This window comes from Barbus barbus (genome assembly GCF_936440315.1).
Source record: "Barbus barbus genome assembly, chromosome: 48".
Classification (NCBI taxonomy): Eukaryota; Metazoa; Chordata; class Actinopteri; order Cypriniformes; family Cyprinidae; genus Barbus; species Barbus barbus.
Genome location: NC_136726.1, coordinates 16,663,046 through 16,944,756, shown reverse-complemented (window position 1 = coordinate 16,944,756; position 281,711 = coordinate 16,663,046). Strand labels below are relative to the sequence as shown.

Sequence of the window (281,711 nt, the reverse complement as noted above, 5' to 3'; positions counted from 1 at the left end):
TAAAACCACCTGCCTCTGTAAGTGTGCTGTATCTGGCACTAAGACAGCAGATTTTTCAAGTCCTGCAATCCTAAAAATATTTTTAGCCATATGGATGTGATCACATCACTGAAAAAAGTGTGAGTAACAACACTTAATTGTATTTTACAAACAGAACATGTGGCCTTACCGCGTTTTGATAACACAGGTATCAATGACCCTCTTTAACCCTGAGGTTCTAGATGCCCTCTTGTACACCAGAGCTGTGATGTGTTAATTGATGAACCATTAATTCATGTGGGAGGAGAATCTTATCATACCTTAAATAAAAAGCTGTGCAGATGTCAGTTTCACTCTTGTTTTCCTGTAATTGCTGAAGCATGGGAAAGGGTTTCTTCATCAGTAAAACTGTTGGGATAGTAGGAATTGTGTTAGCGGCTGGAGCACTAGCCACAATCACTGCGCTCCCGGTGGTCTACTCCCAAGAGAAGTCCAAGAACAATGAGGTTAAACCCACAGGTGCAGTAACATCAGTTCCAACAATGGCACCATCCAATGAACCATGGGACTTTGTGTTTACTCAAGGCCTCCAAGTAAAAACTCTTTGTATATTATTCCTTGTTGTGCTGTACAATAAAAATTGAATATGCTTTTGTGATTTAGAATGCTTTTGTACATTCACAATCAATTAATTTTAACAGACTTACCTGGATCATTTCAAATTCAGCAACACAGTGTACACAGACCTTTGGCACCATCTTCAACTGGTATATTGCAATTAAACAATGCTGTTCAGCCATGTCTTTATCTGATTTGTTAACACAAAACAAAGGGGTCATATCAGAAATGCTGTTGGCTGTGGACAGCAGCACTACCAGTCTTCCCAGAACTGTGCAAGAGATTATGGACCACTGGGTTCTTCAAATGGGCTTTCCTGTGGTCACTATTAACACGACAACTGGCCAGATCACACAGCAGCACTTCCTCCTGGACCGTGAAACTAAACCAGACCGGCCATCAGAATTTAAGTATGTCAAAAAGTGTTTTGAAAGGGAAAAAAAAGAGTCTGGCATACACCACCAGAGAGAAGTTTGTAGTTTCACCAGAAGACTACAAGATAAAAAAAATAAAAAATGTAATACATGGACAGATGAATTGTTCACAGTTTGATCAATAACATTCATTAATTAATTCTCTGTACACACTAACTTTACATATCCGAATTATATATCCTACTTAAGAATCAATCACAAAGTTTTGTTGAAATGTGGAATTACTATTTAACAATATTCTTCATTTTTCAGTTATGAGTGGTTTGTACCAATTTCATGGACAAAAAAAGAAACACCACAAGCCCTATATTGGCTGCTACAGAAAACAGGTGAGTTTTAAGATGACAGCGACAATAACGTTGACAGTTATACAACTCGAATTCTGGAAATGTAGGGACGTTTTTTAAATTGGAATAAAATGAAAACTAAATGACTTTCAAATCACATGAGCCAATATTTTATTCACAATAGAACATAGATAACATAACATATGTTTATACTGGGAAATTTGATAATTTTATGCACAAAATGAGCTCATTTCATCATATTTACCATGATGTAGCATCTCCTCTTCTTTTCAAAACAGTTTGAAGACGTCTGGGCATCGAGGTTATGAGTTTCTGGAGTTTTGGTGTTGATGCGCCAAATGTTCTCTATAGGTGAAAGATCTGGACTGCAGGCAGGCCAGTTCAGCACATAGATTATTCTACTACGAAGCCATGCTGTTGTAATAGCTGCAGTATGCGGCGTCCGTGATTTCCAACAAGAATGTAAAATTTGGACTCGTCTGTGAAATACACTTTTTCACTTTGAAACAGTCCATTTTAATTGAGTCTTAGTCCACAGGGCTTCCTTTTTTGCATGATAAAGCTTTAGTTGGCATCTGCAGATGGCACGGCGGATTATGTTTACCGACAGTGGTTTCTGGAAGTATTCCTGGGCCCATTTAGTAATGTCAATGACAGAATCATGCCGATGAGTGATGCAGGGCCCGAAAACCACGGGCATCCAACTAAGGTCTTCGGCCTTGTCCCTTACGCACAGAGTTGAGGAACATTGTTTTTAAAGTATTCCACAATCTTTTTACGCACTCTTTCACAGATTTGAGAGCCTCTGCCCATCTTTACTTCTGAGAGACTCTGCCTCTCTAAGACATCCCTTTTATAGCTAATTATGTTACAGACCTGATGTCATTTAATGGATAAAAGTGTAACATTTCTCCATTTAAACCTTTGCTATGTTCTCTATGTTCTATTGTGAATAAAATATTGGCTCATGTGATTTGAAAGTCTTTTAGTTTTCATTTTATTCAAATTTAAAAAACGTCCTAACATTTCCGGAATTCGGGTTGTATTTACTGTGGAAGTGATAGATCATCTAAAATTAACAATTATTTCATTACATATTCATGTTGTTCCAAATCCTTATGAATTTGTGTCTTCTGTGGATCTCCAAAGAAGAAGTCTAGCAGAATGCTCAAAGTGTTCTGTTCCATAAACTGACAGTGAATGGAGACCTGGGGCTCTAAAAAAGCTAAATTAGTCCATACTAATTCTATACTACATTCCAAACGTTCTGAGAGCATAGGATAACTATTAAAAAATATGGACATTCTGCTAAATTTCTTTGTTCTACAGAGAAGCCATAATGATGTAAATGATGACACATTTTCCATGTTTTGGTGAACTTATTATCATTCGATGTTAATAAAGGACAAAACTGTATTTGCTTTAACAATTCCATGTATTTCTGCTCTACATTTCTAATTTAGACCAATCGGATCACATGAAAATTAGTGGTGATGAGTGGGTTCTGGCCAACGTCAGTGTGACAGGATACTACAGGGTTAACTATGACGATGAATGGGTTAAACTGGGAATGCCTACTTAATGTACTCCAGAATTCAAGACAGGTAAGAAGAATTACCTTTATTAAATTAGAAGGTAACATTGATGAAGATAAGATATCTTGAGAAAGATTTAGATTCTTTTGTGTTCAGAATAATAATTGACTGTAATCTTTTTTTATTTGATTTCATTTAGAGCATTCCAGTTATTAACCGGGCACAGATAATTGATGATTCTTTTAACCTGGCCAAGTAAAATCTGAACTTCATTCTTCAAAGTTATGAGTGTAATTTTCAGTCAGTACAAATGATAAAAAAAGCATATTTGCCTTTACAGAGCAGGAATTATTGAAACGACACTGGCTCTAAGAACAACACTGTTCCTAGCCTCTGAAACTGAGTACATGCTCCAAAATAAAGTTTAATTAATTTGTTTTTTTAAATCAGTAGGTCTTGAGTTATCTGTCAGTAAATATGTTAATAGATTTGAACTATACTTAGTATGAAATAAATGTATTTTAATGTATATGTAATGTATTTAAATGTATTACTTTTTTACTAGGGACAACAGTGTTTTTACCCTGTCAAAAACAGCTCTGTTCATAGTAAGCCATTTCCTTGCATGTCCCTTTAAATGCTAATGAGCTCTGTTCACCCCACCCCTCTCTTCCGTGGGGTTCTCTGAGAGATGGTACACTTTAGCTGCATTCATCTTGAAACTTGCTAACTAGCACATTATTAGGAAAGGCGATGTGCAAAGATTCAAAAAAAAACTTATGCTCACTTCTTCTGTAGGTGAGGCGGACTGATGACATCTCACTCAGGGCGGGTCTGTGCTAAAACCAAAGACTGACACCACTGTCAATCAACATGGGAGGGGCCTGTGCAGAACTACGTCATTCTGCCAAGAATCTGTGAACAGCTTGATATGAGAAAGTCGATATAAGTCGATATACAATGATACGCAATCATGTCACCATGCAATCATGGGTTCGATCCCAGAGCGTACACATGCTCATAAAATGTATATGCACTATAAATCACAATTTCTGTGACGGTAGGTTTAGGGGTGGGGTAAGGTGTGGTCATTCGTATGAATTAGCCACCTAGTAAAATATGTACGAATTGCCATGAGATTGGGTTGGACCATGTAAAAAGTCCACACACTGCATTTAAATGAACAAGCATTTTGATTGGTAATGACAGACACTGTCATTATTTTTACGCCTGCTAGAGGGCGCTTAACTTTAAAACGTAAATATAGGTCGTAATAAGGTGCTTGCACAAACAACCTATAGGTTCGTTTTTTGGAGGAGGACAGTCTCATTTTTGATGGCAAATTCACATTTAAGGGTTATTTAAATTACACAGCTCAACAAATAATACCATATACAGTATAGAACTGCCCATGTGGCGCCATGAGAATATATTCTACCCAGCCTGCATTAAAACTTTGAACTACCTTGAAAAGAGAGGAAAGCAAGTAAACAGAGAATGTGCATGTCAATGTATTTTCTTTAAATTTAGAGAAAATTCAGTGATATATACAGATATACAATCATATACTGAGCTGTAATTTCTCACGAATATTCACTAAATATATATTTTATTTTCAGCATCTGAGGAAAATGTGGAAACAAAATAAGAAAAAAAAAAGATGTGACGTCCTGACCAAAAACCTAATGGCTGAGTGGAGAAACATCTTCAAACGACAAACAAAATATATAACCTACCGATAAATGTATAATTTATTTAACCAACATATAACCTACTGATAAATTTGGCCAGTGTTAGCCTTGGTGGAAGGTTTCAGACAAATGTGAAAGACGAAGTCAAGGTCTGTTAGTGGTGCAAATGTTCCCTATCAGAAGCTTTATTTTATATTGACCATAGCTAAATATAAGCGGTGAAGGTCAGTGAACATGAAACAATATTTCAAATTTGATCATTTGCCAGTGAGTGCTGACTGAAAGCATACAGTATGCATGTCAGCAATATAAGCAAAGTTCTTCAGATTTTTCTGCTCCAAAAGGTAAGATTTTAAAAGATTTAAAAAACTTGTAGCAACTTTAATTAAAATTTACTTACACTTTGCACTACACATATCTCCTCAAATCAAGTTTCTCTCCTGCTTCTTAACCGTACTTACTGACACTGTAGCATTAGTAATGACAGTAGCAATTTCTTTTTCCTCAATTTTTTTAAGTTAAGTCAGCAACACTTTTTACAGTGTTACACTACTTATTACATTTTAAATAAGGTAACTTGTAATCTGTAACCTATTACATTTCCAAAGTAACATTACCAACACTGACTGTAACTGTCAGAGCCAGGGCTTGAACTTGGGTCTCTGACATGAGAGTCAGACTCTCAATTCTTGAGCCTCTGGAGAAGGGTGAACCCGATAGTAAATGCACTTAGGAGAATTTGAGATGCAGTAGATTTAATGAAAGTTCAAGCCACAAAACAATTCCACAGACAGAGCAAGAAACAGAGAAATTAAATTGTCACGTAACAAAAACAGGCCACAAAAATAATCAATATTTACAAAGTTCTCAAAGCAAAACTCTCAATGTTTTTTAAAAAAGTTTAAATAACTTAATTTTTTTAAAGCTTTATTACACGACAAAATTTTATTACATCGATTTTCATTTCATAACAGATTTAGCGCAAAACACAACTCTCTTTCCACCACATTACAGACAGTATTCTTATAACACCTCTGGTGTACAAAGATTTCAACATCCTTCATTGCTCTATAATACCTAAAAATCTATTAGAATCCTAACAAATGCTTTAAAAACTGGCTCAATCTCTTGACCATGTGCATTCTCAATTTTGTTTCTTCTTGTGGTATGGGAAGTTTTACTTGACCGACCAAGAAATTAATTAACTGCCATTTATTTTTTGCTTCTACATTCAGAATAAATTGGCAGCGGCTATTAAATAGCGCTCTGTAAATAGCGATAGCGGCTATTTACACTAAGTGCAAGCAATTGCATGTTATTTACAGTAAGTGAAAATAGCATATTTTCTTAGTGATAGATTCTATTTACACTAAGTACAAATAGCTATAGATTCTATTTACACTGTTAAAATAGCAGGATTTTCTGCTATTTATACTACTTATTTCAAATAGTGCCAATGATCTGTACCTCTGTATTGTAGTACATTATAAAATAGTATGCAATAATAACTTATTGAGTGTAAATTTTAATTTAATTCAAATTATTAAATGAATGCCACCTTATTGGGACAAAAGCCCTCCCTACACCTACCCGATAATTTCTTTTCCACTTTTTGATTATGTCCTTCATTTTTATTAAAAATAGATACTTTTCTGATGTGATTTGAAAAGGTAGAAAAACAATGTCTGCCAAAAGGCAGATTGGAACTCGGGTCAAACACATAAAAACTAGCATGACACACGCTTTACCACCTGTGCCACTGGAGCTGAAAATTGACAACTGTCTTTTGTAATGTTGACTAGCCAAATTACACGTTGGTGGGCAGAACTACTGTAAATAGCCTCTGCCAATAAGGAGTTGCACTGGCATAAATCATATACTCAAATGCAAAGAGCCTTCTGTCAGACTCACAGACCAAAATTATTTATAAAACTCCACAGGGAGTCCATCAATACCTGGAAACATCCCACCCTCCATATTTTTGAGGGCATTCAGATGTTCCTGATTAGACAAGGGTCTTTCCAGCTGTGGCTCTGAGTCTTAAGCAACATTGGGCAATCCTTCATAAAAACTTGCAGATAACAGCAAGTCATTTTCTTCGTATTCACTCTTAAAACGTTCACCATAGAACCTTACAGCTCTCCAACTTATATCATTCAGCACCTGGCAATTTTCAGACCATAAAGAATGAATATACCGGCATTGGCCATTTTTTTTTTTCTCCAGACTGAAGAAAAGTTTATATGGAGCATCCAATTTGAGATAAGTTCTGGTACCTTGATCTTACCAAAGCTCCTTGTGCCTTTTTACCAAACATACTGTCCAAAAGAGATTTTTTGGACTTTAATATCTCTTGATTATCTTTTAACATCAGCCGAGGCTTGTAAATTTGCTATTTCAGATTCCATTTTCCTCATAGCTTGAGTAATATCTTGAGAAACACTTAAAGTATGCTGTTAACAAAGTAATTTTATTTCATTCTTTTCATTATGCCACCATTGTCTTTAATAATACATTGATTTCTTAATTTAAATTGACTCTAAAAGAAACAGAACACTACACTTTTTTTTTTAATTCAAGTCACTTAACAATGATGTTTTAAAATGGCAAAATGCACTTTTAACCTTAACATTTACGATAAAAACCTGACAAAAAAACTAAAGAATGATGAGTAAACCCAACTGGCACAATTTCAGATTTCCTCATAATAAATCAGCCTTCATGACAGGAGGAACATTCTTCCTTGCTCATTGAACCAAAGGCATTACTGCGGTAAAGTTTTTTTTTATATATAATATTACCTCACTTTGAACCACACTATTCAATTTCTCTACTGTGTCGAGAAAAATAACGACAGCACTATTCAGTCTTGACACTGACAAGATACTCTCATAACCGGCAGCCTTTCCAACTGCCAAACATTCTTCAACCGAGCAATTCATCACCAACAAGATTTTAATTCCGTGCCTCCGTGAAAGATGCTCAAACACCGCATTACCTGAAGGCACTGCCACAGACTCCATGCCCGGCCACCAAATGCTGTCGAGTACATTCCCAACTTCTTGCTTCGCAGAAAGCTTTCTTTTCTACAACAACAAGACCTTTAAATTACTATCAATAAACTCCTGAAACCGGACCCAAATGAAGGAAAGGAGTAAAGAAAAGGAGTAAGAAAATAACTAAAGCATCTGGAGTGATTCTGCATAAAGGAACTGCCTCATCACACTCGTCAGGCATTACAGGAGAAAATTAGTATTGCAAAAAGTATTGAATAAAAGGGTGCCATTAATTGTGGTCAATGTGTATTAGAGAAAACATTTCATAATGAGACCCACCACACACCTTTAAAAAAAAAAAAAGATTGAAATTGTAAATCTCAGAAAATTGCGAAATTATAACACAACCTTAACCTGAAGTTAAACCTGCCTCCTGGTAGGATTAATTTCAGCCTCAATTTATTAAACTCTGGCCTATTAAACTCAGGACTAGACTAAGTCTAAGACTATTTAAAACAATGACAGAAAAAGCAGATTACTGTTAATCTGGTTTAAATGGCCATTTTAGTCTAGGACTAGGCTTAATCTTTGTCAGGGAAACCACCACTTAATGTTAAATGTTCAACATTTTATTGTCACAAAGAATTTGAAACATCTCCAGTTCTAAATGTAGAATATAATTTAGTGCACTTCCTGCAAAAAAAAATCTCAACAATCATGGGACAAGACCTGTTTCATATATGACAGTATGTCAGCAAATCTTTGACAAATCATGGTTGCACAACCCCCAAAAAAAGATAGCCTATCTAGAAATCTCTGATACTATGTCTTTGAAGATAGTGGGCTATCAAAAGTCAAGAGACAGCAGATGACACCTTAAGTCATAAATTCCATCTCTTCTGACTTTTAATGCAGAATATTTAATAGCAAGATTTCATTTTATTTAATTAATATATATATATATATATATATATATATATATATACACAGTATATATATATATATATATATATATATAAATAAAATGTTTATTGTGTTCAGAAAATTTAAATTATATCTTGAACTGTTAAAAATTATTTATGACGTGGCAAATAAAAATTGATAATACAAAGTCTTTATATTGTTAAGAGATTGCTAAGGTGAGTTTTATGGAGTCTGGTGTCTTTGTTGAACACCTCATTTATAGCTGATATGGTTTAATATGATGAGGATGGGATACCGTAAAAACTGATAATCATTACACCGATGCATTTTCAATTGAATTGTCCATCTTGTGTTATTGGCTATATTTTCTGAGATACTAATCTAAATGATAAACGTCACCCCTTGTACAATGTTCCACCATAAAAAATACACATTCCAAAGGGCAAATTATTATATTACTTTCATCTTTTATTTTAGTTTTGACATGTCCAATTTCAAAGTCCAGCTTGATGACCACAGAGAGTGGTATTTTTACAAGTTCATTTGTTACTAACCCTGTCCTTTGCTCCTACACAAGGTAATTTAGCTAAAATATGGTTAAACTGTAATTTTCCACCAAAGAGTATAGTTGTATGACAGTGACTTTTAGTTATCCTTTGACAGGTGTCTGTACCAGTAGTAACACAAACTGATGCTTCTGAGGACATTGTCTTTTTAGTGAAATGCAGGTTTATGTCAGCAAATTAAATTCAGCTTGAATGGATTTACAACAGTGCACTTAGATTCTCTTTAAATAGGCAAAAATGGCTATATATCAAGAAAATATATTTATACATATTATGTATATGCACTGATCAGTCACAACATTAAAATCATCTTCCTAATATAGACTCCACAAGACCTTTGAACATGTCCTGCTGTATTTGGCACCAAGACATTAGCAGCAGATCCTTCAAGTCCTGCGAGGTGGGGCCAGCACATCCCATAGATGGTCAATTGGGTTTAGATCTTAGAAAATTGGAAGCCAAGGCAACACCTTGGAATTTGCATCATTTTCCTCAAACCATTCCTGAACAAATTTTGCATTGTACCACGGTGCATTATCTTTCTGAATAAGCCGGAGCACCATTGCCATTAGGGTGTATGTGGACTGCAAAAATTTAGGTAGGTGGTATGTGTCAAAATAACATCCACATTAATGCCAGAATTTAAGATTTCCCAGCAGAACATTGCCCAGATCATAACACTGTTTCTGCCAGTCTGCCTTCTTCCCATAGTGCCTTAATTGTATCTTCAAAACCGAATACGTGGCCTTACCACATTTTGATAACACAGGTATCAATGACCCTCTGAAACCCTGAGGTTCTAGATGCACTTTTGTACACTGGAGCTGTGATGTGTTAATGGATTAACCATTAATTCATGTGGGAGGAGAATCTTCCTAAGCCTTAAATAAAACGTACAGATGTCAGTTTCACTCCTCTCATCCTGTCACTGCTGAAGCATGGGGAAGGGTTTCATCATCAGTAAACCTGTCGTGATAGTAGGGATTGTGTTAGGCGCTGGAGCACTAGCCACAATCATCGCACTCTCTGTGGTCTACTCCCAAGAGAAGTCCAAGAACAACGAAAATGAAGTTAAACCCACAGGTGCAGTAACATCAGTTCCAACAACGGAACCATCCAATGAACCATGGGACCAGTGGCGCCTTCCTCAGACTCTTAGTCCACAAACCTACAATGTCACTCTGTGGCCGCGGCTCCAGCCGGATTCAACCGGACTCTACATCTTCACAGGGATGTCCAGTGTGGTCTTCAAATGTGTGGAAAAGACAAACCTCATCCTCATTCACTCCAATAAGCTTAACATGACAAAGCAACCCACTTTGATTGCAATTGGAAGCAAGCCAGCTCCTACCATTGAATCAATTGTGATGCACACAAAAACGCAGTATATGGCAATTCATCTGAAAGAAGAATTAACTGCTGGGGAAAGCTATGAGCTCTACACAGAATTTGTAGGGGAGCTTGCAGATGACTTGGGAGGCTTCTACCGAAGTGAATACGATGAGAATGATGTGACGAAGTAAGAAGTTGATTAATCTCGTCGGTTCCTCCTATTCTAAAAAAGGCCGTTCAAGTATCGTTAAATCCCCTTGTTCTTTTTTTAGAGTGGTCGCCACAACCCAGATGCAACCAACAGATGCCAGGAAAGCTTTCCCTTGCTTTGATGAACCTGCAATGAAAGCAGTATTCCACATTACACTTCTACATGACCCAGCAACCGTAGCTCTCTCCAATGGTGTTGTGACAGGTAAATGAACACTTATTTCTGTACAGGAGCAGTTTGGGCAAACTGCTTTGAAAGTGTAGCTTGCCAAGCTGCAAGTTAATCATGAATGAGCAAAATGAATGTAAAATGAATGAATCAACAGCTACAAACAAAAAGTAGCTCCACTGAAGTTACTTAGGGGGACCGTATGTCTTTATAATTATAAAATATAACAACCATTATACATTCATAATTTAATCAGAGCCATATTTTGCTCATTCAAAAGCAATGAGGGATTTTACATGAATGAATTTCAATTAGTGTGACAAATTATATTAAATACAGCAGAAACACTGCTAGTCAACATAACCTAGTCAACAACATAATACACAGTATGGGGACTCATATTGGCAAATTATTTATGCGAACCTGTTAATTTAAATGAATTGCCGTTATGAACCGATTGACCAGAATTAACCAGACTTTTCAATGATAAATATGAGAGAGAGAGCAAAGTTCAAGATGAATCGATTGACTAGGATGAATCAGACTTTCCTACACTGTAGGAAAAGTGTGAGCTAGAAAGTGGGATTATTTCTTTATCTTAAAAACAGCAATGAAGCATTTGGTTGCCCTACACAGCTACTCATTTGCTAAAGTAGTTTATTTCTGATGAATCAGTTTGCTTTATTCCTGTCTCTTTTTGACTTTCAGATGAGGTTAACATCACAGTGGATGGCACTCTTGTAACCAGAACTACATTTGCACCAACAGAAATAATGTCGACATATTTGTTGGCATTTATTGTCAGCGATTTTGGCTTCATTGAACAAAACATTGACGGACTGCAGGTAATGCATCATTTAACAGGATCAGGATCATTAGACAAAACTGGAACACTTTAATAATGAAACCTACTGTACAATTTACCAAAGATTTGAAAACAGCATGTGTTCATCTAAAATACTGCATATTATAATTTATACAAATAGATTCGAATTTTTGCCCGTCAAGAAGCCATAAATGCAGGACAAGGGCAGTATGCACTCAATGTGACTGGACCAATATTCAAATTCTTCGAGAATTATTACAATGTCTCCTATCCACTGCCAAAATCAGGTAAGAACCTAAGATTTGACCTATAATTTATGAGGCTGTTCAATGGTTCTGTTATCGAAATGACAAATTATGTCAGACTAGGTTAAACCTTTTAGGCCATTTTAGATGTTTCACTCATTCCTCAAAATATTGCACAGATCAAATCGCTCTGCCAGACTTCAACGCTGGTGCAATGGAAAACTGGGGCTTAATCACATACAGAGAGACAGCCCTGCTATATGATGAAGAAGTGTCCTCAAATGGAAACAAAGAGAGAATCGTTACTGTTATTGCCCATGAACTTGCCCATCAGGTATAACCAGGAGTCCTTTTTTCCAATTTGAACCATAGGAAATGCTTTACAGAAGTTACTTTTATCAACTTCACAACTATAAAGTTTACATCCCCTGTAATTCACCTTTTCACCACCTTCCTCCTTTTTTAGTGGTTTGGAAACCTTGTGACTATCAGGTGGTGGAATGACCTGTGGCTCAATGAAGGTTTTGCATCTTATGTAGAATATCTTGGGGCAGATGAAGCTGAGCCTGATTGGAACATTGTGAGTGTTTGAAGCAAAAGCCAGAGCAATAAAGGGTAAATGTTAAGAGCTATCACTAAGAGCAGATGAAATCCTAACTCTTCTATTTCTATCCCACAGAAAGATTTGATCGTTCTTAATGATGTGCACAGAGTTTTTGCCATAGATGCATTGGCCTCATCTCACCCCTTGTCATCTAAAGAAGAGGAGATCCAAAGACCAGAACAAATTAGTGAAGTGTTTGATACTATTTCCTACAGTAAGGTAGTGTGGGAACTCTTTTCTGTGTTGACTATAATAATGTCTAATAATGAAGAACATACAGACTACATGTGCTTTGTCTCTTCCTCTAGGGGGCATCAGTACTTAGGATGTTATCTGATTTTCTGACTGAGCAAGTGTTTACTCAAGGCCTGCAGGTAAAAACCCTTTGTACACTATTCCTTGTTCTACTGTACAATAAAAATCAAATATGCTTTTGTGATGGAGAATGCTTTTGTATATTCACAAATTCACAATTTGTTTCAACAGACCTACCTGGATCATTTCAAATTCAGCAACACAGTGTACACAGACCTTTGGGAGCATCTTCAAAGGGTATGCTGCAATTAAACAATGCCGTTCAGCCATATCATTATCTGATTTGTTGCCATAAAACACATATGCTCATATCTGAAATGCTGTAGGCTGTGGACAGCAGCACTACCAGTCTTCCCAGAACTGTGCAAGAGATTATGGACCGCTGGGTTCTTCAAATGGGCTTTCCTGTGGTCACTATTAACACGGCAACTGGCCAGATCACACAGCAGCACTTCCTCCTGGACCCTGAAACTAAACCAGACCGGCCATCAGAATTTAAGTAAGTCAAAAAAGTATTTTGAAAAAAATACTATTTATCACAAAGCACCTGTTACAACAGCGCAGTTTACTAGATACTTTAAAGTCTTCTTTTGTTCCATTTTGTGACATTATATGTTTGAGTAAAACAGGCAATTGGGTGTTGATTGGAAGGAAGCAGATTAGCTAAATGTGAGATTGCAGTTGATTGTAAGAAAGGGGTGGGGTTAAAACAAGCTAAATGACTTGTATACATCACCAGAGAGAAATCTGGAAGATTGAGCTGACATTTTGATAAAAATTGTGAAATAAGATGAATTGTTCATCATTTTCATACCAACTTATTACATATGTCCTACTTGATAAAAATGTGGAATTACCATATCACAATATTCTTCATTTTTCAGTTATGAGTGGTTTGTACCAATTTCATGGACAAAGAAAGAAGCACCACAAGCCCTATATTGGCTGCTACAGAAAACTGGTGAGTTTTAAGATGACAGTGACAATAACGTTAGCATTATTTATTGTGGAAGTGATAGAATTAAAATGATAATTCTGTCATAACATATTCATGTTGTTCCAAATCCTTATGGCTTTGTTTCTTATGTGGAACACCAAAGGAGAAGTCTAGCAGAATGGCAAAACTGTTCCATTTCATACAATGACAGTGAATTGAGACCTGGAGCTGTCAAGCTCCAAAATAGCGAAATAGAAGTATACTATACTATAGTCCATACTTTTTGTATAATACTATATTCCAAATATTCTATTTAAACAAATATGGACATTCTGCTAAATTTGTTCCACAGAGAAAAGAAAGCCATGATGATGAGTAAATGATGACAGATTTTTCATGTTTTGGTGAACTTTGCATGTGATTATATTCGCAAACTATCATTTGACGTTAATAAAGGACAGCACTGTATTTGCTTTAACAAATCCATGTATCTCAGCTCTACATTTCTAACTTAGGACAATCGAATGACATGAAAATTAGTGGTGATGAGTGGGTTTTGGCCAACATCAATGTGACAGGATACTATAGGGTTAACTATGATGATAAAAACTGGGAAACCCTACTTAATGTACTCCAGAATTCAAGACAGGTAAGAAGAATTACATTTATTAAATTAGAAGGTAATAATGTTGAAGATACTTGCAGCAAGATTTGGATCGTTTTTCATTCAGCATAATAATTTGATTTCAATTTGATTTCATTTAGAGCATTCCAGTTATTAACCGGGCACAGATAATTGATGATTCTTTTAACCTGGCCAAGTAAGATCTGAACTCCATTCTTCTAATTTCCAGTCAGTCCAAATACTAAAAAGCATCTTTCCCCATTACAGAGCAGGAATTGTTGAAACAACACTGGCTCTAAGAACCACACTTTTCCTAGCCTCTGAAACTGAGTACATGCCGTGGGAGTCTGCTCTCGATAACCTGGACTACTTTTACCTCATGTTTGATCGCACAGAGGTGTACGGCCCCATGCATGTAAGTTTGTCTCTCAATATTTCATAATGTCAGCTCAACTGAGCTTGAATTCTAACATCACATTATTTCATACCTGCAGACATACGTTGGAAATCAGGTTAAAAATTTGTTTGAATACTTCACAAGGCTTACAAATTGGGAAAATGTGCCTCCAGGACATACTGACCAGTAAGTCATGTAAATATACAGCAGTGACAATAAATGCTCAAATTTGCTTTCAAGCATCTATTCATTGTATTGATGTCTTTGTATCTGCAGATATAATCAAGTAAATGCACTCAGAGTTGCCTGCAGCACTGGCCTTGAAGCCTGTACGACTCTCGTCAAAACCTGGTTCCAACAGTGGATGGTCAATCCAAATGTCAACCCGTGAGTTTCACTCAATACAAATCTTAGAGATCTGATCTTTTCACTCAATACAAATCTGAGGGAGTATCTTAGAGAGCGCATCATAGTTAAAACATATATTGATGCAGACTATTTATTTCTTAGTTTTATAAGATTATTATTATAAATGTTGCTGATGTTTATAATAATCACAGATATTATATTTAATATTATTGCCAGTCAGTTTTATTTTATCCAGTTTTGTCCATATAGGCATTTACAGTTGTCCCCAAAAAGCATTTGGATATTTTAGTTGCATGTAAAAGTGTCTGAATGTCACTGCATTAGATACAGGATAAACTTCACAAAACAAAACATTTTAAGTCGTTGGGTTTTAAAATATAAAGCAATAAATATGTTAATAATATTTTAAAATGTAATACAAATATTACATTTTGGTTGTCAAACATTACTAGAGGATGTCTTTAGTGTAGTTTATACTTGAATTATACTCAAAAGTTTTCAGAAACAGTTTTAATCATTTTTTGTACACACTTGGTACATTTAAATTAATTCAGTATTGTACTTTTATAGATTGTAAGCTTATTACCTTAAATGAATAAATGACCATTTAAATTTTCTCACTGTTTCAGTATTAAGCCCAACTTGAGATCTGCAGTGTACTGCAGTGCCATTGCTGCAGGTGGTGAGAGGGAGTGGGACTTTGCATGGGATATGTTTAGAAATGCCACTGTTGCTTCAGAGAAAGATAAACTGAGAGCTGCCATGGCATGTGCCACCGAGCCCTGGTTACTGAACAGGTGAGCTCACTGCAGGTTAATGCTGATAAATACATACAGTTCTAATTGTATTTAGCTAAATACATGTGCTTCAATTTATGTTGTAGGTATCTCAAATACACTTTGGATCCAGAATTAATTCGGAAACAAGATGCCACCTCTACCATCGTCAGCATTGCAAGCAATGTGGTCGGCCAACCGTTGGCCTGGGATTTTGTTAGAGCCAACTGGGAGTACATTTTCAATCAGTAAGAAAATAATTAGTCTATGTTTATATTTGCTTAAAAACACAGATAGCTGTTTTCTATAACTGAACATCTATTTATTTTATTCTCCATTAGGTATGGAGGTGGATCTTTCTCTTTCTCCAATCTGATCAATGGAGTCACTAAGAGATTCTCAACTGAATTTGAATTGCAACAGGTATGTGATCTTTCCCAAACTGCTTTATTTATTTGAGTGTTTTCTTGTACAGCACACACTTATATTTGAATGTTTCTTAATCTACTTCTCTGTTTTATAAACACAGCTGAGACAGTTCAGGGATGAAAACGCTCACATAGGTTTCGGTTCAGGAACCCTAGCCATTGAACAATCCATCGAGAGGACTACTGCCAACATCAAATGGGTCAAAAATAACCAACAAACAGTCTTAGATTGGTTCAAAAATGCATCGAAATTCTGAAAATGCCCATATTGTAGTTTATTTGCTCTGAGGAGGAAAGGAACACTGGGACATTGTTTTGCTTGGCCTAGACGAGCATTAAAGGAAATAATTATTTATTATGGATAATGCTGAATCCCAGTATATTCCAGAGCTACATTCTTCCTATGATGATGTACAGTATACAAATAGCATTCCTTAAGGCATGCTATAATTATCTGTTTTCCCTTTGAATTTTTTGGTAAAAATGTATTGTATAATGATAAAATAACTTTGTAGAATGAAACAGAACTGAATATGCAAAAACGACAGAACTCTTTGGTATTTGTAATTTTGATATTTTGTCTAATGAAAATAAAAACCTCAATCCATGAACCAATTTGTATTTTTCTAGCAAATTTTCAACTTGTGAAATATAGTATCTTATATGTTACAGTATCCAGATGGTATATACAGTATATACAGATGGTAACCAATAACAATTATTTTTTGTCTTTTTTTGTTGTAAACCATTATTATTTTTATATTGTGTGAATATGTATCTTTAATTACAAGCTGTCATTTGAACAACCAGTCAGTAAATAGCCTTATCTCAAGACACCTATCAAGTAACTGTTTCCCATTTTCATAATCTGAATTTAATATCAAAAGAAAAGATAAACTTGTGTTTCAGTGGGTTGTCAATTCTGTAACAGCTCTTAAATGATTGAGACTGAGTGAGATAAGCCGCTATCTCTAAAGTGAATTCAAGGCTGTTTCATGAATCTTTCAGAATTTTCAGTCATTTGTTTATAGAGTTATAATATGATGATGTCTAAATAATACCTCACAAGATGGTTGCCAATGGCGATTATAAATTGTTCATTTTTTTATATCATTTCAATATTGGTCTGGATCCCTGTTTATTAGGTATAATTTCAGAATATGGCTTAACATCTAATACAAACATAAAATTACATTAATTGAAAATATTTTGGATTACATTAGATGATTTCATGGCTATGATGCTGCTGTGCTTGTTTTTCTGAGCTTTTTCCCACGATTCTCGGCGTCACACTGTACTAATGAGTAATGGCTGCATAAACATGTCAGGGAAGACACATGCCATAATATATTATCTTAGTGCACCTCAACTTATCAGGTTACCAGATTTTTCACTGGCTAGTCTCAGTGTTAATGGATAAGCCATTATACGATTTGGGAGGAGAGAAGGTGGGAAGAATAAATAAAATGCCATCACAGTTTAGTCTCTTTACTAACCTGTGGTGAAGGGGAACATGGTGAGAATCCATTTTAGTGCAATGTGTGTTGGATGCACTTTCCTGGGGATGGCATCACTGGCCACCATTGTTGGGTTGTGGACCGTTCAACTCCTTCCTTCTACAGAAGCTACTGCTGAGCCCTGGAATGAGTATCGTCTACCACACACTCTGGTTCCAGACTACTACAACATCACTCTCTGGCCTCGACTCCAGCTGAACATTCATGGTCTCTTTGTATTCACTGGAAATTCCAGTGTGGTCTTCAAATGTCTGAGGGAGACTGATCTCATCCTCATACACTCCAATAAGCTGAACCTGACCTTAATAGATGGATATTTGGCCAAACTCTCTGCGCTTGGTACCTCAGTGGCACCCTCAATTCATAGCACCTGGACGCAGGAGACGACGCAGTACCTTGTCATACAGTTGAAGGGCAAGCTGAAAGCTGGAGAGCTCTATGAGCTTTACACAGAGTTTGTGGGAGAACTTGCAGATGACCTGGCAGGGTTCTACCGAAGTGAATATGATGAGAATGGAGAGAAAAAGTAAGTCAGACTATTATTTTTAAGATCTACAGATCTTCAATAAAACCAGTCAGGAACTCTAATGGATGCAAAATCAAAGCTATCAAGATCAGCATTGAGGCTATTGTCGTTGGCAGGTCACATGTTTGTTTGATAAGTCTCTTGCCAGCTTTATGCCTGTTAATCTTTGTACTGTCATATAAACATGGAAGATTACTTCCTGGATCCATAAAGCATTTTTTATGTGTATTTGGGCACTACATAATATCCACAAGATTTTTCAGGTGTGGGAAATTCAGTCATGTTGTTTGGACAGAGAAAATACATACAGTTTCCCAAAATGGCATACTAATTATAATACAGCTGTTATTTTATGGTCTGTACCTACAATTGGTGTTAGGAACATTTGTGATATAACAATAATTACTTCCTCCAGGATAGTAGCCACCAGCCAGATGCATCCCACACATGCTCGCAAGACCTTTCCATGTTTCGATGAGCCTGCAATGAGAGCGGTTTTCTACATCACTCTCATCCATGACAGAGGAACCGTGGCCCTGTCGAATGGAATGGAAATCGGTCAGTTCTACCAAAAACTGTTTCATTTCACACACAATGACTATGTTAAATATGGTAGTGTGAACACTGGGTTTAATGAATCGGCCCTTAGAGCATCTGTAGAAAAATTTCAGACAAAAAAGAAAATAAAAACTCTCTGCTTTCTATTGTTAAATTGATTTTAAATAAATAGATAGACAAAGACAAATAGATAGATACCTAATAAAATAGAATCTAATTTACAGCTTGTTTTCTTCATTCAGAGAAAGTGGACACTGTTCTTGATGGACAACCTGTTACTGTGACAACATTTGAACCCACAAAGAACATGTCCTCCTATCTATTGGCACTGGTTGTCAGTGACTACACAAATGTTGCATCAGCAAATGACACCTTGGTATAACCATCATTCAACTTTCATGAGCTGTAGAGCTGCTTTAAAAGATAAAAATCTCACATTTCTTGACCACAAAGTGTGCTTTACAGCATATTTACTAATGTTGCATATGACCAAAGTATGTTTGCTCTGAACAGATACGAATATGGGCTCGTAAGAAAGCCATCGAGGACGGCCATGGTGATTATGCCTTGAATACAACTGGGCCAATCCTCAAGTTTTTTGAAAACTATTACAGTGTACCATATCCACTCTCTAAATCAGGTATGTTGAAACCATCTTTTGAAGATTATTGCCTGGGAAAAATAATATTTACGTATTTTTAATTCTCTAACTTGAAGACCAGATTGCCCTGCCTGATTTTTACTTTGGGGCGATGGAGAATTGGGGGCTGGTGATGTACAGGGAGACAAACCTTCTATATGATCCAGTCATCTCCTCTAATGCAAACAAAGAGAGCACGGCCACCATTATAGCCCATGAACTGGCACACATGGTACTTACATTTATAAAAATATGATATAACAGGTTTTAAATGGCTATAATATGTGTAATACAATAATATTATGACTTGTTTGTCTTCTTGGTCAGTGGTTTGGCAACCTTGTGACTCTAAAGTGGTGGAATGAAGTTTGGTTAAATGAAGGTTTCGCGTCTTATGTATCATATCTTGGTGCAGATTTTGCTGAACCATCCTGGAACGTGGTGAGTGTTAACAAAATAATGAACCTTTAACGGACTTACTACACCTGCCAATGGTTGGTCAACTAAAACAACATTTACCAGTCATAAACTTTTATTTAGCCTGCATCTTAAACTGTATTTTTTATTATTTCATTCAACTAATTCATTTCATGTTCATATGGCGAAAACAGGTGTTTATAGCCGTTTGCCTGAATATTTGAAGAAGATAAAAATATGTATACCTTAGCTGACATGCGGCCCATCGTGATTTAACTCCACACATCTTGGTTTCTGTGACTTGTCTCACATTAAGAGTTTTAACAATGGAAAAACAACAACTTTTATTGTTAACATCTGAGGTAAAATATACGAGGCTCGCGCCTTTTTTGTAAATTTCCTCAGGTGAATATTGTATCGCGTCGCTAACGTCACTTATGGGGTTTGAAGTAATATATGTTAAAAAATAATTACTCATCATAATTCAAAATTGTATATAGATGAGAAAAATTTTAATTATTTTATCTTTCTCCCTTATCGCTCTCACAGAAAGACTTGATTATCCTTAAAGACGTGCATCGTGTTTTTGCTGTGGATGCTCTGGCCTCTTCCCATCCCCTGTCTTCTAAGGAGGAAGATATTATAAATCCAGAGCAAATCACTGAGCAGTTTGATACAGTCTCCTACAGCAAGGTGCCGGACGCTTGATCAACTTAACTTTGAAGTAGGCTACATTGATCATTATTAGTAGCCTATTACAATTTTTCTCTGGTAACCTGCAGGGGGCGTCGGTGTTGAGAATGCTGTCAGACTTCCTTACCGAGCCTGTGTTCGTGCAAGGACTAAATGTGAGCAAATTACAAACCATTTATGACTGAAAATCAGAAACACGTTTTGTTTTTAATCTGCAATATTTCTGATATTTTTCTCCCTAAAAGACATATCTCACCACGTTCGCCTATCAGAATACTGTGGGTGAGGACCTGTGGAATCACCTTCAAATTGTGAGCTGCATCAAAATCAAAACTTGTAGTATCATATTAATAATTAGCACGTAAATTGTTTGATTATTCATATAACACGAATTACTCAGAAAGCCAAACTAACTCAAAAAGCTGGTCAGTACTGTCATCTGTCATCTACTATTTATCATCTCTAGGCTGTTGATAAGTCTGGAACAGTTCTTCCCTTAAGTGTCAAAGAAATCATGGACCGCTGGGTTCTTCAGATGGGCTTCCCGGTGGTCACTGTCAACACCACGACAGGCCAAGTCTCTCAGATGCACTTCCTTCTGGATCCTGAGTCTTCCATTCAGAGGCAGTCTCCATTCAAGTAGGTCTAAATTCATTTTCAAAGCTACCTAAGCAGATTGTGTTGTTTTTAGATCAGTTTCCTTTAGTGTTATGTTCACTTTTTCTGTTTTTTTTTAGTTATGAATGGATTGTACCCATCAACTGGATGAAGGCAGAGGCCGAGCAGTCACGCGTTTGGCTCACAGAAAAAACTAGTACGAACACAAAATACGTTTTCTAGTGTCATTCGTTCCTATGAATGGGACAAGCTCACCCTTTTGATGCATACATTTTTATACATGATTGTCTTTTCATATACAGCTTTTCACTCTGATATGAAGACAACTGGAAATGACTGGGTGCTGGTGAATCTGAACATCACTGGATATTACAGAGTGAACTATGACACTGAGAATTGGGAGCGTCTCCTGAATCAACTGACTGAGAACCATGAGGTAAAGACACAGAGACATGTAAGTGAAATCACAGACCCGGTTCTAATTAATAAATTTGACCAAATTTATTGTTTGTTTTTTTAAAGGTCATCCCTGTCATCAACAGAGCTCAGATAGTGGATGATGCATTTAACCTTGCAAGGTAAAAAGACATTAAGAGAACTGGGGTACAGTTTCTTTAGATATAAAATATATTTGTAAAACAATGTGATAATATAATAAGTATATTTTATTAATGCATGCTCATTTAAATTAATTCAGTTGCATACTGAGTCAGAATTCTTTTTCAAGGGCAAGGATAATTCCTGTCACTTTAGCACTAAGAACTACCAAGTACTTATCTGAAGAAAGAGAATATATGCCATGGCAGTCTGCTCTCAACAACCTGGATTATTTTTACCTCATGTTTACACAAACTGATGTCAATGAACTTCTACAGGTCTGTTCTAATACTTCATACTGTATATATTAGCATTTGAAACCTAAGAATTTATTTGATTTAATTCTTGACTGTATGTGTGTTGATTTCTGAGTAATAGTAATATGACTTTTGTTGCATTTTTGTGTTGCAGAACTACACCAGAAAGCATGTGACCCCCCTTTTTGAATATTTTAAGATTATTACTGAAGAATGGTCACATGTACCCACTGGCCATACAGACCAGTAAGTGATCCATAAATATTTTTGTAATCATTAATGACGTCAAAATTTTGTTCCAATGAAATGATCTTATTTATTGAGGTCTTTATTTTTCCTTAGGTACAATCAAGTTAATGCCATTAGATTTGCCTGCAGCACTGGTGTAAATGAGTGTCAAAATCTCACTACAGGCTGGTACAGACAGTGGATGGACCAACCAAATCACAACCCGTGAGTTCTAGTCAAGCAATCCAGTATTGTACCTCATATTACATAAATCTAATTCAGATCTCTTTTTCCAGGATTCACCCCAACTTGAGGTCTACAGTGTACTGCAGTGCACTAGCCTCAGGTGGTGCTGATGAATGGAACTTTGGCTGGCAGATGTTTAAGGCGGCCACCATCGCAATAGAAGCTGATAAACTAATGTCAGCCCTGGCTTGTGCAAAAGATACCACACTTTTAGAAAGGTTTGAAATGTGTTCTTCTTTGGGAATATATATATATAGAAACTTTTCAAAGGAATAACATTAGAAAAATAATTTTAATATAAAATGTTTTTTATTGTCGTAAATACAGGTACCTTGGATACACGCTTGATGCATCAATGATCCGTAAACAGGATGCTACCTCTGTCATTGTGTATATTGCCAGCAACCCAGATGGTCAGACAATGGCTTGGGATTTTGTCAGGAAGAACTGGGCGTATATGTTCACAGAGTGAGCTTTATGAGCAACACAAATGATAATTTGAACATTTTTACTTTTTAATGAATTGAAATAAATCTTAAATGCAGTAATGTGATAAACAGAATGAATTTGTGTCCTAGGTATGGTCTGGGGTCTTTTAACTTTGCCAGTCTTATAGGTGGCATAACCAAAACATTTTCAACTGAATCAGAACTTGAGCAGGTGTGTATATTCTATTAATACAATAACATTTTAAGAATTTACATCGTCTAAACTTGTCATGAAACTAAGCAGGCTGAACAGGTTCCCTAAGAATGATTTTCTGTGTTGTTTTTCCCCTCCTGTCTCTAAACATGTGAAAAGCTTCTGCAGTTTAAGAGTGACAATTCAGAGATCGGCTTTGGATCAGGGACAGTAGCTCTGGAACAGGCCATCGAGAAGACAAAAGCCAATATAAAATGGGTGGCTGAAAACCAGAAAGAAATCACAGAGTGGCTGGTGGCTGAATCTGCTTAAAATCACAAAGACTATGATATCAGTCTCCTTCATGTAGCCTATGTGTGTAATGATAAAGAAAAAACATTAACGTTTTTTGTAGGCTCCATAGTACAACCAGGTGAACAGTATAAAGAAAAAAAAAATCAAGTATATAAATGCTTATCAAATTAATTTTGATTTGTTCTGTAATCAAATAAATACTCTGATGAAAAGAATGAAACGAGCACTCTACATTTCTGTTTTATCTTGGCATGAAAATTAAGCTTAAAATCTAATATAAGAACCCTAAACATAGTTGCTGACATTAAATAGGCCTATACTTTTGTACTAAACTTATTGTATTTTTGCTTAAATGTAGGACGGGCTATTCTCTGTAGTCTTAGAGCATCGCAAATAAAATCCAAACGGAAAATTTGACAAAATAGTTAAACGATAGTATTGCCTGTCGTGTTAACAGATAGTACAGACGAATAATGACAGCCCATAAGCGAGTTGTAACCAGTTGTAGCCTACGCTTAAAATGAGTGGAACGCGGAAAACGCAATATGCTCGCAGTTATTATTTCCTTTCGTAATCGAGAGCAACAGGGGGTAACCAAAGCTTGTTACATTTTAAAAGATGCTAGTCGATTTATGCGCCGATAATTTTCTATAACATGAGGTGATAGAATGCAGGGCATATGGATAGAATCACCGTGCTACTTGTACTTTTAACAACATCTGCTTCAAATGGTAAGTTTCTAAAAGATCGATGCAGTTCAGTGGATTCAGTTCGAGATTATCATTAAGACTGTCGCATGTTATCTCATTACTGATCTTCACAGTTTATTTAAGATATATGTATTAAAACGGTATACTCTCTAAAACTAGGATGGATAAATAGATCTAGCCTACTTATTGTTAAAAAGCAAAGTTTTGTTTTTCAGCTTCTCACTCTTTGGCGTTGCTTTCAACTTACATTGAGGGAGAAACACAATTTCCTAAATTTAGTTACACAACCTCTCTGGATGACATTACAGTCGGATACTATAATTCAGAGAGGTATATTCCAAAAGGGAATATGACGAATGAGGATGATGTGATTAATTCAGATTACATAAAGAGTGTAAGTGACTACATGTATAACTCCTTTATAAGACGATCTGCACTGTTCAGGAAACACAACCAAAATGACGGTAAGTATGTGATTATAGTTCTTTCTTTCTTTTCAGAGGCATAAATTAAAATAAACTAAAAAAATAAAATAAAAGATTTGCAAAAGATCATTTTTGCCTGTGATGATGAGGGAGACCAGCCCATCACAATCTTCTCCCTAATTTTCCTCACAGGTGGGCCTATTGATGTTTATCAGACACTGGTTGTCTGTGAGCTGCTGGAACTTAACAAGCCTGGAAAGATGCTTACTAAAGATGCTGCCGGAGGCTGTACCACAGATGAGCTGTGTTACTTTAACAACAACTTTACTTATACAGTGACTGTAAATATTACACAAGAAAAACTCAAACCCCACCTGGAAGAATTCAAGAAGAAATATGAACATTTCTTTTACAAAGTTTGTATAGATACTCTCAAGAAGTACCTCAAAAAGAGACAAAATGAAGTAAATAGAAAGGGCAAGTACTCAAGACCTGAAGACCACTACTTACGTCAAACATTTTTGATGCTGTAAACTGTTAAATGTACCAGTTTCTAATGTTTATTTCTGATTTATGAATATGACCAAGGATGTATTTTTAAAATATATCTGACATTTTCCTGAGTGCCATAATTTTAAGTCTACTGTTGAATATAACATTAAATTGTATAATTTATGATATAAAAGTGTATTCCCATATTCATACTTTTTTTTTTTTTTTTTTCCTGCAGAGAAACCTAAAATAAAATTCATTCAGAAATCAAACTCTGATTCTGGAGGTTTTCGTGTGAGTTGTTTGGCAACAGGATTTTACCCTCGTCACATCAACCTGACCCTGTTCAGAGACGGGCAGCCAGTAGCTGATCATGAGATCACTGGAGGAGATCTGCTGCCCAATGGTGACGGGACGTACCAGATGAGGAAGAGTCTGGAGATCAGTGCTGCAGACAAACACAAATACACCTGCTCTGCCACACACCTCAGTCTGGACAACAAACTGGACGTCACTTTAGGTAAAACACAATCTAACAATTTAAACAAACACAATTCAAGTCAGCCTCTCAGTCTGTGGTTGATGTTTGATCACGGGGAATCATTTAAATCTGTGATTAATTCAGTTCTGACAGTTTTAGCTCTGATGATGGTGTTTGGAGCTGCAGCTGCAGTAATGAGGTATGAAAACATTATGTGACAGAACTGTGTTTCTAAACATTTTGTGAATTTTTTTTCAGAATCTGATCCAAGTGAACCGTTTAAATCAGCGATTCTCTCAGTGCTGATAGTTTTGGCTCTGGTGTTGGTGTTTGGGATTGGAGCCTTCATATATAAATGGAGGAAGAGACGAGCAGGTAGGACAAAAATTGAAATCAATGATAATTAGTTTAGCTTTGTTTATAAAATACTTTATTTTTATGAATAACAACCTTTTGATTTTGTAGATTCATTCAGAAGTGTTTATTCTGCTGCTTCTAGTAAGTACATTTTTCTCTAATATATGAATTAAATTATTTTTATTATTTTTGCATATTCAGATCATTGATTAAACTTTTTTTTTCAGCATCTAGAGAAGACGTCGAAACAGCAACATAATCAAATTAAATATCATCACTTAAAGCTACATGATCAACATCTTCAAACAATGAAAAAATAAGTTCTGACAGTTGATTATCATTATGATGAAAGATACTATCAGATGCCAAGAGTAAAGTGTGAGGATTCAAATGACCAACAGTTCAAAATTGTTAGTTTTTATGTTGTGGTCTGCACAAATCATTTTTTTATTTAACACAATCTGTCATGTAAGCATGTATAAATTTGCTGTCTTAAATATTAAATAGTTTGTACACAGACCATAACAGTGTTATTTCACTTGTTCATGGGGCGTAGCCATCATTTCAGAAGTGAGGTTGACAGAAGTGACAAATGTAATAATACTTTTTATCCAATTGACAAACAAACAAGCAAAAAAATATGAATAAATTTAAAAAATAAAAATATCAAATGTCTTTTTTAAATTTTCTAAAACAATTAAACATAATGTTGGACAATAACCAATCATTTGTATTCTATTATATGTTTGGCTATATATTCATAATGACAACTTTATGATTGGTTTATATTACTACAAACAATTTTCAATTTCATTTTATAGAATAAGGCAGAAATGATATTTTATAGTTTTTGTACTATAATAAATGATAGGTCAATTAGCACTGCATCATTCATATATTTTATTTATTTATTACCTTGAGATGACTTGAAAAACACACATAAACCATATATTGTCACAATCATGTATTTATTGTCATGTTCCATTGGTCAAAATGTTTTTGCTTTTTATTTAGCTTAGTTACAGTGATAGCTGGATGACTTTGTCCATATCCTGGCATGCATAAGTTATTACTTCTATGAGTCAGTTTTGGATTTTCTGGTACATTTCAAAATAGTTCACAAAATTTACCCATGTAAAGTAGCTCTTTCTAAATTCATGGAAATGATTGAATTAATTGACAATAGTTGTATTTTCTGTACTGCACATGAGGAAGACTTGTCTCATTTGCTTTATAATTGTGATTTGACTTTGGTCTGATGTTAGTTCCTTTTTATTTGTTCAAAGAAATGTTAATTATACTCTCTTTTAGTTCCCCCACTGTAGTCCTTGATTCTATCCAATGGAAGAAGGAAGATAACTTGAACTACTACTGTTTAGTTGTGCATGTTTTTTTTCTTACTTCTCTTAAATGCTGTCTTACAGATCAAGATTGCTCTTCCTTCTTGTGTATGTGGACTTATTAAAATTTACTGTAATATTCTATTTTTTCTTCAATTAAACAAAAGAAAAGTTTTAGACTTTCTGCATGAGAGCGCCCTCCGACTTCGAGTATGAATGAAGCATACACTGCATGAGTGTTTAGCACTCTGGTCTCTATGAATTTAAATATCATTTTATTCATAGTGGCCCTTGAAAACAATGTGAACACAATTGACCAAAATAAGTGCGGGGGGTGAATTTATGACCCCCAGGTCCCCTGTGTATTCTAGGCCCATGTGGAAATGTATTTCACATAATTTGAATTTATGAGCTTAATTTTTCAGTGATTTCCTGATGAACTGTGAGCCATTTAACACTTATAGATGTTCTGCTTTTGAATAGTAAATTATCAGTTGTATATTAGAAAGAACAGGAATAAAATGAAGAGCTGAAGTCATTTTTTAGAATGATATCTTTCAAGACATTTTAACATAGAAATTTGAATTGTGGCTACTTTAGAGCATTAAAGAATGTACTGTTTCAACTGTGCCTTATATGTGTACAATTGGAACAAAAGCAATTCTTGTCATTATAAACTGGAAAATATTATGTATTGTATCATTGATCATTATAGCCTAGACAAATTAAATAAATATCACATGTAAACAAAAAGTGTTCCAACTTCCAACTGTACACAGTCTACCCTATACTGACTAAAAACGTTCAGCTTTATTTAACAGTTACAATAACATTCACATAATGAGCTGTAACACTTTAGGACAACATTATGAAGCTGCATTAATACTTTAGCACGAATTTGGCTATATTCCCCAACATCAGCTCTCACTATCTTTTCACAGGCAAGTGATTCCAGGAATCATAAAATAAAAATAAAATAATAATTAAGGGGTTACCTACTACAGCATTCATCGGATCTTTCTCTTCCAACTTACATTCCATGTGCGCGTGCATCCATGTTCGAATCCCTTGCGAATCGACAACAACATCCTAATTTCTGATTGGCTCATTTGGCTGGTAGGTGGCATTGAACTGTGTATAACTCGAGACGGCTATGAACTCGGCAGAGAACTTACCTCCGTATTCCGTCGTCTATTAATTATACATATAGCGGGACTTCAAGTTATCACAAGTTATCACTTCTCAGCGTGAGAAATACAAGGTGTGGCGTGAGAGCGTGTGAACTGGTTGAAATGCGTGAGTCTCACGGTGCTTGAGAGCCCTGCGTTACCGTGACAGACAACAATAGCACCCACCGCACGTTTTTATATTTAGTTATATTGAAAATGTTTCAATTCAGTCAATCTTTTTTAACCCGTTTTAACATGTAGCCTATTTCTATGGAGACAGACCGTCTGGGACATGCTTGGTAATATTACGACGTTAGAAGGACGTACTGACAACGTTGTGATTTGGTAATTTGATGGTAATTAAATTACTGGCATGCGACGTAGTGGTTACTTTATGTTATCATGTAACTGTTGTTAGCAGGGCTGCCAATCGGAGCGCACCCCGGTTTTAGTGGGCTTTTCTTTTCCCTGTGAATGAGATCGCATTTACAAACGCTGGATGCAGAGGAACTGGCCGTTGTTATAGCAACAGGCGAATCTGCCCACACACTCAATTCTGTCTGTGTGTGTGTGTGTGTTTGTGTGTGTGTGTGTGTGTGCACGTCGGCTGTCAGTGGCAGCCACTTCCTGCTGACAGCTGCCGAATTTCCCCATCATCAGTATACGTATAGCCTACCATAACACCGTTATTTCACTTGTGTAAAAATAGTGGGAAACTTTCGGGGCAAAACTGATGCTCGAAATTCGACACATTAGATGTGATTTTTATAAAAAAACAAAAACAACAACAAACAAAAACATTTGGAAATAAAACGCCAACTTCAAGTGAGTGCTGACTGAAAGCATACAGTATGTATATCAGCAATACAGGCAAAATCCTTCAACTCTTTCTGCTCTTACTTCCAATTGTTGCTCCAAAAGGTAAGATTTCAAAAGACTCATTGCAAACGCTACTTATTTAATTTGTTTGCACTTAGAATTTGCACTGCAAATATCTCCTCAAACCAAGATTCACTGCTTCGCAGTTCGCACCATGCTACAGGAAATAGCATTGACAATGACAGCAGCGAAAACAAACACATGGAAGATCACAGATTAGTGTAGGTACAAGGAGCTGTTATAATGGCAGAGCAACAATGTGGTTCTGGTTCGAGTAGGCTATTGAAAGCCTGACTTTGACTAAATAAAAATACATTTTATGAAACACATGCACTTTTTTTTTTTTTCTCAAGTTGCTTTAGTTAAATCTGCATATTTGACTTAGATTTCCTGGTTGAAGCAACTGCTGATCCCAGAAAGAACATGATGGACCACATGCTATCAGTTGTCGTTAACTGTGTTGTTGTTTTCTATTTCTTACTATTATATCACAGGCTCTCATTCGTTGTGGTTGCTTGCAACATACATTAAAGGACACACGCCATTTCCTGAATTTAGCTATGTAGGGATGCTGGATGATGTCATAATTATGTATTATAACGGTGAGACGAAAACTCTCCATCCAAGAGGAAATACAACAGCTGAAGACGATGTGTTTGATTCAAACGCTCTCCTCAAAATAAGTGACTACGTACATACACACTTTATGGAAAGATTGGCAGTAGCAAAACAAAACTTAAATGAAACAGATGATGGTAAGTATTGTAATTTATGTAGCTAATTTAATTTGATCAAAAAGGCAGGTTTTTTTTGTGACTGTGAAATGTCTACAAAGATTTCTGAATGTGCTGGCATATTGTAAATACTATCTTAAAACTTTATCTCTTCATTCAAGGTGTTCTTGCCCTTCAGAGGCTGGTTGTGTGTGAGCTAAGGGATGATGGTGAACCGGGACAAATGATCACACAAGATGCTGTCAGAGGATCCACCACTGATGAACTGCTATATGTTGACAAGAAGTTTACATACCAGGGAACTTTAAATGTCTCAGCCCAAGTGCTGCATATTCATCTTGAAATCAGTAAGAGTCGTCATGAAATTCTGTACCACCCATACTGCATCAAAACACTCAAGGGTTACCTTGAAAAAAGGAGAATTCAAGTTAATAGAAAAGGTACAATGACTGACTCCTAGCCAAACTAGTCAAGAACAAGTGTTTTCATTTATAGTTAGCTTTCTGAATTATATTTAGCATTTATCAGGCTAATATATAATTACATATTTAATTATTTACTGTTATTTATTTATTTATTTATCAGTGAAACCACGAGTCAGACTCATGCAGAAAGCAAACTCCGATTCTAGAGGTTTTCGTGTGAGTTGTTTGGCAACAGGATTTTACCCTCGTCACATCAACCTGACCCTGTTCAGAGACGGGCAGCCTGTAGCTGATGATGAGATCACTGGAGGAGATCTGCTGCCCAATGGTGACGGGACGTACCAGATGAGGAAGAGTCTGGAGATCAGTGCTGCAGACAAACACAAATACACCTGCTCTGCCACACACCTCAGTCTGGACAACAAACTGGACGTCACTTTAGGTAATGAGCTCTTACAGAAAACACAATCTAACAAATAAAAAAAAAAAGTTAAAGTCAGTCTCTCAGTCTGTGTTTGATGTTTCAGAGTTTGAACACGGGAAGCCATTTAAATCAGTGATTCCTTCAGTTCTGATGGTTTTGGCTCTGATGATGGTGTTTGGAGCTGCAGCTGCGATAACTGCACGGAAAAGACAATGTTCAGGTATGACAAGAATGGAAAAATGTCTAAAGATCATAGGGGGAAAAAAAGGATTCATGTTTACAAAGAAGTTACATTTAAAAAAACAATCAAATCAGAAACAATAATTCCTTTTTTCTTTCTTTCTGAATTTAGATTCCATTAAAAATGGTTATTCTACTGCTTCTCGTAAGTACTTGTAGTTATTCTAAGCTATTTGTTAATTTACAGCATATAGAAAAATTTGCACACTGTACACATGCATTAAACAATACATTTCATTTTCAGCATCTGAAGAAAACATGGACGCAAAATCACACAACTGATTTACTGTCAAACTGTCATACCTTTCTATTCCCTGAGCTAAAAGTGGAGAAGATTTACAGAAATGTAGATATCCATCATGCTTACATGTTTCTAAGAGTCGGACTTGTCCAGGGTTCCCACGGGCCATGGAATTTCGGGAATATCATGGAATTTTAAAAGGTTTATTCCAGACATTGAAATTCAGGCAGTTTTATATATATATTTTTTGTCCAAGTCATGGAATATCCGGGATTTTTGTTTGTCAACTACATTCAACTACTCGCGTGCTGTGTTCTGTGTAAACAGCGCGCACAGACAGCCGCGTCTCTGACACGCGCGAGCTCTGAATTGAGTTTCTTTCCGCGTCTTTCTTGAGCCTGAATGGGCAAATACATACAAAATAATAAAAATACCCGTCTTGGCAAGTAACTTTGTAGCTTTAACAATGATTAATCTATATTTAATTTTTACAGTGGAGTACATGCACCCGTTCGACCGGCCATTGCTTGTTTATTTAGCCTAAAGCATCTCCTGTTCCGTGCTTGCACACAAACTGCACTGCATTGCGTCTCATTCAGCCCGTCTGCTGTTTGTTTCATTCACGTATAATTTCACAAAGCTAAAGTCAAACCATTCTGTTTTTACTTCTGATAAAACAGAAGTACTTTCTTTTACTTTCTTAATTAATGATTAAAATGCAGTGGTTGCCTTGCCACTAATTTCAAATGGCAATGAAAAATCAAGGTGCAACACAAAGTGAAGAATATGCTAATGTTATTTTATAAGTAATTATTCAATTTCTGTAGCTATACCTTGAATTTCATTTCCATCTTTGTGCTATATATTTAATTTTGCTATTACTTGCAATTTGTTTGAACTTTATATTAGTTAGGTTAGTGGATTTTGCTGTGGTATTAAAATTACAATCGAGATTTGTAAAACCTCTGAAAAATTACCTCAGAAAGAGAGAATATCAAGTTAACACCTATTCCAATCAGAATGAGCTTAAAATAGAATAAAAAAAAAAAAACATGAAATACACAATAAGAGATTTGAAATTGACAGCCCTAATATTTTTTAAGTCATAATTTCTGTTATTGTTTTAACAAAGCAAAAACTAAATATGCTTTTGTTCTGGACAGTCTGCTTTGAAAGTTGTAAAATTCACTGATTTACTGCATTTATCTCCTGTTTTCTACGCCTTCCTTGTATAGTAAACCTCATAATAAAATTAATTCAGAAAAAAATCTTGAGGGTCTTGTATAAGTTGTTTGAGTTGTTTTCTTATTCTAATGTGTGTTGTTACTCCTTGATAAGCGATGAACTAGTTTTCTGATATTTTACATACACAACTCCCACTATATATTTACTTTTTGAGATTTAAAAGTTGTGTTTAGAATTCAGTGTATGTCACTTGGTAGTTGGCCAGTGTTAATCAGGTTTCAGGCAAATGTGAAAGCGGAAGTCAAGGTCTGCTTGTGGTGCAAATGTTGTATATCAGAATCATTTATTTTTTAATGACTAGCTAATTATTATAAACTGTGAAGCTCAGTAAACACTCACTAACTCATGCCTGATAAGTGTGGAATGATACTTCATATTTTATCATTTGCAAGTAAGTGCTGACTGAAAGCATATGTCAGCAATATGAGCAGAAATTCTTCAGATTTTTTCTGCTTTTACTTCCAATAGCTGCTCCAAAAGGTAAGATTTCTAAAGACTTTCAAAAACATTCCAAACTTTAATTCAAATGTGCTTAGAATTTCTCTGCATCTCCTCAAACCAAGATTTACTCCTGTTTCTTCACCGTATTTAGTAATCCTACAGCATTGGCAATGACAGTAGCAAAAAGAAACAAATTAAATGGAAGATCACAGATTACTAGAATGAGCGGTTAATAGATAAACAGAACAATGTGCTTCCAGTAGGATAACTTATGATTTGAAGCCTGCATGTAAATTAAAACCAAACAATATGATTATTCTGTATATGTCATGATACGTGCAGTAAAAATGAAGCGAGAACTCAAGTGCAGGGAAATGGTGGTTTTAATTATAAAAGCAAAAGAAAACAAAACAGAAACAAATTACCCCGAGGGGAAAAACAGACCAACAGAGCAATGCAAAAACGAGGACTAGAAACACACATGACTTACTGCACCAAGAACATATGACAACGTGGCCGAACAGGACTGCAAACACCAGGATCATTTAAAGGAGACAAACGAGGAGGAACCAGGTGTACATGCTGAGACAATTAGGGAATAACAAGGAGGGCGGGGTCAAACAATCAACTGGGGAACACATGGAACAATCACAACACAAACCCATGTGCTCAGACAAGACAGTGACATCTGGTGGCCAACCAAGGCACACCCACAGGATACGTGACAGTATATGTGAGCTTATGTATATTTATATTTTTAATATATAAGTATTTTTTGTGCCGTTTTCAAATTTTGTATTATTATTTCACAGGCTCATAACATACATAAAAGGACATGAATTTAGCTATGTAGCGATGCAGTCAAATTATGTATTGCAGTGGCGAGAAAAAAACTCTGCATCCAAGAGGAAAGTATTGCAATTTTGTATCCATTTGAATTTGATCAAAAACGTTTGAAATTTTAATAGAAACTATATATTATGTACGTAATAATATGTTATTATTATTGTGATTGTAAAATATCTAAGAATACCTTAAAACTGTGTCTCTCCATTCAAGGTGTTCTTGCCCTTCAGAGGCTGGTTGTGTGTGAGCTGAGGGATGATGGTGAACCGGGACAAATGATCACACGGGATGCTTTCAGAGGATCCACCACTGATGAGATGTTATATGTTGGGTAATTTAAACGTCTCAACTCATGTGAAGAATGTCATTCTTGAATTCAGCGTGAGGCGTCGTGAAGTTTTATACCAACCATTCTGCATCAAAACACTCAAGGGTCACCTTGGAAAAAAGGAGAAATCAAGTCAATAGAAAAGGTACTGACTCCCAGGCAAACTCAAGAACAAGTCTTCTCATTAGTGAGCATTTTCAGACCAATATATTGAAATAATAATATCTTTATGTCAACTTTTTTCTACAGTGAAACCCAAAGTCAGGCTCCTCCAGGAAGAACTGTCTTCTGGGTTTCATGTGAGTTGTTTGGCAACAGGATTTTACCCTCGTCACATCAACCTGACCCTGTTCAGAAACGGGCAGCCTGTAGCTGATCATGAGATCACTGGAGGAGATCTGCTGCCCAATGGTGACGGGACGTACCAGATGAGGAAGAGTCTGGAGATCAGTGCTGCAGACAAACACAAATACACCTGCTCTGCCACACACCTCAGTCTGGACAACAAACTGGATGTCACTCTGGGTAATGAGCTCTACAGAAAACAATCTAAGAAATTAAACCGGAACAATTGAAGTCAATATCTCAGTCTGTGGTTTATGTTCCAAAGTTTGATCATGGGGAACCAAATCATGATCATGAACCAAACAGTGATCAGAGAGTCCTAAAGCTGCCCGTGGGATTATGTGATATGCCTCCTTTATTGCTGTGTAACAGTGATCCAACATGCTGTCTGTATTTTGACAGTTCATGGGACAGATTTGCTTTATTAAAGTCTCAGAGTATGATAAAAACAGAGTCTGGGTGTTGTTGTTCTGTGTCTGTGATCTGATCAGCGAGTTTCTGTAAAGCTGAGCTCACATGCGCTTGCGGTGGATTATAAACACTCACAAGAATGAATGAGCAAAAGTCCCGCGGCGAGTAGAAAGGCTTACAGTTAATGAAGAGCACTTCTAGATCGGAACAGCACATCTTCTTTAAAGCTTGTCTGGGCCATTTTTTTGTGAAAAGACATCTTTACATGCCCGACTGGACAAGTTAGCCTGATTAAAATTTAAGTGAAAAAAATTAACTAAGGAAGCATCGCAACGCAAGACTAATTCTGATTTTATTACATTCAACATCAAAACAAATAACCTTAACAGCACACATAAACTTACGGAAGAAACATGAGGTAAATGTTCAAACTGTTGAGTTTATTTATAACATATGATATCATTAAGTAGCATATACAGTAGCGGCTCTTCACCGTAAAATTAGGTGGGGCAGATTCTGGGTCATAGCACTAATATATTGTAGTGGACAGCACATTCCAGGGCCCAGTTTATGGCGGGGCTCCTCACTGACCACCTTAGTGGACAAAGGTTTGGTACATTTTGATTGGATCTTAGTGGACTAACATAAGCAAACTGTCCAACGCCATTGGATAAAGATGCCAGGACAACAGCCAGACACCCCTTAGAGGGCAAGAAGAAGACCTTTGGTACAAAGCCCAGGAATGACAGGACATTGGTCAAAATGCAGCTTCTGCCCTTCACCCACCAACAGACTGATTCCTAAGGTTTTGGCCTGTGACCACCATAAAAATTCCTTTGGACCTCTGGATGCAGCAGCAGTGGGTGAAACAAAGAGAGATCACAGAGATCCATCCAAATCCATTCATTAAAGTTCTCAAACCTTAAACTGATTAAAACTACAACACACACATCTTATACTTATTCAGAGAAATAAGTACTCTCAGTGACAGCGACGTGTAGTGCAACATCTTACACAAACTCAGCTGTTGATGGACAAATGAATGGATGCATGACAGTTGACACAATCTTCTTCCATCATGTTTGGACTCAATGTGCTCGTAACATTGCCAAAGGTATTCTGGTTGTGGTTTGATAACACTTTTCTGAATGTGTGTTTGGACTATGCAAATAGGTTCCACACGAGGAAAGAAGGGTGAGCCACACCGTGTCCCCCCACTCTGATGGAAACAGCCAATCACAGCCTGGAAATGGAGAAGCACCAGATTGCAATCTCCTCCTCATCAGAAAGAGATAAATGTACCTTCCCAAAAGACACTCCTTGTTCTGAGTCCTGTTACTGGGAAGGCAGCATCAGAAACACCTTGTTCTGAGTCTCAGTCCTGCGAAGGAAGGGACAGCAACAGAAACTACGATCTGAGTCCCCTGTCTGCAAGGGTGAGGCAATAGCAGATCAATCTCAGTTCTGAGTCTGAGTCCTGTTACCAGAAAGACAGCAACCGATCAACCTCCGTTCTGAGTCTCTGGCACATCCAGGAGACACTAACAGATCAACACATTCTGAACCTCTGGCCCGTGAGAGAAGAGGCAATAACAGATACGAATTCCTGAGTCTCCAGCAACAGATATGACCATGTTCTGAGCCTCCAGCCTGCGAGGAAAGAGATAATCTGCGTTCAGACTTCAGAGTCTTCGTCCAGTGAGACAACAGATGTATCTGTGTTGCAACAGTGCCTCAACGATTCTCTCCAGTTGCAGCAGAGTATATTAAGACGTTTTGCTCCTCCTGATATCGACACCCCTGCGGCACCACATGCACAGCTACCTCCTATGGCTAGCTCTATGCCACACAGCCATGTTCCTCCAGGGCAAGTGCCATTACAAGGTATGACCACTAATGATGTTTCCCATAGAAACATGACCTTCTCAGCACAGCCCAATTCTTCTGATGTGAGTAATACTAGCAGAATTCTTGCATCTGTACTGTACCAGTCAAGGCTTGAACCACCTGTGTTTGCAGGAGACGGACAAGTTAGTCCTGAGGATTGGCTACAATCGGTCAATGTTTACAGAACTTCCCTTGATTTAAGCGATGCTCAAATTCTTCTTGAGCTGCCACAGTTTTTGGCAAAAGAGCCGAAGAAATGGTTATCTGTCCTTGACACACATACAGTATAGTTACATGGGCCCAGTTATGTGATTTCTTTAGGAAAGTCTTTCTTCCTTCTGATAGCCAGGAACAAATAATGAGAGGTATCTTGGACCGTGTACAAAGTCCCGAAGAGCCCCCTCCTACCTTTGTGGCTCATGCTAAGTGAATTCAGAAAACTGAAAACTCCTCCGCCGGAACAAGAACAAATCAACCTTATTTGTAAACATTATCTTGAAAAGTATAGAGTTGCTCTCTATGGAACTTCTGTTTCTTCAGGCATGGATCTTCTTCTGAGGGCTCACGAGCCCCATGTGGTTCTGGGGCCAAGTAAATGTTCACGGCCTTCAACGCAGAGTAAAGCTAAATTTGGCAAAGAAACCTACTGTTACAAGTGCTCACGCCCTGACTTCACTTCTCGTACATGTCCAGACTGTAACTCACCTTCTGGAATGCGCTCACAACAAAGTGAGTCCCCTAATGCACATTCTGAACCTCCTCTTGATGCAAGAGATACGAACAACCCCGAAATTGTCAATGCAGGGGAAGGGAATCCGTTTGTATATATCCCGTTTGGGATATGATTCGCAGAGGCAATCCTACCTCCAGAAAATAATTTAGCCTCAACCGACTGATGCTGCTGTTCCAGAACAACCGGTCATTTGTCATCATCTTCTTTTTGGAACACTCCATTTAGAGTTAAGATTAATCTACATGGCCAGGTGTTAGATGCCACACTTGACACTGGCGCATCAATTTCTGCCGTGCAAGCAGACATTGTTCAGAATCAAGCCAAACTGGGGGTTAACATTAAACCATGGTCTGCTCCCCCAATCCAACTAGCAGATGGTGGGGCATGTCAACCCTTAGGGCTGACATGGTTGGCTTTTGGCTTTATGGGACAGCGTTTTTATTACCGGTTTGCCATTGTCCCATGCTTACAATCGACCTTGGTCTTGGGGATGGACTTCATGTTGCGTGCCTCCATTACCATTCACATCCCATCCAGATCTGTTGTCATAGGCAATGATCTTTTAGTAATGGAGGAGATGGAAGGCAGAGAAGTGCAGGATTCAGACAGCAGCTTGTTGTTTATGGAAGTCCCATTTTCCGCACTTCGAGAAAAGGTTGAGGAAGCATGTCTCAGTAATACTGAGAAGGAACAGCTGTCAGGGCTACTTGAAAGTTTTTCTGACCTCTTCGATGGTCACCTGGGTCACACATCACTAATTGAGCACTCGATAGATACAGGGAATGCCAAGCCAGTCCACCTTCCTCCTTATCGAACCTCCACAGCCAAAAAGCAGTTGATTGAGGATCAAATAGGAAAAATGTTGAACGACAGCATCATTGAACCTGCAACTGGCCCTTGGGCTGCCCCTGTTGTGATTGTTCAGAAACCTTGTGGTGAACCATGATTTTGTGTGGACTATCGTGGATTGAACCAACTCACCGTGAAGGACTCTTATCCAAGAGTCGATGAGTTCCTTGATTTCCTTTCCAGAGGGAAATTTTTGACCACAATCGACCTTGCTACATGTATTTGATACATATATATGTCCAAACTTCTGTATAACTCCCAAAATGTGTTTTTTGGTTACTCCTTGAATCTGGACCCTTATCGCTTTAAATTTATTATTAATTTATTGCTATTTATTGCTAAATTTTACATTCATAAATGTATTTTTTTTGTAAGACTGCTGAATTTAATTAATTCATATTAGTCATTTTTAATAGGCCTACTATTTAGGGCAGAGAGGGTGGATAGTATGCACATTGCAAGGAATTTGTCTTGGTGTCAGTAGCTTCCAGTATAGAAAGTACAGACATAGTGCAGACATACATATAATTTAAGTTTTTACTGTATTTATAACAAATAAATGCAGCCTTTATGAGCTGAAGAGACTAATAAACACTAATAATAAAGAAAATAGACAATAAATTATAAATAATAATGTAGAAATAAAATATATAGAAAAATAAATCAATACAATTTTGAATGTGCATATGTGGTATTAACAGATGAAAGTTTTGGTAAATTATTTACATATGTAATGTCCTGATATGTGCTATGTGTTGTTCAGGTGGAATATGGCCTGGGGAAAAAAAAAACTGTTGTGTTTTTGTGCACAGTGCTCTGTAGCGCCGGCCAGAGGGCAACGGTTCAAACATGACGTGTGCAGGGTGTGAGGGGTTCAGAGTAGTTTTGCCAGCCCCTTTTCTCACTCTGGAGCTGTAAAGTTTTTGGAGATTGGGCAGAGGGCCACCAATAATCCTCTCAGCATTCCTGACATTCTGTTGTCTTCTGATGTCTGATTTGGTAGCTGAGGCAAACCAAACAGTTATAGACGAACACAGGACAGACTCGATGGCCGAGTAGAACTGTGCGAGCAGCTCCTGTGGCAGGTTGAATTTCCTCAGCTGGAAATATAACCTCTTCTGGTCCTTTTTCACAATAGAGTCAATGTGATTGTCCCACTTCAGGCCTGAGAGACAGTGTTGCCCTGGAACCTGAATGACTCCACTATCGTTACAGTGCTGTGGGAAGAGTGCATGGGGGTTCCTCCTGAAGTCCACAATCATCTCCACTGTTTTGAACGTGTTGAGCTCCAGTTTGTTGTGACTGCACCAGACTATAAGACTCATAGACTTATAGACTCCTGTCTATAAGCAGACTCATCTCTGTCCTTGATGAGACCGACGATGACTGTAGTTTTGTCCGCAAACTTCAGGAGCTTGACAGAGGGGTTTTTAGAGGCGCAGTCATTTGTGTACAGGGAGAAGAGCAGTGGGGAGAGAACGCAACCCCGGGGAGCACCAGTGCTAATAGTGAAAATCCTGGTCATGAGGAATAAACATTAAATTGTAATTTCAGCATCTGAAGAAAATGTGGAAACATTATAACATTTATGTGAATGTCATGCCACAAAACAACATGATCAGATAAACAACTTTAAACAACAAACTGCCAGAAGTTTAGTTTTTACAAGATAAATAATACTTCTACAGTATTTTGCATATAGATGCTCTGTGACATGCATTACAATTCACTGGCCAAGACCTAAAACTTGTGGTCTGTATGTCTTCTGGAAGTTGGCCACTGTTAGTTTTATTGAAGGTTTTAGACAAATGCGAAAGGGAAAGAAAAAAACCTTTGTTTGTGGTGCAAAGGCTGCCTGACAGAATCATTAAATTACCTAGCTAAATATTAAAAGCAGTAGGTTAAAGATCAGTCAAATCACTCAACTACACCCAAGGCCGGAACAAGTTTATTTCAAAGTTTATCAAACAGGTGTTGACTGAAAGCATACAGGAGCCTATATGTCAGTAATATGGACAGTATCTTTACGTTTTTTCTACTTTTGCTTCCAATAGCTGCTCCAAAAGGTAAGATTTAAAAAGAATTCTATAAAATCAATTTTTGTAAACTTAAATTTGTTAGGCCTTAGAATCTGCTTTTAACTATCGCCTCAACCAAATCCACTCCTTTTACAAGTTTTAAGTTTAACTTGCATGTTGAGTTGTTGATGAAACCAAATACAATACATACAAACCAAAATGTAAAGGAAAACAAAACAAAATGATTATTGTGGACTTTTATGAGTTATGACTTTTTAACTGTCTTTTCAGTGTTGACTGTTTAATGTATTTGTTATTTATTTTTATTTTTTTTTCCTTTTGACTTTTGTCAACCAAAACGTTGACTTATTAAAAATACATATGATGAAACACTAGGAAACTTCTACATGCTGCTTTTTCACATTTTTGACTATATATTTAGCCTCAAAATTTCCTGGTTGCACAGAAACTGCTGGTTAACTTCACAAGTTAGCATGTTCATAAAATCTTGAGATAATGATTAAACTGATTTTTTGCTTGCTGCCCATAATCAAGAGTTGAGCATGACACTCCTCTCTGTACTGAAGGATCAGTCACTGGAAAGTGTTTTTATGAGCCTTTATTCTTGAGAGATTAGATAAGCATGTTCTTGTCTAACTTTCATTAATTACTGAAGGATAAACTTGTTATTGTATCACTGTTATTATACTCCTGTTATTGTATTACAGGCTCTCATTCGTTGTGGTTGCTTGCAACATACATTAAAGGACAAACGCCATTTCCTGAATTTAGCTATGTAGCGATGCTGGATGATGTCAGAATTATGTATTATAACGGTGAGACGAAAACTCTCCATCCAAGAGGAAATACAACAGCTGAAGAAGATGTGTTTGATTCAAATGTTCTCCTCACAATAAGCGACTACATAAAGTCCTCTTTTATTAAAAAATGGGCAATCGCAACAAGCAATGTAAACAAAACTGATGGTAAGCTTACAGGACTGTAGACTTTAATACATATATATATATATATATATATATATATATATTGTGGCGGGAGGAGCAAACGACAGACACAGTGGGTGTGGCGTCAGGCCTCGGAGAGGTTTTTTTAAACAAAATAATCAAATATAGTGTCCAAAAGGGGGTAAAAGTGTCCAAAATAAACAGGGGGTCTGGTGTCCTTGTCGTGCTGCGGGGCTCGTGAAGGAGGGCAGTGTTCGGAAAGGAAGGGTCCAGGGAAGGGGCGGAGTCTGGTGGCCGCACGCGCTCCCCTCTTGGATCCGGAGCGAGTGGCGGTGGCTTTTTTCCAGCGGCTTCGTCCTACTCCTTGGCCCCCGGCACTTTTGGTGGATTAAACGGCCCGGCATCCTGGCCCGTCAGCCGTCACTGGGTGCGGCAGTCTCCCTTCTCGACGCTCCCTTCCTGGACCCACGAGGACACCAGCGTGCATGCACAGGGAAGAGACCGGTCTCTCGAGGAGAGGCGCGCTCGGCATTTAAACAGCGGCGGTGATGAGGCTCTATTCACATCAGGTGCGCCTCATCACACGCCGCCAGCCCTGGCTGTTTCAGCGCCCCTCCTCTCTCACACACCCACTCCTGTCGGGAGCCTGGTGAAGGGCGGCGAATACGGGACGGGGTGGTGATGATAATAAGTCCTCCGGCCGCCGCCCACACAGGAGTGCTACCTTCCTCAACCAGGCTCCAGCGGTCGGAGTGGGGGGGGGCAGGAATTCCTCTCCGGGGAACTCTCCCTCTCGCACCGCGCCGGAAGCGGGACAGAGAAACCGGGTATCAGTGGACAACCTCAACCAACCATAGGGTAAATGACAAACAGAAGGAACGTCACTTACCCCTTTGGTGGCTGGGAGGCTGTCCCCGTCGTTCCTCCGTCCCAGCGCGGGTTTCCATGACTTCTTGTGAGCGAGAGGGGATGACGTCGTCAGGTGTTGCCTAACTGCGCTGTCTAGGCTCCGCCTTGCCCGCATTCTCCACCACTGTGGCGAGAGGAGCAAACGACAGACACAGTGGGTGTGGCGTCAGGCGGTGATGAGGCTCTATTCACATCAGGTGCGCCTCATCACACGCCGCCAGCCCTGGCTGTTTCAGCGCCCCTCCTCTCTCACACACCCACTCCCGTCGGGAGCCTGGTGAAGGGCGGCGAATACGGGACGGGGTGGTGATGATAATAAGGGGGGAGGCAGCCGACTCGTCACAATATATATATATATATATATATATATATATATATATATATATATATATATATATATATATATATTATTATTATTATTTTGTGATGATGAAATATTTGTGAAAGATTTGTGCGTGTAATGGTGTAAACACTAGAACTTTGTATCGCCATTCAAGGTGTTCTTGCCCTTCAGAGGCTGGTTGTGTGTGAGCTAAGGGATGATGGTGAACCGGGACAAATGATCACACGGGATGCTGTCAGAGGATCCACCACTGATGAGCTGCTATATATTGACAAGAATTTTACATATCAAGGTTCTTTAAATGTCTCGGCCCAAGTGCTAAATATTGAGCTTGAATTCAGCATGAGGCGTCATGAAGTTTTATACCAACCATTTTGCATCAAAACACTTACGGGTTACCTTAAAAAAAGGAGGACTCAAATCAATAGAAAAGGTATGATGACTGACTCCTAGTCCAACTAGTCAAGAACAAGTGTTTTCATTTATATTTAGCATTTTTCAGACCAGTATTGAAATAATATCTTTCTCTAACCTTTTTTCCCACAGTGAAACCGAAAATCAGGCTCCTCCGGCAGGAACTATCTTCTGGGTTTCGTGTGAGTTGTTTGGCAACAGGATTTTACCCTCGTCACATCAACCTGACCCTGTTCAGAAACGGGCAGCCTGTAGCTGATCATGAGATCACTGGAGGAGATCTGCTGCCCAATGGTGACGGGACGTACCAGATGAGGAAGAGTCTGGAGATCAGTGCTGCAGAGAAACACAAATACACCTGCTCTGTCACACACCTCAGTCTGGACAACAAACTGGACGTCACTTTGGGTAATGAGCTCTTACAGAAAACACAATCTAACAGTCAAAACAAACAAACAAACAAAAAACAAACAAGCAATAAAAGTCTGTTTCTCAGTCTGTGGTTGATGTTTCAGCGTTTGATCACGGGGAACCATTTAAATCAGTGATTCCTTCAGTTCTGATGGTTTTAGCTCTGATGTTGGTGTTTGGAGCTGCAGCTGCGATAACTGCACGGAAAAGACGATGTGCAGGTATGACAAGCTTAAATGTCGAAAGATCCTAGAAAAGCCAATTAAAGGAATACTTCTTCAAAAAATATGGGTTTAGGAGAAGTTATGTTTCATAAATCAAAAACAATAATTCTCTTTGTCTTGCTTTTGGTATAGATTCAATTAAAAGGGGTTATTCTACTGCTTCTAGTAAGTAATTCTAGTTATTCTAAGCTATGTATTGATTTAAACATTTGCACACTGTACACTCATTAAACAATACATTTCATTTTCAGCATCTGAAGAAAGCGTGGACACAAAATCTGAACTGACATGAATGCCAAGGCTCAAAGTGACACAAATCTGTAAATTTATGTTACCTACATTACCTAATTTCCACTATAATTCACTGGTTGAGACCTAAAAAGTAAACAATTCTATTTCTGTCATGACAACTCTCTCAGAGTTCATCATTGCAGTATACATGGCAATGTAAATGTGTTTGGTCTTGGCAAAATAGATGTGCTACGCTGCTGCAACATAGTAAATACCAAGACTTGCTACTGCCAATAAATTCACAAACATGCTGCTTTGAGCAAAGAAATACTGCTGCTGCAAATATAACATATTTGAAATAACCCCCATATATATCATAGATGAAATCACCCTGTAGCAGATCTGTGTAGGTGGAGCTGGGGAAGGTGGAGGGTTTCTGAAGCACATCGCAACTGCTACAGCAAGCAGGAATTGAATGTTGAGCAGCAGCTCATTGGCTGCTGATGCAAAAAGAACCAATCAGCTGCATCATCTGAATAATGATGTGATCATATAGAGTAATCAGATAGATCATATAATGTGATCAGATAGAGCTGGAACCTAGCAGCCTGCACCATCTAGAGTTTCATTCCAGAACTTTGTATATCTGCAAGTCTCAGCCACTGTCACACAAATGATTGATTGTCACACTGTCACACCTTTCTATTCCTTGACCTAAAAGTGGAGGAGAAGATTTAGACAATGAGTTATTTAGATAAAAAAACAATATTCATTTATATGATGCATTTATTTTTATTAATTTGATATATTGAAATGTTTACATTATTATGCTTTACATTAATACATTAATGTCATTTTAGTTGTAATATGTGACCCTGGACCGCAAAACCAGTCTTTAGTGTCAGTTTTTCGAAATTGAGATTTATTCATCATATGAAAGCTGAATAAATAAGCTTTCTATTGATGTATGGTTTGTTAGAATAGGACAATATTTGGCCGAGATACAACTATTTGAAAATCTGGAATCTGATTTTAAAAAATCAAAATATTGAGAAAATCACCTTTAAAGTTGTCCAAATGAAGTTCTTAGCAATGCATATTACTAATCAAAAATGAAGTTTTGATATATTTACGGTAAGAAATTTACTAAATATCTTCATGGAACGTGATCTTTACTTAATATCCTCATGATTTTTGGCATAACAGAAAAATGTATAATTTTGACCCATAAAATGTATTTTTGGCTATTGCTACAAATATACCCCAGCGACTTAAGACTGGTTTTGTGCTCCAGGGTCAGTGTCTGTATTGTCATATGCACATTTCCCTGGACAATGAGATTTTTACTTTGCTTTTCACTCTGACTGCTATTATTAACAAAAAAGAATAAAGTATTGATAAATAAGAAAAAAGAAACCTATAAATTACAAATATACAAACAGTGCAGTATATAGGCTAATAATGCAATATAGTAGGGTAGAGTGGGGGAAACCGCCCCCCTTAAGGATTGTGACTTTTTTTTTTCAGTGAAACAAAAGTTAAAAGTGTTCAGAACAGTTATCTGTCAGGATCACGGACCTGTTTTTGTTGTGTTTTGCTCCCTATGTGTTCTGTGACCCAGTTTTTCCCTCATGTTAATTGTTCATTTGATCCCAGGTGTGTCTCCTTAGTTCCCTCGTTATCCTGTCTTTAAAAGCCCCAGTCCTTTCAGTTAGTGTTTGTCGGTCCTTGAATTGTCTTCCCTGCCTGTGATCTTCTGGATATTAAAGACTCTTGCTTAGTAAATTCCTCGTCTCCTGGCTTCCATGTTCCGTGCTTCCCGAGAATTGTGACATTATCATTGTTTTAGTGACAATGACATAAATTATAAACCAAGTATGAAAAATGTCCAGAGTTTTCCTGTTATTAGATTTTTTAACAAAAATTAGATTTGTGCCAAGGGGGCGTTTTACTCCACCTATGGGGCAAAACGCCTCCTTGGGTGGGGTAAAATGCCCCCAGTCTGACTAAGCAATTTGCTTTAAACATTTACAGCAAAATCAGAGTACAGACAGTTTTAGCTTAACATTTAAAAAAAGAATATAATAAATCATTATGAATTACAAAATTATAATAGTCTATTTGAAAAAAAAAAAAAAATTGCTGATGATAACTGGCTAGCTAACTAGCTACCTGATGCTAACTTGAGGTAATTTTGAAATATAATGTCCAAATATTTTTACTCAACCAACCAGTTAGAATTAATTTGATGGAAAAACAAAGGATTTGATGTTCAGAACAGAATAGCTACAGTAATTGCCCATTGTCCCCTGGGGACATTTTACCCCACACACTATGTTTGAGAAAAAAATTATGTCATTCTGAAAATATAATGATATTTTTATTAAATAACACGTACTCTCTATCTACAGGCCCTACTGTTCTCATATCATATATAACTGTGATGTTCTACAAAACAACAAGCTTTAAAACACAAGCTTTCTTACTGCTGAAAATTTTATCATTTACTGTGAAATCCGTTTCTACATCACAGTGTAAGCTTCATGGTGAAAACTTCTACATCACTCTTCTCAATGTAGTCCATAGTTACAATACAAATTTATCTTGATTTCATCTCATGGTTATTTTGGGAAAAACAGTAGGGGGGGTGTTTTACCCCATGGGTACGTTACCCCCCACTCTACCCTACTGTGCAAACAGTCTGTGCATGTCACATGTGTCAGTAGCTGAAAAATGAAATATGAATAGCGTGATGTCAGGGGTCATTGAGCGTTTGACCCATTTAACATTCTGATGTCGCCTGGATAGAAACTTGCTCAGTTTGGGCATCCTACATTTTACATTTCTTTGAACTAGCTCTTCTAGATGCTCTTCAGGAAGGGTAGTGATGTTCTGATGCTTATTTTGGACCCTTCCTGATTAAATTATACCTTTAGTCAGGTCTGGCCCTAAAGGTTCTTTATAGATTTTCCTAGTTTTGACAACACTAACTTATTTGTTGACCAAAGACTTTTCAATAGCATGTCAAACAAAGACATTCATACAATTATTAATAGAGATATAGAATGGGAAGGTTTTTGGCTTCTTCAACAAAAATTATTCTTATATATTAAAGTTGTTGAAGTCTGTATTAAAATTATACATAATTGCTACTATAATAATAAATATAATATATATAAATATATTAAATAATATAAATATATAAATAATAAATAATAGCTTTCCCCCCAATTGCTCCTTTTGTCTTGTATGAAGACAATCATTTATTTTGGGACTGTGCTTATTGTAAAGTGATTTGGGTTGGCTTATCCAATTTTGTAAAAAAATTAATAAATTATATATATATATATATATATATATATATATATATATATATATATATATATACATATATATGTCCAAACTTCTGTATAACCCCCAAAATGTGTTTTTTGGTTACTCCTTGAATCTGGACCCTTATCGCTTTAAATTTATTATTCATTTATTGCTATTTATTGCTAAATTTTACATTCATAAATGTAATTTTTCAAAGAAAACTCCTTTCTTTTTTGTTTTCAAGAAAGATTTTGATATGTAAATTCTTTAAGAAATTCTAATAATTTTATTACATGTAAGACTCTTTCATGGTGTGATTCTTATAAGCTAAAATAGTATGCTTTGGATTAATGTATGTAACCCTCATTTGTCTTTTGTTCTTATTCTGTATTTGTTGTTCTTTTGTTGCATTTAAAAAAAATCAAATAAAATAAAAGCAACAACTTTTGGACCCATTTAAGTCAGGGAATAAGCACCCCCTGCTGGCCGGACTACAGCTACCTTCAGCAGCAAACTAGTTTTTCACAAAGGGTCTCCCAATAGTGTACTGAGCAGGCTCTGGCCTGTTTAGCTTTAGTGAAGAACCAGACTCTGACTACTGCATGCAACAACTGCTTTTGATCTCTGTGCCTGATATAATAAAGGGGTAGCACATCCTGACAAGCTCAATATGGCCATCAGAATGTGCTACCACCTTAATAAGTGAGGTCAAATTCATAATTAAGCTGGTGAATTCCTGACCACAGAAAGCCAGGAGACCAGTTTAATGTCATCTTTGTGAAACCACTGTCCTCCAGAAAGCACTGTTTTCTGGCTTTCGTGAGTTGTTTGGTTAGGTCATCACATCAAACCGACCATGTTCAGAGATGGGCAGCCTTTTACTGATCATGAAATAACTGGAGATCTTACAGAAAACACAATTTAACAGTCAAACCAAGAAAAACAATTCAATCTCTCAGTCTAATTGATGAGAAGATGACAATAATATATTAAAAGTCTTACCGCTCATATAAAAGGTAACCATAACTAAACACAGTAACTCATATTTTGTATTTTAAATGCGTAAACGTTACTTGTATTTCGTTACTCTCCAACCCTGTGCATGTGCCTATAGCTATAATTCCTTGCTATGTTTCAGCTTAATACTTGCCTCTTGTGTAACAGATTGTTGTTCACTCAAGCTAAATGTCAATTTTTAGAAGAAGTAGATTCAAGTTATTATTACATGGTGACACTGTCTAGAATATTTCATACTGAACAGAAAGTTTCAATACATTCATGTCTCTCGTACCACACATATTGTTTCACATGCAACTGGCGCCATCTTGTATTATCTTGTGCTGTAAAATGATCTCAGAGGTTTTGTTTTCTTACGTTGTCAGCCAGCACAGTTATTATTTAGCTTAGAAATCATTTTGTTGAGGATGTTTGATTTTTAGAGGGGATTGTTAAAAACTGAAAGTGAAGTCACAAACTCATGTAGGGTTACTTTTGAAAACAAAGCAAAGTTGTTATTAATTTACACTAATATTAAAGAGTCCATACAACGTAATAGCCTACATATGGAACTCTACATGTATTTTAACCCCAAGTTTAATAATAACCCCTTGAAGGCAGGAGAGAGAAGTCATTTACTGAATTTAGCATCACATATGATATCGCAGTAGAGATACATTCCTACAAATGAAGATGAGATTGTTTCTTACATCTTTTATGCAACGAGGCATGACTTTCAGCCTTTACATGTGGGAAGACTATTAGTCATGTGGGAAAAAATATACATAAAGTATGTTCAGTTGGTTAAAATATGGCATATTGAGATTGACAGAACATGACCATGTCATGGAACCATGACACAGGTTAGGTCTTTTCTGATCTGACAAGTCATCATCTTTATCAGATGAAGAGTCATTGTGTACTGTGGGACAGTGATAAGCCTGGTCAAATGATCTCTAAGTTTCCTTTTAGCAGCTCCACTACAAATTAAATTCAGTTTTAGGACAATACGTTTACATATGAGAGCCCAAAATGGCAACACATCTCTGGAGCTGTTCAGATTACAACCCAAATTCCGGAAATGATTAGCTATAAAAGGGATATCTTAGAGAGGCAAAGTCTGTCATTGACATTACTAAATAGGCCCAGGAATACTTCCAGAAACCACTGTCGGTAAACACAATCCGCCGTGCCATCTGCAGATGCCAACTAAAGCTCTATCATGCAAAAAGGAGGCCATATGTGAACATGGTCCAGAAGCGCCATCGTGTCCTGTGGGCCAAGGCTCATTTAAAATGGACTGTTTCAAAGTGGAAAAGTGTTCTATGGTCAGACGAGTCCAAATTTGACATTCTTGTTGGAAATCATGTCCTTCAGGCTAAAGAGGAAGGAGACCTTCCAGCATGTTATCAGCGTTCAGTTCTAAAGCCAGCACCTCTGATGGTATGGGGGTGCATAAGTGCATTCGGTATGGGCAGCTTGCATGTTTTGGAAGGCACTATGTATCCTGAAAGGTATATAAAGGCTTTAGACCAACATATGCTCCCCTCCACATGCCATCTATTTCAGGGAAGGCCTTGTGTATTTCAGCAGGACAATGCAAAATCACATACTGCAGCTATTACAACAGCATGGCTTTGTAGTAGAAGAGTCCGGGTGCTGAATTGGCCTGCCTGCAGTCCAGATTTTTTTACCTATAGAGAACATTTGACGCATCAATAAATGAAAAATACATCAAAGACAACCACAAACTCTTCAGCAGCTGGAAACCTATATCAGGCAAGAATGGGACCAAATTCCAACACCAAAACTCCAGAAACTCATAACCTCGATGCCCAGATGTCTTCAAACTGTTTTGAAAAGAAGAGGAGATGCTACACCATGTTAAACATGCCCCCGTCCCAACTATTTTGAGACCTGTAGCAGGCATCACATTTGAAATGATCTCATTTTGTGCCAAAAAAGTGTAAAATTTCTCAGTTTAAACATTTGTTATGTTATCTATGTTCTATTGTGAATAAAATATTGGCTCATGTGATTTGAAATTATTTTAGTTTTAATTTTATTCAAATGTATAAAACGTCCCAACATTTCCGAAATTCGGGTTGTATGAGACTGAATCATATATAGCCTTAAAAATGAAGATCCACAACCACACCCCCTGGATCTTGTGTTCTGCAGTGAGGATCGCGATGCATGCACGGGCGTGTTCTTCCGGGAGAAATGCCCATATAAGGAGTTCCACCGTCAGTTACGTCAGCAAGAGCCACGATCGAAAAAAACTCTCCGAAACTTGTACAAATCCGGAAGTGAGATGTTTGGCACAGAAATACTCTGTTATATGTCCAAATAGTTTTTTGAAACTTTGTCCATGCTTAGCATGAGAATCCAACTCTTTAACAGTGTAAACAACTCTGAATGCATGAAACAGCATTGTACCCCCCATTAAGAAAGTGTTGTTCTTTCTCTCTTTTTGATTGTATTTAAAAACGGAAACCTATTAGATATTCCCAAGACGCTGAAGAAAAAGCTTGTTAATGCTCTGATGAAAAAAACAAAACATTCTATTTAGCATTTGGAACATAAAGGAGTAAGTTTATCTTTAGTTATTTAGGTTGACTGAACCAAAGCTATTTAATATAATTTAATCTAAACGATGTATAGTGACATCTGGTGGAATGAACATTTATATTACCCAGCTTGCATAGAACCTCTGAAAAATTACCTCAGAAAGAGATAATATCAGTTAAAACATGAAATACAAAATTTCTGTTTGTCAAAACAAAGACTAAATATGCTTTGTTCTGGACAATCAGCTTTGGAAAGTGCATAGCTCACTGATTTACTGCATTTATCTCCTGTTTTTTGCCACTTCCTTGTATAAGAAAACCCAGAATAAAATTAATCCAGAAAGAAAACTCAGATTCTGGAGGGCCTTCAGAGTCATTTTCTTATTCTAATGTGTGTCGGTACTTCCTGCTAAACAAAACTTGCACCTAGTGGTGTGGATGCAGCATCAAGGAAAAAGTTTTCAGCTATCATCAACATAAATGTGTAAAATAATTTTGACACAGTCAGTAACATATGTGAGTGTTTGTATATATATATACACACAGACACACAGACACACACACACACACACACACACACACACACATATATATATATATACTCAGTATAGGTATTTGGTCAGTGTTAGCCATGGTGGAAGGTTTCAGATAAATGTGAAAAAGGAAGTCAAGGTCTGTTTGTGGTGCAAAGGTTATCTATTAGAAGCATTTTTTAATGACTAGCTAATTATTAAAAGCTGTGAAGCTCAGTGAACAATTACTAACTCATGCTGTATCAGGGTGGAAAGATACTTCATAATTGATCGTTTGCAAGTAAGTATGTCATCAGCAACATGAGCAAAATTCTTCAGATTTTTCTGCTTTTATCTCCAATAGCTGCTCCAGAAGGTAAGATTTCAAAAGTCTTTACAAAACTTTGCAAAATTTAATTCAAATTTTCTTAGAAATTGCACTGCAAATGTCTCTTCAAACCAAGATTTACTTTTGCTTTTTCACCTTACTTACTAATACTAAAGCATAACCAATGACAGTAGAAAAAAGAAACAAATTAAAAGGGAAGGAAGTGGTGTGTGGCCAAGTATGGTGACCCATACTCGGAATTTGTGCTCTGCATTTAACCCATCCAAATGTACATACAGTAGTGAAATTACACCCTGAGCAGTGGGCTGCGGCACCCAGGGAGCAGTTGGGGATTCGGTGCCTTGCTCAAGGGTCTCACCTAAGTCGTGTGTATTGAGGGTGGAGAGAGTGTTGGTTATTCACTCCCCCAACCTGCAATCCCTGCCGGACCTGAGACTTGAACCCACAACCTTCAGGTTACAAGGAAAACTCTCTATCCATTAGGCCACGACTGCCCAAAAGGAAGATCACATATTAACTATAGTGTAACTTGAGGGAGCGGTAAATAACTGAACATAACAATGTGCTTCCAGTAGGATGATTTGAAGAGTGAGAGCCTGTGAAATAAAACATAAAATTGAACATTTAAAGTTGATTTTTTTTTTTACTTGTTTTGTGTATTTTTATATTTTTCTGTTATTTTTATTTGCTTTTAAAAAAACAAATCTGTATAGTAGACAGGCCTGCAAAATACATATACCACGATCTGCTGCGACTGACCAGATAATTCTTCTGAGTTTTGCTTCCTCCTGAAGTTCTCTATGGAATCAAGAGTTGTTATGCACCAGGACATTTTTAAGCCAAAATATGCATATTAACTCTTGAGTCAACATTGTGAAACAGAACCAAGCAGAAGTGTACTGGTGTTTATATTTATTATTATGTTAAATCTGTACAAACATTGAATATTGAACAGGCATCGCTAAAAAAAAAGGTTAAATATTCTTAACTCACTCGATGCTGAAAAATAACACCAAATATTAAAACCTCAAAAGTCTATAAGCAAGCTTACATAAACTAATAATATTGTTTTGTTTTCATTTAAATGTAGCCCACTGGAAGCACATTATTGTTCTGTTTAGCTCATGCTGTTGAAAAGGAAAGGAGACTGTTAGGCTCTGGTTCTAACTATACATCAGCATACACTCCTGAAGTGTCGGTCAGGACACAAAGAATGAGGAGACAGGAACTTCTTTCCAAAGTGTATTGAATATTAGTCTAAAAATAACAAGAACATAACATTAGTATTAAAATAAATGGATACACATTCATTGTCTCTAAATAACAGTCAAACACTAAATATGCAGGAGATGTGCAATCGAAGATTATATAACTATTAGTTTGGTCATATGAAATGACTTTGGTAGCGGAAGATATTACTGAATGCAGGTTGTCAAATAGCATTATCAAAGGAACAATAATGCTGGATAATCTGTATGCAGCATCGCATTAACAGATCGATTACAATGTAAACTACTCTGTATTTAGCATTAATTGCATCGCACGTCTTGCTTTTCAAGCAATCACCCGCGGGTAGTTACATGCCCGGGCATGCCCAAACAAAATGTACAAAGTTAAGTAATACACTCCAAACATAGCTTAATGTATAAATCAAAGAAAACTTACTTTAAGGTCATGTACTAACACTTTGAACCACAAAACACCAACGAACATCCAAATCACAGGCAGGAAGTAACTTCTAGGTATGCCGCTGATCAGTCAGTAATATAATAACGTAACCTGCAGAAAAACTAGAAGGATAGTACCTCCTACTGGATGCATCAGGAACTGCACTCTTTAAACTATCAAAATAGAAGTCTTTCAATAAAAGTCTATCTTTCTCCAGGAGCCTTTTATACAGCCGCCCCCAAAGGTGCTGCGCAACTTTGTTCCTACTAAAAGGTGACTTACCGGGTCACCCTAAGTTAAGACAGGTCCCGCTCTCGGGCAGGGTTGGGAGGATCACTAAGCGTGCTACTGGTCGAGTGTAGACTTGCCCCTTAATATCCACATCAGCAGATCTGACATGTCCATCCGAACTTTGGTGCGTCTTGATGACATGCCCAACAGGCCAGAGAGCCCTGGGCATCTGGGGATCAACAATCATGACGACCATTTTCTCTGTTAGGTCCGGGAGAGAGGATTGCCACTTTTGCCGTGTCTGGAGGCCTGGAAGGTAGTTTCGGATGAACCTGGACCAGAAGTTATCAGCTAGAACCTGCGAATGCCTCCAGGGCCTTCGACTCAACAATTCGGACTCTGGGTAGATTACCTGTGGCAAGGAGCCGTCTGGCCGCCCCATGAGCAGGCTGTTTGGGGTCACTGGGTCAATGTCCGCAACATCAGATGACACATAACCTAGAGGCTTGGAGTTCAGAATAGCTTCCACCTCTAAAAGGACGGTCAGCAAGACTTCTTCTGGAACTGATTGAGTTCCTACGGTGGTATGAAGGGCTGACTTTACAGATCGTACCTCTCTCTCCCACACTCCTCCAAAATGTGGGGCTGCTGGAGGATTGAACTGAAAATGGATCCTTTGACGAGAAAGCTGTTTCTGTAACTCGGGAGCCATTTCAGTAAAGGCTTCTCTCAGTTCTCTCTCACCTCCTTTAAAATTCGTACCTTGGTCTGACCACAGTTCTGCTGGTGTTCCCCTTCGTGCTATAAATCGCCTGAGAGCCATTAGGAAGGAATCAGAAGTCATGCTATTGAGGAGGTCCAAGTGTACCGCTCTAGTGGTTAAACACTTGAAGATGATCCCCCAGCGTTTTTCTGTGCGTCTCCCAATTCTAATCAGCATTGGCCCAAAACAGTCTACACCACAGGAGTGAAAGGCAGGTTTGTGGAGACGGAGACGGGCGGAAGGCAGGTCTGCCATTTTGGGAATAGTTGGTTGAGCTCTCCAACGCTGACACTCAAAGCACTTATGCTGGTGCCGACGAATGGCTTCACGGCCACGGATAATCCAATAATGGCGCCGGATTTCGGCAAACACACGCTCAGCTCCTGGATGATGTAGCTTGCAATCATAATGCTTAATTAGTAGCTGTGTAACTGGATGATGAGCGTCCAAAACAATGGGGTGTAAGGTAGATTCATCAATGCACTCAGCTTTCCTCAAGCGACCTCCCACTCGGACTAAACTACTAGATTTGTCCAGTTCAGGAGCTAAGGTAAGAAGGCGACTTTCAGAAGACACTGGTTTCCCTTTCTCTAAACGTTCATAGTCATTGGGGAATGACTCCTGTTGAACCCGTTTAAGAATAAGGATCTCCGCTCGACGATAATCGTCCGCATCAGGAAAGGAAGCAGAGGTAGGGTTCACCTGAATTTCCTTGGCAGTGGCATCCAGGAGTTCTTGCCAAGTATGACAGTCCAAAGCATCAGGTATAATGGGTTGGGGTGGTACTGCCGTTGTGCCGCAGAAGACAGACTTCCGTAGCTCGGTGGGGTCATCTGCCGGGTCTGTACCTGGCATCACTGGCCAGTTGGCTGGATCTTGGAGTAAGAAAGGAGGTCCTTGAGACCATCTGTTCATCTCGGTAAGGACAGTCAGCGGTTTGCCTCTGGTGAGGTCGTCTGCGGGATTGCTAGCAGAATCCACATAGCGCCAGGAACAATTTTCTGTTAGTTCCTGGATTTCGGCGACTCTATTGCCAACAAAAACTTTGTAGTGGCAGGATTCAGAGCTCAGCCAGGTAAGGACAGTGGAAGAGTCTGTCCATAACACTGTGGTCTCTATTTTCAAGGTCAGTTCCTTCCGAAGCAATTTAGCTAACTGCGCGGCCACAAGTGCTCCACAAAGCTCTAATCGCGGAATTGAATGAGAACGTTTGGGGGCCACCCGGGATCGAGCTACCATGAACGACAGGTACACTTGGCCTCTCTTGTCCGTGGTCCTCAAGTATGCCACAGCTCCGTATGCCTGTTCTGAAGCATCTGAAAATATGTGGACTTCATGGGAGGCACCATCCTTCTCCACCTCAGGAGGGACATAAGTCCTAGGTAGGGTGAGGTTTGGCAGGTACTGAAGTTCATTCTCCCAGATATGCCATGACCGCAGGAGCTCTGGTGGTAAGTTTGGGTCATCCCAACCTCGTTGTTTATTCCATAGCTGCCTGATTATAACCTTTGCTCGCGTGGTGTAGGGCAAAAGAAGTCCCAGGGGGTCGTATTGAGTAGCTAAGACCTTGTAAATGTTCCTGAGGGTGGGAGCCTCATACACTACAGGTCGGTGCTTGAACGACAGGGTATCTGTCTGCCAGTCCCAGAGTAGGCCTAAGGTTGACTCTGATATGTCGGTCTTATCTTGAGCTAACCAAATTTCCAGGCTCTCAGCTTGAGCTTCTGTGGGTAAGTGACTCAGAACCCCGGGGACATTGCTGGCCCACTGTCTTATCTCAAATCCAGCTTTGGAAAGCATCTCTCTCAGTCTGTCAACCAAGTGCCTTGCTGCCTCAGGGGTGCCCACACTCTGAAGGCAGTTGTCTACATAAAAACATTTCTCTACTGAGAACCTAATAGACTCATCAGCCATGCTGTGCTCGATCACATGGCGCTGCAGAGCATAAGTGGCACAGCATGGACTGCATGTAGTGCCAAATGGTAACACCTGCCATTCAAAGACTTTAGGGGGCTCATCCATTTTCAGATCACGCCAGAGGAAACGCAGTAGGGGACGATCATCAGGAAGGAGGCAGACCTGATGGAACATCGCCTTGATGTCACCACTTACTGCGACTGGATGTTCCCTAAATCTGAGGAGCACTCCAAGTAACGATGCGCCAAGTGTAGGGCCAGGCAGCAGATACTGGTTGAGGTTCTGCCCATGATATTGGTGGGAGCAGTTGAAAACAACACGAGATTTCCCATTATGACTGACAAGGTGGTGAGGTATATACCAACATTTGTCAGAGTCTGCTGTCTCTTTAGTTACTTCCCGGACAGCTCCTGTCTGCTTGAGCTTCTCCATCTCTGCTCTGTAGGTCTCTGCTTTCACTGGATCCTTCAACAAACGTTTCTCAATACTGCGCAGGTTAGGCATGACTGACTCCTTAGGGGCGTGCAACTGAGGCATATCCTTCTGCCATAGTAAGGGTGTTGCCAGTCGAAGGATGCCGTTCACTTCTGTGCGGATGGTCTTGGTTTCAAGTAGCTTTAAAGCCTCCTGATCTTGTTTGGATCGAGTCACATCTCTATCATCCCTGTGGGGGACAACTTCTATCTGCCAGAGTCTTTGGACGTTCTTAAAGAGCTCATCTTGTGTTGGAGGGACAGATGTCAGCAGGCATTGTTGGGAGGATGCAGGCCGCCCCATGAATGAGGCAGGGCCCTGGAGGGTCCATCCCAGGCGTGTGTGGACAGCAGCAGGTCCACCTGGAGATCCTAATCTGACAGGTTCGATCGGGGTAATGAGATGTGGCTGATCTGATCCAATCAATAGTAGAGGCTGAGCATCTTTCACTGGCAGGATGGGAAGACCACGTAAGTGTTGATACTTCTTCTGTAGCTGATCCACAGGATAAGACTGCTGAGACAAATTGAGGCTGTCCGCAGTGAAGGCATGTTCAATCTTGTACAGGGTTTGTGGTTTGTAGGTTGGGGATATTTGGAAGGAGATAGACGATCCATGAAGAACTTCAATGTCCTGTCGCACAGTGTGCAAGGGAAGATCTTCCGGTGTGCCCCGAATGCCGAGGGCTTTGGCAGCAGTGGGGAGCAAGATAGTTCTCTCAGAGCCGTCATCCAGAAGTGCAAAGGTATCTAAAGTACGGTCTTCATAATGAATATGCACAGGTACTACCTTGAGCATGGCACGGTTCCCAACAATGGGTTTGTCCAGGTAAAATCTGTCTGGAGAGGAATTGGTAAGGCAGGTCCTCTCATCACTGACTGTATCATTTTGGGAGGATCTGACGTTTACCTTGTGAAGTGGACGAAGATGTTTCCCTTGACACAGGTTGCAGGGCTTCTTCAGGTCACACTGAGCAGCATGATGAGTCCTGGCACAGCGCCAACAGCGATTATTGTCTCGAATCCAGTCTTTGGCCTGGTCAGTGGTGAGTTTAGCAAATTCTTTGCACTGACTTAAATAATGCTCTGTACTATCACAGAAGGGACAGAACCGTTTCACTTCAATTGGTTTTGTCTTTTGAGTGGTACCTTTCTGAGGAGACTGGAAAGTAAAATTTGGCGTCTCTCCAACCCCATGAAGAACGGCTACAGTCCTTTTACTCTGTACAGGTCGAGAAGGCTGTCGGTCTTGAAATCCTCGTGAGGCAATCTCAACATCAAAGTCATGGCACCACGCTTCATAGCGCAGCCAGTTTGAGAGGTCATGCAGAGTAGGTGTAGTTCCAGGTTGCCGGAACATATGACGGCGGAACTCTGCTCTCTGATCAGAAGGAAGCTTGCTCAAAAGACGGGCAACATGTGACCCACAATTCAGCTCAATGTCACCTTCAGATCCCAAAGTTTTCAACAACCCTACCAACGACTGTACCTGCAGAGCAAATTTCTGGAATGCTATGGTATCCCCACGCTTCACATCAGGGGCTTCCAGGACACTGGCAATTTTCCTCAATGCTAGTTGGTGGGGCTGACCAAACTTCTCATGAAGGGCCACCATGGTGTCGGTAAAAGGGGTAAGGGAATTCAGGAATGCATCTGCAATCAGCTTAGCTTCTTCCAACTTTAAGTGGTCTACGAGTATTTGATATTTAAAAAGTTCAGTCCCATCTGGAGGAAGCAGGTTCTCCAAAGCGATTCGAAGTCTGGCGAACTCGCTTGGATCTGGCCGGTTGAACTTGGGGATAGAAGGGGTAGGCCCTCTATAGACGGACTCTGATCTTGAGGTGTGGGTTAAAAGTGGTATATTTGACTCTACCTTAACTGGGGGGGCTGGACGATTTGCCTGACCTGGTATGGCCCCATGTTGGGAAGAGGGAACTGGAATTTGGGCCCGTGAGGGTTTCCAATATAAGGGCGGTGCAGCTGAGGATAACAACTCTCTGAGTTCTTGAGGTGTTGGAGGCGGAGGTAGCACATCTGGGCTTTGAGAATAATACTGAGAAGGTTGATATGCTTGTGAAAGGGGAGCCTGGGAAATCTTGGAATACTTTGGTACCTCTGGTTCGTAGGTAGCGGGGCTAGGTTTCGATAACTTTAAAGTCTCCATACCTCTTCTCAGTTCTGGCTCGGGCTCAGGCCAAGGGGGAAGCTCAAAACCCTCTTCTACATCAGCCGACATCTGATCTGTCTGATCTATGTGGCCGGGAGGATCAGATGGCAAGTGGGGGACTGGTCGTACTGGAGGACTGTGATGGCTTTTACTTAGGCTAAGGTCGGCCCTAAGAGTTTGGGCAACTTTTACAAGTTCATTGAACTCAGTACGAACTGCTTTCAATTCCATCAGGTCAGCACGGAAGGCTTGTTGTGATTGCAACAGTTGTGCATTCTCTCGGCGAATAGCTTGGAGCTCATTATAGGGTTCAGGTTCAGGATAACTGGGCCGCTGTGCTGACATGAATGACTGAGGGAGGGTTTCCCTGTGATCTGTATAACTGAAGCTTGGTCTCAACCGAGGGACTGTGCGAGGAGCCGCATCATCATCAAGGTAGACAGGATGCTCCCATGATGATTGTAGAGGTGTCATATGAGAAGGTACCTCCCAGGAAGGTGAGCTAGCATATTCAGTTACAGGTCTGCCCCTTACATACTGTACTTCAAAGTCTTGGAGTCGGGCGGGTGGACGTGTTTGGCGTTTTGGTCTGGTTGCCCCAATGATCTCCTCATCGGACTCCATGGTTTCAGGAATGAACACTAATCCGGCTCGAAGGACCAGTTGTTGAAAAGGAAAGGAGACTGTTAGGCTCTGGTTCTAACTATACATCAGCATACACTCCTGAAGTGTCGGTCAGGACACAAAGAATGAGGAGACAGGAACTTCTTTCCAAAGTGTATTGAATATTAGTCTAAAAATAACAAGAACATAACATTAGTATTAAAATAAATGGATACACATTCATTGTCTCTAAATAACAGTCAAACACTAAATATGCAGGAGATGTGCAATCGAAGATTATATAACTATTAGTTTGGTCATATGAAATGACTTTGGTAGCGGAAGATATTACTGAATGCAGGTTGTCAAATAGCATTATCAAAGGAACAATAATGCTGGATAATCTGTATGCAGCATCGCATTAACAGATCGATTACAATGTAAACTACTCTGTATTTAGCATTAATTGCATCGCACGTCTTGCTTTTCAAGCAATCACCCGCGGGTAGTTACATGCCCGGGCATGCCCAAACAAAATGTACAAAGTTAAGTAATACACTCCAAACATAGCTTAATGTATAAATCAAAGAAAACTTACTTTAAGGTCATGTACTAACACTTTGAACCACAAAACACCAACGAACATCCAAATCACAGGCAGGAAGTAACTTCTAGGTATGCCGCTGATCAGTCAGTAATATAATAACGTAACCTGCAGAAAAACTAGAAGGATAGTACCTCCTACTGGATGCATCAGGAACTGCACTCTTTAAACTATCAAAATAGAAGTCTTTCAATAAAAGTCTATCTTTCTCCAGGAGCCTTTTATACACATGCTATTTACAAGAATTGAGCTGTGATTTTCTGAAACTTGATTTTGAGGAGATATTATTTAATACATATTCTCAGTGAAAAATCTAACCTTTTGGAGCAGCTATTGGAAGTGAAAGCAGAAAAACAGGAAGAATGCTGTCCATATTGCTGACTATATGCTTTCAGTCAGCCCTCACAAATGAGCAACACTGAAATAACTGCAGGCTTGTTCCACGTATTTGGGTCATTAGTGATTGTTCACTGCTTTTTAGCTGTTAATGTTTTGCTAGTCATGTAATTCTTCTGGTATGGAGAAGCTTTACACCATAAATAGGCCTTGACTTCCCCTTTCACATTTGTCTCAAGCTTTTCTGACTAACAGACCACCAGAAGAAACTGAATTATTGCCAGAAGGTCTAGAGATATTAACTAGAAGTTTAACAAAATATATTTTGTCTGTCGTTTGAAAGCATTTCTCCACATTACAGAACAAAAACACCAATGATTATATGAAAAATAATTGTAGTAAGTGGCATGTAAAATGTTTTTACAGGTCAGCAAATCAAAATGTTTGGTTAAAAAAAATGAATGACTAGACTTGCAGACATAGTACTATGAACATTTTAGATCTTAAACAGAGAATTATCGTAGGAATTGTGTATTCACATAAGTTATAAGAATATGCAAAACTGGTAGAAAAAAAGAACAAAATCTCTTCGAGAAAAAAAAAGAAAGAAAAAAGAAACCTTAACACGCTTTGCCAGAATATATTTTGTCTGCTGTTCTACGGTGTTTCTCTTCTCGTCAATGTTGCTTTGTCTTATGATACTGATGATACGGAACTTTTCATATTGTGTCCACATTTTGTTCAGATGCTGAAAATATAATTTGTGTATGAAAAAACTAAACTTTCTATAATTAATTTTCATTATCCACTGCTGTATAATAACAAATATGATACTTACCAGAAGTTGTAGAATAACGACTTTTAATGGAAACTTAACACCAAAAGGAAGACAAAAAGTAATTATTGTGCTTATATATATATTGCATTTGCCTAAAAGGAATAGCTCACCCAAAAATATAAATTCTGCCATTAACTTATTTGTGTTGTTCCAAACTCAGATTTTTGTTGCTATAGGCTCTTTAGACTATCAGTTCTTTGTACCTGAACATTGTCTTTTCCGTGCAGTTATCGCAGCTGCAGCTCCAAACACCATCATCAGAGCCACTACCTTAAAATTTCCTGCAATTATACGTGTTGTTGCCCTTCAGAGGCTGGTTGTGTGTGAGCTCAGGGATGATGGTGAACCGGGACAAATGATCACACGGGATGCTGTCAGAGGATCCACCACTGATGAACTGCTATATGTTGACAAGAAGTTTACATATCAGGGTTCTTTAAATATCTCAGCTCATTTGCTGAAAACCCATCTTGAAATCAGCAAGAGGAATCATGAACATTTATACCACCCATACTGCATCAAAACACTCAGTGGTTACCTTAAAAAAAGCAAAGTCAATAGAAAAGGTACAATGACTGACACCCAGGAAAACTAAAAAAGTTCCTCTTCAGGAACTCAAGCTGCATCAGGAGATGCTTTGGGGAACGCCTACAGCGCAACCGGCTCTGAATACCAATGAAATCTGTCCAACGGATAGGAGGGACGTCACGGGCGAGGTGACGTAATGACCAGCTGGTAAAAAAGCACGTGCGGTGCAACCGGCGTCAGCTTTCTGTCATTCAGCTAAGCGCAAGCTGTGTCTTGTAAGTCCTATTTACTGTTGTCTGTCCATTTTGCAAATGTCTAAGAGGCTTTGTAAAACAAAGTTTGCGAGGAGTGAGGCGCAATACAGGCTGTGTGTGCCTCCGTGCAAACGTTATTTGTGTACGGAGGATACACACAGCTTGCGTGTGCTTTGCTTGGGAGCGAGGCACGCGGAGGCAGCCCTCGAGGGGGCTGACTGTCCGCACTGTTCCTCTGCGTGTGCTTCGCTCCCGAAAGGCCCTCTTTTCAGGAGAGGGTTCTTTCATTGGCGTTCCCCGCGGCGCGGGTCCCGCTGTCGCTGAGGCGTAGCGGAGACGGCGCTCGTGGGGCTCGCAACGGGATTTTGCAGAGGGATCGGAGACGAGCGAGTCTCTATCTCCATCCTCACCTGCTGGATCCCGCGACCTCTCCCCGAGTCCGGAAGCACGCCTGGCAGTTACTTCCCCTCGGGCAGCACTTCTCTTGTCTTCCTCTAAGGAGGTTGACATGGGAGACACCGAACACGTCGCACCCCCTGTTTCACCCCAGTATGAGGAGCTTGTGGAGGTGATCACTCATGCTGTTGCCAAGTTGAGACTCGACTGGCCGGCCAAGTGTTTGGTGGAACTGCAGAGAGGCAAGCTGGATGAGCGTTTCCAGCTGTTTCAGACCTCACCTCCACATCGGAGCCTGCCGTTTTCCCCGACATCCACACTGAGGTGTCGAGGTCGTGGGGAGAACCTTTTTCGGCCCGCCTCTTTGCCCCCTCGTCTGGTTTCTATAGCAATGTGATGGGGGCGAGGGAGCGCGGTTATGGGGCCATGTGTGGAGCAGACACTTGCGGGCTATCTGTCTCCTGACGCGGCATCGTCCCTGAAGGCTCCGACCCTGCCCACCAAGCCGCTGCGCACATCGTCAGCGTAAGAGGGGTGGAAAGAGGGGTGGAAAGAAGGGTGCGCGGCCGAGGACCTCTCAGCCTAAGCAGGATCTGTGGACCATGCTTCAGGCGAGGAGGTCTTCGGCCAAGAAGCCAGTGGTGGCATCAGATAAGAGAGACACACCAAATGTGCAGAGCAGTGGTACTCCAGGACTGGAATGGAGAACCACTGGTCTACCTAAACAACCCAACTTACTCCTTGTTCCAAATGCTGAATTAAGCTGTCCTGAAAAAAAATAAAATAACAATGATTTTCTTCAGCATCTTGAGGATATCTAATAGGTTTCAGTTTTTGAATAAAAAAAAAGAAAAGAAAGAACAATACTTTTTAAACCACGTCTCTTTTTTGTTTTCACCTTCAGCACTAACAATATAAGCATGAACTTTTAGAAAATCTCAGTCTCATTTTTTATTACAATTTGTTTTTTTTAATTAAAGCATATATACACATAAACATTGCATCATATCAACACCATCAAATAAATGAATACAAATTGTGGTGTAAACGGCTCAAAGTATCTCCACTTCTACATAAAGGAATAGAAAGGTATGACAGTGTAACAATTAATCAATCAGTGTGACAGCGGCTGACACTTGCAGACATAGAATTGTTTACCTCTTAGGTCTCAACCAGTGAATTATAGTGGAAATTGTGTCGGTAACATTTATAGATTCATGTCATGGCATTCACATGAAATCTAATTTTGTGTCCACGCTTTCTGCAGAGGCTGAAAACAAAATGTATTGTTTAAAGAATGTATAGTGTGCAAATGTTTTCTTTATACAATGCTGTAAAGTAACAAATAGCTTAAAATAATGAGAGGTACTTACTAGAAGTAGAATGACCATATTTAATTGAATCTAAACACCAAAAGAAAGACAAAAGGATTATTGTTTCTAATTTGATTGTTTTTGAAACATAACTGGTTCTAAATATTTTTTTTAATATTGCTTTAATTTCCTTTTCTAGGATCTTTCGACATTTAGACAAATTCTTGTCACACCTGCACATCGTCTTTTCCATGCAGTTATAGCAGCTGCAGCTCCAAACACCAACATCAGAGCCAAAACCGTCAGAACTGAAGGAATCACTGATTTAAATGGTTCCCCGTGATCAAACTCTGAAACATAAAGATGTTTTGATTGTTAGATGTTTGATTGTTATATTGTTTTTTTGTAATTACCTTATTACCTAAATCAATGTCCAGTTTGTTGTCCAGACTGAGGTGTGTGGCAGAGCAGGTGTATTTGTGTTTCTCTGCAGCACTGATCTCCAGACTCTTCCTCGTCTGGTACGTCCCGTCACCATTGGGCAGCAGATCTCCTCCAGTGATCTCATCATCAGCTACTGGCTGCCCGTCTCTGTACAGGGTCAGGTTGATGTGACGAGGGTAAAATCCTGTTGCCAAACAACTCACACGAGACCCTCCAGAATCAGAGTTTGATTTCTGCATGAGTCTGAGGGTTTCACTGTAGAATGAGAGAGAAAAGAATAAAATAATCTAAAAATCTAAAAATGTATGGTTAACGTATGAAATTGCAATATAATTGCACTGAACTTTTCTCTAAATTAAAAGACAATACATTGATGTACATTTTCTGTTTACTTGCTTTCCTCTCTTTTCAAGGTAATTCTTCAGAGTTTTTATGCAGGCTGGGTAGAATATATTCTCATGGCGCCACATGGACAGTTCTAGAGTAGGCTTTATTTGTTGAGCTGTGTAATTTAAAGAACCCTGATATGTGAATTTGCCATCAAAAAAACGCAGTTCATCAATTGTAGAGCCTCTAAATGCATTCTTGGTGATCATTTGTCCAGGCTTATCATTGTTAAGCTGTTCACAAAGCACCATCACCTGAAAAACTACATGACCTGTATGAAAAGAAAGAAAGATTTGTCAAGACATCTGGCCACAGGAACCATTCCGTTAATCAGGAGAATTAAAATATTTATTTGAAAAATAACCTTCTTCATGCATCTGTCTTTCATTCATAAACATCAAAACAGTCACACTGTAAGCAGAAATATAAAATCTGTATCATAATTTAGCCAAATTAACTTACTTTCTGTGTGGTTGATGGGTCTCAGATAATCTGATCTTCCCATAAAATGAGCAATCATATAATCCCTTATGGTATTGAGGTGATCTGGATCTATCACATCATCTTCATTTGTAGTATTTCCTCTTGCGATGTAGCTTCTTGTCTCAGAATCATAATATCCTACTGTGATGTCGTCCAATATTATTGTGCTAGTAAATTCAGGAAGTTGTGTTTGTCGATTTATGCAGGTTAGAAGCATCTGTAGAGAGTGGGAACCTTTAGAGAACAATAACCAATAATAGTTTGGGGGGGGGGGGGGGTCTTTTTTTAGTAGTTAACCATGAACTGTTCAACCGTCAGTGGATAGTAGATGCATAACATGTACATAGACTTTTGACAAACCTCAAACTTTTGAACCTCAAAATTAACTAATCATATGAGTTTTTTTTTATTCTACAGTAACATTGAAATTATTATCATCCAGAAAGCATACACCGAATCTAAAATGACTTGATCTGAAAATATTATCACATTTTTATAATAGCTGTCGAGTAAATAAGTGACCACAATAATAACAACACTTACATGTATATAATGGAGGTAGATAAAGGTAACTAAATGTTTGAACTGTGTTCAAAAGCTAGAAAGATAGAAATTATATACCAACATGTAATTCAACTCCAGAGATTCATATTAAATTATATTAATTGTTAAACAGAGTTTTTAATTCTGGCTAATTATAAGATATTGTGACCATTTAATATCATATAAAAATGTCAAGCATATGGGCAAAAACAGCTTGTTTACATGTTTTAAATCTGTTTCACCAAAAATAAAAATAAATATATATATATATATTTGTGTGTGTGTGTGTGTGTGTGGGAGGGGGGGGGGGGGTCACACAAAAGCTTTTATCACACAAAAGCTCGAGAACCCTGACTTGATCAACACCCATGTCATGCAGTTTCTTTATTAATTAATCATATTCCTTAGTTTTGATTCTAAGGTAAAACATGTCAGTTTTACTATATTTTCTTTCTTTTTAAAAACAATTTAAAATTGTGTTGTTTTTCAAACAGTGCAGTTTTATGCAACATTTCTGGATAATCTGCAGCTATTTACTATTAAATCTGAAAAATATTCCAATCTTATCTAACCTCATTTTTTTTATAGCCCAGTTCACTTTAATTCACCCCAGTTGAAATCTTGTGTGACTTTCACTTTCATTTTTTTGAATGTTCTTGGATATTCTTTACTAGCAACCATGCAAAATTTAATTCTTAATGCAAAATACAACATATGTAGACTCTCAAAGTAACTTACATTGAATCGAAAAGTATATCAGTAATGATCATGCGATCCATGCTACATTAAAATCGACTCAAATTTCTACATATATTTTAAATATCGTAAGACTTACCTCTTGGAGAAGCTGCTGGAAACAAAACATTAATAATGAAAAACATTCTGTCCATAATGGTTGAGATTGTCCAAGGATCGCGTGCTTTGTGCTGTTTGACACTAAACTAGTAGTCTTGTGGCGTAATTACTTCCTGCTGGAATGTTGTTGTTTTGACAGTGTAACGGAGTCAGACTATGTTTGAGAAAAAGAAAATGCGTATAAATAGCACGCCAAAATAAAAATGAAAACTCGTAGTATTGATAAGAAAAATGGACTTGACGTATGACACGCGGGTGTTTGGCGTGCATATAATACGCAATTTTCGCGTGCATATGATATGAAATTTGTTGGCGTGCATATGATACGCAGTTTTTGCGTAGGCTACATATGATACGTATCAACCCCACAACCCTAACCCTACCCATCGGGTAGCATATGCACGCCAAAATCCATTTTTGCGTATCAATACCACGATTTTTATTTGGCGTACTATTTATACGCACATTCATATCACATCACTTCTGCGAGCAGAGAATATATAGGCTATATATATAGAAAATGAATAAATAGGCATATACGAGAAATATATTTACTTAAATAATAAATTAATTATTTTCCAAAGTTTGTAACCCTAAACAGCCTGACATAACTCAAAATAAAACTTGCAAGACTAGCTTCATACTTCATGCTTCATCAAATAACAACATTTTTATGACCTTTGGATGGCTTTTCACTAGCCTAAGAACAAAATTATTGATGCTATTATTAGATCAAATAAACAATGTTGAAGAAATAAGTAAATATTTTATCCTACTTTAACCATTGTAGGCGACAGCATGAAGAGCTAATATGCTATTTCACTATTTTCTATTTTAATGTATGCTATTTATAATGTATGACACTTTATAAATCTCCAAATTGACTTTGTAGTTCTACTACTATCTCCTGCTATTGTTTCACCATCATTTTCAAAGGAGAAACTTCATTTTCATTGTCACAGCCACAGATTTGATGTGTTGTTCACTTTGGCTTTACTGCCACCTACTGTATAGATTCAATAGTGATATTGTGACAGCATTTGGGTTTTGTAAGACTGGTAATGACAGATCATAAAATTAGATTATTAATAAACGGACATTATTGCTTGCAGTACCTTTACCCTACATACACAAATTGTTTCATTTCAAATTCAACCTCTTTTGTGTTGAATAAAGCAGAGACATTGTACAGTACATCAAGGTATGTCTTTCAACATCTACAAGGATGAAAAAAATGCAAAAAAGTAAAATTTCAAAGAATTTATTATAAAAAGGAAAATAAATATACAATATATATACCAATTTATTCAATAGAAAAATACGTTATTTGATAAATAATTACAAATATATAAATTCACAATGTAACAAACTAAAAAGGTCTTAGTTTATGGATGAACAATCTGATTTTGGCATCATAATCTCATGTTCTTCACTGAAGAAACCCATGGCTGTAGTATGCAGCATCGTGTGGTGTTGAGCAGGGAAACTGTAAACAGGAAAAAACTATTTAGATACAGAAATTCAGCTATGTGCAATGCAACAAATCAAGATTAAATGAATGTTTAATATATGCCAAATAACAAAACACAATGGAAAGGCTCCTTACCATACAGGATTGTGCATCTCTGAAGTTTGAAGTAGAAGGAAAGTTGTTTTCCATCTGTTGTGGTGAATCACTGAAGGTTGTGATTGTTGGACAATACTGGACATTGTCTTGCACAAGTCCCTGTGGCTCATCCAGACACCAGGTTTCTGAAAGCAGACCAGTCTCAAGCCTCTCTGAAGTATCTTGTGAGTAGTCTTTTAGTGTTGCTTCTTGGTTGAAGGTCTCCTCAGACTGTTCCAGCTGAGCAGAAAGATATGAGATATAGCTAATAGTGAGGCGAAGGGTCTCAATCTTGGTCAGGGTTTGTCCAGAAGGAGCCACAGAAGGAGGTAAGTAGGTTCGGAGATGATGGAGAGCCTTGGTCAGATCCCTCACCCTGAGCTTCTCTCTTTCACTGGCCGTCTGTCTCTTAATTCCAGGGTTTTTAGACCTGGAACGTCTCTTTCCATCAGCAGGTAGAGCTAATCTGGGTTTTTTAGCTGGTACGCAGTCGATCCCAGCAGCCTCTGGCTGTCTTCCAGCTCCCCAACAGCTCGCAAGTGGAGAAAAACATCCAGATTCAATGGAGGAACTTGGAGAAAGGCTGCCACAGGCACTGAAGTACCCAGCATCAATGGTGGTAGATGATCGCTCGTATTCAAACTGGCATTTGGCTCTCTGGCGCATATAAGGAGAAAAGTTCAATTCCATGGTTGTGATCTTCTCAAAGCAGAGGAGATGTTTCCTTCTCGTTCTCTAGTACCTGAGTGAATGCTAAAGAGCTGGAGGCAGCAGCCCAATATATCCTGGATGAAGAGGTGTGATGTTGCACCTCAGAAGGCGCTTAAGAATTTCAAAGCGGCAGAGAGACATCACACCAGGGGCAGGGGGTCTCTGGGAAAACTCACATCACTTCCAGCACAGGTGGGAGGTGGCGACTGCAGCGGTATAGGACTGCTATAGGACACGTTCAAGATAGATTAGGAGATATTATTTATGGAAATAATTTTGATGTGAATGTTTTGGACACTGTGTACTTCTGTATTGAGTTCAGAACTACATACATACATGATTAAAAAGTCAGTCAATTTCCATTCCAGTCAAACCAGTCAAAAGTGGGATTTAGTTATTGTTTAGTTTTAATCAACAATGCAAAGCCAGTCAATCAAAACTGTGCCATGCTATTTTATTTTTCACCTTGCATCAAAGTTAGGTCTTGATGCATTTTATTGCTTTTTTGCAGCATAATAATAAATAAAACTATATATTTTAATTGGTTAGAAATGTATTTATTTATAATTTTTTTTATTTTAGGATTTTTTATTTTTATTTTTATCTATGTGTTATTGTATTAGATATGCATTTATTTATGCATTCATTCTTTATTACATTATATTTATATATTACATATATTGATATTTATTACAATTATTATTACAATTATTCATTCATTTATTAGAAATAATTTCAATAACACACACACACACACACATATATATATATACATATATTGTGTGTGTGTATTATTACTTATTTATTAAAAGTGCATTTATTTATTCATTCATGTTTTTGTTTATTAAAATCTTTTTTTTTTTTATTTATTCGAGATGGTATGAAATTTAAATATCTTATTTTCTGCTTTTTATAAAATGCTTGCTCTCTCAGAGTAACACCTCTTTTTGTGAAGTGTGTAGTTTGTAATGTGTCAGTTTTTCACAGGTTTTTGTTTAGACAACTGACTTATACCTTTTATGGCCTCATGGGAACTCAGGAAGGACAGTTCATTTTAAGAGGGCAGATTTTAAACGTTTGAAATCACAGTTTTGCTCAACCGTTTTATTTAAAAAAATGTTAAAAAGTAAAATATATTACATAACATTATATATATACACACACACACACACACACTATATACACACACACACATATATATATATATATATACATACAGCATATAAAACATGCTAATAGAATAATAATAATACCCCCCCCCCCCCCCCCCCCACTCACACACACACAAAATCGCTGTGTGATGAATGTGCTTTTAGATTTGAAGTGAGATCAAATATCGATGGTTGTGTATCCAGTTGTTGTTTTCTTCTCTGAGGTGTAAGGTGAGCTCTTCCTCAGGCCTGGGCTTGAAGATTACGGCTTCAGTGTGAGTAGCTCTGAGGAAATGGTTCCCAGACCACAACGTGTCACTTTTTGCTCCTTCTTGCCCGGTGCTGACCTGAAATAATTCGATGTGGACTGTTCCCAGACAACACACTCATTTCAGACAAGATCAGAAGAAATGACTTCTGTGAATTTGCTGATGAAATAAAGAATGAGTAAGTTCCAAATTCTGAATATGAAGTCAAAAGTCTTCGAATGGGATTCCAAATATACAACTAGGACATTATCACATTATCACATATAACTAATTAAAAATGTCACTGGTCACTGTTAATTCACTGAAATGTTTATTTAAATCCCTGCAAATGAGTTCCCTTCTTCCTTTTCAAAGCGTTCTTAGTTTTTCCCAAAGCATCAAAGGTCGATTAGCACATCAATGTCAAGTGTTTTTCTTATCCTGCTCAGTTAAATGTTGATTTGAGGTAAACAACAAAATTGTCTAAATCCTTTCCTCCCTGTGCTCCGTAAACTGTGTGTTGAGCTCCAAATTAGCATATCAGTCACAGGGTCAAGTGTAGGGCCCTAGTTCTAATTAGCTGAGTATCTAACACCTCGGCACGGTCCTGAAACGCATGCAGCACGCCGACCCCTCTCGCATTAGAGGATTATGAAGATAAGCATGCATGAAGCTCAGGCTTTTGAAGGGATCATCCAGCCCAGACTCTGAGGTGCGAGATGCTCTTTTTTGTTGACCTGGAATTCATTAAGTAAGAGCTTCTATTTGCACAGGCCTGATTAGTACTGGGATGATGGTAAGGCCTTTGTGTCATGGCACAGCTTGAATGGGTTGGGGAATACCATGTTATGTCTTTTTGAGTTTATAATATTGAATTTAGCTACAGGGAAAATGTAATCAGATTTTTTTTAAATAGATACTATAAATATATTAATGAACTGAAAATAAATAATAATAATAATAATATATTCTTCTTATATTCATGTTTATTCAGTATAATAACATTTTATTTAAAACTTTTTTAGTCTAATTATTTGGTCTATCAGAATTTGAACATTTATCTCTGATGTAACCTGTCAGAGTAATATTTAGAATTGTTGCTGACTGTTTTGAGTTTTTCAATGGTCAAAATCAGGGCAAATATATTAATGCTGTTTACATGTAATAACGTAAATGAGACATTAAACATGCTGAAATTTAACAGATATTTATTTTGTTTTTTTGTTTTTAAATAAATGTGTTAAAATAAATCAAAATAAATGAAAACGATGTGAAACAACCACTTTTGTTGATTCAAATATTTTAAAAAAATATTGGCCAATTATTTTGCCTGGCCAGATATAAAGGTCTATACTTATTTTAGCATGACTGGAGAGAAAGATGTTTTAATTACAGGTACGTCTCAAAAAATGTGAATATCGTTAAAAAGTTAATTTTTTTTCTTGTAACTTATTTCAAAAAATGAAACTTTAATATATTTTAGACTCATTACATGTAAAGTAAAACATTTCAAAAGTTTTTTGTTTTAATTGTGATGATTAGAGCTTATAGCTCATGAAAGTCAGAAATCAGTATCTCAAAATATTAGAATATTTACATTTGAGTTTCAATTAATGACCATCCCTACAGTATAAATCCTGGGTATCTCTTGTTCTTTGAAACCACAATAATGGAGAAGACTGCTGACTTGGCAATGATCCAGAAGACGAACATTGATGCCCTCCACAAAGAGGGTAAGCCACAGAGGGTCATTACTGAAAGGTGTGGCTGTTTACAGAGTGCTGTATCAAAGCATATTAAATGCAAAGTTGACTGGAAGGAAGAATTTGGGTAGGAAAAGGTGCACAAGCAACAGGGATGACCGCAAGCTTGAGAATACTGTCAAACAAAGCTGATTCAAACACTTGGGAGAGCTTCACAAGGAGTGGACTGAAGCTGGAGTCAGTGCATCAAGAGTCACCACGCTCAGACGTCTTCAGGAAAAGGGCTACCAAGCCACTTCTGAACCAGAGACAACGTCAGAAGCATCTTACCTGAGCTGTGGAGAAAAAGATCTGGACTGTTGCTCAGTGGTCCAAAGTCCTCTTTTCAGATGAAAGTAAATTTTGCATTTCATTTGGAAATCAAGGTCCCAGAGTCTGGAGGTAGAGTGGAGAAGCACAGAATACATGTTGCTTGAAGTCCAGTGTGAAGTTTCCACAGTCAGTGATGATTTGGGCTGCCATGTCATCTGCTGGTGTTGGTCCACTGTGTTTTCTGAAGTCCACAGTCAACGCAGCATCTACCAGGAAATTTTAGAGCACTTCATGCTTCCTTCTGCTGACAAGCTTTATGGAGATGCTGATTTCATTTTCCAGGTGGACTTGGCACCTGCCCATACTGACAAAGGTACCAAAGGCTGGTTCAATGACCATGGTGTTACTGTGCTTGATTGGCCAGCAAACTCACCTGACCTGAGGTGTGTCAAGAGGAAAATGAGAGACACCAGACCCAACAATGCAGATGATCTGAAGGCCTCTATCAAAGCAACCTGGGCTTCCATGACACCTGAGCAGTGCCACAGGCTGATTGCCTCCATGCCACGCCGCACTGATGCAGTAATTCATGCAAAAGGAGGCCCAACCAAGTATTGAGTGCATAGAAATTAACATACTTTTCAGAAGCCTGACATTTCTGTTTAAAATATCCTTTTTTATTGATCTTATGTAATATTTAAATTTTCTGAGACACTGAATTTTGAGTTTTCATGATCTGTAAGCCATAATCATCAACATTTCAAGAAATAAAGGCTTGAAATATTTCACTCTATGTGCAATGAATCTATATAATATATGGGTTTCACTTTCTGAAATGAGTGACAAAAAATATTGACCTTTTTCGTGATATTCATGAAATTCATATACCTGTATGTAATTCATTATAACTTCTATGTCTCATTTAGTCAGTTTGACCACCAGAGGGCCTCAATGGGGAAAATTTGAAAGATATTTTTTTTAAGTAAAATAACAATAATGTAAAATGTTGAGTAAAAAATTGAATGCATGAAAATAATTTTAAGGTTTTGTAAATATCATTCTTTGCTATGCACATACAATATATTTAAGAATACTTGTATATGTGTTTGTCTAGCCCTTGTCACCTTTAGCTTTGCCTTATATATTTTTTTACTAATAGAATATAATTGTTGACAATAAAAAACTATTTTCCAAATAATGATAATAGTGTGGTTTTGCTTTAGTGTAATGACAAATAAAATTCAATAATATAATTTTTTGATGAACATGTCTTTATAATAACACACTTAATATGTCAGAACTAATATTAGGCTATATGTTTTTGTCACAATGTAAAAAAATCTTTTAAAGCTGCCTTCATATCTTAGGAAGCGCAACCCTCAAAAAAGGGGTCATAATATTTTAACCCCATTTTATATTCTTCTAAACAATTGTTAGTGCTAGTTAATTGCTTTACTCCATATTAAATTTTCTTTATCTGCTGGGATCTGCAATTCCTGAATCTGAATACTGGCTGCTAAAGCCCATTAGCAGCATTGAGTGTAATTTACATGTAAATGACTAAGGAGAGACTCAAAGCCTCCACTAACGCTTTAACTGCCTGTCTTTGCAATTTCTGCACATTCCAGCTGATATTTGCATCTTATTTTCTTTTCTGTCAGGGGTAATGAAATTGGTCAACAGGATAGGAAGAATTGCATTGGGTCTATATTATCAAAAAATACAGATTAATCTGAATCTAGAAGAAATGCTATGCAAGCATTCATCTTTTGATTAGCTGTAACTCACATTGCTGTAACATCAAGTATAAAGCATGCAAGCAACAGAAGTTAAATGGAGAACCTTAAGAGAATATTTGCTTAAGTTTAGGACACAAGTGACAGTGTATGTCAAGAGTGGCATGAAGTGGAGTTGTCATGCGGTAAAATCTCTGCGGCACAGCTGCATGTGGCTGTAAAATTGTGCCCTCTTATGGAAACAATAGACATTGCATTACAATAAAGCAAACAGGATTCATATCGCCTCCGTCACTCATATAGAATATACTTGAGATAGTGTTATTTTAGCATAACTTAGAAGCTATTACAGTCTTTATTATTATTTTAAATAGACTTTTATTTTTATATGTTCAGTTCTCATTTTAATGTTAGCCAGTGTTTTCGTTGAGTATTATTATTATTTTTTTTAAAAATATGTCTGTAAGGTTTGATTTTTAATTTAGTTTAATTTAATACATTAAGTTATACTAAATAAAAATGAGAAAATGTATAAATATATTTATTTTATTTTAATAAATGTTTATTTATGTTTATTATTATTTTATATTTTTTATGATTTCAGTTTTCATTTCAGTTTCGGGTAACTATAATAACCCTGGTTTAGGAAGATATTGATAATGGATAATTATGAATAACTGTTGATTTGTTGATTGACAAAAGCTGATTTTAAATAGTGAAGACCTTTTATTGTTATTTAATGATAAATAAACACAATCTTGAAGTTCAAAGTTAATACACAAAATCAAAACTTTGACATTTAGAAGTTTTTATTATAAATATCAATAAATTAGTTTAATTTTTGTACAAAAAAGACAACATACAAAATATACAATATTAAAATAGAAATCTTAAAATAAGATAAAACAATATTTTTAAAATACATTAAATACTTTACAGTAGAGTCCACAGAAAATATACATATGACAAGTTTGAAATATATGAAAAGTTCGATGAGCGTTTCATCCCCAGTATTCCGGTGCAATCGGTGGAAAGTGGTCAGCTTTATTGTAGCCCTAAAAAGAGAGGTGGAAAAAAAGTATATTTTATTCAGCATTTATTCAGTCTTTGAAAATTAAATTTATAATAAAAAGCAAACACAATATGCATTATTTATACATATTCAGATTTTTTCATTTCAAATAGGCCTATATAAGTGCCAAAGAAAGTACACACCTGGTATGTTGTGGCTGTATCTGCATACAAAGGGCATTTCAGAAGAGATTCGGAGCTGGAGTTGAAGGAATCATCATAAGCAGGTGTTTCCATGTTCATGCAGACCTGATGAGAATCCATCTCCGTCTTCTTCAAGACATGCTCTGAAGGTCTAAAGGTGCTTTGAGACAGTTCTTGATGTGATGTGCTGAGACCCCAGTACTCTGGTGTTGAATAGCCCTGATTTTGAGGTGATTCTTGGAATCTAGAAGCTCTCTGGCAGAGGGACTCTTCACTGAGGCCTAGTTGAGCAGACAGATAGGAGATGTAGCGGATGGTGAGGCGAAGGGTCTCAATCTTCGTCAAGGTTTGACCGACAGGAGCCACGGAAGGAGGTAAGAAAGTCCTGAGGTGGTGGAGAGCTTTGGTCAAGTCCCTCATTCTGAGCTTCTCCTTCTCGCTGGCGCTCTGTCTTTGCTTGCTTGGATTCTTGCAGCGTGTTCTTCTAGTTCCAACACGGGAACGTGAGCCGTCCTGATGTAAGGAACCCGACGTGGGTGCCTTTGCACCTCCGGGAGGTGGAGAAGAGCTGTTTTGAAGCTGGGCTGAAAGAGAGAAGTCCATGTAAGAAGTAGGAGAAACTGCTTCAGGAGATGAGATGTTGTAGAATTCAGAGTCTGAGCTCGTGCAGCTCCAGGAGTTTTGAGTGAAGTAGCTGAAGAAAGGAGAAGACACGTCCATTCTGTGTGGTTTGAGAGTGTCAGTGATGGAGGAGGATTTGCTGGAGGGAGGCTTTATAGCAGCCTCAGGCCTCAGAGGTGTGAAGTGACACCTCTGCAGGCCTCTGTCCTAGATCAGACGACAGGGAGAGAGGGAGAGGGAGAGGTCCAGTCCCGATGTGGGAACCTACAGATATGAGTCATCAGGTAATGTGTGATTTTTCACTCCTACCCAGTATGACATTTTTTTTATCCCCCTTCGCTACTGTTTTTAACATCAAGCCCTTCAGTACTATTTGGATTATTTTCAACCCATAAATAGAAACACAATAAATTGATCTATTAAAAATTTGTATGCTAAACTTGGCAAATAAAAAAGAGCAGGTTTAATGCATAATAATCAAAATTTCATATAATGATATATATACATAATACGTATATATATATATATATATATATATATATATATAAAGTAGCCAAACATGATGGCACATAATACTACTAATAATACAACATAATATAAATTATTAAATTTATATAAAATTATAATTTTAGGAATGTTAATAATATATTAAAAAAAGATATTGTTAATATAAATTTCCCGAAAATTAAAAAAAAATATTTAAATTACATATTATTATACAAAGTTGTATTTTATTGCATTGTGATGTTTGTGTGTGTGTATATAATTATTTAAATGATATATTATTATATGAAATTGTAATTTATTTTATTAACTGTGCAAGTGTAAATGTTACATTAAAATATGTTATTATACAATATATAAATATTAAGAATAATACAAATATATAAATGATTTGAAATGTTTTATAATTAATTTAAGCTTCCAGTTAAGACAATAAATTATTTAAATTATATATTATATTTAATTATATTGTAATTATTTTATTATATTAAATTACATAAAAATAAAAGATTTTTTTTACTTTATAATATTTAAATAATAAATTATTTGCTTTGCTTTACATCAACCATAACATACGAATCAAGCAATATCACTATCCTGCAGTCAACTTTGATAATATATTATTATTAATATCATATATTAATATATTAATAGATAATGTTTAAAAAAATAATATAAATAAAAATACTAATAAAATAAAATATTCAAAGAAAGTACACAAATGCAATGTTTGATAGACACTGATAAACACATAAAGGATATATCTAAACCCTGAAACCACAGACGATGATATGCAGTCAATAGGTCACAGAGACTCAGGCCATTCTCTCACAGCCGAGGTGTTAAACGACACCTCTAATGGGTCACATTAAAGGCTAGCCCACTGCTCTGTTGTCTGTGTGAACCTTTAATGGAATTTCACACCACACATGTAAGTGAACTAATGAGTCTGGCTAAACAATATTAAGAGCCATCACACCAATATACTGTGTTTGAAAAGACATTTAAAAATATTCATATGTAGACTGTTAAATGCTTTTTAGACTTACATTATGAATTTTTAAACTTTGATCAGCATTAGCATAGCTAAAACCCCTTAAAAAGCTTTTCACTACATATTTAGCCTGTTTGAAGGTGTGTGGGTGAGTGTGGGAGTTTTGAAATGCCACTGTTTAGACTGGCACCTTAACATGGCACCTTGAGAACAACAAGGTGCTAAATCTGAGACACAGTTCACGAGAGTCTCCGCGACCTCACCGAGCTCAAGTCAAGAGTTCATCTTCTCACAATCACTCAACAATAACAATCAACACAATTAATAGATTTTCAGAAGCATCTATTTGCTGATAAGCTGTATAGGGGACAGTAAGGATAGTATGTGTATATACATTTTTATATATTAATGGTCAAATGCTTTAGATTCAGAATTTTATTCAATATCAAATATTTATGTAATACTTAATAATATCAACTATCAAAGTATCTTAAACTGGTGTTATGAATGTAATATTTGTCTTTGTGTATTTTTATTTTGTGTGTTTAAATAAGTTATAAACTTATGACACTTATTAACTTAGACTGGCCTGCCCAGGAAGGCTTTAGACTAAAATAAATGTGACCCTGGACCACTAAACCAGTTATATTTGTAGTAATAGCCAACAATAAAATAAAATTGTATGGGTCAAAATTATTATTTTTTTTTTAAATGCCAAAAATCATGTTCCATGAAGATATTTTGTAAATTTCCTACCATAAATATATCAAAACTTAAGTTTTGATTAGTAACATGCATTGCTAAGAACTTCATTTGGACAACTTTAAAGGTGATTTTCTTCAAGATTTTTTTTTTTTTGCACCCTCAGATTCCAGATTTTCAAATAGTTGTATCTCAGCCAGATATTGTCCTATAATCATATACCAATGGAAAGGTTTTGTGGTCTAGGGTCACAAATAAATGAATAAAAACAGCATATTACAATGATTTCTGGAGGATTATGACACTGAAGACTGAAGTAATGACTGCTGAACATTCACAGGATTAAATTGTATTTTGAAAATATTGCAACAGAAAACAGTTATTTTAAATTGCAATAATTTTTCACAATATCACTGTTTTTACTGTATTTTTGATACATGAGCATAAGAGTCTTCTTTCAAAATATTTAGGCCCGGTTTCACAGACAGGGTTTAGACTAAACCAGGATTAGGCCATAGTTAAATTATGACATTAAAGTAACTTTTATAAACGTACTTAGAAAAAAACATTACTGGTGTGCATCTTGAGACAAAACAACGGCACTGACATATTTCAGTCAGTGCAAGTTTCTATCAGTTGAAACAGCTCAGATTTACATTTTAGTCTCGGATTAGGCTTAAGCCTGGTCTGTGAAACTGGGGGTTAGACTCCAAATATATATAGTTTGATATTTGTGTTGTAGCAGGTTTTTGAAACATCTCAGCATCTATGATTTTTGTACTCTGACTTGTCCTTTCAAGACCCCGGTATGACCTTTGTGATGTGAACTTCTCGAACCCTGATCTCACCCTTTGGGAGCAGAGAGGTGCCAGGTCTGTGGTGGTCTTTGGCACCTCAGAGGCATGGAGGGCGAGACTGTTAGCATCTATTAGTTCACAGTCTTATAAGACTACAGTGTTCACCATCTCAAAAAGAATAAAACAATACTGTTTCTATTCAATTCTAACATTTAAAGCAACAAACTGTCCTCTTGACATTCCCATGGGAATGACAATGTTCTCTCCTTTTTTTTCCTCCTCTTGTGGTGTGCAGCATTTTGCACCCTGAGTGTGAACCAAAACAAAAAATCTTGAGACAGAGGTGCTGCAAATCAGGAGAAACATGACATTGCATTGTGAGAACAACATGAGTATGTGGTGCCCAATTTGAAAAAAATGCACTAAATATACTGTAAGTATATCATCATATAAATCTTCAGGAGTCTAGTGCTTGATAGTCACTCATTTCTGAACCAGAATTTGCATGTAACATGATATTTGCACTCATTATTTTGCATATTTTCCCACCCATTTCTACAGGTTCAGAGACCGTAAGTTTTGAATAGCTTCTCTACAAACTAAAACCTCTCAACCAAGCGAAAAAAGGGACTCTGCTCCAGATCTGTTTCCCAGGTCTTGTTGTTACATCTTTCACACAGTTGCTTGAACAACAAGACAGAATGAGCTGGCAGGCAGAAGAAAGTATTCAGCCAAAAAAAAAAAAAAAAAGCCCAAGACAAACTGTGCGAATTACATAAATGTTTATTTTTTGTAATTCATAATGTACGGTCACAAAACAAAAACAACAGAATGGTAAACATGAAATGAATTATTTCTGTAACAGCCAGAAAATATTTCCAAATAAATATATATGCTATAAAATGAAGAAGCAAGTGTTCACAAATAAACTTAGAATCAATCAGAACTTTGTTTCTGGCAATTCTGATGAAAAAAAATCAGAATTTTTGAGATATAAAATTGTCACAGAAAAAAAAAAAAGCCAATTGTGACTTTTATCTCAAAATTCATTTTTTTCCTCACAGTTGCAGGTATCTCACAAATCCGATTTTTCTTCTCAGAGTCTTGCAATTCCAGTTTTATATCCTGCAATTCAGAATTTTCTCCTCAGAATTGCACATTTATATCTCACAATTCTGAGTTTATATTTCAGAATTGCAAGATACAATTCAGAATTTTGAGATATAAACTCAGAATTTCAAGAAAAAGTCAGAATTGTACATGAGATAAAATTTTTATTTATTTTTATTCCATGGCAGAAACTGGCTTCCATATTCAGGTGTATAGATTTCATTTTGGTGCATGTATTGTTCATGATTTGTTTTGTTTTTTAAAGCAAAACAGTAATAAAGTGAGCATGCACAGTTTTGTTCGTTGGTTACAAAGGTGACAGCTTCATAAACTTTAAAGGGATAGTTCAGCTAAAAACAAAAATCATGTCATTATTTACTCACCCTCATGTCATTCCAAACCTGCATGGTTTTATTTCTTCCGTAGAACACAAATTTCGACATAGAATGGAAGTCAACGTGGTCCAAAAATAATTAGTCATTCTTCAAAATTTTGTGCTAGGAAAGTCATGCAGGTTTGGTACGACATGAGGGTGAGGAAATCATAACAGAAATTAATTTTGTGTGTGTGTGTGTGTACTGTTCCTTTAAGAGGCCTATAACCAGCTCATTAAAAACTAAAATGATACAGGTTACCAATGACTAGTATGGTCTAACCAGTTTTATTTGCAGTGAGACATACATTAGATCATTCAAACAACACATTGAGAAAAGACACAACATTACTTGGTTAGTTACACACATGCAACTCAGTCAACAACACGTACAGATATGTGGCTCTGTGAAGCTCATGTCCAAAGTGACCAAACCGTCCGACTTTTTCAGGATTCACAGAATGCAAAATTTTCAAATAAGAGGGCGATAGAGAAAGAGAGTGGGAGAGCACTAAGAAACAACACATTTAGTGAAAGGCAAGGTAAAGTGAGGCTATAGCTTTGTAAGGTGCTCCGCCAATTTACAGGTAATAAAGCAAAAATAGAAAACGGAAGAAGCACACATAATGGTTTGTGCAGTGACCCAACAAACGCAAGCGCACATTCTGCACCAAGCATCCAAACATACAGCGACACATTGAGATCAGTCTCTTGACATACAGTAGGACACTTGCAAACACCAGGACAAAAATACACCTTTTTCCAGGGGAGGTTACATCATAAGCAAAGGCAGAGGGTGAGACGATAGCAAATTACAAGCTATAGAATAAGATAAAAAGAAAATCTTCAACAGTACCTGAATTTTTTGACCAAGAAATGGCACAGGATTGAGACTTCCACGACTCTGATTACACCATCCAAGCAAATCTGGGACAATTGTATTTTTCACTGGAGGTTTTTCTCTATAATTTTTCTGAAACTCTATAACTAGTGCAGATTTTTTTTGAGGCTCTAAATGACCCAACAGGCCTTTAACTTACTGTATATGAAATATCAGGCATATCTATACATTAATATTTTGACTAGAAGTAGATTGATCATTTTGGTCCTTGTAGTTTTTGAATATTGCAATTTAATATCACATAAAAGTATTTTTTTCTTGAATAAGCCCAATTTTATACATGCCAGAAGTTTACAATGGCTTGGCCCAAACTATCAGCTTTCACAGCAAGACCTTCTGTCTGGTCTCAGGCAGTTTCAGGGCCAGCAATCCGCCACCGACCAGAGCACCGAAGGACAGCAGAATAGGGATGACTTTGGTAATGCCTACGAATGAGGCAAAGATTGAGGTTCCCAATATAGCCGCCAACTTGCAAATGGCATTTAAGACTCCAAACGCTGTGGCTCTGCAAGAGAAGTTAAGTCCAGGCAATGAAAAAAAAAAAAAAAACAGTATGGTTTTTCACATGTATTTTAAAAGTTCAGTTGTATTTTTTTGCAAAGTCAGACTGATGACGTGATTGTAACTATGCTTTGTTTAGCATGTTAATCAGACTACAATTGGCCTGGACTTCGAAAGACAAAGGCAAAGGACAAATTCAACATGTATTCAATCATTTAAATTCACAATTACACACCAGTGTTGTTATTGTTAACAAAAACTATAATTTTTTTTCTGTATTTGAAACAAAGCTTAAATAATAAAAAATAATAAATAAAAATTAGATGGAAAAACACAAACTTAAAAAAAATTCAGTTGAAGTACTTAAGTTACTTAAACAGATACCTAAAAAAAGCTAAATAAATATATAAAAATAATGTTCAAAAAGGATAAAATAACAAATTACTAAAAAAAAAACCTACATAAAAATGTAATACAAAATATAAAAATGCTAATTCAAAATATTAATAAATATTATAATAATATATAAATAATGAATACTAAAATAGCATTGTTATACACTGTGTCATGGTGTAATTGGACAAAACCCACTGTCCTGTAAATACATTTGCGCATTAACGTGTTTGCATACCATACAAGGTTAAGTAAGTGAGAGAGTTTTTGTTTGCATAACAATACAATGCTGCTAATGCTTCTTTAGTACTTTTTATATCATTTTATATTGACTTTACCTTTTTGAAGCTGGGTAGAGCTCCACAGTGATGACCTGAATGCCGTTCCACGCTGCTACGCTAACACCACAAAACAGACACTGCCAGGCTATGATGGCTGCCTGACTAAAGCTCAAGAAAAGGAAAAAGGTGCAGCCAGCAGAAATAAGCATCGAACCACCTACAGAGAGAAGAAAAAGTGGTCTTCACAGGCTCTTCTTGGTTAGAAACAACATTAGTGACTCAGAATGCAAGCTACTGGATATGTACATTTTGATAGCATTTCTGAAAATAGCTAAGCTAAGGTTTGTAACCATCTAGGCAGCGGTTCAGCTCACCTATAATCTTGATTCGTCCAATCTTATCCATGAAGAGTGCCGAGATAATATTTCCAGGCAACACTGCTAAACTGCCTAAGAAGCTGACCAAGTAGACAAGGACATCGTTCTCCTCCTCATAGTCTAAATGGCATCCTTTCTTGTTGTGCAGGAAAGTAACGTTCTCGAATGTACAGTCAATGAACTTTTCTTCATACAAGTCTGTGGAAATGAACAAACCATGAGGTCTAGTGCACTAAAACAGCTCTGAATTGTGGGTAAGATCTCTTACCTGTGTCATAAAACACAGTACTGCGGATGGTGCAGTTCTCAAAGAACGTTTCTGTGGATCGGATGTTCTCGAAGAAGCAGTCCACGAACAAGGAGTCTTCAAACTTCACAGACTTCATCTCAATGTTGATGAACCTGCATGAAAACACACAGCACACGTTGAGATACTACTATAGCCTGACAATTAGGAAAAGCATTTGCGTATAATTCATGTCGCAGATAGCGTTTTTGTCAGTGTACTTGTCGTTGATGTATTCTCCCACTTTATGGACTTGGTTCTCCAAAGAGAAGTTGAAATTGAAATGCTCCACCTTCTCTCGGTAAAACACTTTCAACTTGGATTCATACTCCTCGTGCTGGAGGTGCTTGATCATGTCAGGAAACCACACAGAAAGCCCGTAAAAACTGAAATATACCACAAGAAAGAAAAGCAATGAAATAGTTTTCTAAGTGTGAAAACGCCACCAATGGGGCTAGTTTGGAGGCGAAACTATCTGTTTTTCCAACGAATGTGTTGCAATTCCATTGGCTGAAACTAGAGGCACTAAAGTTACACACTTTGCCTTTAACTAAAGAATACTTTAATAAAATAATCAATGTATCAGTGTTTCAGGACACAAGAATAATTACTAATTAGTAAAGGTAGTTTACCTAAATGCCATTGTGAACCATATGATGGCCATTAGTAGAGTAGCTAGTCTTAGATCACGACCAAAGAGGGACAAAACATTTTTCATGACCTGCACACAAAAATAGCTTTTATTAGAATTACAAATTGAAGAACATACAGTCAATTAAACTGTTAGCTTTGAGGTTTACCAGCTTGGTCAGTGTCAAAGTTCGAACCACCCATCTCTGGAAAGCAGTTCCAGTTGCAGTCTGAATCTCAATAAACTCATCTTCCTGTGTCTTTGGAGTCTTGATATGAGTTACCTGGATAAAAGGATTCATTATCCATGAGGCATTATGATAAAAAAAGGCTTCACCATATTACATGACGTAGAGCTAAGACAAAAAACATTACAGTACTCCAAACATCAAATCAGCCCTTGAAAATAATTAAACTTACAGTAAACACTCTCTCAGGTTCTCCTTTGGCTCTCCAGTTGGTGTCATGAACCTGTTTCAGGATCATCCAGGCTTCATCATGTTTAGCATTCTGGAAGAATTTAAAAACAAATTAATACTTTTTGTTCAGCAAAAATGCATTAAATTGATTAAAAGTGACAGTAGAGACATTTATGATGTTAAAAAATTTTTTTATTTGAGGTGAAAGATTTCTTTTGAATTAATATTTGTTTGTGCTGTGTAGTTTAATGCTTTTTAGAGTGTCACTAGGTTAGCTTAGAAACATGCTAATGTCAAAACTCAATTTTGAATTGTTTGGGATAAGTTGCAAGTGGCAATCAGATTTGTGTGGTGAAAGTTGCTGTCTATAAAGAACCTTATGAGGTACTATGACATGTAGCAGCTGTTTGTGTAGACAGTAGAAAGCAAGTCAGCTAAGTAGGTGTTGGAACAGCGTTATTGTATATTTCAGATATATACCTCCAGTAGGAAGCGTGGGCTCTCAGGCATGAACATTAGCCCAACAAAAGCCACTATAGCTGGGAGAGCACAGACTAGAACAAACACCCTCCAGCTGTGGAACTGGAACTCTGTACCCATACTGAAACCCCAGCCTGAAATACAGCAAAACAACCAGTATGTAAAAGCAAAGGAAAAAAGGAATGTAATCCTTACACCGCTCTACATACACAAAGTATACATATGTACCATATCGAGGGATGATGCCCCAGGCGGTGAAGGAGGCGTAGATGCCACCCATCATCCAAAACATGCAAAGCCAGCTGAGATGTTCTCCTCTTTTGTCCATATGCAGGAACTCAGAGAAGTACGAGTACACGATTGGGACAGAGCCCCCGATTCTGCAAGACAACACATGGCAGTTCTCTTACAATGCAGTTATTCCCAAAAATGCATTAAATCTTTCTTGTCTACAAAACCTGTAAATGGCCACAAGAGCATATCGACGAGACCGTTAAAGTCATGATGTAGTCTTAAGGGTATATTATAGCTTGAAAATACTACCAGAGGCAGCTAGATTGAGAGTTCCCCATGAATCAGTCCTGTAATTACCGCCCAGCATTGCTAGCTTTAAATTAGAAGTTGAGCCGAGGGAGAAGGGCTTGAGCCTGGACATGCCTGATTTACAGAAAGGCTCAACCTCTAATGGAAAACAATGACTTATTGTCATGCAGTTATATGGCTTCCAAGGTGGAGGGCAGGCCTTTGTGTTTTTTCTTAATATACCACTACTTCTCTTTCTTTTTTTTCTCCAGCTTACCCAATTCCAGAGAACAGCCTGAAGAACAGGAAGAAGCCATATCCCTGGGCGAATGAGGAGAAGAAGGCAGAAATGCAGTTCATGGCCAGGGCGATAATCAGACATTTCCGTCGGCCCACTTTATCAGCCAGGCCACCCCAAATAAATGCTCCGAACATCATTCCCAGGAATACTATCAAACCTGCAGAAGAAAAGATAAACCATCGGTTGACACACAGTATTTATATTTATATTATATCTATAATGGAGAGAGAGAGAGTATACTTTAATAAACATACACATATTAAATTATTTATTATTTAATATTATCTCTCTATTTCTCTCTATATATATTATAAAACATTACACATTTTACCTCTCTTCTAGTTTACAGTACCTCTAGGGGGCATCCTTTCCCTCCTTTCCTCCTTGTAAGTATGCATTAAGATTCTCATCAACCCCAAAACACATTTATTGTGCAGTGTTTACTTTCAATCCCTCTTATCTAATGAGATTCAGTAGAGTCTGCATGTGTTTTTAAATGACAAAGAAATATGTAAGACTCAAGCAACCACAATCAATTTAAGCTAATGTAGTCTCGGAAATGGAGGGAAAGGAACATCAAACGAGCAGTCACAAGGTTAAGTGATTGCAACAGAAGATTTTGCGGTTCTGGTCAATCTTAATGAGTGCGAGTGGGTGCTCAGAAGCTATAGCAGGACTCACAGGTGTGCAATTTAACTGACGTAACACGTTTAGTGAATGTACCTTTCAGCAGGGTGCTCACTTAAGAGAGCAGCGAAAGAGCTGGCATTCAGTTTGAACCTTTGTGCAAATGTTGTACAATGACACTGGAGGCATGTTATTATTATGCCAGTAGATAATTTGTTCTTTGAAGGGCAAAATTATTGCAATTATACTTTAGGAATGCAATAGAAGTTTGAAAGGTTTAATGGTAAAAATGATTTAACATTAAAGCTATTTTTTGATATGAACTTGTCACATAAGTGTTCACCAAATGCACGTACATTACGGTTAGACTTCAGACTTATTACATCCAGAAATTACATAATACCTGTCATTGTTAATATCTGCAAGATTTTGAACAAAAAACAGACTTGTATTCACAAACAGTTTACAAAATTGACCTTAACCTTCTAAAGAATTAAAATCCTAAATGGTTTTAATCAAATATTTAATATTGTTAGGTATTTAACAATTAAATATCAGGTATAAATATTAAGCATTTATTAAATTAAATCATTTAATATAAATATTTTATGTCATTCTATTTTGCTTTCAGACAACATTATGAGTAATGTAGTACAGTTAGCTACTTTTAACTTATTTTATCAAACCAATTCTGCATATCTGCAGATATCCCCTTCAAAACTATAGTGTTGCACAGGCATGAAGCATGAGGGCCTGGCGTGGAGTACAGATGGTCATGCAGTGAAGGGAGTTTGGTGTAAGACTAGTGTGAGAGTGACAGCACCGTCCTCTATGAGCAGATCAACATATGGAGCTGAGCTGCCATTATCCCCCACCGCTCAGCATGAGGATCCTCCCAGCATCCCATTGGTCAGCCTTAATCCGTCGAGTCACAGTCGTGACAATGTTTCAGAGCCAAAATGAGTGCCGAAGGCTAAGCCGATGCTGTGATTTAATTCTTTATTGTCATACAGATTGACATGACAACTTCAGTTTGCATTTCAAGGGTTAAAGGTGACGTGTGTCATTTTTTCGATGGTAAAATAAAATTATTTCACCTGCCCCAGTTTAATATGTGGAGACTCTACATAGGCTATTTGTAGGTTTATTCCCCTCAGAAGGGAAAGCACTTGGTGCTTTCAAAACATTCCTCTGTTTGTTTGAGAATTCCGACCAGCCTGACATAGCTTTTTTTTTACCAATGAGAGATAAAGGAGAGTTAAGGAAACTATTTAAATCAAAAACATGAAACTTTTTTTAAAATTATGTTTGATGAAGAAATAGCATAGTAGTGCAGTAATTACACGTTTGTTGAGATTTTTTACATTAATGTTTGAGACACATTGAATGACTATAATTAATAATCAAGTAGGCCTAATAGTAATACAAATTTTACTGCTTGATTATTAAGGTCAGCTAGTCTTGGAAACCTTTTTGAAAATGTCTTCAAATTCGACCCTTGTAAACCTCTTTTTTTATTGATAACGCTACAGACATTCTGAACGACAATTTGGCTGATAGCCTATGTCAAGAACTGCACAGTGTTGCATTTTTAATAAATAGTTCAACTATAAAAAAATATATGAAAATGCCCCCTAAAAACATTTCAAAAACATATAGGGATAAAAAAACAAAAAATAAAAAAAAATCCTGATTACTTGATAGGAATCCTATCAAAATGGCTGGATTTTGCCTGCAAAAATTTGACAACAATAGTAAATGTGACTGCACTTTACGAGTTGAGTTGACTAGAATTACAGCAACCCAACATGAAATCTGGCGCAGTACTGGGCCAAAACTGAAAACTACTAAGAAAACCTGTAAAAGTGGCAGACTTTATACCCCTCTATAAGACGTCATGTTCGATTCTAGACCAGCTAAAATGTCTCTGCAAAGACTGCATATCAGAACCAACCCTGAGAGTGAAGTGAAGTATGAAAAAGCAAGTGAATAGCATAACCTGACGGCGATTGCAGAGGGAGGTGGGCACAGGATTATGTTTCAGAGAAAGGTCAGGAGAGAAGCTACTGATCTGTCGGGCTACTGCTGACTCAGTTGTTTTCCACGATGGGTGTGCAGGATGGAAAGTGCTCACTCATTCTGGCTCCCTGATGCTCACAGGCAGTCTTTACTCTCATACACACTGCTTCTGCACACATCAATATCACTTATCCAGACGGGGGAAGGGTTTGCACTGTCACCTTTGGTGCCTTGAAAAATTCAATCCGATAGACATATTTTAGATTTGTCTTTATTACTATAAGGTAAGCTAAATTCTTTAAATCTGGCTTCCTGATGTAACTATAAATTAAGGAAAAGATTAATCATAAAAATCTTTTGATTATCAGGTATGTCTAGCCTGTTTCTCTGAAGTGAGATAAACTAGTAATTCATCTTAATTCAGGTCCTGTATTACTATTACTAGCATTATTTAAGTTCAGGACAAATACAATAAAATAAAATACAATAACCATTTATTCACTAGTAACACAAAGCTTCTGTCTCAACTATAGGCACAATAAATTTGGGGCACATTAAACACAACTACCTCTTACTCCAATTGATATGCTTGCTTGGTCTTGCTTAATTGTTTCTCTGAGGCTTTAGTCTGTCCGAAAACCAACCCATTTCAGTCATACCTTTGGGAGTCACGAGTCAGTTCCCCCAACTGCTTTACTAAGCAAGAGTGGATTGATGTAAAACTGAGCCAGGCTCATGAATCTCAACCATCGAGCGCTCCATTAGCTGATTTGAGAAAGTTCTTAATTGATGGTCTCCTTAAGTACCAGCTGGCTAAAAACTGACTGTATGCCATCATTCAGGTCTGTCTCAAAATCACTAGGTTTAATTACACTAAAACTTTTCATCAGCATGTGCATATGGAACTTCATCCAGGACTCCATAAACTAAATTTAATTCATGCAGTTTTGCTTAAAATCAAGAACATCCGCCATATATCCTCTCAGATTGTTTATGCTAACTCAGAGTTTATTTTAAACTCAACAATGGATAACAATGGATATGTGCATAATGGAATGACAGCATAATGCTAACTGCATACTGCACAGTGCACATTGTATACGGCCTGCTACATTTCAAAATAATGTGAAACAGTATACATTATGCAGCACTAAATGTTTCAAATAGTAGCAATCTACATTTTTATCCCACAACCTCAAGCCAGTAGGCTATGATGTCCAGTTAGCATTTAAATATGGTAAATAATGACTAAATATGGTTATTTAGTCATTTGTTTTTGTCTTTGTCTTTTTGGCAGTATGTTCAAATAGTGAGTCAATAAAGACAAGTTAGCAACTTGTTAAAATTAACCACGGTTTTATAGTAGTAAAAGTGTTGTAACCATGCTTTTTCTTTGCCGTATTGATTGCCATTTGTATAACCACAGTTTTACTACAAAATACCTATGGTTAGTGTAGCAAAACCGTGATTAATTTGTGGCTACTATGGTTTAACTATATTAAGCATGTTTTTTTTTATCATTTGTATTAAAACCATGGATCATTTTCGTAAGGGTTTGCACTGGAATTTTTTTTGAAAAAGTTGAGTACTTCCCATTTTGGCTAATTTAGTGGATCATTCAGGTGTTTGCTGCATAAATGCTATTCTGAACACTAAAATGGTGACTTACCCAGCATTCCCTTCTCAGAGTGGGACAAACACATGTCTTTCTCTGCACTGGGTAGCACCAAGGCCACTACAAAGCACTCCACGCTGTCCGCCATTAGCGCCAGACCCAACACCACAAACAGGGTCCACTGGAACCTCCCATGTCCACAGTCCTCCATGATGTCCTCGTATTGTTCAGCAAGCTCCTCCTGTTCTGACACGGCGTCCGCCATGGTCCTAGCTTTCGCTCTCGCCGCCCTCCGGGCAGCCTTGGCCTCATCTGGATGGGGAATGCCCTGGTACTCCCCTTCATACATTTGGTCCTCTTCATCGTGTCCCTCGGTGACATCGCTGGCGGCGTCTTCCTCCTGGGGAGGGTAGTCAGTCTGATAACCATAGCCGTCTTGTCCTCCCTGTCCGTACGTCCCATAGCTGTCTCCGTCTCCCTGGTGGTAAATGTTGTTGTGGTAGGGGTCCGCCATGGTTTCAGAGATGTTCTTACCTACACTGCACTTCGGAGACTATATAGGCATAATCAGTAGCTGTGTTGGTTTGTGTTGGTGTTCTTTTGAGCTACTTGAGTGTTTACAGCTAAAGAAATCTTGAGAGGTCCTCGAGGCTCCAATCAAATAGGTCCCTTGAGTTTAACTGTTAGGATGGCGGTTGGTCACTTCTAATCACCTTTGATTTTCAGAGTTCTCATTGGGCCACATGTTGATCCTGCAAATGGAAATCAACACTGAATCAGTTACACGGAACCTTGGATAAATTCTTCAACATCAAGCAGGATTCATTTAACTTCTATACCCACTCATGACACTGGTCCAAAAAACAGACTGTTTAATTAGGCTTTATGAAGCCGAGGACATTTGACATCAGTGATTGAGTTAATATTTTTTAAATATGGGCAGGCACCAAGGAACCACACTGGTATGAATATATACAATTTGGGGTACTAGTCTAGTTTTTGTGCATGTTTATTTATTTATTAGCCCTTTTTTGTATACCAGCATTAATGTCTATTTATCAATAATTAGACAAACAAATAAGCATACAGTTAAACACTCATTAAAATAAAAGAGCTAATTAAAATATGCAGGCAACTGTCTCTGTAAGTACAATAAATTAAACATGCATTCCATAACAAAATCAGCCCTTTTTCGTTGTAAAGCATGTCATGGCATGCTGCATTAACGTTCCTTCCTTTGTTTCACACTTTTTAAATAGGCTTTGTAAAGCTGTGACAAAATGAGCTCACAAATAAAACCCAGGCCTGTCACAAGACACAGAGATCTCTTCTCATTTATTCGACAGCCGTTTGGGTCTCCGCTAATGAGCAAATGAGATCGGTCTCACTCGACACAATTCTCGCTGTTTTTCTGCCTCAAGCGAGGTTTTACACAAGGATTTATTCCCATGTCTTATTCCCACCGGTCCATATATTCACATCGCCAACAGACAGACACACTGTGAATTATAATGTAGAAGAGTATTCTACTCCCCCATACATATGTTAATACTGTCCACCTATCAGTTACTACCTATAAGACCTGTGGACTCATTACAGGAAATGGCGCTAGCTGAGACACTCATGAATTAGGTGTGTGGGTTATTAGTTTAGTTAAACAAGAATCCTCATTTAAATTTCTTTGGTTGGAGCGAGAGGGCACAAGTGGGATCATCCTTTGAATTGCTAATTTGAATAATCATATAATGAATGACGAGGTCATACACATGAGCCTGTTCCACATTAATTAGCATTTAGCACTGATGAAGAAGACATGAAAATGATACACGTTTAGTCAGACTCATTCATTTCAGATTTGTCTAAATTAATTGGGATTTTATGGATTTAATTAGACAGAACAGCAGAGAGGAGAAAGAGAACAGGAAATTATATGAAATATTGCCAGGAGCATGTGTGCTAATGTTAAGGTGGTCTACAATAATAGGAGAGAGCTATCCATTAATATTCCTATTTATGAGTCCTAAAACCTTCACTAACTATCCTGAGCTGTGATGTCAAATGTAAAAAGTCCATTTCATGCTTTTGAGTGTGGTCACTACCCAAAAAAATCTACTCCAATTTAATGAAAAAAAAAAAAAAAAACAGTTTGTGTTGTATGTTGTGCTAACTGTGTAAACACAAAAATTATATGTCACATATTATTAAAAAGAAGTTAGAAATGGTTAAATTAAACAGTCTTGTTCTGTTATCCACTAGCTTTACATATCACTAGTCTATTAACCTGCAAAGCGTATGGCTAATTAGCTGATTAGCAAAACATCTAAGCATGCCGCTAGCCTATTAGGCTCCAAGTTAGAATGTCAAATTAAACATTTTGCTGTAGCTTTACATACCTCTATTCTTTTAACCTGCAAAGCATGCAACTAGCTGATTAGCAAGCATGCAGATAGCTTATTAGGCTGCAAATTAGCATACTGCTAGCTGATTAGCCTGCTAGATTAGTTATCAGTGCTACAAAAGGATAGCTGGAAATACTGTTTTGATGAGGATCGTGAAATGTTGTTTTTGAACAGGCATTACACATGGCTGCATCTTGGAGATAGAATTTTACACAACAACAGCATCTAGCAACAGGTGCTAACGGGACCATGCTAAGCAGCCAAATCATAACAGCTCTAACATGCACTTAGGCATTTTTTATCGCTGTATTCATACATTTTGCAGCATAAATTGGACAAATTGCAAAACAATAATGCCTGCTAAGTTTAACTGTATACATGAAAGACTATGATGGGAGATACACAATCAAAGGGTTAAAAGGAAAACACGTTCAGTCTATATTCTTCAGGGTTATTAACAATACAGAGAATATGATTTCCCTCAGGAACTGTTCCAAAAAAAGCCTATTAGAAAACTTGTTGGGGCAAAATCAATTTGTAATCATTAGAGGCGGCGCACTTCCTTCCAAATTCCCATGTCTTGTTAAACATTACTTCCCATCTGTGCATTATATGAGAGGGGCGATTCTGGCACACTGCTATGCAAAACTGCTAGAGCTCATTAAATGGCTTTTTATTCAAGATTGATTCACTTCGGTTTTTCGTGTCCTGTGAAAATGTGCAATTTGGCATTTTCTCAGCCCGCCGGCATTTGCAACAAAGTGGCTCATTCCCTGTTGACAAAGACAAGTGAAGGTCAGAGTTTCCAGATGGGCTTTTCTCAAAAAGAATCAGTTGCAGGTTCATCTGATACCTTTCCCATCGAACCTGCAGGAGACATTTGGCTCTTTGCAAACTGATACAAGAGAAAATTTCTAGCTGTACTTTCTGAGCAATAGTTACTATGACAATGCCAACAGTTTCTATGACAATCAGGCGGACTTGAGAGTTAAGACTGTTTTGATATTCAGGCTAAATATAAATGCTAAAAAGCATACTTGAAGAAACGTATAATCAATACTTGTATGCATTGCATGAACACATTACTTTAAACCTACGGAGAGATCGCTGACATCAATAATGTTGCAATAATTTGTAATAGCACATATGTCCCCCAGTCAGCAAGTTGATTCTAATACAGTAAAACATCTACCAGGTATAAATAAATAAATACATGAAAGAATGAATCAATGAATAAATAGCATTTAAGTTAATTTAATAAAATATAAATAAAATAAAATGTATTTAATTTAATTTAATAAAACATAAATAAAATGAAATAAATTGTATTTAATTTAATAAAACAAATTACAAATAAAATAATAAAATACATAAACAATAAAATAAAATCTTAAATTTATAGTTTGTCATTTTTTTAAATGTGTGAACTATTCCTTTGTGTGTCTGCACTCATTTCTGCACTCATACTGTATATATATAGTATATTAGTAAATTATTTAAAAAAAATATTTTTACATTTTTACAAGACAATGGTATTTCAGTTATTCTACTAAATGTTCAGGAGTTGATTAATGTGATTAATGTGTTACTTGCTCTTTCTTTTTATTAAATGTGAAATTACTTTTCTTCAGCGTTTGCTACAAGTGGCCCAAAAATACCTATACTGACTATAGCAAGATTGCCGCTATTAACCCAAAAAATAGCACTGCAACTCGTGCCATCTCAGGTGAATGATGTGTGTACAATAAAAGAACTGATTTGTTCATGGCAGGGCCTTGAGAACCTTCCCTGAGAGAGAACACACTGCAGCAAGAATACAGCCATGGTAAAAGACACTTCCAGTGCACTGCACCGCACCCACGTCAAGCCAAATATACAACACATGCATCAAACCATAGAAGCCTGGCCATGAAAGATTCAGTAGGCTAACACTCTGTCACGTGGAGCCCGTCATTCATTATCCATGGGGATAACAAGATTCTAGTTAGTTGGTGGATTCAGCTGGTGAAATTCACAGCTTGAGCACGGAGATGGCAAACTGTCCAGTGGGGAAGCGTGGAACTGTAATTAGGTCTATGCTCAAATATTTGGAGGATGACGGATTACTTGTTAGTGAAGGGTAGGATGAAGGTCTCACGACAGGAAAAGTATCAGAGAGGTTTGTGGTTTGGGATTATGATGCATTGTGAGTAATAATGTGGATGACAATGGTAATTTTTCAACTTTTAAATTCAATCCAGGTGGATTTGACAATGCAGCAAACCTACAGTACATTACAAACAATTGTAAAAAGTAAAGGTGTTCAACACTATATTCAACAATGGGTAGTTCACATGTGATGAAGTGTGACATGCTATGCTTCATCTAAAACCTTTTGCTTTTACAATTATGCATGCTGTTTTTTTATGACTTCATATTAATGGAAGTCATACATTATATCATACATAAAATTTTTATATAACACATAAACATGTATATATAATATAAAATGTATAACAATATATTAAATATAAAATGAATATAAAAATGTATATAAATAAAATATTCAAATATATATTAACCTAAAATTGGACACATCAACTACCCATATATTAAAAAATCCCACACAAAGCCAGTTCAATTTATTTAAATTACCCCATGAATTTCTCTTACAGAGAAAAGTTGATCCTGTCTACCTCTTCTTTGTCCATGAACAGCATATTCTTGACATTATGCATAAAATGCCCTTTACAGAATATTCCCAGATGGCAGAACAAAGCAAAAGGTGCCAAAAAAAGTCTAAAAGGAAGTTTAGAACAAATAAAACAAAATAATAGGGAGGCTGCTGTGAAGGAGCTGATGTGATATCTCTCCCTCTCTTCATATTTTATAGCTCATTATCACAGACGTGGCACAGCGTGAGAAATGATAGGCTCTTCAAACGGCCCTCATATCACACTCTTCCTCAAAATGGAAGAAAATGTCACCAAAAACTGCAAGATCGTGGATGGTTAGGTGTGTGTGTGCAGCTATCAGGGACAGGAGCTATAACTAAAGCCTAGTACATCTCGGTATTCATTATACATCTGATCATGTTGTTCACTCAACAAAAATGGTTCCAGCTGAACCGCTACAAGCTGCACTGGCGGATATCAATTCCTGAATCTATTCGTGTTTTTGAATCACTTTAACGAATGATTCAGTCGCTCATGAGACAGAAACCTGTTTCACTTCTGAATACATCTGCTGAATAAATGATTTAATGATTTGTCTGTGAACAAATCCGCATTTTTGAATGGATCATTCGAATGAATCTGTGAATCACTCAATAAAACAGTCACTTGTCACCACCTTTTAGACAATTCAGCAATTTAGCAACAATCAAACTACTCATAATCAAATATATAGATTGGTCTTCCTGAGTCTAAATGTGGTTAATCATATTCGCTGATCATTTGAAATCTGTCCTGATCATTTTCATGCTTGTTACTCATTCAGATCAATTAGTAAGTGTCTTGTTCTCATGGAATCTCTGAAATGTACCGGCACTGGCTGGGATTTCTTTGTCTTGCGTTTGAATCATAGAGCTGCATGGCTTCCCTAAACATTATATATGTATCTAGGCTATGAGCAGTCGATTCCTTTGGTATTGGATCTTTTCTAACACTGCAGGTTTAGACTTGAATCTGGGGCATGAAGTACTCGGGGTTCATTTTTCTCAAAGCACACCCTAAAATAAGCACTGAGGGGTAATATTTTGTAACAGAGAATTTGCTGTAGTCTGTAGTTTGTACAGGTCAAACCATCTTAACAGTCATGTTCTGATGAGATTTATTAGGGCCCGAGCACCGATGGTGCGAGGACCATATTGGAATTGCTCAGTTTCTTCTTCTTCAAAATGAATCAAATTCATGAAACTTTGCACACGTGCCAGAAGTGGAGAAAATTTACATCTGATATGGGTTTCAGAAGTGGGTGTGGCAAAATTGCTCAATAGCGCCGCCTATAAAATTTCAACGAAGTGCACCTTGAGCTATGTTTCACATACATGTACGAAATTCGGTAGACACATGTAACACACCGATACCTACAAAAAAGTCTGAAACTCAACAGGAAATCTGTTATTTTGAATTTTCTCAGCAAGTTTTGTGCCATTTTTGCCATTTTCAGGCGTTGTATTTAAACAAACTCCTCCTAGAGATTTAAACAGATCAACACCAAATTTGGTCAGTGTAATCTAAAGCCCTTTGCGATGTTAAATTGCGAAGACCCTGAGTTTTCGTTAAAGGCCATGTCCGTGGCGGCCTGACAAACTTCGATGTTTCGCCATGAAATAGGAAGTTGTTGTAATTCAGGCATACAATGTCCAATCTGTACCAAACTTCACATGTTTGATAAAAGTTCTGTCCTGAACACATGACCATGCCCATATTCAGTTATAGCTTCACCCTCTGGCAACAGGACGTGGGATGTTTTACGCTCTAACGAACTCCTCCTAGAGATTTAATGTCCTTGACGGCCTTACAGAGTTTGATGATTCAAAATGGAAAAGGAAGTTGTTGTAACTCAGTCATACAATGTCCGATCTGCCCCAAACTTCACACGTTCAGTAAGAGTCCTGGCCTGAACACATATAAAGACCAATATTCTATTATAATTATAGCGCCACCTGCTGGCAACAGGAAATGACTTGTTTTACACTAACTCAAACATACCATGTTCAATCTGCATCAAACTTCATATGTTTGATCAAAGTCCTGGCTTGAAGACATCTACATGCCAATATCCAGTTATATTCATAGTGCCACCAGCTGGCAGCAGGAAGTTTGGCACATAGAAATTACTTTGACATATTCCTCACCACTTTAAAAGCAAATTGCCCACCATTCGCTGTTTCCCTAAAGCCACCGGATGGCGGTGTGCCCGGGTGTGAGGGCCCTTTTAACGCAGCTTAAATTTTGAAATGTTATGCTTGGGGGTCCAGGGCCCCAAAGATTTATGTGCAAAAATAAAAAGTCTTAATAAATAAAAATATTAAAATTATAAGCTCAACCAGCCAACTAACAGTTATGTAAGATGACTGTTTATCCCTGACCAGGTAGTTTAGTTAATCAGCCAACTAAACTAAACCAGCTAGTGGCCAGTCAGAAGCTAGTTTTAGCTGGATAATTTCCTCAGGGGTTTAGCAACATGCTGTAGGTTGTGACAGTGATAGATGTGGAAAAAATAATGTTGTATTTTCATAGATAAGTAAAAAAAAACTTGACAAACACCCACTGACAACAAAACCGCAGTCAAAATCCCATGTGGTTACCACAAATGTCACATCTTTCAAAGCCACCGTGACCATAGCTCTCATGACAGTGGCATCTTCATAATCAGAGATACTATTTCTAACCCAGTGAAAGATGATGTAATTTAGCTCTCCCTGAAAGCGCTGATAGACTCAAACTTGTGAGTTAAGCTGAGAGAGGTAAAGTATGGCCTCTCCAAACACAGGCAGCCTGCTGTTAACTCATCATGATCTGACCATGAGGCTCCCATGTTGCCCCAGGCATCTGCCTTAAAAGCTTAATATAAAATATGAATCACAGCTCCAGGAAGACAGATTCAAACATCATTTTCATGGCTCCTAAAACCTGCTAGTCTCCAACCAGGGACTGTCTGCACCAAATGAAGTTTACAGAACAACAACATCTCTGGCAGGACTAATGCAAATCATGCTACAGTCAGTTTCTTTCAGCTGTCTGTTTAAAATAAAACACATATATTTAAATAATATAGAATGTAATTATTTAAATGACCAAAATACACATTTTTAAATGAAATGAAATACAAATTGAAATACTGATTCACAAATGCGCTTTTAAATTATATAAAATACAAATATTTAAGTTAAAAATAAAATAAATTAAATGATCTAAATTATTGAAATATTTCAATGAAATATAATTATTTAAATAATTTAAAATACACCTATAAATTATATCAAATAAAATATTTACATTTAATATTTACATTTACAAAATATTACAATATTTATATTTACAATATATATGTGAATTAAAATGTTGCTTTTCTTTTTTATTATATACATTAAAACGTCTTGATGGCATAAAGATGCGGAATTAAATAACTTTTGTAAGAGAAAAAGATTTGTGAAGGAATCATTCTGGTTTGGTGAACCACATCAACTGATTCATTGAAAAGAGCTGACTCAACAGAACAATTTGTTCTTGAATTAAGCTATATATCTAAAGTTTGAAGGAAATTTAGGGTGGAGATTTTTAGTAACTATAGTTTAAATTTACTTAAGAAATTTAGTGCATGCATCTTATGTACTGCTTTTATGGTGCTTCTGAATCTTTTTGACTCCCTGTTCACTGCAAGGAAAAAAGATCAATACAGAAGAAAGACAAATAGTTTTGGAAAGACATGAAGTTGAGTAAATGATGATGGCATTTTCATTTTGGTAGAAATTAGGTAGAACTTCAAAAGCTGAAGAATCTGTCAAATATATATAGTGGTTAAGGCCCTCGAAACAAGACATGAATGTCTACAAATCAGTAAATGATCTTCATTATCACTGACCTTTATCTCTGAAATGTTATGTTTGAGGGGAAAATAACAGACAGAATCAGTTTGTGAGATCAGTTGTCGTCATGACAGATGAGAGCAGCAATTTAATCCTGCTTAATACTGCGGAAATTTTATTCTGTCCACTGGCCACGGATGACTTTAGATTACTCTCTTTCTCTCTCTGAGCAGGAGTGCATAGATGACATGAGAGAAGGATTTATCTGTTCCGTGTCTCTCCGTTGTCTCATTGCATTTTGTTATTGTAGTAGACAGCTGATAGCAGCTAGCATCTCTCATCAGTGATAAAGTCTGGCATGGAGACTTTCTTTGCTCACTTGGAGGAGGAAATGACAGTCTGCCTCTGCGAAACAAAGCCAGTCCTGTTTGGTTTGTTTAACAGACTGCTTTTATGAGCCACTCACACAGACAATGAGATCAATAGAAATGGAACCTATTTGCTTTCCTAATGCACGTTCCTGATCTCATGGCAAACTATTCATTGGTCGTTATTGCAGCAAAAAATATAGTTTAGCTTTGTAATTTTTCAAAATATAATAACTTATTTCTCTAAAAAAAAAAAAAAAAAAAACGTTTTACTTTGCTGAATATAATAATCCCCCCATCCATTAAAAAAATAAATAAATAATAATAATAATAAAAAAAAAATATATATATATATATAATGAAATATATATATATATATATATATATATATATATATAAATCTGTTTTTAATGTGTATTTTTTAATTGTATTATTTTTATATTACAAAAATATTTATTTATTTAATTATTAAGCCATTGTCTAAAATGTAAACATAAAAATAACAAAAACAATAATAATAATAAAAAATTACTTATTATGAGAAACAATATTTACTGAATATAATAGAATTTACCCCTCCCCAATTACAAATAATATTAGGCATAATAAAAATAATACATTAATGAAATAAATTAAACAAATATATAATATAATATAATAATCAGTTGTTTAATGTATCTTTATGTTTTCTTTTTATTTAATGAATTTAAATAATTAATTAATTTAATGCTTTAAATAAATAATATTAATTAAATACATTTTTTATATTACATATGAACACTTTTGTATTTATTTATTTATTTATTTGTTTGTTTTTATTTTTTAAACCTTTGTCTAAAATTTAAATGTAAAATTTTTTTAATGATTTATTATTTCTCATTTGTCATATACATCCATAACTTTGGTCAAAAGCTTTCATCATTGGATAACAGCAGCTGAATACACAGCACAGTGCATGTTGATGTATGTTTCTACACAACCCCACCCAGCACTTCCCTCTTCAGCTCTCCCTTGATGAAACAGCCAGCTGGGTGTTACATAACAGCTGCTTTCTGAGTTCACGTATGCACCTATTTTCCTGCTCCCGTGTGCATTTTCTCTCCCTTTAATAATGTGCTGTAACGAACATTAATGCATGCAAAACAATGAGCTTCATGAAGAAAGATATTCACATAATTCAGACATATTATACAGCGTCTATGTAATATGCATAAAATAGTAAATCTGACATTTTAATTGCAGGTATGAGGGTTCATTTTTATATTCAGTAATTAATTTCAGACATCTGCTGGAGAACCAAATGAAGATGCTTGACTGGAATTTGCTTCTCAGGTGTGCCATGGTTTAATATACTGTAGTCACTTCAGATAAGTCCCAATTTTATATATGTATGGGGTCAAAGGCCATCACCCATGGTGGTTTGGATGTAAGATCACAAGGTAAATGGTTCAAAATAGCTTTGAAACTTTGAAAGATCTATATTGGGCGTCATGCAACAAAGGGTTAAATCTAATATCTTACAGTGAAAGCAATTAAATGAACTACATGCACATGCATTTTCAAGTATCTTCCATTTTTAATCTTGTGGTAGCCACACATTCGATAACACACTTTTAATACTATCACGCACACACACAGACAGATCAGGAGGGATAAATACAATCTGAGAGGTCCATTAAGCTAAAGAGGAGACGTGCGTCTCACCCACGTCTGTTTCTGAGCTCGGAGGTGCATGTATTACTATTACAAATTCCAGGTTATTGATTGATTCACGTGCTTTGCAATTCAGCAGTGCACACATAAAACATGCTGGGTGAAGGGTTATCAAGATCTCCAATAGCTGACAAGACATTTGTAGCATAGCACGTGTTAACTGAAACGACTTATGTTTATGCGCTTTCAGCATTGCAGTGTTAACTCTAGATTAATTTAGAAAGTGTGGATGATGAGATTTAGTGCAGATAAGCAGGTGTGGATCGCCTACTGTATTGTGGATAGCATCATATCGCTAATGGCAACCAGAGGTCTGTATCAGTGGGACCCACTAGGAATAAGTCTTATTGATTTCCTTGACATGACATGGGGTCACAAATTGTCCTCATAGCCATTAACCAAATGATACCCTTTGCAAGATCTTTAAATGATAGCTGAACGAGAGTGAGTCTATAGATTACATGAGGTATTTTATCATCTCTCATTACAGCTGTATATTTTTATTTTAAAGGAATCAGCTACGCTTGGACCCCAAAATTAGCATTGTGTTTAAAAATACATTAAGAAATAAGTGAACGAGTGGCCAGAAAAGCTTTAATGAAATATAATTCCGTAATTTTTACATTGCAACTGGTAATAAACACAAGATTAAGCAAGTTCTTTCTGTCAGACCAGAAATCCACATACTCCAAATACTCCGCCCTCTTCATCTCTCATTGGCCAAACAAACAGCTGGCCCCGCCCCACATTCCTGTTATTGGTTGAGCCTGTTGCTATAAATCCTGCTGCTTAAATAAATAAAGCAATGTTTTGAAAATGCCACTTTTTGAAGACCTCAAACTACAAACTGCTTGTAGTCCAACTCGATTTAATGAGAAAATGTAAACATTTTACGTTTTGGGGAACTGGTGTCGAATTTGTTTGAATTCGTTGAAGTCGTACAAAAAGAGACTTATTTTTAGCATGAAAGTTTATCACTAAACCTAATCCTTAGTAGAGGGCAAGAAGATCGGACAAAAACACAAACAAAATTGTACGAATTCTTACAAATTCCCCAAAACATAAAATAGCTACGAATTACCATGAGAGTGTGATGTATAGTCATAGGATATTAAACTAGGATACAATAACTTTTATTATGCGTCTTGTTTCTGAATTACACATGATTTAATAGAAAATTTTATCATAATATAATCGGAAATTGATCGGATGTTAAAAAGTGGGCAGAATGGAGTCAGACTGACTGCAGGTTTGCTAAAAATGGCTCTATGCAGCCTCAGTGATGGCAGCACTGAGTTGTTTTGATTAATAAATGATGAAGACAAGTCACAATATTTCAATAAGTCACAATAACACCAGGAATGCACATTAAGAAAGCCAAATTTGATTTCATATTGACTTAAACATCTAAAAAAGGAAACACATCACCTTTAAAGTCACACACTACCCAATCACCCTAACCCTCTTTTGGCATTAAAAAACATCTGTCAGGATTTACTAAAGACACACAGTGAAAAATTGCATATGTATAGGAATTTCCCTCTCAGACGCAAAATTTATGGAAGGAGAGTACTGTTTGCTTGTTTGCGAACTTGCGAACGAAATGCTAATGTGTGCAGCTCTTGTTGGTCATTATGGAAATGAGATCTTGCAAAATTAAAAGAATTTAAGAAAATTAAAGAGTCTGCAGACATTCATGCACTTGTTAAATTCAGCAACATTTCCTTCTACAGCTGACTACTAATACATATATGTTTTATTTATTTCTAATTCTCCTTACTGACAAAGAAACTGAATATTTGTGATGCTTAGTAATATGTATTAGCACTTCATTGTGGTGATGTTGACTTGAACACCTGTCATGCTCTTGACAGATAATCAGATAAAATAAGTTGAATCCTCATGGTTTCAGGAAGCTGGTTCAAACAAAAGAGAGGAAGAGTGAGAGAAAAACAGTGCTCTTTTTGCAGTACATTAAAGCGTGTGTTTCTGGGATGTTCTGCTCCAGCATTTTTTTCTGCTCCCACTTGAGATTCAATGTCCAGAAAAAAGCTTCACTCGCAAACATAAAACACACGGCAACTGTAGGACTGCAAAATTGGCATTACATTAGCTGCTCTTGCAGAGCTCTTTTGCACAAGCTCACATTCAATTTTGTCCATGTAGCTTAGTTATAGATGACTCAAACATGAGCAGTAGATAAAGACAGATGAAAATTTTGTTGTGAAATTGACTATGAATTCCCAGTTTATAATAATAATAATAAACTTTATTTTATATAGCGCCTTTAAAAGTAGCATCTCAAAGCGCTTTACATACAAATACAAATATGAAGTAAAAAAGATACACACAAGAGTACAGGCAGTAAAAAACAAATAAAACAATACAAGGCCAATATAATAAAACACAAAGTAATCACATAAATCACATAAAAGCTACCCTAAAAAAGTAAGTTTTAAGGGATTCTGCATTTCTAATCTCAGTAGCCAAACAGACAGACAATACAAATTGGAACAAATTGTACATACAGTTTCTTGTTAACTTAATTCTTTGTATAACAAGATCTCAATGCTAAATGCTATTAGATTTCACATCTGTGCTTTATATTTGGATCATTGTAGAAAAAGAAGGTGGATTTAAATATATTATACTCAGAAATTGATAGTAAATTTCACAATTAATTACAAATAAATGGCAGGTAAAACTTGTACTAAAGGTGAAATTTAGAATTTTGAAGTGTGAGTGAGTTTGTGCGTGCATATATATATATATATATATATATATATATATATCTCTGTCAAGACAACTCTCGGAGGGATTGGCATGGTAATGTACATGACAATGTTAATGTATTTGGTCTTGGCGGATAGTGGAATAGATCTGCTATGCTGCTGCTGCTGCGGCAGAGCAAGTATCGAGATTTGCTATTGCCGATGCATCCACAACATGCTGCTGTGAGCATGTAGGAAATACTGCTGCTGCACATATAACACATATGAATAACCCCCATATAGCATACTTGAATTACCTCGTAGCAGATCTATACAGGTGGAGCTGGGGAAGGTGGAGGGTTTCTGAAGTGCGCTGCGAACTGCTACAGCAAACAAAAGCCAGGTATTTGAATATTGAGCAGTGAGCTCATTGGCTACTGATACATGAGAAAACCAATCAGCTGTGCCATGTGACGATGTCATTAGGTCAGATTGAGTTGGACCTATCAGATTGCACCATCTAGAGTTTCATGCCAGAACTCTCTCTCTCTCTATATATATATTCACCCATCTATAATAACTTTTCTAGTGTACATCTATGGACGGAATCTGATCTGTGAATTTGGATAAGTATGAATGCATTTTTCAAGGAAATTATTCAAAATATAGCGAAATGTTGCTTTTCACCTGTAATAGTGACACAAGGTAAAGTTTGAAGCCCCATTTTTTCTAACTTATGTTTGTAGAGGAAATACATTTTTTTTCCTGATTTTTTTTTAGAATACAACAAAATGTTGTTGCTTTTTGCTTATAATATTGTTATATGGTAAAGTAAGCAACAGGAACTCAATGGGGACGGAGCTTAGCAAAGATTAAATTCCGTGGAATAGATTCAAACATTGTTGAGAATGAGTTCAGACTCCTCATATTTAAAAAAACAGCCAAACTATTCATTAAAAGCAATGTTGTTGTTTTTTCTCCGCTATTTAGAAATGACAGCCATTCCAAATGAGCAGATTCCATGTGGGCCTGGATATATCCATTTATCCAGTTGGGAATTGTGTGCTATTTTGAAAATTCTTAGCATTTGCCAACTCTACTTTGGAGATTTAGACTTGTATCTGACTGTGGGACATTTAACACTATAGAGCAAAAATTTGATGCAGTGTCTGATTTTCATTTCTGCTAATTCAAAGCAGTCTCCAGTCTTTTCGCCCTGCATTCCCTCGCCGCAAGGCGCCTCTTATAAGTCATATTTTTATAACACGTTTTCTGTCTTTGATCACGAGGAATACACATAGGAGCAGTGTGAAAGCCACAGAAGACAGCTAATGATCTAACAATATCTGGGAGAGTGAGTTGGAAACGTTTTTTCTAGGTTTGCTTGACAGGTTAAGTTACTATAATGAATAAGTTCACCTGCAGTTGCCTACAGTAGAGTAGCATTTACTACACAACTAGCTTTATCATGAGCGATTAATGAACAGTTTTTGTATCTGAGAAAGTCTATAATGGTTCTTCTGGTGCCCACGAGACATTTAGAGGATATAAATAATGCATATGTTTTTTCCATTGCAAGGAGATCCCCCACCCTTCGGTACACAACTAGCACACACACAATTTATAAATACACAACTTGCATTCGCCCCCACACATTTCTGAACACATATGCTGGAGTGCAATGAAAGTGATGAACATCAATTTTATAGGTTAATCAGTTCACACTCTTGCATCATTGCACATTCTCGTTTTCATAAACTTAATGATGCTTTTCATGTCAAAAAGAGAAGGCCAACAGATTTATCTTCTATTCTGTGAGTATCTACCTAAATACTCAAAAAAATAAAATTAGCAAAAGCAAGTTTCGTAATTCTTCCAGCAAAAATTCTCTTTGCGACTGATGAGCGTTCTACTTTTCGAACGGCGATGATCGTGCACTTTATCATATTAGATTATTGCATCACTTAGTCGCTGCGGGAGAAATATTTTCACTGTGTATTGATTATGTAACTGCTTCCAAAATCTACTCAGCAGCAACCAGACGCTCATTGATTCATTCTATAAACGGAGGCATCATCTAAACGCCTCAATGTCTTCGGTTACAGTTTATTTGAAAGAAAATACTCTCCTTAAAACTCCTCTTAGTTTTCTGTGCACTGAAAGCTTCAAACATGGTTTTTCTCTTTAATATTTCATAAAGTTTTACTTTGCAGAGAGCCTTAATGTTCACTGCAACCTCTATTATGGACTTTCAAGACAAAAAAAGCAGAAGAAACCATTTTGTTTCACTATATCACCATATATATATATCTAGTACACAAGACACATAAACAAACAATCAACTTTCTTACCGTCAAATTATGCTGACTATGCACCAAAATAGTCCCTCTATTTTTAAAAATGTGAAAATTTACAATCCCCCAAAAAGCTGAGTATCCGGTAATAACGGCCTGTGTTCAGATATGAGAGAAAGGGATCATCCAGACAGCCAGCAGAGATGCTGAAGAGGAAGATTAGGATGCGAGCGCTCCCACTCGCACTCTCCCTCCCTCCTCCCGATCCGTTCATTATAGGAGGAGCTCCCTGAACACGCCCAAGCAACTCACAATGGTAGCGTCCATCCCCACCTCTGCTCCTCGCTCACTCCCACATGTGCCAAAGCTGGCGGGAGGGAGCAGCTACTGTTTGTGATAGAAAGAGAGAGAGAGAGATGAAGGGTGAGATACTGAGGAAACAAGAATGCACTTCAGGGAGGAGGAATTGGGCTTGGCAGATGGATAGTTGCTGTTGGGAGGGGGAGGGTGTCTCTGCTCTATAAATGACGGATGGGTTTGGTTAAGTGGACTGGGATGAATATGCAAAACACTTTACAATAGCTAACCTGAGCACTTCACTTCACTTTACTTCACTATCTGTCTGTCTATCTATTTATCTATCCTACATTCAGCTCATAAAAGAAAAAGAAAACATCTCTATTTTTACCGACTGCAGTGCTCTCACCTGGCAAGGTGTGTGCATCTGCAAAAGTGCTTCAGGGTTTGCCATATGGAAGTGCTGCATAGTCTGTACTTAAGAACAATGAATTGCCTAGAGTCTGATGCAAAAACCTCCAACAACTCAGACGTGAAAAAAGCAGATGCCATAAACACTGTTGTTGTTTCACCTACCCGAGGCATTCTGCTTGGCCTAACTTGCACTGGATGTGTTTAGTAAAGCATTTAAACAGTTTGAGTCATTAGTGTTGACAGGCATATGTGACTTTTTAACAACATTTTGATTTGTCATGCTTTTCTTGTGTTCCCACGTATTGTGGTGTGTTGAATCATTAAGTTAAGTAATGTTTTTGAAGGAAGTCTCTTATACTCACCAAGGCTGCATTCATTTAATTAAAAAGTGAAACAGTAAAAACAGTATTGTGAAATAATATTGCAATTTAAAAGAACTGTTTTCTATTGCAATATATTTAAAAAATGAGATGGAATTTTAGAAGCTGAATTTTAGTATATAACATCTTCCACAAAAATATCATGCAACAAAAACTGTTTTCAACGCTGATAATAAAAATAAATGCTGTTATTAAAATCAGCATATTAGAATGATTTCTGAAGAATCAAGTGACACTGACTGGAGTAATAGCTGCTGATTTAGCTTGCCATCACAGGAATAAATAACATAAAACAGTTAAATTAGTTAACAATGAATGTTAGTAGTGTTGCCACTTTTAGTTAATCTCCAAAATTGGTGTTTGCATCAGAGAAGCTTATTACAGCAAAAAGAGAACAAGATAGAGCAATAGATCAGATCTTTCTGAATCATGCTCATATGGATAATCAACCATGTTCTTGCTGCATTTCTGCACCAACCTACTGCATAATAGATTTGGAACCTGCTATGATGAATACAGTCATGCAGTATTGATCAGACTTTCTGCCTGATCAAAATGGAGCTCCAGCAAGTGCAGTGTGATTCGAATGCTTCTTCCATGTGTTCCTACCCCTGCACTGGCCTCTGGTCCAGCCCCTGTCATCAGGCCTGGTTGGTTTGACCTGCTGCTTGGCCGTCATTATAAAAAGTAGAAGCCCCGCACAGGAAAGGGAAAAGCTCACTAATCCCACACCACATAATTCTGCTAGCAAGAGGATTAGGGTCAGACATTGGGCACAGCCCATGACCAGATTTAAATCATTCACCCTTGCCCACCCCTCATCTGCCATCATCATCATCTTCATCATCATCATAATCACTGACCTGTACCCTGGAATTAACCAAAACAAGAGACTTTCTGAGGTTGGGAAAACACACTATAAGCCTTGTGTATTTCTGCTTGGGTGGAATTGAATGGTTTCTCCATCCATGTGTGGAAGACAGGAACATCGCAGGTTGAGATGCCTCTTGAGACAAAGTGAGAGTTTTAAATAGTCTTCACGTCAAATAAAGGATGAAGAAAAGAAAAGGTGACACTTTATAAGGTTCCATTAACGTTAGTTTCTATTCCAAAGATAAATAAAAGAATCAATCAATCAAATAAATTATATTTTTTATTGAATTAAATATTTAAATATAAAAGTATTTTCAGAACTATGGAATTTACAATGTAGAATAAAAAAAAAAAAACTATATTCATTTTGAGATTTGATAAAGATTACAGTTTTTGAAACTGGACTGATTTGGACTGATACAATAATATTGCCAAATAACTTGTATGATAGCAATACATTGTGCATCCCTATACTAACTGAGTAATATACAAGCAAAATGCCATAATGAATCAATAAACACTTAATATCCATTCTAAGATCCAAAGCAAAGCTAATTTTCCTCGCAGCACCACAGAATTATTACTTGGTGCAAACGTTTAATTTTTGAGACAGCTACTTAGAGGAAACACTCAGACAGTCTCTGTATAGTGCAGAATCATTGTGCTTATATGTCCACGCTGCTTAAGTACTCTTCTGGCTCGGAAACAACATTCCTTGTCCATCACTTAAGAATGGGCCAAGGATTGACTGAATGCAGTATATTCTGAAAAGCATTGGCTTGCGTTTAACTAGAATTAGATTTTTGGGACGTGCAAATCAGTCTACGGCACTTCCCTAGTGAATCAATAAACGTGAAACCTCAGATGCTGATCACAACTTCCATCAGCTCTGCCTTAGAAAGCCAGTGATTGGCTGATGCCCACATCACTCAAATTAGAGTCCCTGCCTCTTTGAGTAAAAACTGGGATTTCTGTAGTTGGTATTTGATGGCTGGATGTTTTGTAACCCTCATCAACATATTAATAGACAAGCCTTTACATTAATCAGATAGGACCAGTTGTCAGTGAACTCTGGAGTAGATCATCATTAAAGTCTAAAAAGGACTAGGAAGAGACCCCCCAGTCCCCCATGAGATATAAATCAGAATGGGACTAGCAGTAAGCGCTTTGCCGAAACTCTCTTCTGCTCTGGACGATGCACCAACAAAAACAGGTGATATATTGCACAAGTGAGAACATGGTTCTGAGATTCACTGCAGCGAGGGAGCATTTAGTCATTACAGTTTCTTAATAGAACAATTCATTATGAAGTCAAACACATAAAGTGATGTAGATTAGATTGGGTCTTCAGCCATAGATTTTTATATGTTTTTTTTTTCTTTTTTTAAATAAGTCATGTGGCTTTAAAATGAGTAATGTGGCTGAATAATGGGAAGAAAATATAATCGCAAATATAAGACAACATATCAAATGTTGCTCTCATAATTCCGTATTGACGGATTCACAGCCTGTCATCAAATTTCTGCCGACAATTACTTCCCAGAGCTGTCCGACATTGAAATCAGAGCTGTTTTTTTGTGGCTTTTATGTGCTAAAAGTTGGCAAAATATACTTTAAGCGCATATGCAGATGTAAACTTTACAGTGTTTACTTGTAATGTCTCAAAATAAAATGTGTTTAAAAAATTGTGGTTGGTAGGATTTTTTTTTTAAATGTTTTTGAAAGATGCATTTATTTGATCAAAAATATATTAAAACAGTAATATTGTGAAATATGACTAGAAGTTTGGATTTTAATATATTTTAAAATGTAATCTATTCCTGTGATCAAAGCTGAATTTCCAGCATCATTACTCCAGTCTACAGTGTCACACGAACCTTCAGAAATCATCCTAATATGCTGATTTGCTGCTCAAGAAACATTTCTTACCATTATCAATGTAGAAAACAGTTGTGCTGCTTAATAATTTTGAGGAAACTGTGATACAAACTGTGATCTGTGTCCTGTCCTGTTGCTGTCTCTCTGTTGCACTGCTTCTGTCACTAAAATAAATTCCTCGTATGTATAAACATACTTGGCCAATAAAGCTCATTCTGATTCTGACACATTTTGTTTTTCCAGATTATTTGATGAACAAAAAGTTCAAAAGAACAGCATTTATTTGAAATGTAAATCTTCTCTAACATTCTAAATATCTTTTTTGTCACTTTTGATACATTTTATGCATCCTTTCTGAATAAAAGTATTTATTTCATAAATTTCATGAAAAATAAATAAATACAGTAAATAAACAAACACACAAATAAAATAAAATAAATAAATAATATCTCGTTCACAGTGTTTCAATATGTCAATATAGACATTTGACTAACCATTTCATAAGGTTAAACTTACATGATATCATACTGTTGAAAAATGCTTACTACTATCAATATCACCAACCCTGTTACTCTTTAAATGCAGAATTTATTGAAAACACAAATAGTACCCGGCAACCCACAGAGAGGCCAGGTGCACCCGGTCTGCATGAGGGGGTGGATTATATTTTCAAACAACTGAATAGAGACTGGACTGCTGAATAAACAAACCAAAGAGGTGATGTCTCGGCCGCCTTTGCTCTCTTGAAGCAAGCAGCCGATAAGCACGTCATTCTGGATGTTCAATTATCATATACTTCAGTGTGCATTCAGAATGCTGAGATAAAATACTTGCTAAGAACTTGTTTATACAGTACAATTAAATTTAAATTGGCTTAAAATCTGTTTCCACGAATGCTACTTATAGTCAAAACGACGTCTCCATACATGACTTTTATTCACAATGCAGTCATTATGTTGAGCATGTGTCCAGCACAGTTTGTATAAATTCCGGTTTTAGCATTGTTGCAGCTAATGGTTTCCGCTGTTTGTTCACATTCACTAGTGGTAATTGTAGACATCACTTAGAAAGATTGAACCTGCTCAAGTCTGGTAAATTCTACTAATGAGAGATCTGACATTTAGCAAACTCTCAAGACTTGTATCACTTCTGCCTTTGGTGTCTCAGTTGGAGCCCTTTGCAGAAAGGTCAAGCTCATGTCTATTTTAGTGACTGTGACTCAGATTGGAAAGGTGTTGATGATGTATGAAACAGATCCGGGCTTACCTAGTTCACGTCTGGACTGACTTGGGGGGGTTCAGACTTGAACAGTCTTTATTTCACTTCCTTCCAATGGCTTTCTACAATTATACATCTGACACAATGGCAAAAAATTATGCAATACATTGTGAAAAAAAAAAGAAATTATTAAAAAATTAAAAAAATTCTAAAAGTAATTTAGATAATCATATAGACATTTTAAACCAAAGAGAGATTAATAGTCAGAAAAAGTAATATTATGCTCTTTATTGTTTTTTTCTGTGAAGCCCATATATTTCTTCAAAATTTTAGCCTGAAGAAAATTAAACAGATTTTTAAATAGATAAGATTTTAGTATAAAAGATTTTCAGTATAAATGTTACGGGGCTGACGAGACGTGAGATGTACGGATCCATTTGCAAAGCTTTATTATAGGACATGGTCAAGACAGGCAGGGTCAAACAACAGCAGACAGGTATGTAGAGGGCAAGACAGAAGCGTGGTCAAGGAAACAGGCGTAGTCAACGATCGGCGTACAATATCCAAACAGGGCAAGGCAGAAAGAATAATCCAGGAACACAGGCAAGAATCAGAACACAGCAAAACCACGAGGAAAACTAGGAACAGAGAACGCTTTGTAGTGCAGACAGGCTAACAATACTCGGCAGTGAGCAATAGCAAGTCCCAGACTTAAATAGAGTGATGGTGATTGTGAAATGGTGATCAGGTGTGGGCGAAATAGTGAACAGCTGTGCAAGTCGTCAGTGCAATGGATTGTGGGAAATTGAGTCCAGTGTGCTGTGTAGTGTAAAAGTCCATGTGGTGAGCGGGTGACCTCTGGTGGTGAGTAAACTGAAGTGCATGGCCAGGATTCGTAACAATAAAAAAATATTTCTGCTTATTGTGTTTTGTTTTGTTTTTCTCATGCGCACATTGCACTATATATACACACTATCATTCAAAGGTTTTGGGAAACAAATAATACTTTTTTGAGAAAGGATGCATTCAATTGCAAAAGTAACTGTGAATACATTTATAATGATACAAATAGTGCTGTCAAACGATTAATCGCATCCAAAATATTTTTTGTTTGTTTACGTAATATGTGTGTACTGTTTATTTACTATGTATATATAAATACAAACACATGCATGTATATATATTTATGACAAATATGTTATATGTTAAATATATTTAGATATAATATAAAATATAAGAATATAAATATATAAATGTAAATACATGTAAATATTTTAAAAATATATTTACTGTATGTGTGTGTATTTACTGTATATATACATAATAAATATACACTGTACACATACATGTATTATGTAAACAAAAACTTAAATTTTGGATGCGATTAATCGTTTGACAGCACTAGTTACAAAAGATTTTTATTTCAAACAAATGCTGTTCTACTGAATATTTTATTTAGCAAATAGTCCTGAAAAACAAAATACAGCATTATTATTGTTAATAATAATAATACAGTTTCTTGAGGCGCAAATCAGCATATTAGAATAATTTCTGAAGGATCATGTGACACTGAAGCCTGGTGTAATGATGCTGAGAATTCAGCTTTGCCATCACATGAATAAATTATATTTGAAAATATATAAATAAAGAACAATTTAAAAATAAAAATATAATAATATTTCACAATATTACAGTTTTTACTCTATTTTTGATCACATAAATGCAAATTTGGTAAGCATAAGAGAATTAAAATAAATAAATAAATAACATTAAAAAAAACTTTAATACAAGCACATGTAGCTTGCATATAATCAAATGCATTCAAAGAATTAACCCTGTAGTCATGCCACAGGTGTGTCCAGACTAATTTCTTGAAAAAAAGTACAACGAGGATGCCAAAGAACATATTGTTTAACTAATATTATTTAAATATTCTTCAAATCAAACTCAAAACACCTGTACATCTACAATTTGCAACAATGCATTTTAAATTGATCTTCTTTCGCTGTCTGAATCTCTTTGCAAACTCTAAAAAAAAAAAATTACCTGTTGCCGAAATCTTTATCACACAAGGTGTTCCTTTTGTTTTGTACTGAGGGGTTCTGGTCCAACAGAATGATGCAGAAAGAGGGGGAGAGAGTGAGAAAGGGAAGGAGAGAGGAGGGGTCTGGCTGTGGAGTTCCTTGATGCAGTCTGTGCAAGGACTGAATGCTAATCAGACAGAGGCCTTTCCCCATGCTTACAGCAGTGCACATACGTCTTGTCAGCCCCTGCAATGATACACACACACACACACACAGCAACATACACACACATTACAGATTCAGATCCAAGGGCCCTCCTTTACAGCATTACTAATTCAACTGGTTACTTTAGCCTTATTCAGAATCAGAATCAGTCATGGTGTGAAAACACACTAAATAAAATAGTCTACATGCACATATTAACATTTTATAGACAAACAAATGCATATGTAATGATTCCCCCTGGGGACCGGATTGATCGTCTGTCATCACCACTGCAGCAGCTCTGGAAGCAGATGTTTTAAATGATCATTTAACGGATAAATCACACTTGCCAGAGTAAAATCTTTTCTGAATGGTGAAGGCGTAGGCTGCTGCTAACAGCTAAATAATTCAACAATATTGATGTGACAGTACACAAGCTTTGCTTGACTTTTATCGTACAAAATGAGAGCATGTAATGAGATGGAGATTATGATGCTCTTTGTAGCAACAGTCTGCACAGTTTTCTGTAACAAAAAAATAAATAAAAATAATAAAGATAAATAAATTAATAAACATATTTGTGAATTTATGTCTTTAGAGAAAAAAAAACTATATTGCTGTATTTTTGCTTTGACATGATCACTATAAAAGTACATTGTTTTGAAAGGCAGTGTTATAGCATTACTTTTTTTTTATATATAGGCCCACTACTATATATATATATATATATACAGTATATACAGTATATATATACAGTATATACAGTATATATATATATATATATATATATATAATACTATTACTACTACGAATACTACTATTCTAAGAATACAGTCTACATAAATAATCTAATATTTTTCTAACAAACAAAACAGATCTTCGTGGGAGATGTGTGGGCAGGAAAGACATACATTAAAACAGTCTATCATATTTTGAGGTAAATACACTACTCTCTACTGGCTAGATAAAATACTACAGGGTCGCATTCAGTTACCCAAAAAAGCATTGCCATGAGGACGACAAATATTAAGAAGCATCTGACTTCTGAACACTATAATTGATCAGAATCTAGCATTTTATGTGGAATTCATGAATATTTGCCTTCTTTATGAACATTTGAACATTTGCCTTCTTTATGAACATCTTAGTGAACAGCTATAACCACCATCATTTATTAAAGCATCTCAAAAATGGCTTTGTCTTAAATAATGTTATTCTAAATGATTATTTAAGCTATTATACATCAAAAGAAAGTATATCAATTCTGAAAAAATATATTGTTTTTCTACCATCTTGGCAACACCAGAAGTTCAGAAACATGTCATATTGTGAGACTGTACTGGGCAGCAAGTTGCCGAGATCAGTGTGTTCTGGAGTAGCCCAGCATGACAGGAACCGGAGCCAGCGGAACGCGTGTGCTCTTATTTATTTAACTCAAGACAAACCCTAGAGAGAGAGAGAGAGATATAAAGAGAGTAGAATAATAAAAAAGAAGGAGTCTCGATTCATTCAAAACCCAAAGAAAGCACCACAGCCCTTGATAGACAACAGACACGTGGTAGCAGTGAAACCAGAGGAGACTCTTGGGCCTTTTCTCCATCTTTCATGGCTGCAGCACTGAGAGAAAATAAGTGCACAGATAAAGAGGGAATTAGTGTATCTATATAAATAGAATGAATGGATATACACTGGAATTGCAGTAGATGGTTTTGGTATACAGAATGTTACCAAATTTCATCTTACCTTAATTTCAGATGCATAGACACATAATTTAGATTTAGACAGACAGACAGCCAGACAGCCAGACAGACAGACAGACAGACAGACAGACAGACAGACAGACAGACAGACAGACAGACAGACAGACAGACAGACAGATAGATAGATAGATAGATAGATAGATAGATAGATAGATAGATAGATAGATAGATATTAACAAGGACAGACAGACAGACAGACAGACAGACAGACAGACAGACAGACAGACAGACAGATAGATAGATAGATAGATAGATAGATAGATAGATAGATAGATAGATAGATAGATAGATAGATAGATAGATAGATAGATATTAACAAGGACAGACAGACAGACAGACAGACAGACAGACAGACAGACAGACAGATAGATAGATAGATAGATAGATAGATAGATAGATAGATAGATAGATAGATAGATAGATAGATAGATAGATAGATAGATAGATAGATAGATAGATAGATAGATAGATAGATAGATGATAGATAGATGATTTTCAGTATAGATTTAGAAAAGATCCGTTGTAATATTTAGACTGTCCACACGAGGTCAGTCATATTCCTTTTATAATTTTTCATTGGGCATTGAATAAGCTTCAATATGAAACCTAAGACAAAAATCTTATTGGCAGCGTGGCTTCTTAGACAGTCATCGCTCAAAAATATCCATTAATCAAACAAATAATAGCATTTAAGTGACATAGACCTATACTACAACCTAAACCATAACTATAGTAATATAATTTCAATAACACACTAATATCAGTATTCATGCACGTTAACACCTCGTTCAAGAGCGAGAAATGAGTTTGAACAAATGTCTATTCAAGCTCGTTGAATGAATAAACCGTCAAACATGCGACAGACAGGGCCAGGGCTTGTAAGAGAGACACCTCACTGCTGGTCCCGCCCTATGAGACATGCGGACTAGAAGAATAGAAGTTGCTACGGTGTAACAAGTGAGTTGTGTCTCTCCATTCTGAGACCGTTTTACATTCGTCAAAACCCGCAGCGCAGAATAAAAGTTCCAACATTGTAACAAGCGGTGTGTTTAGATATATTTTAGAACGCTTTTACTCCAGTTAAACGCCATAGCGCAACATTGTAACAAAGTAGTTTGTCTCGCGACGAGAAGGACAGCTCGGCGTGTTTGCGGTAACCAGCCAAACAGTCCCAAGGAGACAATGTTGGATGGTGTTTTGTGAGCGTTTAAAGGGAATGAGAGTGAACGAGGGAAGCACGCTTTGAGCATTGCAGCGTTCGAGGTAAGAGAGCCTTGGATTTCCTACAAGAATTGCTGTGAAGTCATTGTGATGTGAAGTTACCGGCTCACCTGGAGTGAGGATTTCTGCTTTGGGTACAGATTATATTTTAGATGTTTTATTTGAGTCATAATAACTTAACTGCAACTAGATAATAACCTATGCTGGTAGATCCACACATAACTGTGTGGAACATGGGAGATGGTTTCTAGTGGATCCTATCTGGTCTTTTACTAGATCCCGCGTGTCATATCTACAACACTTTTATTTATAACTAAGGGGAAAAAGGTGTAGATGCTTAACAAGTCGCATTGTATATAATATAGTGCTGTCAAACGATTAATCGCATCCAAAATAAAAGTTTTTGTTTACATGTGTGTATACGGTGTATTTTTCTTATGTATATATAAATGCAAACACATGCACAATATATATATTTAAGAAGAAAATAGTTTACATATTAAATATATTTATATATAATAAAATATTAGACTATAATTATATAAGTGCATATACATGTAAATATTTTCAAAATATATACTGTGTGTGTGTATTTATATATACATAAATATTCACAGTGTACACATATATTATGTAAACTAAAACTTTTTGGATTAATTGTTATTAATTGTTTGACAGCACTAAATAATATATAATGTAATAATCGTTGTTGTATATCAAATTATAAATAATGCAGTGTTTTATATTTCTAGAAGTCATGGCAGTAAATGGTAAAAATATTACATTTCGTCACAATAGGCACACTATACAATATTTTTTTTTATTATTAAAATCATTGTACAGCATGCAAATTCAGTTATTGTCAAGTCTACCAACTACCATGTCCCAAAAAACTAGCTTGACCACCTTAAGATGGTATGACCAGCTGGTGGTTTCAGAACAACTAGAAAAATATCATGTTCCAAAACACATCGATCAACTTTCAAACAGGGACCTTTATAATTGAATTGCAACACTTAGTTTAATTTGTTTTTATATTTATATTTTTATTACAATTATTTTATTTCATGTTTAATTGTTCAATTATTTATGTGAACTTTTATGTATTTTTGTTTTGTTTACTTTTTCCTTTAATCGGTTATCTTATTTTGTCTCATTTCTGATCCTGAAAGAAAGCTGGTTTATAATTAGACTAAAAAATTAGAAAAACAAAACCGTTTGGATTATACACTATTGGGTGACAGGTGTCTGTTTTTTGATGTTGATCTGATTTCACCTCAGCAGGATGTTTATATCTATAGCCCAGTTTGAACCCCTGCCATTATTCTAATCATTCTGTGGCCTGATATAGAAGGTGTTCACATTTAACCTGAGCCTTTCCTTTTCAAAGCTGCAAAATTGAAAGAATGTATCTCGTCAGATTACGTGACTTGTCTATCTATCTATGTCATTAGTTGTATCTGAGTTGAAGGAAACCATAGCCTGTGAAAATGACAGAATCAAAGACAGAGTTGGCTTAGTAAACACAAGGTTGTCCCTTGGATTTTGTTATTAGAAATATGCTTTTATTGTGTGTTCCCCAGACTCCACAGTCCTAGATTGTTGTTCTTGTGTCTAGAAGCTTTGGAATTCCCAGGGTGTGTTTTGTATTTGGTTGTCTGTCGTTCCTGGCATCTATTATTTATTTAAGCGGTGGTTCTCAACTGGTTTTACTTCAGGACTTGTATTGGACATCAAGTACTAACATAAGATTATTGCACAAAAGTTAACCCAAAAAAACTTGCTTTTGCTGGCCAGATCTAAAATCTAATAACCTTGCAGATTTTTTAATTTCCTCAATACTCTCATGGTATTTGCCACCTTAATGAGCCACACATGAAAACTGGAATACAGAAATAATGATGGAAGTTCAAGTTTTTATTGCTGATCCAAATTCCGGGCCTGTGCCTTTCTCGAAATGCAGTTGTCAAACAGTGAAAGTGTCCGCTGGCGATTATGGAGACGAAACCACTGCCAGAAGAAATCCAAGAGGGTTCATCTGTATCTCATTACGGAGAATGCAGTTTTAGCTTCTTTCTGGTAGATGTTTTCTGTCGAGATCAGTACTGAGTTGACTGATTAGAATTCTTGGGGGATTGATCATTTAGGAAAGATTGCACCGCAGCATCACTCATTATCTAATCTATGTTGGTGGTCATCATTGACCAAAAAAAGGCATGATTAGCTTAGTTTTGCGGCATGGTTCCAACTTGGCTCATTTGTTTAAGTCTGCGATGTGCATGTCAGGATATAAGCTTTGTTTTGAAGTTAAATTTTACTCCCTTTCAGATTCTGCATATAAGAACTGAATATTTTTAGGAGCCTCTAGGTGCTCTTACTGTACTTTGCCCTCCAGTCAGCAGTGGCCTATGGAATGACATACGATAGCCGTACTTGTATGTTGTTGCAGCTGCTTATGCTATGTACTTTACGTTTAAAAGTTTATTGTAATTGTGTGTGTGTGTGTGTGTGTGTTTGAAGTCTCTTATGCTGTTGATTTGAATAAACAGTAAAAACTGTACATTGTGAAATTTATTACAATTTAAAATAACTGTTTTCTATTTGAATATTTTTCAAATGTAAGTTATTCCTGTTATGGCAAAGCTGAATTTTCAGCGTCATTACTCCAGTGTCACATGATCTTTCAGAAATCAATATAATATTCAGATTTGTTGCGCAAGAACCACTTCTTATTATTTATGGTGAAAATGGTTGTGCTGTTTTTTAGGATTCTTTGATGAATAGAAAGTGTAAAAGAGCACGGTTTATTCACTTTGGATCAATTTTATGCATCCTTGCTGAATAAAAGTATTAATTACTTAAAATCTTATTGAGCCCAAACTTTTGAACGGTCTTGTGAAGGAATAATACATGTTCAATATAAGTTAAGCTCTATCTACAGCATCTAGCTATAGCATTTTCAAGGCAAGGCAAGTTTATTTACATACTATATATTTTTAAAGTTCACGTACAATAGCAGGTACAATAGGGTCAGGCAGTAAAACATTAAAACACACTATTTTTTAACAGTATAGCCACAAAACTTAGACATAATACATTTTAAAACTAGTATAAAAGAATTACACTAAAGTATTTGAATGTATAGCCAATCTTTCAGAGTGATACTTTAATTTGTATTGAACCTAGAACACTCCTTAAGACCAGAGCAAAAGTCTGCATCTAGGCAAATAAAAGGAATAATCTGTACTCTAAGACACAGTACTGTTTCTCCGAGTTGTATTTGGAGAAAAAGGTCAAGAGAGTCCCATTCACCACCTTTTAGTAATCAAAGAGCTCCATGGTTACACAGATCCCAGGAAGTCCAATTCTCCCAATGGAGGCTGTAGGATTCAATGTGTTCCAGACATGCGAAGGATTGTGCTGATGTGGAATTAATAGAAATCGAATATAAACCCAGTCTTTTCCAGTATAGTCGGCTTGCAAATCTCTCAGTTAATTCTCGGTTTTTGAGCACTTGCAGACCCTAGAAGTACTTTTCCCAGTTCTATTGAGTGTCTCCGTCAGCGACGGATGTCACATGAGTCTCCCGGGCCTCCTGCTTTTTAATAAATGCAGCCAGGCAGACAGAAACTGCGGCCATGTTCTCTGATTCAGCACATACTTGAGGAAAGTCCAACCTTTTAGACTCAACTGGTTAGAAGTAGCTTTCAAGAAACAAGACTGTTCTCATGAACATCCGTCGATTGCCCAGAAATGCCAGGTATTTAGTTTGCTAGAGGAAGAGCTGCTTGTTATTGCTGAATCGCATGTACAGCATGCTGTTTCAGTTTTGAACAATGAGGAACGTAGTCAGTTTGATTGATTGGTTTTAGCAGTCAGCAGAAGTATGTTCTAGTAGTTTGTTTATGGAAAGAAACACTGACATTTTAAGTGTTTTGTCCAGATTCTCTTGCAGTGCTGTGGAAAACCACACAGAGAGTTTTGCCTCCTTTTGGTCCCCAAATTGTGCTGTGCAACGCTTTTTACGTGTATTAAAAAAATATTAAGATTTGGATTTTGACTCCACAAATGTAAAACGATTAAAATTTAGCTTTAGAAAGACACTTGTGACGTTACGTTTCCAGGAAAGTTCTTGCCACAGTTCACCGTGCCTGAAAGAATCTAAACAAGAGACTTGTTGTTGTGCTACAGTAAAGGCATTATGTAATTTCTCAGCAAAGAAAAACTAGTTGGTCTGTCAGCTGTAACCAAAGATTGAGAGTGCCTCATTAGTTTAAATCTGAGGATGCCTGACATGTGCAGGATGCACAGTGTTTCCTCTTAGACGGCATGTGTGTAAGTGCTTTCAAGTCTATTAGCGAGGCTCTTTTCTTTGTTGTTGTGCACCTGCCAAGTGACCTGACTCTCCCCTTTCTGTGTGACATCATATCTTTTATCTTTTATATACCCGGAGGTCGTCAATGCACGTTCAGTTTTGCGGAATTGGGTTACTTGCTAGCACAAGACACACATTGCTAGTCAACTTAAACTCAATTTAGCTTATTTGCTTTCGTAACATGTGTTCCTTGCCTTACTTTGCATGATTCTTCAGTGCACATTATTACAAATAAAAAATCTTTGTCTAATAACTTAAATCTACTAACTTGTTCTGACTTTGAAACTTTTTTCTCTAGTGTTGGATGTTAACTAATATTAAAATAACAATAGGCTAGAGGCAATGTAAAAAGTTAATTTATTTGTAATGCACTTTTCACAATATGCATTGTTCCAAACCAACTTTACAGAAAATATAATATCTTAATATCTTCATGATTTATAGTGATATTTGGCAGATTAGAGTGGGTCAATAATATATTTTACATTAAGCAATCAAGCAGTTGAGAATTGCTGTACTGCCGACTTTATTTAAAGAGCTGGGTGATAATGTAGTTACAAATGCTATACTGACAATCTAGCAGTTGAGAATCGACATTATGGGCTACTGTAATAGGTAATGCAGTCCTTCAAAAACCTTACCAACATTTAACTTAAATGCAAGTAAACGATAAAAAAAAAAAAAAAATTAAGATGCTCTTTAGTGGAAACTTGAACTGAGTCACGGTCAAAGTCTCTTCAAAAGCATCCCAGAAATGTATCACAATATGGAATGGTGTATAAAGTTCTGAAGAGTAATTTCTATCAAATCCCTTTGAAATGGTGCACGGTGTAGGGTTTCCCATTGACCATTCCTGTGCCGTAGAATTATCTCAGCTGTGCTTCATTCCCTCTGTTAGTTGTTGACAGCCAGCTATATGCATTGGAACAATAGGCCTTAGGTGTCTACATTGAAACTGGGGCATCAGCTGTGCGGCTGGATATGACCGTCGGTAACCTCTTGTGCAGGCAGGGCCTAGTGTTCTTCATGCAAACATACACCTATTTGTAAGAGCACACATCTGCAGTTTTAATTGTGATGTGCGTCTGGCTGGTTTCCTGTGAGGACTCGAGAACTTTGCAGGCTGTTGCTGCCGTTCCCACTACTGTCTGGCTCATTTATACAGTCAGTTATGGTGACTGGAGAGATTATTGCGCATTTGAAAGGCAGTGCCTACTGGGAATGTTATGGTTATCGCGATGGTGATACAGAAATCCACGCCTTTTTCTTTTTTCATTATCAAGTAACAATGTTCATTGTAGATTATGAACTTGTTAAAGGGGACCTATTATGCCCCTTTTTACAAGATGTAAAATAAGTCTCTGATGTCCCCAGAGCGTGAAGTTTTAGCTCAATATTCACCACAGATAAATTTTTATAGCTTGTTAAAATTGCCACTTTTAGGGTGTGAGCCAAAACGCACTGTTTTGAGTGTGTTGCTTTAAATGCGAGTGAGCTATTGCTCCCGGAGAAGAGGGCGGAGCTTCAAGAGCTCCAGCTCCGCATTAGCAGTGCTAGCCTTTGCAAATAAACATTTCACTATTAATACAAGCCTGTTATCTTTACAGAAAACTACTCAAAGTCAGTCATCTGATTGTACTGTGCATAATAAATTTGCATTTATGAATTACACAGGAAGCACGGCGGGATAAAAATAACAACATAGCTGATCTCATGCGATCACAAACTTTAAGTCCCACTTCTGATTGTGAGCTCGACAACTTCAAGCGATCGACTCGCATTGCTTTCATATGCAAAATGATGATATGCACAATGCACGGCTCAGATGAGGGGAGATTATGGCGCCGACTCTGTTCATTAGTGCATCCCAAAACACAACACTTGTAAAGCCTCTTTGGCGCTCACATTGTATATATCTCCAGGCTGTGTTTATGCTAATAGGGCAGAGTGCGTCACAAATGGGCAGGACTTTTTCCCCTCGGTGACGGGCACAGAGGGAGAATCTGAAACGGCTCGTTTGGACCGTTTCAGAGAGACCGTTTATGATTTATTCGTTTTATAAAAAAATTAGTTGGTGGATTTTTAACATTATTGGCTGGTTGTTTTCACACACTGTGGCCACACAACTGTGTTCAATCACCTTATAAAAGTGATTTTTGCATAATAGGTCCCCTTTAAATAGAACAGAAGGCCTTTTTAGATGGTTATTCTTATAGCATCCGACATCAAGGTTCAGATTCTGGATAAGGAATGAGAAAATGTCAGTAATTTTTGTTATTTTTCATTTTTGTCAGTCTGTAAAAACTGACAATAATGTCAGTCTTTACAGGTTTTTTTATTGCCTTTTTTGTCTTTGAAACAAGCGTTGAGGGAGTGGCCATTTGTTGCTGGTTTTCTTTGTTCATTGTCATCAGTCAAAATGTCCATGTTTGAGTCTGAAGTATTTTAATGAAGAAAAGATTGAACATTTTTATAATTTTTTCATCCACTGGCTTAATCTCCCCAAGATTTTCAACATTGTCCTCAGCTGACTGGAATGTGCTCAGCAGAGAATTCTTACAGTAATATGACTATATTTAGTCTTTGGGTGTGGGTTTGGATCTGGGAAGATTTTATCATCTTTATCTTGCCGAATATGTGTTGAAAATTGCCTTTAATAAGGCTTGTTTTATGGTCCTCTTGACTTACAATGCAGCAGGCCACTTCCTCCTGGGATGCCTGGGAAGATATATTTATTCAAATGTCCTTTGATCAGTCTGCCATGCTGTAAATGTATGAAATTTTGTTTTTTCATCTCTAGATGTTCACATATTAGAATTTAGGATTCTGGGCTGTATTCGCTCTATAAAAGGGGTTCTGCTCTATTGTGAAAACAATTAAACTTTCATGAAATTCTTTTTCTGTTTTGCAACAATTCGGGGGGAGGGAATTGCACTTCCATGAAGTCTACAATCCAAAATTGTGCAAATGTCACTTTTTGGTTTTGACATCACCTCGAATGCTGGGTTTTAAGCTCGGTACACACCAAGCCGACGCCAACGAACTAGTGTCGACGAAAGCAGACTGCGGGGTCGGCTCAGGTCGGAAGCGTCTGGGTCCAAAGTTTCCCTGACACACCAAGCCGATGCTCGACACCCGACGGTCAAGTAGCACGTCCGTTCTGCGCCTTTCTCACGCACTGGTTCGCCAGCTGAACAGCCAATCAAAATGATCAGATGGCCCGACTGACCGACGAGCTCCGACGCCGATTCAACATGTCGAATCGGCCAAAAAAAAGGAGACGAGGACCAACTTTTAAGTTCTAGCCAAAGAAAATAAAAATAATGACTTTTTTCAACAATTCGTCTCCTCTGTCTCTCCGTGTCACCTTAGCGTCATTTTAGAAATTATCCACTGAACGCAAAATGCGTACGCTTTGTTGATAAAAAGTCATTATTTTTATTTTCTTTGTGTACAAAAGGTATTCTCGTCGCTTCATAAAATTCATATTGAACCACTGATGGCAGATGGACTACCCTGACGATGCTTTTCATACTTTTCTGGACCGCAACAGTGTTAATTACTTGGCAGTCAATGGGACAGTCACAAGCCTCCCGGTTTTCATCTAAAATATCTTAAATTGTGTTTCGAAGACGAACGAAGCTTTTACGGATTTGGAACGACATGGGGTAAGTGATTAATGACAAAATTTTCATTTTGGGGTGGAGCAACCCTTTAAGCAGTATGGGAAACCAATGATTAAATCATTCAATTAATGCTTCAGTCAGGTTAGATTGATAAAGCAGATCTCTTCACTTTGTCTTCCTCTGGGTACGGCAAGGAAGCGTAAAGGCACGGCTTAGTTTTGCATTTTAACAGCCTGTCCGGGATCTTCTGTGGGTCACATCCCCCTTGTGGAATCTTTCTGTCAGAGGTTTGTCAAATGAAGCTCTCTGCAGCCTTGAACCGAATCTCTCTGGTTGAGCTCTAAAGATAAAGGAAGATGACAAATCAATGTCTGCTGCTAATAAATAAGGAATTTTTCAACCTATACCATCAAGTTTGAAATTCCCACCAGTGGTAAGGATAGTTTTCCACATTTTTAAAATTCTCTTAAATTCTCAATGTGTGACTTTTTCTTATAACATTGAAGGTATGGTTCTCCAAAAATGAAAGTTTTACTCATGTCATTATAAATCTCTATGATTTTCATTTATTATTTAATAGAAAACAAAAGAAGAGTTTTCAAAGACTTTGCTTTCCATGCAAATACAGTAGATGTGAACTGAAGCTTTTAAGCTTTAAAAAGTATCCAAAAGCACCATTAAATGAATCATGAAAGTGATCCAGATGATTAGTGTGCAGACTTCACATCCGTTTTGGCTGAAAATCTTGACATCTGCCCTAGCAGTTTTTCAAAAGATTATTAGAGCATTATATGATTTGTTTGACTCTGATCTGTTCAATGAATCGCATCGATTCTCCAGCTCAGTCCAATTGCGGTATTTAACTTCTCAGTGGAGGGGAAGATTATCACAGAATAATAGCTTAAATTTCAGTCTGTTTCACATCGGAATATCTGTATGACTTAATGAAGAAATATAATGTATGACATATGGTCCCCTGTTAGGATTCTCTTATTGTGCTTTTGCATCTTTTTTGAAGCTTGAAAGCTTTAGTCCACATTCATTTTTCTTAATAATAAAAAAAGTCTGTACCTTTTAAGATCTCTTCATGCTATTTCAGATGATGTCACATTTGCCTTCCCTCAGGATTTTGACAGTGTACCCTTCTATCTAGGGAACGTTCTCGTCTTAATGTAGACACCAGTGAGAAACTAGCAGGAAGCTGTGGTATGCTCTGTTTAAAAGCCACAAACACCAGACAAGAATGCTGCGGTAGTTCAATATAATTGTTTGCAGCTCTGTCCTTAAAAGTTGCCAGATTGCATACAAACATGCAGCATGGACCTTCACTGGGCATGTGCCATGAAGAGTTGCAGAAATTTTTAAATGCACGCAACTCAGTGTTTTTGTCAGTCTACTATTAAGTCAATTAAATTATGGTACAATCTGAAGTTCTTTAATAGTCATAATACAATTAACTGTAAGTTCAGTGTCAGTTCTGTTTTTGCATGTCGAGGCCTGCATATTGGTGAAGTTCATTGACCCTGTGAGTTTTGGGTGGTGCTAGTGCAGCGTTATTGTACGTTCAGACTGGGCCTGTTTACTAACAATGGCGTACTAAGCCCCATCTCTAAACGCTCACCTCGTGGACTTGGTAAAAAGCATTGTTGGCATTTAATTGGCCGATAGTTGCTACACAAAAGCCCTTTCTCCATCATACAAGGGCCCCACCTTTCGGTTTCTACTCGCTGTGATACAACTGAATTTTCTCGGTTGTTTACTTCCTCACAATCATTGAAGTTCACAAAAGTTAAAGAGATACGGATGACACTGACATTTTCTGTCTCAAAAGTGACGTGAATCCATGGTAAATGTTTTCCTATTTGTCACAGAGTCGGCGGCTGCTAAGTGAAATCCCGTGCTGGAATGGAGGACGTGAAAAGACAGTTGCTAGCAGTGATGGTTGAATGTGTTCAGATAGAAAGAGTTTGTCAGGCCCACTATATATCAAGCTAATGAGAGCTGCCCTTGGAGAGGTGGAAGCATGCCCTTAGTCTGAGCTTTGGTTTCACTGCTCAAAGATGGATGATGGTTAAACAGTCACTGAGTCTAACCTCTACAGGGAATGGAAAAGTTCAACTTTTGCTTCAAGCTGCAGGAGGGACCATCATTTGAGTTATACTAATAGCTTTCTTAGGATGTTTGGCTGCTGCTTCTTTGAGCAACTGATTGAATGCGCTGTATTTTTATTATTTGGATATCAAGAGTTTACAGGATATGCTTGTTGCTTGTTCACTAGTGTTTGCCAGGTTTTTGAAGTTTTAATATTTGTACCACAAAAATCTGACTAAGATCTGGCAATTTAGCTTTGTTATTTTTTCCATATTTAGTTGGCAATGGAGTCTTTGGCAGACCATTGTTGTGTCTAGATGTCTTGCTTTTCACAATTGATACAAAACAGATTATATTTAATGTTAAAAAATGTGTTATTTTTTTAAGTTCTAGCCAATAACTGATGCATGTTTATGTTTTATGAATATTTTTATTATTACTTATGCCATTATTCATTTAAAGCAGTTTTGCACTCTAGTCACAAGTGTGTTCATATCTAAATTCCATTAATAGGTTAACTTTGTATTAAAGAGCCAATTTATTCCCTTTTTTGCATTCAGTAGTTCTGCAATGTGGCACATATAAGGGTATGCATAATAATTGACATAAAAAAATGGCAAGATGTTTAAAATAGTTTTAGATGCAGTATTTCAAGTTGCACCACAGAATGTAAACTTTTCAAAATATTTGATGTCAACTACCTATTTTTTTTTGGAGTACTGCAGTCAAGTTTTGCAGAAAAAGGTTTGCCATCTTGAAACAACCACAGTCCTCCGGTTGTCAGGTCACCATTTTGACTGCCTGATTTCCATCTTATCTCTTTGGTGCGTTTTGTGTTTAGTGGGAGGCTAGTCGCTCTTGCACTGATCCGTGGAGGGGGGCCGTAAAACAATCCACCAGTTAAACTTCAAACTCCATGAAAATCCTCCTCCCCCGATTCTGTCCACACACGCGTGCACACAAGCCAAAGCCGATGATCTTTTGTTTTAACTAAACCTGAGAGGCCGTGCATAACCGCTGACAGAATATTAAATATGTTGTCATTTTCAAAAGCTTTTATTTTGTATTCATTCTGCTCTTATCTACCGTTGTCAGCAGTTGTGTTTGTTAGAAATCTTTGCTGGAAACCATAATATTTTCCCTTCGGACTGGCCAGTGTTTCGCTAATTCTTGGGAACGTCTCGCTCTCTGGATACACAGAAGTGTGGTGTTTGCTTGTGACCTGTCTCACTCTCACTGATATGCCTGAGCTGGTTTTGTTTGTTCTTTGGCATGGAGACTTCGGCTGTATGACAACTGTCTGCTGTGGGATGTGCGATTTTTATAATGTGAATTATAAAATTGTTATATGATATAGCTATTACGTAATATTCATCTAAAGGTTCATTACATAAAGTGGCATGTTTTTAAATATATTTTATAATCAAAGCTAGTAACTCCCTATTTAATTTAAACACATTTTAGTTTAAATTTGTAATTTTGCGCCCCACACTTTCTATACATTTTTACTCAAAAATGTAAGTGCAGAGCTCGGAACATTAACATGCTTTCATTTGTTGATACTAGTTACTATTAAATATCCTAAAAAAGCAGTGCTAAGTTTTCTTCTTGTTTCTTGCTTGAAATAGAAACAAGGCATTTCCATAAATCCATCTACTTGAAGCCTTATTTTTGTGCTTGTTTGATAATACTGACCACCATGAGCTTGGTAAACAGCGACATCAAACCCTGAAGTAGTCGCTCTCATGGCTCTGTGTTGCGCTGTGTGTTCTGCAAAGACTAAATATCCTCTTAAATAGGGGTTAGAGTTACTTTAGCTTCACCACAAGTATTTGTAATGGTTGATACAAGGCTTTACTATGGCAACGCATGAGTGTCATGAGCCTTTTTATTATAAAACATTATGGTGATTTTTTTTTTTTTTTTTTTCCCATGTTGCCTCTGGAGTGAAGATCTTATTGGTAAAGGTTACATAAACCATGTTTCTTTTAATGCGCAAGTCAGATGGTTAGTTCATGTTATTTTCTGGGTTGTGTCTTTCTTTCTGAATGGAGAAAAGCTTGACTTGTTTGCACTACAAAGCCTATCCAAATTTTCCCAAGGGGATGTTCCACCGGGAGAGCAACACATGCTACATCCTGTTCATGTCACAGGGGCAAGAGGGCCCTCTCAACCCTTCAACACAAATTAGGGGTGGGCGATATGGGAAAAATATCATATCACGATTTTTTATAGAAATATCACGATTCACGATTTTTATCCCGATTCTTTGTTAGTTTTACTATTTTGGTTTTACAAGTTGTCTGAGCATTACAGCCAAATTAGAAAGACAAAGATGCATGGCAGATATTTAGGCCAAAGTGGGTGAAGATAAAAAATTAAAAAATAAGAACAAAGATACACATTACAAATACACATAATATACAAATAAAACAAACAGTGCTTTATTTCCAGGTACAATAGGTGTATTTAGCAGAGCATTCAATGAAATTGAATGAACAAATATAAAAATAAAACACTAGATAGACTGATTCCTAAAGCAACTGTATTAAAGTTTTTCAGTCAAGAATAGTGAGTGATTTTTCTCTTTTGCGTTTTGTTGTTTTGTTAACGTTAAATGAATAGTTCCCCCACAAATTAATATTCTGTCATCTGTCTGTCAATTCTGTCATAATGTTGTATTTTTATATCATCATTTACTCAAAAGTTGTTTTAAACCGGAATGAGTTTCTTTCTTCTGCTGAACATTTATAAATGCTATTTTGAAGAAGGTGGAAAACCAATCAGTTGCTGGTCCTCAGTGACTTCCATAGGATTTTTCTTTCCTACTATCAAAGTCAATGTAGACCAGCAACTGTTTGGTTTTCCACTGAGTAAATAATGACAGAAATTCAATTTTAGGGTGAACTATCCCTTTAATGACAGTCGACAGCATGTTTAGTGTCCTGTCCCTTTAAGAGCTGCACGCATCTAATAAACAGTACAGGCACGCATCCGTTTCTCTCTTAACTATTTACTTTCATTTTAGAGATAACCAACTCAGTCTGTATGTAAACCTTGTGTGTTTTGACAGTATTAGCGCAAAATATAACTTAGTTGAGTAATCAGGCGCTGTTAGACAGGCGTTTTAGTGCGCGTGCTTCAGGTGTATGCGCTCAGAACAAGCGCACGTCAGACCAGCGCGCGAATTAAACATTTAACCAGCAAGGCTTGTATGCAAATAATGTACTTTTGCGATCGCGAATAAGTGCAGTGTCCTGTCTGAGTAACTCTACTGCTGTATGTCGTGTTGTACAGTACATAGAGACGGCGGCGCCAGAACTGTATTTGACAATGTGCGCGGTAGCGCGATACTACGATATTTCTTCAAAAGCAGATCGTGGAGACATTTTTATCGTCCACGATCAAAAATCGTCATATCGCACACCCCTAACACAAATGCTGTACAACTCTGGCATCTTCCACAGGCCTTGAGAGTGACGCCCCTGCCATTTCGGCAAGCTCCCGCAAATTAACGCAAGGCCCTGTTGTGCGGATTGTGCATGCATTCCTCCAGCATGACTCTGGCATGCACATTTAAACTGCTAGTTCTCTGTGCCTGTTGTAGCCATTCAAATGAAAACTCTTGGCTATGTTCGGAATGAAGTGCTGGCTTACTGCATACCGAGTATAATATATTGAATACAGGCCACTACTTTTTTTTTAAATGCCATTTGAAACTGTATGCATTATGCAGTTAACATTTTATTCAATAGCACACTTCTTTTGTAAATTTATTTATTTATTTTTCTGGAAGTGCAAATGTATTTTCTTGCATGAAAACTACCCAAACCAGTACTGTGCACATGCAGCATACTGTACTTGCTGTACTTACATTGTCCCTACTCCTCGAGGGCCACCTTCCAGTAAAGTTTAGCTCCAGCCATAATTAAAACACACCTGAACCAGCTAATCAAGGTGTTCAGGATTACTAGAAACTTCCAGGCAGGTGTGTTTGTGCTAAACACTGCAGGAAGGTTGCCCTTCAGGAGCAGGATCAGACACCCCTGCCATAAAGTCCTGTAGGAATGGTATGGTAGTGTGCTATTCTGAACAGAGTTGAGTGGCTCCTGCAGTTTCTGTGGGGGAAAAATTGACAGAAATTAAAATAGCACAATATTTGCCCTATGTTTCACACTTTATGCGTTGACGTTAACTAGACATGATGAATGAGACGCCGGCTAAATCGCCTTATCCTGTAATTCTATTGAAACCTCTCACTTGCTTCCAGACGTCTATGCTTATCATAGCACAGATAGACCAGGAAGAACCTTTTGTTGTGGCTGTCTGTATGCTACTTCCTTATTGTCTTTTGTGACTGAATCATTCAGGAAGTGAATGTTTAAGCTGTATTGATTTTCTCTGCCACTCTGGATAATATTTATTTAAGAATTCTAGAATTATTGAGAAGTGATAGAAAAAACACTGCTTGCTTGACATTCCATAACAAATTTGCAAAGCTGTTATTTTCAGTGATATTGATTGAATTCTGAAGCTGAATACAGTGTTTTATTTGGACTTTTGAAAGCCTATGAGGTGAAGGGGACACAGGATTCTGAGAGGCCGGGCGGTGTTGACTCAGACTAAGCAAACAGGTGTCTGGCCCTGGCTGCCGGGTGAGGCCAACTTGGCTCCTACTGGAACCTGACAGAGGAAATTTAATTTCTCATGCCCCTTATTCTGGGTACACACCACAAGATAATCGGGCTGATTTTGGACCGATTTCTCCCCTTCCGTCAGTCCTAGGTAGTGTCCCGATTATCTGGGTGGATCTAAAGATTATCTTATCAGATTTTCCTGTGGTGTGAGGTGTGTTAAGAGTGACTGAATCTGCTCGGAAGAACGTCGGAGGCGCCCCGTGTTGAATATTCACGATCAGAAATCCTGATGTGTGGGGGGAACCCCGAGGACAAACGTGCATATGATGTTGAGATTATCATGTGAAACGAAACCATATCCAATCAGAAAGCGAGCTGACAGAAGACGGAAGCATAACAAACGCAGTCATGGCGCAGCACAAAAGGATTTGCACTCTATCATCGCAATTTCTTCCTGCCATTACCAAAGACTGGGACTTTGCCATTACTTTAAAGCCTTAAAACTATTCTTTGAATAATTTGTAATTATTTATACTTGTTTACGGAAATGTAATTTTCTTATTGCTTTTCCCTTTTTTAATTTATTTATATATATATATATATATTATTATTTTTTGTTTTGTTTATTATTGTATTTGATGTAATTTGTTATTGTGGCCTAATTCTTTGTTCTAAAATTGCAATAAAAAAAAATCTTGCTTATTCTCAAGTCTCCAGAGATTTAGCGAGATTTTGTCCTCATGTTTGTGTTGTCTCGCATTTTGAAGATCTTATAAGATTTTAAAAATATTTTAGTTTGTACCCAGCATTAGAGCATATAAGGAAAATCCAGAGGTGAACAAGGGCTGATGTGCTAGTTTATATTTGTTGATATGACATTTTGAGTGTAAGAGGGACTTAATCTTTCTTAGTGTAGCAATGCGCTAGCTGTAAAGTTTTTCATTGTCTTGTTAATTTGGCAAAAGTGCATTTGTTAAAAAGAGGAGATATGTTGTCTTGGCAAAGTTTTTTTTTTTTTTTTTCTATGCTCTATATTAGTTGTCTTTAGGGCTTCATGCGTGTGGTGCTGCCATTATTCAAGTTCAACATGTGATTGTTGACTTTGGTTTGTTTTATCAGGCCTTTTTTCATATAATCACATGGACCTGTTCTCATCCCCCACTGAGACTTTGCTTTGCTGCAGTCAAAGCAGTGACTCAGAACATTGCCCCCTCTCTTGGTTTGAACTTGATGACCCTTTGTTTGGGAATGCTATCGTTTCCTCCATGTCGACAAACGACAAAACCACATTCTCACTGCTGCTCATAAAACAAATGCCGACCATGATTCCAGCCTAGAACGACTGTGGTCTCTAAGACGATGAACCTTGTGCTCCCCCCCTCAACATTCCCACTCAAATGTACATAATTTGTGCACTAACATTTTCTTCTCTAAACTGTATTTGAGCTAGCTTTTACTGAGTAGTGTTTCCTTGCAGTTCCTCTTCTCTTTTGGGAGCACTCTAATCCAAAAATACGAGATGTAATTATGATGTTTACAAAAATATAGCTTGCGTAACTAGAGATGATTGCTTTTTGAATTGTGATATATGAGCAAGAAGAGTCGCCCATGCCTACTCCATTCTGGTACCACAAAGATGTTTAGGAGCTATTGTGTGTAGGAGAGGTCTTGATCTATGTGTCTGGGTCTTGACAAGACCGCAGTTTTGGACTCACTGCACTGGGTCTGGACCTTCCTTAATTTACCTTCAAGTTATTTGGTTTCATATGCACCTTTGATCTTGAAGTTACTAAGATCAAAGGTGCTTATGAAACTCAATAACTTGAAGGGTAAACACTGTCCTCCTTCAGATGTACACATTTCAAGACAGGCATAATTCCTCCTAACAGTCAAACTGGTTCTGGTTTGGGCCATGGCCTAATTGTTGACTCAAGCTTTGGACCAGAGTGGGAGTCAAGACCAGACCCTGCAAGACCCAGGCTTAGAGTCCAAAACCCTCTAAGCAGCAAGTTAAGAAGACCTTAAATGATGTTTGTAAGGTTTTCATGACCTAAAGGATTTCTGCAGGACATTTTATTGCAATTTGACACAGATATAAACCCCATTGCCGAAACCTAGAGTTGTGTCTCCAATAACCAGTCTGCCATTTTAATGAATTTTAAAAGAGAAAATACTTTATTGCAGCATTCATTTAAAACACAGAGGAACTTTGCACAGTGGCTGAGTGTCAGTTGACTGCGGTCTTGTTGAGACCCTAATCCAGGGGTGTCTAATCCTGCTCCTGGAGGTCCAATGTCCTGCATATTTTAACTCCAACCAGCTCCAACTTTCTTGCCTGGCAGTTTCTAGAGAGTCTGAAGACCTTGATTAGCTAGTTCAGGTGTTTAATTAGGAATGGAGCTAAACTAAACTGGTTTGGACACCCCTGCCCCAAGCCAAGAACTAGATTCATACCAATGCCAAGTTTACATGGTCTTAAGAGGACTCAAGACCACAAGATCAAGACTTCAACTTTGCTTTGGATACACTGAGCTGGGTGTCATGTCTGGGTCTTATTCTTCCTCTCTCTCCTTATGGATGTCTGCCTCTCATCTACTGTGGTGTTCAATAGTAGGTGCCATTTTACCTTGGATTAAGGTACAACTTTTCTCATAGATCATATTTGGCAAAAATATTGCTTTAGGCTAATGCTTCATCAGTTTGCACTTTGTGGTGCCAAATAAATATTGCCTATTATGTTGGTTTTGGTGTCTACTTGCAAATTCTCCCTATTTTCTATATTTTTATGATAGTTTTGGTGTAAGGGAAATGAACATCTGAGACCATATTTTTACATATTTATTTTGTAAGTGTAGTGTTTAGTCTTGTGTGCATCTATTGTGTTAGATATAGGGAGTGGGCTTAGCTCGAAAGGATGAAATCAGTGGTTATAATTAGAACCAGCTGATTATCCCTGTACCCCATCCTGTTGAGTTTCAACAATAGCCCTTTTATTCAGCTAAAAGAACAAGAGAACTCGCCTGAAGTACGAGACTGTGACCCCTCTCATAATGTCCCTCTCATAATGTCGAGCCCTGTCCCCACCCTGCCGCCCACCCCTGACTTGCTGTCAATATGTTGTCCTTGTTTTAGAATCCTACTTCCTGTCTGTTACCGCCTCTCGCATGTGTAGGATAGTGGGGCTTTTGTGGGGGTTTATGGGTTCTCAAAAAAGCCCAAATGTGGTGCTTGAATTTCAGTGGTGCCAGAACGAAGGCCAAGGCACACAAACTACGGCCCTCTCTCTAGCCTCTAGACATGACTCTGTTGAGGGTAACCGCTGGCTTGCTGACTCTGCAGTGTGCTGGCTCAGTAGGTGCATCTAGGAGGCCTCATATCAAAGCTAAGTTCAGGTTTTATGCATGCCTGACTACTTCACGTCAATCTTTGTAACAGCATGCCCCCTGCATGACTGCCATGTTCTCTGATCTGTCTGGTTGACGCTTAGCCAGGTTCTCAGCATCCACAGTGCCGTCTGGCTTAGGATGGGTCATCACCTCTCTCTCTCCTCCGTAGATCTAGCTGATTAGTTGAGATTTGGAAGCGTATCAGCTGGCTAAATGGTTGGTGTTGGATTTGGGGCAGGGGTACTTGGTGAATCAGCATGAGTGGAAAAAACAGCAGGTGGGATGTCTGATCTCTTCCTGCAGAATAGGGAGGGGAAAGGTATTCTGGGAATTCTGCCGGCAAAGGAGCCGTAGAGGGGTTCAAGTAAAGTAGCCTGGCATCGTATTAGCAGAATAGAAGAGATTAGTCAGTTGTCCAGTTTATAACACCAAAGCTCTCTTCCAAAACCTAGTAAGCCACCTTACTGTCTACTGTCTGCATACTGCATACTGACTGAGTTAACACTTACTTGTGTGTAGCACTTGCGTAGGCTTCTCATAAAAGGCAGAAGGCGTTTGACTAATGCTCAGTTGATTCCAGGTATTAGCATGTTGCTAAGCTAATGGCTCTTATCCGAGCACAAAAACGATGTTGTAATCTTTAAAGCATCCTCAAAAACAGTACTCTTATTCTGTTAGTGGGTTTCAGTCAGATTTCTACTTTTTAAAGAGACCTGAAATTCTGTGCTCTGTTCCAAAAAAACTAGTGAGCTTACAGAGACTGTATTTTAAGGCATAGCCACATTCCCGACATGAAGGTTGTTCAACAAAGTAGGCAACTTTAATTGTGCTAGGATATGTTATTTTATTTATGTTTTAGACAGCATTGCATGTATCCTTCACAAAAAAAATGTGGTCTCAGAATGCATTGTGATGAGCTCAGCTCATGTGTAAAATTGACAATTTTACTTTGTATAACAGGAATTGTTATGCTAACAGTGCCACATTGTTACGTTAGCAACATATTAGTCCATTGAAATCTATTGCAGCTCAAATTTAGAAGGTTAAATGGAACAGAACTTTAGTCACAAGCATGTAAGGCAGTGTGTGCTTGTAAATGTCTGTGTGTGTTGAGTGTGTGTGTATGTGTTGTTCATGTGTGTCTAGGTTAGGAGTGGGGCCTCAGATAACCACAAGGACCTCCTAAAGGCTAATACCTCACCCGGGGGAGATAGCGGAACAATAGCTGGGGGTGGCTTATCATCCTTAGTGAACAGAAGGCGGAGGTGGTGTTAACACTCCAATGTCACTTGTTTCCCAGGCAGCCCTCTGTATTAGGGGCTGCTCCTAGCAATCACATTAAAAGAGATGATTTGTGTCTTACTGTGTTGCCTAATATGTTTTCTCTTGAATCAGCTGAGATTTGGGTGTGGTCTGAATGTCTGTGATAGTGGTTGGGTTTGCAATGTGTTGTGGGTTAAGAGCTGTGGTTTTGCCTCTCTTGCCTGGGTGGAGCGTTACACCCTCTTGCGGCTTGCAGGTGGACAATGTGCTTTGCGGCCAGCCACAAGATTCCACCGAGTGACATATTCTCTGGCATCTGTTTCTACTGGAGTATGTTTGTGTGGAGGAAAAATGGATGGAGTGAGAAAGAAACTCCTCTCCTCTCTGACAGTCTTGCAATTGCAGTAAATTCTCATCTGTTATTCAGCTAAATAACAAAACCTTTGCGACCATTATAAATCCTCACAATTCCACAACAATATGCAGTAAACCGCAAAAATCTGATTGTTTTAATTTGCAAGGCGTTAAAGACACATGTACGTGATCAGTGAACACCTTAGGCTATCTCTATTGTTGAGTCGTGAAAACAGATGCAAATAATGGATTTCCTGTTATTTATTAGCTGCGGTAAAATTTTTACTGAAGCTTTTTAATGGAAGGATCCGGGGGTGACGATTATGAATGTGGGCAAGCTAAAGTGCTCCTAATAGTTATTAGGGTCACAGTTTTATCTGTTAAAAGCCCCAGCTGATCTGCGTCATACGGCCTGTTGCTCAGAGGCTAGTTTGTACTTGTACATAATCAGTGAAATTGAATTTTTTTTTTTAAATAAGTGCGCGCTGTAACTGAGCATTCTGCATTTTCAGAAATGTCATGTTTCTAACTCTCTCACTTTCTTTCTTTTCCACAGTGGCCAGTGCCATGAAACTGAATCCACAGCAAGCCCCATTATATGTAAGTATTGCGTAATTTTTTTTAATGTTTGTTTTTTTCCATTCAGTTAGCATGCAAAACATCTTTGAGAGGTTGCATCTTTAAATTACTCCAAATAAAGATGTAAAGTATGTGAAGTAGTCAACCTTGGTTTTTGGGCAACTAGTTGACCATCCTGACCTATCCCTAGTTGATGGAAACTTCTAATGAAATGTTGTTGCACCAAGGCCTGCTCAGATTCTTCATATTAGGCTGAATCAGCGTGTTCTAATCTTCGTTCAGGGGGAAGGGTGCTGGGTAATTATGTTTTTCTTTTATTTGGTGCTGAACTTTTTAATTAGACTTACTTAAGGCATAAGAAGCTCACATGTCAGCATGATGTCTAACCTAAGACACCACAGTACTTTTATATCAACGGTCAGGACCGGAACAGTTCACAAAAATAAACTGCACTACTTGAACAAATCAGGCCATGTAGATTACTCTGTTTTTTTTGTGCGTCCATGGTAATGTCAACATCCTGCCATGGATGTGACTTTGTTGACTGGTGATCTTGTTCTGAGATGCAATTAAACAGACACACAGGGTATAAAATTCAGTTTATGGCATACCTTCTAATTCTTCTATAAATATTTATTAATTGCCCTTTTTTAAAGTTTTGTATGAACTGACATAAGTTCCAGTCAAGTGATGATTTTTATTAACAAGCCGTTATTTTTCTCATTTGGCGACTGATGTGTAAATTTTTAACCCTGCCTGCAGACCCCGGTAACACTTTAGCATAGGGCCCAATTCTCACTATTTACTAGTTGCTTAATTAGCATGCATATTATTTACACATTGACTGTTTTTAGTGGTTATTAAGCGCATATTCTGAATGACCATATTCTACATCTCTAATCCTACCCAATAGCTAAATTTGAAAGAATTGGACCTTAAAATAAAGTGTTACCCAGATCCCATAAAGCTATCTTAATTTTTCCTACCAGAGAAAGATGATATAACATGTAATTTGAGGTATGATGGTACAGTTATACGTCCTTTGTCAAGAACTATGAAGCATGTCACAGAAGAAGCTATGAGTCGCCGTAAATGAAGCACACAGCTGTGGCTCAGTGCATTTGCTGTGTTCGTGTGTATTAGCATGTGTGTGGTTAAAGCTGCACTTGTGGTTTTTCCATGTTTAGCAGTTGCAGGTGGCTGGCTTAATGATGCATTGTACTGTTTATTCTCGGGTCATCTTGATGAACTCACAAATGTCATCAGTTTCTTTTCATATATTAATGTACATTTTAAGCTTGGAAATGATGTCATATGGAAACAAAGTGTATATTGTAAAGCAGATATCATACTCCTAACAAGACTCGACACATTTGAATTTCACCCCTCATGAACTCTAGAAATTCTAATTGCAGCATCTGTTGTAGTTCCTTTGGTGCTAGCTAGCATGAACAGTTGCTCTGGTTGAAGCGCTACTTCTTAGCTAGCCTCATTTCGTAGCAATTTCTTTCTGGAAAGTTTGGATACATGACTTATCTGCAAAACAAACAAAATCGAGATTAATTTGAAAGTTGTTAGCTACATTACAACTACAAAATCAAACAAAAGCTAGATAAGTTTTTGTATTTCTTTTTTTTTGGTAATTTTCAAAATTTTAGCTACATGATAGCTACAAAAACGAATGACAGCTAGATTCATTTTTGTTGGTAAGATTCTAAGTTTAAGCTACATGACAGCTACAAAAACTAACAAAAGGTAGATTCATTTTCTAGTTCAGTTTTATTGATTGGTCTCTAAATTTTAGCTACATGACAGGCTGCAAAAACAAACATAAGCTAGATTAATTTCAAGTTCAATTTTATTGGTACGTTTTTACGTTTTAACTACATGATGGCTACAAAAACAAACATAAGCTAGCCTCATTTTATAGCAGTTTTTTCAGAAACGTTCTGTTGTTAATAATGGTAGCTTGAGGAGGGTGAGAACTTTTGGATCATGAGTTAGCAGGTGTAGAGACTCTGTACTTTCATGGTTGTTGTAGAGGCTAATGTGAAGGGAGCGCCCTCTGTTCAACACATGACACAGGCTAATTTGCTCTCCTTAATTATAAACAGAGGAATGGTGGTTTTGGGTTTCTGAGGAAGCAAAGACATGTCATGAAACGTAAGCTGCACTTTGAAGTGCTTTTGCACTGAGTCTTAGTCTAAACTTGTTCTGCTAAGTTTGAGCTAAATGCAAGTAGCTAAAAGATGCACAGTGGTCTCTCACTCCCACAGTTCTCTCAGACGAGGCAGCTTACTGAGTGTTGTTTTAAGCACAGGGCGAAAAGGCCAGGCACTCCTCCTTCGGCATATTGACTTGCGAGATTCTGAAATAGACCAACGAACAACTAAAGTATCAACAGTATTTCGAGAACCCCCATGAGCCCACTTCAGGTGCCAAAAATGCTTCCTGAAAAGATGGATCCTATATTCAGCTAAGCCAACGATTCTGAGGAAGATAAATCAGATTCTGGGTATTTTAGATCTTTTGCTTAGAAAGTCTACCAAGGATTAACACACTTAAAATATCTCCAGAACTTTATGCTGCATTAAAGATTTGATGGATTGAAAAATCAACCTTGAATCCTGAAAACCCAAATCCTGTTTGTTTATAAGACAAAGTGACCCAATAAACACACAGACCGGTATCGCTGAATCTGAATCTCCATGTCTTATGGACATAGTTGACACAGTCATCAGGGTGGTCTTTGTTTCATTTGTTTATGCTCTCGCCTTTGGCACTTTTCCTGGTCCAGCACCTGCTATCCATATTGGGCTGCTGTAGTCTAAAAGTGGCCCGTGACTGACTTGTGCATGTTAGCAGTAAAAATAAAATATATTTACAACCAAAGAATGTTTCTGGCTTCTAATATGAAGATAGCGTCCATCAGTAACATATTTCTAGAGGCCTATGTATGCGTCATCAACAAAGTGTGGGCTTGGTTAGCCTCAGGACGTAGCAGTCAGATTCCTAAACTTTATGCATGTCGCTTAGATCAAAGGGTCACCATAACGGCTTCTCATGCAAGTTGGTCATATGACCTGGCCATAAAAAGCCCTTCCCACACCCAGGGATTCAACCGGTAAGGAAACAAACTTATTTCTCGTGATGCAGTTTGTGGCCTTAATGTCTGGTCTTTCTCTCCACCTTCACCTGCTCCTGTAGTTGTCACAGCAGCATCAGGAATGGGACACTGGGTGTGTTAACAAGTGTAGAATGTTGGTAATGTAAGTTTAGAGCCTAAGGTTATTTTTGTTGGCAATAATGTTTGTCATAGTATGTCTTTAATTTTTGAAAGGATAGTTGAAAGGATAGTGAAAATTCCGTAAACCCATAAGACCTTTCTTCAGCTTCGGAACACAAATTAAGATATTTTTGATCAAATCCAAGAGCTTTCTGACCATGCACAGTACAAAGATCATTATAATTTTTTTTTTTTTTATCAAAAACATCTTAATTTGTGTTCCAAAGATGATGAAAGGTTTTACAGGTTTGGAATGACATGAGGGTAAGTAATTAATGACAGAATTTTCATTTTTGGGTGAACTATTCCTTTAACAACTAATAATTCCTTTAATTTTAATGTTTTTTTTTATTTATTTACATTTTATTTTATTATTTAAATATGTATTAATTGTCAAAATAATAATAAAAAACTGTAAAAGAAAAATAGTAGTAGTTAAAAATAATAATAATAAAATATTAACCCCATAAAATGTATCTATTTATTTATGCAATAATAATAATAATAATAATAATAATAATAACCTCAGAATATTGAATTACAGGTTTTTATTTGTATTTTTTACTTGTCGTCATAATAATAATAATAATAATGACCCCAGTTAATGAAATTGAATTACGCTTTTTTTTGTTTATTTCATTTGTATTTGTCAAAAGAATAACAATAACTGCAACAGTAATAAAACCAGAATATTAAACTGAATTAGATTTTATTTTCTATTAATATATATATAATAATAATAATAATAATAATATATTTATTATTATTATTGCTTTTGTTACATGAAATCCTATTGAAATAATTAATATTATTAAATTTAGTATTTTAATAAAGCATTCACACTTTCATTTGCAGAATAAATTAATGTTAAATAATAAAATTGGTCCACTGTTGAGCACCAACACATCAGAATTGAATATTAATGTAACTATAGAAATGTCAGTTGGGATTTTTCAGACTTTTCTCCAGACCTATAGTGCACAGGAGTTAGTCTCACTATGAGGATTTAGCCATGTCTCCAAATCACTCCGTGGCTGTGATCATTGTCAGCCAAAAAAAGCAGCTGACTGGCATTTGGCAAGGGCACTATGTGGCTTTTGCAGCCTGGCCAATGAAATCATCTCTCGTTAGGATGTCCCACTGCTTGCGTCACGCTCTGAAGGCCCTGTGTGTCAGACAAAACTTTGTGGCCTAGCATAGTAGCTAGGTAAATGCAGTGTGGGAATGCTAGCTTGTTACTTTGGTTTTAGATCGTATAAACAATCCGTCTGCTTAGACAGCCCTGTCAAACTTATGTCAAGCCACTCTTTCTCTGGTTTATTTATTTTTTTTTATCTTATGGTACTTCATTCTCTCTCACTCTCACTCACTCTCATAGTCTCATTCTCATTCACAAGCATACTATAAATAAGTGGCGATATCTTAGACGGAGGGTAGACTTTCTTCTTGTCACGCCTGGCGATTTGTTGCTGGTGTCAAGTGTCGGGTGACAGTATTGTAAATTGCTTGTGCATACAAACTGTGAGTTATATTCCAGGCCAAATTAACATTTGTTTTATTTTGTTTTTGTCTGGTTTGTTTGATTGTTGCTACTTGGTTTGAGGCTAAACTCATCTATTTCTATATCTATCCTTTTTGAATGTAACATCAAACAGTATCATATATATTATTTATAAATAAACATTTTTGTTATAACTATCATTTAATTAAATAGAAAGACGCTTAGAAATTGTTTATTTTTTACATTTTTGTGTTTATTTGTTTTTGTTTTCTGTTGTTTTTTTTTGGTTTTTATTTTTGTTTTGCTTTGCTTTGCTTTGTTTTGTCTGTTTACCTTCCAGCCAAAAACAGGAGTTAATAACAACCACAATTCTTTCAAAAGATATATTATAGTAGTTTTCAATACCATAAATTAGAAGTGACATTTAAAGTATGTGAAGAGTAAAAAACTGTCACATACACACTCATACACACCCACCCTCGACACATGTTGAACTTTTATGACAGTAAAGCTATAATTATGAGGGTGGGGAAAAGCTGATGACTGTTTTTTTCAGCATTTGTTGATATGTATATAGGCTGCCGTTCTGTCGCCGCTTTATTTATAATGAAATGCATCTCTTTTAATGGACAGGTGTTGATGCCTCCCTGTTGTTTGAGGATTCAGTAATGATTTTTAGGAGTTAATGCTTTGCGTTGTGTAATTTTCTGCACCCACAGACTGCTTTTAGTCTTTCGAGAGAACACTAGAAAGACTTCTTACTCCTTGATTGGCGCACTTCCACCATAATTTAAAATTTCATTGGATTATTTTTCTGCCTAATAGTGACAGATATTAAACATTTAAGCAGTAATTCTTTAAATGCTTTATATGATCTATTTTCTTTTTCTTGTTCAGGGTGAGTGTCTGTTGACTGTCCAGCTCTGTGAGGAAGAGTGTGTCGAGGATGAGGAGGATGTAGAGTTTTACCTGCTATTCTCCGGCTCCACCCAGAGACACGTTTCCAGCACTTTGAAAGTCAGCCATGTCACGCTGCAAGCCGTGTGCCCAGGTCAGTATTTAAAACCCCAACGGTCACACAACACATTCCGCATACAGTATTTTATCAGTGTTTGATAATTGTTAGCTTCTTCCTGGAACCAGACGCTCATTACCTGCGGAAAGCGACTCATTTACATTCCAGTCATGCTGGACCTGGTCCAGGCATTGCTTGGCATGTTGTCATTTTGCCCAATTATTCACCCGCAAAATTGTCCAGGTTACCACAGGGCAACCTCTGTATTACTGTGCTGAGCACATGCTTGAGCTGATTCAGATGTTCCAGTGCTGCTTCTGAAGATTCATGGACAAGGAGTATCTATTAATGAACAGACACATTCTTGCTTAATGTAGTAATATGTTGAAAGAGGTGGAAGAAAATATAACCCGAGTCTACAAGAATATACAGATTTTTTTTCTTTTATTATTGGTGCAAGAATAGACTTGTGAGGGAGGGTTTGTTTTTTGTCCTGCGCAATATTTATTTAGTTAGTTAGTAATTAGTCATGTAGTCATTTTTTCCTTTTTTTTTTTTTTATTAAAATATATGACTTGCTAAACAGAATTGTAATAATTGGCTTAAGTGTAGAACTTAGTAATATTTATAGTTTTGACCACATATGTGACCTTGGACCACAAAACCAGTCTTAAGTCGCTGGGGTATATTTGTAGCAATAGCCACAATACATTGTATGGGTCAAAATTATCGTTTTTTTTTTTTTTTTTAATGCCAAAAATCATTAGCATTTAAGAAAATATCATGTTCCATGAAGATATTTTGTTAATTTCCTACCATAAATATATAAAAACTTAATTTTTGATTAGCAATATGCATTGCTAAGGCTTTTATTTGGACAACTTTAAAGGTAATTTTCTCAATATTTAGATTTTTTTTTTGCACCCTCAGAATCCAGATTTTCAAATAGTTGAATCTCGGCCAAATATGGTCCTATCCTAACAAATCATACATCAGTGGAAAGATTATTTATTCATTTTTCAGATTTATAAATCTCATTTATCAATATAAATAAATCAAATTTCCAAAAATGGACCCTTATGATTGGTTGTGGTCCAGGGTCACACATTGTCCAAGGGCTAGTGGAGAAAGGTTATTTAATTTGTTTGGTATGTTTTAGTTTGTTTGATATTCTATTTTATTTATTTATTTTGTCACATTATAGTAGGGGAGGGTTTATTTTTCTGTCATTTTATTTTATTTTTCTGATGGATGGAAGGGGGTTTTGTCTTTTTGTTTTTGTTTGCTTCATTTATTTGTTTGTTTGAGTGTTTTATTTATTTATTTTATTTTTTTTGTTGTATATTTTATTTGATTTTCAAAAATGAAATGAATGACCTAAGCGATTTTAAATTTAATAAATTATTTCAGTTTTTCATTTAATTTGACTGAGGGATGGTGGGGAGGGTTTATTTTTCTGGTTTTGTTTCTTTTTGTTTGATTGCTTTATTTATTTTTCATGTTTTTGTTTGTTTGTATATTTCATTTATTTTTCAAAAAAAGAAAGGAGGGATCTAAGCAATATGTAAGAACTATAAGCCTTTACTTAGCAACAGCCTAGAACATCCTGCCAGCCACTTAGGGATGCCCTAGCAACCAACTATAACACCCTGAGCAACCGTTCATTAACAGGCACAATCCGTTACTGTAATAAACTGAAGATTTATCTTGTACCCCATAATGTTATTGAGACATTTTTGCTTTTTGGGGAATGGGTAGCATTGTGATCTATCTTGTTAAATAAAAAAACGAAATCACAATTTAGCCAGTATTCAGAGTCAAACAATTAATACATTTCAACTGTAGCCCCTGAGCACTTCCACAGAGGGTCACCATACATACAGTGTTATGGAATCCAGTGCAGACGTTTGGCACCGGTTTTGTAATCTCTACTCTGGCTGAGCGTTTCAAGCTTTTCAGCAATGCATTAAGAGCACATGAAGAATGGCCCTACTATCGTCCGCCTCAGGTGCGCCACTGTTGGCCCGTCAGGGTAGACTTTCAACTAGGGCTGGTCCGAATACCATTTTTTGAGCTTCGAGTATTCGGTAGTGATCAACATCGAATATTCGAAGCTTCGGTGGGAGGGGGCTGAATATATTCTTATCTCTAATAAAGGCAGGAATCTCTCTGTGTGTGTCTGTCTGTTGCATTTTTATGTCGAGAACCGTTCATCCAACTGCTGGGGACGCAAGGGAGTGCAAAGTCGCATTTTTGTGTAATATGGATACAGGCAAGTCGCGACACTTTCAGAATGAATAAAACTTTAATAAATGACAGAACAGCACAAGCCGAAAGCCGGGCGCTACATGCGGCCCGGGCAGGGTTTATATTATTTAAGAACGAACACTGCACTATAATACAAAACAATAACAGGTCTGTTAGAGCAATACTTTAAATAAGGTATAGCCCAACATTTATCAAACAAACAAATAACTCCCAAATTAGCAGCACAGTAAGGCGCCGTAAAGGGTAGGCTATTTAAATAAAAGAACGAAAAATGAATTAACAAAGTTCAACGAATTGTAATAAATAAAGACACGGCAGCAGCATACTTTCAATAAAATCACACATTTTAATTAACGAACAGTTTAAATAAAATTAAATGAATTCCCTTATAGAATAAAAACATTTTAATAGTCTAAATAAAATAAACAAAATAGTCTTTACAAAGTAAAACTTTTAAATAAATCACTCCCAAATCGGATATTAGCAGCACATTTTTTAAAATAAGGTAGCCTAACATTTTTCCAACAAAATCACTCTTAAATCAGAAATTAGCAGCAGAGTAACACCGACACCATAAAAGGTATGCTAGTTAAATAAAAGAACAACAAATAAATTAACAAAGTTCAACAAACTGTAATAAATAAATGACAAGGTAGCATTATTTAGTGTTTAAATAAAATAAAAAAATCCCTTATACAATAAAACAAAATGTAATGGGCTAAATAAAATAAGCTAACGTTAGTTCACATTTCAATAAACGAACAATTTTACAAATCAAACTTTCAAATAAATAAAATCAGGTTGCAAGCTGAAGCTAGAAAAGCTACCTATTTAGCTACACTCTTTTCAAGTTGTGTGCAAGAAAGATGAGCTTGTCTACATTTTCGGGCAAAAGCGAACTTCGGGTCTTGTTAACGATGTAGCCAGCTTTTGAAAAAATGCACTCTGACGGAGTTGAAGTGGCCGGAACGCAAAGGAGGTGTTTGGCTGTAAATGCCAGTTTAGGGTAGCGGTCACTATTTTGCTTCCACCATGCAAGCGGGCCCGACTGTAGCCTACTTTTGTAGCGTCTTTTAAATATTGCTCCATCTCTTTTTTTTGCGCCGTCTCCATGTTCTCCTTCCTCTTCGTCATCGGACTCCATCAGCATTAAAATCTCCTGATGTTTTTTTTGGTGGTGGCGCCGCAGTCTCCTCTTCTCTATGGCTTGCAGACAGCTCTTCCACATTCCGATCGGTCTGTTGCTGGTGCAGATGTTCAGCCAGGCGGACAACCTATTAATTAGCATTTTTTTAGTCAAATTATGCATTGTGCACGAGATGAAGTAGTGTAGCAAAATCATCACATTAAATTACATTTAAATTATTTACTAATAATTTAATATAAAATATTAGTCTAACCTCAATGTAGACCAGGTCCTTCTTCTCTTTAATCACGATGTTGGCGTTGCTGCAAGGGCTAGTCATTAAAGCGCGAATGAGAACCGTTTCGCAGGGATCGATGTCACGTGTTAATTATTATTTTTATTTTTTTTCGAATATTCGAATCTCAAAATGAAAAATCGAATGCCATCCCTCCAAACGAATATTCGAATATTCGAATATTCTGGTCCAGCCCTACTTTCAACCCACTGTCTCTCTGCTGGAGGTCCATACTTTTGGTTGATTCCAAATGTTTGGCTGCTAAGAGGCCTTTATCGGCAAAAATGGCTCATATGCTTTGAATCCAGATGGATGTCCCACTTAGATGTTTTGGTCAAACAAATGTGCTGCTGGTGAGTGTAGACGTGTGTATCTACACATTGATTTTCCGCTTTGACAGAAAAGGCGCTCACTAACCAACTCTGTCATCGCCATGCTTGTCGCAGTGACACCTCATAACTGTAGTGAAACAACACAGGCCTCTTGGCAGCCCTCGTGGTGAAGTTCTAATTGTTTATGAATGTTGTTTTTATAGTATGTCACCTCTGTCTCCGGCTGGAAATGAGTGGTGTTAATGCAGGAACATTTCTCAGTAATTATAGCCATCGCCGCTCAACCATAGGCACTTAGTCTCCTTTTTGTCTGTTGATGTGTAGCTGCCAAAATATTTAAAGGGGTCAGGGCTCGCAGAATCACTAGCCCCGACGTCCCGGGGCTATTGTGTTTTCCAGTCGGGCTACCAAAATGTATCACTGCCCTGCCCGACGGACTACCTTAAATACAGGGCTCCCACGAAGTGTTCCCTCTAAGCTGAGCGCGCGCAGAAGAAATAATGTGCCTTGCGCACACAAAAATGAGTTGGGAAGCCATTTTATTGAATGCTGCCAGTAAAAGGGAAAGAATAGCAATGCTCGGGCAAACCGCTGATGTCACGACAGAGTTAGAACAGGTTTCATAGAAAGAGAACGATATGCACCAAATGAGTCGCTGTAGAAACTGAATATTTCAATGGTTGAAGTGCGCTCAACACGAGAGTCAATATAAACGCAATGACATGTGAAATAAAACGTCCTCATGTATTAAAGAAGAGTGGCTTGAGTAAGTGCTGGAAATAGCGAAGGATGGGCAAAGAACGGTAAAACAACTCTGAAACATGTACAGTCACACAAGTGTATTGTACAAACTATACTTCATAACGATGTTTAGACAGCTATAGAAGAATTCATGTTCACGTTTTGTTTTTATATTTAACTTACAGATTTCAGCTTAAGTTTTGCTTCAGTTTCTATTCTATTCTATTCTATTCTATTCTATTCTATTCTATCAGTTTAAATAGTTTGTTTTGATAATATATTATGTTAGGCCTATATTATAGACTCAAAAACAAGGTCAATTATTTATCAGGTTTTTGACTTTAAGTCTCTTGCTCATCAAGGCTGTATTCATTTCAAAAATATAGAAAAAACAGTGATATAGTGAAATATTATTGCAATTTCTAATATTGGTTTCCTATTTTAATACCTATACTTTAAAAGTATTTATTCCTGTGATCAAAGCTGAATTTTCAGCATCATTACTTCAGTCTTCAGTGTCCCATGATCCTTCAGAAATCATTCTAATATACTGATTTATTATCAGTGTTGAAACTGTTGTGCTGCTTAATATTTTTTTGTAACCTGTTACTTTTTTCTTTGATTCTTTGATTAATAAAAAGTTTAAAAGAACAGCATTTATTCAAAATAGAAATATTTTCTAACAATAGAAGTCTTTACTATCAATTTTATCCATTTAACACATCCTTGCTGAATAAAGTTTATTTAACTTTCTTTAAACTTTTTTAAAGTATCTTTAAAAAAGAAAGAAAACCATTTCTGACTAATTTTCTTCTCATTTTTCAAATTGCCTTAAATAGATTTTTAAGAATTTCTGCAGATACCTTGTAAATGGTAAAATAAAACTCTTTCCTTGATATTCTTTGATATTTGTGTATTGAAAATGTTTTTGATTTGACATTTATGGTCTTTATTTTATTTGGGCTAGTTAAATTAATCTCCGGGCTACCAAAATCTGAAGAGTACCTGCCCGAAGGGCTACCAGGGTTTTTGAAATTTGGCGAGCCCTGGGTGTCATATGATGCGATTTCAAGTTTTCCTTTCTCTTTGGAGTGTTACAAGCTGTTTGTGCATAGATAAGATCCCTGAAGTTGCAAAGACTACAGTCTCAAAACCAAAGAGATATTCTTTATCAAAGTTAAGACTTGACCACGCCCCCCTAAAACTGCACATTTGTGTGCGAAGATTTGCAAAACGCCACCCAAATGTATACGCAATAAAAGAGGGCGGAACTATTATTCTCTCTATAGTATTGTTGCTGCCACCTGTGCCATGTCCTGGAGATGCTGTGTTTCATGGTGAAAGTGAAACTACTTTGTTTGGGCTTCCAAAAGAGGACGCAACTAGAAATCAGTGGTTAAGTTGTATTTACAACACTGTTCCAGAACAGTACAACGCAAATATTCGAGTGTGTGCAGCGCATTTTACTGAGGACTATTTCTTGAATCTGGAAGAGTAGCCTACAGTGCTGGCTTGCACAAAGGCTGTTTCTATAAAGTGGGCCAATTCCAATTTTGCAAGGACAGTCTGGCGCTTCTGACTCGCAGCCTGTAAGTACGTTTTATTTAAAGAATTTTCCACTGACGGTTCAAATGCGAGTTTTAAGCAGTGTAGTGTACCACTGGTTGTTTGTCGTTTCTCCGATCACAAATGCAGACATGGTGTTATGCAACACGACGCATAAAAAGATAGTATAAGTCATTATAATCAATAATTATGTCCCCACTGGATGCAACATGCCTAGTTTATAATGGGTTTTATTGTTTTTGTGTCGTCGTGCTGGGACACGTAACATTTGCGTCTCACGCTTGAGGTATTCGGCCAATTACAACGCACTGTATAGCTGGCCAATCAGAGCACGCCTCGCTTCTCAGAACGATGAGCTTTGTAAAAATTGGTGCGTTTCAGAAAGGCGGGGCATAGAGGAGCAACAATAATTTACAGTATGTGGAAAATGTGTTTGTTGAACCTTAAACTGCATAAACATTGCATTACACCAAATACACAAAATAATGTTCTTTTTAGCAACATCAAAATGACCGCTTTAAGCAAGAACTTTTTTTTATTTTTAAAAAAATCAGTTTTAAGATGATTTAAAGGAGACCTCCCTGTTTGATATGCGATAAATAGCTAGTTAGTTTAGTCATAATTTATTTATAGTTGACAAAGTTGTGGAAATGTTAGAGGGTGGTATAAATATTTTTCATTGTCTTCAAGCTGCACCAAAAATATTGTGACTGGAATTTGAGTTTTATACATTTTAAAAGAGCTTCATACTTAGAATTGTGATATAGCAGTGTACATTGACTTGTGGTTGTCATGCTAGCAAAATAAGTTGAAATCCAACTCTCATTGTTCCCTGATTCTCCAATCATACATACATACATGCATACATGCATAAAATTAAATACTAAAATGTTGTTGCCATCTATTTATTTATTTACATTTTATCTGATTATTTACAATTACTTTTTAATTTATTTATTTATTTACATTTGTATTTACTAGTTTATCTTGTGGACATCAGCAAAATCACTTGTATTTAAATTATTTATTTATTCATTTATTGTAGTTTTTATCTGATTATTTACCATATTAATAAATAAAAACAAACAGACAAATAAATAAATACATTTGTGTTGCTATCTATTTAGAGCCAAGGAATATACCAAGCTTTATTACATTTTATACATTTTTTTTTTTTTATCCGATAATTTACAATAATTTTGTGTTAAATAATTTTTTTTTAATTTAATTTATTAGTTTGTTATCTTGTGGACATCAGCAAAATCACAATATGACAATATATAATATCTTTCTGTCCAATGTTTGTTTTTGTCTCGTAACAGCTCATGATCGCAGTGAAACTGTGCAGGTCACGCTATGCCAGGCTCGGCCCGGGGGCTCAGTGGACCCTGTGGCTGAGGAACGCTTCCAGTTCGTGCAGGACCTTGCCCTGGACATGGCCCAGTTCCTGGTGAATGCAGCTGGGAAGACCGAGGGAGCGTTACTTCTGGACGAGTGTCAGATCCCCCTGAAGGAGTGTGAGAGTTTGGATGATACTCTGGCTCTTGCTCTAAGACATCTGCCTCTACCGGCAGGCTGGAGCGTCCTGGGCACAGACTTGGACACGGGCACTTGCACAGGCTTGGGAATTGGTGAGTAAGCACTGTTTTTGAGGTTTTAAAAGTAGACTGTTAGTCTAAAACATGGGTGTCCAAACCTGCTTCTGGAGGGCCAATGTCCAGCAGAGTTTAGCTGCAATACACTTTCCTTGGTTCAGAAGTGTTTAATTAGGGTTGGAGCTAAAATGTGTAGGACAGTGGCCCTATTTGTTCCATTGTTTTGGAACAAATATAAAGCTTTAGCATGAAAGACTCACAAGTTCTAGTAGAGTCAGACATTAGCATGTTGCTAAGCTAAAAACATACTTAAAGTTAATTACTATCAGTGCTTTTGAGCACTGAATGCAAAACAAGTTCATTTATAACTAACCAGTTTTTCAACTCTTTTGCCTTCCTGGTTTAATTTTCTCACCAAGCTTGTTTCATTGCATTCTGAGACTTTTCTCTACAGTGGCTTTTTGCCATAAAATTTGGCAAAAGAATGTATTTTAGAAGCCAACACAATTATGCTGGTGTCGTTTTGAAAGTGTCTTGTAAATTATTACTTATTATGCTTTGAGCTGCTTTTGCAACCAGTGAGAGCTTGGAAAATAAACTTTATTTTTTGTTTCATAAAGGAGGCAGCCAGTTGAAATGATACATTTACATAATTTGCATGTTTTGTAAGGGTGGGTGTACCGAGGATTTTAGAACATCTTGTTAACATCTGTACAGTGAGGTTACTATGCTTAGACCACGGGCACTGTGCCTTCAGAATAGCCATGAACCTGTTTTATTCTTTGTATTTTCATTTTTAAGTTGTGGGTTGGTTCAGACTTTTAGTCCATTCTAGCCTTATTTTCCTCCTCCTTGTACTCATATCAAGCCAGGAGCACTATTGTCAGATAATCTAAAAGCAAACATTCCCACCCTAATAAAGTGCTCTATTTGGCACGGAGCATTTACACAGACTATTAAGTCAGGCTTTGGACTTGATTCGTGGGCTGACAGAAGATGCATGTGATAAATGGCAGGAACTCTGGTTGTCAATGAAATGACTTAGATTTGTGTTTCATGTGGATTTGGCAGAAAGGTTCTTGTTAAAAGAGTTTCCTGTGTTCTTCCTGCACACTGATATCCATAGAATTGTGACTGGTATTCGGCCTCTCGAAGAATTGGCCCATGTTTCTATTGACTTAAGAGCAGACTTTTACTAACTTGCCTACAAGCAAATAATGCACATCACAATATCTGATTCTGGCTTATCTATTCAAATTTTGTGAGTCAGTAAGGGGGAAAAAAAACTGTGTGTGTGTATGTATGTGTGTATATATATATATATATATATATATATATATATATACACACACACACACACACACACACACACACACAGTTGGGCAAAAAAGTATTTAGTCAGCCACCAATTGTGCAAGTTCTCCCACTTAAAAAGATGAGAGTGGCCTGTAATTTTCATCATAGGTACACTTCAACTATGAGAGACAGAGACAGAGAGACAGAATGGGGGGGAAAGAATCCAGGAAATCACATTGTAGGATTTTTAATGAATTAATTGGTAAATTCCTCTGTAAAATAAGTATTTGGATACTTCTTAAATACTTCTTCTTTAAGAGGCTCCTCTGTCCTCCACTCATTACCTGTATTAATGGCACCTGTTTGAACTCATTATCAGTATAAAAGACACCTGTCCACAACCTCAAACTCCACTATGGCCAAGACCAAAGAGCTATCGAAGGACACCAGAAACAAAATTGTAGACCTGCACCAGGCTGGGAAGACTGAATCTGCAATAGGCAAGCAGCTTGGTGTGAAGAAATCAACTGTGGGAGCAATTATTAGAAAATGGAAGACATACAAGACCACTCATAATCTCCCTCGATCTGGGGCTCCACGCAAGATCTCACACATGGGGTCAAAATGATCACAAGAACGGTGAGCAAAAATCCCAGAACCACACGTGAATGACCTGCAGAGAGCTGGGACCAAAGTAACAAAGGCTACCATCAGTAACACACTACGCCGCCAGGGACTCAAATGCAGTGCCAGACGTGTCCCCCTGCTTAAGCCAGTACATGTCCGGGCCCGTCTGAAGTTTGCTAGAGAGCATTTGGATACCCAGCGACAGCCTCAAAACATCACTGCTCTAGAGGAGATCTGCATGGATGAATAGGCCAAAATACCAGCAACAGTGTGTGAAAACCTTGTGAAGACTTACAGAAAACTTTTGACTTCTGTCATTGCCAACAAAGGGTATATAACAAAGTATTGAGATGAACTTTTGTTATTGACCAAATACTTATTTTCCACCATAATTTGCAAATAAATTCTTAAAAAATCAGACAATGTGATTTCCTGGATTCTTTCCCCCCATTCTGTCTCTCATAGCTGAAGTGTACCTATGATGAAAATTACAGGCCTCTCTCATCTTTTTAAGTGGGAGAACTTGCATGAAAATTTATCTGCATTGTTAATCCTTTTGATCTTTTATTTTAAAAATTCACAAAAATCTAACCTTTCATTGGATAATAAGAATTTAAAATGCGGGGGAAATATCATTATGAAATAAATGTTTTTCTCAAATAGACGTTGGACACAATTATTGGCAACCCTAGAAATTCTTACGAGTAAAATATCTCTGAAGCATATTCCCATTCATATTCACAATTTTGAGCACTCCAGGGTGATTATGAACATGAAATTATCCAGCCATGGCTTCCTGTTTCGTAGAAATATAAATAGGAGGGAAAACAAAGCCCAAATTCCCTTAATCATCCATCACAATGAGAAAAACCAAAGAATATATTTCTGATGTGCAGCAAAAGATAATTGAGCTTCACAAATTAGTGAAGTTGCTTTTAAGAAAAGAGCTAGAGCAGTGAAAAGTCACATTTCCACCATCAGGGTAATAATTAAGAATTTCCAAACAAAATAAAATGTTACGAAACTGCCTGGAAGAGGATGTGTGTCTATATCGTCCTAATACACGGAGAGAAGGAGAGTTTGAATGGCTAAAGACTCTCCAAGGACCACAGAATAGCAGAAATAGTTGAGTCAGAAAACCTTTAAAAAAATAGTCAAACAGCACCTACATCACCACATTCTCCTAGCTCATCCAAAAACAAACTCCTATTCTGTTATCAGACACGACTGGAACTTCAAATGGGACTGGCTTCTATGGTCAGATGAAACTAAAAATAATTTGCTTTTTAGCAGCAAACACTCAAGATGGGTTTGGTGAACACGGGGATAAAATGTCCCCCATGTGTACAATGAAATATGCTGCTGTGTTTTTGATGTTGTGGGCCTAAATTTCTGCTGGAGGTCCTGGACATCTTGTTTAGACACATGGCATCATGGATTCTATCAAATACCAACAAATAAAAAAATCAGTAAGTGACTGACTCTGTTAGAAATCTTATAATGGGCCATGTTGTCCTCTAAATTAGGCACAATCTCTGTTCCTGTAGGAGGTGTGGTGAGAGCTGGACCGTAGGCAGAGAGAGATAAGGCCAACAAAGGCTAAACAGGCTCTGTGATGTCATAAGCACAGGCTTATCTTTTATAAACAGCCTTGGTCTTAAATAACTCATTCAGTAAAACATCTGAAAGCTCCGTTACCTATTCATGCAAAGTTCAGCACTCAGAGTAAAAAGAGAAAAGACAATAGCAGGTTTTATCTGGTACCTGAGCACATGTTGGTAACTTTTTGTATTTCCTGCAGATTTAGATCAAGTTGCTGTGGACCTGTAGCGTTTCCTTTTAGATCTTGTTTTTAATAAGTTTTCTGTGGTTGTTATGCCACATAAATGTTTCGGAAAAACTCATTCCTAGAGTTGACCTGTCTGTTGAGGGAGAGGGCGAGCTGTATAATGACTCCCCAAGCTCTTGCATTTGTTGCAGCTGTTGCTGGGCACCTGGACCGGCCCTGACACCAGAGCAACCCGCGGGCATCTTGCCCAGTGCATCAGTGGGCCTGTACTGCCAGCAGTCTTCCATATGTGAAATTAAGCACATTATAAAAAAAAAATAAAAACGTCTAGTAAGCTAATAACGACTTTCCAGTGTGGGAACTGGGAATGCCAACTGGGAACGTTTCCAGTGTGGGAACTGGGAATGCCAACTGGGAATTTGCTGGTATTCAGACACGTTACATGGCACATATTAGATGATAGTCATGGAAAATGAGGCATTGGATTCTTCTTTGGGATAGTTCATCCAGAATTTTGTTCCAAACCCGTGTAACTTTTTTTTTTTTTTTTTTCAGTGAAACACAAAAGATGATTTATATACAGTGCTTTGTGCTGCAAGACTAAGTGTATGAACTCGACTATCACCATTCTGGATTTTGGCGTTCGCTTGTACGGTGGCTTTGAACTGTCAAAACACCTCTCAAAATGCTTGCTACGGACGCAAAAAACTGAAAAAATTTAACCCGATCCAAAAAAAATTTTATGATGGATGAAAATTTTGGAGGCATTGTGTAAACGTGATTGACATAAGTTAATGTGAGGTCATATTCATTTTTTAACGTGCGAAACTTTTGGACAAAATTTTTTGACTCGGTGTGCAATGACCTTTAGGTATAGAACAACACGAGGGTGAGTAAATGATGACAGAATTTTGGGTGGGTGGTATAATAATTTTGAATTTGAATTGTAGATATTTTTAAAAGTGCTTCATAGTCTGAGTTGTGGCCTAGCTGTGTACATTTTGAGCCAAAGTGCAAGTAATGAAATATAAATAAATAAATATATCAAATTATATATTAATTTATTTTTAGTAATTTATATTTTTGTGCATTTTTATTTTCAGTTTGTTTGTTTTATTTGTTTTAGTGATGTTTTTTTGTTAATTTGTGGGTGTCAGCAAAAAAAAAAAGTATTTATTAATAAAGTGTGCTACCACTGTGTAATATACACACTTGAAATAAAATTAATTCACGTTTAGAATGACCTGAAGGGGGAGTTTTTTATGTTTTTATTAATTTTTTGTTTATTTGTTAATTTGTGGATGTTTGCAAAATAATATTAAATAATAATGATAATAATAATAACCATGTTCACTGTGCAAGATGTTTGTAAGAAATGAAGTTTATTTGCAAAAACCGATAACTTTTTTTTTTTCAAAACTTTTTTTTTTTTTGTTAGCAAGTTTTTGTTTTGTGTTAGTTAGCTGTATTTTTTTTGTTATTTTTTACCTAATCAAAATATCGCAGCTGCAGTTTGATTGAGATTAATTGGAATGCACAATGAAAAAATTGAGTGCTGTTTAAAATAAATACTATGGTAACGCCAGTGTTTTGAGGCTCGAGTACGACAATTCTAACATGGCCTTGGGATACAAGTTACTTGAGACCAGTATTTTCAATATAGTGTCATGTCCACACTTGTGTCTCCAATCAGACTGTGTAGTGATCCTGATCTGCTGTTCTTTCCAGTGCCAGATCACTTCACCATAGCTTCTTTTCTTTTTTTCTTGCTCAGGGCTTCAAATTGGTTGTTGGATCCTCAGTGGGCCGATTAAACGATGGCAGTCTCATTCTCAGCCTCTCATTAACCAGCAAGAACAATCCTTCCTCTGTCCCTGTTGCTTTCACAGAGAGCCTCATTCAAGCTTCCTGAACTTTCTAAAACAGCACTCTGCTATCTGTCTTTATGATAAACCCCTTCAAATACGATCACTTCTCTCACTCAGGAAACCTCTCTGTCTGATTTTTCTGTCCTCATTGTAAATCATCTATTGAAATGTTGTTTGCACAAGTTTGTCAGGAGATTCTGTTGACAGAGGTCGAGGGAATTGTGGGGGTGTGTCTAGTTCGAGGGCTTTGCTGGCTCTCATTGGTTTTGAAGTTGCAGGGGGCAGAGCTTAGAGCAGTGAGTGCGGCACTTTCCTGAAGCAGCATTATCAGAAATATGCATTAGATAATAGTGTTTTCTAAAAGGACAAGGAAAGAGATTGAGCTGAGATCGCAACCTTAACTAGACTCTGTTTTCGTTTCCTATAGAACCTGGACCACAAGACACACTTTTGCACTTTGCTGCAAAGCGTGGACTACGCAAGGTAGCACTGTTTCTCCTCCAGCAACCCGGAGGAAAAGAGGCCCTCCGACTTCCCAACAAACAGGGTCGTACACCGGCCAGGGTCGCCCAGAAGAGAGGCCACACGCAGCTCCAGAAACTGCTGACGGAGTAAGTATTAAAATTATATCTTTAACCAGGATTTTTGGCTCATTTTTAGTAACCTTTTTGACTCCAAGGCCCCCCATTGTCAAAAAACAATATCTAAAGGCTCCCCAAAATGTTTCAGATATTTCAGCTGTAATGACAAAGTGGATTATATTGAGAGTTTTTATTTACAGAAACAGAGTGCCAGCATATGTTAAAATAAATAATTATCAATATAAAAAAAATATATAAAAACATAAATTCCATAATCCCACTATCTGAATGTTTTTCATGGTTTACCTTTATTACTACTCGTAAATTTACATGACTTCTAGTTTGAAGTTACAAGGGTTTTATTTAAGATATATACAGTATATATAATATTTATTTTAAATATTATGCCGTCAATGAGTCCTAATAAAATTGAAATGATGTTTAGATAGTCTTTTGTGCCTTGTTTTGTTGTAAAACTAATACAAACATGCATTTGAGGCAAATTCTTACAGCCATTGTCATTATTGTCCCCCAGCAAATCTTGATCTATGAAATCTGACCAGATTAATGTGAAGAATAGGCTGTTACAAGCCGCAGACTTTATCAAACAGAACAGACGTTGTGACCTTTGAAATGTCTTAATAAATACAGCTTTATCGTATTTGTTGCTCTCAAACATAAAAGGTTAAGTCACACTCGTAAAGATAAAGTTGAATTATTTTTCATATGTCCTATAAACACTCCCCCCGTCTTTGGCAAGAGTCAGATTTATAATAAAGCAATGGTTTTATCATGTGAATAAGGCGCGATTTAGTGTTGTGTTCTGAAGAAAAGAGGATGTTGAAATGTGGGGGAGATAAAAGCAAAACACAAGGACAGGCCATGTGGCTCTGAGCTCTGTGTAAACAGTTAAAGCCACATAAGCTTTTTAAAGCAAACCTTTGCAGTCTGCAACAGAAACCGGTTTCAAACCAGCAAGATCCTGTGTGCAGATTTACTCAGTAAAGTGGCATTACCTGTGCGTGTGTAACAGAGACGTTTACCTTTATCAGCTTCCTCCAGCCAGTGCTCTTCACAGTCTACGGCTAGCTGTCCTAACCTGCGTGGGACAGATTCCATATGTTCCCCTTCTTGACTATTCTAAAACAGGGCACCAAGGCAGTCTGTGTACTCCTCAGGGATGAAAACTAAACACATCTCTCTTCTACTCATATATTTATGAGATATGAGTGGGAGAGATGAGAGAGCTATGCTTGTTTTGATCCTGTTTTTATATCTCTTTCTGAATTTAATCTGACATATACCTGTGACCTCACATCTGATTAATTAGGTTTGAAGTCAAGCCTATATATATATATATGACAGTTAGGCTAAATAGCTAATTAATACTAGAGAGATGCGACACTCTAGGAACCATTTCCTGTTAGCGGTGTCACCCAGACTGATGTCTACCGGGTCACTGGCTGCCCAGCTTGCCAGTGAAAGCCAGTGAAAGCCAGTGAAATGTGATCACAGACAGAAGGATAGAGGAGAGACCAGAGCTAGCATGTGATCTGTGCTCTCTGGATTCAAGGGTCTGTTATAGAAGGCCGTTAAGTGCTTTGGTTTAGTGCCTCATTTAAATCAAGTGTACTGAACCACAGCACACCCTTAGATGTTGCCTCAAATCTTTCCATCAAAGCTCATGATATTTTGTTTGTGGTTTCTTTAAGATATTTTGATGTACTTTTGTCCTAACTTTCTATGAAGTCATGAAAGCACAGTATGTAATATCTTATAATACGCATTCTGATCTGTTATAATACATTATATTACTTTTAATGTTACCATTTTATGCCATTATGTTGAATATAAGGCAATCAGCAGATACAGGTACATGATGATTTGTTCAGCTCTCCAATCCTTCAGAGTTTAGCCTTTAACGTCTGTCATTTGGCTAATTCTCTGGCTGCCTACAATATGCCTCTCAGGTCCGGAAGACCTTAAGAGCTTCTCCTTTTCACTTTGCACTCTTTAGTTTCCTGTGAGTGATGTCACAGGGTTGCTATGGATACCTTTTTGGACCTTACATACACAGCAGGTGAAAACAGTTCCTGTTGTTACCCATGTGTCAGAGCCCTGGGGACAATCTGAGCCACTTACACTAACAATTGCACATTTTCTCTTTTGAAAGCTTGTAGTATTTTGGGGTTGACAAGGGTGATTCCACCTTAGTAATTTACTATTACTAAGATACATAATGTTCTGTCTTAAATCAATTTACTGCTTGTTTGTCATGTTGACACTGCCACCAGGAACTTCAGTTTCACCTTTAATGTAATCACGCTCTTTTTCTCTCCCCACACAAGAAAAAAAAAGCAAAACAGGTTTTTACACTAGTGAGTGAGTGTTTTTCATATCTTTGTCTTAAGATACAATTAAATTATTGTTGTCCGAGCTCATTGCAGCATTGTGCTGGATGTAAACCTGTTTTAAGTTTGGTTGTGGTGTTCAAACAAGTGATTTTTCACACTTGACATTGCGTTCAATGGGTAACCACAGTCAGTATTGTGTATTTCACATCCTCTCTAGGTGTGCTGGGTGTGGCCTTGCTGATTCAGTGCCTTGAGACTGGGCGTTCTCAAAGTTTGCTATGTTTGTGTTGGGCAGGGTTGACAACCTGACAGAGTTGGAGACGAAATCGTCCAAGTGGTGTTACCCAGAAGGCAGAGTTCTGCAACACCACCCCAAGCTAAACACATATACCCTGACGCTAGAGGATGTGCCAGGGAGTCCCCCACCTAACCTTCAGTGTGATGTGGAGGAGATCCAACGCCTCATGCAGTCACATCAGAAGGTGAGTCAGTGATTTCAGAGTCTTCTGTGGAAGTAGGTGGGTCTTATTTTCTTGCTCTGCCACTTTAAGATCACAGTGATATTTCCAGCTGGGTACGATCAGCAGGGATGTTTGCTTTTGTGGTAGGACTCTGTGGTAGGAGGTAGCTATCTGTGACTAAAGGAAGTGACTAAATGCAGATCACAAACTAGACTGTCTCTGTGCACGCACCCTTGCTCTGTTTCTCTGGGTGAATGTTTAATGTCAGTTTTAATGAGGGCTGTATAAGTCATGCTGCTTTATTTAATAGCTTTTTTTTACTTTGTTTATTCAGGAAGATCCTCCACCACAGCATAAACCTGCACTGCTGATTCTTAACAGAAACTCAAGTGATAAAACAGACAGCCTACCGCCCAATTCACTGGAGCCCGAGCATCAGGAACCTAACTCTGAACAAGAAGAAACCTGCAAATCGAATAGCTCTGCCGTTGAGGATGGATTGTGTATTCATCAAAACGGCACAGGAGACCATGTCCAATCACAGGACGGGAAGGTGGAGCTTGAACCGCCAGCTGTAGGGGATACTGGCAAGGCGTCAGATAAGGCTGACTGTTCACAGCAGCGGGTTGAAGGTGATTCTGTGACTTTCAGTGCCCCTTCCTGTGGAAACCAGCGGGAGGAAGCAGATATAGAGCTCTGCGTTATCGGTGCCAAACAGGAAGCTGCTTCACAGCCTGATAAATGGAACCAAGAAGAGCAGGAGGCTTGCCAGAGGAGTTTAGAGACTGAAACGGACAATAACGCTCAATCTGGCAACCTTGAGTCCCAAGACATGGGCCACGCACAATCTCAGGGTCTCCTCCCCTCGGAAACTAATCAGCCCTCACAAACGGAGGACAGCGAGGGGAGTACAGATCTTAGTTGGCGAGGGGACTTACCAGAGGAAACAGAAGGGGAGATGAGTAGCAGCCAGGAAATAGGCTTAAACTCTTCAGCACTTTCTTCCCATGATCCAGAAGAAAACGGTCAGCACGACGACAAGATTGAGCCCAAGCTGTCTACGGAATGCTCGGTGGGAACAGATGAACAGACTTTAATTCAGGTAAATTCTGAGGTTACCTCATCCGTACGAACAGACAAAACTGTTATTTCTGATGGTGTTGACAAGCCACATGGTAGCCTAGAGACAGTAAATCTTAGCGAACACACCAAAGGCAACACTGAGTCAGTTTCTGGTTTGGTTACGGATGACGCTAGCATAAAGCAGAACTCTGGATGTAGCATTTCAGACGGTGATCATTTGGAATCGTTAAGTCTTCGGCCAAACATGGCACCAGAACCAGTGCATAAAGGTCGACGAGGGCTCTCGCCTGTTACTGAGACTTCCTCTCATGAAGGTCCAGCTGTGGAGCCCTTGTCTGAGACTACAGAAAGTTTTCAACAGCCACACCAAGTCTCACAATCTCCAGAAACTGCATTAGAATGTCAGGAGATTTTTTTTAATGACTCAGACTGTGACATCAGTGCAATAGCAGGGGATTTTGTTGGCATCACTGCGGAGATTTCATCTTGCCAGATTGATGGGTCTCTACCTGATGGGAGCACGGAGGAGGTAGCCCCGAATGAGAGGATAAATGACCCTAAAGAGATCTTTGAAGAACCGGAAGCAGTTAAGGACATTGTTGTCTCACAGTTGGATGAAAAATCTAAATCTTCTGATAAATCTTCTCTGCTTGTTGACTCTGAAAATGTTATTGAAAGTGATTTACAACAGGATGTGTCTACAATACTGTCTTCTGAAAATTGTGGAGCTGATATAATCGTAGGAAGTCCTTTAGGAGAAGAGGCATCTGAAATGTTTGTTCAGCCAGATTCTACGTCCAAACTGGTTGAGCATATTCCTGAGGAATATTCTGGAGATACGACAAATGAAAATCAAATTTGTGAGCCAAGGGAACCATCAGTTCTAGTGTCCACTTTGCAAGATGAACCGGAATTTAAGGATGTTGATCCAGATGAACGTCTACAGGAAAGGGAAATTGACTCTACTTCACAGGACACAATCAGCGAGCTCCCTGATCCGTCGGAAATCACACACAATGATTGTCCTGAATCCAAAGCACAGTTCCAGCTTTCCTCCAAGGAGAGTGCAAACACACCATCAGAACCTGATGTTGAATGTGTGAATGACCTTGACCTGTCTTGTGCGTCACTCCTCACAGAAAGCCAAGGTGACAGACCTTCTGAGACACCCTTCACTGATGGAGTAAAGATCTCTGCTGTAATTCCTAGTGGGGATGAATGTGTTGACATGGCTACCGATATGTGTGACACGACTGTCCCCGGGGACAGCCCCTGCTCTCCCATAGACACCACCAGTGGTACAGCTCTGGAGAGCTCCTCCATGTCTGACCCACTCAATGCCTCATCCTCAACAGCTGAGCTCACATCCCCTTTGGATATTAATAGTGGATTGCACCAGGGTTTGGAACACACTTCCCCAGTGGATATAGACAATGGTTTGTCTGAGGAACTGCAGCCTTCAGAAACACCTGAGAGTCTGAGTGGATTACATCAAGATACGCCTGATTGTTTGATGGAGCACATTGAAACTCTTCAGAAATGTGCTGAGGAACCACATGTCGAACAAATGACAGGTAATGCATTTTTATTAATCAGTCTGGCAGTGCTGACATAAGATTGTGTAAACATTTATTTTAGGGAGTCTGATGCAATCAGATAACGCTACCTTTTACCATCATCCTGTGTAACAGTTGTTTGAAAGTGTGAAACTTTGTGCTGCTGCTAAATGAAGTGTCATGCAATTCCAATCAGTTTGTTTACAGCTGAAGCTAGCTTCATTGTATTCTGACACATGCTTGTGTGTGTGTGTGCGCATGTGAATACAATGATGTTTGCCATACAAACTATTTTCTATGGACATAACATTGAGTTATTCTTATTTAGGTCAGTATTTATTCCCATTTTGTCTGTAATGTTATTTTTAGTAATGTTTAACAAAATTCTGCCATCGATCAGCGGTTTAGGTTTCCATCCGGAAGGGAAAAACCTTCTTTGCCATTCAGGTAACAGTGTTAATAGGGAGTGTTTGCAAATGACAGTGTGTATTTGCAGCACATTGTATCATAGCAACCTGGTGATGTCACCTCTGCCTCACATCATAGAATGAAAACAGTTGAAAGATTGTTTTGTGAACATTTTTTGTTTGTTTTACAAGGTAGACGCCCAGCTCTTTTCCACATGGATGAGAATTCAGCATTGTTCTACTAATAGCTGCTTACTGTATGTGTTATTTATATCACATTCATGGAGCTGCTGAGCTGAGTTGGAATGGAGGAATAAGTCACTTCCTTTTATCAAAAGTATAGGGTTATTAACGTATCTGAATGGTCTAATCACGATTTGTTAATTTCTAAGTAAACAAATAAACCTGCGTCGCTGAAATGTTCGCTCTTCGGACATGAATCAGCAGCTGAGTTAATGAATTACATATTGATTTTTGGAAGTTTCAGTTAAAAGTCATGCATGTGCATTTACTCAAAACTTATTTAAATGAAGCGTTTTGTTGTTTGTACATGCCTCATCAACTGCAGAAAGTTTGACAGAATGGCAACTTAAAAGTGCTTCAGCCTTTTTTTAGTTCCAAATTTTAAATGTCCTCTGTCTTGATTCCCCTTCACAGAGGACGGCACTTTAGCAGAGGATGTGGTGGACGGACACCAAGACTCCTCAGCAGACATAGCGAATTCCGAAGTGGTGAGTATTCTTTGGCTATTATCCTCAACCTGCCATCCACTAAATAAATCATTAACATTTAGACCTCTTGGTATGATTCACGCAGAGTTTACTTCCAGCCACCCTGAATTCTCAGTAACTAGGAAGGTGGTAGTTTCCCGAAAGGCTCCACGGAGCAGAAATTCAGGGATGTTTTCAACCTGACCTTCTGTCATAAATCTGATCTTTCTGCCTGGTTGCTGAATGTGCCTCAGCGTTCTGACGCAGGTCTGAGTTAGAAGTGCTGAACTGTGTCTCGCAAGGTCATACTGGCAGATATGGGAACCCTGCTACCCTACAGCTCACACTGTGGTTGTGTGTGTGCTGTCCTTTTTCTCATGGAGGAAATATGACATCACCCTGAACACCTTTTTTTCCCAGTTGTGTGTCAGAGGGATGATATCAGTGGTGAGAAATCTGAGAGGGAGGAAGGGAAGATGTGATAGCTTGGGTGTTTATGCGGGCCAGTAAGAGTGATAAAATGAGATGTCTATCTTCAGTCTTTGGAAGTTTCTGATTAGAAAGTACTTCAGTTGTTTATTTTGTAATCTTCCTGTGGGTATCCGTATTGTTTTGACTTCTTCCTGTGCCTCCCAATTTGTTTTTGGAGTACCCGATAGGATCCTAGAGCAGTCTCCGCCCACCGCGCATCTGATTTGTTGAGAGTCAGGAGTCCGACCAATCAACGTGGAAGACTAAAGGCACTCTCACACCGAAAGCGCTTGCTAACTGGTGCTGCTTCACGCATCAGTTCTCTCTCAAAGGCAGCAGCAGACCTTGCACAAGTTGCAATAAATTACAATCCACTACACTGAAGTTGTAAAAACCTCAATTTTATCTATTTATGGTTTCCGAGATGGGGGAAACGCAGGGGGAATCGCAGAATCCAGTCATATGGAATTTACTGTATAACGCGGAGTCACGGAATTAGTCAAAGTTTGGATGAATTAATCAAAAGTAGGTCAGTACACTTAAATCGACTCATGATATGAACTATCTGTAAACATTAAGCTGCAAAAAGACTATTTAAATATGAATTCTGCATGTTCGGCGTGTCTCTGTATATGTGAATGGCACAGACGCGCGGTTTTGACACACACACACACACACAGACTGAAGTGCGCGACGCTCGCGGTGTTTTCCGCATCTGCCATGTCACTAAATGAGGACATAAATACATGAACATCATCCCCAGAACTGCTCTGAGAGTTACTTCATGAGCATTTGACTGTTTCGTTTGAGTAAAACGATCGTCATATCATACATGGGCTACAGAAACTTAAGAGGTCCTCATGGCAACCCGTCAAAATAAAAGTTCGGTTTATTTACTAATGCTACTACAATTATTACAACTTTTGTTTAAAAGATCACACAATACGCTATTTCTTCCATGTTTTAATTTTAATAGTAAACACATTTGTTTGCCAAAAAATAGAGTTCAACTCTCATTTGATTAAAATATAAATTAAATGAATGTTTTATGCCTTCATTTGCACTGCTCTGTAAATGAAAACTAATGGAAATTACTGTCACATAGGCCAAGACTAAGATACTGTCACATAGGCCAAGAATAAGTTACTGTCACATAGGCCAAGATTAGGATGACGGAAATTGGGACATTTCAATAGGCTATTGAACCAAGTGAGCCTATAACACGCTATTAGTGTTATAGTTTCATTAAAATAGTTGCGGTCTTCTTCGCAACTTCTACAATGGAGCTATGAAGACAATTAAATTATTTACACGTATTATATACATTGCGCTTTTTAAATTAATCAATTGATGTGCATTAGATGATGAATTGAATAGTCACCTCTTGTAGGTTATGATTTAGTCAACCGAAAATAATTAATGAAGAATTATGAGAGGTTATGCTATTACACATACATTTCTAACATGTAAATTATTGAAGCCAAATACTTACATTTCCCCAAGCTGTTTAGCTGTAGTATTTAGTATTCATAGGCTTAATCATGAAGCATACAGTGGCCCCACTTTTAACTCTCTCTTTATATATGACCCTTATTGTAGATGGATGCATGGGGGAAGACAAAAGTAAGAAGTGCAACCAACACTAGGGAAGGCCGTTTTTGTCAGAGCCCTTGTTATTCTTAATTTTGACATTCAATTTCATTTTTACACCAGACATATATATATCGGTTCAATATATCGGTTATCGGTCTACTTGGTCTGTAATAATCGGTATCGGCATCGGCCCTGAAAAACACATATCGGTCGACCCCTACTTCCTAGTTCTAGTAAGAACTTTGGCTGCTGCATTTTGAACCAGCTGGAGTTTGTTTATTAAACACGCAGAGCAAGGTTACAATAATCTAGCCTCGAGGATATGAACGAATGAATTAACAGTTTGTACATTTGTTTATACATTCTGTTAATATTGCAAATTGGTATGTGTCATCGGGTCGTGAAGAAATATAGAGCTGAGTATCATCAGCATAACGGTGAAAGCTAACACCATGTTTCATAATGATATCTCCCAAGGGTAACATGTAAAGTGTGAAAAGTAAGGGGCCTGGTACTGAGCCTTGAGGTACTCCATACTGCGCTTGTGATTGGTATGATACCTCTTCATTTATTGCCACGAATTGATGGCGGTCAGATAAGTACGATTTGAACCATGACAGTGCACTTACTCTAATGCCAACATCATTTTCTAGTCCATCTAAGAGAATGTTGTGGTCGATAGTGTCAAACCTCTAAGATCCAGTAGCACTAATAAAGAGATACAACCACGATCAGATGATAAGAGCAGGTCGTTTGTAACTCTAATGAGAGCAGTCTCAGTATTATGATATGGTCTAAAACCTGATTGGAAATCCTCACATATAGCATTTTTCTCTAAGGAGGAACATAGTTGTGATGATACTTCCTTTTCTAATATCTTTCACAGAAAAGGGAGATTCAAGATCAGTCTGTAATTCAGTCTTGTTTGTCTTCAAACAAATTAGCAGATAATGCTAAATCTAAATTTTTAAAACCATTAGCTAGCTTTAGCTGCATTTTTCCAATTTAATTTGAATCTAGGCCCTATTTGAACAACAATAACAAAATATATAAATTACCCAGTTACTGACTGTCTGATCTTTTTTTTTTTTTTTTTTACCCCCTTCTGACCTCTCTTGTCAAGGTAGCTTCTTCTGTCTCTGTTGCCTCTGAAATCAAGCTACATTTACACTTATCTGCTGTCTGGCATGCAGACTTGGACTGCATCATGAGGTTGCTACATTGTCAGCATTTGAAAGAAATTACACTCTGGAACATTCTATCTTGAGAAACTCTTGAGATAAGAGCAGAGGTTACATTTACAGAGCATCCCAATTTTGACTAGAATGCTAACTTTATCCTTGCTGGTCCAGTACAAACCATAAGAACGCCAGGGTCTTATTAGCAGTGCTTGCTATTACAATTTGCATGTTTTAAAATGAATGTATAAAATAATTTTGTTTTTTTCTTATATTTTAACTTTTCTTGTCATTCTGTCATTTAATTCATGAAGGTGGATTCAAAATCGAATCTGAGGTTGCTTCATTCAATCTAATTTGTCACGCTAACAAATTGCTTAACTAATTCATATTTTTCCACATCAGAAAAGCTCAGTCTTCAAATATTTCTTACCTTTTGGAGGTAGTTGATGAATGAATTCCTCATTGCAGTTGCTTCCAACAGAGGGCAGGGTGAAATACAAATTAATTTGAAGAGGCAGAAGAGAGACAATTGTAATTAGCATGAGAGTAGCACTTTTTAAAACATGGGCGTATGAATCATTCACAATAAAACCAGAAACATGCTTTATGAACATAAATGGATTCATTTTTGATTTCATACTAACTTTGAATGTTTTTCATACTGCACTTATGATGGGGGTAATGGGATGGTTTGGTTGTTTTTAAGCTTATTTTGTTGTTTCTTGAGCGCTGTGCCTCCCTCTTGTGTTAGGATGTGATATAACTTCTTCCAGATGTGCACTGAGCTGTCTAGTAGTCTACATATGTGTTAGAGAGAGGGACAAGGGCAAAAAGCACAGACTGTGGTCTCAATATGCCACCAGCAACATGAGGGCTGCCTATTCTCTCCTAACACAGCTTTCTTCTGCTCTTTTCATCTGTCCTCGTGCAGCAGGCCAGATGCATTGTGGGATTCCTTTTTCACTAAACATCCAAACTAATAAACCACACAAGCCCACCCCTGGGAAACAGAGCCTTAGCGCGCACACTCACAAACACGCACGCAAATCCGGCATCTAGTGTGTTGGAAAAAGGGACAAGGTTGCCTCTCAAGCGCTGGAATGTGAAGTGTAAGAAGGGCGTGATGTTGAAGAAAAGCAAAGGGCTGGTGTTTGGTGGAGTGGGAGAGTTGAAGACACCACCTGAGGCTGGTCTAGATCCACACACTCATTCCATTCATGCATCTGTTTGTTGGCTCCACCACTGATGGAAATATCCTTTGTTTTCTTCTCACTCAACTTCTGTGCTTCTGCTCGCTCCTTTCAAGTCTTTCTCTTTTTTTTCCTCAGTCCAGTTTTTTCTCATTTCCAGCATTAGTTCTTCCAAAAAGTCATTTACTCACCCTCATGTTGATCCAAACCCATATGACGTTCTTCTGTGGAACACAAAAGCCGAAATTTATATTTTAGTGCTTGACACTCTTTTCAATGCATTTTCACATAAACTTATTATAAAAGTGGGCCGTGTAACTATATTTGAACTATATTTATGTCTTCTGTAATTGTAAGATACCTTTTTATGGCTGACTGATTTAAAAGGTCAAACAAACACTTAGAAATGTGTATTATTGATCTTTTTGTGAATGATTCATCCATGCATACTTTTAGAAACAGACAAACAGATTATTTTCCTATTTACTTATTTATCGAAAACCGGATCAGTCAGATTTGTGAATGGAATCATTCAGACTAGTTTTGTGAATTGGATCAACAGATTAATTTAGATACCTGACCCAAAGAAACGATTCATTCATGATTCGGACATCACAGCTTCTCTCATGAACGTCAGTATTTTTAGTGACTAATGTCAAATTTCAGTCTATTATTCACATAAAGGTTACCATATGATTTCAGAAACTCTCAATATTGCGCTCAACTCACTTTTATGATGTTTTAACAGTGTGTTTTGTCATTTGTTTTTGTTCATTATATTGAAAAGAGCTTTTAGGGTATTCTTGTATTTCACAGAACAGACAAGAGTGTGAGCAAATAATGACAGAACGTTATATATTTTGTGGTCCAAATATTCCTTTAAATCATATATTGTTGGATGAGTGGTCTTGAGTGAAATGTCGGGATAACATGTGCTAGGATCCCCACAAAGAGCCCTTGTTTCTCCTATCCCCTCCTCCACTGGATAATCACACGCATGCATGCAAACACACAGTAAAGATCAAACTGACTGCGTCAGGACAACCTACACAGTTATATGAATATCTCTTTCTCCTAAGTACAAGTAAGGATCTTCATGCTAAACATGGAAAAGTGTATGAGACTTTAATTGAAGGTGTTTTTTTGTGCACAAGGTGTGTCTGTGTGACTGTTTTGTGTGTTTTTGTATAAAATTATATATACCCACACCGTGACACCCTCATTATACTGTATGGTGGATGGAACTCCCAAGCACGTGTGTTAAAACAGTGCTGTATTAACCAATTCGGCATGCATTGGTCCAACAACAGGTTCATAATGCTACCACCCATGTTGTAGTCCAGTTTTAAGTAACGCTGAAAAAAATGATACAAATTTTTTTTAAGGTAATTGGTCGCAAACAATTTATTTTAGCTACATTTAATTAAAAAAGTTGAAAGCTAGTCAACTAAATTTGTTTATTTAAATCTAGCTAAAATAAATTGATTGCAACCACTTACCTTAAAAAATTTAGTTAATTCAATGAATTATTTTTTCCAGTAATGCAATATTTCAGTTTTGTGTTTTTTCCAAATCAATTATATATTGTGCAGTGGTTAAGAAGCAAGAAGCAAGTGCTATTTTAATATTATTTATATACTATTATAGCAGTTATTAATACTTTGAATTGGCTTTTAAATTTATATTTTCCGTTTCCATTTTAATTTTAGTAATTTTGTTACGTGTTTGTTGTCACTATCAGTTTTTGTTTAAAATAATTATATTTTAATTTTAGCAATTTAAGCTTGCTTTATTTTAGTTGAAGTTTTTCATCTAATATTTATATTTTATTTTATTCCAGCTTTTTTTTTCTCAATTAATATAAAGTATTTATAATAGTTTTAATCAACAACAACACTGAACCGGTATTTCTACATGAATCCTTATCTCCTGAGTTTTGTGTAAAATGAACCCAAGATAATTTACTACTTATTCTTTTCCAGAAGTTCGAGTTCCTCGCACCACCTAAATTGCATTAAACGCCAGTGAATCCCATCAGCCCTTGCTCTGGCCTTTTAGCATTTATCATTTCATCGTCATTTGAAACGGTTGCCATGGCTGTTAGTCGGTTGATGGTTCTATACAGATGCAGGGTTGCATCAGTGCTAAGCTAAATCTGTTTTACTGCAACTTATACTTGAAAACAGTGTATTATGTTCTATCACGACACAATCTTTTTGAGAGAGTGTTTACTTGGATGAAAAGCCTTATCTTACAGCTCAAAGCACACGCAATGCTAGGTAGAGTCTGGGAATCTCAGTCGACTGTTTGAAGGATGAAAATGTGTCTTATCAGCGAATGTATATGACGACCTCATCCTCTTTGGTCGCAGTTTACTGATCAGAGTTTAAACACACAGTGATGCACATTGGGAAAGACGTGAAGCTTTATATGTGAAAATTGAGAAGGATGGAAACGGTGGGATGAGAGGCAGTGAGAGAGAGAAGAAGGGGGAAAGGAAAAGATCAGCTGCAATAGGGTGAGTCTGTTAAAAAAAAAAAAAAACTCAGAGCAGAAGAAAAGCCAGCAACAGAAAAAGAGAGGGAGTGTGCAGAAGGAAAAAGGAGAGAGGGAGGGAGGGGAGAAAGAAGTGTGTGAAGAAGGGCGGGAGAGTGAGAACGGGGCTGGTTCATGGTGCAGATGTGCAGAGAGTTGCTCATTTTTCCCAAAGCTTGACTGGGAACTCCACAAGTCTCGGGCTTCATGTTGGACTATAACGGCACTTTCTTCTTCTCCTTGACGTTTCACTCCTGGAAAAGATGTACGAGCGACACCGGCGAAGGTATAGCCTGTGCGCAAAGGGCGAGAGGTCCGTGGATGTGGTTTTGATAAAGGTACGAAACTAAAAACAAGTAGTAGTTGTGTTCTTTGAGTTCGTCTGTTAAAAATCATTGTTTGCAGGACTCGTGCTTGCATTGATTAGTGTTGGCCCTGAGCGATGTGGAGTCGAAGGGGTGTGTGTGAGAGAGCTCTGGAGCTTTGCTGCTTGGCTTGGGTGGAGTTCAGTTTTGGATGTGGAACGATGAGGCCTGCTTTTCAATTTTTGGCCACCGTTGTCCGCTGGCTGTTGGGTTTGACATTTTGTTCTAGACGTGCTGGAGTTTGAAGACTGGAGTAATTCCGTAACCGTTTTTTTCCCTCAAGTGTTTGTTGTCAAACAAACGTTGAAACCTGAGACTTAGACTGAGGATTTAGATTTGTTCTTTAGTTTCAAAGCAACGTGGATGTTTCATATGGACACTTTAGAGACAAAATATCTCAAGTTGAGACGGCGTCCTTTTTGAGGACATTATGTATAAGTAAGGAAAAAATTATTTACAAATAAAGTAATTGTCAAACAAATGTTGAAACCTGAGACTTCTCTGTCCATATTTTCTTCTAAAGCTTTAAAGCAATACGTATATATTTCATTAGCAAAAGCGTCCCTGCACAATTTTCTTTTGAGGACAAAAAGGATCTATAAATAAGGTTATTTTCATCGTATAAATACAGAAGCTTTATAGAAAGCTTTATCTAGAAATGCAAAGGCTTTATAACAACAACAGTAGTGTACTGTGTCCTAATTTAGATATTGTGCGTGTGGGAACAGTAGGGACGCTGGCTGGAATGCCGTCAGTATGTTGGAGGTTGTATATTTAGTGGCTGGTCTGGTACTGTATCGGTGAAGGTCACAGCCAGACATGTAAAGGGCCCTTCCACAGTCTGACCCCTCGATTATAGGCTCTTGATAAGTGGATTGGTGCAGGCTTGCTTCACTGCCTGTTTATCACCATTCACTTCTTCTGCTTCCTTCTGCTCTCCATCATCTGACGTGAGCTGGCAGCAGCTCTGAGAATCATTATTTGGGAGGGCGAGTTAATTAAAAAAAACTGAATTATAGTAGGTATAAATTAAATGACTTAATGATTCCTGTTCATTTTTGCAAAATGAGAGATGAGACACAAATTTAATTGATATTCAACATTATGTGACTGATATAGGTTTCTCAGGGGGACATATGATAAATTATTTATTTAATGACATGAATGATTTAATAACAGAAAATTATATATATTGAACTTGCTGAAATGAAATTACCTCTAGTCTAAATTTAAACCATATTTGGTGTAATATATTACTATTCATTTGTGACTTCTGTCTGCTGGCCAAACCAAGCTCAATCTGCCCAATGCTGATTTTTCAAAATATTGTAATATCAGCTAATGTGGTCTGTTGTTAATTTATTGACAACACTGAATATTTTTGCATGGTCCTATAATTAGAATTTATTTCAATTTGTTTTTAATACTATAAAATATAACTTTATGGATTTAATATGTTATAATTTATATAATTTAATTTCAGCAATTTCGCATAGGGTACGTCCATACATGAATCCATGATTAGTTTAATTGCATTTTAAAGTTCCTATAAAATTTGAATAGTTATTTGTTGCACCTTTTCCCTGTTAATTTCTTTTCGTGGTTTTATCAAATAGTCTGTAGATCATTTTTAAAGGGTGTGTAAATACTTTAGACTGCTTGTGAATTTTACAGTCCGCTTGATGGTCTCAGAAGTGAAAGGCTCTTTTTATCACCTTAAAGCAACATTTTATATATATATATATATATATATATATATATATATATATATATATATATATGCTTATATTTGTGAGGTGATATATTACTATACAGTCCACATTTAGCATCTGTGGTGGGAAGTGAAGAGGGGCTGTTAAACCGTTTTTTAGGTAAGAAACTGGGCCACAGGTGCCGGTTCAGCACTAAGTGAGGATTGAGAAAGACAGGTTGTCCACCACCCGTCTCAAAGAGCACCCAAGGGAGCACTTTCCCATTGACGCAAACCTTTGTTGCAGCATATTCCTTTCAACTGGGACCTCCATGATATTGATCGAGAAGCCAAATGGCTATTTAACACCTCGTTTAAGTCATTTCACAGATGTTTTACTCAGAACCACCTGCAAGAAACAGGTAGGAGAACCATGCTAAATCAAAGTCGCTAACTGTTAAGCGTTTTTGCAGTATGAACATGGCGTGTGATTGTTTTGAGACCGTATCTGTGAGACTGTATTAACGTCCTCTGGTGCCCACTGCCATGTCATAGGTTTTCCTGTCTCCACGGCTCGTCATATCTGTGGAATGTGTCCAGAATGACCGGCTCAGACCACAGTCTGTGGACAGTCTCACTCCACACTCAGTGGATTACAGCTCGGTTTCATAAGCCATTCGGAAGTTCTGTCATCTCTAATTATAGTGCATCTCAACGATCTTCTTTTCCATGATTAGACCATGGATGTGTTTGGATTTCAGCTGTATCTATCAGAGCCAGAGCATTCAAAGGACGCTTTGCCTCAAATTTCATCTTTCTTTCCTTAGATACATACACTACCATTCAAAAGTTTGGCATAGGTAACAATTTAGAATAGGGACCAATTCTCACTATTAACTAGTTGCTTATTAGCATGCCTATTATTAATATAATGGCTGTGTATTAGTACTTATAAAGCATATATTCAGCATAACCATATTCTACATCCCTAATCCTACACAATACCTAAAATTAACAACTACCTTACTAACTATTCATAAACTGCAAATTAGGAGTTGGAGGCAAAAGTCATAATTAATCGTTTGTTAATAGCGAGAATTGTACCTTAAAATAAAGTGTGAAATACAGTAAAAACAGTAATATTGTGTAATACTATTAACATTTAAAATAACTGTTTTCTATTTAATTATATTTTAAAATGTAAATTATTTTTGTAATGTAAAAGCTGAATTTTCAGCATTGTAACTCCAGTCTTTGTCACATTATCCTTCAGAAATTATTCTAATATGCTGATTTGCTATTTAAGCAACTTTTATTATAATTATCAATGTTGAAAATAGTTATATAATAATTTGATGGGAAATGTGATACTTTTGCAGGATTCTTTGATGCATGGAATGTTCAAAAGAATAGCGTTTATTGATTGATATAGTTGAATTACAATTATTATTTGAAATTGAAATGTTTTGTAACATTACAAATGTCTTCACTGTCACTTTTGATCAGTTTATTGCATCCTTTTTGTTTACCATTTTCTTCTAAATGTTTGAACTATTTTGTATTTTTTGTTTGAAGAATAAAACGTGTGAACAAATCAAAATTGATATAAAGTTATGTTGAAAATCGTTATTTAAAAACATTGTAAATAACCAGTTAAAGTCTGGATAGACTCATACTTTAAATATAGTTCTTATGAATGTGTTTTTTCTGCCCCAAAACCCTTAACCTTAACACTAATTGCAACTTTAGTTTTTTTTTTTTCCAAAAGGCAAATAATAAAACAGGAAAAAGTATATTTACATAGCTGTAAAAAACAGGTTATAAAGTACAAGAAAACTGATTCCTTAGCAACCACCCACAACACAGTTTGTGTCTTAGAAATTTGCATAGGCAACCATTTCTTACAGTTTCTGCATAAAATAAAATAAAACAATCAAATTTTAAAGTTCATCTGGCCACTCCTGACCTGTTCTAGGTGTCTGTAATTCCCCAGAGGAAGGAGATTGTTTTGAAAAGGCAATTTTAGTGTAGTTTCTTGTTCTTGTTGCATTGGTTCTCATAGGAAGTCAAAACCATCAAAATGGGGTTGCATGTCAGGTGAGGTCACATAGAGGGCATCAGGATCATGTTTTACTAAGTGCATCTTTCTGTTGTTCTCTTTTTGGCCATCTCACTCTTTTGAGGCATTGGATTTGCCAGTCAATGGAGTCTTGTGTTGTTCTGTGTATAGAACCCCATTAAAGCCCCATTTACTCGCCACCAGTGGCGTACAGACAATTAAGCCCCACGCCTGAGGGAAATGCATGGAGGCTTTTTACAGCCTACATCATGCACTCCCGCACAACACTCCTTTGTCGTAATCCCTTTCCTCTCCAATCACGTGCATGGTTTTAAACATTGTGTTCATTTATTCAGCATGTCTTCTCATTCTGATACTTAACTTTCAGTCGTGCATGTAGAAACCCGACGTCACATTTGCTGGAACAACACGCATCATAAAGCCACTTTGAGCTACTTGATGACTTTTCATGTCTGCATTATTGTGCCGTAAATCATCCCCTGCAATGGGATCTTTGTTCAAAGCCCCACTGTGTCCGGCTGCATCCAGAGATTCCCAATGCATGTAAACAGACTTGGAAAGCTCGTTTGCATTAAAAACCATGTATTGTCTGTATGAGTTGTTATACAGAGAGTCTTTAAGTGTAGAGATAGAGTTTGAATCATATTGTGACAGTGCTAATAGGGCTGCCACTAACGACTATTTTTATTTCGATTAATCTATCGACTAATTTTTCGATTAATCGATTAATCTAAACGATTAATTTCCCGCAAAAAAAAAAAAAATGCAACAATTTTACTTAAAAATATTTTATTATACCAAATGAAATCCAAATTTCTATGAAATCCTTTTTTAAAGCAAAAGTGAAGTGCAACATAGAGTGCAAGAAGCAAGTGTCCATCTCAAAGTCCAAATCACTGAAATCAAAGTTCAGTATTATAGTGTGAGAATGACAACATATCCACGCGTTCTAGTCTACTAATAATAAAATTATAATCAAAAAACCCTTTTTAAATGAGCATTTACCAGAAATATCATTTACCAGAATTTATTTAGGTAAAAAATATAAATGTGCAGTATTTCTGAAAAAAAAAAAAAATTTTTAAATATAAAATCAATCAATTGGAGATGCTTTTTTATTATTCAAATGTAATGGAACAATTAAAATGGAATCCAGAAAATAATAGAAAACAGAATTTGGTACAGATAAAACTGTAAAACTCAATTAATTAGACAGGCTTTTTGATTAATAAAATAAAAAAAAAAACTAAATTTGGAAATAAAACGGATTTCATAGGGCCCTATAATTTTATTTATATATATATATATATATATATATATTAGGGGTGTGCGATATGACGATTTTTGATCGTGGACGATAAAAATGTCTCCACGATCTGCTTTTGAAGAAATATCGTAGTATCGTGCTACCGCGCACATTGTCAAATACAGTTCTGGCGCCGCCGTCTCTATATACTGTACAACACCACATACAGCAGTAGAGTTACTCAGACAGGACACTGCACTTATTCGCGATCGCAAAAGTACATTATTTGCACACAAGCCTTTCTGGTTAAATGTTTAATTCGCGCGCTGGTCTGACGTGCGCTTGTTCTGAGCACATACACCTGAAGCACGCGCACTAAAACGCCTGTCTAACAGCGCCTGATTACTCAACTAAGTTATATTTTGCGCTAATACTGTCAAAACACACAAGGTTTACATACAGACTGAGTTGGTTATCTCTAAAATGAAAGTAAATAGTTCAGAGAGAAACGGATGCGTGCCTGTTTATTAGATGCGTGCAGCTCTTAAAGGGACAGGACACTAAACGTGCTGTCGACTGTCATTAAAGGGATAGTTCACCCTAAAATTTTATTTCTGTCATTATTTACTTAGTGGAAAACCAAGCAGTTACTGGTCCACATTGACTTTGATAGTAGGAAAGAAAAATCCTATGGAAGTCACTGAGGACCAGCAACTGTTTGGTTTTCCACCTTCTTCAAAATAGCATTTATGTTCAGCAGAAGAAAGAAACTCATTCCGGTTTAAAACAACTTTTGAGTAAATGATGATATAAAAATACAACATTATGACAGAATTGACAGACAGATGACAGAATATTTATTTTGGGGGGAACTATTCATTTAACGTTAACAAAACAACAAAACGCAAAATAGAAAAATCACTCACTATTCTTGACTGAAAAACTTTAATACAGTTGCTTTAGGAATCAGTCTATCTAGTGTTTTATTTTTATATTTGTTCATTCAATTTCATTGAATGCTCTGCTAAATACACCTATTGTACCTGGAAATATATATATATAAAAATTGTAGTAATAAAAATGGATTTAAGTGAACAATAGCTTTGTTGTTCATGCCGCTGTGCGTCGCATGTGCTTAACTAACTACACGCATGGAAATAATTAAAGCGCATATACTGTGTGAACTGCGTCGCATATAATTATTTAATTAAATCATAGCTTTTGTGAATTCACAATTATGTTTAATTATGATTTTTAAATGGGTTTAATATATCATGCAGCCTTGAAAAATAGTCTAAAAATGTGTTTTATGGATTCTCGTCCGTGAAATGCCCCACTTCCGGTATTTTGCCGGTTAGTCGACGCGAGCAAAATGAAGTCGACGATTTTTAAAAATCGACTGGTTGACTAAAATCGGCGACAGCCCTAAGTGCTAATATTGATTTAGAGCTTTTTATGAGTATGCATGCAGATAAGTTGTTGTCATTTGACAGAAGCTTTTATCTAAAGTACACTTGTTGCAGGCAGAATCCCAGTGGAGAGTCCTGGGCTGACATGAGTTGCAATAACACAAGAACATCTATCTTTTCTCGGTAGGCCACACCAAACGTAAATATATGTAATATAATAATATGCTATGTGCTATATTTTGGTGTGTTTATATGTGGGTCTCGTGTTCTGAATGTGGGTTGACGGTTTCAGAATAACAAACTACTGTTGAAAAAGTTGAGGTCGATAAGATATCAAGTCTTTTATGCTCACAAAGGCTGCATTATTTGATTAAAAATACTATTTGAATATATTTGAGATGTAATTTAGGCTGATATGCTGATTTGATGCTCTAGAAACAATTCTTATTTTTAGCAGGTTTCTCTAATAATACAAGTTCAAAAGAACATTTCTTTGAAATAGAAATCTTTTATTACGTAATAAATTATTGTCACTTTTGATCAATTTAATGATTCTTTGCCGAATATTAATTTCTTAAAAAATATATTTTGAATGGTAAACCTACATAATCTGCTTCAATACTGTAGTATGCCTGTGGGTAATAGTTAGAAAACGAAAAAATATATCCATGCTGATTTTTGGCCAGCAGAATGTAAAACACAAACATTAAACAAGTGTAATGATCTACTTTTGATTAGTTCATCCAAACCTTGACAAATTTCATGACATTCCGTATAAAACTGCAAGTTCTGTTTTTAATCTAGGTTCCGCATTTCCGTCCGCGGAAAGCATACGGCCCTACGCGTCAAGAACCGGGTTGACCGGATACTCTGTACCACCGGTACCGTGACGTTTTCATTTGTTTAATACCGACTTGGTACCGAAGTACCGGGTCTTTTGACAACACTACCAGTGATATTAGTAGCCTTACGGTGGCTGATATTTTGATCACATGACCAGTCAACTACTAATCTAGGGCCGTATACGCCCTAGATTAGTAGTAGAAATATGCCCCCCAACCCCCAAATTCTGTTTTTTTTTTCTAGACTCTGTTTAGTGGTTTTAATGATATTAATCAAAAAGCATGTCTTATTAATTGAAATCATGAAACTTACAATATTTAACAGCAATTTAATAAACGTTTAACAAAAATTCAATTTTTAAGGTTCTATTTTTTTTTTTCTTAAATTCAGTTTTAATTTAAATTCTGTTTTCCGTTAATTTTCTGCATTCCATTTTAATGGTTTCATTAAATTTTGATAAAGTATTTCTGAGAAAAAAATCTAATTGTTGTTGTGTATTTACATTTTTCTGCTAAATCTGGTAAATGTTTTTTTTTCTGTTAAATATTCCTTTAAAAATAAAATTTTAATAGTTTTATTATTAGTAGTAATATCATTACATTTAGTAATATTACTGTCACGGTTTGTTCAAGTTAAACTGAACTTTTATTTTGATGGGTTGCTGTGAAGACCTTTACGTTTCTGTTTTTATATATGATATGACGATAGTTTTACTCAAAGAAATGGTAAAATGTTCATGAAGTGTCTTTCTATTATGTTCTTTTGTTCATGTATAGAGGCGGCAGAGGCTGAAAACACTGCTTCAGTATGTGTGTAGTAAACAAACCTTTATTTATGCTTGATTTAGTTCTTTGTAAGTTATCCTTAAAGCATGTATCCATAAAATTCATCAAACCAGTCATGATCAAAGAACAGGACTCTGGCTGACCGTTTCCTCTCTATGGCATGTTTACATGTAAGTGCTCTCAGTGGAGCATTCGGTCAGTGTGAGGCGTTACAGCTTTCCATTACTGCACACTGGCTCAATGTGCCACATTTGTGGAGTGGTTTTCACGACTCATTCAGTAATTGGTTGAAACGGTGTCTGGTTGGAAGTGTTTCTCTGTGTGTCTGCTACATCCATTACCATTATTACCAAGCTGTGAAACTTAACATAAAATATCAGAGCAGTAACCCAGCTAGATTTCTGGTTCTCTGCAAATTTGTTCGCATAAACACATTTTTGAGCATTTGCTAGTATACATTCAGATACACAAAGCCATAAGTGTTGATAACTAGTGTTTAATCGGTTGAAATTGAGTGCTCTGAACTGGAGACTTTTCATTTGCATTCCCACTCGAAAGCAAGTTTATCATTCATAACAGAGATTGAAGGGGACAGTGTGCATTCTGTTTGTGTGTATGGTTTTGTTTAAGTTTCTTTGTCAGATTGAGGCTGATCTCTCTCATAACATGCTAGCTCGTCTGAGTTCCAGCTGGTGTTGTGAGTCCCTCGGTTCTGTCTGGATCCTGTCAGGACCTACTGTGGTTGGGAATGACATGTTGTCATGAACAGCAGTGAAACATTACAGACCTGAATTACTATTCTTGATGCCATGATGGCGTGTGATCTTTAAAACAATCAAAAATGTTGCCTGGCTTGTATGTGGTGGCAGGCAACAAGAGTTTGAATCCAGCTGGTGTCATTTACTGATCCCATCCTCTCATTTATTCCTATAGTTTTAAATAAAAGGGGCAAAACTGTGGCAAGTTTGTTCAGTTTTGGTTTTATTTTTTATTTTATTTGGGCTTTTTCGTTGTGTTTTATTTTAGTTTTATTTAGTTTCTAGTTATTTGTTGTTTTCATTGTTTAAATTTCGTTATTAGGTTTTTTTTTTTTTTTTTTTTTTAGAGAGACGAGGGGGGGGGGTTGTTTTCTTTTTTGTTTTCATTTAGTTGTTGGTGTCATTTATTTTTATTTGACTTTTTTTTTATTTTTGTTTTGTTTGGGCTTTTATTTATTTATTTATTGCTTGGTTTATTTTTGTTGTTTTTGGTTTGTTTTTGCTTCTTGGTCCTTGGGCTGAAAATTAATAGTGAGAAATGAAGGAAACGGAATTGGGACACGTTGCAGTCTAGATTCGAACCTGCAGCTTTGGCATTAAGATCACAGGTCAGAGAATCACGACCAAATCTAAATTTAAATCAATATATTGTTTTCTGTGAATGAGTAAGCTGAATGATTTTCACATAATTGTGAAGTAAATATTCTAGCCTAGAAGACTGATTACACAAAAGTCTTATTCAGGATGATTTAGTGTGGGTTTTATGGCCTTATTTCAGCTACATTTTTTCCCTCAAAACTTACTAACCACGCATAATATTTTTTTCTAACAAATGCAAACATGTACTTCCACCTTGGTCACATATTATTGTAGCATAGTTTGTGCTGAATACCAAAAAAATACATGTTGGTCAATAGTATATTATAAGTAGCTGAAATAAGCACAAATATCAAGGCATGTCAACACATCTCAAGGGCCCCAAAATTACCTCAGACCCTAGAGGGTTAAACAAATTGAACCAGCTATTCCACCCCCCTCCCATTTTATTCCTTTTTTTTGTGTTTATTTCTCATTCTCTCCATCCCTCCCTCTCTCGGAGTTCAAAGGCTGCAGCTGTTGACGGCTCTATTGAAAAAAGCCCACTCCCCTCTTGCTTGCCACACTAGACCAGTGTCCATCCACCAATGACCAAACAAAGAAGGCCTATGACCAGCAGCCATGCAGACACACGTGCGTGCACACAGCGGGTACACACTAAGCGTGGGAGTTGAGCGTGTGTCACATGCTCCCGATGGGCGGTGGGTGGGTGTAATCAGTCATGAATGGAGCTGATGATGGTCATACAGATGAGCTGCACAGGAAGGTTTCTAAGCTTCTGTTTCCTCCACAGGGACGTTCTTCTTTTTCATGGCCTTTTGATCTTTCTATGCTACTTTACAGCTGGTGTTGGAGCTTTTCTTTAATATTAGACTAACTAAAATGTACCTTTTTAAGAAGTACTTTTTTTTTTACATTTATCCAAAATATTTATATATTTTATTTAATTTTATTTATGTTTGTATTTTATTTTATTTGTTTTATATGAATTTATTATTTTAGTATATATATTTTTTAATTTAATTTTTTATGAATATGGCATGCATAGGCCTCAAGTTTGATAAATGAAAAGTGTATAGTGACCACTTCATCCTCACAGTGGCCTCAAGCTAACCCTCTATGGCCTGTTCACAGCAGCTCTGTGTTGAACGTTAGTGGGCCGTGATGTTTATATGTGGGTCACATTCCTCTCTAGGTCTGTTCTGAACGCCCCCCACACATGCCCCCAGAAAACCCTTCCTGCCCCAAATCACAGCCTTGAGGGTTTCCAACCACGTTACTCTCAGGAGGTAGATGCTCTTACCACTGCTAATATTTCTGTTCACGAGCGCCTTTCTTCATCAAGAAAGTGAATTCTGTGGTCAAAGGAAAATGCTTTAGCTGTCCAAGACGAAACCATTGACACACTTGTCCTGAGTTTAGGTAGCAGAGGAAATCATCTTTCACCCGATGCGTCAGGATCTTTAGCAGATGAAAGAACCTGAGAATATATAAATGGTTTTTAGTTATAGGCTCTAGAGACCTTTTTTAAAATAATTTTTTCTAATTTTTTTGTTCATTTGTATTGAACCGACTAATGCAATTTCCGCCATATCCCCATTTAATAATTTAATTTGATTTTGTGATAGAATGACAGTTGGGAAAATTACATTTTAAACAGTTTTGTAATAAAATGGTGGAATCTTTGTCTTGGTTATAATATATATATTGTTAATAACAAGATCTGTACCTTGATATTTCTTTGTTTTCTTTTCACTTTGCATATCTCATGCAGTATTTTATCTCAAACATGCACTTTTGAGAAACGTCTGGGACAGAATTGGTGTTTGTGGTGGAAGTGACGACACAGCTAAAGGACTTGATATTATATAAATCATCTGTGCACAATAAATATTGAAATTATTCTGTGTTTAGATTATAATGGTTTTAAACATGTAATTTTTTTTGATAGGTATACGTATTTTAAGATCAGAACATACAAAATCAAATATAAAATTTGTAAATCAAATTATTTTGTACATTAAATGACACCCTAAACTTGATTGATTTTGTCATTGCAGATCCACAGAGAGACGGAGACGTTTTATTCAGTTGATGCCAGTCGAGATGCTGAACTCGAGGAGAAGAAATCCACTTCAGTGATTTCAGGTAACCAAATCGGTGCTTCTAAACTGGTTTTGCTTCAAAACCCTCATTTTGCATTGAATATCAAGTGGCAACTCAAATGTTAGTGGCTTTTGAGGATGTCCATGTGGGCATCTGCGTAATTTGTCTAGCTTCTTCCAAGTGATGCATGAATTTACACTGAATTTACCACAGAATTTGATGTACGGCATTTGACATCAACAACACAACGTTGCATCACGTCGGTCTAGTTGTTTGTTAAAAGTTACATCCAGAAAAAAACACAAAACCTCTTTTATACATCTTCCAGCACTCTACAAAGAAAGGATGCCGTCTTTGCTCAGACCGTCTGTCAGTGTGTGTCCAATCTAAATAGTGCCCACATTGTGTCGCATGGGAAACGGCATACACATCCTCTAAAGACTAAATGAATGTCTTCCTGTCGATACAAAAGACTCCACTAATCAAATAAGATTATCTATTTAAGTAGATGACATCAACATCCTGTCTGCGACGATTGCGAGCAGAGATGCAACACAATGGATTGAAATGAGTCACTTTCAGACTCGCTGTATAATGATTAATGTCCATGAGAGTAGAGTCTGGTCTGTTTTCTTTTCTATTTATTATTCTTCTGTTGCTCTTCAGCTCTCTCATATTTTTTTTAATTCTTTTTTACAGAATTCCCCTCTTCAACCCCCTCACCCGAGAGCGTACATCACAAAGACTCAGCGAGCACCATGCGAGGGTCCGCCAGCGATGGCGACTCTCTGTTTAGCCAGGACTTGGGCGATGACAGCATTTTTAATAATAAGGTGGGTTCGAATTTGTCTTGCATTTCCCATATCACCCAATTCTGTGTTTGTTTTTTCGAAGCAGAGTTGCTGTTTGTTTTGTTTCTATGTCTCTTTACCATGTGAGGAACCCCTTGCTTGTGTCTCGGCCAGATAAGTGGTTATGTAATATGTCTCATTTTCAGCGGTGCTCCTCTACACACAACATCTTGCTCCACTGACGTCATGTCATGTGACGTGAGCATATCAGTGGGCCAAAGCCATAATTATGACCTCATCCTCAGACATGCTTCATCCTAACTGCTCTAAGAGTTTCCCCAAGGAATCTTCCACCCCTTAAACTCCTTGCTTTAATTTAAAGATTTTTGACTTTGACACTTAAGTGTTGTTCTTAGCAAGTCACAAAGAAGACTGAAGCTTCTGTAATTCCTAGTTACCATGGGATGTGGGGTAATACCCTTAACCCAAGTGTAATTTTATGTAGAATGCTTGCTAACCTAAGTTTATGTGCTGGACGTGTTTTTCTGCCCATAGTTGAGGCTCTAAAAGTAGAGTACAACAGTGGCCACCCACTTTTTCAGCAGATTTGTTTCCGAAAGTATTCCCCAAAGGGATTTTTATAAGAAAGTCTTTGTTACAGAGTAATTAGCCATGAACCAAACAGAATACCTTTGAGGTGAATCACCTCAGTTCACAGTTGGTCTGTATTTAAAGTTGTCGTTAAAAATAAAATAACTCTTTGGAGAAAATTAAATATATATTTTTTACTTCTGAAACATGGCTGTTGAACTATATAGTAGCTAAGCTAGCAGGCTAATTAGCTATTACTATAGGTGCATCCCAAATATCGTACTTGTGCGCTTATTCCGTGACGTTTTGTATTATTAATTGTACGAGTACCATCACACTGAAAATTCTAAAAAGTTCACTTTAAAAACCCGGATGATGCACTTACAGGGATAGTTCACCCAAAAATGAAAATTCTGTCATTATTTACTCGCCCTCATAACATTCCACACCCGTTAAAACCATCGTTCATTTTCAGAACACAAATTAAGATATTTTTGATGAAATCCGAGTGCTCTGTAGACAACTGACACGTGCATGGCCCAGAAAGGTAGTAAGGACATCATTAAAACAGTCCATTTGACACAAAGAAAATAAAAATTACGACTTTATTCAACAATTTCTTCACTTCTGTGTCAGTTTTCGACGCGTTCACAACAGGGACGTGCAGAGAGTTCCTCAGGGGTAGAGGCTCAAATGTAAAATAGGGGCAATGTAAAAAATAAATAAATAAATTATAGGTCAAAAGTCTGGATACATTACTATTTTATATTTTTGCGAGAAGTCACTTATGGTTATCAAGCCTGCATTTATTTGATAGAATTTTTAATATACTTTAAAATACATTTTATGCAATTCTGATTTATTATCAGTGTTGGAAATGTGATACTTTTTTCAGGATTCTTTGGTTAATAAAAAGTTTAAAAAGCACAGCATTTATTTAAAAAATAACTTTTGTTACAATATATGGTGAAAAGCTTGAGGTAAGTTTTTTTTTTTTTTTTTTTTTTTTTTTTTTTTTTTTTTTTTTTTTTTTTTTTTTATTCGTTTTCATTCAGCAAAGATTTGCTAAATTGATAGAAACCGTGATAGTAAAGATTGATATTGTTAGAAGGCATCTCTATTTTGAATAAATACTGTTCTTTCCATTTTTTATTTATCAATGAACCCCAAAAAAGTATCACAAAAATTAAAAATAATAATAATAAACAAATGAATAAAAAGCAGCACCACTGTTTCCAATATTGATAATAAATTGGCGTATTAGAATGATTTCTTGAAGGATCATGACTGGAGAAATTATGCTGAAAATTCAGCTTTGAATCACAGAAATAAATTATATTTTAAAGTATATTAAAATAGATTAGCATTCTTTAAAATTTTAATAATATTTCACTATTATAGTTTTTCTGTATTTTTGATCAAATAGATGCAGGTTTGATGAGCATAAGACACTTTCATAATGCTGCACAATTATCAAAATGGTAATATAATAAAGTCCTTTCATGTCACCATTTCACCAGCCTACACTTCACATAATAGGCCTGTAGGTGGCACTTGAGCTTCAGTAACTATGGTAGTTTCATGAAATAGTAAACGGTGCATCATACATAAATGTAGTGAATTGAATACTGATTAAAATTATTGCATTGTGCCATGCTTTTGTAGTCATTTAGCATCTATTTTCGCAACGAAGTAATTTGATTTATAAAATGAGACAAACCGCAGATCCATATCGATCCACAAATAAGCGCGTCTGTCCCATGCAATTTTCAACGGTTTTATGAATGAGAACAGAAAATGACCGCTCCACTTCACATTATTGTCCAATGAAATTTGAACTTGTGCCAGATCGTGATTGGTTGGTGTATTATACATGACACCCGATGAATTATGAAATATTCTAAAATATATAATATATGGATTTGTAATTACATCGACACTAGATTTAATGATAAAATTTAATTTAAGTATTGTTTGGTTTATTTTTTTCCTTCCGTGACCCACTCACTGAACAAACTATATTTGAGAGCCTAGGTTTCCAAGCAGACTGTGGAATATCAGTCAGTCAAGCAAAACGCAAGCGGCACGCATCCCATAGCAACGCCTCAGATTGACAGATATGTAAAAAATAAACAGGAATTTTCTCATTTTTGAGCGATTAGTTACCGTTTTTTACACGTCATGTTAATTATAATTCAAATGCATTTTGTTTTAGTGACTACAATATCTTTGCTATTTGTCTGGGAAGGGCAATTTTGAATAATTTTGATTTTTCAGAAGGCTCCCCCCCTTCTGCACATGCCTAGTTCACAAGAGTACCACGATGCATACGAGTACATTCCTCTGCTTGTAAGCAAGGTGCAGTGCATCCGAGTTCTATGTCAGCAGCTAGCCTCATACAAAGCTAAATGGTTGACCAATTAGGTTGAACACAAATTGAAGATGCAATGAATATTTTTGCAAAAAAAAAAAAAAAAAAAGTAAATACCTCTTTGAACAAAATGTCATTACTGTCTTTGTTCAGGTTTTTTTTCCAGAAAAGAAAAATGTGTAGTACACTAGCATTAAGATGACCCCAAAATAAGCCTATTTTTCTCCTGGAATTGTACATGGAAATTTGCGTAGCTTGCTTACAGTTTCTTCAAGCCTCGAAAGCAGGTAGAGTCACTTCACCTGAGTTTGACTTGTGTTCTGGAAGTGTTTATTTTCCCTTCCAAAGCTCATAAAGTCATATATTACGGTTAGTGTAATGTAGCCGCTAGCTCACCACACCCCTGCTTGGCTGCGGTCTCAGCATGCGAGGAAACTAATGAGTCGCTGTGAATGGAAATGAGTGTCAGAGCTGTGTGTTTCTATGTTATGTAAGCTTTACAAGGATGGAAAGAACTCCGAGACTTCATGGGGTTTGCAGAAAAAAAAGTCTGCTTGTATGTAAACTACAGATGTAAAGGTGGTACGTCATCGGCGGTCAATTACAGAATTCACATGTGCTTGTCCTAACCAGGTGCAACGTGCAATTTTTTTCTTATTATGTTTTTTTGCTATGTCAGTTTGAGAAGTTGGTCCAAAATCCCAGTCCTCCTAGTTGTCACCAAACATCAACTGTGATTTTGTTTTTTGCCAACTCCAATTCTACTCTTCTTTCTCCATCAAAGGCCGAGGACAGCGTTACAATCACCAGCGGTGTGTCCATGTCCTACTCATCCTCCACAGACGACACCTCCAGCCTCGGGACCCCTAGCGCCATCTCTCAGGCTAGCACAGAAGCTCCTACTTCAGACCCCTGTCAGGAAAAACCCACATCTCCAGGAGCGTCAGGAGAAACAGAGGAGGAAGAGAAAAAAGACCGCTTGACAGAGGTCCCGGAGCGGTCGGACATTTTACGTACCTCCATACGGTCCCTGTCCCCTTTCCGCAGGCACAGTTGGGGCCCAGGCAAAAATTCAGCGAGGGAGATGGAGATTAGTCAACGCAGGTAAATCTCTACCACTAAAAATTAAGGTTTTGGATTGAATCCAAAGTATACAAAAACCAGCCTAAGAGGGTTGGCTGGTTTTAGCTGGTCTTCAAGCCTGGTCATAGCTGGTTTGATCTTATAGGGGTTTTGACCACTTCTTTAGCTGGTCAGGCTGGAAGACTAGCTGACCAACCAGCTAAAACCAGCTTTCCCAGGTTGGGAGACCAGTGTGACCAGTTTAAACCAGCTAAAATAAGCCAACCTGCATAGGCTAGTTTAGCTGTTCTTTTCAGCAGAGAGTCCAGTGTGGTGCAAAATTTGAAAATCCTGAACCCCTTTGAACAGTGAAAGGTAGCCTTCAGAATGACTGTTCAAACACTTTGACTAGAGCTATGCTAAGCTACCAGGCTAATCGTATAGTGATATGTTGCGAGAGCACACAAACAGTGTTCAAAAACATATCCTGGTATCTTTTTCTTGGTAACTAAAATATAGCATTTTAAGTTTTTATTTTCTAGCAATAAGATAGCTTGACTAGCGGTACGCTAAGCTACCAGACTAATTATTTAACAATATGCCAAGATAGCAGGCTAATGTTCTTTAATATGTGAAATTAAATATCACAAAATAATATGTTATAAATAAGAGAAACACTACATGTAAAGAAACAAAGAATATATTTAGTAAAAGTTTGTTTTTCCACTGCACGGATGTATGTGTGTTTTGTGCACTTACTGTAGATGGGTTAAATGCAGAAGACCGATTTCAAGTATGAGTTTCCAAACTTGGCCTGCACGTCTCGTCACTTTTTTTTTTTTTTTTCTCTTATAAATGTGTCAGACACCCGGCATTTTCATTTCCTGTAAATCATCTGATAATAGGATCAAAGCATTACCAATAAACCGCCCACCTGCTCTTGAATAATTCATTGCATCTGTCTTGATAATGCAATCAGATACATGCATAGTATATGCTTTACATTTGAGTTTGTACTTGCAATCGCTTAGTTTTGGTTTCTGTCCCATCATCTTGGCATTACTTCAGCTTTGTGTACTGCTCTGAATCATTTATAGTCTGTATGTGACTGTGTTTGGGAAGGGAAATCCCAGTGTGAGGGCCCTTCCTCTGAGGGCTGTGTCAGCAGGCAGCTGTTCTGTGAGAAAGAGCTGTATTTAGGTCACACAGGACTGTATTCCTGCTCATAATAAACACTCAGATGACCTCTAATAATCAAAGACAGAAAAGAGGAACATCTTGGTTTACACCATGGTTGTGTGGTTTTTTTCTTTTGGTATTTTTATGTAAACTCTGTTCTTTGCCAATTTTTTTATTTATTTATTTATTGTGCATTTATATATGTGTGTGTGTGTGTGTGTTTGATCAATATTCATTATATATTTATTTTAAACCAAAAGACTCAGCAAAACCAGAATAATTTTATTATGTTGGCCAGAATTATTAGAATTAACAATAATTATTTTAGAAAGTTTTAATAACAAAATGATTCTATTAATTTAAATGTAATTATTCCATTAGTAATTCTAATAAATGTTTCTATTTAATAAATATTTGTAATGAATAATTATCAGCTATTAGTATAGACAAAACTGTTTTCTTCTTGTTTTATTCATCATCCTAGTAAACATTCTTAAGGTTGTCAATCATCTCATCAGCTCTTCATATTAATTTTGGTTCATTATTTCTGTTCATTTATCTTCTCCTCATCATATTCATCCATCACTTTTTCCAGTACGGCACGAGGTGAAGTGGATCACAGGTCTGCGGGTCATAGGAGAAGGTACCACCATCCATTTTCACTCTTTCCACTCAGGGGCTTCTCCAAATCCTTTCTGAACGGCCCATGTAAAAAAAATTGGAGAAAAAAAAAAAATATATATATCACTAACAGATCCCATCCAAACCATCCCGTAAATACAGTACCTGCCGAGATACTATTATGGTTTTTATTAATATTTTGACCCCCCCCCCCCCCCCCCCCCCCCCCCCCCCAAATAATTCACTTTAACTTAGTTTTAAAAAGTTTGTCATTTTATTTTTTTTGACTTTCATTTTTTTTTATTATATATAGTGTTTATTAATTTTTATTTCAGTTTCCCTGCCAACTATCTAAAAAATAAGTTCACATTTTGTTGTTGCATTCAATAAAGATATGTAATAATTAAACGTTCAAGGGCCTCTTTTAGACCTTGCACTAACAACTTCCCCTTGTGTCTTTCTGCACATCCCTTCTTCCATCTATCTACCTATCTATCTATCCATCCATCATCCTGAATCTTATGCACTCAATGAAGCATGAGCTGGTGTCCTTCAGTTGTCCTGCACTCAGAAAACGACGAAATAAATGGAAGAAGGTAAAGGAAGACAAAGATGAAGTGTCTACAATCTTTAAACTACTTGTTGTGGTATGAAACGGCATGAATTGCTTGATATGAGCACAAATGGTGTGTTGTAAAGACAGTGGTGTATACGTGTTCATAGTGCATTGTGTGTGTTTTAGTCTACTTCCTCTCTATGGTTTAGTCTTCTCGACTCTCCGGACAAACATCTGAGACCACAAATACTGTTGCAGTCATTTCCGTTGATTTCATTGTCTGAGACAGACTAACTGGCCACTTAAATGAATTTTTTTAGCTAGAGATGTAGATTTAACTACAGTATCACAGCAGGTATTAATCTATGTGAATTATGACGAACATACTGATTTGGATCTCAAAACCTGATGAGAGGTGAGATGTTTTTTTTGTCATATTGTGACTCGAGTGTTTCCTGTTAGAAAGAATTTCAGAACACATCACACTTATATTGAGCTGCTCTCTTAAAAGTAAATTTAAATAATTGTATTATAAAATATATATGTATATATTTTTAGCAGGTAGTTTGTACATACACTCGTCCTAAAAAGTATTTGGATACTTATGCTGCACTTAAGTTGAATTTCATTACATGTAATGATACCAAGTAGCATCCGCAAACAAATTATGCTTTTTCAGCACTCACTTCACTTTTCTGAGTAATTTTTGTCATTAATTTTAACCAAGTGATCTTAAAATGGATGTACAAGTCACTTGCCCTCAAGTTCACAATGTGAAAGCCAAACATGACACACTAATAATGTTTGACAACCAGAAGTATCCAAATATATGTAGTCTTAATTTTAACTGTATATTTAGTTGATTTTCTCATTTAAAGCCCAACAAATAACTTTTATTGAAGTGATTGGCTTGATTGCTTTTCTTTAAATTATATGCTGTTTGGTTTGATACTTAATTCAGTGACTTTCTAAATTTTTTAGTATTCAAACACTTTAAGATTTAGTTTTCACCATGTGGAAAATGGCTAACTATTTCTGTGGCAGAACTTGAATGATTTTGCTTTGAGGAAATGTCAAAGGCTAGTTGTAGCATATAGCAACTATCTCTAACTCTAGCACTCTCTATTCTAATTTCATTTTATCTATATGGCTTTTTATTAAAAAAATAAATAATAATAATTATCTGTACTGCGTTAGGCTAAGCAAGACTTGTAATAGCACTTGCACGTTGTTTCTCTTTTTTTGGTTTTGATTGCTTCTTATGTCCTCATTTGTAAGTCGCTTTGGATAAAAGCGTCTGCTAAATGACTAAATAAATAAAACATAAATAGCAGTCAGTGGATATTGCATTAGTCATCGTCGGCAACTTTCATAAACTGAGGTGAAACTTGTATTCGTCATTTGCTAGTAGACTTGTTCGATGTCATTTGATTCTTGTGCATGTGAATCTGAATGGATTTGCGTCCAGCTTTATCTTGCATGTATTTAAATGTCACCCATAACAAGGCAAAAGATCTTTGGTGAGTTGGTGTGCATGTAGTCACCATCTCAACTTTTTTTTTTTTTTTTTTTTGAGAAACACTGAACCGCAATAAAATTCAAGCATAATCAAATATGCGTATGTTCACAGTTACAGCTTGGAAGGACTTGTAGCAGAGAAGGAAGGAAGGAAAAGCCTTAATCAGTGCATGGGGGAGGCCAGCCAGGAACCGAACTGTCCGTCGAAGCTGGACAGAGAAGAGAGAGACTCACTTGTGTCCCTGACAGAAGAGGAACAGGAATCAGACCTGGGCGACTGCAGCAGTTTGGACAGTCAGGTGAAGATCTAAAAATCTGATTGATTGTGCAGCATTCATAGACATTGTAAAAAGCATATACTGTGTATAAGCACCTGTCACCTTACATCAGCTGAAATCTATGTTAATGCAACTCTATTAATGATAACTATATAACTTCAACCATTAAAACCATATTGTTTACTTTAATATTGTATAATTTGTATGGTATAATATTGAAAATAATGTATTATTTTAGTTTATTATAGTTTTAGTGAGTATATTTTAAACCATTTAAACTAATTCAATTTGTAGAATTAGATGTTTTTGTATTCCAATGCTATCATTTTAATATTATAATAGTATATCAGTTTAGTTTGTATGTGTTTTGTAAGTAGATTTAGATTACCTATATATATTTTTTCAATTATTTTAAAATTTTATATTTTTATAAATTCTATAATTTTTTATTATTTATTTATTGTGGTTATTTTTATTATTATAAAAATATTGTATTATAAAATAAAAAAATTATAAACCAATATATTATATGCATTTTTCGTTGTGTTATAACAACAGTGTAAACATTTAGTCAATTTTTTAAAATATATTTTTGCATCTCTTTTACATGCAACAACAGTTTATATCGACTGTCAATGTCCATTTGATAATGACAATTGGAAAGAAAATTAACTTATTATTTGACAGGCTTTGTGCCAAGGAAATCCTTTTTTTGTTTTTGTTTTTTAAACCTGCAATGTGTCAGTTCTAGTTCTAGTATGCTGAATTAGATTTAATCTGCAGATTTTCCAATTAAATTATTAGTTTTAATTTCATTGCATGTAATTACCCTGTTTTCAGAAGTCCATCCAGTCAGGACGAAGATGTGTCCCACCTTCACAACCCTTTCTCACCAAGTCTGTCTCCATGTTGGCCATCAGTCAGAAAGATCTGGATGGTGAGTTTACACACCTCTTCAGTTTTCTCTCCTGTGTCTCATTGTGTCACTCTGTGCTCTGCAGCACTGCTCTGAATCCCATATTTTACACATTTAAAACAATTTTATAACCTTCAAAAGTGCTTTTAGATCAGATGTTGCAGAGTTCAGAGTTTTGTTTTCTCTGTTGGTCTCTTCTGGTAAGATAAGGAGTGGAAATGTTCGGTCATATATAAACACACACTGATCACTCATCTCCTGTCAGTCATATCTAACACCCGATTTCGTGTCCTGGGATCTTTATACTACAAAAAAATCCTGTATCAACTGGGATTGTTGGTATTCTTCAACTCATCAGATGTGGACCTTCCCTTGGTTCCCTTTCACTGTGGTGTCACTTTAAGGGAGTGGACATTTACTGCCAGTGTTTTAGCACCCAGTTTTATTATAATGCCTGCTTTGATCTTTTTTGCTCATGTGATCTTGGAACCCACCAGCAATCAGACGGCCGCGACCCAAGCGACGAATCTCCTTCTCCTTCAGCATCTCGCCCATGCTCCCCAAATCTAAAACACTCTTTTCTATTGGCTCTTCATCCAGTGATGAGGAGGAGGCAGTCAGTAAGTAAAAGAATACCCCACAATGCCTGGCGTGGCCCCTGCCCGACCCCTACTTAATATGAAGTGTGTCCCCCTACCTCCCTTGTGTCACTAAATTATTGATCAGATCGGCTCATTGAAATTATTTCTAAAACACCTATTCAAAAAATTTACTTATTTATGTTAACTATATTGTCCCATGTGTTGAGTTTTATGACAATGTTGAAATTTGTTGATCGTAAGTGTTTTATCTACTTGGATTTATCTTACTTTACTTATGGGTTAATACAAAATTATAAAAAATGTATACTAAATGACTGAGGTGCCAAAATAATGAAACAGCTTTTAAAATTCTCTATGCAATAACTTAATGAACTTACATGTATGATGTGCGTGTTGTCTGCTGATGCATTTATTGTACAGTCAACAGAATTTTGAGGAGAATCTTTCTGAGAAAGTTAAGACTCGTTAAGAATTAATAAGGTTATAACTGGCTTCCTGATTTATAATACATGTGGTTTAATGGCACAGGTATTTCAAAGTACAGTGCACCCTTGAGTACTGAGGTTTGTTACAGCTGCTGTAACACAGTAGTGCTTAAGTATGTACAGCGGACGTGTGTGTGTGTTTGCAATGCTTTTAATTCAAATTCTTCTCAGCCCCTCATCTGACAGAAAAATGGTATTTTACACATAATTTTGCTCAAGTCATTCATTTTTTTTTTGTTTTTTCTTAAGATGTGACTTGGTATAAAAGCATTACAAATCAGTATCTGTAATTTTAGATGTCTTAGCTCCAGGATCATTTGACATTTTAAAGCTCTTCTTTTTCAAGCTTATTATACAGAGTAAGTTATACTGCCCCTAAAGGCTAAATGCAGTAACTACACCAACACTGGAACTAATAATTTTTTTTTAACTGAACATATATCTAAGCCAAACTCATCTGTCACATCATAAAAAACTATTGTACAAACACAGCATAATCATTATACAAGCCAAAAAAAAGCTTTGAGCCTGTTTCCTCCAGTCCTTGCAAAACATTATCAATCATTTCATGTCCTACAGTTAAGCTTTTGTGGTTGCAGTACAGTGCATAAGTTTTTATTTAAGCTTTTTTGAGTGTTGTACACATGTAGTGTTTTGCTTGAAGACTTGCTTTTGTTCTCTGCAGGGATGCGCCTTAGAGTCTATTCACGCCATAAAACGTCTTGTGTAATTTATTTTTGTACAAGTACAAAACTCCTGAGGCTCACTGAAAAGTGATTAATAATGTCAGATGTTGTTCTGTGGTCTCGTTTATGTCGTTTAGTTAGTCGTAGTCTTGTCTCCGATGTACTTTAATCAATGTTTTTTCTCTCGTTTCACAGGTACATCAGGATCGTTAGAGTACAGGTACGACCCCTGCATCACATGATAATTGGCTATGCTAAAATCCAAGTATTTATTTATTTGTAATATTTATTATGTTCATATCTGAATCATATATTTTTTAGCTTTTTTCTTGTCAGTTTTATTGGTATGGATAGGTGATGAGATGAGAGTAAACATTATGAGCCAGATTATGTGGCAATGGAACCAAGAAATGTTTTGAGCCAGATTTAAACTCAAAGCTATATACTGAAGACAGAACTGCTATATAACTGCAAAGCCCAAGCTCTGACAGACCTTAATATACGCATGCTGTGTCTCAGTTCGCATACTTAATCTATGCAATCTATGTACTCTCTTTGTGAAGAAAATGTACATACCTTTGAGTGTGTAACAAAATCATACGCACACTTTACATTACATAATTACATGCATTCTGTCACCGCATAACTGGCCTGTTAGTCGTCTTGTCACAGTTAATATCATCCACAATGTGTTTCATTTAATTTCCTGGAGTGAATTGAAGCAGTGCGTACCATTGGCACACTCATTTTAACATACTACGATTTGAGGCACACTAATTCTAATTTTAAATACCATTACCCATTTATCATCTTTTGTCTCATTTAGTATATCAGAGGAGGATCCGGGGCCGTTGCGGAGTGACAGTGAAGGAAAAGTTGTAGGAACCAAAGTGAGCAGGACCTTCAGTTACATCAAGAGCAAGATGAGCAAGAAGAACAAGGTTGGTATACATGTTATTTGTATATATGTGTATGTTTCTCAGCGGTAGTCGAACTAAAATTGTACTGCTCTAAAACCAATGCATTTCCTTCAAGGCTTATCTAAACCATCTTAGACCTTATTAGTGGAAACAAATGTCATCGTTTTAGTTTGCTACATAACATGCTGATCTAATGGTGTTCTTTGGTGCAGCAGCATGCACCTGCTTTTTTAACCACAGGTTTTCTTCCTGTGGTTCCTGTAGATGATGAGGTTGCTAATGGTGTGAAAGCTCTCAGCAACCCCAGCACTGAAGTTGTTAGAGCGCTTGCAGAGTTTGCTCTTGCACAGGCAAATTTGTGCACATTCTGTCTGTCGTACAAGGACTCGCGGTAGGGAAGTGCAACAGGATGTAGAAGCAAGCTGTGGTCTCTCTATGGCTCTGTTTAAATATACTCGCTAACACTTAAGCTTTACAGCTCATGCGATTCTGTGAAAACAAATACATGTTAAAATCTATGACTTCACAGTTTCGGAGAACCTTCATGACATTTTTTTTATGTCCACATAAATCAGCTGGGGCACCATATATGGTTTATGTCTTTAAATATAGTTATTTAGGATTTTATACACATTTTAGTTTTTACCCAAGAAAACCCTACACATTAATTTGCCTCATGCTTTTTTTAAACACAGTGCCATGTTGGTAACTAGGCCAGTGATGTAGACAGGATGCATCTTAATTGTTTGATGTCACATGGTCACTCGATGTCTGAATTAACTGCAGTGTTGATTAGAATTTCGATCTATATTGAATCAGCTAAATGTCACAACAAAAACCAAAAGCTGCCTCTTGTACTAGGGAGGGTCTATGGTAAAAGGAAGTGCACTGTATCTTTAAGTTGAGCCCCAATGTGAAAGTAGACCGAAAGAAACTGCAGTCACTTCCTCTGGCTGGTTCGCTCGCCTGCTCTCCGTCATGGGAACTTATGTGTTTGTGCAGACAGACTCTTAACCTCATCTGCCGTACCTTCAGGCCAGTGCACTTACTGGCTACCTTGCATCAGGGATGTCTACATTGTGTCGTAGGTTTTTACCGCAGGGTCGGTCACTGAAGATCAAGAATGCTGGTGGTCTGGTGGAGGTAAGACTGTGTTACCAAAGAGCAGATGCTTAATTTTTTTTAGTCATGTATATTAAAAATAGACATTTGTTTGATGTTCTTTTCTGATGTTTTAGAGGTTTGATTTGTGATGTTATTTTAGTGGCTTGGCCACCTTTTTTTGGCTTCCTGAGATCATTGTTTTGCCCCAGTTGAGAGTGGCGTGAATTACATAAATCACTTGTGTTGTTGAAATGGTGCTTTTTTTATTATTATTGTTATTATTATTCTTGAACTTGCTTAGACATGTTTATACATTTTAGCCATGTTTAAACTTTTTTGGGAAGGGCACTTTGACCCTCTTCCTTCCTATACTGTTTGTAGCCAAATAATTTTTTCCTGATGTTATGATATTAAGCCATGCAGCCATACTCACTGGAATTTTAGTTCAGTAAACGTACAGCAACATTTTACTTATTAATAGGTATTGGATATTAAGAATGAATCAGACAGTTTTTAATCCTTTTAGTTGAATGCTGCCAATATTTTGTTGTTGTTGTTTTCCCATTATGGCTTGCACATGATCACAATCTTGGTATGTGACTGTTGGAGCAAATCGGAGTCAGGGTGGTTTGTGAAAATGGCCACAATCTGCGGTTTCTCCACTAAAGCTATCTTTGTTCTCAAGCACATCACTGTAATGGAACGAGCATACTGAGGTTTTGACACTTCACGCAAGGTGTCAAAGAAACAAGAGAAAAGGACAGCGTATTTGATGGATGGATGGCTACATGGATTGGTAGATGGTTGGACGATAGGTAGTTGGGTGGATATATAGATGATGGTAGACAGATGAATTAGATGGGTAGATACATTTATATGTTGGTAGATGGATTGTTAGGGAGTAGGTAGATGGGTAGATAGATGGAAGGATGGGTAAATGGATGAGTAGATGGGTAGATGAATGAATAAGATGGATGGGTGGATTGGTAGATGGATTGATGGGTAGATACAGTTATAGATGGGTAAATGGATGAGTAGGTTGGTGGATGGATGGATGGATGGATGGATGGATAAAGCTGGAGATGAATGATAAATGTGAATGAAAGTATTGATTGTGGAGCTGATGAGGTTTCTCAGTGCTCTGCTGACACTGGGAGTTTTATGATGGATGTGCTCCGCTCCCATTTAATCTCCCATCTGGGCCGGGACCTCACTGTAATTGAGTCTAATGCACAGCTCGGACTGTCTGAAAGCACTGTATATTACACATCGACACTCTGATTTACTCATTCACCTTTTGGCTTGTATTTTGCAGGAGAAGGACAAGGACAAGATTAAGGAGCGTGAGCGAGATGCCAAAGACAAGGAGAAGAGAGCCTCAAACGGGCATCACTTCACTGCGGTCATGACAGTACCCACAATCCCCTGCCAGCAGTGCAACAAACCCATCAACACTAGAGATGCCTTCCTCTGCACCAGTAAGAGCGCATTACTTATTTTAAAATACGGAACTCTATTCTACTCTCTATAATCTTCTCTACTATTCTGTGCTCTATTTTCTACTTTACTGTGCTTTCTACAATGATTTCAATTTTTTTTATTCTTTCTCACCCTTTTCAATTCTACGTTCTACTGATTTATTTTATTTTATAATCTTTCCTATTCTATACTGTATTTCTGTTCTTTTCTATTGCATATTCTGCACTCTTCTATGTTTATTTACTGTTCTGTACTTTCTGTTCTACAACCTTTTCTCAACTTTATACGTCACTCTTCTCCTCTCTACTTTTCCCTTCTATTCAACTCTATTCTACACTGTGTACTCTACTCTTATATTCTATAATTTTTTATACTGGTCTACACTCTACTCTCTATGCTATACTCTTATTTTACACTTGAATACTCTATTTAACACTCTATTATACATTCTATAATCTACTATTTTTCTGTAGACATTTTTTTTTTTATATATATATATTTTCTACTGTTTCTATACTCTAAATTCTGTACTCTAACAGTCTATACTCTGTTCTGCTCAGTAAATTGTGTACTCTTCCAGTCTGTACTCTGTTCTGCTCAGTCAGTACACTATATATTCTACACCATACTATACAAATTCTTTATTATTCTATACTCCATTTCAGAGTTTCCCAGAGTTAAGGAAATGTCTTTTCTATCTGTGTTGGTGAAAACAAATCTCAATTGAAAGGAAACAATAATAAATTAAATTGTACGCTAGAACAATGATATTCATATGGCTAAAATTACTAAAAACTCCTTGTATAACACTCCTGTAAACAGCATGTAATTTATGATAAAAATTATTATTGTTATTATAAACTCCATACAATACATCTGTTTAATTAAAATGTATTTGGATTGGCATCAGTTGTGTAGTTATTCAATTAAATGTGTGCCAAATAAAAAGGTAAGATACTGCTCTGTTCTATTTTGTTGCTTCTTTTGTTTTTCCATAGGATGGTGTCTTTTTTGGGCACTTCCTCCTTTACTGTCATTTGCAGCACAGCCGTGCATAGAGTTCAGTTTACCGCTGTGAAAGTGTTTTTTTTGCAGAAGCTTGCTTCACAAGAGATTCACACAGGAAGTTGGTTAAATAAATTTGATTCAATAGAGAAAATGCCAACAGATTGTCTCTAGAAATAAAAAGCTGTTTTAATTAGCTAGTCAGCGACAGCTTCTTAGATGTACATAAGTAATTGTGATTTAAAGCCACGCATGAGCAGGTCTCTGGAGAGACACGGTTGGGCACGATATGTCTGGAGAATTGGGTTAATATGTGTCTCAGAATGAGCAGAGTTTCAAAGAAAGAAAGGAAAAAAATAAAGGAGTAATCATGGCTATCTGCCCAGTCAGGCCTTACACAGTGTTGCATCACTCTGTGGCTCCACCCGCACACAGCTGGCGAGGCTCAGCGCTGCACCGAGGCCAGTCAGTGTGCTGGAACATCCTGTCAGCGCACCGCTACCGCCATTGCTCTCAGAGGATGTGCTGGCAGACTCATTACCGTTTCCTCTCGTTTCCCAAAAGTGACGGATGTGCAAGACACTTTTAGTCAGTTTGATCAGATCCCTGAAGTGTGATAACGCTGTTGTTGTTATTATTATTTAACAATTTAATACTCTGCTATTAAATGCTAAATACTTGTTTTGCTGAATAAAAGTATGAATGAAAAAAATGTAAATAGATGAATTAAAATAAAGATTTTACTGACCCCACATTTTGGAATGATAGCACATGTTGCTTTTCTTGTAAAATAGTTGCTTTCCGTGACTGTGTGGGGTTTGCTGGAGAAGTTCTGTGGGAGTGGGGAAAGTTGTGAATTTGAGGGGAAATTATCACAATCTCTACGCTTTCAAACATGTAGGCTGTTGAAGATCTAGCAACCCTTGCACACGATCTGAGATTATGTGTGGTTTTGTTTTTAAAAGCTTATAAATCTCTTTTGGGTGTGTCTAACTGTACTGCAGTTTTGTGGTCATGAGGTGCAAAGTACACTGACAGAGAAAAGCAAAAGCTTTTTGTACAGGCATGTTTTGACTGAGAATTAGCATTAACGTTAGCATTTTTGCTTATCACATTGACAGCAAATCTGCATAACATCAAATTGGTTAAAATACATTTGAAGTGACCAATCACTTGTCATATGTTTATATATTGTGTGTCTGAATTTTAATTTCAACTCTTCTTTTTTATATTTAACTTCTGAAATACACAATTTTAGCTTGTTTTCATAGAGAAAACAAGTGTAAACACTGACTTTTCATGTATACTTGAAATCTTTAAATGTTAGTAGACTAGTAGTGACTCAACTAGTAAGACTAGTAATGACTCAACTGAAGTGTTTGTGGTTAAATTTGTAGTAAACATCAGCTGTTTAGTAGAGGTGGAGTCAATCTCACTCTCTCCTACACAAACGGAGAAGCAGGAATTGGCACGGTGTTCGTTACAATGCCAATTTTCTTTCTGTTTGCTGCTGTTTTTTCCAGCTTCAGGCTTATTCTATCCGCTTTTGGATGAGAACAAGTGGAATATCACACTAAATTGATGGATAAAAGCCTGTGCATTCAATGCTGACTGTACGGTTTGTATGTGTTTGTTTTCAGATTGCAATGCACAAGTCCACAAAGGCTGCAGAGAGAGTCTTCCTGTTTGTGCCAAGGTCAAAATGAAGGTATTCCATTGTCTTTTATCTTGGTTCTCATATGACTGTCATAAACAATGAAACTTTTGCACATTTAATATGTACCTTTTCTAATTATTGTCAGTTTTATAACAAAAATTGTAGAAATAACATGAGTAATGGGAAAGTTTACCTCAAATCTAAGATTCTGTCAGTATTTACTTTTTCTCATGTTTTTCCAAACCGCTTTTTTTTTTTTTTTTATCTCAACAGTATGACATAAATATAATTTTTTTGTGTGAACTCTTCTTTTAATATCATAGTATGGATCTACAAAGACTCTATTCAAATATTTCTTTCTGCAGCAAAAACAGCAGCAGACCATTCCAGATTCTGCCTCGATGCCTGGTGTCACGCTTAGAAGTAAAAGTAAAGTCCTCATATAATCGTATTTCTTCATGTTTTATGTATTTCTGCTTTATTAACAAGATTACATGGTCATATTTTTTAAATATGTTTAGCGCTGCCAGCACGGGATCGTCCATGGTCCGCCATCTCAATTCCTGATGATCAACCCACTCCTCTTGCCCCTCCTCGGAAAAACCCCAGCAGTATCATGTCTTTCAACAGCAACCCGCTGTCCAAGAGCATGTCCATTAATAACATTGCAGGGTCAGTGCCAATGCTAGCTGATAACATACAGATGTTTTTAGATTTAATATTGTAATTGCTTTTAAAATCACAGTTTTGCACCATTTTTTTGCCCCCAAGATTTCTTCATTGTTCTTGTTTTTTATTCGTCATTATAAAACAGAAGAATATTGTTGCCTTGATATTGATTTTGAGCTCACTATATTATAAAATCAATGGGGGATTAAAGCATGGAGTATATAATATATCTTATGCTCTTTGCACATTCAGACAAATGGAAGACCATCCTCTAAAGAGTCTGAAGTTTCTGTCCCAATCGACCGACTCTCTTCACAAGACCAGTAAAGTCAGTGAGTCCACAGAATCTCTTACTGATGAGGGTAAGTCTCTTAATTTCATACTTGAATCATCTCGGCAATAATATATACACCCGTCTTGAGTCCAATCAAGTTATGAAGTTTTTTATTAACTATTTACATTGTGGTTATTCATAATCATTTATTAATTCAATTGTTTACAATTGCAAATATATTATTATTATTATTATCTAGAAATAATTTTAGATTTAATTACATTTTTTAAATTAAGTTTTATTTTTATTTTTTTGGAAAGAAATACATTTTATTTATGGTTTTTTTTCTCCTGCAAGGATTAAATTGGACAAAAGTGACAGTAAAGGCATTTTTAACGTTTACAAAAAAAATTGATTTCAAATAAATGGTGTTCTTTTGAACTTTCTACTCACTAAAGAATCCTGAAATAAAATGTACTACGATTTCCCAAAAATATTAAGCATCTTAACGGTTTTCAACATTTGCCATTACATCACAAATAACAGTTTCAATAAAATAAATAAAAAAACAGCTATTTTAAATTACGGTACAATTTCACAAATTTACTGTTTTTACTTTATTTTTCCTCAAATAAATACAGCCTTGGTGAGCACAATAGTCTTCTTTCAAAAACATTAAAAACCTTATCATTTGTAATGTAGCTGTTTTATGAATGATTGACGTTCACTTTATATAAACAGAAACAAATGTATATAGTCTAGATAACAGCATCGTTCTAATCGTTCTGAATGGCAGGTACAGAGATGATGGACATTCAGTTGATGGGCGAATTTGAAGCTGATGCCAAAGAGATGGAAGCAGATTCTTGGAGTTTTACAGTGGACGTGAAATTCCTGAAACAGCTTAAAAAGGATGTTATCAAGAGGCAAGATGTCATCTATGGTAAGAGTCGCGCACCAGACCTTTCACTTTCAAACTTTGTGAGAAGTATTGAAACTGTTGAATGAGGTCACTGACACATGTGATAAAGTTCCTGCCTCCTCTCATTATTAGAACTCATCCAGACAGAAATGCACCACGTGAGGACCTTAAAGATTATGGCTGATGTTTACAGTAAAGGGCTACTGAGAGAGGTTCAACTGGAGGTTCAGACTGTTGAGAAGTTGTTCCCCATGTTAGATGATGTTCTGAACTTGCACACACAGTTCTTCTCACAGTTGCTCGAAAGGAAGAAAGAGTCAGGGAGCCGGGAAGAGGGTGGCTTTGTTATCCGAAAGATTGGTGATGTGCTGGTCTCTCAGGTAAGTTGTAGTTGTGATTGAACATTGAGAGAGTGCCTCTAAATCTGTAGAGATGCACTGATTTGTGATCTATGGAACATTTAGCATAAGTAAAGTACAATTTTTTTGCCACCATTTATTCCTCCCTAGTTCTCAGGTTCCAGTGCCGAGAGAATGAAGAAGGTCTATGGGAAGTTTTGCAGCAGACACAATGAAGCTGTGAACTTCTACAAGGAGCTTCACACCAAAGACAAACGTTTTCAAGCTTTCGTCAAGGTAGCCATCTCAAATTATTTTGCCTTCAAAAATTTCTCATAGTGTAATAAGTTAGTTGGTAAAATTAGCCTAAAGTGTTCTTTCTTTTCCTCCTTTTGTTTCCTGCTCAAGCCTGAAAATTAGAACTGGTCCCATGTTTCACATCTGTTTCTGTTTTCCAGAAAAAGATGAGCAGCCATGTTGTCCGACGGCTAAGCATTCCTGAGTGTATATTGTTAGTCACACAACGAATAACAAAGTATCCTGTCTTACTACAGAGAATACTGCAGCACACGAAAGGTACGACTAAGTACTATACTAGTCAGGCTATTTTAATACCCTTGAACTCCAGGTAATATTCTGAAGTTTTTCATGGCAGAAAATGAAGAAGACCATGCAGATGTAACCCAAAGTCTGAAGTTGGTGAAGGAGGTGATTGCTGCCGTGGACAATAAAGTGAACGAGCATGAGAAGAAAAAGAGGCTAAAGGAAGTGTACAGCCGGACAGACAGCAAGTCCATCATGAGGATGAAAAGCGGGCAGATGTTTGCCAGAGAGGATCTGTTACGTGGGCAGAAGTTGATTCACGATGGGCCACTACAGCTCAAGAACTTTGCAGGCAGACTCAAGGGTGAGAACCAGTGCAATGGGTTCATGGGTGAATGAATATATCAGCAGATAAAAAGTAGTTGAGAGAACTTTTTTTTTTTCTCAGAACCCCTTAGCAACCGCATAGAAAAACCACCCACAACACCCTAGCAACCACATAACCGCAACAACATAATAAAACCCACTCAGAACACTTTAGCAACAGCATAGCAACACCCTAGCAACCACGTATCAACAGCATGTAAGACACTTTAACAGGACACCTTAACAACCTTATAGAAACACCCTGGCAAGGCAACTACCCACAACACCCTAGCAATCACATAAAAAACAATGATAAAAGACACTCAGAACACTTTAAAAGCCTTATAGCAACCACAAAGCAACACCCAGACAACCACACAACAACAATTACACGTAAAAGACACTCAGAATTCCTTAACAACCTTATAGCAACCACATAGCAATATCCTGCTGGCATCCACTTAACAACAACATGTGAAAAAGACTCTCAGAGGACCTTAACAACCTTAGCAAATGCATAGCAACACCCTAGCAACCACTTAACAATAAATAGTTTTTTAAAAAGACTCTCAGAACACATTCCCAACCACATAGCAACACCCTACCAACCACATAGAAACATGTAAAATACATTTAGAACACCTTAACAACCTTATAGCAACTGCATAATAACACTCTGGCAATCACATAACAATTACGTGTAAAAAACACTCAGAACTCATTAAACTTTTAGCAACCGCATAGCAACAGCCTGGAAACCACATAACAACATGTTTAAAAAAAAAAAAAAAAAAAAAAAAAGACTCCCAGAACACCTTCCCAACCCGCATAGCAACACCAAGACCCTACCAACCACATAAAAACAATGTGTAAAAGACACTCCGAACGCATAACACCCTGGCAACAATAAAAAGAAGCAACCACTCACAACACCTTGACACCCACGTATCAACAGCAACATACGCTAAGTAGCAAAACTACTCAATCTAGCACTCACTCACCACACCATAGCAACCACCCACAACACTTTAGCAGAACATTGCATCTGCAGAACAGTGCCATGGAAGCCATCCACATTTTGAAATTGTGGTGTGACTTTTGCCTCTCACATTTAATTCAGAAAATGTAAGAAGCTAGTTTCGCATTTCAAAATACAGTGCATCGATAAACAGCCTTGACATTTTGCTGACAAAACAAAATCATGTCTATTACCATAGCAACATACACCCACACTAACACAAACAGGGCCTGTTTTTTAATCTATCTGATGTGTTCTTCTCCAGATGTCCAGGCTTTGCTGCTGAGGGACGTGATTGTGTTCCTACAGGAGAAAGATCAGAAATATATTTTCGCATCCTTGGTATGTTTGTCATTAAACACCTGCCTGTGACTCTCTGAACAGTGTTCATCAATAATGTTTACTTTACACTTTCTTGTTTGGAAGCTAGAATCCAGTATTGTGTAATGTCTCTGGCGCTCTATCAACGCTGATTTTCATAGGAACATTGGCATATTAAGTTCTTTGGCGCTTTCTAATTGTGTGACCTCGCCCCATCATTTTCTAGTCCCGTCTCATCACCTTGTTCTCCACTCTCAGGACCAGCGTTCCACTGTCATCTCCCTGCAGAAACTCATCGTGAGGGAAGTAGCCAATGAGGAGAAAGGATTGTTCCTGATAACGGCAGGCATTGAGAAGCCTGAGATGGTAGAAGTATACGCCAGTTCTAAGGAGGAGAGGAACACATGGATGCAGCTCATTCAGGAGGGCATGCAGTCAATGTGAGTCTGAATCTGTTTCTCATTTTATATACAGGAAGAAGGGATGCACAATATATCGATAGATAACTGATAAAAAAAACTGTTAGGCCAATATTGAATATTTAATTATGCATCTAATATTTGCTATTTTTACATTTAGATTGGCTTTTCTGTCATCTTATGATCGCTTAAATTGAATTCTTAAAAACTAAAAATAACACTGTAAATTGTAATCTTTAGCAAATTTTTCTATATATATATATATATATATATATATATATATATATATATATATATATATATATATATATACATACATACATACATACATACATACATACATACACATATATACATACATACATACATACATACATACACACATATATATATATATATATATATATATATATATATATATATATATATATATATATATACATACATACATAAATACATACATACATACATACATACATACATACATATACATACACACACATACTTAAACATCACATACTTAAACATCACAATTTGTGAGAGCTGGTAGTTTTTCTTTACAGACTCTCGATTTCCACCAGGGAGGGAGATGATGATGAAGGTGTGCCTAGTGAAAACGAAGAGGACAGAAGACTTCAAGAAATCAAAGTCAAGGAGTTGAGAGGTACTGAATTCCGTTTTTCCTTTTCTGGCTTAAAATGCCTTTTTTGTGTAGATATAGTTTGTTTGGGTTTAGAGAAAACGTGAACACAGAAAGTAAAGTCTTAAGGTCTTTGCACACTGCCTCCGAAACTTTCGTCCGTCATAAAAAATTCGGACCAAGTTAGATTTTCTGCGTTTTCGCATCCGTAGCAAGCATTTTGGTAGGAAAGGATGACGAATACAGACAAATGAATAAAAATGCATACGAAAATTTCGGACTCAGTGTACAAGGACCTTTAATTCATGGAAATGTTTAGTGACTGTGATATTACATTGACTAAAAATCATGAGTATAGTCTGTTTTAAATGATTTTTAAACACTCTAGTGACTAGAATGACTGAAAAACCCATGGAAATTAGATGTAAAGGGTGTATAAATGCTGATAAAATGAAGTGAATCTTCGGTTTCTCGTCATGAAATAAACAGATCAGCTGCACAAGAGGGACGAGCAGATCTTGACTTTACTGGAGGAGAAAGTGAATTTGTTCAGGGACATGTGTGACTGTGGCTTACCAGACGAGACCGGCCTCCGCAACCGAATGCTCTTCAGGGCCACACCCGATGACATCACCAAAGGAGAACCAATCATGAAGGAGGCTCTGAAGGAAGGTGAGGCGACCAGTACAGTTATATAATGCTTATTATATAAGTCGGAAAAACACTGTAGGCGTCTTAGAAACTTATGGCAGCTAGTAAACTTGATACATTGGGGATATGTTTTGATGAATATTGCAATCTTAGAGGGCTGAGATTTAGAACATAATTTAGTTTTAAAATGACTCTATGAAGTGGAGGGTGTTAGCTACATGTTGCATCAGATCATAGTGCAGTTTGTGCGTATGGTCCCTGGCCAGTTACACAAGCGTTCTTAATCAGAATCACATTATGTGAGTCACACAGTCTCAGAAAGACCTCAATACTGGCTGTGCTTGTAGCAGCTACTAGTTAAATTAATCATGAAAATAATAAAAAAAATTGCAATAAATGTTTTCAAATATGATGATTCATTATTTAAAGCTCAAATATTTTTGCTGTTATTATACAAATAAGCAATGTAATAATACTAATTAGTCAAATTAATAGAAATAAAAATAGAAGCATTTTCAGTTTTGCACATGAAAATAACAAAAATGCAATAAATGGTGAAAAAATTGATTTATGATCTATTTGTTGACATTAAAATACAGATGAATGCTAAACATTGGTAGTTGTTGAGAAAACAACAGAGTATTGGAAAAGCAAAAAAATGTTTATTCCCCCAAATATTCTAAACGCTAAGACTCTATCAAAACATTGCTGTTTGTTTTGCACGTCCGACCAGCCGAGCATAGCCAATGGCATGAGTTTGAGGGCGGGGCTAAGTGTTTACTGAACAATAGCAGTTGGGGGAGTGTTTGCGGAAACCTGTTTGAATACAAATTTGCTGTACGTGTCAAATTACATGCTTCACCGATATGGAATAATATGTGCTTTTAACAAAAAATACAAATTCACATTTCTTGTTTAAAACTATTCTAAAATGACTCTAAGACTTACTTCCATTGAAAGTGACAAAACGACAATGAAAACTGAGTAATTGATATTCCCGAACAGCATTTTAGAGTGTACTTAGCTAGAAAGATCTTGAGTGCTGAGAAGACGCTTTGTCTTTGAATGTGGGAGTGATGGATAGTGCTTGTCACAGTTCATTCAGCAAGTATTCATTAGGAGAGCTTGGACATGGACAGAATCGATACGTAAAGCTGATCCGAGTCCGCAGGGCAGGAACAGATAATGGATTGCTTTAATGTTGCAGGTCAAGAATGGGAAAGAGTATTGATTACTGTCTCCTCTTAGCCTTTTGTGAGATGATGGTGTGTGTTTTATTTTTCTATAAACATCAGTTGTTCCTTATTGGTCGAATCTCAATATTTTTACCCCAAAAGTTTATTATTATAATTTTAATTTTTATTTTAAAAATCGATTTGTTTCGGTTTCTTGATTTTGGGGTGAATTATGGCCTAGACATGTTTTTTGACATTTGATCTACCATTTAGTGTTTACCTGCATTAATTACCATATTCCATGTTTAATTTCTGTGTTTGTGTGTAGTTGAGACATTACAGGTTCTGGTAAACAGCAGTCTAGGAGGAGCGGTGCAGGATGGCGTATGTGCAGCGGGGCCCGTGACTTTGCCACGACGGGCGGAAACCTTCGGCGGTTTTGATAGTCACCAGATGAACATCTCAAAGAGTAAAGGTGCGCGTGTTTTCCACGTGTGTGTGTGAACGTGGGAGTGTGCGTGAGAGTGTTTTGTGATGCCACTCGTGTGTGTGTGGGTGTTTGTTCCAGGTGAGACTGATTGTGTTTGATCTCCTGCAGATGGAGACAGAGAGGAGACTGAAGACTCCGCAGAGCTCCGCAGGACTGAGTCAGACAGCGTTCTAAAGAAGGTACAAACCGCTCAAGACAGGCAGCTTTCAGAAATTGTGTTTGTCAGAAAGATCATGATGGGAAAAAATGTATAATTACTATGATTATTATTATTTTAGAGTAGGATTGCTGCATGGAAAAAGACAAAAAAAAAAGGACGCATTTGAAGTGAAAACAATATGGTTTAACTATGAGCTCGACAAAGCAAAAACAAATTAAGGATACTTTATAATTCTCACACACACACTATATATATATATATGAGAGGTAGATAGATGGACACATAGATAGATAGATCAATCAATTAATACATATATAAAACATTATGTACAATTCATAACATATTTTAAATTTACACACGTTAAAAAAATTAATATGCTATATATGGATAACGTTAGTTTAAATTACTGCAAAAGTGTAATTTCTGGACATTCTGAAAAATAAGAAGTGTTGTGATGTTAAATGATTAGGAAATATTTCAGATTATAATAAATATAATTAAAAATAAAACTGAATAATGAAATTGAATATAATAAATGCATGTTATATATGCTTATTTTATAAGTACATTATTAAAAAAGCTTTTGTTCACTCTTATTTCAAGTGCAGTTCGAAGATGTGTTCCCATTACTGTCTGATTCATTAGTCCTCAGTGTATCACCATATGCTCAAACCATTAAGTGCTGAGCATCAGAATGTATGTCCGCTGTAGCACTCATTACCTGAAGTGAACTATAGGTTTACACACACGCTCATCGCAGAACATAACTGTATAGTAACTTGATAAAGAGGACACATTAAAACTGCCCTCTGCCTTACGGTAGCAGAGTAATGGGACCTGTCATCACAGCTGCTTATTTCCGGCAGGTCCTTCAGTACCCTGTCGAAGAGCACATGGATTGCTAATTATTGATTTATGTACGGTAGCCTCTTACCCAGTGCACTGACCATGTGACTGCCTCTCTCTCCCACAGGCAAGCAACGCCAATCCCCTGCTTCTACTCAAGAGGAACAATGAGGTAAGATTTTCTGTTTAGAAACAACTCAGGACAGGTTTGAAGATCAGGCCAAAGGTGAATTGGTTTCAGTACCATGACCAGACAGCCTAGCCATATATATGTATACTTTATAATAAGATTTCCTTTTCAAGCTTGTGGTTTAGTGGTTAAAATGTGCAACATGAGTTTGAGTTGGGATTATTTTCCGATCTTGCCTAAATCAGTAATAATAATAAATTATATATATATATATATATATATATATATATATATATATATATATGTATATGTATATGTGTGTGTAATATATAATTTTTTTTTTAGTATCATTAAATTAATTGAGTTAAATTGAAAAGTCTTACAAAATTACTTTATATTATTCAAGAAATTAATTATTACAGAGCATTGTTGGTTTGTTTTTTGGCCAAGTGCATACAGAATTTTCAGTTTTGGCCAATAATTTTCATTTAGTTTGTGTACACACACAAATATGTGTGTGTATATATATATATATATATATGCATGTATATGTGTATATTACATGCATACATACACATACACATGCATCTATTTAAAAAAATGGTAAAATCAATAAAAAATTTGATTTATGTTAGGATTTTTAATGTAAAAAATAAATATATATATATATATATATATATATATATATATATATATATATATATATATATATATATATATATATATATATATATATATAATTTTATATTGCAAATATATATAAAATTGCATATATTATATTAAAAAAATAATAATTTACTCACCCTCAAGTAGTTCCAAAAATGTATGAATGTCTTTGTTCTGCCGAACACAAAGGAAGATATTTTGAAGAAAGTTTGTAACCAGGCTGTTTTGGAGCACTTGACTTCCATAGTAGGAAAAAAAAAATACTATGGAAGTCAATGGTGCCCCAGAACTGCTCTGTTTCCCACATTCTTCAGAATATCTTCCTTTGTGTTCAGCAGAACAGAGACATTCATACAGGTTTGGAACTACTTGAGGGTGAGTAAATGATGATAGAATTTTCATTTTTGGGTGAAATATCCCTTTAAGATGTAAGGTTAATACACATCCAGCCTGTTACGTATGTTTTAATCTATTACCATGTTCAAAACAGTTTTTCTGTAATTAAATTAGAAAGACTCTGATCTACCATGACACATGAGGAAATAGCCTGTGGCACAGATATTACAAGACCATACAAATAAAGTATTTCTTTGATATAAGTCAGGGGTATTCAATTAAAGCAGAGGTCAGGACATGTTTTTTTACATGTGTTGTATTTATACATTTAGATCCACGCAAGACCATGTGACAGAAAAAAATACTGTCAGGGTTTTCCTCCTGAAATGTATACTATTTTAATATTTTACTTAAAAGCATTATCTACTAAAAACAATGTAGCTACAATAATCAAAACTTTCTCATCTTGACCAGAAAAGAAAGATAACTAGCAGTTTCAAAGTTTAAGTTCTATCCTAGCCATCTAACAACAATTTTCCCAATTATAATTACATGATTCTTTTGAAATGTTCCTACAGATTAATAATGCTAAATGTAGATCAGAAACGTCTTGTCACATCTGGTTTCATAGGTTATAGGTAGATAAATAGATGGTAAGAAAAATAATATTTGTAGTATTGTTTTTTGTTTTTTTTCCTGCTGTGTTTTAGTGAAAGTAATCTATAATTTTGCTGCTTACAGTGTTTCTGTTGTTGTTAAAATAACCGCGTCATCCACACCTGCACGCGCCCAAAGAGAGAGAAAGAGCACGAGCTGAAAGGGCTTGAATAAAACGCGTTTGGCTTTAGATACAAATACTAGAGGATATAGCGCTGAAAGATATTTGCCATAAACAACCCTGAGCGCTTATGTGAGCCGCTCCGCTGTTTTGACGCACTGCTCACTTGAAATGGTGCTGCTGTTACGGCACGCGGTCTGGATGGATGCTGGGGTGCAGATGTGGTCCGCCTTTTGAAAATCAGTTATATAAGTATTTAAGGATAAAAGACTCGAGTTGCTTTTTATTAAATATAAAAATATTTGATATATGTACTTATTTATAGATTAAATTATTTATAAAAGGTTAAAATATATGACAAAAAAACTAGACTAGTGCTCTGCATCTCAGCTTTTAGAGATGTGGCGATTTAATTTTCTCAATCCTTTTATCCTCCCACAGCAGGTACTTCAGAGCGTCGCTCAGCTCCATGACCTGCTGAACACATTAAAGGTGAGTCATTCTCTTTTTGTCTTATTTCTCGCTCTCTGCTGTTCAGACCAGCAGCTTTCATCTGCAGCACGACAGAAGGAAATTAAATTTCCAAATGCAGGGGTTTTATTTTGCAGGCTTGTAATCAAGCAGAGTGCATTATGATGTATTAAGATGCACTCTGATAGATTTCTACTACTATTAAGTGGGTGATTGTTGGCCTTTCCTGGGACAGGTGCTTTGTAGCCACCAGATGGGCCTGTTTCACCTGAATTTTAGTTTTGCACATTTGTGCTTTAGGAGCTTTACCTCTTTCCTGTTCGCATCGTCAATTCAAACTGCTTTCTTTGCTCCCCCTCAACACAGGCTGTTGTCATCCAGCAAGACACCTTCATCGAGGACCAACGGCATGCCCTCAGTGAACGCCCCCTGCCCTCTTCACGCCACCCATCCGTTTCGTCCCTCAACTCGACCTCTTCCTCCTCCTCATCACGGCCCAGCTCACTTATCGAGCAGGAGAAACAGCGGAGCCTGGAGAAGCAGCGGCAAGAAGTTGCCAGCCTCCAAAAGCAGCAGGCTGCCCACGCCGAAGAGAGGAGGCGCAGGGAAAAAGAGTGGGAAGTACGGGAGCGGGAACTGGCCCAGAGGGAATCGCAGCAGCAGATCCAAGAGGAAGAGGCGCAGAGAAGATCTAAAGAGCTGGAAGAGGAGAAGCAAGACCTGCAGAGTAAAAAAGAAGAGTATCAGAGAGACCTGGCGCGGCTCAGAGACAGCCAGAAGAGACTGGAGAGAGAACGAGAGCAAGTGCAGAGAGAGGCAGAGCAGATCAGACAAACGGAGGTGAGGATCAAGGTCAAGATCGTTCACCAAAAATATTATTTATTCAGCCTCATGTTATTTCAAACCTGCGTGACTTAAATTCTTCAATTCTTTAAAGAATATCCTGGTCGCTCTTTTTAATTGAATGAAAGTGAATTAGGACTAGAGCTTCATATGACTTGTGTGCTACACTACAGTTCAAAAGTATGGAGTCAGTAAAATTTATGCTCACTAAGAATGCATTTGATCAAAACTATAAGAAAAACGGTAATATTGTGCAATTTTATTGCAATTTAAAATAACTCTTTCTTGACATATTTTAAAATGTAGTTTATTCCTGTGATGCAAAACTGAATTTTCAGTATCACGTTCCTTCAGAAATCATTCAATATTAAAAGTTATAGATTATTAGAAGTATATGCATGTCATTATTCTGTGATGGTACAGTACTCTCGCACTATGTAATGTTGATAAGTTGAGAAAATCACTAATCTTTTCCATTCCACCCCAACTGTTTCGTTATGTGAAAACAAAAGGCCTGCACATTTGATTATGTAATTACATCCATCTAGTTTTTAACAAATGATCTTTATCCTTAATATAGTTCCTTTTTCCTGAAACCGTGAGGTTGTTTTTCATTTTGCGTTTTGATGTCACGTCTAAACAATTTTTAAGGTTACCAAAAACCATTTTAAGAGAATGCTTGCACATTTATTTTAATTTCTGCATCATCATCATCTGCAGGAGTTAAGGAAGAACCGAACCCCTTCCACCACGTCTGAGGACTCCTCAAAGTTCCAGAGCACTGGTTCATTGGACCGTGACCCCTTAGAGGTGGAGCTCTCCTCGTCCCCGTCTGCCAGAGACTTCCTGTCCCGCATGGACTCCAAACGCAAAGGGAAGAACCTCAATCCATTCTCCTCCAATTCAAGCCAGAAAGGCCAGAACACCGAGGCGCATAGCCAGATCCCCAACCGCCTGCTACAGCTGGCCAAACCCAAGGAGAAGAAGGACAAGAAGAAGAAGAAGGGAAAAGGACAGCAGAGCCAGGCTGCAGGTAGAGTGTAGACCATCATCATATAACATCTGCTTTAATATTCAACATCAACTTCAAACAGACACCTTTCTCAGTTAATCCCTAGCTTTATTGTGCACAGTTCAACTGTGCATGTTACTCTATTAAATGCTTGATTTCAGTAAACAGTTACTTTCTCTTGTGTAAAAACTTTTTGTTATTATAACCTACTGACTATACATTTTCCCATACATATCAGCTTTTTAGAGTCCACGCAAATCCTGACAGATAAAATAAACTCCCACCCTACACTGTTATTACACCACTGAATGTTGTTTTTCACTTATGAAAAATGACACATAATGTAAGTTCAGTGTGTTGTAAATGCCATTTCATGTTGTCAAAAGTAAAAAAAAAATTTTTTGTCTTCGCAGATTCTCAGAGCGCTGTGGTTCCAGGCTCTACCCCGGACGGAGAGATCTTTTTCTGCTGATTCAGCCCCCTCTTCATCTTCCACTATCCCACAATGCCTCCATGCAGGGCTGCTGGTCTCTGGTTGTGCACTTGTAAACCAGAGTTAGAAGCACATACCTGTGGTCCTGATGGGCGTCAGGCCTGGACAGGAAGTTTAAACTGTTTCCTGTGACCTGATTTTCAGCGGCCAGCATACTGCACAGTTCCTTCCATCCCTCACATACACCTATGAACACAAGCAGGGACCTGGAGCACGAGTTTAGAGAACAGTACATGTCAGATAAACCCACCGCGGGCACTTTCTCACACACAGACTTCCTGTGAAAATCAAAATCGATTTCTAACAGCAAGTGGAATCACGCTGAGACACAGCTGGCTTTCGGACGACAGCAAAAGTCAGTTTCTCAAGGACATTTGACTAATGAAGATACTAATAATCAAAGTGAGTGAACTCAAATTGCAGTTTGCAATGCAGTGACTTAAGTTTCTACATATTTCCATAATTTTTCTTTCAACCCCGTCATGTTACAATGTGCCTCACTAATATTGGACCAGACTTGGTTAAAATAAAGTCCCGAGGTTTTATTTCTTTTAAAAAGGTCGCAAAATACTTTTTATGAATAGAAGGGATGCTTTGGAAAACAATTTAGTGAGCACGACAGAAATAGAAGTGCAAAAGAGTGTAACAAATAGTCTTTTTTTTGTATTTATTGTTTTTGTTAATCACATTTCCATCCCTAAATGATTGAAAATTCATGTTTCACTGAAAAAAAAGTTTTGTTGTGACTCTAAAGGCTTCCCAAACCCCACAGAAGTAGTTTTTTTCATTATAAACCTCAATGCAATTTTAATCCTTAGCACTTTATAAGCACACGTCGAGTGGGAAAAAATGGCTGGCTTTAAAACTTAACTGGTAAACGGCCTCCTTTGTACGTGCAAGGTTTTATTTGATAATCTTTTACTGTACCATATGAATGTTATGTAAATTTGTTAAACCAAACACAAAGCTAGCTTTCATATTAAGCTGCCAAAAGAGCGGGTGTTTTCAACTGCAGTATTTTTTTCTTTTTAAGATTATTAAACACAATTTGAACGAGATGAGAGATTCAGCTTTAGGCTAACAAATTCAAGCTGTATTAGCAACAAAGTATCGCAGTTCTACGCTCAAGCCAGAAATGTCGATTTGACAGGCCAATGTGGTAAAAGTATGAAGAATATACATTGTGTTGGTGTTATTAAACGCTTGGTTTGTATCATCAAATAAGTCGATTTTAGCCAGTCAAAGCCCTCGCCTGCTGGCCAGGCTAACCGTTGTTGAACACAAGAAAATATTTTAAGAAAGGGGAAATTGTGCAGATAAAAAGTGTTAATTTAAGCTTACTGTTTTTATTTTCTTGCCATTAAACTTCTACCTAACACGCCTCTCTTATGCATTAGAGTGATGAATGTCTCAGGAATCATTTATCGATCAGTTCCCTCTGATCTCTTGGGATATAATTCATACATCCCAGAGATTTTTATTATCCGTCAGCATATTCCCACAGCTGCTGACTATGACATTCTGCATGCTGGTATGTTATGGTGCTAAACTGAGAATCTAAATGCCTTAACCAACAGATGGCACTGTGGCGATGTTCAAACGCTGTCATTCCCTTTGTCCCTCCTGAAGCATAACGCACTTCAAACTTACAAAACGTATTGTTTTGTCGGATAATTGAGCAAAGCTCACGTTCTTTAACTAGCCTTATATTCCCCAGATCCTGCAGTGTTTGCCAGTTCCTTTTTTATCGCCAACTCTTCAGGGAAACAATATAACTCAAAATGAATTATTACTTCACGCAATGGACCCTTATGTGGACACTATATTTAATTTTCATTTTTCACTAGTTAAATTGATTGTTCTGCTGACACATTTAAAATGGTCAAAAAATTATGGTGTCAAAAAATTATGTTTTGTTAAAGTTACACTGGGCTCTCCCCCTCACAGCCTCATTTTCATTCAGGAAATATTAAACATGGCATCTACCATCTTTAGGTCTATGGTTACTAAGAGGTACCGTAATTAAAAAAAAAAAAAAAAAAAAAGAGGGGGGGCAAAATACCACAAATAATGTAAATATCTGTAATGTAAAAAAAAATTATATAAATTGTAAAAGTATTAATTATGGATTTTTTTGTTTGTTTTGAGATATAAAGCTTTTTATAACTAGCTTTATTTATCAGCATTCTCTGTGTTGGAGAGATGAAAAATGTACATTTAAAAAATCTTAATAAAAAACTATGTACATCAGTCCAGTGTTCACGTTTATTTTTTGTTCAGGTTGATAGATTAGATAGATAGATAGATAGATAGATAGATAGATAGATAGATAGGTGTGTGTATGTGTATATATATACATATATATATATATATATATATATATATATATATATATATATATATATATATATATACACACACATACATATATATATATATATATATATATATATATATATATATATATATATATATATATATATATATATATATATATATATATATATATATATATATATATATACACACACATACATACATACAGGTGCGTCTCAGAAAATTAGAATATGGTGAAAAAGTTCATTTTTTCTTGTAACTTATTTCAAAAAGTGAAACTTTCATATATTTTAGATTCATTACATGTAAAGTAAAACCCTTCAAAAGATTTTAGTTTTAATTTTGATGATTAGAGCTTACAGCTCATGAAAGTCAAAAATCAGTATCTCAAAATATTAGAATATTTCCTACGATCAATCAAAAAAAGGATTTGCAAAACAGAAAAGTTCAAGTTCTTTAAAGTATGTTCATTTAAGCACTCAATACTTGGCTGGGGCTCCTTTAGCACAAGCTCCAGCATCAGTGAGGTGTGGTATGGAAGCGATCAGTCTGTGGCACTTCTGAGGCACTATTGAGCCTTCAGCTCGTCTGTATTGTTGGATCGACTGTTTCTCATCTTTCTCTTGAAAATATCCCATAGATTTCATATGGGGTTCAGGTCAGGCATGTTGGCTGGCCAATCAAGCACAGTAATATCATGGTCAGCAAAGCACTTGGAAGTGGTTTTGTCAGTGTGGGCAGGTGCTAAAGTCCTGCTGGAAAAGAAAATCAGCATCTCCATAAAGCTTGTCAGCAGATGTAAGCATAAAATGCTCTAAAATCTCCTGGTAGACGGCTGCGTTGACTTTGGACTTGATAAAACAGAATCGACCAACTCCAGCAGACGTCAAGGTACCCCAAATCATCACTGACTTTGGAAACTTCACACTGGACTTCAAGCAGCTTGGATTCTGTGCCTCTCCAGTCTTCCACCAGACTCCAGACCTTGATTTCCAAATGAAAAGCAAAATTTACTTTTATCTGAAAAGAGGACTTTGGACCACTGAGCAACAGTCCAGTTCTTTTTCTCCACAGCCCAGGTAAGATGCTTCTGACGATGTTTCTGTTGCAGAAGTGGCTTGGTAGCCCTTTTCCTGAAGACGTCTGAGCGTGGTGACTCTTGATGCACCGACTCCAGCTTCAGTCCACTCCTTGTGAAGCTCTCCCAAGTGTTTGAATCAGCTTTTCTTGACAGTATTCTCAAGCTTGCGGTCATCCCTGTTGCTTGTGCACCTTTTCCTAACCAAATTCTTCCTTCCAGTCAACTTTGCATTCAATATGCTTTGATACAGCACTCTGTAAACAGCCACACCTTTCAGTAATGACCCTCTGTCATTACTGAAAGGTTTTGGTTTTAGGACAACTTTGATGCAAGGTTTTGATCCACTTCAAATGTTGACTTCTGTAAACATACACAGTAGCCTAGTATACATACAAATATTTTGTTATATAGATTCCTACTATGTCTCCAGATGTATCAGATTTCAAAGTTATTGAGGTAAGATTAAGCCTAAATTGTCAGACTGAAGCCAGCTGTTCAGAAGCCATGCTTGTGGAGCACCTGTTGCTACGTTCACTTTCAAGGTTTCCCAGCGGCGGACACCACCATGAGTCTGTTTGTCCTGGTTTGATTTAAGTGACTGCCTTCTAAATGTGCTTTTTCTCTCATGAGGTTGGCTGGATGTGTTTGAAGGGGGGCCGTGGCATCTTACCCCTTTGGACTCCATTGACTTTGCCTTTGTTCCTGTTGCCAAGCTACCCTGCTCTTTTGGCAAGCACAAAGGTAGGAAACAGTGCTTGAAGGTAATGCTAAGCTGAAAAGAACTAGTTCCTTGTCAGATTAAAGACTGGATGTTCATTTTTCTGCTTGTTTACAAGGTGATTTTATCCAGCCCTGGAGGAATGTTCTCATCTTTATCCAGATAACTTAAATCCAAGTCTTGGTGGCTTTAGCTAGTGATACACTTTGTTTTTTTTCCTTGTTCCTGGAGAATTAAGTTGCTTTTTTTTCTTTCTTTTCTATTGGGAGTTGATCTTAAAACAGTAAAGAAGGTCAGATATCTCATTGGTTTTTCTAGTTTTGTCTCCTGCATTATGACCTTTTCTAGAACTTGCCATACGTCAACTCCCAGTAATGATCCCTCACTACCTGTCATTGTTGTCCCGTTTTGTCGCTCTGTTGATTGGGGTTTGCTGTACCATCTCTCTTTCTCTTGCTTTCGAAAGAGAACAAAGGATCCACATGCAACCTAGAGAAACCTGAGCCTTTGTTGTGCACTGACAGTCCATGTATAAATATCAGTTGTATGTCAGAGAGAACAATAGCTCTGTGCTGCTGGTGTTTTCCGATACGTGAAGGACTGTGGGCTTTTATGCGCCTAGAAGAACGGCGCTCATGAAATTATTGTTGGGTTTTCTTGGGATAAGGTTGTGCTGGCTATGTGATGTTTTCCATTCACATGTGACATCTCACTTTGTATTGGGACGAATGCTAGAATCTCCAGACAGAGTTTAATAAAGCTGTTAGAGAAAGCTAATAATTTCATTAGGTTCACTCGAGACTGCCATTCAATGAGCAAGAAATTGTTGATGTATTAGGACATTTCTGTCAATCTACTTAGTGATACTATTAAAGCACTTGAGATGGTTGTTCTTGAGGTAACGTAGAGGTTTAATGGTCTGACTCATCATGGTCTGCTTTTACTGTTGCTGAAATGCACAGAAACATGTCAAATGTAATTTAATGTAATGCTGTGTGTGTGTGTGTGTGTGTATGTGTGTGTATTTTGGAGTGTCCTCAAAAAGTATTGGAACAGTAAAGACAAGATTGCTCTGTTGGCTGTGGAGTCAAGACATTTACAAATATGATTAAAAGACGAATATGAGACAAAACTACAAAATGTCACATTTTATTATTGGGTGATTCAACACATAGATGTTTTACCAGCTAAGAAGTTCAGCACTTTTAGAGTTTCATCCCCCTATCTGATGTGAGCATAAGTATTGGAACAGTTGCCTCACAGGCCTTTCTAAGTGATCAGCTGTGTCCTGTTGCATTAATTCTTCAGATATTAAAAGCAGGGAATGTATCTTATCAGTTATATCCATTACTTCTGTATTCTGAATGTTGCATTCGATGATGACACACACAAACCTGGATGGAAACGAGGGAGCTGACTTTGAGAGAAAAGCAAGCAATTTGGATGCTAAAAGAAAAGAGGAAGTCAATTAGAGCTGTAGCAAAAACAAAGGGCATGGAGAAATCAAGAGTTTGGAAACCACCAGAGACACCAGCAACCAACAACGACCTGATCGGCTGAGAAAACAACAGTAGTTGATGACAGACAAATCATAAAAGCTGTGAAAATGAATCCTAAAAGACATGTCTGTAAAATCATCAACAACTTCCAGAAAGCTGGGGTGATGCTCTGATAATCTACTGTCCTCTGGAGACTTTGACACAGAATTACAGATGCTACACAGCAAGATGCAAACCTCTGACCAGCACCAAAAATAGAAAGGCAAGATTAAAGTTTGCAAAAAAGCACAAAGGTGAGCCAGAAGAGTTTTGGAACTGTGTTTATGGACTGATGAGACAAAGATGAACCTTTATCTAAGTGATGGGAAAGCAAAAATGTGGAGAAAAAAAAGTGAACTGCAATGATCCCAAGCATACAGCCTCATCTGTAAAGCATGGTGGAGGTGGTGTCATGGCATGGGCATGCATGGCTGCCTCTGGAACAGGCCCTCTCAACTTTACTGATGACTTAATGTATGATGACAGTAGCAGAATGAATTTGGAAGGGTACAAAACCATCTTGCCTACCAATATTCAAGAAAATGCCACCAGATTCATTGGGAAGTGCTTCATATTGCATCAGGACAATGACCCAAAACGCCCTGCCAGTTCAGTCAAGGAATTTATAAGGGAAAAGAAATGGAAAGTCTTAGATTGCACAAGTCAATCTCCAGATTTAAATCCGATTGAACATGAATTTCACCCGCTGAAGAGGAGTGTAAAGGCAGAAACTCCCCAAAACAATCAACAATTGGAATTGGCTGCATTAAAGGCTGGGAAACGTATTTCAAAGGATGAGACCAAGAGTCTGGTGATGTCTATGGGTCACAGACTCACTGCTGTGATTGTGTGCAAGGGATCTGCAACTAAATAATAGCTTTTAATCTTTTATATCTGGCTTATGTTCAACTGTCCCAATACTTATGCTCACATCTATGAGTGAGATGAACTCTAAAAGTGCTGTTCTTTTTATTTGGTAAAACATGTATGTGTTGAAATGGCTAATAATAAAATGTGACATTCTGTAGTTTTGTCTCATATTCATCTTTTAATCATATTTGCAAATGTCTTGACTCCACAGCCAACAGAGCAATTTTGTCTTTACTGTTCCAATACTTATGGAGGACATTGTGTATGTATATATATATATATATATATATATATATGTGTGTATATATATATATATATATATATATATATATATATATATATATATATATATATATATATATATATATATATATATGTGTATGTAGTTTTTTTATTTAGTTTCTATTTATTTTACATTTTTATTTTATCTATTTTTTGGAAAAAATAGTAAAGAATTTTAACACTGGTCATAATCTATAAAATGAAAATAATTACTGGCTTCTCAATATTGGCCATACAATATAATATAGTGCTACACTGTAAAAAAAAATAATTGACGCGCCAGCTATCTCGCATTCACCAAAATAATCAATGAAAATTCAAAGATAAACAAGCGTATAACTTGCAGTTGTAGATGCACACAGTCAATGTGCTCAATGATTCGCAGACCGTTCCAAAAATGGCGGATGCCTTACGTATCGCGGTCCATAGAAACAGTCGATAATGAGGCATCTACGTGTATAAATCTATGGAGCATACTACTAAACTTCAGCCACGAAACTGGCTAACTAGCACATTATTAGGAAAGGCGATTTGCAAAGATTCATACAAACCCTTAAACTCACTTCTTCTGTAGGTGGATCACGAATGATTCGGGCGAACATAGATGCATTTATGTAGATCTGAGATCGTCGCATTCCCTTCAAAGCGAAAGTAACGTTAATGGAACACTCCACTTTTTTTTAAAATAGGCTCATTTTCCAACTCCCCAAGAGTTAAACAGCTGAGTTTTACTGTTTTCGAATCCATTCAGCCAATCTCCGGGTCTGGCGGTAGCACTTTTAGCGTAGCTTAGCATAGATCATTGAATTTGATTAGACCGTTAGCATCTCGCTCAAAAATGTCCAAAGAGTTTTGATATTTTTCCTATTTAAAACTTGATTCTTCTGTCGTTACATCGTGTACTAAGACTGACGGAAAATGAAAAGTTTGCGATTTTCCAGGCCGATATGGCTAGGAACTATACTCTCATTCCGGCGTAATGATCAAGGAACTTTGCTGCCGTACCATGGGTGCAGCAGGTGCAATGATATTACGCAGTGCCTGAAAGTAGTCCCCAGCTAGGTAACTAGTTATGAATTGGCTGGGAACTACTTTCAGGTGCTGCGGGTCTATGCTAAGCTACGCTAAAAGTGCTACCGCCAGACCCGGAGATCGGCTGAATGGATTCGAAAACGGTAAAACTCAACGGTTTAATCAACTATCATGGGAGCGGTCTGTACAGAACTACATCATTCTGACAGGGCTCTCGGAACAGCCTGATTTGAGTAAGGAGATTTTAAAATAGGGATTTAAAAAAAAAAACACTGGGTGGATTTTACCATTATCGGATGGATGTGTACACACACTTCCAACACATATTTTTGTTCAAACAACTTGTAAAGTGAATTTTGCATCCGATGACCCCTTTAACATCTTTTTATTTACTTAGTTAATTGCGTTCTAAGAACCAACCCAAGCTGTTTTTCAGATGAATGACTGTCCGATGGCTTTGTTTTACGATGAGAGTTGTTTAACTAGCCGGACAGGCCTTGTAAATCCACCATCTCGTGCCAGCTTGTAAATCAATGCGATCCTTCGCTCTCGGTTCCGTTTATCTTTCTCATGCTACCCCGCGTGCCCGTCTATCTCTCCATCTGTAGTTGCGTATTGTGGCACTCGATCACTGTCTGTGGCGCTGCAGTGAGGGAGGATGCGTCTCATTCGTCTGTCTCCCCCCGGCTAGCAGTCCTGATGAGAGAGACTGCGGTGTTTGCGCTTCATCATTCGGTTTCCTGCCGCCCCTTGGCTCTCATCAGCTGTAATCGTATTTCACCTGCTACCTTAAATCAGGAAGCCTCTGCTGTGCCTTGCTGCCAGGTTTTGTTGCAGTTCTTCACTCTATTTGCAGTCATTGTTCCTGGAGGAGACAGACAAGAACAAAGAAATCAATCATGCTTTTACACATTTATCTAATTTCTTTTTCTAATAAGGTGAATTAGGAATAACGGGACATTCCAATTTTTAACTCCTACCAATGTGTGACAGTAAATTACAAGGAAGCTTAAGAAAAAAAAAATAGCCAATTTCCTATTATCATTATTATTATTTTTATTATTAATTTATTAATACTAGTGGTATTTCATTTATTATCCATTTTAAGTCCCCCACCCCCCAAAGCAGCAATAACTAATTGATAACCAGTATTCACCTTTGAATAGCAGATTGCCTACTGACAATATTTAAGTTATTATTAAACTAATTATTGCATTATCCATTGACAGTGCTTTTGGTAGATTTTGTGGCGCTTCTATGAATTGGCTATGCAATCATTGTAATCAGACAATGCTGAAAACCTCACAATGGTGAACTATTAGCATATTTATCAGTGTACTTTTTCAAAGTCAATCTGTTTTTAACTTGTCACAGCATATTGGCATGTTGAGACATGGCAATTCGCAACTATTTTACGTTTTGGCAGATTAGTGGTTAATTCCTATGAATTCGTATACGTAGGCCTACATCATGGTCCTGTGGTGGTAATGTTTAGAGGTGGGCCTTTTGCTAAAAATCATGCATTTTTATACAATTCACATTGTACAAATTTGTTCGAAATCATAATCAAGTTTCCCCAAAACATTGTTAGCCAACAATGGTCTTAAGTTCCATCTTTACGAACATACCTTCAACGATTTGATGTTTCCTGAAACCATAGATCAAATAAACATTTGCAAATAGCATCGCAAACTTACGTTGATGGAACTACATCTCTTGACCTGTCGTTGGAAGCATCAAACTATGGACTTATGCTCTTGTGCACAATAAGCAAGTTAAATATATGCATTTTAATCAATATATTTTGAGTGTCCTCAGTAAGAACAGTTTCTGAAGAGAGCGCGTGTGTGTAAGTGTGTAGGAGAACCTCAGAGTATGATGTAAGAGGGAAAACTGAATCAAACATCAAAAAATATAAAATGACAAGAAACAAAAAAGAGCAAAGTCAACAGGTGTTTGAAAGCTGAGACTTTGTTTCATGTCAAAAGTAACCTGCTCTGTCTTGTCTGATAACGAGTTGTCAGTTTCCTCTTTGCTCCGAGATGTATTTTTCACTGCGTGAGAACGTGTGGCGTGAGAGTGGCATGGTTTGTCAGATGTAGCAACAGTAACTAAGGAGGGTGGGTCTTTGTGAAGGGTCATCTTCGCGATTCTCTCACGATTAATTTTGTTATTTTAAACTGCATGCTAAATAATGTTTAATAGTTTCACACTACTTAATTATTAGCCAATCTTCCAGAAAGCGGAACTGTGTTAAAAATCAAATGGTTACCCTATAAATGCCTTCCACAGTTTTGGACAATCCCTTGATAACTTACTCTCTGGTGCTTTATATAACAAGATGTATTATTCTTTTCCATTTAAAGCAGACTGTGAATATCGCAACACCCACATAACGTGAAGAGTCCGAACGACTAGCTCCGACTCCCTGACCCATCCTGACTGGCATTCAAACCAAACCAAAAAACTAGCGAGAATAAAGAGGCGGAGTGATGAGAGACAAGAAATCTCTCTCCTCTAACAGGAAAGGAAGCTATTATAAAAAAATCTTCTCCCAGCCAGGGCCACAATAAAACCCAACGGTAAGGTGGATGGGGCAGTATTGTTCCCCGGCCCCCTCATGGCTGTCAGTCGCTCTCTTTTAATGTGCATGTTTTGAGGGAGATTAGAGCTGGGTGATGGGGGGCGTTTGGCCGGTCGTTCAGGTTCTTTGAGAAGCTTCTGTGTGGTGATTGTGAGCGCTGGGCTATTTCATTAGTGTCAGGATGACTGGGTCCTCGCTGGAACAGCCATACTGAGCTCGGCTTCTCTAGTGAGCAAGCAAGACATTTCAATTGGACCGGCGGCCCTGTCACAAAGGATCAAACGGCGAGTCCGCTCTGGCGTTAAAGTCAGGGAAGAATGCAATAACCCAGTCTGTGCTCGCCTCGAGGCGAGAACGGAGGACTTCATCTGCATACTTCCAGTCTGTGATGGTCAGGGGTATAGTCTTTAAATGCCTTAGAAGCATTCTGAAGCCATGCTTGCCGATATTGTGGTCTGTCCTCCCCGATCGTTACGCTGCCCTGTATCTTGCTCTCTCATTGGATATAAGTCATCGGCGATGTATTTTTCAGTCAGAAATCATTTCACACAGCCGACAGGTCTAGATATTTATCATGCCAAATATTTCACAGGAATTTCAAGATTCTCTCAGATCACATCTTTGATAATTCACACTGCGTGATTGTCACTCGCATAAAGGAGCGCAGATTTGCCTCCGATTTCATTTGTCGAAACTGCATTTGTCAGCAATTTCGCAAAACCTGTCAGCAAGAGAAAATCGGGGCTAAAATCATGTAGTGTGAACTCGGCTTGACAAAAAAAGTACCAAAAATAACTGTTCTAGTTGTGCTGTATGCATAGGCGTAATTTACGGGTGGGACATGTCCCCACCACTTTTTACCAGGCTCGATATTGTCCCCACCACTTTTAAAAAGTAACTGAAAAATAGATTGCGTAAGGTATGTATTAAAGGAAAAGCACCATCTACAAATCGTCACTCTTCATAATCTAATTCATTCATTTAACAAATTTTTCCGCTGGTCAGAAGCTTTTCAACGTCCTCAAAGATGAATATTAAGTCTCGTTGTGAAACTATCGCGAGATACGCGATATGCGTCATGGGATATGTAGTTTCCTTTCCCTATAATTAGTCTACAGATCCTGTACCTTTCTTTTTACGATGTTCGTATTGTTTGGATACTGTTTCAAGGTTGAAATATTTTATTTGAGATTTTTGAGAAGATTAATTGGACAATATCTCTGGTCCACAAGTCAAATCATCACTCACTGTAGTCATCAAGTGATCAAGTGATGACTAGAAGGTGGACGACGGTTCTTCTTCAACCACGCAGCGAGGTGAGTTCACTTGAGGCATTGTTAAAAAGTCACAAGTCACGGTTATTATTACAAGTCATGATTACGTGTTATATGAAAAATTAAGTTATGTAAGAAGTAACATAGAAGTAACCTTTTAGGCAACAGGACAAATGTTATGACTGGGATTTTCACAATTAAAACAATTAAAAAGTACAAGTCTTTAGTTCATAGTCCTTTAATAGTCGTTTTGTATTAAATCACAGCGCGCTCCAGTGGCCGCCAAAAAACATGATTAGCGACAGTATGTCTATATTCACATAAGTTAAATATAATATTTTTCGTGTTAAGCAAAGTAACTTACTGTGCGTGGCTGCTTCACTAAAATTTTGTTGATGTTTTAACATTTATGCTATAGGTAGCAACATTTATCGTTAACTAGCCTTTACATGTGGGGTGGGGGAGGAAAAAATAGAGCTTTTATAAAAACGTCATAAAAAAAGATTTGTCAAAACAATTTAATTTATTTAATTATTTAATTAAGGTAGTTTAACCATTTTAAACACAAATTAACTATCATTCATGTTTTACACAAGGTTTTGCGTAGTTCAGGATTGGTTAAATTATTTGATTGGATGAGGAAACATTTTGTGTGCTTGTCTTGACTCTTGACATAATGTTGATTCTTCCATGTTCAGCGCGTGCATCGATCACACCTGCTTTAAGCAAGTTGTCCGGCTGGTATTAAGAGAACATATGCAAGTAATTCAAAGTAGAATGAATCGTAATACACACACACACACACACAATTGTGCAATTAATGAATAAGCTGCAGCTGAGCTGACCATGAAATGGTAAGTTCACCATATTTATCTTGCGTATTTTGATTGATATTAGCTACCCTGGATGTGTTGTGATAAGCAAAACGTAACATTCACGGATGTTTATAGACATATTTGTGAATGTGATGCATGTATAAATCAAAGTGAAAATTAAGTGCATTTCCAACTCCGAACTCAGTCCGCAAGTAAATTCGGTTATTAAATAAACAAATAGCAAAACGAGTTGTGCGGTGTCCCCACCACTTTTCAAAGCAAAGTTACGCCACTGGCTGTATGTTTTTGATTCACGAAAAAGATCTGGCTCATATGTAGGGTGATTTTTACCGGACCCAGTATGCACCCTTGCCAGGATTTCTATATTGCCTAAAATGTCCATGTTTTTGGCTGTTTGCACTGTGCAGATTGACTGTTTTATGGCTTTATTTCACGAGAGCTATAGAGAGCAGAGCAGAAGGATCCTTATGCTTTCAAATCGCACTTGCGGTATACAGTGATCGGTGCGAACGAAGGAACAAACACGTGCGCGTATTTGCATGGCTTTGACTGTTCTCACCTTCTCACGCGCCACAATTGGTCGATTATGTACAATAGCTACTATGGGATTAACTTTGTGCCAATTAAAATTAATGTAATTTTTCAAGAAACGTATGAAAATATAAAGTGAACCGGAATAAAATGCCTTTGAAACTGAAAAAATAAATAATTGCATGCAAAAAAATTTACTTAGTTTTTACTACACTGCATGTTTTGCGATTGTTTTCTCCTCTTTCATTCGTTGATTTGTACTTACAAATACGCTTCCAGAGTTTTCATTTACGCTTCTAAAGTTTATAGTCCATCCAAAAAAATTAAAATTCTCTAATTATTTACTCACATTTATGCCATTCCAGATGTTTATGACGTTCTTTCATGACGTAAACACAAAGATGTTTAAGAAAATAATCCATCTCTGAGAATCCAAATGACTCAAGTGGATTGTGACCCATGCACGAATGACAGTTGAACGGAAGCGATTGTTAATAGTCAAAAGTTAAAATTATTAGTGTTTTTCTTATGTGTTGTTTTACTTCAAAAAAATATTGATTTAACCACTAAGGTCAGATGGATTACTGTCATGGTCACTGTGTGTGGTTTTTAAAGCATCTTTAGGACTCACAGAGATGGATTATTTGCCTAAAAATCTTAAATTGTGTTTACCTGTCCAGTAGAAAGAAAGTAATATGCATTTGGGACAGCATGAGGGTGAGTAAAATATGAGAGAAGTTTTATTTTTGGGTGAACTATCCCCTTAACAATCATATGCTGTTGGTATGCTAATTCAAGATCAGCATGGACTAATAAGAATAAAGTGCAACCTCTTGTGTACTTGTGAACTGTGTTTGTTTTAATCTAGAGCTCCAAATAAATTAAAATATTTGCATAATATCAGGTGTCTGAAGATCAAGATCCCAGTTATTCAAAGTTGATGTGTCTGAACAAAATAAGATTGTTGTCTGATGAGGGCAATGGATCTCTGGTACTATAACTACATCCTCTGGGTCAGCATCAGAAGTTTATGGAAAAGTTGCTCCGCTTCCTGGAAATTGTGAAAGATGTATTATAGTCTAACAATACCAGATTAGTATATGTATTAGTCATTTTAATTTAGTAATAAATACATTAAAACTATGCACCATTTATCATCTGTAATACCGTTGTGTAACCATTAGATGGCTGTATAGCCCTATATATCCATGACTGTGTATACCCTAGTTGCTGGAAACAGATTTCAGTCATAATTATTTGTATGCATTATTTGCATTTGGATACATATTTAGGCATTATTAAAGACTACTTTTTGTCAAAGTTTGTTTGTTTCCCGCCCCCATTTGTAAATCGGACTACACCAAATTAGTTTTAGATCAAAAGAACCAGCTATTATTTTGAGCTATTTTGCTGTGATTGAAACTTCAATACAAGTGGTGGCACTTTGGAACAGGGGAGAATTTGTACTTCATTGGAGTACTTTTGAAACTACATATTGGTTCTATTCCTCCTGTATTTTTTATGTAGACGTCCAAAGTATGCAACTAGTTGTCCATTTTGTTTGCAAGAAATCAAATTACACTCCTAAAAGAATTTTGATAGACATTTAAGTGAACCTTGTATTTGACAAAAATCTATTAATAAATATGGTATAAACATTTTAGTGATAAAAGTTTTTATCTGGGTCAAAGTAAAAGCTGAATTTGTCTTGTTTGTTTGGTGAAGCCCCTGTGGGTAAACGCACTTTTGAGAATGGAGAATATGAAAATGTTTTGCTAGGTGTAGCAGAGGCGAGCGGGTAAGTGCTGTGCAGGTAAAACCTCCAGCGACTGACGAATCCCACTCGGAGCGGGGCGAGTAGGATCGCAAGATAGGCAAGATATAAGTGCTTCCTGTTGGGTAAGGTGTCTGTGAGCCGGGAATCTTCTCGCTGACAGCTGCTTGGCAAATACCACTATGTACTGAAAAATGAGATGGGAAGAGTGACAAAAAAAAGGTGGTGAGAAACGGATCCTAGTTTCAACAACTGCCTCCTTTTAAGTAAACGGCTTACAGTGTGGCCTTGTGTACAACACTTTTTGCAATTGCTTTGTCTGGACATTCCTAAAAATGGAAATTCTGTATTTTATTCACCCTCGTGTCGCTCCAAAACTTTATTTGCTTGCTTGCTTTCTTTTCCTTGGAACACAAAAGGTGAATTTTTGAAGAATATCCAGACAATTCTTTTTAATAAAATGAGGGCTGAAACGTTCAGGCATCAAAAAGGACACAAAAGCACAATAAAAGTGGTTCATAGGACTCAAAGGCTGATTTAAAATCTTCTGAAGAAATATGAGATGTTTGTGTGTGGAACAGAAGAAATTCAAAGGAATAGTTCACCCAAAAACGAAAATTCTGTCATTAATTATTTACCGTCATGTGGTTAAAAACCCATAAGACCTTTGTTCATCTTCAGAACACAAATGAAGCTATTTTTTATGACATCCAAGAGCTTTCTGACCCTACATAGACAGCAATGAAACTTAAAGGTTTCATGACCAAGAAAGATAGTAAGAACATCGTTAATATAGTACAAGTGACATCAGTGGTTCAACCTTAATTTTATGAAGCAACGAGAATAGTTTTTGTGCACAAAGAAAACTAAAATAATGACTTCAACCATTTCTTCTCTTCCATGTCAGTTTCCACCGCCAGTCCTTATTACCTTTTTGGGCCATAAAACGTTTTGGTTCCTTTGCTGTCTAAGCAGGGTCTGAAAGCTCTTCAGGATTGATTCATCAAAAATATCTTAACTTGTTTTTCAAAGGCCTTAAGGGTTTGGAACGACATGGGGGTGAGTGATAAATAAACTTCACTCTTAAAAATAAAGGTGCTTCAAAAGGTTCTTCAAGCGATGCTATAGAAGAACCATTTTTGGTTCCACAAAGAACCATTCAGTCAAGGTTCTTTAAAGAACCATCTCTTCCTTACCTTTTTATAATCTGAAGAACCTTCTTTCACCACAAAGAACCTTTTGTGAAACAGAAAGGTTCTTCAGATGTTAAAGCTTCTTTATGGAACCATTTAGACAAAAAGGTTCTTCTATGGCATCGTGAAGCAGTGTTGAACCCAAATCAAATCAGTCTGACTCATGAACAAATCATTCTGATATGAACTGATTCATCCAAACATTTCAATTGAAAAGAACTTGAATCAGACTGTTACTTCTCTTCTAGATCTAGAATGGATTTCAAGCATTTCAGTGAATTGTCACTACTTTTATTATGCTGTTTTGTTATTTTAGACCTTGATATCCCCATTCCTCCAATTTTAGTACACTGTATTGAAAATAGTGGTAAGGATATTCTTCAAAATGTATGACCACAAAGCTGCTTTGACACAATCTGTATTGTATAACGTGCTAAATATATCAACTAAAGACTTTGAATATGAAGAGCACAATGTCTGAAGATCTGATATCCAGTTCCTCAAGGAGGAGAATGTCATAATGAGGATCCATTTGGAAAGTGAAATACCTACGCATGCAGACTTGACAAAAGGCTCTTTTACAAGACCCTCTAAGCTAGTAGAAGAATAATGGTTTGACTGTGAGGGGAACCTCTGCGCTTTACTATTGCCATTCTCCGTCTTCCCCTTCCCTTCCAGAGTCTTCGCCTCCAAGTCTTTTCAAATGCTAATTTATAGAGGGGACAGGAATGAGGGGGGTAACGTCCAAGCTCAAACTCTTGTTGTAGATCCTTTCTCTGACCGGTAATCATTCAGAGGCCCTTTTTGGGACCGAGACAGTGATGCCAGAAGGCCAACAAGCTCTTTCCTGGGCTTTACAGGAAACGATCTGCATAGAAATGTAACCTTCAGGGGTAGATGATGACTCAAAGCACACGCTCACGCCTCGGCTTGGCTCTGCCTGGCTGCCCCCGTAGACCCTAAGAGTACAGCTTGTCTTGTAACAGGTGCTATTCCCCACGGGAACCGGGCCAAGGAGGCTGCATGGTCTATAAAGTGCTCATTAATGGTAAAGGATTTCTTAAACTGCAGCATGAATTCTTCAGAAGATTATTCATGCACCAGAAGCAGTGTTAAATGTTAACTGTGTTGAACTTAGGATATCGAGTGTTTTGTCATGAGGCCAGAGGGTTCAGTCTACGGCACAGGGTGGTTCTGAGGAAGCTTAGCTCTGGGACGGCTGCTGTTTTGTATAGTGCTGTCTGAAAATAGCACTTCGTGTTTTTAATCCCTTCCACTGGACTGGAACTCTTCTGCCTGGCTCGAGCTAAAGAAAGGCTTTTAGACCATTTTAAGTGCATCTGAAGCCATGCATTTATAGATTTTTTGCAAAAAGCATGCTGTGTTTTGACTTTGTTTACAGATTTTCATATCCTACCACAGGCTTATTGACTGCATTTTGTTTATATGCAGGTGGTGGTGAGTTGTTATTGCTTCTATTCTTCCAATATTGGACGATGTTGTCTCAGGGCAACAAACCCACTTTCTTTACTTTGCAATCATTAGATTGCTTAAAAAAAGAATAACAATGAAGGAAAACACTTTGAATAAATATTTATTTCTTTAGTCACACTACATGTTGGTATCTATCTATCTATCTAATACTGTGTGAAGGACATTTTAGATTTGCTATTGAGTGAACTGCTAGTCTAAAGCAACATTGTCTGGAAGTGCAGGCAAATAGTGTACTTACAATATGTACTTTTTTAACTTTGTGATATACTGCATGCACTATGTGAGCAATCTCACTCTCAGGGGAAGAAGCGTGCAAAGCTGTCACTGGGGCGGTATCCTAAAGTACAAAAGCTAAAAGGTACATCTTCATACCTTATTTTGACAGTTTGGTACCTTTTATTTTGAGAGTATACTGCATGCATTGTGTTTTCAATGTTTGGCTTAGAGAATCACTGACATAATAAGATTAAAACCCAGATAATGTCCATCGGATGCCACAGAGACGTTTGCCCAGAGAGAACTTATCTCGCCCGTGACACAATCTCTCAGTCTCCTGATCGAAATCTTGCACAGCATGTTACTCTGATTGTGAACGAGACGCCTAACAACTTGCTGCCATTGGCTGTTTTGTTAATTGGGTTTAAATTGACAAAAGTGGAGGAGATCACATTTAAAAATCAAGCATGCCAGCTGCATCTGGCTTGTCGACCTCATCAAAGTCAGATAAGAGACGCCCATTTTCTGTACAGTGAAACGGAGCGTCTGATCGTGCCAGAGAGGCTTGTGGCTTCAGGGCTCTGGGTAATTAAGCTAGCTAATAGTGTGTGACTAATTAGGATGATAGTTCATTCTTGCGAACTCTTTTCACAAAGCAAACAATGGCGCAGTGTCTGTGACGAGCTCGTCTTTTCATGTCAGGTCTGCTTTTGTCTTTGCATTGGATTTGTTTCTGTCTCTTCAACAGCTTCCAGTACAGAACATTCTCGATCTTGCAAAAACACTCAACCCAAGATGTGGTCCGCTGGTTTTCGAGAGCCCGTTGGCAGGGAAACACTACTAGCATTCAAATTTTCGACATAGATTATATATTACACTTTGTTCTGAGCGGTTTACACTTTGTTTGTCATGTCCCTGCCAACTGATTGACAAATGTTAATGTACCTTCACATGAGGCTGGCTGCAGTTTTCCCTTGCTCGTTCCCCATCATCCCGTCTAGAGAGGAGGTGACGGGGAGGTAATTGAAGCGGGAAGAGTTATTTTGCTAACTGCTGAAGTGTGGCGAGGACTTTCAGAGGCTGCCACAAGAGGCCATTATGTCAAGTCGTGTTTCTGTGCTGCCGGCCATCGTGCTGACGGCTTCAAAAATGAAAGAAACTGAAAGGAAAAAGACCTCAGTCTCACTGACCTTCATATATAGGAAGTCAATTGAATGATTTTGCTCAGTGGGAAGCCTTGTGATTTTGCAATGTAGGGTTCATTAGCTGCATTTACTTCATTAGCTTGAGTTTTGCTTTTTGAACGCTGAATGAAATTTCGGCCTAATTTGTGCTTTAAAAAAAAAAAAAAAAAACTGTACAATTGACCCTTCACAAAGACCTGCCCCCCTTCGTTACTGTTGCTATGTCTGCAGTTAAAAATTACATCGCGGAGTAAAGAGGAAACTGACAACACGCCAACAGACAAGACCCGAGTAGGTCACTTTTGGTATGAAACAGTGTCAGCTTTCAAATGTTGTCTTTTTTTTTTTTTTAAGAAATTCAAACAATAATACTGTTTTGTGGCTCTTTAATGTGTTGTGACAGATCACTGTAGCGCCTCAGTTCAAGCGGCATGTGAACCAATCATCTCTTCCTCTTTACTAGTTATAGCACAAAATAAACATGAATGAACATCAGAAGGTATCTTGTTTAAAGCATGGAAAGATGTCAATACACCATTTTTCAAGTTCAAGTCCACCAACGTTAAACTACTCTCTAGTCTGGTTTGTTTGTTGGACAAAAATAGCGTTATGATTATGATTGGTCAGATCGGCTGTCAATCAAACTACCTGCAAAGGGTCAATTAGGTAAGCCGGTTGAGAGGAAGTTATCTTGCTAGCCTATTTCTTTTGTTGTTGTTTGATTTAAATTATATCTTGTCTTTTGTTTTAGTTATTTGATGTTTTGATTCATTTGTTTATTTATATTTACTTATTCTATTTTATTTACTTGACTAATTTTATTTGTCTTTTTTATGTTTTACATATTCATTATTTGATTAATTCATCTAATTATTTACCGCTTATTTATTATTATTGGTATTTATTAGTTATTTATTAAAAACACATTTTATTTAATTGTTTATTCATTTATTTATTCACTTATTTTATATATATATATATATATATATATATATATATATATATATATATAATTATAATTCTTAATGGTAATCATTCAAAACCTTTTATTTAATTATTAATTAATAAGTAATTTACTTATTTACTTTTTAATTTTATACATCATTTTATTTTTCTTTCTTTTTTTCACAGATTGCTTCTTAATTCTTACTGATTTTAATTACTTTTATCTATATTTTATTCCTATTTCTTTAAACCTTTTCTTTTTTAATCAGTCACTGAATATGCTTGAAAATACATCAATACATTGCCATGCTTTTTCCATGCAAGGTCTTATGGGTAATTTTTCCAGTCTCAGCAACAACTGTTTGTTAAACCAGTTTCTACTAGTAAGATTTATTTTATTTATTTTATTTTGTTACAAACAATTCTGTATGTTAACATAGCTATACTTTTTGAATCAGTTTGGGTTAGTTGAAATGTCTTCGTCTTCTACATTCATTAGGCACTATTTTTGCAATTTTTGTAATTAATGGAAAATATTATAATTTGCTGTGCCGAGACAGTACAATACATTAATATTTTTTTAAAAGCAAAAGACTCCACCAAAAGTATTGTTTAACCTTGATTAAGCTATTTTTGAATGTTTTGTGCATTGTAGACAGCACTAGTCATTATTTCTGTGGCTAATTATAAGTCAGGGATCGGATATCGGCTGAAAATCCAGGCATCAGAGGAAGAGGGAAACTGAGCTGTGTGTTCAGACCGATTCAACACTGAAATATCCTTTACTACAGTTGAGTCATGCAGAAGCGCACCACAGACAAAAGAACAAATGTGATGCATACTTTTATTAGCCGTGCGCCACTAGCCGTCTGCTAGTGCTTAATGATGGGAGCAGATGCTAATCAGCAGGAGTGTCTCTGCGAGCGCAGGGATCAGTGCTTCATTGATCAGTCACATAACACAGACTCAATGCTCTCCTCTCCTCTCATTTGCCAATACGCCACCGATCTGTTTGTGCCTGCAGCCTTTGAAAACCAATAAGAGGGTCAATGGCGGATGAGATCGCCTTCCAACCATTCACATGATACACCTCATTAGCCACGTTACATCATGCAGAAGCAGTCAGTCGACTGCTAACAGAGAGCGTTGGCCAGTACGTACAGTAGTGCATTTACTTATTTTACTGTGTATCTTTTTGTTTTGTATTGTCATTTGACATTCTTGATTTTAAAAAAGTACTCAAAAGAAAGAGGCTGCAGTCTCAGCCATTCACTGAACAGGAAAATAAAATGAGGAGCAGTACATGCATCCAGACATCACACACGGGCAAGTCTCTTTAATAAATCAGGTGTGCACAGAGTCAGAGCTGAACAAGCCAGCTGAATAAAACAGCTCAACTATAAAGAAACGACTTCTTTGAAATAGTGAATGTACCGTGGCAGTCAATTTCAGATCTCTCTGAGTTTCTTGTAGGGAAAAGTTCACCTCAAAATGAAAACAGTCATGCATTTATGCACCATCATGTCTTTCAAACCTGTTCCGTTTTTTTTTTTTTCTGTTTTTGAAAAAGTCATATTGGTTTGGAATGACATAGGGGTCAGTAAACGATGGCATTTACATAAAAATGACATTTTTGAATTAACTGTTCCTTTTGTTTAGTCATTTAGATATTCTTTGTTGAAATGAGCTTCAGTTTCAGTTGTCTTGCTATGTGCCAAGAAAAAAAAAAAAAAAAAGGTAGGAGATGATGATTACTTCGAAACCTAATAGTAGTAGTAAAAAGCATTTTTAATTATATTTATATAAGGTTGTTTTTATTATTATTACTATCACTATTATCATATTAATGCTATTATACTTATTACACAAATGTATTAATTATATTAATTAAATTATATAAATATAATTACAAATCTATTATTATATTAATGTATTATTATTATTATTATTATTATAATAAATGACAATAACAATAATAGTAATAATAATTTATATTATGAATGTTTTTATTACTATCACCATCATAATATTATTGCTATTATACTTAAAATGTTCATGTTATTACATGTTTTATTTAATATAATTATAAATATAATTACAAATATTTTATATTATTATTATTATGAAATGACATTTTAATAATAACAATTATGTATTTATTGATGTTTTTATTACTATCACCATCATTGTCATATTATTGCTATTATACTTATAATATAAATGTGTTTACATGTTTTAATATTTATAAATATAATTTACAAATATATTATATTTATTGTTGTTGTTGTTAAATGTAAGACATTTTTAATAATAATAACAATAACTAACAACAACAACAATAATAATGATAATAATAACAATGTTTTGTCATCTGTCATCTAATTTATAATATTATTGCTAATAATATTATTGCTTTTCAATGTATTAATTAATATAACTAACTATATTAATGAATATTATATTTATGAATATTAATATCAGTATCATTATATTATTGATATTATGCTTAAAATAAAAACTTAGTTACATTATTTATAGATATAATTACTAATTATTATTATTATTGTTATTAAATGACAATTGTAATTATATTTAATGTTCTATATTGTAGTATAACAATAAAAGAAAACATTTGACTATGTTTATAAATATTATAGTTGTTGTTGTTGTGAGCTAGAATTGTGTATGCAGTCTGTTAGCAGGTCTGGTTTTGCTCTTGATATCACCTTACTGTCATGAAGTGACTGGTCTCCAGCAGACTGGATGCTGTGAGGTCAGGCTGAACTCCAGCCGTCTGCTGCATGAAGCTGCAGAACATACGCTGTTTCAGGGTCGGTTTTGGCTCCTAGATTAAAATTATGCAAATCAGTCTGGGCAGGTTGGAGAGCCTGATCCTGGATCAGCACCCCTGCAATGAGATTAATGTGTGATACGGATCCAGGCCCTCGAGGGAGGCCGTCCTGATAGCTGCATCAAGTTGGCTCGGGGCTCTGCAGATGAGTCATAATGCAGCAAACATCAGCATGGATCTTTCACTTGGCTCAGTTGAGGCAAAAATCACTCAAATCTCCTTAGGCCCATTTGAATTACATTAGGGATTGCTGACTCAGTGGGATTTGGTTTCAGATCTGTCCCACTCCTTTGGTCGGGGAGCCTTAATTTCCAAATTACACCATGATTGGTAATGGACTAGAGATTTTGATCTTGAACAACGGGTCTTCCCAGGTGACCACCATTGCAGTTGCTGTGGAGGTTTGAAGGTCTCTTATGCCCAAAAAAGTAATTATTTCAAACTTTTGACTGGTTGTGTATATTTTTCTGTTGGTAAGATTTCTTGAGTGTCTTTTTTCTGTCTCCCATGTTGATTTTGAAGTGCTCTGGGGCAGTAACAGGCGTTGTGATGCTCTGAAAGCAGGCGTGAAAGCTTCATTGTTTTGTGTGTAAATTGCGTCTTTAAAAATGCATGAATGAGTGCAGATATTGGCAGATCTGCCTGCCGATCCTGTGGGATTCACGATAAAAGCCCTTGGAGGGTCATCCCGTCAGGCGGATGCTCATTTCCTGCATGTCTCCCTGATGACATTCTTTCAGTTTGACAGCAGATAGGTGTGAAGGCCCTCAGGCCCCTCAAACCAGACACTTCACAATTACACCACCTGCACACGCGTGACAGGCTCAAAGCACCCGCTGTCTCCTCACCACAGCACTTTTATGACTCTGTCCTATAATTACAGCACAATCCACAAGAACAGAAATGTCTGCATTGCATATTTGAGATTTAGAGTGGTGTAATGTAAAAGTTGGAATTCAGTGTGTGTGTGTGAGAAATAAAAAAATATGTGAACTGTAGATAGAGCAAGTTGAAATGGGGACTGGAAGCACAAACAAATACAAAATATGGAAATTCCACAAAAACACGCAACTGTATATGCAGGTTTGTGTGATGGCTATTTATTTATTTGCAGCATGTTGTTGTTATTATTATTATTTATTACTGTTGCTACTGTTTTATCTTTTTGTTGTTTGTGATTATATTAGTTGTATTTATTATTAAGCATTATTATTATTATTTATTTATTTACTTAGCCTACTACAACTACTGTTTTCATTTTGGTTTGTTGTTGTTTGTGATTATTTATTTTATTTATATTTATTTTAAGCCTTATTACTACTATAATAGTCATCATAAATGTTTATTTATTTATTTTATTTATTTATATTAAGCCTTATTATTACTAGCTGCATCATCATCATCATCAATATTTATTTATATATTTAATTTATTTTTATTTATTTTAAGCCTTTATTATTATTATTAAACAAGTGTATTTTTTATTACCAATGTATATTTATTTACTAACCTACTACTGCTGTGTTTTATTATTGTTTGAATTTTTTTGTTGGTTGGTTTGTTTATTTATTTATTTTAAGCATTATTATTATTATAGAATATATATAGCAGTAGCAGCTTTGACATGTTCACAATGCATTTTGGTGGACTATAGACCCGTGACAGACTTGTTGAATGATCTGGAAATAAACAGCACATTGATTTTTAAAGGCCCTTTTAGTGAAGTAGCTTTGGATGAAAGGATTTGCTGAATGATTTCTTACAAAAGCAACATCATCCATAATTTAAGACAATAAGGATTTGTCCTTTTTATTTTTGTTCTCTGGTTTCTTTCTCTTTGTGTCACTGCAACAGGCCCATCTGCCCCTCACCACGTCGTCTTTTCACGCTGAGTCTAAGTGTGCTTCACGAGCCACCAAAATAGCTTTGTTTCATATGGCGTGAGGGTTTGAAACCCTCTGCTCATGTCCATGCTCATCTGCTGGCAACCTGGCTTACATAACTCTCTCTCACACTCCAAAGACAATCGGAAATACGAAGCAAACAATGTAAGAAAACAAACAGCTGCCCTACTTTAAAAGAGCAGTGTGAACGCAGCTCCCTCTCGTCCCCTCGTCTCTCCGGCCCTGCATCCCAATTTGCATATTCATCCTAAATAATGTGCGACATTTAGAATCAGTGCATCCCAGTTGAGAGGATGTTGAATGCAATATGCCAGGCAGGATGGTGCAGTTATTTCCAGTGGGTTCTTGAAAATTGCATCCATGGATGTTTTGTTGACAGTTTATTTACTCATCCTGTTCTGTGGCAAGGGATGCGAAAGTATAATATTTATGAGTAAAAATGCATTTTAATAATACATTTTATGTTAACTCCTACAACTGTCACACCCCAGATCTGTTTTTGTTGTGATTTCATCCCTCATGTGTTCATTGACCCAGTTTCTGTCTCTCTTTGATTAGTTAGTTCACCTGCGTCTTATTTTAAAGTATTTCAATTGGATTTATTACTTCAATTAAACTAAATTTAGCTGTCAATGTACCGTGTGCAATGTGCCAAATTATTAAATGTTTTATTTTAAAAGCATGTCAATATGTGATATGCATTTTATTAAATACAATTATTAAATCTCGCAAATGAATTGAAATACTTTAAAATAAATATTTGAAATACAATCTGACTCATGCATTACATATTGACATCTATTTTATTTAATTGTTGCATTTTATTTTGAAATGTTTTCGGGTATAAGTAATCACACTTTTTAAAAATGTTATATATATTTTTTTTTCTCTTAAGTGGTGTATACATGTCTTAGCTTGGGCTTTCCTTCTTTTTTTTCATATCAGACGGTTGATATATGCTTTGCCCGTCAGCAGACATACAGATGACATCAGGGGCCAGTAATGTTTGGAGCACCTGTGCCGCAGGGCCCTGTATTTATTGACTGCTCAGACTATGGAATGTTGTGTAAATACTGGAAGGAATCTGGGGGATCCCTTAAACCTGAGGGTTAAGACTGTCCTCATGCTGCCAACACCTCAGCTCTTAGCTTGTTTGAGCTTGAAAATATGAAAGGCAATGAATTTTTAAGTTGCTATTTTTTCCTTTAAGTGTTTGCCCTTTAAAGAATCTAGAAACTTTTATCATTGTGTTTGGTTTTCACACTCCCTAGATTTCCATAATTGCAAAATCAAGTTTTATTCACAATTCGTGCCATGGAATACAGATTTTTTATTTCTTTAAATTTATGTTTTGCCATCTCTTTGCTAAATCCTTTCAAACGTCAAAACGAATCTAAATAGTTCAAAAGCCCAAAAACCTGTTAACCAGCTGATGCCAGTCAAGACTTCGAAAAACTATAAAACAAAAAATGCATTTCAGAATTGTTTAATTGCACTAATGCATTACCTACTGATTTGTTTTTTTAAGTAAAAATAATTGTAAAAATAAATTGTAAAAATATTTCTTGCTGTATCATAGCTATTTCATTTGTTTTATTTTAATGTAATATTTATTTTCACATTTCGGTGTTGATTTTGAGGAGAATCTGTGAATTTATTTATTTTTAATAAATAAATAAAAAAACTATGTAATAAAATAAAAAATAAATAATAAATAAATAATAAAATAAAACAAAATAAAAATAGTAAAAATAAAATAAAAAAAAATGAATAAAAAGTAAAATAAAATAAACAATAAAATAAAATAGAAAAAACACATTTCCCAAATTTTATATTATATTGGGAAATATCATATAGAATGTCCCTATTAGTGTAATAGCTGTCTGAACAAATAGTTTTGAACATTATTGTTAATATGTGAGCTCCCAGAATGCACTACGGTTTGTGTGATTTAGAGAATATAGCAAATTTTGTTAGTTTACCATTGCACACTTGTTTGGGGTCCAATTTCGAAAACCTCCAAAAAACTTGAGATTGAAATGAACACCTAGTTTTCCCAAAAACAGGGATTTAGATTAACGGCGTCCAGAGGAACGGTCCTGACAGTGTTTACCCATAGCTCAATTTTCGTAAAAGCGCAGGCACATGTTTTATGCTGTTTGTTTTTCTCATTTGACTCTAAAGTCTGCGTTGGTTAACAGAACACTGACCCACAGAGTATCCTGTTTTCAGCATTTTTTGCTGTCAGCCTTGACCTGAAACCATTTTGAGTCTTTCTCCACCCCGTTCAGCTTGTAAAACTGACAGCAAAAAATCCTCACATAAAAATGCCTTTTTTGAAATTGGCATTTACATTCTTCTCACAGACTGTGCTTACAACATGCTTGTGCCAGCTAATTGTTAAAAACCTTTGAATACAGCTGGATTTGTTGCCCTAAGAAGTAAACAGCCCTGTCTAGTCATAAACAATGACACGAGAGACACAAAAACTTCTAAACATCTTTCAGAAAGTCAGTTCAAAGACTAATTCATGACCTCTGCTTCCCTCAGGGGTGTTTGTGGAATTCTTTCAGTCTGTGTGTGTGTGTGTGTGTGTGTGTGTGTGTGTGAAAGCCGCATACCACAGAGCTTCACGCCGTGTTCAGGCCCTTAAAAGCAGGATAGCGCAGGCTGCTGTCGATGGCATCGCTGGGGAAATTAGCGGCTGATGTCGTGGGCTTATTCTGTCACAGACATATTGGATCTAATGGAACATATTGATCTGGCATGTCCGATTTAATTAAATGTAAATGGGCGATGAGCGAGTGGTATCCATGACGGCTCGGATCACAGAGAGGGTGAATCCAGTGAAGAGTGTGTGAATGCTGCTTTGTGCCTGTTTTATCTCGGAGCTCTCATACTGTACGCGTAATTGAGCTGGGCCGCTGCCAGCGCTTCTAGGATATGTGTGGGTGGCTGTAATTATAATTGATATTTTGTAATTAAAGTTGTCTTGTGGACGGGAAAGTCTTGCAACATGCTGTTGTCTCTTTCTGTCTCATTTTATAACGCCCAAGAGAGTAAAAATACTGGGCCAGACATATTCAATATATTTTTGCATTGTTGTGGCTGGCATTATAAAATTACTTTGCAAATGTAATGGGAAACAAATGGTGAAATGCTGTAATTTAAATATAAAACATAAATGAAATATAATTTTAATACAACAAAAGTTTGGATTTTTTTAAATACAGATACATCTAAAAAAATTAGAATATCATGAAAAAGTAAAATTTTTTCTTGTAACATTTCAAAAAGTGAAATCTCAGATATTTTAGATGCATTACATGTAAAGTAAAACATTTCACAAGTTTTTTTGTTTTAATTTTGATGATTAGAGCTTACAGCTCATGAAAGTCAAAAATCAGTATCTCAAAATATTATAATATTTACATTTGATCTTTAATAAAGGAACATCCCTACAGTATAAATTCTGGGTATCTCTTGTTCTTTGAAACCACAATAATGGGGAAGACTGCTGACTTGGCAATGATCCAGAAGATGAACATTGATGCCCTCCACAAAGAGGGTAAGTCACAGAGGGTCATTACTGAAAGGTGTGGCTGTTTACAGAGTGCTGTATCAAAGCATATTAAATACAAAGTTGACTGGAAGGAAGAATGTGGGTGGGAAAAGGTGCACAAGCAACAGGGATGACCGCAAGCTTGAGAATGCTGTAAAGAAAAGCTGATTCAAACACTTGGGAGAGCTTCACGAGGAGTGGACTGAAGCTGGAGTCAGTGCATCAAGAGTCACCATGCTCAGACGTCTTCAGGAAAAGGGCTACCAAGCCACTTCTGAACCAGAGACAACGTCAGAAGTGTCTTACCTGGGCTAAGGAGAAAAAGAACTGGACTGTTGCTCAGTGGTCCAAAGTCCTCTTTTCAGATGAAAGTAAATTTTGCATTTCATTTGGAAATCAAGGTCCCAGAGTCTGGAGGAAGAGTGGAGAGGCACAGAATCCATGTTGCTTGAAGTCCAGTGTGAAGTTTCCACAGTCAGTGATGATTTGGGCTGCCATGTCATCTGCTGGTGTTGGTCCACTGTGTTTTCTGAAGTCCACAGTCAACGCAGCCATCTACCAGGAAATTTTAGAGCACTTCATGCTTCCTTCTGCTGACAAGCTTTATGGAGATGCTGATTTCATTTTCCAGCAGGACTTGGCACCTGCCCACACTGACAAAGGTACCAAAGGCTGGTTCAATGACCATGGTGTTACTGTGCTTGATTGGCCAGCAAACTCGCCTGACCTGAACCCCATAGATTCTCTAAGGAAGATTCTCTATTGTCAAGAGGAAGATGAGAGACACCAGACCCAACAATGCAGATGACCTGAAGGCCGCTATCAAAGCAACCTGGGCTTCCATTACACCTGAGCAGTGCCACAGGCTGATTACCTCCATGCCATGTCGCATTGATGCAGTAATTCATGCAAAAGGAGGCCCAACCAAGTATTGAGTGCATAGAAATGAACATACTTTTCAGAAGCCTGACATTTCTGTTTAAAATATTCTTTTTTATTGATCTTATGTAATATTCAAATTTTCTGAGACACTGAATTTTGGGTTTTCATTATCTGTAAGTCATAATCATCAAAATTTCAAGAAATAAAGGCTTGAAATATTTCACTCTATGTGCAATGAATCTATATAATATATGGGTTTCACTTTCTGAAATGAGTGACAAAAAATATTGACCTTTTTCATGATATTCTAATTTTTTTAGATGTACCTATATATATTTTTGAAAAGCCTACATTTATTTGGTAAATACAATAAAATCTGTAATTTTCTGAAATGAACAAACTATTTAAAATAATTTTTTAAAATATATTTTAATGCAATTTATTCCATTGTTTTTTTTTTATAATAATAATAGTTGTTGTTTTTTGTTTATTATTACTATTATTAACATTTTTATTTTTTTAGCAGTGATTACTCCAGTCTTCTGTGTCACATGATCCTTCGGAAATTATTACATGCTGATTTGGTGCTCTATTATAATTATTATTATTATTCTTGGTTATTTATTTATTTATTACAATTATCAATGTTGAAAACAGTTGTTGTTGCTTGATATTTTTGTGGAAACCAAGATAGATAATAAAGCATTAAATTAATAAATAATAATAATAATTATTATTATTAGGTGCATTTGTGTATAATTAATATTGACTTGATATATGATATAATGTCTATTAATTTGTGTATTGGCAAAAATATTTGAGTAATTTTAGCAATATTGACAAGTTCTTCCAACTAAAGCAGAATATTTAGTAAATAAAAAAAAATTCCCCAGACTTCAGCTGTGAAAGCATGATAAAGGAAGTGTTATGGCAGCTGACTACTTTGATATGAAAGTGAGAATGAGAACTTATTCACACTGATCACCCAAGAGATGTCCAAAAAATGATGATGTACCAGAATCGTTCATTTAAGCAAATGCTCTTAATCATATTATCACAAACTGTATTGACCCAACAATATTCAAAAGTATTAATGCCTCCAAACTGGGAATGTACCTTTATGTTCCCTAAATGTTTGCAGAATGTATCTGTAATCTGATGGTTTGTGCTCTTGGCAGTCAGTAATTGATCACTCAAAACAAACTTTGGTTGGCACAAACCATGTTTATCCTTATACAGTCTAGGTCTTATTTTATTTTACCTGTCATAATTTTGTTGATGGTTTTTGTGGATGAGGCAATGTCACACAACCTCAGCATGTTAAGATCTGCCTACTGAAAATGTATAAAGAAGCATTATTCTTTATTCTTGTCACCACAGATGAAAAAAAATGAAGGCTGAAATAATGTAAAAAGTAATTATGAAATCTACATAGCAAATGCTTCATTAAATGTGTAAGTAATTTAATTTCAAAAATATTTTTTTTTTTGTTGCGGAACATGCCCAGTGTGAAAACCAACTCGGGCTTCTGAAGTTAGTGAGATTTGCGTTGAAGATTTCAAACGGGCAAAAGAGACCTGTTCAAATATGCATGAGAGAAATGCTTTACAGCCTCAATTATGCACCAGTTCAGAGAGAACCGAGGAAAAACACATTTCTGCATTTCAATTAGCAAACTGTCTCTGCATGAGGTTGTCAATGCTGATCTGCCAAACAACTGCATTCAAAGACCAAACATCTTCCATACACAAGGGGAGGCTATACGTGTAAATGAGTTGGAAACTCGTTCGTTGTAGTGTACATGTGGCTCAGACTGCTATAAATACTATTCTTTTTATATTCCTCAATGAATCATGTCACAGTCAAAGTTTCCACAAACATCTTAAGCAGAACAAATGATTTTAACATTATAATAAGAAATGTTTCAAATCAGCATATTAGAATGATTTCTGAAGGATCATGTGATACTGAAGACTGCTGAAAATTCAGCTTTCCATCACAGGAATAATTATATATATATATATATATATATATATATATATATATATATATATATATATATATATTTGTGTGTGTGTGTATGTATGTATGTATGTTTGTGTTTGGATTATTGTACGGTTGGAAGATCCAAACATGGCCCATTATAAGATTTCTAACAGAGTCAGTCACTTGTTGATTTTTTATCTGTTGGTATTTGATGGAATCCATGATGCCATGTGTCTAAACAAGATGTTCAGGACCTCCAGCAGAAATACAAGCCCACAACATCACAAATACAGCAGTATATTTCATTGTACACATGGGGTACTTTTTATCCCTGTGTTCACCAAACCCATCTTGAGTGTTTGCTGCTAAAAAGCTAATTTTTTAGTTTCATCTGACCATAGAAGCCAGTCCCATTTGAAGTTCGAGTCGTGTCTGATAACTGAATATGCTGGAGTTTGTGTTTGGATGAGCTAGGAGTATTTTTCTTGAAACCCTCCCAAACAACATGTGGTGATGTAGGGGCTGTTTGACAATTTTTTTAAGGTTTTCTGACCCTGAGACTCAACTATTTTCTGCAATTCTCCAGCTGTGGTCCTTGGAGAGTCTTTGGCCACTCAAACTCTCCTTCTCACCGTGCATTAGGACGATATAGACACACGTCCTCTTCCAGGCAGTTTCGTAACATTTTATGTTGATTGGAAATTCTTAATTATTGCCCTGATGGTGGAAATGGGAATTTTCACTGCTTTAGCTATTTTCTTAAAGCCACTTCACTAATTTGTGAAGCTCAATTATCTTTTGCTGCACATCAGAAATATATTCTTTGGTTTTTCTCATTGTGATGGATGATTAAGGGAATTTGGGCTTTGTTTTCCCTCCTATTTATATTTCTGTGAAACAGGAAGCCATGGCTGTATAATTTCATGTTCATAATCACCCTGGAGTGCTCAAAATTGTGAATATGAATGGGAATATACTTCAGAGATATTTTACTCATAAGAATTTCTAGGGGTGCCAATAATTGTGTCCAACGTGTATATGAGAAAAACATTTATCATGTTTGGATCTTCCAACCGTACAATAATCCAAACACAAACCTTCAAAAACAACACAAAAATTGGTCAATGAGCACAAAACCAAGCTTCTGCTGGCCATTCCAGTCTTCTGACCTGAACCCTGTTGAAAATGAGTGAGGTGAACTGAAGAGAAGAAGCACCGTCATGGAGCTGGGAATCTGAAGGATCTGGAGTGATTCTGGATGAAGGAATGGTCTCTGATCTCTTGTCAGGTGTTCTCTAACCTCATCAGGCATTATAGGAGAAGATTTAGAGCTGTTAAACTGGCAAATGGAGGTTTCAAAAAGTATTTAATAAAAGGGTGCCGTTAATTGTGGCCAATGTGTATTAGAGAAAAACATTTATTTCATAATGATATTTCCCCCCATTTTAAACTCTTATCAATGTTAGTTTTTTTGTGAATTTTTAAAATAAAAGATAAAAAGGATTAACAATGCAGATCAATTTTCACAGTCTTCTTTGATCATATTTACCAAGGGTGCTGATATTTTTGGCCATGACTGTATATACATACACATACCCATTTATGTGGACATCCCTGGACTGGCTTCTTAAAATGTTCACATTTTGTCGCAGTATATTCCTGAATCTTGTGAAGGTCTTTTTCTTTGGTGTGTAAGTAGCAGCCAGTGACTGTTATTTGAGCCCAGTCCTCAGGGCTAGCAGGTGGCCTGAAAGGCAAAATGAGTGGCAGGAGAGACTGGGCTCAACATTCTTGCCTGGCAGAGGATTTACCTTCCATTCACCCAGGGTGCTCCATCTCCTAGCGCCTGTGCCCTTGTCTGTCTGTCTTTGGGGGCCTCCTCACCCCCTCCCACAATCCACTGGGCTGTCAGCCACAGTGCCAGATTAGAAGCTTGAAAGGAAATCGCAGTCTTGTCATGATCTCGTATCTAAGAGGACAAAATTATATAGATGTTGGATATTTCATGTATGTTCCTCTGCCACAGTAAGTGGTCAGTTTTTGGTATATCTAAATTGAAATATTCGCACTCATTCCAAACAAGACCAGTAAACACTCTTTCTGCAGTGCACCAATGTATCTGTCAGATGTGCTAATAGCTTCTCACAGGCTTAAGAGTAAACATGAACTCGATAAAAACTTTGCAAAGAGGTGCCTCAAGGAATCATTATGAAATGCCAGCCTGCGTTTCCAGATGACTGCACAATTTCTTGGACTCGGTGCCCTCTCCTATTTTAGGAAATAAAGCGGATGTTTAAAAAACAGCCACAATAAATCTGCGCCTCTGGCATTGCCATTGGCATAGCCGTCCTATAAAAGAGGCTCAATGCATGCTTACCAATAATTATATTTGATTTTTTGTTCTTCACACAGCTTCGTTTTGATCAGAACAAATGACATTTCTAAGGTCAACGGTATTATAAATGACATTTTTTTTAATGCAGATGAATTTTTAATAGAATATTTTGGTTTGCGTCAAGACTAAACAAAAGAAGAAAAATCAGTTTGACTTATTGGCTACATATTTTTTCAAGTGTGCTTGCTAATATAATAAAATTGTTGATCAACATTCAGTATCTGTGAATTTCCTTTCATCGTCCTTAAGAAACTAAATCCTAACTAAAATATTATTTCAATATCAACTAAAATTCCTCCATGCAACAACAAATCTAACACATTAATTCTATCTGTAGGAGCAGAAAACCTCATGCAATGGATAACATTTCTAATTTAAGAGGCATTTAAAAAAAAATCCATGCAGATTTAGTTTGAGCATTATAAGGTTTGGCTAATAGCGTAAAGCTTGTTCCTGTTACGTCAAAAAACCTTGGATGTTTTGTGGAGGAGTTTTCAGAGAGGAATCCAGGCACTTTTTTTAAACCTCCAGGGTGCTTATGAAACCAGTCTGCAAGCCTCAAAAAAATCATTTATTCAAACGCTTCAACTGACTGAATGAGCAACAAACACGTCTACCGGTATTAGGCACCAGGAATTCAGTTCACAAGGACGCCTGTGGGATCTGCTGCATAATCCCAGAAAGTCCCCTTCAAATGGAAATGTTTAGCAGTGAGTCATTTACTACAGAAGATAAACTCCCCCCAAAACAATTCAAATTCATATCCCCTTTCAAGAGCTTTAAGACTGCAAGTGAGCAAGAAAACCAAACTTCAACAATAATGGTGGTTCTGAAAGAAATGTTCTGGGTTCAATACTAATTAAGCTCAATCAATTAGGGATAAAAATGAGTTGTCCCTCCTTTTCGTCAAAGGTTTAGTTCACCCAAAAATGAAAATTCTGTCATTAAATACTCACCCTCATGTCGTTCCAAACCTGTAAGACCATCATTCATCCTTGGAACACAAATTAAAAATTGTTTTATTTAATTTGAGAGCTTTTTGACCCTGCAACTGCCACATTCAGGACCCAGAAAGGTAGTAGGGACATTGTTAAAATAGTCCATGTGACATTAGTGGTTGAACTATAATTTTATGAAGCTATGAGAATACTTTGTGTGCAGAGAAAACAAAAATAATCACTTTATTCAACAATTTCTTCTTATTTGTGTCAGTCTTCACCATGCATTCACAACAGTACCACGACGTAGCAGCGCATCTGGGTTCTACATCATGCATGTGTTGTGGTACTCTTGTGAACATGCATCGAAGACTGACAGGGAAGAGAAGAAATTGTTGAATTAAGTCGTTATGTTTGTTCTCTTTTCTCGTAGCTTCATAAAACTACGGTTAAGTTATTTATTTAACATGCATATTTACGTCTTGTGACTATATTGAAGCAGTCAGAATTTTAGTGTTTACAAAATGGCCCCACTGTAAGTACCTCACTGGAACCCAGATTTGTTTTGCATTTGGTTTTTAACAGAAAGAGGAACTAGTTGAAATTCATCAACATTATGCCACAAAGGCTGTTGACGGAGTTTAACTTGTATTGAACCCAGAATATTCCTTTAAAGATAATCCAGCATTCAATTACAAAGGAAAATGGTAACCAACATCAACACCCTAATCATCCATCATATACTCATCATGTGCAATTTTATCTTGTACTGCTTTGTTTCATCACAAACACATAAATTAAATGCATTTATCAAATGTTTAAACCTTCAAGAAATCTTAAAACGAGAGGAAGTCCTTGATAATACATTGTGCTGTAGAATCTATACAAGTTCCAGGTTAAAATCCATTTCACAGACACTTAAATAGAAGTACCACACACAGGCATTTTATATCCTGCTCGAGTAAACTTGCACTTTCCCATGGGGATTTTCTGCATTTCTGTAGATGTTTTGTTTTAAACGCAGTGTCTGTAAGGCGTTTTGGAAGCAACACGAACATGAACATGCTGTACTGCCAATCAAAGTGAAGAAGAAAGTTTCACGAAGTGAAATCATGCTTTAGTTGTAATTTATCATAGTTCACTGGAATGTTCTTGACCTCGATGGATTGCAAAAGAGTTTCCAAAGAGTAGGTATTGGTGTAAGAGTGTATTGTGTCCTTGTGCCTCTGATTTGGCAATGAACAAGCATGGCATGAGTTAGCGTTGTGCTGTAGGGAGAAGGCCTTTGTGGCCTCTCTTCTGGAGATTTTTCAGCTCTTCTCTGTGGCTTCTCTCAGCAGTGGATAGATGGTTTGTTTTCGAGAGTGGCCGTGACCGACCGCAGCCACACCACACCCACCCAGCAGGTGCTTCAGGCCAGCCAATGACAGTCCAGCCCTGCTGTAGTCCATTCAGTGTGGCTAGAAGACCAGGGTACCTGCGAGAGACGGCACAGTATAAACCAGATTTTCTCAGAGCTCAAAGCCAAACGCTGTAATTTGAACCCAGCCAATGCACTCCAACTTCATGCAAATGAAAGAGGCCATTTAAATTGACTGGGAGAAATGTCAGGGATGAAAGAATAGCACATTTCTGGTGCCTCTCTACCTTACTATCTACTAATCACCATATTGGGCTTAGTCAATCCAAGCAAAAAGTTTGAGGAATGGAAATGAAAGTATTGTTTGATTCACAAACAATGCATGTGTGAAGAATGAAGTCTGATTCACTAATTTCTCTGAGTGGTTCTTTTTAGTAAATCAAAAAACTACAGCGTAACCAAAGTAAACTGATTCTTTAGATTACTCCTATGACCTGGGTCTTATATATGGACAAACTATTATAACTGAAAAATATATACAGTAAATGAATCAATCAGACTGGAATAAAACCAACATCTTGTGAATCAGAATCGAATCTGTATCGATACCCAGCCATATGTATTAGCTGCTGTGTTGCAATGGGAACAAATGTGTGATGTTTTAAAATCAAACAGAGACAGATTATAAAACTAGAACTGACTTGGACGAAGTAGCGGAATCAATTGCGAGCATCTTTGAACCTTGTCTATTGTTGTGTCCGTGGAGAGCGGATGGATTTATAATCTCAAAGCACTTAAAATGAGCCTTCCCCCTAACGCCCTCTCAACATCCCTATGCTTACAGAAGATTTAAAATCAAACGCTTGCATCAGCTTCACATCCCACCAGTGCAGCTTGCCTCTAATTCAATTCTCATCACCTCCACCACATTGTAATGTAATGCTAATGCCTCCCCCTTAAAGGGCGCAAGTGTTAAGCCACAACAATTAAATAATTTCAGCGTCTGCATCGACAAGGCCATTGACGTATCCATCAAAACTGACTGCCGCTTTTTATAAACCAAAAACTAAGTAAATATTTCTTCAGAACCCAGCCGTGGGTTTCACCTTAAATGCGTCCATCTGCTTTATGATTCATTAAGTGTGAGATTCTGATCTGGCAGAATAGCTGTCACATGCACTTGAAGGGAACGCAGAGATGACATTGTTTTTAAAATACTTTTCAGATATAGAGGATAAAACTGTCTGCTGAATTTCATAGAAATTATGTGCTTCTGATGTGTTGGCTTAGGTGAAAAGCTCAAGGTAAACCCCTGAATGGAGTGAATAAATGAGAGTAGTGAGAAAGTATTGTACGTTAAGATACATTAAAACCATTCTTGATTAATAAAAAAATCTAATTAATAACCCAGTTGGAATTCAGTTTACTCTATTTCCTCTCTCTCTTAAAAAAACAGACTAGAACAAGTCTATTTGCTGATCAAACCTATAGATCAAATGGAAATTGCCAAATTACCATGCTATATGTAACTTAATTGAAATGCATTTTATTTATATATAAATGTACACATTTAAAAATGTGTAAATAAAGAAATCTATAAAAATGCACACTTTACATGCACTCACACACCAAAGCTCCATTCTTCAGTACAAGGGAAACCACAAACCCACCAACATAACTAATCAAAAGCCTTTCCCTTTACTCATAAATGCATAAGTAACAGTTCATTTCAACATTTACTCTCCCAATCCACTCCCATGCAAAGCATGCTGGGAACTAGAGCTATGCACAGTTTGTTGCCAGCAAAAATAATTCATGTAGGCCCAACACAAAAGGATCAAGTTGACTCCTATTCAACAAATTTAAGTGGATTGATTGATTGAAAATGAAATTAAGTTCCTGTGACAAGATGTTCAATGAGCGTGTTGCTTTTTTAATTAAGTAAATAGAACAAGCATCAAGACCCGAGCCAATTTTAATCTGATTAATGTGTATAATTGCTGGACAAAGCCAAGCTACAACCGCCTTATTTAGGTTTGTTAGTCCAGACAATTTCTTTTGGGTTAAAACATTATCTTGACTTTTTAAAAAGAGAAATTATTACTTCAGTCCAACTGAAATGCAAATGTACGTGTTTGCTAGGGAAATGCTAATGTTTGGACCAGACCTTTACAGTTAAATGGTTCAACATTTCCTCAGAACTGGCACATAGTCAACGTCAATAACACACTTCTGTGTAGATCTGTTAAACATGTTGCTAACACTATAGGCTTATGTTTATCAAAACCAGACTTGATGGAGGGGTTAAAGTAGACATGGCATAACTAATGCGGTGATGCTAAAGGATAAATTTAAGGACTGATTACAGTGAGCGGTGCCATTCCAGGAAATGGAGAGCCGCTGTCATAACTGTGTGCACTTGAATGTGCAAATCCACAGCTAGTTGAAATAGGGCACTTCGACCAGGCAAAGCTTATCCAGCCTTTACCCAACTGTGTCAATGCTTGGCGGGTTAGAGAGGATGAGGCGCATGGGAAATCTGGGCTTTTGCTACCTGTATTGGCCTGTTTCCACCAGTTGGAAGAACTGTGGACTCTGCCAAAACATCATGTTTCCTGCTTTAGTAACATGCATGCCACAAAGAGAGCTCAGATTAAAACAGCCCAATCCGATTTATGGGCTCTGCAACAGCAAAACAATTAGCTGGTTTAGTTTTTCTAAAGGCCCCTCCTTTACGGGTTTGGGACGGGAGGTTGTGGTGTTTGGCAAAGGGTTAGGACCATTCCAACTGGCAAATTACCTGGATTAGTTGAACACAATGCAGCCCAATGAAACTGCACTGTTGGCAGAAATGCAGTAAATAAGTCTTACTGAGGACATATGGCATGCGCTAAAGCAAAAAGTCAAAAGGGATGTCATTACAGGTCAATGCCTGGATATTCCCTATTATATTTACCTGAAGCTTCTGGTTGTTATTAAAGCCCTGGAAAGTCATTAGTTTTGATGCTACTTTTAAAACACATTACCAGTGCATACTTTGGAAACAACTATGGTGTTGTTTGGGGAATTTCTGACCGTTTATCCAGTGGTCATTCTAAGGAAAACACAAAACTGTGCGAGCACTTTCCTTCTGAAATTACACACGCAAATGCTGATTCCATCAAACAAGGCTTAGGGAGATTCCCAAACAGAAGTGGTTTGAGAAGTCCAATGTCAAGGTGTTGTGCAGAGAAAGGCCTTTGTTTAGGTGAAGTGCTGGGGGGTGGGAGAGTAACTCAAAGGAAATGGCCTGAAACCTTACTAATTATGTTCACGTTACAGTGCATTTTGTCTGTTCTAGTATACATCTCACAATACATACAAAATGTAGACACTTTAGTCCAACTTAGTGTAGTTTTTGGCAGCCTGTTTTAATTTTAGTCTAGTCTTTCCCTTTACTCATAATAATAATAATAACGAGACTAAACGGGACGAAATAACGTTATAACATTTAGTTTCGTCTCGTTTTAGTCAACGAAAGAGACATTTTAGCATAGTTTTTATTTTGTAAACCACATTTAGTCTCGTTTTTATTCGTCAACAATATCGCATTATACATTTAATTATCGTCATCGTCACATGACCAGCACTTACGTTGCGTCTCGTCTCGTTTTCGTCACGTGATAAAGGTTGTTGGCGACGATATTTAGTCATAATTTTCGTTGACGAAAGCAACACTAGTCCAACTGAAATCATACAAGTCCAATTTTTGAGAAGTCAGACTAAAGCATTTGCATATTTATAGGTCATTGCTTGAATCTGAAATCAAAGCACAGTTAAACAGACTTTAATACATTTTAACACAATTTCTAATAGGCAACCCCACTGAAAAGAATTTGATGTGTAACTATGTATACAATTAAGATTAAGTTAACTTTTCAAGCTACAAATCTACTGTAAGTTCTCTACTGTAAAAAACAAAACAAAACAAAACATAGAAGTTTTAACATCTACTGTGTAACTAAAGGCCGCCACAAATTGTGGACAATTTGGCTAATGTTACCTTTCCATAAGCTCTAACTCACCTGTTATCAGATCACAGGAGGGGTGATCCTTGACTTAAAAGGGATAGTTAACAAAACATGTTGTTTCAAACCTGTATGACTGACTAACTTCTACGGAATGGAAAAGTTTTTCCCCTGCATATAATGAAAGTCAATGGGGTCCAATGTTGATTTGTCCAACTGTTTCATTGTATAGCCATTGTATAGCTGAAACACTTATGATGTGTGCACACCAAAAAATAAATAAAATATTCCTGCGAGTACATTATATTCAAAGTCAGTGCAAAGACGCGAATGGACGCAAATTTGCAATGGGCAAAGTGAATGACACAAATTGGGTGACACGATTGCAGCAAAAGCATGAATTGTGTCTTCCGTGCAGGTTGGAAAAAAAATTAAAAATTAACTCCAGTAGAAAATTCACATGATGCGTTGAAACACAAGCCAATCAGCAAAGACCTTATTTACACATACGGTTGTATCAGAAAATGGACGTAATGTTTTTATTCAGGCGAGTGACAAAAAACATCCCGCGGTTATTCATGTCAGACTGTACGACAGTCAAGACGTGTTAAAAATGGGTGCGCGCAAGAAAACTCGTCCGTAGTTTTACATTATTACATTCTTATGACTTGCTCTTATTATTGTTCTTGTAAGCCTTTATTGTATTTATGATGTATGGTTGCAGTTGTACTGTAAAATTTTGTAAAGCTAACAGGACTTATTTATTGTTACTGTTTTTACTAGTTTGCTTGCTGTAAGGTGACCTTGGCTGTTTAGAAAGGCGCCATTAAATCAAATTAATTATTATTATTATTATCAACAACCTATAAACGTTCAGTGACTGCAAGCTGAAATGCTGCTGAAATGTTGGCTATCATGAAAAGTATATGAACAGCGGCAATACCGGCGTATTTAAGAAGTATAGTGTAAGCAGCACTACCCACACACATGAAAACAACGGTGCAACCTGTGTTTATCATAGCAAAGGTAACGTATACTAATTCCGTGAGCGGAGGATGGGAGCGCCGGAGATTATGGCAGATAGAAGAAATCTCTAGCATTAATTCTGATCATGGCTTGTCTTGAAAAACGGAGACAGTTTGATGTTCATCGTAGGAGAAGTCACACTGCAGGACTGTGTACCAGATCTTCTGGCACTGGCAGAATTTGAGGAGGAGGAAAAATTTGATCGCAACAGCCATTATCGGCTGTCGGTGAACATGTCAAACCAGCGATCAAAGATTTCAAATTTGGTCTCAGACGGCTAAATCATGGCCAAAAATCAGACAGTGTGAGCCGGGCTTAATCTAGAGCAATAACGTGATGCAAATATTCGCTTTTGGTGTGCATACACCATAAAAAAAAACATTGATATGGACTATAATGTGCAGTTCATAAACTATACCATTTAGAAAAAGATGTATATAAATGTTTTATCAAATGTTTGACAGTGCGTGGTTTAAATGGGGGGAAAAAAGAACCATTTTGCGGAAAAACATGAGATACAAGCTTTACATATGCTCTAACATCAACCTCTTAAAGCGAAGTCTCTAAAAAATTTATAACTACACTGTGAAGCGAGGGGTTTTCAGCAAGGCTGTCTGATTATGACTAATATTGTCAAATTTAGACTCTGGGATTCAATTATCTGGCTGTCTAAAACGTTCTGAAATGGATTACATTCAGGTACTCCTCTGCTTCTCTCTGGCCGCTGCAGATTTTAAAATATTTATAAGCTGGAAAGTGGAATCCCAACCCTGTACAGTCCTTTAAATGATTTATGAAGCTTATTTTCTCTGTTTTATTTCTCATAATGACACGCGTCATTCCACCATGGAGACCAACAGGCATTTTAAGTGTGAGACCATAGAGCTGCTCACCTCTATTAATTCTTCATATCTACACTCAATAAGAGTTCAAAACACAGCAGCCTTTGCTTTTAATCGCCCACTTCTTACGTTACTTTATTATTGCGGAGAAGGCTGCCAGGGTAAAGAGACATATCTAGGAGGACTATATAATACTTGAAGAAATTGAGATCTATATTTGCTAATGTGTGCTCAGTTCTGCTGTAATATTTGAGCCAATCTCGTGAGCCGTAAATAATCACGCAAGTTGCATAATAACATCAAGAAATGAGACAGTCAAATGTCAACATGAAAAATGGTTCTTGAGCCCCAAGCTGTGACGTCAAAATTCAAGATTCAAGATTTTTTATTCGTCACATACACGATTATACAGAGTATAACCAGCAGTGAAATGTAAGTCAGGTCCGCTCCAAGGACAGTGCAATTATATTATATCAAAGGCAACAAATAGATAAATGTCAGCTTAAATATAAGTTTAAGTACTCTCCAAAAAATGTCTACTGTAATATGAAATTCACATTTTAAATGTTGCTATTTTGCCAGAATATAAATATATATTTGAATGCTAGTCAATGGAAAAATACTTTGCAGCCAGATGGTGTACTTACAACGTAAAGTACAGCAGAGTCTAGCGGGGCCATGCTAACCAGCTAAGCTTTAACCCTTTGGTTGGAACCTGGTTAACTACGTTTATGCGCTTCCTGTGGGCGTTTCTGGAGCACGCCACTGTTGCCAACATCCTTCAGCAGGCCTGCCAGGGCGTCCTCCAGACATTCTGATTTTGTGCCCCCTGGGGCTAATTATAAAACCCAGCTTTTGCTGGGCCACCTGCTTCACTGTGAAATGAAGCGCTTGTGGTGTGAATGAAGTCGCTGGCTGATGAAGAGTGTTAATGATTACTCACAGAAGTAATCATTTTCTAATCACCAGAGGATGCAATGAGATGGCTCTGGTCCCTCCCCAGTCAGTCTAATTTAAATGACACAAGTGAGAGATGTTCAGCTGACTGTTATGACGCATGCTTAGAGGCCACTGACACAATTGTAATTCCTCAGCATTAGGTTTGAGAAGCAACTACCTTTACTGTATAATATACACAAAATGATATGCACACATCATTCAACTCTCACTTCATACAGACAAGAGGCTCGCTGGCTTCTGAGAAAGGCAGTTTATGCATATGTTGTTAGTCTGTAATGACCTATTAGCCCTAGTCTTCATAAGTGCTGACAGACAAGATATTATGATAGCAGAAATGATGATGAGTCTAGGATGCCTATAGAAGTAAAGTTATTATAAGAAAGCTTAATGCATTTCATAGTCAATAAGCATTCATTTTTTACAATTCAATGCAAATGATAGGTTTACATTTGTATACTCTTGCTTTTGTTTGATAGCATAACATGCCAAGGAGCTTATAATGTAAATAATGGGAGTTTTCTTGTTTCTTTGGAGAGTGAAATAATTATTTATTAAGCACTTAAAGCAGACATAAAACATGAATAGTAAAATACTATATAATGATACACTGAAATTTTAGCCAAATATGATTTCAAATTAGTCTTTGTTTGGAATAACTAAAATTTTGTTTAGTATGTTTATAGAGAGGCTCCATTACAATTTTTGTACAGTAAATCTATAACTTTAAAAACTAAAAATTGGCTGATAACACATCTGTACCTTGTCAAGAATGCACAACAGATGGCAATGCATTTTCCATTTCTAAAACAAAGGTGGTGGGTTCTTTAAGTAACTAACGTTTTTGCCTTCACACATAAGAAATTGTTCCTCTAATGAAATAGTCTTTACTAATGCACCAACAGCCAAAGAGACTGATTGCTTCTGGGCATGGGGACTTCAATGCACAATTGGGAAATGCAAATTCTGCAAATTTACAATTGCATTCCAATTGTGAAACTGTTTCTGTTCACATTGTCCTCTGGCCACTGAAAATATTCAGTAAAACTTAACATAAAACAACTTTCAGTTGAAACTTTCAGTGGTCAAAATTTCAAGAGCTTTATATAGTACATTTGATGGGAAACAAAACACTGTGACATCTGTTCCAGCAACAATAAGCACCCTCTCCCTAAATCTCTCCACATTGAGTCCCTCATTGCAGTCTGTAATTACAGAGATTAAGCCACTTTGTGCTCTCACTCTACCTAACAGCCAATTGACAGAAACAGCCTTGTAATGTAGATTACAAATCAATATTTCAATGGCTCACTAGTGCTGACGCACCACTCTGATCCTAAGCAAGAACTCATGAGACGTTTAAGCCTCAACCTTCAACGACAGTCACTGCTCTATAATACTGAGCTAGGCATCAAGATGGTTTACCTGTTAACCTTCAACCCCATTTGTGGCCTCGCAGGTGAAAATAACCTACCTGAATTAAAATGGTAACAGTTTGTGACAAAGTGTGCTTACACAAACAAATTAGGTATCTTTTGAAAGAAGAGACTCTGGGCTTTACTATCTATCATCCAGAGTTGATAATGCTCAAAAAGATAAAAAGTTATAGACACTGACGTGCCTTGAAAAATATTTTTCCACACTGAATGTTTTTTTATTTCATATACAAATACATGAAATAAGTCCTGGAGCAATCCAGAAAAGTAATGGCTCGAAAGCCACATGTCTCATGTGTTCATATTTCAAATTTGAAGAAGATACCATGAAAAATGAGATTCCTGCAATATTTTTTCTGAAACTATTTATAGTCCCCCCCACCCCCCTGTTTGAGGAAAAATAACCACCAAATGGATTACAGAATTATACAAGCTATTTTAGTCATTATACATGTTCCTGCATAGTTTTTCAATTATAAAATAATAGACAGATTTATTTGAGCACTAAAAAATACAAAAATAATTATTTGAGTAATAAAAAAGGAAAAAAAATAGAAAAAAATGCTTTGTATATAGTATGTATACTGAAGTATTCTTCGTTATTCGTTATTACAATGATAAATATCACTGCCAGACGTGAAGTGATATTGCCAGACATGGTCATAGAGTCAGTAAACACACGCTGATGTGCTTCCATTCAGATTATAATCAAACAGATGGGCCATATAATCAATAATAGCTGATCAATGAATCACAATGATAGCCGTCATAGAGTCGCTAATAAACACGCTGATGTGCGTCCATACAGATTATAATCATGCAGACACGGCCACATTCCCCACACAATACACACACACACACATATAAAAAATGTAGAAGAAAAAAAACAGTTTTTTATGGATAAAGCAGATCGCTAAGTTATGCCCCGCTCAGATGACAGCGTGCGTCACAGAAGCGTCACTGCCGGCAGGAGGGAGCGCCAAATTCAAATAATCTATATTCCGCTTTTCTGAGACTTTTTTTTCCGTAGACGGTCTCGTTATATTTGTAAGACCGTATTCTACAACATCGTTTTGTTTTTTTACCACCAAGACGCTGTTTTTGAGCGTAATTTATTCCATAACGGACGCGAACAATAACTCTCTGAAGAAATGAAATGTAAACAAAGGAATATTCCTCCTTATTACAACGTTATTGTTTCGCTGGACTAAAAGTGCTCGCTGGGATGTTTTTCTGTGGACCCTTACCTCTCTAACTAAACTGGGATTTCAGCAGTGGACGCGTTTGTGGCTCGTTATTACAATGATAAAGGTACGTACGGCTTTTTTACTCTGCGTGTTTGGATGTGTACTGCTTACACAAATGTAGCAAATTTGTGCCACTCATTCCTTATAAGCTTTCCATCGAAAAACAGCGATCTGTCGTCGATGCTTGAGGCTTAGACCCTCAGAATGATATAAAGTTTGTAAAGATTAACTTTGTCCCGTTTCATTTATTCTATTGTAAACAATGACACATGCAAACAAAGATCGTTCAGTGCGAGGTCGCTCTGGTGCAGGCTAACAGGCCAGTGCCAATTTTCACTTTGCTCAACCACTCTCAAAAGCCTCAATAAGATGGGAGCACTCAGCTGCTTTCAGAGAAGGCTGCCAAGCCGAGTTTAGCATTTTGGCATGCAGCTATCTTGACAGAAATCACTGTTTGTGTCAATGTCGACAGCCTGCTGACTTCAGTTGCTCCTCTGCTTAGAATTATGATTTAAGCAGTTTTCAAAGGAAGCACCTACAATACAAAATTATTTGATTGTGTGTGTGTGTATAGATCAGATAAGGTAATACAGATCCTTACACATTCAGAAAGAATAATAAATTCATTATACGGTCTTTAAACTCACTGGAGTACATCAAAAATTAGAAAAAAGCCAAACACTTACCCAGATCAGATCCATACACTTCAGTCGGAGGCATCTAGGCCGGAAGATGTTTCCAGGTACTAACAAATGCAGTTGGAATCAGTGAATAAGGCACGGTAGTGATACTGTTCCAGCTATCTGACGTTGGATCATAGCAATCCAGGGTTTTACACCGCTGCGTACCGAAGTATCCGCCGACCACATAGAGTTTATTACCAGAGGCCACAGCGTGGCAGCTCATTCTTTTAGAAGTCATGTCACCAACACGCGTCCATTGATTGGTCTCACAATCAAATCGGTAAGCAGATGCTGCGGTGAACTCTGTATCACCACCCATTATGAATATCTGGCTGCCAAGGACAGCGGCGGCGGTGTATCTCCAGGGTTGCGGGCATTCGGCAGCTATAGTCCAACGGTTCTCAACAGGGTCATAGCATTGGACCTTTGAAGCCTTGTCTCTGTGTATGGTTGTTCCACCAAACACAAAGAGTTTTAGCTTGGCGCTGACCACTGCTGCATTGCTGACACCATCCCTAAGTGGTGCCATCATTGTCCATTTGTTGGTCAGGGGGTCATACCGCTCAACTTGTTTAAGAGATACTGATGGGGAGGCTGGGAAGACACCTGCTATAGCAGTGTGACCCCCAACAACATAAAGGCAGTTTTCAAGTTCAGCCGAGCCATGTCCAAAACGTGCAATTAGCATTGGGGCACCTTTTGACCATTCTTCATGTACCGTGTCATATATCCAAACATCCTTCGACACTCCATTTTCCGACCCCCTTCCTCCTGTCACGTAAACTTTGCAGCCAATGGCACATGCACTGAACTCCTTCCTGGGACTAGGAAGATTGGATTTAGGGATGATCTCTTTTGCTTTGTGATCCACCTGGTAGATCTTATCACACATAAATGTCTGACCCCCAAGAATGAGCAGCGTGTGCCCAGCTTTGCGAGGCCTAGCGCATGGGCTGGTGACAACACCGTCATTCTGCAGAATTTTTTTCTTGCACTGCATGGCCTCATCGACAATCTGTCGGCTCCTTTTATCTGACATCACAAGTTCCTCACATGCCACAGCCTCAATGAGGCATTCCGAGGGTAGCAGTGCAAGGCGTAGTCCTCGCAGCAGTTCAGGAAGGTAGTCTCTGCGGCTGTCTAGGTCATACCTAACCCAGCGCATGACTGCACTGAACACAACTTGTTCATCTTCAACCTCCAGCTCATCGCTAAGGATGAGATCCAAAAGCTTGTCTTTTGAGAGCCCGCAGAAGTCTTCAGTGTCTCGAAGAGTCTCAAAGTGGATGAGGCACATCCTCCACGACAGCTCATAAAGGTGCTTGCACTGATGGGCATCGGAAAGCAGCATCATCCCTAAGCAGTTTGACGCATGCAAATTCTTCTCCAAAAATTCTGCTGCTGCATCACGGATGTCATGAAACTGCAGCATATCTCCAGCCTCGAGAAGTGACTCTGCATTCTCCTCGTTGATGATGACACGTGAGGAGTAAGCAAAGTCCAACAGCAGCTCCAGAACTTCTGGGTGAACACTGTCTCGAAAGTTAACCTCATTGTCAAGGCTCTCACGGAGGCCACCGCTAAACATGGCTTCAAAGTAGCGACTGCAAGCAGCAAGCACAGCTCTGTGACAGGGAAAGGAGCGGTCGCCTGCCCATAGGGTCACATCTGTGAACATGCACTGTTTGCGCAAGGTATTGAGGTGGGTGAGCACACTGTCTGGATGAGACGGCTTGTGGAAGAGCAAAATGTTCATGGAGCCCGTGCTCGTCCTGGACTTGCGGTTTTCATGGACGCTGACTGACATTTTTTCCAGCACGTCCAAATTTTCACTGGTTCCAATACCCCGAACTAGGAAAATACAAAAGCACAACAAAGGAGGTTAGCAAGTGCTCTATAAAGGTATTTTATTGGGGATGACTCACTGCTGTACATGTTTATGTTTGGCAATAAAATCATCACTGAGAAAATGGTTATGTACGGTGCTGTATCAACAAAATTTAGAGCCAACTAGTGTCACTTTTTTTTTTTTCCAGCAGCAGACAACATAACTGGTCTTGGTCATAATTGGTCTTAAATGTTTACACATTTACTTAAATGTGGTTGTAGTGTTTGTGTTGAAATGGCTGATCAATCTTTTTAAGCTATTTTCCCCCCTTGTGTATAATGTCCAGAGACTAAAAATGTATTGCCTGAATGAAATTACCACATTCTTCATAAGAAAACTTTGCTTGACATTTGTTAGAGATTCACAGCTCCTTCAGTAATCTTACTTCAACGTTTGAGTTCACTGTACTTTGTTCAGAGGATCTTAGAACTGTAATCCTTCTTTACACTGTTAAGCCAACACAAAGTGCACAATTAATCAACTCAGTCTCTAATTTTCACATTTTATGCTGACAGATTGTGATAAAGTTTAGATTCCTAATAAAGTCAGTAATCCTTTGTTTTTGGAAAAACTTTGAGATAACTATGCAAGAAAGCCAATGAGATCATTAAAATGAACACGTCAAGAAAACAAACCTAAGAGTATCCTATCTACACTAACAATTGGTAGTTTTACTAGATTAAATGTGAGACATTTCTGATGAATGAAATTGCAAGAATTAAAAAGAGAGCATCTATAATAAACTGAACCTAATTATTCATATTCTGTTTAGGATCCTACCGATCTTCTGTAGAGCACAGTTTTTCAAGTAATACAATTATGTCTTCAAAATTAACTTTAAATTAATCTTTTCCTTTTTCTCTTGTATCAGTATATTTAAGTAAGCACTGTAATACACTGCGTGCAATGCAGCAAAACTAGAAAGCTCCTATTACAATCAACAAAGTGCAGATTGTGTAAATTAGACAGGTTTGTTGATTAACATTCTTGAGTTATAATGCAATCAAATGCATTAAAACAAAATGGTTTTTCACATTTTAAGAGTGCCAATGAGAACATGGCCGTTTAGGCACTTGATTTACGGTACAAAAACACAATTGGAAAAGCAAAGAAAATGGAATGCAGTTACATAATAGTTTCAATGTAAATTATATTTATTAAAATGAATAAAGATCACAATACTGAAGGGAAATAATTGACAGTTAATGCATTACTTTTTTGTTTCATGCAGCCCAACAACAAAGAAAAAAACTCTAATATTTCAACATTTAATTTGTTGGGTTTAAAGGCTGTTTCAGGTAATTGAAGGTACAAATGTACAAAGCACAGGTTACATGACTTGGTGAAATCCAGAGTTTTGCTCGTTCTATCTGATATTTGAAAACTAAGGTTTCAAGAGCAAAGGTTCAATGTTATCAGTGGCTCATTGTGTGAGTGAATGTGCTTGCATGTAAACTGGATTCTTTAACTGAAACAATTTGAGGTTATTGTGACGAGGGGTGCAAGCATGCACAAATATTGGCGGGGTCTTTATGGATCACACTCTCGGGATGACATGAATCACAATGCCAGAGGTTGACCACAAAGGATGCAAGGTCACAGCTATCCGTGCAGAAAGCTATGCAGGGGGATAAGGGCAGCTGGGAGGTTGGTATTGGAGGGGTTGGATGCAGGGCTGTTGATGGGTGAACAAGAGAAAAGGGAGCAAGCAGGTGTCTAAAACCACTTACAGCGACAAAAACTGCTGACCCACGCACAGGCACTGACAGTGAGGAACTGAGGGGGGGTCTGCATTGGTCCCAAAAATCGTCCCCTCAACAGGTCAGGCCAACAGAGTCCTTTATGGGGCCAGGGAACAGAAAATGCAAGAGAGATATTTTTTCCACATACAGTATTATAAGAAAACTTAAGAGGGTCTCCAGTCATTTCTTGCAAGATACGGTTTTGTGACCATTTCTTAAATGTTGTACAATTCCAACAACAGTGGACTTATACAGGTTTGTGGCTGAAAGAAAAGGAGAGAGCTGAAAGCTCACATCTTGATGAAACTGCCTAGGAGTTCCTGCATGGTTCATCCCATCACCCATGGTAACCATCACTCAACAACAGCATGAGCCATGCCAAAGTTGCTGAATCATTCAACGCGAACAAACTACCTATCCATGCGGATATTCTCACCAGCATGAATGACACCTTTTAATTGCAACACCACTGAGGCTGAGGAACAAAGGTCTTTATTTTGTTGAATGTTCTTCCTGTTTAAACATCTAAACTCCTCTGACTAAATAGCCTTTCCAGGTTCTTTTCACTGAAGATGTTGGTATTCCAGAGCTGTATTTCAGTTAGGCTATAGCAATGGAAGGAGGGAGGTGCATTTTGTGTGTTTGCAGAAAGTGAAAAGCTGGCAACCTCACAGATTTGAAAAAGCTCAATGAATCACCGGCCTGCATGAAGTCCATCATCAGGACTAAGTACTTCTATCAGCACTCAGGCTAAAACATATTTTACACAAGTACGTGGATGCAGACATTTCTCGCTGCGCAAGCTCGATTTCGTGCACCACTGCTTTCCGAAATGTCGTTATACACAGTTCATTCTCAGTTAGCTGCCACATGTGGTGCTATAGCAAATGTTTTTTGGCTTAAAAAAAATAAAAACAGCAAAAATTGTACCTTTAGGGGTACAATTTGTCAATGAGGCAGTCCCCCAAATGGACAACTTTTTATTAGTGCTGTCAAACGATTAATCGCATTCAAAATAAAATTTGTGTGTGCATAATGTGTGTGTGTACTGTATATATATATATATATATATATATATATATATATATATATATATAGATATGCACACATGCTTATATATTTCAGAAAAAAATAGTTTATATATGAAATATATTTTAATATAAATTATATGAATATAAATATAAACATGTAAATACATGTACATATTTTCTAAATATATACTGTATGTTTGTGTATTTATACATAATACAAAGTACACATACATATGTAAACAAAAACGTTTATTTTGGATGCGATTAATTGTTTGACAACATTACTTTTTACTCCCCTCCCCACCCATTTTTTTTCCATGGAATGTTATTCACTTTAATGCTGAACACCTCACTAAAGTGCTACAGACAGCACTTACTGCCATTGTTACAGAAATTTATAATCGTGTGGCCAAACTGGCCATATTTGTAATTTTGGCTGAAATGGAAAAAAACTTTAGTGAAAGCATGCTAAGCCTTCCTACGTTTAATTCTTTATTTATTATAACACAAAGCGGCGTTTTTCAACACTGCAAGAATACCCAGAACTGCACATCTCCCTCATTTGACACCCATTTCAGGATCTTTCAGCATCAGGTATTAAACATCCATAATTTTATGGGAACAAAACGGACTACCAGTGGTAGTCTAACGTAGCATTTGAGCAATTAAAACAAACGTAATTGTAATGTTAGGGTCATACCTTTGCAAAAGTAAGCAGCAGCTAATATGCGGTTAGATTGGCGTTTGCTACTTGAACTGTGACCAATGCAGAAATAACTGGAATGAACTTCAAATACTGCCGCTGTACCTGGACCCTGATACAATCAGAAGCAATGTTCTGACCTTTATATCATATAAACACAATTTTAATTGTAAATATGTTCTCTAGGAGCAGGTGTTCTGTTGGGCTTGCGTGGGAAAAAAGCAACAAATACACAATATTCTGTCCGTCGTTCCCTCAGTTAAACCCTCGCCTCAATACACTATGAAAAGTGGTTGTACCTTAACAAGTATAGCCAATATAAAATAAAAAAACATAAGCATAAGATTGGCAAGTTCGTGGTAAACGGCGACTATTTTCTGCGCCACGAGACTTCAGAAACGCGCACCAACTAAAGCTACAGTTAGCCAGCTCGCTAGTGCGATAAACAATATAAAGACAAGAGACACTTGATTTAATTAACTTACACTGAGGTAAAATGTAATTGTAAGATAAAAAGTAAGCACAGTAACATCTAGAAATGACAGATTTAGCCGCGCTTATGTTTATGGCGACTGCTCAGTAGGACACATGTGAATGAGAGGAGCTAATGCTGTTAGCGGAGAGTCCTAACTCAGTTTATTGACATGCAGAAGAAAGCCTGACAAACTCCAGGCGATTGATCGTTATCTTCCGATTTACACCAATTTCTCCTTCTGGAAGAAGCGAGAGGTGGTCACCAATCCCTATCCAGCACACATCTAATCCTGACTGAGTGTATTGGCTTTTCCAGCTCTGACAAAACCAGGAAGAACAGTGCAGATGTTGATTGGAGTGTTATTCATCTGAAGCGTTTTTTTTTTTTTTTTTTTTTTTTGCTCTAATACAATACTATTTTTAGAAAGACATGGTATACTTACAGTGTTCTGGGCGCTAGTGAGAAATCCTGACGTTGTGCAGTTTTGGAATTAGGGAAGGAATCATAGTTTTGTTCACCTCTTGTCCGGTTGGCTGTGCTACTTTGTTCACATTCCAGTCCTCGCTGATGAAAAACTGTGGAGTCTCCTGAGGTATATCCAAAAGCAGAGGAACGGGTTGATTGACGTTCCGTTGACCAATCACGCACTGAGAATTTATGCAAATATAAATTGTAGCCAATAGGAACGTTCCAACCTGAAAGTCTGCGCTGTTTTCTGTACAAAGCAGCCAATGGCGGAGCAGTGGGAGGAGCGACAGCGCATCACAAGAATTAGCAGGGAAGTATTATGACTTTTTGTGCACATATACGCTTTTTAAAATTACTACAAAGACGGATGTTCGCCCAGATTAGCAGTATTATGGCACATATGTAATTGCATTTAATAGCCATTATTTTTAATAGAATTAAAAAAGACCGTGTATTATTCGTATTATTGAATTAGCGCACCGTTGTTTGTTCACAAGGCAATGGGTTAGTGTCATCTATAGTAGTAAACTTTTCCATGTATTTTTATTTTATGTTTGTGAATGTAACAATTGTAAATTGAGGATGTTTTACATGCAATGCTTTTAGCTCCATCTAGTGGGATTGTTCTCTATTCATAGCTATTATAAAAGTACAACATAAACCTTGAACTGTTTACCTCTCTGATCAGTTTGTAGACGCATGTTCTAATGCAATGTTTGATGGACCCTGCTGAAGTGAACACAATATAATATCTATTGATTGCATTTAGTATTGTTAATCTTTACAACAAAATGCTTCTTCAGGCCATACTTGAAGGTCTTGGTTATAGCCAGAGCAAGTATTTTGAAGGTTTTTTGGAATAAAATGATCCTTGTGATTGGATCTTTTGTGCTTCATAAATTTTAAAGTCATATTTTAATTGAAGTAAACCACAATTATACTGAGTATGATTTAACATGTTATTTCCAAAATTAAATAACCAACTTTTATATTTAAACTGCATGAAAGCCTAAATGGTTTTAAATACCTCTGAAATGTATTTAAATGTTTAAAGATAATTTATTTAATATGTAAACATTGACTGTCTGTGTCTGTCTATCGCTCTATCTATCATTCTAAAATTCTTAAATTGTGCCTTTATGTATGCATTTATTTATTTAACTTTAATTTCTTGCTTGCAATATACTTCTTTTTGCACAATATTAGGTTAATTAATTAACATCAATATTTTAGGTCCAGCATATTTATAATATTAATTTAATTCTCTTTAGAAATATTGGTTATTGCTATCTGATTTTTATTTGTATTCCATAGTTAGTCTAAGTCTTAATGGTCTCTCACTCTCTGGCATTTAATCTCTTGATGTTCTGGGTTCATCACTTGGGCATGTGAATGTTCTAGTCTGTCCCTGTGGTGCTGAACCATGTGTAATTTGATCAAGTTCACTTCGATTTGAGTCTGAATGCATTTTCCCACTGCCTTTTCCTTAGCTTATAAAGAGATGGTTGAATTTCATTGGTGGCCATAATTAACTATGTTCCATCTGCAAATTCACCAAGGGAGTATCCTCCATTAGTTGTCTAAACCTAATCCGGGACCTTAGTCTCTTTAAGTGTAGAGAAATGTGCTGATCTTTACTGCGTTAATACATGCAAGACAGGCAGAGTTTTGACTGCATATGCTGTGGTCATTAGGAGTCAGATCATGAAATTGTAGTACTATAATAAAGCCGCAGACTTACTGCAGTGCTTACAGCAGCTTTTGCTGGGGTAAAAAAAGGTTTAGGGCTTAAAAGGCACGCAATGTGTGTCATATCTAATTTTAAATGTTGAATAAGTGCCATATAAACCAGACAGGGTTAGCCAGGTGCCAAAAGAGAGGATTATATAGATTAAATAATATTTGTACATGTCAAGTCAGATTTACTTGTTTAGCGCTTTTCACATTTCAAAGGAGCTTTACAGAAAATTATGTTGTTAATGTTTATAATATCTGAATGTATATCTGCGTGTGTGCAGGTTATACTTTCATATCAACTTTATATGCAATAATATTACATTTTTGTCAGTCTATATAGTTAGATCTGTCCATCTATTTTTCTGGCTGCTAAATATAAAAGCATTCAAAAGCATTCAAAACTTGACAAATCTCAATTTTTGTTAAAAGATGGATCACCATTGTAGGCATTACGTTTCATGTGGTTTCCACTTGATGGATGACCCTGATGAGAAGATGGTAATGTCCCTTATCATTTTAAACTTTATGCACCACAGATATGCAGCTGGCCACTAAGAGGGTCACAGGAGAGCCCATGGGTTATCCCGACATGACAAATGCCCCCTAAAATAGCAAGGCCACAATCCTACTGATATTTGATGATCTCTGTAAACTTTCCAACAGTGTTTAGTTTGATGTAAATTACACTACCCATGGTGCACTTGCAGCCAAACAATAAAATCTGACCCACATGACGTACCGCTGGTGCTCTGAATTTCAAATGATATGTTCTTGCCGTGGAACAGTTTGTAGAGAGGTTAAGTGTGCTTGGTCATAACCCCTGATCTGATTGAAGGCCAGTTCGTCTCTTTCTAGCCAGGTTCTCTTTGCAAAAACACAAGCTGATCATGGAAGACACACGGGAAGAAGCATCTGGACAGGTCGCCCAACCATGGTCGTTTTCCAAGTCATCTTTGATTAGAAAGCTAAGACAGCACTTAATCAGTTGTAAGTATATTATTATTATTATTAGTCATTCATGCAATATGAGTAAGAATTTATATAATTTAAAAATAATTATTTTTTGTTTTAGGTATTTATGCATTTATTTATGTATACACATTTGTCTAACTATATGCATTGCTTTATATACATTTATTTATCTATATGCATTTATTTAGGCATATATTTACGTATTCATGTATTTATGCATTTCTTTATCTATAATGCATTTATTTAGGCATTTCTTTATCTATATTCATTCATTTTATCTATATCATTTTATCTATTATATATATTACTTATGTTTTGTTATATGCATTAAATATGTAATGGTATAGGAAAGGATGCATTCATTTAGCAAAATATGGTATTTTACACTAAAAAGTACAGTAATAATGTTTGTAGTCACATTAATAATTTTGCATTAATTTTTTATATAATTTTATTTTTTATTTCTTACTTACTGATGATCATTGTAGACTACATGGTTTTTGAAATTTGAGATATCTATTATTTTCACTGAAAGGCAGTAGTTTGCAGACTAGTTTGCAGTGTACTAATCCGAGTCTAACTATGCAAAGCTTCAGAGTGTCTGCTGTCTTTCTTGCCGTCATCTGCGTGACAGTTCATTTAGGCGAGATGCTAATGGCATTGTGTCTCTCAGCTGATGATGATGATGAAGCAAATCAAGCATCAGATGAGTCCGTTGTGGTTTTGCAGCCCTATATTTAGACATCTCTAAACTATCTGTGAAACTGAATCATGTGCCGAGGACACAGTGTGATCTGGCACCAGATTTATAATAAATACATTTAGGAATGTGCTTAGTGGATCTCGGCAAGTATAAAATGTTTTTTTTTTTGTCATAAATCTACGGTTACAACTATGTGGACACTCAAACAACATCCCCATATGTGCTTGATGATTTCAAAACCATGGGCTCCTTGAGGAGTCGGGCTTCCTTTATCTTCCACTCTTCTGGGAAGGTTTTCTACTGGATGATGGAACATGACTCCTGGGAGTTGTTCCCGTTTAGACTCGAGCATCAATAAGGTCAGGAACGGATGTTGGGCAAATGGGGTCTGGCTCACAGCTGCGGTTCCAATTCATCCCAAAGGTGCGGTGCAGTCAGTTATGTTTATGGACAGTGGGTAGTGTGCATTTTCTACTATGGAAATAGCTTAAACTTGATTTCACAATGCGTTTACCAAAATAAAACATTTACTAAAGAAATTGTATTTCCTTACCTGCATGTATTGTGATCATTAACTGATATCTTAAAATGTCAGAGGGTACTTACATTTACATTTACGCATTTAGCAGACGCTTTTATCCAAAGCGACTTACATTGCATTCAAGTTACAGTTTTTAAATTTTTTTATCAGCTCTTGCTTTCCCTGGGAATCGAACCCATGACCTTGGCATTGCTAGCGCCATGCTCTACTATTTGAGTTTTCTGGGAAAGTTTTCTGGGAATTCCTGGTCTAAATAGTAAATAGCTCCAAAAAAAAAAAAAAAATTCACAATAATAGGCCTACAGCTAAAAATGGTGTTTGTTGATCTGATTCGAGTACTTTCATTACATTTGAAATACTGTGCCATTACTGGACACGTCTGGTTTTTCAGAAGCCAAAGTCATCGCACTTGGGTAAACTTCTAGTGGTGAATGGAAACTACAAAAATGAGGGAGAAATGCCTTACAGAAGTACCATGCAACGTCAAACTTTGTCTTCTACTTACAGTATACTGTGGCTATGTAAATATACATGTACTATGTAGATGATCGTTTTTATCTTTTTCAGAGCTAAAAGGGGTAGTTTAAAAAATTAAAAAATCCTGTCTGTTATTAACCAACATGATCTTCTGTTGAACAAGAAAATATTTTGAAGAATGTTGGTAACCAAACAGTTGATGGTAGCCATTGACTTCCATTTTTTTCCATACTATAGAAGTCAATGGCTACCATCAACTGTTTGGTTACCAAATTTCTTCTTTTGTGTTCAACAGAAAAGTAGTATTGGTAGCATTAATTTAAGCATCCACAAAAAAACACATTTTTAATTTTGACTGCCTTCCAATGTTTTATGCTCTGATGTTTATCGTGATGCTGGTTTGCGGCTAGAGTAATTACTGACGGTCAGCCATGAAAGCAGAAGGTTTTGCAACCATTTCACTCTCATACATTCTTTCGCCCTTCATCTTTCATCATCCAGTAAGGGTGAGATGAGAGTTAATGAGGAGGTAATCTGATGAGGATAGTTTTCTGCCTTTATTTATTTATTTACAGGGAAAGATTTAGAAAAATTTTGAAAGTCGATTTCTATATAAACACATACTTTATTTTTAAAACTTAAAAAAATTGCACTGTTGTTGTCTATGCAAAATTATTTTAATATACATTGACAAAATACTCTAATAGTGGGCTGAGTTGCTGATATGGGCTATTGGCAGGGCCACATTATCCTAATGGGCAACATGGGCTGCAGCCCAGGGTCCCGAACACTAGGGGGCCCCTGGGTCAATTCTTTTTTGCATTTTTATAAAGGGTTGTCAACCGTTCCGTATAATACGGAATCGTCCCGTATTTAAGGCATCAGTTTGTCCCATATTTGCAGGCATACGCCATATGACCACCTAGACCATACAAATAACAAATAAAAAAAAGCTGTGCTAGCCCAGGGCCCCGTAAAGGCTTAATGAGGCACTGGCTATTGGCATCTGGCTTGTGAAGCAACTTTATGCAGAATTTTATATGAGGCAGCGTGTGTGTCTGTTCTTATCTTTTCCCCAGAGTCCCAGTTCAAGTGAAGTACCTTAATTAACGTAAATTAAACTCCGTTTGAACTCAGTGGCTGTAAATTCGAGACCTGGTCTTCCCATTCCCTACGAGTCTCTTGTAACTCAATGTGTCCTGTCTGCATATATCTCCTCTGATTACCACTGATGTTAATTGCCTCGCTTATAGCCTACTGGCCAGAGAGTTCATAAAATCTTTAATGAGCTGGGGTTGAAATACAGACCACTAAATCCAGCTGTGTATTATGTATAATGCAAGTACATAGTGCTTACATGTTAATGCCATTTCCTATCAGGCTAGTCAAGAGTGTACGCTATTAGCTGTCATGACCATGTCAAGAGCTGTCATGAAATCCTTCTCTTGTAGTTTATGAGTATGTGAAGTACAATGTGACCACAAGAGGGAGATAACAAGCCATGTATTGTAGAAAAAAACAAATGCATTGTAAATCACTGTGGCTCTCAGCCGGTTTTGCTTCAGGACCCAGACTGTATGCTATAGATATCAAGTGACCAAAATTGTTTATAGTACAAAAAATAAATTTGGTTTAAACAAATTATTGGCAATATTAAGAGGATTTGGCATTTCCAATTAATGTAGGCCTGAGACATTCTTATTTTTATTAGGCCTATTATTAATATGAAGTTATTTATTATTAAATTAAAAGTACAATTAATTTGCCCCGCAATAATAAGGCTACCGCATAACTGACACGCTGCGAGGATAAGATTAGGCTATTTACTCCTCAATTAAAATGTTTTTTTTAAAAGTATTTTAGGTTTACTGTGTTGAGAGTTGCTGAAATCGCGTTTGGTCTCATACTGTATCGCGTTTCTTGTCAGTGTGTGCACTTGCTTGGCCATTTTTAGTGATTAATAGGAAAGTGGGTTCAAGCGCCAGCAGAAGGCAGTGTATATTTACTTTGTCTCAGTGTTTAGCGCATCGACTCTACCGTGCGACTCCTGCAGGCTGGGACACCGGCAAAGGATATAGCATCGCTTTTTATTTGAATTTTTATTTTTTTTCCCCCTTTTTATGTTTACTATTGAAATGTTGTTGTATGCATTTGTCAATTTTATTTAATTTCTGTATTTTCTTAAATGGGTGTGTACAGATTATTTACAGAGTGTTAACTTGTAGTTTTAGTTACTTTTTCTTATTTGCAAGTCGCTTTGGATAAAAGCGTCTGCTAAATAACTAAAAGTAAAGTAAGTAAAGTAAAACAGGTCTATTAGGCTATAGGCTGCCTACAATGAATTATAGTCCTATACTTCAAATATTACTGCAGTCAAAAAATCAATGAAATAAAAAGCTTTTATTTCGAGCACCGACTTTATAAAACAACCTGTTTTTCCCCCCCACTATGTATGGGCCACAAGAGAAATATAAAGGAAATAAATTAAAACAGCTATAGGCTATACCGTTATCAGCATATGTTGAAGCAGATTCATCTCTCTTTGTCTCTGAGAGAATATGTGGCGTCAGAAGTCGAAAGCTCCGTCATTAGTCCGTCATTCCGTTTTTACTTTCACTTTCTGCTTATAATGAATTGACTGACAATTCTCCGGCATAAACCCTGGTGCAAATGCGTGCTTGTGTGATATCCATTGGCTCGCCTTCATGGTTTAAAACAAATATTTCCAACATTGCAAATTTGCAACATACATTTCCTACAATTTCCTACATAGCCACGCCTCCTGTCAATCACTCAGCACATCACTCGTCTAGCAAATCAAATTACATGAGAAAATTTATGCTAAATGACTACAAAAGCACTGCACAAAACGTAAAGTCGCAATAATGGTAATCAGTATGAATACTGATGAATTGAATTGAATTGAATTCACTTACATTTATGTATGATGCACCGTTTACTATTTGATGAAACTATCATAGTTAATGAAGCCCAAGTGCCACCTACAGACCTATTATGTGAAGTGTAGGCTGGCGAAATGGTGACGTGAAAGGACTTTAACATGTTACCATTTTTTATAATTATGCAGCATTATAAAAGTGTCTTATGCTCATCAAGCCTGCATTTATTTGATAAAAAATACAGAAAAAAACTGTAATATTGTGAAATATTATTACAATTAAAAATAATTTTTATCTATTTTAGTATACATACAATATAATATATGAATTAGTGTAGCTTATTGTTATAAATCATTAAATGTGTGTGTTCACACTGGTGAAAATAGATTTAAAAGAAGGAGTTTATTTGAATATTTAATTATATAATTAATATTTTGTATGGAATTTGCCCCACCCCCTTCCCCCACCACCAAACAGACATTTACTCACTGTGTTCCTGCAGCTGCAGTAAATGACTGATGAAATTTCAGAAAGACCCTTTGCTTCCCCCTCCCCTTCTCGCTCTCACTCTGTACATGTTTACTTTTTGTTGTGAGGTTGTTGGTGCAGGATTTGAGTAGGTGGGTGAGCGGGAGGATGGGATAAGGATATGGAGTGGGGTGGGAGAACTGGCAGCCCGTGCTGAGGTCAGATTTCACTGCCCTCTCTCTGCATGTTTTATGGAAAGTGCTATTTCAGCCATCCCCAGCATGCGAGTGCCAGCGCTTGGTCGATTGCTCATGTTACAGCCACCGTTTGATTGACAGTCGGACTTTCTGGCACACAAAAGAGCCCAGTGGAAAATCCTGAGCCTGGCCGTGGTGGGATACTTCCACAGCACAGGTCCTGTTGCGTTGGGAACAAAATACAAGACGCACATCCCATTCAGGTTGCAGGACAGGTGGGACAAGAGTCTAGTGTCCCCTGTGGGCCTGTTGAAAGGGGGAGACATGCCCCCCGAACACTTCTCTCTCCAAAAATACCATTAATGTCAAGAAAAGATGCTTAACGTGGTATTTTAAGTTAGTGGACCACGAGAGAATGAGTCATCCTCTTTAATTTGATGTTGAGATTTGCAGATGGCGATTAGACTCATGATCAGCAGTGTATTAAGCATTACGGCTGCTGTCAAGTGAAGAGTTTGACAGATTTTTCTGATAAATTCAAAAAAGTTAGTTCTAAAATTAGGCTTGGTGAGTCCTCTATTTTCCTATCCATAGCTGTTTCCTTTATTTGTGATCCCCATGTATGGAAGCCCTTTTCTGCCATAAAACAGGTAATTCTGAGATAAAGATTCAATTCTAGTCACAATAATGAGAAATGGTCACAATGTTGAAATATTAAGCAACAGTTATGGAAAAATAAAACTGCAACTGTGATACATAGCTGCAGTTATATATCTAAAAGTTGCAATTATCTTGTAAATTATAATCCAAAATAATTGACTTTACATGCTAATTGGGACTTTTTGACTTCAAGAGGCAATTGTGAGATATAAATGTCACAATTTAGGTTTGCATATATTTTAGTTATATAAATTTAAATTTATTTACTTTTGAGTTTTAAAAGGCCTTTTAAACCCATGGCTTCTCACAGAATCACAAGCAAAAGTCTTCCTTTGAGATAAAAATAAATGAGAGCTAAAGAGCCAATCTCCCTTTTATGATTTGTTATGATTACTGCCATATTGCTTGCTCGTTTTTACCTTGAAGAAAATAAATAATCATCCACTCTTAAAACCCGAGAGAAATTTAATCTAATATCTAATGGGAGCCAGCAACTGGAGATGGCTGTCTTCGTGCATTTCATACCGAGGTTATCTTTTGCTAAGCTCACTAGATGACAAGTATGTCTGCTTAAGGGTCTCAGTATCCACATTTGTGTAATTCCCCTGTAAGAAGGTCTGAGCATGGAATGAAAATTGGCCTCAGATGTGAAATTAAAAACACTGTTGTCATCACTTGATCAAACTCACCTCCTTCAAAAGTACGAGAGTTAAATTCATGAACTGTGAACATTAAAACATTTTATTAACTCTAGGGGTATTCTTTGCGTGTCTTCATACAGTATAATATTTTTTCTGTAATGTTAACATTCAGCAGATGCTAAATCAACCGCACCACATCACTTCTATTAAATCTACAGCCTGAAACATGTGTAGTCTGATTCCTGAATGAATGACTTTTATTAGCCAGCAATTTAAATATTTAAGAAGAATCATTTCTTTGGGAATTGGTCTTCACTAGTCTGGGTTTGTGTAATTTTAGTGCATCTCAAACAGATTCAATTTAAAGGGATAGCTCACCCAAAAATGAAAATTACCCCATGATTTATTCACCCTCAAGCCAGCCAAGGTGTATATGACTTTCTTCTTTCAGACGAATACATCAGAGTTATATTAAAAAAATGTCTTGGCTCTTCCAAGCATTATAATGGTAGTGAATGGTGGTCGAGATTTTGAAGCAAAATAAAGTGCACCCATCCATCCATCATAAAAAAGTGCTCTACATGGCTCCAGGGGGTTAATAAAGGCCATCTGAAGACAGTTGATGCATTTATGTAAGAAAAATAGCCATATTTAAAACTTTCTAAACCATAATCTCTCCGCTAACTGTCGTACATACGTTCATGTGAGAAAGTGGTGTTCCAGAGGAAGTCGTAGGTGTAGCGAATTCCAATTGTTTTCATCTGAAAGAAGAAAGTCATAAACAAATAGGATGGCTTGAGGGTAAATAATTGGGCAATTTTCATTTTAAGGCATGTCAGACTTAAATCGGTGTAGTCTATGACTGACTGTTTAAATGATAGTGTTAATGAAACATGTTAATTTTTATCAGTAGTGTTTTATTGAAATGAATGAATTTGACTACTTTTTCTGCTTTATTGGAGATCCCACCATTTGGAAGTGGAATCATTTTTTTCTCCAATTATTTTTTTACCTCAAAAATACTAAAAGATACGGAAGTTCTAAGCGGCCATGCATTATTATGATTTTTCTGTCTTGTTTTCTCGTGATCACGACTTAATTTTCTCGTGATCTCGACATAACGAAATTTGTTTTGTCGTTATCACGACTTAATTTTCTCGTGATCTCGACATAACGAAATTTGTTTTGTCGTTATCACGACTTAATTTTCTCGTGATCTCGACATAACGAAAGTTGTTTTGTCGTTATTACGACTTAATTTTCTCGTGATCTCGACATAACGAAAGTTGTTTTGTCGTTATTACGACTTCATTTTCTCGTGATCTCGACATAACGAAAGTTGTTTTGTCGTTATCACGACTTAATTTTCTCGTGATCTCGACATAACGAAAGTTGTTTTGTCGTTATTACGACTTAATTTTCTCGTGATCTCGACATAACGAAATTTGTTTTGTCGTTATCACGACTTAATTTTCTCGTGATCTCGACATAACGAAAGTTGTTTTGTCGTTATTACGACTTAATTTTCTCGTGATCTCGACATAACGAAAGTTGTTTTGTCGTTATCACGACTTAATTTTATCTGTGTATTCGGCATGAGAAAATGCTATAGAAGCAGCATCATCGCAGCATCATGGATGATCGGATTCGCTTTTACTTTGATTAGGGACTCACTCAAACTGAAATAATAAAAATAAAAATGTGTTATAAGTACCATCCCAAATATTGAAGGTGTTGTGTGTGTGACCGACTACATTGATCCATGATAGAATACTTGTCATGCATATTCATACTCGGCCATTTTAGCTCTGTGTCTGTCAGTGATTGACGACTTACACATAAGTGTTGGACACTTGAGAAGGAGGCTGTCGGGTCTGCAACTGCGACCCTGATTTTCTCACGATAGCTACAATTACGTCGTGAGAAAACGGTTTTTAGGTTGAGATCAACAACTTTCGTTATGTCCAGATAACCACAAAACAACTTTCGTTATGTCGAGATCACGAGAAAATTAAGTCGTGATAACGACAAAACAACTTTCGTTATGTCGAGATCACGAGAAAATTAAGTCGTGATAACGACAAAACAACTTTCGTTATATCAAGATCACGAGAAAATTAAGTCGTGATAACGACAAAACAACTTTCGTTATGTTGAGATCACGAGAAAATTAAGTCGTGATAAGACAAAATAACTCGTTATGTCGAGATCACGAGAAAATTAAGTCTAAAAGGATTTGGATTCTTTATGATTCCCACTCCTTATTTATTTATTTATTTTAAAAAAAGCCTTTTTGGATCCACAGCTTGGATCCAGGGTGGACTGAAATAATTTTGGCTTTATAGTTAAGAGCATGTCCTTGGTGAAACTTTCAAGGATTGAATCAGGCCCACACAGTTTATCAATAATTTCTTGATACCCGCTGTGTACTTGATTTTCTCATTCACTTATTGATTTCAAGAAGCAAATGCTTTTATGTGCTTTCTTTTCCTCTCTGAACCACAGACTTTGTTTGTGATACTTTTTCTCAATATCATGCAGAACACTATACACCGCCGCATCATTTGTGGAGTGTTGTACTAAAAGGGTTGAGGAGTCATGAGGCAGGATGTTTATTTTTGCTTTTAACCTGGGAATGGTTCACAATAAGATTTAAAGATGGATTGTTAACTGACAGCTTTGAGTGCTGAACACTGATTCCCGGCATCCTCAGCTCTGCTCTTATTTATTTATGGGACTCTGAAGAGCTTGGCATTGAAGTCTGTCATAGGTGCCCTGCATCACTCAGGTTGATAACTTATTTAACATGTTTGTGCTCAGAATTCTAGAAGAACACGTGAAGTGCTGTTCCCTTTGTAAAGAGGGTTATGCCACAGGGAATGTAAGGGAGAAAGAGGAGGAGTGCTCTCTGTTGTTTTAGAGATGAAGCTAAACCTCTCTGTGAGGGACTTGATGGGGTCTCCTGAAAGGTATCCCCAGAAAACATGATCACGCTCTGCCTGCTTTGGCTGGGATTAAACTGTCCATGGCTCCCAGTTGGTTACTGGACCTGTGGTTTCATAAGCCCCTTGAACCTCTCGAATGTTCTCGAAACAGCTTGTGCACCTTGATCTCTATATACATTTTGCCCCACTCGAAGATAAACAAAAGCTGCAAAAAGTGCCTCAGGTCCCACGCTTGTACCGTTGAAGTTGCATGCTTGTCAATAACCAGGTTTCCATCCAAGGATTTTTTTGCGGAAAAATATTTAGCGCTTTAAAATATTTACGATATAGCTGATGGAAATGCCAATTATCGATTAAATTTCTCATGTGTCGACAAAATCTTTTTCCGTTTAACTTTAGCGCATAAATTCCATATCGATACTTCAAATGTCGCAAAAATTAGTTTGGAAACAGTTTTTGTCGAGAAAAGGGGCTTTAACGCAAATAAATGTGGAGTGACATATGACAGAATTAGCCTATAGGCAGCATTCGTGTTCATGGTGTTGCTCCTGTTAAAGCACCGTTTCCCTGTAGTTCAAAAGAGCATTAAATCATATTCATATTATTCAATTGTATCTAAAATTATTTTATACATGGTAAGAAAAAGACGAGTTACCTCTCAAACATACTTATCTTAATTTGGTGCTAGCAGGCTAGCCTTCGTTTACATGATTATTATTATTTTTTTTTACAGTGCACTGTTCAGTTTAAATAGCCTGTAGTCCGTGCCTTTCAGCTTGACCACCATAACCTCGTGATATTATGCGAAGCACATTTTGTTTTACATGAACTGAAGCACAACACTTTAAATTAATTTGTTTTGGCTTCTTAGCTTCTTATATTTTTATTCTTGCTTTGTTCTGAGTTCTACGGAAGTTCTAAGCGGCCATGCATTATTATAATTTTTCTGTCTTGTTTTCTCGTGATCACGACTTAATTTTCTCGTGATCTCGACATAACGAAAGTTGTTTTGTCGTTATCACGACTTAATTTTTCTCGTGATCTCGACATAACGAAAGTTGTTTTGTCGTTATCACGACTTAATTTTTCTCGTGATCTCGACATAACGAAAGTTGTTTTGTCGTTATCACGACTTAATTTTCTCTGTGTATTCGTCATGAGAAAATGCTATAGAAGCAGCATCATGGATGATCGTATTCGCTTTTACTTTGATCAGGGACTCACTCAAACTGAAATAATAAAAATAAAAATATGGTATAAGTACCATCCCAAATATTGAAGGTGTTGTGTGTGTGACCGACTACATTGATCCATGATAGAATACTTCATGCATATTCATACTCGGACATTTTAGCTCTGTGTCTGTCAGTGATTGACAACTTACACATGTTGGACACTTGAGAAGGAGGCTGTCGGGTCTGCAACTTTATCGTCGAAGACAATATAGCGACCCTGATTTTCTCACTATAGCTGCAATTACGTCGTGAGAAAATGGTTTTTAGGTTGAGATCAACAACTTTCGTTATGTCCAGATAACCACAAAACAAATTTCGTTATGTCGAGATAACGAGAAAATTAAGTCGTGATAACGACAAAACAACTTTCGTTATGTCGAGATCACGAGAAAATTAAGTCGTGATAACGACAAAACAACTTTCGTTATGTCGAGATCACGAGAAAATTAAGTCGTGATAACGACAAAACAAGACAGAAAAATTATAATAATGCATGGCCGCTTAGAACTTCCGTAGAGTTCTTTCTTCCCTTACATTTGTTTATGGAGCGAGTAGATTTGTTGTGTAGTGAGGGGAAATAAAATATTTGTTTCATGTTTCTTCAATATTTTTGTCTGACTGTATTTTATTATGACATGAACAGGCTATAACTGCACGTGAGGCGCCGCCACGATCGCTTGTGTTTTTGTTGTTTTTTTTCCTTGTAAAAGTGGAAACTTACACTAGCCAACTCCTTCATTTGTGGTCATGTAAGAGTAAGACATTATTCAAAACTATTGAAAATATTTATTTTATTTGTGTACATTCACAATAATAAACAAAACGTACTTTTGTGACATAAAGGAAAACTGCCGCTTTCTCAAGAGTGCATCACAAAAATGAACCGAAATTCTGCATATAGGCTGCTAATTGTTGCAGTTTTTTTCTTTCGTTTTGTTAATTCATTAATTATTTAGAAAAATATATTTTGCATATGGGCCTGTTTCTTTTATGTATAATAGCTTATGTTTTTCTCCGTTCGCTATCAAGTCAAGCCACCTATCAATTAAAATTTTATTTAATTGTAATTTAACATAATCTTGTCGGTTAACGGTTAATATGACGGTCGGTTAGGAGAAATAAAATAACCGGAATGAACTTTCATATTTCCTAAACGTTAATCAGAAAAATTATAATAATACAACTCCAGCTGTTTATGATCATTGCTTGATTATCAACAGTGGCCTATCTATCTAGTCTATAACAAAGTACACAAAAAAATGTCATGACACTTAATAAAAATAATTTTATGTAGGCCTATACAATTTAATATAGGCTATTTTTTTTTTTTCAAATGGATGAAGAACAGCTAGCCTAGCTGCCTATAATTTACTGCCTATAATTTACGCAAAAGGATAAATTATGTATGGAAACCGCTCAAGTGCAACATTTTTTTGCGACACACCAAAACTTATGCAACAATTAGCTAGTTTTTGATGATGACGTCATGACGCACACCATTTTATCGGTAAAAGGCCAGTTGGATGGAAACAGGCTGTAGACAGCAAATTTCGCAAAGTTTTTTTTAACGCATATCTCTTTGTCGATAACAAAACAGCGCAAAATCTGGATGGAGTCTTGAAGACCATCTACTGCTCCCATTGGTAGGTCTTGAAGTGGTAAAAACACAATTTTAGATTATGCAGGGTCTCATTTGAATTGGTACAAGAGCTTCAACATTCTGTGCTTATAAATGTTGCATCTATCTATCTTCCCGTCCGTCCATCCATCCACCCTAAAAACAATTTAATTGAATTTCCACTCATTGCAATTCTTCTTTGCATTCATTTAAACTGAAATTCTGCATCTTGTCTGCTATCTCAATTCAAATTCAAGAATTTAATTGCATTTCTTACAACCTCTGTAGCAAGGCTCAAGCAGTTAGCATCTTGAACCCTATTGGGGACACCAAAATATTGCCTTACCTTGCCTGTCTTTTCATGGGAAGCTGGTTGACATATTAGATCTTGCAGCTTAAGTTATTTAAAGGCATTGTTCACCCAGAAAACAAAATCTACATCTACTCACCAAATCTGTATGCCTGACTTTCTCCTGTGGAACACAAAACAACATATTTTGAAAGTCAATGTGATCTAATCAACATTGGAACATAATGGATTTCACTGAGACATTTTTCAAAATACATCTTTTGTGTATCTATTTGTGCCTTGCAAATATCTTTGCTGATGTTTTCGGGGTCCCGAGTTGAAGATGGCTTTCAAAAACACTAAAACTCAATCCTATAAGCAAAATGTAAGGACTGCAAATAAGTGGTTTGGAAAACAGGACTGAGAGAACAGAAGAGATTTGGCCCGCTGACAAATTCTGCAGCAGGCAGAAATCACTTTCCCAATGTAAAGTGTTAATTAAAAGGTTGGGAGACGGCCAAGCAGTCGTAAATTTGTAGTTGTAGGCAGCCGCCTTTACAATATATGCTTCTCCGAGCTTCCCGTGCATGCCTAGCTATGGCGTTCAACAGTTTTGTTAATTTTCCATCTTGGCAGGCTAATGTTTTTGCACCGTGTGAAGTTCCTATGATTGTTGCGACTAAACATCACTGTTTGAACTTGGCAACCAAGCTGACGCTAATGGGGGTTTAGATGGTGATTTACAGCTGTTTTGTTCTGATGCAGTTTAGCAGCACTCAAGGGAGAATAACGACTTGAAATGTGGACAACATGGATAGGGTAAGGATGCACACTTGTGCCGTGGTGATACTTGCTAGCTTTTGTGTCATGCCGATCAAAGGGATCCCGTTGCATGCTTGCATGAATAGGGTTTATTTTCACTTGTACATTCCCGGCATAACATGCTATTCATATTGTGTGGTGTGGATGGACACATTAAGAGGCCGAGACTAGTTTGGACAGCCTCCATTGGCAGGTTCTAAGTAATGAAAACACCCATGCAACAGCACAGAAACATACATTTATAAACCCTGCC

The 281,711-nt window shown here is 37.0% G+C and overlaps 11 protein-coding genes across 20 annotated transcripts; 6 read left to right on the top strand and 5 right to left on the bottom strand.

The window, feature by feature from the left end:
• The first annotated feature begins 9,178 nt into the window (after window positions 1–9,178).
• LOC306866608 (aminopeptidase N-like) lies at window positions 9,179–16,894 on the top strand. The gene is made up of 20 exons (XM_079411864.1): window positions 9,179–10,570; window positions 10,656–10,798; window positions 11,471–11,607; window positions 11,749–11,875; window positions 12,013–12,167; window positions 12,300–12,413; window positions 12,513–12,656; window positions 12,746–12,811; window positions 12,924–12,989; window positions 13,079–13,251; window positions 13,637–13,713; window positions 14,205–14,338; window positions 14,455–14,510; window positions 14,582–14,729; window positions 14,809–14,897; window positions 14,988–15,098; window positions 15,710–15,877; window positions 15,964–16,104; window positions 16,198–16,279; window positions 16,386–16,894. Exons 1-20 carry the CDS (start codon window positions 9,990–9,992, stop codon window positions 16,539–16,541), a joined length of 2,868 nt encoding a protein of 955 aa, XP_079267990.1. The 5' UTR covers window positions 9,179–9,989; the 3' UTR covers window positions 16,542–16,894.
• A 902-nt stretch (window positions 16,895–17,796) lies between these two features.
• On the top strand, window positions 17,797–23,724 carry LOC306866609 (aminopeptidase N-like). Its single transcript, XM_079411865.1, has 20 exons — window positions 17,797–18,327; window positions 18,743–18,885; window positions 19,128–19,261; window positions 19,399–19,525; window positions 19,603–19,757; window positions 19,853–19,966; window positions 20,492–20,635; window positions 20,725–20,790; window positions 20,881–20,946; window positions 21,102–21,274; window positions 21,373–21,449; window positions 21,556–21,689; window positions 21,776–21,831; window positions 21,981–22,128; window positions 22,262–22,353; window positions 22,450–22,560; window positions 22,632–22,799; window positions 22,909–23,049; window positions 23,160–23,241; window positions 23,383–23,724. Exons 1-20 carry the CDS (start codon window positions 17,798–17,800, stop codon window positions 23,533–23,535), a joined length of 2,814 nt encoding a protein of 937 aa, XP_079267991.1. The 5' UTR covers window position 17,797; the 3' UTR covers window positions 23,536–23,724.
• A 319-nt stretch (window positions 23,725–24,043) lies between these two features.
• LOC306866757 (class I histocompatibility antigen, F10 alpha chain-like) lies at window positions 24,044–28,070 on the top strand. Its single transcript, XM_079412088.1, has 7 exons — window positions 24,044–24,248; window positions 24,443–24,691; window positions 24,845–25,129; window positions 25,383–25,664; window positions 25,884–26,000; window positions 26,091–26,123; window positions 26,210–28,070. Exons 1-7 carry the CDS (start codon window positions 24,197–24,199, stop codon window positions 26,239–26,241), a joined length of 1,050 nt encoding a protein of 349 aa, XP_079268214.1. The 5' UTR covers window positions 24,044–24,196; the 3' UTR covers window positions 26,242–28,070.
• Window positions 28,071–29,096: 1,026 nt separating this feature from the next.
• LOC306866755 (class I histocompatibility antigen, Gogo-A*0501 alpha chain-like) lies at window positions 29,097–32,695 on the top strand. Its single transcript, XM_079412085.1, has 7 exons — window positions 29,097–29,412; window positions 29,865–30,125; window positions 30,266–30,544; window positions 30,690–30,971; window positions 31,057–31,173; window positions 31,306–31,338; window positions 31,438–32,695. The coding sequence occupies exons 1-7, from the start codon at window positions 29,343–29,345 to the stop codon at window positions 31,473–31,475; spliced, it is 1,080 nt and encodes a 359-aa protein (XP_079268211.1). The 5' UTR covers window positions 29,097–29,342; the 3' UTR covers window positions 31,476–32,695.
• Window positions 32,696–40,462: 7,767 nt separating this feature from the next.
• Window positions 40,463–45,813, top strand: LOC306866756 (major histocompatibility complex class I-related gene protein-like). Of its 2 annotated transcripts, XM_079412086.1 has the most exons (7): window positions 40,463–40,585; window positions 41,266–41,523; window positions 42,909–43,187; window positions 43,301–43,576; window positions 43,684–43,800; window positions 43,936–43,968; window positions 44,055–45,813. In XM_079412086.1, exons 1-7 carry the CDS (start codon window positions 40,531–40,533, stop codon window positions 44,093–44,095), a joined length of 1,059 nt encoding a protein of 352 aa, XP_079268212.1. In that variant the 5' UTR covers window positions 40,463–40,530; the 3' UTR covers window positions 44,096–45,813. The 2 variants fall into 2 exon arrangements, with proteins under 2 accessions (XP_079268212.1, XP_079268213.1); XM_079412087.1 differs by lacking the exon at window positions 43,936–43,968.
• A 17,713-nt stretch (window positions 45,814–63,526) lies between these two features.
• On the bottom strand, window positions 63,527–66,721 carry LOC306866468 (major histocompatibility complex class I-related gene protein-like). The gene is made up of 7 exons (XM_079411698.1): window positions 66,560–66,721; window positions 65,161–65,398; window positions 64,708–64,969; window positions 64,289–64,566; window positions 64,101–64,217; window positions 63,928–63,957; window positions 63,527–63,824 (listed from the first exon to the last, which is right to left on the bottom strand). The coding sequence occupies exons 1-7, from the start codon at window positions 66,587–66,589 to the stop codon at window positions 63,784–63,786; spliced, it is 996 nt and encodes a 331-aa protein (XP_079267824.1). The 5' UTR covers window positions 66,590–66,721; the 3' UTR covers window positions 63,527–63,783.
• A 1,287-nt stretch (window positions 66,722–68,008) lies between these two features.
• LOC306867021 (uncharacterized protein) lies at window positions 68,009–68,875 on the bottom strand (the record flags this gene model as incomplete). Its single annotated transcript, XM_079412483.1, has 2 exons — window positions 68,009–68,065; window positions 68,186–68,875. 2 exons carry the CDS (start codon window positions 68,873–68,875, stop codon window positions 68,009–68,011), a joined length of 747 nt encoding a protein of 248 aa, XP_079268609.1.
• A 6,172-nt stretch (window positions 68,876–75,047) lies between these two features.
• On the bottom strand, window positions 75,048–75,981 carry LOC306867020 (uncharacterized protein; the record flags this gene model as incomplete). The annotated part of the gene is made up of 2 exons (XM_079412482.1): window positions 75,048–75,101; window positions 75,262–75,981. The coding sequence occupies 2 exons, from the start codon at window positions 75,979–75,981 to the stop codon at window positions 75,048–75,050; spliced, it is 774 nt and encodes a 257-aa protein (XP_079268608.1).
• A 3,664-nt stretch (window positions 75,982–79,645) lies between these two features.
• On the bottom strand, window positions 79,646–105,963 carry LOC306866323 (synaptic vesicle glycoprotein 2B-like). The gene is made up of 13 exons (XM_079411438.1): window positions 105,771–105,963; window positions 89,769–90,466; window positions 85,430–85,610; window positions 84,859–85,010; window positions 84,631–84,764; window positions 84,152–84,241; window positions 83,902–84,015; window positions 83,734–83,822; window positions 83,323–83,487; window positions 83,084–83,217; window positions 82,813–83,013; window positions 82,496–82,655; window positions 79,646–81,768 (listed from the first exon to the last, which is right to left on the bottom strand). The coding sequence occupies exons 2-13, from the start codon at window positions 90,226–90,228 to the stop codon at window positions 81,585–81,587; spliced, it is 2,064 nt and encodes a 687-aa protein (XP_079267564.1). The 5' UTR covers window positions 90,229–90,466; window positions 105,771–105,963; the 3' UTR covers window positions 79,646–81,584.
• A 9,704-nt stretch (window positions 105,964–115,667) lies between these two features.
• On the top strand, window positions 115,668–215,231 carry LOC306866917 (A-kinase anchor protein 13-like). Of its 6 annotated transcripts, none has more exons than XM_079412359.1 (38): window positions 115,668–116,024; window positions 136,271–136,314; window positions 141,978–142,131; window positions 149,746–150,054; window positions 156,026–156,209; window positions 158,829–159,015; window positions 159,329–161,651; window positions 162,698–162,771; window positions 181,554–181,641; window positions 182,299–182,432; window positions 186,137–186,456; window positions 188,189–188,236; window positions 188,751–188,810; window positions 190,401–190,587; window positions 191,407–191,503; window positions 193,451–193,475; window positions 194,082–194,196; window positions 196,595–196,757; window positions 199,404–199,471; window positions 199,786–199,843; window positions 199,942–200,092; window positions 200,342–200,451; window positions 201,160–201,306; window positions 201,418–201,665; window positions 201,795–201,920; window positions 202,082–202,199; window positions 202,279–202,530; window positions 203,816–203,892; window positions 204,130–204,311; window positions 204,854–204,954; window positions 205,420–205,602; window positions 207,085–207,231; window positions 207,355–207,425; window positions 208,380–208,424; window positions 210,604–210,654; window positions 211,000–211,473; window positions 212,197–212,509; window positions 212,902–215,231. In XM_079412359.1, exons 2-38 carry the CDS (start codon window positions 136,282–136,284, stop codon window positions 212,958–212,960), a joined length of 7,482 nt encoding a protein of 2,493 aa, XP_079268485.1. In that variant the 5' UTR covers window positions 115,668–116,024; window positions 136,271–136,281; the 3' UTR covers window positions 212,961–215,231. The 6 variants fall into 6 exon arrangements, with proteins under 6 accessions (XP_079268485.1, XP_079268486.1, XP_079268484.1 ...); XM_079412360.1 differs by having other exon boundaries at window positions 199,786–199,849; window positions 204,872–204,954; XM_079412358.1 differs by having other exon boundaries at window positions 199,786–199,849; window positions 210,607–210,654.
• A 4,731-nt stretch (window positions 215,232–219,962) lies between these two features.
• LOC306866354 (kelch-like protein 25) lies at window positions 219,963–265,391 on the bottom strand. 4 transcript variants are annotated; one of them, XR_013783938.1, is made up of 4 exons: window positions 265,228–265,351; window positions 258,950–260,797; window positions 245,867–246,024; window positions 221,208–221,704 (listed from the first exon to the last, which is right to left on the bottom strand). XR_013783938.1 is itself a non-coding variant. In XM_079411512.1 (4 exons), the coding sequence occupies exons 2-3, from the start codon at window positions 262,626–262,628 to the stop codon at window positions 258,984–258,986; spliced, it is 1,878 nt and encodes a 625-aa protein (XP_079267638.1). In that variant the 5' UTR covers window positions 262,629–262,672; window positions 265,228–265,351; the 3' UTR covers window positions 247,002–248,865; window positions 258,950–258,983. The 4 variants fall into 4 exon arrangements, 3 of the variants coding, with proteins under 3 accessions (XP_079267640.1, XP_079267639.1, XP_079267638.1); XM_079411512.1 differs by lacking the exons at window positions 221,208–221,704; window positions 245,867–246,024 and adding exons at window positions 247,002–248,865; window positions 262,565–262,672; XM_079411514.1 differs by lacking the exon at window positions 245,867–246,024 and having other exon boundaries at window positions 219,963–221,704.
• Between the last annotated feature and the right edge of the window lie 16,320 nt (window positions 265,392–281,711).

Excerpts from the sequence above, each read along its gene's own strand:
- LOC306866608 (XM_079411864.1), top strand. The coding sequence starts at position 9,990 with ATGGGGAAGGGTTTCATCATCAGTAAACCTGTCGTGATAGTAGGGATT. Across the intron at positions 11,876-12,012 it reads CTATCCACTGCCAAAATCAG|ATCAAATCGCTCTGCCAGAC; the intron begins GTAAGAACCTAA and ends AATATTGCACAG. Across the intron at positions 12,990-13,078 it reads TTTGGGAGCATCTTCAAAGG|GCTGTGGACAGCAGCACTAC; the intron begins GTATGCTGCAAT and ends GAAATGCTGTAG.
- LOC306866609 (XM_079411865.1), top strand. The coding sequence starts at position 17,798 with ATGGTGAGAATCCATTTTAGTGCAATGTGTGTTGGATGCACTTTCCTG. Across the intron at positions 19,967-20,491 it reads CTGAACCATCCTGGAACGTG|AAAGACTTGATTATCCTTAA; the intron begins GTGAGTGTTAAC and ends TCGCTCTCACAG. Across the intron at positions 23,242-23,382 it reads CTGAATCAGAACTTGAGCAG|CTTCTGCAGTTTAAGAGTGA; the intron begins GTGTGTATATTC and ends ACATGTGAAAAG.
- LOC306866757 (XM_079412088.1), top strand. The coding sequence starts at position 24,197 with ATGGATAGAATCACCGTGCTACTTGTACTTTTAACAACATCTGCTTCA. Across the intron at positions 24,692-24,844 it reads GAAACACAACCAAAATGACG|GTGGGCCTATTGATGTTTAT; the intron begins GTAAGTATGTGA and ends TTTTCCTCACAG. Across the intron at positions 25,130-25,382 it reads AAATGAAGTAAATAGAAAGG|AGAAACCTAAAATAAAATTC; the intron begins GCAAGTACTCAA and ends TTTTTCCTGCAG.
- LOC306866755 (XM_079412085.1), top strand. The coding sequence starts at position 29,343 with ATGTATATCAGCAATACAGGCAAAATCCTTCAACTCTTTCTGCTCTTA. Across the intron at positions 29,413-29,864 it reads TCCAATTGTTGCTCCAAAAG|GCTCTCATTCGTTGTGGTTG; the intron begins GTAAGATTTCAA and ends ATTATATCACAG. Across the intron at positions 31,339-31,437 it reads TGGTTATTCTACTGCTTCTC|CATCTGAAGAAAACATGGAC; the intron begins GTAAGTACTTGT and ends TTTCATTTTCAG.
- LOC306866756 (XM_079412086.1), top strand. The coding sequence starts at position 40,531 with ATGGACAGTATCTTTACGTTTTTTCTACTTTTGCTTCCAATAGCTGCT. Across the intron at positions 43,577-43,683 it reads CAAACTGGACGTCACTTTGG|CGTTTGATCACGGGGAACCA; the intron begins GTAATGAGCTCT and ends TTGATGTTTCAG. Across the intron at positions 43,801-43,935 it reads ACGGAAAAGACGATGTGCAG|ATTCAATTAAAAGGGGTTAT; the intron begins GTATGACAAGCT and ends CTTTTGGTATAG.
- LOC306866468 (XM_079411698.1), bottom strand. The coding sequence starts at position 66,589 with ATGTTTTGTTTCCAGCAGCTTCTCCAAGAG. Across the intron at positions 64,970-65,160 it reads ACCCATCAACCACACAGAAA|GTCATGTAGTTTTTCAGGTG; the intron begins GTAAGTTAATTT and ends CTTTTCATACAG. Across the intron at positions 63,825-63,927 it reads ATATGGTCATTCTACTTCTA|CCTCTGCAGAAAGCGTGGAC; the intron begins GTAAGTACCTCT and ends TTTTGTTTTCAG.
- LOC306866323 (XM_079411438.1), bottom strand. The coding sequence starts at position 90,228 with ATGGCGGACCCCTACCACAACAACATTTACCACCAGGGAGACGGAGAC. Across the intron at positions 85,011-85,429 it reads AGGCTGTTCTCTGGAATTGG|AATCGGGGGCTCTGTCCCAA; the intron begins GTAAGCTGGAGA and ends GTTGTCTTGCAG. Across the intron at positions 82,656-82,812 it reads TGGACGAATCAAGATTATAG|GTGGTTCGATGCTTATTTCT; the intron begins GTGAGCTGAACC and ends TTCTCTCTGTAG.
- LOC306866917 (XM_079412357.1), top strand. The coding sequence starts at position 136,282 with ATGAAACTGAATCCACAGCAAGCCCCATTATAT. Across the intron at positions 202,531-203,815 it reads CTTTGCAGGCAGACTCAAGG|ATGTCCAGGCTTTGCTGCTG; the intron begins GTGAGAACCAGT and ends GTTCTTCTCCAG. Across the intron at positions 212,510-212,901 it reads ACAGCAGAGCCAGGCTGCAG|ATTCTCAGAGCGCTGTGGTT; the intron begins GTAGAGTGTAGA and ends TTGTCTTCGCAG.
- LOC306866354 (XM_079411512.1), bottom strand. The coding sequence starts at position 262,628 with ATGCAGACCCCCCCTCAGTTCCTCACTGTCAGTGCCTGTGCGTGGGTC. Across the intron at positions 260,798-262,564 it reads GGTCAGCAGTTTTTGTCGCT|TTCGGGGTATTGGAACCAGT; the intron begins GTAAGTGGTTTT and ends GTATTTTCCTAG.